At 45.1% G+C, this 282,856-nt stretch overlaps 10 protein-coding genes, 1 long non-coding RNA gene and 3 other non-coding genes across 41 annotated transcripts in view; 11 read left to right on the top strand and 3 right to left on the bottom strand.

The window, feature by feature from the left end:
- Positions 1-59,681, top strand: part of Prtg (protogenin) — a 109,507-nt gene extending 49,826 nt beyond the window's left edge. For 4 of the 6 annotated variants that reach the window (XM_039081517.2, XM_039081518.2, XM_039081519.2 and 1 more), the window contains 11 exons: positions 1,064-1,369; positions 3,062-3,250; positions 35,907-36,002; positions 36,968-37,154; positions 37,371-37,498; positions 39,420-39,590; positions 45,800-45,982; positions 47,041-47,161; positions 48,604-48,766; positions 51,807-51,911; positions 52,894-59,681. In XM_039081517.2, coding sequence (XP_038937445.1) covers positions 1,064-1,369; positions 3,062-3,250; positions 35,907-36,002; positions 36,968-37,154; positions 37,371-37,498; positions 39,420-39,590; positions 45,800-45,982; positions 47,041-47,161; positions 48,604-48,766; positions 51,807-51,911; positions 52,894-53,295 — 2,051 coding nt within the window. In that variant the 3' untranslated portion in view covers positions 53,296-59,681. Of the gene's footprint in view, positions 1-1,063; positions 1,370-3,061; positions 3,776-35,906; positions 36,003-36,967; positions 37,155-37,370; positions 37,499-39,419; positions 39,591-45,799; positions 45,983-47,040; positions 47,162-48,603; positions 48,767-51,806; positions 51,912-52,893 lie in introns of those variants that run through there. The other 2 variants (NM_001037651.2, XR_010053966.1) reach the window with 2 other exon arrangements.
- LOC120094206 (uncharacterized) lies at positions 7,658-11,542 on the bottom strand. Its single transcript, XR_005488305.2, has 2 exons — positions 11,098-11,542; positions 7,658-8,319 (listed from the first exon to the last, which is right to left on the bottom strand). It is a non-coding gene; the product is annotated as an uncharacterized LOC120094206 (long non-coding RNA).
- LOC120094466 (small nucleolar RNA SNORA2/SNORA34 family) lies at positions 24,744-24,879 on the top strand. Its single transcript, XR_005488775.1, has one exon. It is a non-coding gene; the product is annotated as a small nucleolar RNA SNORA2/SNORA34 family (small nucleolar RNA).
- Positions 59,682-67,934: 8,253 nt separating the features above from the next.
- Pygo1 (pygopus family PHD finger 1) lies at positions 67,935-86,595 on the top strand. The gene is made up of 3 exons (NM_001191117.2): positions 67,935-68,240; positions 83,447-83,532; positions 85,245-86,595. The coding sequence occupies exons 1-3, from the start codon at positions 68,192-68,194 to the stop codon at positions 86,361-86,363; spliced, it is 1,254 nt and encodes a 417-aa protein (NP_001178046.1). The 5' UTR covers positions 67,935-68,191; the 3' UTR covers positions 86,364-86,595.
- An 11,517-nt stretch (positions 86,596-98,112) lies between these two features.
- Dnaaf4 (dynein axonemal assembly factor 4) lies at positions 98,113-122,722 on the top strand. Of its 3 annotated transcripts, NM_001007010.1 has the most exons (9): positions 99,824-100,036; positions 100,760-100,907; positions 101,294-101,427; positions 102,203-102,428; positions 104,927-105,072; positions 105,913-106,022; positions 109,477-109,630; positions 111,847-111,952; positions 112,258-113,019. In NM_001007010.1, exons 1-9 carry the CDS (start codon positions 99,914-99,916, stop codon positions 112,371-112,373), a joined length of 1,263 nt encoding a protein of 420 aa, NP_001007011.1. In that variant the 5' UTR covers positions 99,824-99,913; the 3' UTR covers positions 112,374-113,019. The 3 variants fall into 3 exon arrangements, 2 of the variants coding, with proteins under 2 accessions (XP_006243391.1, NP_001007011.1); XM_006243329.5 differs by lacking the exon at positions 111,847-111,952 and having other exon boundaries at positions 98,965-100,036; positions 112,258-122,722; XR_005487869.2 differs by lacking the exons at positions 104,927-105,072; positions 111,847-111,952; positions 112,258-113,019 and having other exon boundaries at positions 98,113-100,036; positions 109,477-109,516.
- On the top strand, positions 109,917-110,022 carry LOC120094409 (U6 spliceosomal RNA). Its single transcript, XR_005488733.1, has one exon. It is a non-coding gene; the product is annotated as a U6 spliceosomal RNA (small nuclear RNA).
- Pierce2 (piercer of microtubule wall 2) lies at positions 117,103-121,569 on the bottom strand. The gene is made up of 2 exons (NM_001198796.1): positions 121,341-121,569; positions 117,103-117,610 (listed from the first exon to the last, which is right to left on the bottom strand). Exons 1-2 carry the CDS (start codon positions 121,365-121,367, stop codon positions 117,266-117,268), a joined length of 372 nt encoding a protein of 123 aa, NP_001185725.1. The 5' UTR covers positions 121,368-121,569; the 3' UTR covers positions 117,103-117,265.
- Positions 121,746-154,151, top strand: Ccpg1 (cell cycle progression 1). Of its 16 annotated transcripts, none has more exons than XR_356404.5 (12): positions 121,746-121,884; positions 133,370-133,438; positions 135,730-135,850; positions 136,182-136,258; positions 138,042-138,228; positions 140,458-140,553; positions 142,155-142,406; positions 144,289-144,315; positions 147,458-147,579; positions 149,619-150,687; positions 153,120-153,217; positions 153,711-153,806. XR_356404.5 is itself a non-coding variant. In XM_008766318.4 (12 exons), exons 2-12 carry the CDS (start codon positions 133,379-133,381, stop codon positions 153,725-153,727), a joined length of 2,460 nt encoding a protein of 819 aa, XP_008764540.1. In that variant the 5' UTR covers positions 121,746-121,884; positions 133,370-133,378; the 3' UTR covers positions 153,728-153,806. The 16 variants fall into 16 exon arrangements, 15 of the variants coding, with proteins under 15 accessions (XP_008764540.1, XP_006243394.1, XP_008764542.1 ...); XM_008766318.4 differs by having other exon boundaries at positions 149,619-151,021; XM_006243332.5 differs by having other exon boundaries at positions 149,619-151,021; positions 153,120-153,806.
- On the top strand, positions 141,565-141,648 carry Mir628 (microRNA 628). The gene has a single exon (NR_032749.1). It is a non-coding gene; the product is annotated as a microRNA 628 (primary transcript).
- Positions 143,553-177,392, bottom strand: Pigb (phosphatidylinositol glycan anchor biosynthesis, class B). 2 transcript variants are annotated; one of them, XM_063265549.1, is made up of 13 exons: positions 177,154-177,288; positions 176,332-176,467; positions 174,512-174,629; positions 172,374-172,478; positions 170,039-170,169; positions 167,757-167,897; positions 160,480-160,531; positions 159,573-159,784; positions 158,742-158,806; positions 155,449-155,662; positions 155,180-155,360; positions 148,718-154,108; positions 143,553-144,792 (listed from the first exon to the last, which is right to left on the bottom strand). In XM_063265549.1, the coding sequence occupies exons 1-12, from the start codon at positions 177,281-177,283 to the stop codon at positions 153,965-153,967; spliced, it is 1,629 nt and encodes a 542-aa protein (XP_063121619.1). In that variant the 5' UTR covers positions 177,284-177,288; the 3' UTR covers positions 143,553-144,792; positions 148,718-153,964. The 2 variants fall into 2 exon arrangements, with proteins under 2 accessions (XP_063121619.1, NP_001101636.3); NM_001108166.3 differs by lacking the exon at positions 143,553-144,792 and having other exon boundaries at positions 153,514-154,108; positions 177,154-177,392.
- Positions 177,393-177,444: 52 nt separating this feature from the next.
- Positions 177,445-181,814, top strand: Pigbos1 (PIGB opposite strand 1). Its single transcript, NM_001308432.1, has 2 exons — positions 177,445-177,559; positions 180,684-181,814. The coding sequence occupies exon 2, from the start codon at positions 180,748-180,750 to the stop codon at positions 180,910-180,912; it is 165 nt and encodes a 54-aa protein (NP_001295361.1). The 5' UTR covers positions 177,445-177,559; positions 180,684-180,747; the 3' UTR covers positions 180,913-181,814.
- Positions 181,815-184,441: 2,627 nt separating this feature from the next.
- Rab27a (RAB27A, member RAS oncogene family) lies at positions 184,442-238,336 on the top strand. Of its 5 annotated transcripts, none has more exon segments than NM_017317.2 (6): positions 184,442-184,483; positions 215,818-215,992; positions 221,525-221,610; positions 223,659-223,762; positions 227,847-227,970; positions 236,185-238,330. In NM_017317.2, coding segments are annotated over 5 exon segments (666 nt in total). In that variant the 5' UTR covers positions 184,442-184,483; positions 215,818-215,839; the 3' UTR covers positions 236,384-238,330.
- A 5,712-nt stretch (positions 238,337-244,048) lies between these two features.
- Khdc3 (KH domain containing 3, subcortical maternal complex member) lies at positions 244,049-245,953 on the top strand. The gene is made up of 3 exons (NM_001106837.1): positions 244,049-244,256; positions 244,396-244,575; positions 244,742-245,953. Exons 1-3 carry the CDS (start codon positions 244,091-244,093, stop codon positions 245,698-245,700), a joined length of 1,305 nt encoding a protein of 434 aa, NP_001100307.1. The 5' UTR covers positions 244,049-244,090; the 3' UTR covers positions 245,701-245,953.
- An 8,742-nt stretch (positions 245,954-254,695) lies between these two features.
- Rsl24d1 (ribosomal L24 domain containing 1) lies at positions 254,696-263,701 on the top strand. The gene is made up of 6 exons (NM_001014212.2): positions 254,696-254,826; positions 256,328-256,441; positions 257,905-257,977; positions 259,125-259,188; positions 261,520-261,605; positions 262,667-263,701. The coding sequence occupies exons 1-6, from the start codon at positions 254,746-254,748 to the stop codon at positions 262,738-262,740; spliced, it is 492 nt and encodes a 163-aa protein (NP_001014234.2). The 5' UTR covers positions 254,696-254,745; the 3' UTR covers positions 262,741-263,701.
- Positions 263,702-282,856: the final 19,155 nt, after the last annotated feature.

Below are 282,856 nucleotides of genomic sequence, written 5' to 3' on the forward strand. Positions count from 1 at the left end.
TTAAGAATAAATTCTTGTATTGGACTGGGACCTATCTCAGTGATAGAGTGCTTGCCTAGCATGGGAGAGGTCCAGGTCGGCCTCCAGAGCCACAAACAAAAACAAACAAAGCAAAAACCCAAAACCCCTAAACCCTTTGTGTGTTCTAATTAGGTTGCCAGTATAATGGATAGAACATGGGTCTTAGGGGAGATGGAAAGGTGGCCCAGCAGTTAAGAATACTTGTTGCCTTTGAAGAGGATCTGGATACGCGCGCGCACACACACACACAGACACACAGACACACAGACATACACACACACACACACACACACACACACACACACACACACACACACACACACAGGGACTGAAAATTGGCTCTAACTTCTGTTCCAGGGTGTCTGATGTCCTCCACTGACTTCCAAGGGTACTGCACACACATACAAACTTACGTACAGGCCATCACTGGTACTCGTAGATGGTTTTAAAATAATAATAAGAGATTTTCTAGCAAGACGCCCCCTCTGCTCAGCGTCTCCTTCCCTGCACTTGATTACTCCATTTACAAAGGGGCCAGGGAGACTCTCCCAAGCTTGGGCTTCCCAGACCTGACACTTTTCCTGCCCTGGTTTAATTCAGAGGAGGCTGCCATACAACATCAGCATGGTCAGGTTCATACATATACACACATAAATAAATATAGTAATTTAAAAATAATAAGTAAAATTCACATTCATTTCTAAGATGAGACTTTTTATACACCAAAAACTTCTCAGTTGCAATCATGGATTCTGGGCTTCCTTGATCTTCTGCGACACACCCTCCTTTGCTTCAGAGAGATTTTGGTAGTCTTATTTGTGATTGTTGTCTTATATGATGAGCAAACACACAGCCAACCGACCGCCATACTCTGGCTGCACCCTTCTTGCGGTTCCTTTCTGACCGGAGGTTGGCGTCACCGAGAACCCCTGCTCCAGCCAGAAGCATCTCCAGTGTGACCATGTTATGTGTTGTCATTAAAAGGACTCCATAAATAACGATTATAAATCTTTGTGAACAATGTATTCTCTCATTTCACTAGTGCCCCTAAGGCCTCCCGAAATTAGCTTGACGAGTCGAAGTCCCACCGACATTCTCATCTCCTGGCTGCCCATCCCGGCCAAGTACCGACGGGGCCAAGTGGTGCTGTACCGGCTGTCCTTCCGCCTGAGCACTGAGAATTCCATCCAAGTTGTAGAACTCCCGGGGACTGTGCACGAGTACCTTCTGGAAGGCCTGGAGCCAGACAGTGTCTATCTGGTCCGGATTACTGCTGCTACCCGAGTGGGGCTGGGAGAGTCATCGGTGTGGACGTCACACAGGACGCCCAAAGCCACGAGCGTGAAAGGTAACACCTCCCAAGGCCTGTTTAGGAAGAGAAAGAATGTTTTTACTTTTGATTAGAATGTTTCACTCTTACTTACATGGACTCTATATCTATGTCAATATAAGTATACACGTTAAGATTCTTCTTTTCTGTCTTAGTGTGTGGGTGTTTTGCCCGCATGCACATGTGTGTACCACTTGGTGTGCAGTGCCCTCAGAGGCCAAAAGAAGATGTCAGAGCCTTGGGACTAGATAATTGATTGTTATGAGTTGATATATGGGTGCCAGGATTTGAACTCTTGTCCTCTGGAAGGGCAGGCAGCCCAGTCTCTTAACTTCTGAGTCCTCTCTCCAGCCCATATTTTAAATTTTAGTGTCATGTCTGTAAGTAATACATAGATTATCAACTTCACTGAAAATCTCCTAAACCTTTCGTTGGGATTGACATACGGTTGGTAGAGTGTTTTCCTAACATGCACAAAGCCCTGCGTTCAGCACCTGAAACAGCTTAAACCAGATCTAGTGGCTCATGCCTGCTGTCCCATAATTCCAGCACTAGAGAGAAGCAGAGGCAGGAGAGTGGGAAGTTCATCAATGGCTGTGGTTATGGAGCTTAAAGCCAGTGTGGGATCCAAGAACCCATCCAAAAAAAAAAAAAAAAAAAAAGAAAAAGAAAAAAGAAAAGCGTGAAATGAGGAATGGGACTATAATGTGGTGAGTAGGGTTCTCTCCTAGCCATGTGAGAGGCCCTGGGCTCATAAATAGACATAGTAAACGATTAAACCTTTCTGTTTGATATTCCCCTTTTTCCAAATCTATTTGTGGGTCTGTGGGTCTGCTGATCACACGGTTTGCTTAGCAGAACCTTCATGGCTGGATCAGTCCCAGGCCGACGGAACACAGAGGGAGCACAGGAACTGAGACCTACTGAGTAGTGTTGTGTGTTTTTAAATCAATAGTTCAAGAGACAGGTTCAAACGTAGGAGATTACTCATGGAATCCAACATGACTGGTTTATGATCATTTGACAAGAAATATTCTACAGTAAAAATTAGACTATGAAATTGACTTTTTTTTTATTACACACACAAATATAGATGTCTTGTGATTTGCAAGACTTAATCTTTTAGGTAGTATATTTTACAGATGGTTGTGAGCCACCATGTGGTTGCTGGGAATTGAACTCAGGTCCTCTGGAAGAGCAGTCAGTGCTTTTTTTTTTTGGGTTCTTTTTTTCGGAGCTGGGGACCGAACCCAGGGCCTTGCGCTTCCTAGGTAAGTGCTCTACCACTGAGCTAAATCCCCGCAGTCAGTGCTCTTAACCACTGAGCCATGACTCTAGCCCTAGGTATTATATTTTAAATCCTATTCCTAAGCTTAACATCATTGTGAAATTTGTAAAAGTAATACTTGTGCGTGTGCCTGGGTGTGTGCGCGTGTGCATGCACATTCGTGGAAAACAGAGAACTTAGGGAATTGGTCTCTCTTTTCACTTTGTTGGACCTGGAGTTTGAACTCAGTTCATCAGATTTGGCAGCAACCCCCTTGACCCACTGAGCCATCCTGCTGGCTTGTCACTGAAACTGTGAACATTGGGTCAAAGTGTAATGGTTGGACTTTGTAACTTTGGCTTGAAGCTGAGAGGTGTGTGTGTTCTCCTATGTCCTGTGGACTGTGGGTTACTGACACAGTGCTGTCTGGTGAATTCTTCCAGCCCCTAAGTCTCCTGAACTGCATTTGGAGCCACTGAATTGTACTACCATCTCTGTAAGGTGGCTTCAAGACACCGAGGACCCGGCTGCCATTCGGGGCTACAAGCTGTTTTATAAAGAAGAAGGGCAGCAGGAACATGGACCGATCTTCCTGGACACCGGTGACCTGCTGTATACGCTCAGTGGCTTGGGTGAGTTGACCTGCTGTATACGCTCAGTGACTTGGGTGAGTTGACCTGCTGTATACGCTCAGTGGCTTGGGTGAGTTGACCTGCTGTATACGCTCAGTGGCTTGGGTGAGTTGACCTGCTGTATACGCTCAGTGGCTTGGGTGAGTTGACCTGCTGTATACGCTCAGTGGCTTGGGTGAGTTGACCTGCTGTATACACTCAATGGCTTGGGTGAGTTGACCTGCTGTATATGCTCAGTGGCTTGGGTGAGTTGACCTGCTGTATACACTCAATGGCTTGGGTGAGTTGACCTGCTGTATATGCTCAGTGACTTGGGTGAGTTGACCTGCTGTATATGCTCAGTGGCTTGGGTGAGTTGACCTGCTGTATACACTCAATGGCTTGGGTGAGTTGACCTGCTATATACGCTCAGTGGCTTGGGTGAGTTGACCTGCTGTATACGCTCAATGGCTTGGGTGAGTTGACCTGCTGTATACACTCAATGGCTTGGGTGAGTTGACCTGCTGTATACGCTCAGTGGCTTGGGTGAGTTGACCTGCTCTACATGCTCAGTGGCTTGGGTGACTGTGTCTGTATCAGACCGATCCTTTATCTTCCTGCTGTGGCGGACTGGGAGAAACTTATTGGATGTAAGAGAGTTGACTGGGCACTACAAAGAGTAGATCTCTCTGTGTCACTTACAGTTCTTTTTAAGTTTGAAAGTGTCGTCTTTCCCCCTTTCCTCTGGCTCTGAGAGTCTGTTTGTCTTGTTGGCCATCACTTCGATACAGGGAGCTCTTGATTTGATATTATAGGCATCCAGTGGATGTAGACTAGGATTGTAGAGGGCTGGCAAGATTGCTTAGTGGGCAGAAGCACATGGTGTGCAAGCCTGATGACTGGAACCCAATCCCCAAAGTCAGGGTGGAAGAAGGGAACTGACTTCTAAAAGTTATCTTCTCACCTCCACATGTGTGCTGACGCTCGACACCTACACTCACACTTACACACATCTGTTCACACACATAAAGAATACGACTGTGCAGTCAAGACTTTGCAAAATGGTGATTAATAGTAAGAATGTTTAACTTAGAAATCACCTGGTTGCTATGTTGGTATAAAACAATTTACGGGGTTGGGGATTTAGCTCAGTGGTAGAGCGCTTGCCTAGCAAGCGCAAGGCCCTGGGTTCGGTCCCCAGCTCCGGGGAAAAAAAAAAAAAAGAAAGAAAAAAACAATTTACATAAATGATGTGTAATAATGTCATGGTCTCCATCCCACCCGTGACTATTACTTCATGATCTCAGACACACTGGAGATAAGACATTGGCCTGTGTTTGGCTTCATCTGTGTTTTCTACACTGGCTTGTCTTTATTTTCTTTTCTTTATGTGGGGAAAGAATTCCATGATGTAATTGCATTTACCAAGTTATGAAATTGGGCTGGGGATATGGCTCAGTCGTGGAGGGCTTGAGTAGCATGGAAGAAAACCCTAGGTTTGCTACCCAGCTTGGTAATGGGAGTTGGGGGAAAGATAGAAACACTGAGACAGAGTCACAGACAGACACATTGGGAGATCAAGAGACCCACTGGACTGTTGTGGTATCTTATACTCACAGTAGGGGTTTCTGAAGCCCTGTGGCTTTTCCTTTTAGATGTTAGCCCTTGGAGGCACTGTGAGAGGAGAGGCTAGTGGGTAAGTAGGACATGCTGTGAACCTGTCCCCGGATGCAGGACCACAGAAATCCATCCCATGGTCCCTTGCCATAGTTTTCCAGATGGTGTTTTGCTTGTAATCTTATTATTCCGTTTTTAATTTAATCTGCATTCAGTTAAATAAATTTACTGTCGGTCTCTGTCACGAAGCTTATAAATGATGAGGAGTGACATATGGTCCATGTCGGGCTTTCTTGATCTACTGGCTACGATGACGCTAACCCAGCCTCTAGAGCCCCAAGCCTTTCATGTTCATGTCCCTGTATGGTTTCCTCAGTGTGCTCTCCCTTTGTATGATGAGCTCATCACTGATGAGAGGGCACTTGTTGCTTTTGTTTCCAGTAGGAAACAGGCTGTGAGAAAATTGATGCAAAGCCATAGATCAGGGCTGGAGGTGGCTCAGTGGTTAGGGCTGGAGGTGGCTCAGTGGTTAATAGCGTGTACTACTCTTGCAGAGGACCAGAATCTGGTTCCCTGAATCCATATGGCAGCTCGCAACCACCTATAAGTGCCAATTCAGGGGATCACCGGCACCGGCACGTAGACATTCCTGCAGACCTCATAAATAAAGATGAAAATCCTTTTTAGGAGCGAGGGCTGTGGCTCAGTGGTGAAGAGCACTTGCTGTTCCAGAGGACACAAGCCCTGATGTGGCAGCTCATAACTATCTGTAACTCCAGCCCCAGGGGGATCTGACAACCTCTTCTGGCCCCCAAAGGCACTGGGTACACACATACCACATAGACATCTATGCAGACAAAACACTCATATGTATGAAATGAATAAATGCTCAAAAATGTACAAGAAAAACATCTAAAGATCCAACTCGGCCCTTTGATTTTTTTTTCTTATTGTTAAAGAACTTGAAATACATAGGAGAAATAGAGATCGATCTATTCCTCAGCATGTTTCTGGGGTGTACATTCCAGCTAGTTCACACTAAAGAGTCAAATAGCTGGCTAGAAAACACAAATGAAAGCAGCTCTGCTCTTGCAAGAAACTCAGAGAAATGTTGCATGCAGACATTGACAGTAAGCTGGGTGTGGTGGTGCACACACCCACAGTGCCAGCACTGTAAGCACTAACTCACTAGGCAGCAAGTTCAGGACCTCTGCAGGGGTATGGCTGGCAGGCGTGTACTTCTGTGGGTTCAAGTAGTGTTCAGCAGTTCAGCAGACTACAAGGTGCCTCCGAACTTGGGACCCCTGATTCTATTCTGTGTTATTAAGTTCCCACCAGGGCCTGGTCAGGCTTTTGACAGGCAAGTGTTAAGACGTGGGAAGGGAAAGGAAGGGAAGGGTGTTCTATGAAGGGGACAGCTGACCATCTGGGACCATTTTTAGCCAGAGCATCTGGCAGTGGCTGCCTGTTTAACAGAGAGTGATGTGTCCAGAGGGCAGTAGGTTAAGGGAATCCTGTCTGTGCCTCGCCTGGTGAATGCGGCTTTCACAGAGCCACAGCTTGGGAAGGGTGGTCTGAGTAGACCCAGCTTTGCTAAGTGGCCTTGGAAATGAATTCACATGCTTCTACTTGCTGATCGAGTGTCGTTTTATATAACAAACTGCTTTCTCAAAATTTCATTTTCACACTAACCCCTTCTGATGCCTTTAGAACCTGTCCTCCTTCCCCACCCCTCCCAGCTTTCATTTCTGGTAATTAAGTTTTCAATTTAAAAAGTATGTCATTGGGACATGGTCTCCCTAGAAACATCCTTAGTTCTTTGTTCTAAAAGACAGAAAAGCAAATGGATTGATATTGTGGTTTGTTTTTTTTTTTAAGTTGACATGACAGAAGATATGAGAGGTTTAATTCCCTTAAAACAGGAAAGATGAAGTCAAATGCTATTTAATTGGTTGCTTGTACAATGTTCCCACAAAGACCTGGTCAACTGAATTTAATTGGGTTTATTAGTGGGAGGTATTTTAAATCATTTTACCTAAGTACCTCAAAGCTCAGTTCCTTAAGATGTGGAGTACTTTGTGGGTTGAAGAAATAAATTCTCATGTCTTTAAAAAGTAAAATATAGAATAGTATGTGTGTGTGTGTGTGTGTATACATGCAATGTATAAAATATATAATTATAATAGCATATAATATATAATGGTCTAAAATATAATGGTTTGAATAATGTATAATGGCTTTATATGGACAAGGCCCGGCGTCCAGGCCTTGATATGCCCTTTGGTGGCGCAGAGGAAGTACTTAGTGCTTCTACTCTGCCCAGGTTTGATTTTAGAACGCAGTTCACTTTCCTGGGATCTGGCTTGTATTCTAGGGGAGAAGTTGCTTTAGGCTTGCGATGTAGTCGTTTGTGGGACCCCTTTTCAGTGCTGTGCTGAGGGCCCTTCAGGATTTACTCACAGTTCTTCCTGCCTCTCTGAGTGTTCATCCAAGTTGTTACAAGATAAATGTTTGCAATATTATCACACAATAAACAAAAACAAAATTAATAAAACCTCCATGTTCCCTGACAGTAGATTGAAAAATATCTTATCTGTTTCTTTATTTTTTGTTTTTTTTTTTTGTTGTTGTTGTTTTGTTTAGTTTTTTCTGGACAAGGTTTCTCTATGTAGCCCCGGCTGTCCTGGAACTCTCTGGCTGGCCTCAAGCTCAGCAGAGATCCTCCTGCCCCTCTACCACCGGAATGATGGGGTTAAAGACATGTGCTGCCACTGCCCAGCCTAGTTATTTCTCTTTTAAAAAAGGATAAAATTTACATTTATTTATTTTTATTTTGACTGCATTCTTATGTCACGGTGTGCATGTGGAAACCAGACAACAGGGTTAGTTCTTTTCTCCATGTGAGTCAGTTTGGCAGAAAGAGCCTTTACCTGCGAAACCCTCTCCGCAGCCGAAGAGGACGCTTTAAGTTCTGAAGTTAGTGCATCTGTTTCCACAGCCAGTGCAGCTAGGGGTACACCTTCTGATCCATTCTTCAGTTTGGGAAATCCCCGCCCGTTATCAAGTCCTCCTAGAGTCATCAAAGGCGTCTGTCAGCCCTCCGCCACACTGCCATTTCCAGCATGCTGAGCTCAGACAAGGGTACCAGCCACCTAAGCACCTCTCTGCTAGAGTTGACGTCAAACCCGCGTCGTGATGGCAAATCCTGGCCTAACCTTTTAGATAGAGACAGTAACAATCCTGTCTGTTTCAGAACGTTAGGGAGGAGTGAAGTAATTCAGACCGAGGTTAGCACAGCACCCTTCGAACGGCATCTGAAGCCTGGAAGACATGGCGGCCTCTCATTTGCAGGAATTCTTTCCCCAGACCCGAGAGTGCACCTGAGTGGCAGGTCACTCAAGTAGCACAAATGCAGCCTTGGGTTGAATTCCAGCCCAGGGGGAGGAATCGATGACTCAGGGTGGAGCCTGTACCTGAAAGAAAAAAAAAATCCACAAGTGGTTTTTGTTTTTGTTGTGGTGGGTGGCGATGGTGTATGGCTTTGTGTGTGTGTGTGTGTGTGTGTGTGTGTGTGTGTGTGTGTGTGTGTGTGCTCGCACGCGTGGTGGTGGTGGTGGTGGTGGTGGTGGTGATGGTGCAGGGTTCTATAATTAATTTGGAATTTGTCCAAGGCTGGACTTGAACTCCTGATCCTCCAGTTTCCATCTGTTATGCACTAGGATTACAGAACTGTGCCATCTCAAACCAGCTTTATTCAAATAAGATTTTTATCATGATGATTATTTCATTAGGAAATAAATATTTCTTGGGATATAGTGTGTGTGTGTGTGTGTGTGTGTGTGTGTGTAAATTAACCATAGATTGTGTTAAGCCACAGATTTTATCCAGTGAGTTTAGATGAAACCTAAATTTTTTTGCATTTCTTTCTAGTTTGAGAATAGAGAATCTAAGCTAAATGTCAGCAAAATTTTCTCCTGATGAGTCAGAAAGTAAGGCGTTAGGTTTTGTGTCTGTGTTGTGGCCTGAATTCTTTTGTCTTCACTAAACCCCTGGTGTTGAAGCTCTGAGCCCCTAAATCATAGTGCTTAGAAATGGGACCAGTGAGAGCATCGTGGGGATGAGTGTGGTCATCAGGGTGGGACCCTGAGCCACTTTCCCAAGGAAAGGAAAGAAGGCACATAAAACAGAATCATCAGAAAATAGAAAAGAGAATTAAGTATCTAGGTATATAAGACCCTGTCATGAAATAAATGGCTCAGATATGGCCCTGCAGTTTAGGAAAGAGAAGAAATCGGGGGAGGACAGAGGGAGGGGCATGGGGAGGGGGACAGACAGTTTGGGACTTTGCCATTCTACCTTCCCTGCCCCTCTCTCTCATAAGTTAGAGTTAACGTTTTCTTGCACCTGCATAAGAGTTCCTGAGTGCTTTGGATTCCCCTACTCTATTTTCTGGTTATAGACCTGACTTTTTGCACAGTTACTTTTCTTCTTCTTCTTAAGGATTACAATTAAGTAGACTTGACATTTCAGACCCAGTAGTGTTATGCTTGGTAAGGATCACATCAAGTAATGGTCTTGAGGCTGGAGAAATGGCTCAGTGGTTAAGAGCACTGGATGCTCTTCCAGAAGACCTGGGTTCCGTGCCTAGCACCCCTATGGCAACGTAAATTGTCTGCAACTGGTAGTAGGGGTTCTGATACCTTCTTCTGGGCTCCTTTAACACCAGACATGCATGTGGTGCACAGATATACACGAAGACAAAACACCCATACACATACAATAAAAGTAAATAAAATCTTAAGGGAATAAAGGCTTGCTAGCCGTGCTGACTCACACCTGTAATCCCAGCCCTTAGGAGACTAAGGCTGAGTGGCTGGGAATTTGAGGCCAGTCTGGGCTACAGAATGGGATGCCATTATGTAAGCCATGGTAGTTTGTTTGTTTTTTCAAGATTTATTTTTATTATTATTTTTATGTGTATGTAGAGAGTGTAGGAGATATGTGCAGGTGAGTGTGAGCGTCTGCAGAAGCCAGAGGTGTCAGGTCCCTTGGAACAGGAGGATAAGTGGTTCTCAGCTGTCCTGGGCAGGAGCTGAGAACTGAACTGGGATCCTCTGGGAGAGCAGCGTGTGCTCTTTTTGGCAGTCTAAAGCCGTGGGCTAAGCAATGCCTGGCTTGGGAATTTGCTTTGCCAGTGCACACAGAGGTTGCCTCAGAAAACACAACTCTGCCTTCCCAGCGCTCAGGAGGCTGAAGCAGGGGCATCACGTGGTTGAGACTGGGTAGGGATACAGAGAAAGACTCTGTCTCAAAAACAAACACTAAGAATCAAACCCCATAAATCCATGATCATTTTCCAATACCACTTTGTCTGTGGACACTGAAATAAGAAAAAAAATAGAAATTTGACATGCCTCAAAATAGTAGGTTATATTGTTTTGTTTTGGGCTGTTTGTTTGTTTTTTGGGTTTTTTTTTTTTTTTTTTTTTTTTTTTTTTTGGTGATCATAAGGCTCAAGTCTGGGTTTTCCTGGGTGCTACTAAACTATATCCCCAGATCCTTAGCCTCCCCCCTCCCCCTTTTTTAATCTCTTTGTAGTTCAGGGTAGATGTATCATGACTATGAAACCCAAGGTGAACTTGAACTTAGTATCTTCCTGCCTGAAATTTTCAAATGCTCAGGTTATAATTACGTGTTATCTCACCCCCACCTTCAATAGTATTCTCTCTAAAACTAATTTTACAACCAATTGCATCTAGACATGTCCAGCCTGTGACTCAAAGACCAGAGGTGTCTCGTCATGGCTATGAATAAATCCAAATCATTTGTAGAGGACAACATCACATCACAATGTTGAAAGACAGGGCGTCACCTAACAGACCATTTTTAGCTCATACACCGGGTCACAGACAGCTGACCTTGCTATGACTTTATGAAGTGCAGAATTTACATAGCTTCCATTCAAAATGTCATCCCAAGACCAGCAGCATAACCTGGACGTTTACTGAAATGCTGAAGGGGGGCTCCTCCATATTTGTCACTTTCATGTATAAGAGTAATTAACGTTTTTTGGTTTTTTTTGGTTCTTTTTTTTTTTTTCCGGAGCTGGGGACCGAACCCAGGGCCTTGCACTTCCTAGGCAAGAGCTCTACCACTGAGCTAAATCCCCAACCCCGAAATTAACGTTTTGAGATTTCAGTTTACCGGTTTTACTTATGCCAGGTCTGTGACATCTTACCTTGTCATCTTACCTTGTCACTCCTTTGTGAGTTAGCTCCCAGGAGGTTCCCAATGGCAAGTCTAACAGAACATTCCATTCTCTGAGAAAAATTAATTATTCTAGGCTTGGTGCACCTCATATTAGGAAGTTATGACAGTGTCAAATTAATTCTATTTTGTGTTGTGAAGTGAGCAAAGAAATAAGCAAATCACCATGGAGTTCATTAATTCACAGTTTAAACAACGTGGTTTTTAAGGCGAACCTGGGAGCCTTTAGTTCTCGTTCAAAAAAAAGGATATTTTTCAGCCCAGTCAGTCATGTGATGGGCTCTTGGCCCTCCGTAGCAATGTGGAATACAGAGCCTCAGTGTTCAGCGGAACTCAATAGGTCCGACCTGAAGGGGCCAGGGCAGTCTCTGTTCCCTTTGGCTACTGCTAGGATTATGTCACAGAAGATTCTTGGTCCTGCAAATCAGAAAACGACCTAAATTTAGAAAAGTCTGTTAATGAGCTTCAGTAATCACTAACAATGAACCCCAGAATCAAAACTGTCCTCACAAAATGAAATGTTGGCCCCTGTGGTTCTTTGCCTGACTCTTTGGGAAGCCATTGCCTAAGAGACAGAGGTCACTAGAAAAACAGTTTTTGGTAAAGGATTTATTTTATTTTTAATTATGTGTGGTGTGTGGGGTGCATCGTGACAACTGATGCCTAAAGAGACCAGAAGAGAGCATTGCATCCCCTATCCCTGGAGTTACAAATGGCTGTGAACCACCTGATTATAGTACTGGGGACCAAACTCCAGGTCTCTGAAAGATCAACACACACTCTCAACCCTGAACGGTCCCTTTAGATTCCAGAAGAGCAAAATTTCTAATTTTAGGATGGATATTTTTTGAAGTACCCATTTTTCTTTTTTTTCTTTTTTCTTTTTTTCGGAGCTGGGGACCGAACCCAGGGCCTTGAGCTTCCTAGGCAAGCGCTCTACCACTGAGCTAAATCCCCAACCCCTGAAGTACCCTTTTTTTTTTTTTTTTTTTGGTTCTATTTTTCAGAGCTGGGGACCGAACCCAGGGCCTTGTGCTTCCTAGGCAAGCGCTCTACTACTGAGCTAAATCTCCAACCCCGAAGTACCCATTTTTAAAGGCTGGCATGGGGGGCTGGGGATTTAGCTCAGTGGTAGAGCCCTTACCTAGGAAGCGCAAGGCCCTGGGTTCGGTCCCCAGCTCCGAAAAAAAAGAACAAAAAAAAAAAAAAAAAAAAAAAAAAAAAAAAGGCTGGCATGGCTGTGTGCATCTGTAACCCAGAACTGGGGGTGAGGAGTGGGGGGAGAAAGACAGGGGTAGCCAAGCTTACTGGCTGGCCAGCCTAGCTGAGGACCCTAGCCTGAGCTCCAGGTTCCATGAGAGACCCTGCCTCAAGGAAATACAGCGGAGAAGAATGGAAGAGGACACCTGAGGGCTTCCGCTACACACTTGTATTCAGGGCACACTCCCAACTTGCACTCAAGCACACACACAAAAACACTCACACACACAAACTTAGACTCACATCATATATAGCTAGCTCAGTTCAGAGTTGCCTGAAATAACTCCAGTGTACAGAAAGAATACTCATGTAAGAGTACTCAGCGGTGAAAAATTGTGTCAACATTGGCAAGAAAAAACAGCCATGATGAATCTCGATGGCACTCTGGGAGTGGAATGATAGGCCACGTTCCCAAAAGGCAACAATCACAGACGATTGTTTTCATGGGACATTCTCAGAGTCATCTACAGAAGGGAAACACCCAGCAGCTTAGTGATTACCACTGTTTGTGTCGGGGCTGGGCTTGCCCACCCAGAGGCAGCACGGAAACTATCAGACATGACAGAATTGTTGTATGTTAGCTGTGGTGACAGTTGAATCAGAAGACTTAAGGGTTTTGAGATCAGGTGGCTGGGGCTTGAATCCCAGAGTTTACCCTCTTAGCTGTGGAACCTTTGGTGCAATGGGTAGCAAATTCTCAGCAGCTATTAGCGCTTTTTTAAATGTGATTGGTCAGAGGACAATGGTAGCGCCTTGCTCCTGAGCTCTGAGTGGATACTGTTGCATTTTAAGGAGAGCTTTCAGAACAACAAGGTTGAGGAGAAGGAAACATTGATTCTTCTTCTTCTTTTTTTTTTTTTTTAAGATTTATTTATCATATATGAGTACACTGTCACTGTCTTCAGACACACCAGAAGAGGGCATCTGATCTCATTACAGATGGTTGTGAGCCACCATGTGGTTGCTGGGATTTGAACTCAGGACCTCTGGAAGAGCAGTCAGTGCTCTTAACCGCTGAGCCATCTCTCCAGCCCTGATTCTTCTTTTAATTATGACACCTCAGTGGCCTGTCCACAACAGTTCAGTATCCTGTGGACATATTAGTTCTTTCATTGCTATGACAAATATCTGACATAAAATATTCAAGGAGGGAAGGGTTGCTTTTTTTTTTTTGGTTCTTTTTTTCGGAGCTGGGGACCGAACCCAGGGCCTTGCGCTTCCTAGGTAAGCGCTCTACCACTGAGCTAAATCCCCAGCCCTGGTTGCTTTTTCTAGCTCGCATCATTTCTCTGTGTAGCGCTGGGTGTCCTGGAGCTCATGCCATAGGCCGGGCTAGCCCCAAACTCAGAGGCTATCTACCTCTGCCTCTGCTGGGATGTGGGGTTGAAGTTGTTGTGCCATACCGTGCCTGGCAGGACCCAGTATTTCTGCAGTGCTGTCCTGAGAGAAAATAACAAAGTCGTCACCAATCATGGCTTGCTTAAACAGAAAGTTAAGTAAAGGAGGGGGAAGGGGCAGGGCAGACAAATCTCCCTGAAGGTTCCTTTCCTGTGTGAAGGTGAAACTTCAGATGTTATCTCTTTCTGAGCTGCACCTTTCAATGGACTCCTTCAAAACAAAACAACAACAACAACAACAACAACAACAGCAACAACAAAATCAAACTACTAAAACCTCCAGAACTCTTAATGTGCGGATGATGCCGAGTGTGATGCCACTCTAAGCACTGAATCTGTATCCATGGCCTCTAGAAAGTACATAGGAAGTTCCGGGTGGCCATTTGTGGCTGTTAGGGGACGGAGAGGCACTTTACTTTGAGAGTGGTAGATAGAGTGTCTACTGGTAGATTATCCCCTCGGCATCAGTGCACAACCCATCCTAAGCATCTTGGGCAGTATTAGTTGACTGATAATAGTTTCAAGTGAACTGAAAATACATGCATACATACATATGCACACACATGAGGGAGCTGGAGGGAGCTGGTCCCAGAGGGAGTTGGAGGTGGGAGTGAAGGTCGATTTTCATTGAGACACATTATGTACATTTATGAAAAATTTTAAAGAATAAAGAAACCAATTGATGAGAAAGGAACAAGAAACAAAGGGGATTGGACTCAGCCCTATTCTGGCAGAACTGATGCAGTGATTGTTCTGAATTGGATTTCCAGCAAGTCACAGAAGATGGCTGCACGTTCTTCATCAGTAGAAAGCCTTCTTGAGGCCAGCGTCAAACACAGGCTGTTCTTCCTTTACACACAGGGGACTACAGAGATGAGACCACAACAGCACCCCAGAAGGAAGTGCCCCTCTAGCTTCTGCTGTGCACTGTAGGATATGAGACTGCACTCCTGGCAGGGAGGTAGAGTTCGTGGCTTTATTTCATACTAAAAAACAAAACAAAAATATTTTGGAGGGAAAGAAATAGCATGCTCACGTATTTCATGAAGTGGTTGGGAGCTATCTTTTAGAAAATAGTTCACTTTTTCCAAAAATGTCAAACCCAATGAAATCTTTGTGCATTTGTGGGGTTTTACTTCTGAATTTTGAAGTCCTGCCTTGAACAGCCTCCCCTTTGAAATTCCTGAGTATGCACAGTGATCGCTGAAAAAAAAAATCTGTCGGAAGTCCCACACCCGCGGATCCCGGCCCGCAGCAGCTCTCTGCTCCCAAACCCCGTGGGAGAGAGGCCTCACCGCCTGATCAGGTGGGCACTCCTGAGGCTGCAGAGCGGAGGAGACCACCAACACTGCCCACCCCTGCCCACATCCCTGGCCCAAGAGGAAACTGTATAAGGCCTCTGGGCTCCCGTGGGGGAGGGCCCAGGAGCGGCAGGACCCCTGCGCCTGAGACACCGCCGGAACCTGAAGGAAACAGACCGGATAAACAGTTCTCTGCACCCAAATCCCGTGGGAGGGAGAGCCAAACCTTCAGAGAGGCAGACACGCCTGGGAAACCAGAAGAGACTGCACTCTGTGCACATCCAGACGCCAGAGGAAAACACCAAACGCCATCTGGAACCCTGGTGCACTGAAGCTCCCGGAAGGGGCGGCACAGGTCTTCCTGGTTGCTGCCACCTCGGAGAGGACTTAGGCAGTACCCCACGAGCAAACTTGAGCCTTGGAACCGCAGGTAGGACCAACTTTTCCCCTGCAAGAAACCTGCCTGGTGAACTCAAGACACAGGCCCACAGGAACAGCTGAAGACCTGTAGAGAGGAAAAACTACACGCCCGAAAGCAGAACACTCTGTCCCCATAACTGGCTGAAAGAAAACAGGAAAACAGGTCTACAGCACTCCTGACAGACAGACTTATAGGACAGTCTAGCCACTGTCAGAAATAGCAGAACAAAGTAACACTAGAGATAATCTGATGGCGAGAGGCAAGTGCAGGAACCCAAGCAACAGAAACCAAGACTATATGGCATCATCGGAGCCCAATTCTCCCACCAAAATAAACATGGAATATCCAAACACACCAGAAAAGCAAGATCTAGTTTCAAAATCGTATTTGATCATGATGCTGGAGGACTTCAAGAAAGACGTGGAGAACTCCCTTAGAGAACAAGTAGAAGCCTACAGAGAGGAATCGCAAAAATGCCTGAAAGAATTCCAGGAAAACATAAATAAACAAGTAGAAACCCATAGAGAGGAGACACAAAAATCCCTGAAAGAATTCCAGGAAAACACAATCAAACAGTTGAAGGAATTAAAAATGGAAATAGAAGCAATCAAGAAAGAACACATGGAAACAACCCTGGACATAGAAAATCAAAAGAAGAGACAAGGAGCTGTAGATACAAGCTTCACCAACAGAATACAAGAGATAGAAGAGAGAATCTCGGGAGCAGAAGATTCCATAGAAATCATTGACTCAACTGTCAAAGATAATGTAAAGCAGAAAAAGCTACTGGTCCAAAACATACAGGAAATCCAGGACTCAATGAGAAGATCAAACCTAAGGATAATAGGTATAGAAGAGAGTGAAGACTCCCAGCTCAAAGGACCAGTAAATATCTTCAACAAAATCATAGAAGAAAACTTCCCTTACCTAAAAAAAAGAGATACCCATAGGCATACAAGAAGCCTACAGAACTCCAAATAGATTGGACCAGAAAAGAAACACCTCCCGTCACATAATAGTCAAAACACCAAACGCACAAAATAAAGAAAGAATATTAAAAGCAGTAAGGGAAAAAGGTCAAGTAACATATAAAGGCAGACCTATCAGAATCACACCAGACTTTTCGCCAGAAACTATGAAGGCCAGAAGATCCTGGACAGATGTCATACAGACCCTAAGAGAACACAAATGCCAGCCCAGGTTACTGTATCCTGCAAAACTCTCAATTAACATAGATGGAGAAACCAAGATATTCCATGACAAAACCAAATTTACACAATATCTTTCTACAAATCCAGCACTACAAAGGATAATAAAGGGTAAAGCCCAACATAAGGAGGCAAGCTATACCCTAGAAGAAGCAAGAAACTAATCATCTTGGCAACAAAACAAAGAGAAGAAAAGCACACAAACATAACCTCACATCCAAATATGAAATAACAGGAAGCAATAATCACTATTCCTTAATATCTCTCAACATCAATGGCCTCAACTCCCCAATAAAAAGACATAGATTAACAAACTGGATACGCAATGAGGACCCTGCATTCTGCTGCCTACAGGAAACACACCTCAGAGACAAAGACAGACACTATCTCAGAGTGAAAGGCTGGAAAACAACTTTCCAAGCAAATGGTCAGAAGAAGCAAGCTGGAGTAGCCATTCTAATATCAAATAAAATCAATTTTCAATTAAAAGTCATCAAAAAGGATAAGGAAGGACACTTCATATTCATCAAAGGAAAAATCCACCAAGATGAACTCTCAATCCTCATCTTCGGTTGGTTTATATACAAGTGTGCAATTTCTAGGCTTGAAAGTAAAATGATGCTATCTGGTGCTGGATAGAGGAGCCTTATTTTTTATTATGGCAGCTTGCTATTTTTGTAACATGGTGATTTGGTTGAGCACAATAAAGTACAGTAGTAACTGATCTCCCCTTCTTCCTGGATGAGTGAGGAGATGATTAAATGTTGATGTCAGCATCCTTGAGCATATTCAGATGAGCTTCTGCTTCTGTTGAAAAGGATGCTGTGTTTGATTGTGGTCCGAAGCTTTGAAGCACTACTTGGCATCTCCTTCCTTGGAGGTCTCACTGTTTAAACATAACAGATTTGATAGCTTGTTGGTAAGGTGAGGTCCAGCTTGTCTCCACTAGGTCATCTTCATGTGAATCCGGTGGTTATACGGTTTTGTTCTAGGGATATTTCATTTTTTTAATAACGGTTTTAGCTGACATTCATGGAGAGAATGAATCCTTAGAACTGTGCCACTAGTGAAAGGAAATCCTGTCTAGAGTATTTTACAAAGCTGTGTCACACCATCCTTTGGGTCCTCTGCTGGAAAAGTAGAATCAAGTCTCAAATAATGCCTTTTAAATTGTATCCTCTAGTATTATAGATGTAGGACAGTACTGTATCATACCTCTGTGGATGTAAAATAGCTTGTACCTGCTTTATGACACGTAGTAGTGACCGTGCTTTATCAGAGCTGTTTTTAATGATGTTGCTCAGAATGTTTTCTTTCCAGATGATGATTGAGAAGCTAATCTATAAAAAAAAATGGTGCCAGGTACCACAAGAGTAACAGAACTGTGCTGTTTTGTCGGGTTTTGTTTTTTTACTTTTTTTTTTTTAATGGAGTATGCTGGATGTCTCTACAGTTTTGTTCAGATGACTGCAGAACCTGGAAAAGCTGTTGCTGCTGTTGATGCATAACACACTGCTATTATTGGTCTTTTTATATAAATATAAATATTTATATACAGATATATAATTTGAATTTTTTGAAACTTTAGCTGTGCTGTCAACTTTGGAAAAAAGTATCCCCGTTTACTGTGTTGAGTTGGCACTGTACAGAAATTAACAGCCATATTGGTCTAGAAATGTTGAACTTAAGTTTTTTCCATTTGTACAGGGGTAACACACTGTATTAAATATGTAAGGTCTTATCTACGTGGGTTTGATTACAAAAACTAATAAAGTATTCTCTAAATTAAAAAAAAATCTGTCTAGTTAATCAAATGAGCCGTGTGTGTGTGTGTGTGTGTGTGTGTGTGTGTGTGTGTGTGTGTGTGTGTGTAAGCAGAAGCCTTAGCTACTTTAAAAAAAAAACAAAACACAATAAAGTAAAGGTTTCTTCTCTCCCCCAGAACAAAATTGCATTTGCCTAAATGGCTTCCCTTTTGTGAGTTTGAAGTTTTACTGTTTTAGCAGCTGTGTGGTGGGAGGGGCTCCACCACATCTGGCCTCTCTTTGTGGACAGCTGAAAAGTTGATGTTTGCTCCCTTCTCTCAGGACTACAGTTTATCCACAGGATCGAAGCTTTGTTTTTTTAGGACCTAAATTAGTTTGATGTGATTCATCAGCTTTTCTTCATGCTTGGGAAAAAAGAAAAAGAAAAGAAAGAATGAAGAAGCCAGTGTGCTCTAAAAGCCCACAGCACAGGTAACTGCAGATAACCCTTTGACCTTTGGCGCTGGGCAAAGATTTACAGTAGTCACTTCACACGCTGGTCTGAAAGGAGTCCTGAATAAAGCCAGGCCCCCGTGGAGAGCAGAAGCTGGGTGAGGAAGTCCCTTTCTTTTAAGTCGCTCTGATGCTTTGTTTGGCTTTCCTTGGTCGGTGTAGAGTGGAGTACCAATTGTGGTGTTTCAAAATCAACCCTATCGCCCACCGGGTTAACTTTTAGGGTCTGATATCATGGGGGCTAGGGGGTGGGGCATGGTTATGCCGACTACTGCCTGGCTCTGCTCACATCCCCTCACCCTGCCAGCTACATCAAGTTAAATTTCTGATTGAAATACTTGGATAGTTCCATTTTCTGTCTCAGCTTTTGTCGGGGACACAGGTACCAGATCAAAGCCTGGGGTCTGCCTGTGCTTGGAAAAACCCTGCCACTGAAATATATCCTTCAGCCCACATGGGTTTTGTTTTCTTTGCCTATTTGTTTAAGAAAGAAAAAGGCAACAAGAAACATTTTCCCCCAAAATGGGCATAATCGAAAGATAAAGGAAATTGGAAGTCACATAACAAACAAAATACACAATTTCCCTTGTTTGTCTCTAGGAGGAAAAATTTTAAGCTTCATTCCATGGGATACTTGAAATCAGGCCGCTGGGGGCGGGGTGCTGTGGTCTCCATCTGATGATATTAGATCTGTTTAATAATTATTCAACTGGTAGCTTCCCAGCCCCTTTAACGTCACCTCTCCTTTTGGACACCCACTATTGTCTACGGTACTTGTGTTTCGAAGGACATTAAACTGAATTTACAGTTTTACTTCCTGCTGTCCGTCCGTTCTGTGTGTCCAAGTGCGCGGCTCATTCTGCTTAGCTGCTGGTTGGTACTGAGGGTTCCCCACTGTTGCTGGGGCCACAGTTTCCAGCCATTATTCTTAGGAATGGAGGTCTTTGCTAAGCTTTGCAGTCTCCCTTTTTTTCTTTTTTTTTTTAAGTCCCATAATCGCGGTAAGTGCCTGCCATCTCTTACAGAAGGAAGAGGCCTTGTAGGAAGTTAAATCGATGCTGTCCCAGTGTTGATGCACAGACCACTCTGGAAGGTTCTGGTGAATGTCAGGAATTCTTAGAAGCCGAGGTCCTTAAAGAGCTAAGTTAAAGAGATTTTTTTTTAAAATGCCACCATTAACACGTGAAAAAAAGCTTCTGGGTGGAGAGAAGGGGAAAATGCAGTTCAGTAATTACACTTGTGGACTTCAGTTTGGTTTTGTTTTGAACTTTGTTCCTTAAAAGCTGAATGCAAATGGATTTTAAGCTTTGTTCTAATTACCCTTTCTGTTAATTATCCTTTCTGTTAATTATCCTTTTTGTATGTGAGGGGAAAATGCCGTACCCTCTCGGGGAGAATGTTTTTGTCTTAGGCTTTAAAGATAGTTTTATATGTTTATTTTTTAACGAAATAATAGAATGTGTGTCACACAAAAGGTAAATGAAGGGGGGGCTAGAGAGATGGCTCAGAGGTTAAGAGTACTGGATGCTCTTTTAAAGGTCCTAAGTTCAATTCCCAGCAACCACGTGGTGGCTCACAGCTACCTATAATGAGATCTGACGCCCTCTTCTGGTGTGGAGTCATACATGCAGGCAGACCACTGTATACACAGTAAATAAATCATAAAAAATAAGTAAACGAAGGCCTGTGCATAAACACATATGGTAGTAAAAAATACTACTGAGTCTGGGGCGCAGCCAAGTGGTGGGACACTTAGAGCAAGGGTCTGGCTCTCTCCTCAGCAGTACAGAAGAAAACTAAAAATAAAATTATTGTAACTGGACAGATAATTGATTTGTAAGTGCTGGCTGTATTATAAACCTGAGTTCTGTCTTCAGAACCCATGTGAAAAGGCTATGCATGGTTGTGAACCCTTGTGATCCCAGTCCTGGACCGGTTAGGCCAAGGCATGAGGATCTCTGTGACTTGAGGTCCATCTAGTTTAGTCTAATCTGTGATCCTGAGGCCAATGAGGAACACTGTCTCAAAAAACAAGGTGACCGACCCCTGAGGACTAACTCCCAAGATAGCTTCTACAAGCACACACACAGATGTGCACGCACATCTCCATACACAGGCACTCACGCAAATACAATTATTAATGGAAAGAAAAGCTTTTAAAATTGGAGACTAATTGCTGTTCTAGACTTCTTTTTTTCAAGACAGGATTTCTCTTTGTAGCCCTGGCTGTCCTGGAACTCACTCTGTAGACCAGACTGATCTTGAACTCACAGAGATTTGCCAGTCTCTACAGGGATTAAAGGTGTGGGCCACCGCCACCCAGCCTGCTCTAAAATTCTGAATCTAGTATTTCCAAGTGACTTCAGCTGTGAAGCTTTCAAGTCTTGAGAAAGGCAAGGACATTTGTCACCCTGCCCCACAAGTTGTAATTATACACTCAAATTCTAATTGAGTTTAGTGTCTGCAGAGGCCCTGGGGTGGGGCCTCTTTAGTTACCATAGTAGTCTGTTGCAGGGCCCTGTGAGTTCTGCGTGGATGGGAGGGAGAACCCTTGATTGAACTCGGCAGTAGCAGCTCGCTTTCAAAGCATGCTAGGGTGACTGTCATATTGTAGCTATGCAGAATGAAGGCAGCAGGTTTCACTCAGTTATCATAGGGGAGGGTGTGTAAATATGTCTAACCACTGTCATTATTCAACATTTATATATCACACTGGCTCTACCCTGAATGAGTATGAGTATGTGTGTGTGCACACACATGCATACGTGCACACCTATATGCACACTCACACACGAATGTAAGGGCCAAAGGTTGACACAGGTATCTTTCATTAGACATAAGGCATCTCCACCTTAGTTTTAAAGACAGGGTCTCCCTCCCAAACTTGGAGCTCCTTGGTTAGACCAGGCCGGCGAGCCAGCAAGCTCCAGGGAACCTCGTCTCTTCCCTCCTCTTGCTGGTTCCACCTTGCTGGCCTCTCACCTGAGTGTGGAGCATCTAAGCTCAAGTCCTCATGCTGACCTGACAGGCCCTTACTGACTAAGCCATCTCCAGTCCTTCATTCTTCTTTCATATAAGACAAATTGAAATGATTCAAAACAGACAAATGGGTGAGATGAGAACCAGGAGTTGGTAATCTTCAGACACTCATGGTAAAGGTGGGAGCAGAAAATAAATGAATGGCTTTTTTAGGGACCAGTTGGGTAGCACAAAACCTAGAGGGACATACCGTATGCTTACTTTTACCAGACCTCCCTTTGGTAGCGACCAATGTTGGAAAGTGGGACAATGTGCAAGAGTATCCTCTGTGCTGTCATAGCCTCCCAAATAAACGGTCAGGCTCGTGGCAGGGCTCTTTGGGTAAAGGTACCACTGCCAAGCCTGGAAACCTGACTTTAGTCCCTGGATCCACTGGGAAGGAGAAGAGAACCAAGACTTGTCCTCTGATTGTGGCGCATATACACACATGCAAATAAGTAGGCATGATAAAATGAAATTAAAAGGTAAACTACAGTATATCAGACAATTCAAGTAAGTGTGGACATTGAGGAGAAGGTTTTAGAAAAATATTTAATGGCAGAAGGGGTGGAGAGATAGCTAGCAGTGGAGAGCACTGGCTGTTCTTCCAGAGGCCATGGGTTCAGATCGCAGCACATGGCAACTCACAACTGCCTGTAAATCCAGTTCCTGGGGACACAGTGCCCTCTTCTGGCATTCATGGGTACTGCATGCATGCGATGCACAAATATACTTGTAACAAAACACCCATCACAAAAAAATTTTTTTAAATATTAAAAATAAAATTAAGGGCTGAAGAGATGGCTCAGCGGTAAAGAGTACCCGACTACTCTTCCAGAGGTCCTGAGTTCAATTCCCAGCAAGCACATGGTGGCTCACAACCACCTGTAAAGAGATCTGATGCCCTCTTCTGGTGTATCTGAAGACAGCTACAGTGTACTTATAGATAATAAATGAATAAATCTTTTTAAAAAATTAAATTAAAACATTTAATGGCCTGCATAGTGCACCGTCTTTAGTGAATACAAAAGGCAGATTATAAAGTACAATTTTTAAAAACCTAAATATGGCGCCTGTGAATAGTAAACAGAATTAAATAGCAGTGCTTACCTTTAGATGCTGATGTCAGGAATATTTTCTTTTTTTATCTGAATTGTATAAAATTTATGATCGTAAGAAAAAAACCACTAAATTTGTGGGGAAGTGGGAGGTTAAAACCCAGGGCCTTGTGCACTCCCACTGAGCAATACAGAGGACACACAGGTTCTGTTCCCAGCACCCGCATGGCTCTTTACAGCTGTTGTTCAGTTCCAGGGTATCCGACACTCACTTCTCGTCTCTTTATGTCCTTACATGATGGTCAAAAGCATACAAGCACACATATATAAAAATGGAAAGAAAACAATAATCAAAATATGTTTGAATTTTTTTTTCTTTTTTCTTTTTTTCGGAGCTGGGGACCGAACCCAGGGCCTTGCGCTCGCTAGGCAAGCGCTCTACCGCTGAGCTAAATCCCCAACCATGTTTGAATTTTTAAAATTATATTTATTGGGGCTAGAGAAGAGGGTTGAGTGATTAAGAATGCTTTCTAGTCTCCTGCAGGGCCTGGTTTCAGTTCCCGGAAGTATGTCATGTTTCCCATATTCACGTAACTCCAGCTCCAGGGGATCCAAACCCCCTCAGACTTCCAGGAGCATCCATGCAGACATGCATTCAGACACACCCATACACAGAAATCAAACACAGGAGCAAATCTTTGAGTCATATGTATGGACTTGTGTGTGGTAGCTAAGTGAGTGGAGGTGATTGCTATCCCAGCCTGAAGACCTGGGTTTGAATTCTGGGACCCACAGGTTAAAAGGAGAGAAAGGCTTACTAGAAATTATCCTCTCATCCCCATACATGCACTATAGCAAATCATCCTGACGCATATACTCACAAAGTAAATAAACTTGAAAATTAAAATACACATATACACACATGCACACACATGCACACACACACGAACACTTCTGCTATCCCATAGGGCTTCACTGTTCTCAGTTCTCTGAAAGATTGGTGATTTTAATAGAATTTGCATGCATCACCTATAGCCGATTAAAATGTTTGCTTGCATCAAAGGATTCTCTTGTGGAGTGCTAACATTAGAGTCGGTTTCCCAGTGATGCATGCAGCGAGTGTAAGTAAGTTGTAAGCCTGTGCCTGGTGACTTCTGAGGAGGCATAAATAAGCAGTGAGGGTTTTACACCATGATTGATGAGCCTGCACTTTCAACAGTGTGCTTCCCACTTGGGAAGAAATTGAAGAGCGGTTCCAGGCTTTCACCCTCCATCTCTCCTCCCATCCTGCGTGCATTCTTTGAACCACCAAGGGTTGCACGTCGAGAGATGGTTATCAAACTACAGATGTTTTTGCAATGCATCTGGCCCCCTCCCACCCAAGTCCCTGTGGTTCAGAGAGTGATGGATGATATTTTCACGTTGCTTCACACAAGGGTCAAAATGCCACGGTGAGTCCATGACTGGGAGGTGGAGAACTGTTAGTCCTGGAAGGAAATTTATTTCATGGCTTCAGGGGAAGTTCGGCTGTCATGAATAGGCTTCCTCTGCCAGTCTATAAAAATATTGTTTGTAAGGAACTGATGTGTGTGAAGCCGTCAGGGCAGCTACTTAAACAAATGTGAGGTAGGTACAGTAGTGTGTGAGGCTCGATGCCTCCTCCCAGGGCTTCTGGGCAAGCCCTGCTCTCGATGAAAATGCTAACATGGATGGCTCTCACTGAAGACCAGCAGTCGTACTGTAGCTGTTGGTTTCAAGCAGACGCCTAGAGAGCTGTCTTCCTGTGGTTTGCTGGCTCTTCTGGACTTCAGTAGAGAGTGACTATCCCATCTGGAAGAAACAACCCCTTGTTGTGTCTGGTTTGACAGCCTCAGTTATGACTGATTCTTAGGAACAGCAGAGTACTGGGAAAGTACTGGGAATGACCTAATAACTTAAAAAAAAAAAAAGAAAATGCTGACATGGCCAATGAACTTCATTCCTTTTCTTATGTGAGAGTTTTTTTTTTTCTTTTTTTTTTTTGGTTCTTTTTTTCGGAGCTGGGGACCGAACCCAGGGCCTTGCGCTTCCTAGGTAAGCGCTCTACCACTGAGCTAAATCCCCAGCCCCTTATGTGAGAGTTTTAAGTAAACCTCACTTGTAAACTGATAGGCTCTGATTGTCTTATTAGGTATGCTAACACTCTCTTGTGTTAGAATTGAAATTTACTTATAATAAACAGTCCATTTAGTTTACTTGTTTCCGTTTGGTTTTTAGGCAGGGTTTCTCTATGCAGTCGGAGCTTGCCCAGAACTCACTGTGTAAACCAGGCTGGCCTCACACTCTAGGGAGCTCGCCTGGCTCTACCTCCTGGGTTCGTGGGTTGAGGGATTGCCCCAGCACATCTGGCTTCTTTTACGCTGAGATAGTTGGGAGCTTGTACATGGGCACAACCTCATTAGTACTTATTCATATACTGCTGTCATGAATTTGGGGACAGTTAGACTCAATGTTTTGCCAACATCTAAGTCTGTGACTATACATGTGCCTAGTGCCTAGAAACCAGAAAGGGACAACAGATCCCCAGACAGTGAGTCACTATGCTTGTGCTGGGAATCAAACCCTGGTCCACTGGAAAAGCAGCTAAGCCTCTCAGCTGCTGAGCCATGCTGCTAGTCCCTTAGTCGCTGTTCTGTTGGAATCTTTTTTTCTTCCTGCCCATAGGAAGTTATCAACCTTCTCTCTGTTTGATGATAGCAGAGTGGGAGAATGAGCTTACAATACAGGACCTCTGGGCCGCCTTTCTTCCGTACTGACCCACAAGGGAAGGTGTCTCTTTAGACGAGCACATAAGATCTGAAGTTTAAGTGGGGGTGTGTTATGTCACTTTTAGATTAGGTTTTCAGTGTGTGAATAAGTCAGGTTCTCTCCCAGCAGGGCTCAAGTAAGGGGCGCTACACCCTAAACTTTTGATTGATCATGCTGTGTGAATAGAGTCTGACATACAAAAGTAAAAACACAAGACCTGAAAAGAAATAACATGATCAAAACATTTCATACGCAGTATTAATCGAGGAAGCCTGCTGCCTCTGTCTGGGTCTGGAGCAGTTAGTCACAGCTTCTATGGGGAGGTTGTTGTGATAGAGATCGCCAGTAGTCTATATGTGCCAGCTAGTTTTGATAGGAAGTTAATTCTAAAATAGGAAGGGTTTTCCCTAAAATTATCCTGTGCTCACTATGAGAGAGGGATATTGTCACTAGCAGGGATAGAGGAGGTGTTTGTGTTAAGGCCCTTCAGGAGGCCAAACAAAAGGACCCTAGTCTTTTCAGGTTTAGACCCTCCCTTTGGCTCACAGGAAAGCCTAGGTTGGGAACTCACACACTCCACACCTCACAGAGCAGTTTTGTAACATTTTGGCACACTCGGTCAAAGAAAAGTGAGGCTTGTTTACAACTCCGACAAAGTAAACAGGCATACAGAAAACCAGCTTGTAAGGTAAAAGGAGATCAATTTTTAGATCTAAGCCTAAAGCAAGATTAACATTCTCAGCTGAAACCCGACTTTTAATTCAGCACGCTAGCACATTGGAACAAAACGGTTGAGGGTCTGAATCCCCCACCGCCCGTTCTAATAAGTGCATTGGCCATATAAGAGTGGATCCTAAAAAAAGATCTGCTGTGTGGTGATACAGATGGGAACTTAAAACAGGTAAAAGATAATGAAATCCATTGTATTTGCATGCCCACTAAAAGGTGATTTCAAAAAAACCAAAAGGAACAAGAAACCCATTCCTCCAATAATGTCTCAGTAGCAGGGAAACTCCAGTCACTTGGGAAACGTGAGGCCAGCCTACTGTTGAAATGAGACTTAGTCTTTCCGTGCTGTGCTTAAGTGCGGTGTCTTAACGCCCAGCGCCGCTCTCCGCCTTCCTTTCCCACCCATCCCCCCTTAGCATTTTTCCTGCCTCTCTGCCTGCTGGACCAGACTTGGGCTGGCCCCAGATTCCGTGTCAGAGGCCACGACCCAGGTGTCACAGCAGCCCCTACGGCCGGCCTCTTCTCTGAATAATTATATGGGGGGTATTGTTTGGGAGGGACAGGCTCGGGGCAGTGCAGTCACCCTGGCTAGCCTGACCAAGGAGAGCTCTGGTCGGGGTTGCTGGGGAACAATGGGCCTGAGCAGGCTTGCACAAAACCTGGCCACACAAAAGATTAAATTAAAAGTGGACATTCGGTGGGGTGCTGGGCTCCACCCTGCAGAGCCCCTCACCTTCCTAACTCCGCTTCCCGTGTCCTCTTTTAGTATCTTTACACGAGCTGACCTCGGGCCAGGGAAGTTTGAGAGCACCCTTTACCTTTGAAAACATTCTGGCCTGACTCTCTTAGGCTCTGAAGCTGTCTTAATTGAGGCATATTGTGGCTGCTACCAGCATGCTCTCTCTGGGGGCCCCTTGGGTAAGTAATGCAAAGCAATACGTGGTGAGTTTTAAAACAGCGCTCCTTATTTTCTTACTAAAAACTTTACCCCCACCACATGCTTTATTTAAATATAAAACCCTTAGAAATAAAAAGCCACACACCTAAGTTAATCGGACCTCAGAACCATATATGGATGTGTTAGCTTCCGTATAGTTAAAACAGCCACTGTAAAGCTATGAAGCCTCACACGCGCTTTTCACTCTCAGTACCAAACACGTTTGTATCCATTTATCACCAGGAATGAGAAATCCCCAGCAGACGTAGAACTAGATACCTTAAAGCACACATCGTGATTTTAAAGCAACACTATTTTCTTGAGGGTGCTTCATGGGGCCACTCCAGTGCGAGCTGGTTTGTTAATTGAAGATTAACGAGGACAGAGGCTCAGGTCTAGAGGGTTACTTCCTCTTCCTTTGATGTGGAGGAGGGAGAGGGGGGGATTACTTTTCCCACCACCTGGGAGTTTTCCATAGAAAATGGCAATTAAAACTCTCCCGCACCTTAGATTTAAATGTGAGAGGCGGCTGGAAGGGCGACTGCTCCGCTCCTGTGGGGGTTTTTTTCATGGTCTTGACCTCAGGTTTTCTCCTAATTTTATCAAACCCTGACCTCTGGCTCTCCTGGAAGATCCTGAGGCCTCATGAACAAGCAGCCAGCGCAGGAAACAAAGGCTGGCTTCCTAACCCTGGCTTATCTGTATCTTTGGTCCGCAGCCCAGGGCTTCGTCAATAATTGTTTTCTGGTGTGGGTTTTCCAGGATGCAAGCCAAAGGGTTGGCCTTGCTGCACCGTTCATGCGGTTTGAGCCGGGTGCCCATCAGTACTTTGGCCATCCCGGGGTGGGGGTGGGGAGGGAACTTGGTGGTGTTTGGGAGAAATATAGAGTGAAAACTTCCTACTAAGCCAGCCTGCTACAGTTTGCATTTTGTAGGTTTAAATAAAGTGCAAAAATAGACCGATGATCAGAACTCACAGAACTGGGATTGTTAAAAACCGTTTAGTGGAGAGCTGGCTGTGGTAGTGCACATCTTTAGTTCCAGCACTCAGGAGGCAGAGAGGCAGGGGAATCTCTGTGAGCTCAAGGCCAGCTTAGTCTCCAAAGAGAGTTCCAGGACAGTCTGGGCAGCACAGATATACTTTCTTAAAAAACAAACAAACAAAAACAAAAAATCAAACGTACAAACAAAAAAATTATTCATTTTTTTTCTTTTACTCTTGAGACAAGGTATCAGTTGTGCATCCCAGGCTGGAATCACCATCTCCTGTCCCCAGTGCATGGCCCTAAATGTTTTCTCCTTAAAGTATTTTATTCCTGACTTTTTGTGCTAGTTAGGTGTTTGTTTGTTTTAACTTCAATCTGAGAGGGAAAAAAGCCCTTAATTGAGAAAGTGCTCCCATCAGATTATCAGATTAGCCTGGAGACAGGGCTGAGGCAGCTGTGGCAGGGATGCCTAGCCTAGAAGTTGAAAGTCAGCAGCCCTTTGCCACCCGAGTCCTCTTCCATTTGTGTTGGTTACCCCAGGGTGAAATAGGGAGATTTCTAGCTGCCTCTCAGTGCTTCTCAACAAGCCCATGTAGCCGGCCACCTTGTGTGTGTTTACAATACAGTTTGCAATGCCCAGCCTGGCTGCTCGCCGCTCTCCCCGGTCTGTCCCCAGCCTGACCATCTCTCATTTAACCTCACTACAGCAAACCTGTCCTCCTGCATCACTGGTCCACACTCATCTCCTGGCCCTCTCCTTCCCACGTCTTCTAAGGGGCAGCTTCTCAAATGCCACCTCTCTGATGCCTCTTTGTGCTGAATTAGAATTAGAACTAGTTGTTCCCACTTGTAAATACTGTCCGAGCTTTAGCAAATGACTTTGCATCAGTTAGGCTTATCTTGCATGGTATCTCTTTCTACTGTTGTCACAATTCCTTAATATCTGGTGTTCTAACCTTGCAGACGGTGCTGAGGAGGAAACAGCGACTCCCACAGCAACAGTGCCACTTAGGCCTGAACCCGAATCCCCAGTGCCCAAGCTGTTTCTCTACCCTGCACGTTTGCTGTATAGCAGCCAGCACAAGCCAAGTGTTTTTCTGAATATTTTACAGTATAAACACTTTTAATCCCTTTATAGGTGATACCATGATCCAAATTTATATAGGCTTAATCCTGGACTCGTGTGTGTGTGTGTGTGTGTGTGTGTGTGTGTGTGTGTGTTGCGTACATACACATATGCACAGATACTTGCAGAGACCAAAAAAAAAAAAAAAAAAAAAAAGAAGGAGGGATTGGATCCCCTGGAGCTGGAGTTATGATTGGGAACTACCAATGTGGGTGTTGGATACAAAAGTTTAGGTTCTCTGAAAGAGCAGTGATCTTAACCGCTGAGCCATCTCTCTAGCCCCCAGCCTTTATGTTTTACTCCTTGATAGTTAATTCAGACTGTGGTTTGGTGAAATTTACTCAGCAGCTGAATTCCGTTGGACCTTCTTTCATTGGCCTGTTAAAATCAGTTGGTGTCTGAGTCCCTCCCATTCCAGTACAGAGCCAGCATCACTCTCCTGGTGGACTCACATGCACGCGCCACCTAGTGGTGCTACGAGAAAGTTGCAGGTTTTTCTAATAAAACTGGAGAAAGGCAAGCATTTTAGCGGGGCACGCCACAGTGAAAAAATGGGCATATGGTACCAAAATCTTTAATAGATAATGTAATAATGCAGTTGTTGTTCCAGAGACACAGTCCAGCAGTTAAGAGCTCGCCTGCAGGGTTGGGGATTTGGCTCAGTGGCAGAGCGCTTGCCTAGGAAGCTCAAGGCCCTGGGTTCGGTCCCCAGCTCCGGGGGAAAAAAAAAAAAAAAGAACCAAAAAAAAAAAAAAAAAGGGCTGGGGATTTAGCTCAGTGGTAGAGCGCTTACCTAGGAAGCGCAAGGCCCTGGGTTCGGTCCCCAGCTCCGAAAAAAAGAACCAAAAAAAAAAAAAAAAAAAAAAAAAAGAGCTCGCCTGCATGTCAGAGAATCCAAGTTAGTTTGGCTCCCAGCAACCACGCTGTGTGCTTCACAACCTTACCTGTAACTCCAGCTCTAGGAGAGCTAATACCCACTAATGGTTTCCAAGGATACATGCACAAATCCACTTATACCCATACACAGACACATGAATAAAATAGGATACAAATTAAAGGGGAAAAGAGATGTGTTAGCACTCCATTATTGTTAAGTCATATTTCATTAAGGTGGTATTGGACTGAGTGGAATTAGTCCCACCGAGTACCGGCTTATGACAGTTTTGCTATTGTAGAAACTAGCACTCTATTGGCCTCTGCTTTTCTTCTAACTTGAATACAATTAACTAATTCTAAAATCCGGATATAGCTAACAGATTGGATTAATCTGGGGTCCATCTGCTTGCTGTTTCTAGTGCTAACCCTCAAATGCTTCCCCTCTTATGAAATACTTTGCCTTTCTTTAGTTGGGAACACATCCACTGGCTTGCTTTCCAACTCGTTTATTGTCTTCAGGGCTGTTAAATGAGAGCTGCCATGACTCATTTGGGAGAGTGGGAAAGCCACGCTCTTCCTGTTGACCTTCTTACACTTCTTACTCTTACATGCATGTCAGACACAGCAGGGAACTGTTACCTGCCCTGCGTGCCAGGGAAAGCTGATGAGGGCAGTGAATTGAGCTCAGCTTGAGGATTTGCTCCTTGCTAATTTCCTGCTATCCTGGACTCTGGACCAGCTTTATATAAGCAGATGTCTTCGGTCTTTAAACACCCCGAAAGATGATTTGTGATAAACCGAGCTGAGGCTTTGTGCCCACCCTGTTTCCGTTTGCAGTGCAGGGACCACCTTCTCTCTTTCTTGTCACTTCCCTCACCTAGCAGCAGTAGCAGGCTGTGTGTTCATCAATTCCCAGGGAGTGCAGAGTGTTCTAACAGGCTAATTTCACTTGATAATCATATAATGTCTATCGGTGAGGTCCCCTTGTATCTCCATCTTCCTAGTGGAAATAAGTAAGGTTTAGACGGAGAGGAACTTGCTTGGATCTATATAACTAGTAACTCCTATAGAATGTCTGTGCGTATTTTGTTTCAGTTTGAGTCATGGTCTCACTGTGTGGCCCTGGCCGGCATGGAATGTGCCTTGTAGAGCAGGCTCTCCAGCTTCAGAGTTCTGTCTGCCTCCGCCTCTGCCTCCTGGGTGCTGGGATTAAGTGTGTGCACCACCACATGTACAAGAACGTGGGTTTTTATTTAGTATCTCCTTTGGTGTATTCCCCACGAAAGCAGAAGCTGGCAAGATGGCTCAGTGGTTAAAGCATCTGATGGGAAGACTAACAGCCTGAGTGTGACCCCAGAACCACATGGCTGTTCACCGTGGCATGTGTGCACCTACACATATGTACACATGCACACGAAATAAAACATACAATGTGACAGAATATCTTAAGGAAAAGCAAGGGCTGGAGAAATGACTTAGAGCAGTTAAAGGTACCCGCTGTTCTTCCAGGGAACTCCTAAGTCTGTCCTCCATGTCAGGAGGCTCCCAATGCCTGCAACCCCAGCTCTCGGGGTTCTGACACCCACTTCCTGCCTCCAGTGGTACCTGGCATACACATACAGAGACACACACATGTACATAGATAAAAAGAAATACTAGTATAAAGGGTCAAAGTAAAAGCAAGATTGTCTTTTTAGCCCTCGCGTCTCAGACCATTCCTGACTTTTGACAGACATTCTGTCAACATTTACCTGATACCTGGGAGCTCTCTCTTGGTCAGCCAGCCAGGCCTCTGGTCCTCTGTGATGCCTGTGACTCTGCTTCCTGTGACTAATAGTCCAAATAGATGAGCTTGTGGAGAGAAGGAGTCAGGAAGGAAGACAATCGAGGCCCAGAGCCTGCAGAGGAAAGACACAGGACTCACCTCAGAAGCAGGCCAGGGCCCTCCTGGCCTGGAGGTGGATCCTTAGAAAAGAAGAGGTACGTTCATGTGACTAGAGGCCACAGTCACCCTCACTGGGTAAGCTTATGCTCCAGTGCTGATCCATTATTAACCAAAACGTTTAGGGGCCAATAACATGGCTAAAGCTTAGCCTTCCATTCAGACCTGGAGAGCAGGGTTTGAGCAGAATCTCAGTTAAGGTGGAAGGACAGCTGTAATGGTGGAAGGACAGCTGTAATTCCACAAAGTTGTTCTCTGGCCTCTATGTGTATTCTGTGGTGTGCGTGCACATGCACACACACACACACACACACACACACACTATTAAAAACATTTAGAGGGCTAGAGAGATGGCTCAGGGGTTAAGAGCACTGACTGTTCTTCCAGAGGTCCTGAGTTCAATTCCCATTAACCATATCTGTAATGGGATCCAATGCCCTCTTCTGGTGTGTCTGAAGACAACTACAGTGTACTCACATAAGTACAATAAGTAAAATCTTTTCTAAAAAAATTAGAATTAGGGCTGGAGAGATGGCTCAGTGGTTAAGAACACTGACTGCTTTTCCTAGGGGTCCTGAGTTCAAATCCCAGCAACCACATGGTGGTTCACAAGAGCTACAATGTACTTATATATAATAAATAAGTATATTTATTGATTGATTTAAAAACAGAATTAAATTTATAGTAAGTTGAATTATTTGGGCTTTTCACCCTGATCCATTATTTTTATACATTTTCAACTTTTAAAGCAGATTATAAGAAGGTATTTAATTTTATTTTTACGTGTATGTGTGTGTGTGTGCCATGTGTGTGTGTGTCTGCCATGTGTGTATCTGCCGTGTGTGTGCACTGTGTGTGCGCTGTGTGTGTGTGTGTGTGTGTGTGTGTCTGTGTGTCTGTGTGTGTGTGTATGCAGGTGCCTGTGGAGGCCAGGAGAGGGCGTCAGTCCTATAGAGCTGGCGGGGCTTTTGGGTTTGTTTCTGAGACGGTCTCTTTGCGCAGCCTCGGCTGTCCTGGAATTGCTTTGTAGACCTGCTAACTGTGAATTTAGAGATCCACCTCTGACCCCCTAGTGGTGGGACTGAAGGTGTGCACCACCACACCCAGCAGAGCTGCATTGTATACCAGCGCTTAGGCCTGACCTGATGCGGGTGCTAGAAGTGGAGATGCCCACGGTGTGTTCTTACTATGTCCCTCCTCCCACTTCCTGCTTTCCTGAGAAAGCCTACACTGTCCTGTGGTTGCTTTCCTCACTCTGAGGGTCCTCCCCAAACCACCTCAAATGACGAAGTTTGCTGAGTGTCATGAAACCAAGCACTGTGTAAGTGGCCATACTTAACTGCAGCAGGGCTGTGACAGCCCAGGTAGCCATTTGTAAACAGCATCCTAGTGGGAGCTTCCTCTCTGCCTCGCCACCTGAGGGGGTAGTCTGCAGAACTCAGGTTTAGGACTTGAACTGTTTTATGGGGTCCGGGTCTAGTCTCAGTGTTTGCTTCTGTTTCAAATGTGAGTTCTCCACGCTGAATTTATTAGTCTGTGCTCTCCCTTCTGTCCCTAAAGGAGCTTTATGTTTTTCTCTTTAGCTGATAAATCTCATTGCCTGGTAACTCTCAGGGGTGTGTGTGTGTGTGTGTGTGTGTGTGTGTGTGTGTGTGTGTGCGCGCGCGCGCGCATGCGTGTGCGTTTTCTGCTTTGAAATTGGTTGAAAGAGACAATTTTTTGGAAGATGTATTTATGCAAGCTTAGAGGCTCCATGCTTTATCATAGATTCATGGTCTAGACTGAGAGTGGGAGTGTATTCCTTTAAATACTGCACTTGGGAGGCTGAGATGGGAGAATTGTGGGTTCAAGGCCAGCATGAGCTTCTTAATCAGGCCACCTCAAAGGGGGACAGAGTGGGGCACACATACCTATCCACGAATTCCCAGTTTTCAGATCCGCTCTATATGGCCCTGCGCCTCCTCCTTACCACTTTTGTGCATAGCTTATAAAATAGCTTATAAACCGGGAATAAAGTGCACCTGAAAGGAAGTCCTTTCTTTGTTGTTGTTGTTTTTGATGAGGGGACTCTTTTCCCATCTTTCGGTTATTTACTTGGGTATTTTTGTTGTGACTTTATTTTTGTTTTGTTGTTGTTGTTTTCTGGTTTTTAGAGACAAGGTCTCTTTGTAGTTCCAATTGTCCTAAAACTCCCTTTGTAGACCAGGCTAGCCTTGAACTTACAGAGATGTTTTCTATTTTGAGGCAGTGTTTTCTGTCCTACGTGGATGGATCCCGGGGATTGCAAGCTCCTTTACCCATTAAGCCTTCTTGCCTGACCAGAGCATCTTTTAAAATGTATTAGAGTATATTTATCAGTTTCTAAATTCTAAAATATATTTATCAGTAGAGATGTAAAATTTTAAACATTACTTTGGAATTTCACAGATGTATTGTTTTTTTTTCCCCCAAGTTTTAAGTGCTTGAATTCACTATGGATTCATTTTCAAGATTTTTTTTACTTCCTTTTTACTTTGTGCCCTCGAGGTAGCTATGAACTTCTCAACTGTCCGCTATGAGTGAGAACGTGTTTCATTTGCTTAAGGAAAAATGAAAAATATTCATGAGTGTGGGCTGGGTTTCATGTTGATGTTGTAGTAGCTAACTAACACCAGTAGAGGGTGCTCCAGCTCACCTCTCTTGAATTATATATGGAATTGAAGCTGAAAGTTTCTTGGAGACTCACTTAGAAATACTCAGAGGTTCTACAGAAGGGCGCTTGTTTCAATGTTCTTAACTCTGAGGGAAGAAATGCTACTCTCGAATATAATCGTCTCCTCAAAACATGTCTGCATAAAATAACTTTTGGGGATCCACGATGGAGGGGGGAACTGAGGCAGGACCGGATAGAACTCCAAGCCAGCCTGGACTGTGTGGGGAATTTAAATCTAACCTGGGGTACATAATGAATTTGAAGTTAACCTGGGCCAGACCCTGTCCTTAAAAATGTAAATGAAGAAGGCCAGTGGGGTGGCTTGGCAGGTGAAGGTGCTTGTTACCAAGCCTGGTGAAATGGGTTCCCAGAACCCAGAGAGGCAGGAGACATCCTGACTCTCAAAGGGGTGTGTGTGTGTGTGTGTGTGTGTGTGTGTGTGTGTGTGTAACATGGACATACGGACATACAAAATGAAGAAGTGAAAATGCAATTTAAAAATTTTAAAGGAAAATAAAGATAAAAGATGTAATGAAAATTTGGTTATTTGAGGAGGAGTGTTTGTGGTTGTTTGAAACTGGGTTGAATGCATTAACTTTGAGGATAATTAGTCCCAGTGGCCGTGTTGCTGCAGATAGTGAGCAGGAAGAGCCTTGGGATGAGGGGAAAGAAAGGTTCATTGTTGTGAGAACTGTCATGTCTTTGAAGGGTGTTCATCCCAAACCTACACTTCTGCTGGGGTTTCTGCTCACAGCCAGAGGGCTGATCCGAATTATTGCTGCTGGTTTCCTTTCTAGACCCCAGAAGAAAATACCATGTGAGGCTACTGGCTTACAACAATCTGGAAGATGGCTACCAGGCCGACCAGACCGTCAGTACTCCCGGATGCGTGTGTGAGTGACAACCACACGGCTTTCCTCTGTGGCTCACAGCCCCCCACATACCCACCCACCCCTTGTTTGAAATTCAGTTTCCCTACTACTTGAAGACTAGGTGGGGGCTAATTTCTTTATATCCTTCAAGCTGCTGGGCACATCTTGAATTAGTGGCTACTCAGTAAAAGTGGGGTGTTTAAATTCTAAGTACCTTGTGCTCGCAAGCAGACGAACGGCAGAGATTAGCTGGGGAAAACGCGTGGGTCACCTGCACACCTATTTTCCCTTTGTCTGCTTCTCCCCTGAGGCCATTCGTTTCTAATTGCTTCTGTGTGTTGTGCTTCTGGCTCTGGCTTTCTCTGCCTGTGACTAGCACCTTGCTTTTCAATCTGCTTTGTTATTAGGGATTTTGGTGTGAGGGAGTAGCTTTTTTTTTTATTATTTTATTTTTTGAGATAGGATCTCACTGTATAGCCCTGGCTGTTCTGGAACTTGTTATGTAGACCAGGCTGGCCTTGAACTCAGAGATCTACCTGCCCCTGCCTTCTAAGATGATTAAAGGGATCTGCCACCACACAGGACTGTTTTTGTTTTGTTTTTCAAGACAGGTTCTCACTGGATAGCTCTGACTTTTCTGGAACTTACTATGTAGACCAGGCTGGCCTTGAACTCACATAGATCTGTGTACCTCTGCCATCCCAGGGGTGGGATTAAAGACCTGTGCTATCATGATTATCTAGAGCTATTTTTTTCAATAATCATTTAAGCATTTGATGCCTTATGCTAACTTTTATTAATTTGGATGAGTCAGAGATAGACCACTGTGACCACTATGGTTAGTTTGAGTGAGTCAGGGTTAGACCATTTAGAGACTGGTGGGAGAAAACCATCAGATCCACCTACAGTAGAACCCTCTCCTACTTACACTGATCTTATCTACAGCACTAACCCTTGCAGTAAATTCATGTTGCATTTCTCCATAGCTGTCCGTGACCGCATGGTCCCTCCGCCACCGCCACCCCACCATCTGTACGCGAAGGCTAATACCTCCTCTTCTATCTTCCTGCACTGGAGGAGGCCTGCGTTCACCACCGCCCAAGTCATTAACTACACCATCCGCTGTAACCCCGTTGGCCTGCAGAACGCCTCTCTGGTTCTCTACCTGCAAACGTATGTAGCTTGTCTTTGTGGGTTTTTTCCCTTCAAGGTCCTGGCTGCTCAAGCTTCTTACGGACCTGGGCTCAGCATGGGCTTCAGCTGAGAGCACTGATTTCAGAGCCGATAATGTAAAATGTCTGGAGTTCCAACTCAGTTCTGAAAACTGTTCTTCACTGACTACTGGAAATATGTTACCGGTGTTAACAACCCCCTTAATCCTCACTACAGATCAGAAACCCACATGCTGGTTCAAGGACTAGAACCAAACACCAAGTATGAGTTCGCTGTCCGACTGCACGTGGATCAGCTCTCCAGTCCCTGGAGTCCCGTGGTCTACCACACCACACTGCCGGAAGGTAGAGCCTGCAGCTTCCCTCAGGGGCTTATCCTTTGGATTTTATGGTTCATTTTATTGTTGTTGTTGTGTCTTGTTTTTGTTTTTTCCTTTATTAAAGATTTATTTATTTTATGTATTTGAGTACACTGTAGCTGTCTTCAGACACACCAGAAGAGGGCATCAGATTTCATTACAGATGGCTGTGAGCCACCATGTGGTTGCTGGGAATTGAACTCAGGACCTCTGGAAGAGCAGTCAGTGCTGTTAACCACTGAGCCATCTCTCCAGCCCCCTTGTTAATATTCTTTTAATGACAGGTCTTACTATGTAGCCCTGACTGTCCTGAAACTTGGTTTGTAGACCAGGCTGGCCTCAAACTCATAGAGATCTGTCTGCTCCAAGGCCTCCTGAGTGCTGGGATTACAGGTGTGTGCTACCACTCCTGTCTTTAACAAACCAAAACCAGGGGTTGGGGATTTAGCTCAGTTGTAGAGCGCTTGCCTAGGAAGCGCAAGGCCCTGGGTTCGGTCCCCAGCTCCGGAAAAAAAAAAGAACCAAAAAAAAAAAAAAAAAAAAAAACCAAAACCAACAAATCAATCAATAAAACCAAAGCTACTTTCAGGATACATTTTAAAGTATATGTGTCACTTAGAATAAACATAGGGGTGACACGTGCCTGCCACTGCACACTTGAGAGGCAGAGGCAGGAGACTTAGAAATTGAAGTTTATCTTCATCTCCATAAGGCGGCAGGGGCAACCCGAGATTAGAAGAACGGAAGTCCATATGCCACTTTGAGAGCAGCACTGTCCCAAACACTGACCAGCGGATTGGTGCTTCTTTGTTTTGCTACATTTTGAATTTTTTCAATATATTTAAGGCTTTTTTTTTTTTCCTTCTAGGAAAACTAAAAGCAAGTGAATTTTAAGTTCTGTCCCTCTGGGGCTCCTCTCTAATTTTTTTTTTCACTCAATCATGACGCTTAAGCCTCAGCCTTAGCTCACTGAAAATGGAAGAAGCTTGGTTATGTTCTTGGGAACTCACCTCACAACCCCTTTTCCTTCCCGTGGTGCTGTGTCCAGTGCCATGCATGAGTCAGTGCTGACTCCTGGCCCCACTGCCCCTGGGTCTGCTGTGCTTTTGACAATATTCTACAAAAGCACAGTGCCAGACCCATCTGACCCTTCACACTCTGAGCGTTCATTAAACATGGGTCAGCCGATGTTCTGGGATCTCACTGATGTTCACTGGCAAAATTATTTTTAGAGTCTGTTCTATAAGCACAGTGATTCCTGGTGTCTTGGGAAATTAATGCTTTAGTCTCAAGAGCATCTGCTTCGAGCCTTCTGGATGAGGTTATTGTAAACATTTTAGTAGAGGCTGCAGTTCAGAGTCAGTACCTATGGGAACTTAATGGATGACAAAATAATTGTCCCTCCCCTTCCCTCTCCGTGTCAGGAAGTCTTCCTAATGGCCTCACTCGCTAGGCAAGTACCCTACTGCTGTAAACCACTCTAATCTGTAGTTTAACAGTAATATTTCAAAGGTCCTAAAAACCTTATCCTGCAGACCCCCCGGTACACACCCATCTAGAGTCCCCCCTCTTTATGATTTTTAAAAAAGAAGTGTTTTAAGCCTGAAAGTGAAATTAAGATTGGAGCTAGAGCTCAACGGGTAGAATGCTCGGTGACCGCCCAGCATGCACAAAGCCCTTAGGTCTATCCCAGCACCTCATAAACCTGGCAGAATGGCATACACCTGACCCCGGCTCCCAGGAGGTAGAGGCAGAAAGGCCAGTCTCAGCTATTTCCTTTTAGCACAGTGAACCTCAAAAATGCCGTCGTTTCCGGTTGTTCAGACTCCTCTATCTGTCAGCCAGCACTGGGGTGATTATAGCCCCTCTAATCCTGCTCACACACTGTCACTCTCGTGTTCCCGCAGCACCCACAGGCCCCCCAGTGGGGGTGAAGGTGACGCTGATAGAAGATGACACTGCCCTTGTCTCTTGGAAACCCCCAGATGGCCCAGAGACAGTGGTGACGCGCTACACCATCTTGTATGCGTCCAGGAAGGCCTGGATCGCCGGCGAGTGGCAGGTCCTACATCGAGAAGGTGAGTGTGAACAATTATTGAGGATGATGACAGTAAGTTACCAGTGTCCCCGGGGAGACGAAGGGAACTGATACGGAGTCCGCACTGAATTTGTGTTGGTATGTAGGAAGTAATAAATTGTTCCTGAGTTTTCAGTTCTGTTCAGAGGGCGTTGGCAAGGCAGCTGTCCACGTAATTTAATTACTTTATTTATTGTATGTGTGTGAGCGCAGACATGCATGTGCCTTAGTGCGTATACTAAGGTCAGGGGACGGCTTTCAGGAGTTGGTTCCTGCCTTCCACATTGTTCTCGCTTGGTTTCGCTTCTGCATGCTTCAAGATAGCTGTCCTAAGAGCTTTCAGTCACTTCTGTGTCCACGTCCCATCTCTTGGTAGGAGTGCTGGAGTTTCAAATGCTGCAGCCACGTCCAGCCTTTGGCATAGGTTCCAGGTCGCCGGGGTTGCTCAGTAAGCCCCTCAGTAAGCCCCTTTGCCCATGGAGCCATCTTGCTGGCTGGCCCAAGCCTATCTCAAGGGGAAAAAAACAAAAACTTAGAGATTGTAATTTTTTCTTTCTTAAAAAATATTTTATTTATTTATTTTTATTTTATGTGCATTGATATTTTGCCTGAATACCTGTCTGTGTGAAAGTACTAGATTCCCTGGAACTGGTACAGTTGTGAGCTGTCATGTGGATGCTAGGAATTGAACCTGGGTCCTTTGGAAGAGCAGCCAGTGCCCTAACTACTGAGCCATCTCTCCAGCCCAATGCAACCCCACCTTTTTTCGTTTGGTTTTGTTTGGTTTTGTTCTTGGAGACAGGGTTTCTCTGTGTTGCCTTGGCTGTCCTGGAACTCGCTCTGTAGACCAAGCTAGCCCAAACTCCAACTTCCTCTGAGGTCCAACTTCCTCTGTCTCCCAAGTGCTGGGAATTAAAGGTGTATAGCGCCACCATCTAGCTTTTTTTTAAATTTCTAAATTTATTTTTAGTTATGTGTTCCTGTGGGTTTGTGCATATGGGTGCAGTTCTTCACATAGGCCAGAAGAGGGCAACAGATCTCTTAGAAATGGAGTTTTTGAGCCACCACATGGGGTGCTGGAAAAGGAGCCCAGGTCCTCTGCAAGAGCAGCCAGTGCTCTTAACTGCTGAGCTCTCTCTCCAACCTTGTGCTGGCTGGAGATCCATGTTTTCTGTTCTAATCAGCCCAGCCCTAATCAGCCACTGAGGAGATTTGATAGGATTTGGCAATTATGTCGCATTGTTGTCTCCTTCAACAGCTTCAGAGACCCCTCTAGAGGGTCAAGCAGTTGTCCCATTTTCTTATTGATTCGGTGAATCTTGGTTCTGAGGGGGGAGGGGGATCCTCTGTGGGGCTTGAGGATCAGACTTTGTTTATAGCATTTGGTAGCAAGCATCTTTAACCTCTTTGCCATTTTTCACGCTCTAGCATATGTTTTGTGTTAGATTTATTTACCTCTATTTCTATCTCTGTGTCTCTGCCACATGTGTCCTGTGCTTGCAGAGGCCAGGGGAGATGCTGAGTCCCCCGGGGCTGAAGTGGCAGGCAGTTGTTGACTGCCTGGCATGGGGTCTTCTAGAAGAGCAGCCTTTTTAACCTTTGAGGGTCTCCCTACCCCCTACCACAATTCTGTTTCAGTCTCTCATTTCCAAGATGGTTCATTCACACAACACTTGGACAAATGACAAATCTGATTTAACGAGGTGCCATGAATATTAATAAGGAGTGCCTTGAGCACGTAGCTTTAAATTCTTCCTTCTTACCTTCCCAAAAGGAAGCAGGAATTTCCTCTGCCAATTTTCAAATTGACCTGTTGAGGAGTTTAGGAAAGAGCTCAGAAATGAATATCTTACCTCATTTCTGGCTCCGTGGAGACGTGGGCGGTAATTGCAGGCTTTTGCATCTGTGCGAGCCTTCCTAACTACGTAATTGTGTGCAGGAGAACAGGATCTGGATGCCTCTTGGTTAGATTTTCAGGAACATTCTGTGAGAAGCTTTTGTCATGTGTTAAATGCAGAGAGCTTTCTTCATAGTTAATGCCCTGTTTCAGAAAGAACAAGTAAATGGTGTGAGGAAAAGCAATAGAGTCCCGTTTCTTTGAGAGAGAAAATGTGGAAGAATCAACCTACAATTACTCTAAAAGCAAGGAATGCAGCTTGGGATAGAGAAGAACTTAAAATGGAAAACTGTCTTTTGTGTCTGAACACAGCAGTTTTAGGATGGTGGGAGAATGCAAAACCAATAAGGATTTTGTCATGCCTGATAATATTTTGTTGTTGTTGTTGTTGTTGTTGTTGTTGTTTTTCAACACTGGGTTTCTCTGTGTAGCCCTGGCTGTGCTGGAACTCACTCTGTAGACCAGGATGGCTTTGAACTAAGAGATCTGCCCAGCAGATAATCTTTAATATGTACAAGTTGATACATATTTATGTTCATATTTAATAGCAACTAGACCAAGAATTTGAATTTTTTGAGAACTAAGATACATATGACAGTGGGCTGGCAAGATGGGCCATCAGGTGAAGGAACTTGTCACTAAAGATGGCCACTAGAACCCACAGGGCAGAAGGAGAGAGCAGTCCTCCAAGTTGACCTCTGACTCCCACCCACAAACCTCACGTGCTCATGGGGAAAGAATGGTACTCCATTTTCTTTTTGTGTATGTAAAACTGAAATCATAATGGACAGAAAGAGTATGTATACATACACTGCGGATTCGCTTACAGAATCTAACTTAATTGGGCTTGCCTGGCATGAGTCCTCAGCACTGAATAAAACTAGTTACGGGAGTGCATGACTCTATCTCAGCCCTTGCGATGTGGAGGCAGGAGGATCAGGAGCTCAGGGTCAGCCTTGCCTACATATATGTCTGTACGAGGGTGTCAGATCTTGGAGTTACAGACAACTATGAGTTGCCATGTGGGTGCTGGGAATTGAACCTGGGACCTCTAGAAGAGCATTCAAGGCTCTTAACCAATGCGTCTCCAGCCCACCAAAACGTTTTTAATTAAATGAAAGTTTTGCTTCTGGTAGTGATAAGTTTTGCCGAGCATTTTGAAAGATTAAATATATTTAATGATAGAAGGGGAGCTTTATTTTTACCTCCACTTATGAAGAACTTGGATTGGTCCTCCGGCTAATTTTAACTTGTCACAGTACATCTTTGTTTTGTAATGCGTCTACCTACATCTAAGGCCCACAGTACAGACTTCCTGCTTCTAAGCTGGGCTTCCTGGTGTGTTTATTCAGCAGTTGCTTTACTCAAGTAACTCACACTCTCCTCGGGCCAACCTGAAACCCGAGAACAAGAAAACAACAAGTCCCGTTGGGGCTTCTGGCACTGCCACTGGTGGCTGGGCCAGTTCACACCGTGTGACCTGGCGAGTGGCCCCTGTACCAGGATCTCACCTGTAGGACTGCCCACGCATCCCTTGCTTATCGAGGTACACCCTAGTAAGTGCTCTGGGAAAGCCAGCCATGGCTTTGTGGTTGACTGCAGCACACCCCTGTGAGGTTTCTGGAGCTGCTGTAGGTCCCTCTGCATCCGGAGAAAAGAACACTCCCTCCCCACACCAGGAACGCTTGGCACATTGCTGCTGGGACAGCTTTATGGCTGACTTTGATGATTACCTTTGGAGAGGACAGATCTTAGGCACATAAGCACGGACATCTTTTTTTGTTATTTTGTCTTTTTTTTTTTTTTTTTTTTTCCGGAGCTGAGGACCAAACCCAGGGCCTTGCGCTTGCTAGGCAAGCGCTCTACCACTGAGCTAAATCCCCAAACCCCATCTTTTTTTTATTTTTTATTTATTTATTTTTATTTATTTATTTTTTTGGTTCTTTTTTTTTTCGGAGCTGGGGACCGAACCCAGGGCCTTGCGCTTCCTAGGTAAGCGCTCTACCACTGAGCTAAATCCCCAGCCCCCCCATCTTTTTTTAAACATTTTAATTTATTTAGCGTGTGTCTATGGGGTGGGGAGTGCACACCACAGTGGAAATTAGAGGGAGTTAGTTCTCCCACAATGTGGGTCCCGAGATCAAAGTCAGCTTGCCAGCCTTGGCGGCAGGGTTCTAACTGCTGAGAATCTTGCTGGCCTGGGTCTGGTCACCAAGCCTGAAGACCTGAGTTCAGTGCCTGCCACCCATGTGGTGGAAGAAGGGAAGATACTCCCAGCTGCCCTCTGAGCTCCACACCCATGCCAGTGGGAGCACAGCCACATACAAACAGCGCGTGCTCAACGGCAATGTAATGAAATGCCTTAAGAAGAGTTAACCTGTGAGGGATCGCCAGCCTCTGTGGTTCCCACGGAAACCTGTGTTTCCATTTTAGAAATGTAATCAGCTGCTAAAAGATACATTCGACATTTGGAAAATACTTGTGTTCTCTCTCATTTAAAATTTTTGTGTTTTTTTTTTTTTTTCTTTTTCTTGAAGATGGGGTTTCTCTATAGCCCTGGCTGTCCTGGAACTCATTTTGTAGACCAGGCTGGCCTCAAACTCACAGAGATTCACCTGCCTCTGCCTCTGCCTCTGCCTCTGCCTCTGCCTCTGCCTCTGCCTCTGCCTCTGCCTCTGCCTCTGCCTCTGCCCCTGCCCCTGCCCCTGCCCCTGCCCCTGCCCCTGCCCCTGCCCCTGCCCCTGCCCCTGCCCCTGCCCCTGCCCCTGCAGTGCTGTGTGACACCATACCCAGTTAAAATTACTTTTAAGGGGTTGGGGATTTAGCTCAGTGGTAAAGCGCTTGCCTAGCAAGCGCAAGGTCCTGGGTTCGGTCCCCAGCTCGGGGAGAAAAAAAAAATTACTTTTAATTGTGTGTATGTATGTGTATCTTTATGGGGACATGTGCATGTGAGTGCAGGAGCCTATAGAGACCAGAGGCTCTGAGCACCTGGAGCTGGAGTTAGAGTTGTGAGCCGCCTAGCATGGGTGCTGGGGTTTAGTCCTCTGCACAAGCAGTATATACTGTTAACTGCTGAGCCATGAGTGTCCCTTGGTGGTAGAGGGCTCGCTTAGCGTGCACAACATGAGTGTGAAGAATATGATCATCTAAAACAGCTGTTACCCCAAGCAGTTTAAACAATTACAATTGAGACAGAGAGACTAGCCCTACACTGGAATTCTCAAGTCTAATCATAACCATGGATCTGGGCACATTACTTGTGCCTTTTTCTGTGTGCACTGAAATGTCCATAATTAAGTGTTCTTAATGCCATGCATCTATAATATAAATAAACAGCATAGAAGAAGCCTACATACATTTTATATACGTTTATAAATTCAAACACAACTTTGTGCTGTGTTTCAGAGAGTTCCTTCTAAGGGCTGAGAGATGGCTCAGTAGTTAAGATAGACTGTTCTTCAGAAGATCTGAGTTTGGTGTCCAGAACCTGCATCAGAGCTGCTTATAACTGCCTGTAACTCAGGCTCTGGGGGAGCGGATGCCCCTTCTGGCATCTGTGGGCACTGCACTCATGCACCTACCCCATCTCCATGCACATGTACACATCGTTAAAAATAAAAGAAAACTAAGCAAACAAACGGCTCCAGATCGTAGAGATCATTATGGGATGTCTGTAATATGTATAGTACAATGTTAAATGAAAACTTTAAGACATGACAGTGCATTCAGCCAATATGTTTTGGGGGTGGGGAATGTAGCTCGGCAGTAAAGTGCTTGCTTAGCGTGCACAAGGACCTGGGTTCAATCCTAGCACCATACTGAACGAAATAAAAAAATATTATTATTATTATTATTATTGGAAAAGCAAACAATCAAAAATCTGTGCTCATTTGTACACATTCACATATAATTAAAATAGCAACAATGGAATTATCAGTGTATCTATATCTCTCTGTTTTCCCAGTGACCCACAATGAAAAGTTACTTCTATAATCAGGAAAGTGTGCTTCCATTTTTATTTATGTGTGTGTGCATGCCTCATGCTTGGGGGTGACTGGAGTCCAGAAGAGGGCATCAAATCCCTTGAGCTGGAGTTGCAGGTGACTGTGAACTGCCTGACGGAGGTGCCAAGAATTGAACTCAGGCCTCTGAAGGATCAGCAAACAGACTTAGTGACTGAGCCATCGCTCCGGTCTCCCTGGGAAAAATACTTTTAAAATGTATCCTCTTTAAAATTTAAAATACTTCTTAAGTGCAGGTTCATGTTTGTTTTGCCTAGCCGTAAACGTTTATTTAATTTGTGACGTTTCTAGGGGCAATAACCATGGCTCTGCTGGAAAACCTGGTGGCAGGAAACGTGTACATTGTCAAGATCTCAGCCTCCAACGAGGTGGGAGAAGGGCCCTTCTCAAATTCCGTGGAGCTGGCCGTCCTCCCCAAGGACGCTTCAGAATCGAACCAGAGGCCTAAGCGTTTGGATTCTTCTGATGCCAAAGGTCTGGACAGTGCCACGGTCGATGGCTTTTCCATTCCCTGAGACTTGATTTCAGACCCCATAGTCGCCACCCCCCTGAACCTGCACTTGGTGGAGTTGTAAGGCTGCAGGACTTAGAAGGCAGAGGGAAAATCACCTCAGAATGAACTTTCAGCTCCCAGACCTCCGTGTTTCCAGTTGTTTCCGCAGCTGTGGAGCCACTGGGCTGGATGAGCTAAAGGCTTGTGGGTGGAGGCACCCTGGGAGGTTCTGAGGAAACCAACAGCAGAAGTGGCTGTGGTACTTAGGCTGGGAGGAGCCTGGCTTTCATTAAGAAAAACAGCTCTCCCAGACACAACGTGGTTTTTATCCAGAGAAACAGTTGGAACAGAGGGGGAAAAGTGGCTAAGCACCAACTCTCACCCACTCCTCCCGGGTCCCCTGGGAGCCTCTGGAGTCCAGAGCTCTAGACACCTCATGCTGCTTTTCTCTGGAGAAGTGGAGAGCAGCTGTATCTAGTCTGAGAGCCACAGAATAGTCACTGGTTAATGTGGAGGAAGGCGAGAAGCAGAAGGTCAGAATTAAGAACAGGAGGAAGGTAACTGCAATAGGGTTGGGGGAGAGGAGAGGAGAGCAAGCACACTTGTCCTTGCTTGTCCTTGCTTGTCATTCACTGTGCTCAGGGACTGGAGAGATGAGTCATCAGGTAAGAGCGCTCACAGCCTTTGCAGGGGACCAGAGTTTGGTGCCCAGCTTCAGGGAGACCTGACACCACCTTCTGGTCTCTGTGGGAACTGCACACATGTGTGCATACACTCAGGCTAGACATAAATTAAAAATATAGTGAATCTTTAAAAGTAAATAAAATCTAGGTTAATGTTCATTATTCGATGATATAGTATCTTGATATTCAATATTGAGAAATGAGTTGACTTATGTGATTGATTTATAACTTTTCTGCTTAGATGTACTATCAAACTTTCCCTATGAGAAATTATAGAAAAGCAACCTATCTGAACTATGATATGTGGAATGTGTTTTTTTATTTCTTCTGGCTGAATAAACATGTTATCACTCTAGTTTATTCAGGCTATTACCACCTGGACCAAAAGTCAATGACCGGCATTGCAGTAGGCGTTGGCATAGCCTTGACCTGTATCCTCATCTGTGTTCTCATCTTGATATACCGAAGCAAAGCCAGGTGCGTGTCCCTTTGTAGACGCTGGTGCAGGGCCTGGGTGATGGCTCGCAGGTTAGTGTGAGGACCAAAGATCCCAGAACCTACAGTGAAGCCATGTGGGTATGGTGCCTGCCTTTCATCCCAGCTTTCCAGAGGCAAAGGCAGAATAGTCCCTGCAGCTCAATAAACCAGTCTAACAGAAACGTCGATCTCCAGGCTCATTGAGAAACCATGTCTCAAATGTAAGGGAGATAATGATTGAGAAAGACCCCGGGTCAGCCTCAGCTCTCTACATGAATATACATTGAAACACACATGCATGACACACACACATAGAGAGAGATGATACTTATGCAGAGAGAGAGAGAGAGAGAGAGAGAGAGAGAGAGAGAGAGAGAGAGAGAGAGAGAGAGAGAAATGCTGTAATGGTTAAAAATATTTAAATGGCAGCAGCTGCAGGAAACAAATTGAAATCAAGTGCCTTGTGCATAACTGGGTATTTTTCTCCTTAAAATGAATGTTAGGTTATAGGGTTTTTACAGCTTGGAATGTGCTGAATTTATACTGAGATCATTTTCAAGCCAATTGAGGGGAAAATGCTGTGCCAATGAAAATCCCTAAATGAGGATTTGGTTTCTGCATTTCTATGTCATTCTGAGAAAACGAGAAGTACATTTGAGAGATTGGCTTTTGCTTTTGTGTCCGTTTTAATGGCACACTTGATCCAGCACACCCCTTCCCCCAGAAGATTCCTTAGGATTTCATGTCTAAGTGGTGACACCAGATATCCCTCAGTCTCCAGGAGAGGCACGGAAGAAATGGCTGGAATCATAGACAGCATTGAGGCTGATGAAGTAGGGATGTGTTAGCTCTTAGCTGTCAGGCAAATCAAACACTGCAACAGCGAGTGAAGTTAAAGATCTCGTGTTTAATTTCCAAAGTTTTTGAGGCATAAGCATTCAGGAACCCCACTGTTTTAAGACCCGTGAGCTAAAGAGCTAGCTCAGTTTGTAGAAATCTCTGCTAGTATCAGGAAGCCCTGGGTTCAATCTTCGGCGCTGCCTAAAGCCAGCTGTGATTTTATGTACTTCTCGTGGTAGTAAGTAGTTCGGAGGTGGAAGCAGAGGGATCAGGAGTTCAAGGTCAAGGGGCCTTCGGGTTGGCTCGGTAGATAAAGGTGGGCTCAATCCTCCAAACCCACAGGGTAGGAGTGAACTGAGTCTTGCCAGTTAGTTGTCCTGTGAACTTCACATGTACGTGCATATGCACACACGGACACACACACAGAGAGAATAATGTAAAGTTTTAAAACACAATAAAATAAATAAATTCACAAACATTTTCTACTACAAGTTTAAGGCCAGTCTAGGATACACAAGTCACTGTCTTAAAAAAAAAAGTTATGATTTGGGACATTAGCCTAAACCCATTGAGATGAGAAGGTTTTCCTACCATTATTTTAGGAAGTCATCCGCCTCTAAGACAACGCAGAGTGGAACCCAGCCGTTATCCCGAGCCAGTGCCTCTGTAGCAGCGGGGAGTGACATGGGGAAGAACCTGGAGAGAGCTACAGAAAACGAAGAGTCCTCAGTACCCATGATGCCAAGCTGCTTCATTGATGCGAAGGTTCGCTACATAACTAACGCTTCTCTCTTTAAAGATGGGAAGTTAACTTAGCGGCAAGGTGTGTTGAATGCGTTCTGTGATCCACCCACAGTTTTCAGAGAGAAGTCGAAGACACATCAAAGTACAAAGGGCGGAAGATCCAGGAAGAGATGGGAAAGACAGGAGCCATTACACAGGATTATCTGGGCTGTCATTAGCTATTGTTTATTGTAATCGGGCTCCCCTGTGCCTGTGGAGTCAACACTTTAAATTATTTTCCACTGAATTTGATGGCTGCCTGAATTGATGCTCAGCGCATACCGGGCACAGACAGGATTTACTTGAGATTTAAGGTTTTGCCTGCATGTGTATCTGTGCAGTACATGTGTGCCCCGTGCCTGCGGAAGGCAGAAGAGGGGGCATCAGAACCTCTGAAACTGGAGTTACATCGGTTGTGAGCTGCCGTGTGGGTCCTGAGAGAACAGCCTGTGCTTTTAACCACCGAGCCACCTCTGTCACCTCCAAAAAACATTGTTTTAAAAATAAAAAGAGATCAGGGCTGGAGAGACGGCTCAGCAGTTAGCATTTTCTGCTGTTCCTGAGGTCCCAGGTTCCATTCCCAGCTCCCACATGGTGTGACTCCACTTTACGTGGATCTGACTCCCTCTTCTGACCTCGGGCGTGTGGCACACATGCATACAGGCAGAACACCTGTATACATAAACTGAATAATGGTCTACACAGACCCCTAAAGCGCCTTCTTCCCTTGCTGGCCTGAGGAGGTAGAATGTTCCAAGGAACCGTCACCAGAGGGTGCTACCTCTTGACTTTGCCAAGGCTTGTGAGCGTGCTTTGGAAGCCAGCTAACACTGGTCAGCCTTGTCACATTCTCACAGGAGCTCCATAACCATTCGACATGTGTCAGACACTCCCAGCTCAGCAAAGAAAGTCTTCTACATTGTTAAAAAGATTCCTAGAAGAAATGATGGTGTAGCAGCTGCTTCCGGGGTCCTGCAGAGCTGAACGAGTCAGTAGGCAACCTCACATGGAAGAGGTTTATCCCCTGGATACGCCATCCTTCACAGACCCTTTCCAGAAGTTTACAGTGACTAAAGCATTTCCAAGTTTTACTAGAATTCATATTAATTTTTTGTGTTTCTTTATTTTGTGTTTCTGACATATGTGGGCATTTGTATGTTCATGGTGCATATGTGGAGGTCAGAGGGCAGTTTGCGGGAGTTGGTTCTCTCCTTCCACTCTATGGGTTTTGGGGATTGAATTCAGGTCTATCAGGCTTGGTGACAAGTGCCTTTCTGCTGTTGAGCCATTTTGCCTGCCCACAAGTTTATATTAATTTTATACAATCATTTAACAGACACAGTATACTCATATTGAACACAATGTTACATACAGAATTGATTTCTGCCGCTGTTTATGTTGTTTGCAGCCTGTTATAGGATTTTCTCCTCTCCCCCCACTCTCTCTCTGTCTTTCTCTCTCCCTGTGTCTGTCTGTCTGTCTGTCTGTCTGTCTGTCTGTCTGAGCATGTAACCCAGGCCTCAAATTCACTATATAGACAAGGCAGCCCTGGACTCCCGATTCCTCAGCCTCTATCTCTACCTCTTAAATTCTGGGATTACAGGCTTGCACCTCCACACCCCATTTATGTGGTTCTGGGGATCAAACCCAGAGCTGGCTTCATACTAGGCAGCCAGTTACAAGCGAGCCTTGTCCCCAGCCCTTAGAATCCAAAAAAAATTTTTTAAAGATTTATTCATTTATTATATATAAGTACACTGTAGCTGTCTTCAGATACACCAGAAGAGGGCATTGGATCTCTTTACAGATGGTTGTGAGCCACCATGTGGTTGCTGGGAATTGAACTCATGACCTCTGGAAGAGCAGTCAGGTGCTCTTAACCGCTGAGCCATCTCTCCAGCCCAAATCCAGAATTTCTAAATACTAGTACATATTGTGGTTCTGTTATCATTAGTTTGGTAGCAGATATAAGGAAAGATAGGAGAGAGACAGTAAAGAAGGAGGAGACAGAGAGAAAGGGCAGCAAACCTGAAATCAGAGAGACTGAGAGCAGCCGGAGGCAGACTAGTCCCCTCGGTTGGCCTGCAGGCGACACCTCACTTTTGGTTAACCATGGATCCAGGGATTGTTTTTCTCCACTTCTATTAAGGTATTTCAGCCATGCAGAAAACGCTGGACGGAGAATGTAATTATGCACAAGTAATCATTCCCACCTCATCGTCATTCCAAGCTTGCTTTCTGCAAAGAAAATTTTATCAGCACCACCCTTTATGCCAAATAGTTCGTTGTGGTCAGAGCGCTTAATAAGGATAGGAAGTAATCTTTAATAAGCACAGCTAGAGAAAGGGTTGGGGTAGGTACAGGGTAAACCAAGCTAGGCGTGATAGCTCGTTCCTGTCATCCCTAGTACACAGGAGGCTAAGGCGCAAGGACCACGAGCTCCATACCAGCACAGGCACATGGGGAAACCCAACCTTAAAGATTAATTAAATGAATAAACCTGGCATGTCTCTTTCTTGTGATGTGTACAGGCATTTGTCTGCATATGTCTGTGCACCACATATGTGCCTTGTGTGTACCTAAGCCAGAAGAGGGCATAGAGTCCCTTAAGCTGGAGTCATGGATAACTGTGAGCCACCATGTGTGTTCTGGGCATCAAACCCGGGTCCCCTGGAAGAACAGGCCGTTCTTTTAGCCACCAAGCCATCACTCCAGCCCTGATATGTTTTTGACCACAAATAAATGTCCTAAATATGTTTTCTCCCATGTAGGAGAGGTCACCATATGTGCAGTTGTCCTCTGGACATTTAAAATCTTTGTGTACTTCTTTTTTTTTTTTTCTTTTTTTTTTTTTCTTTTTTTTTTTTCTTTTTTTCGGAGCTGGAGATTGAACCCAGGGCCTTGTGCTTGCTAGGCAAGAGCTCTACCACTGAGCTAAATCCCCAACCCCCTTTGTGTACTTCTTTCAATGAACTCGAATCTCTCTCTAATACTGAAATACTTTCTCTTTTTATTTCCTCAGGGAGGGACTGACCTGATCATCAATAGCTATGGTCCTATTATTAAAAACAACCCTAAGAAAAAGTGGCGTTTTTTCCAAGACACTAAGAAGATCAAAGTTGAACAGGTAATTTGCCCATGTAAGGAGAATCCTCTACGGTCAGTGGCATAAAAAATGATAATTAGAAAGACAGGGAAAATGTAAGTGCAGCGTTTTTGACTAGCCTGGTTCGGTTCTGACTGGAGAGCTGTGTTGGGTAGGAAGACAGTGGGTAGTAATCAGATGTGGTTTCAGTGGGGCCTGAAGACTTAGGAGAAGGATGGAAGGAGTTATAATGAAATAACCAAGAGTTCGTTGTTTTTATTTGGTTGGGTTTTGTTTGTTTGGTTGGTTGGTTGGTTGGTTTGGTTTGGTTTGGTTTTTTGAGCCAGGGTTTCTCTGTGTAGCCCTGGCAGTTCTGGAATTCGCTCTCTAGATCAGGCTCCCTCCAGCTCACAGATCCTCTACCTCTGCTTCTGGGGTGCTGGGATTAAAGCCTGTGCCACCGCTGCCCGCCTTGTTATTTTTTTAAGGGGTTTTTGATTTTTTTTTTGTTTTTTGTTTTTTTTTAGTTAACATATGTATGCCTGTGGCTATATGCCCGTGAGTCCGGCACTAGGGGGCCAGCCCAGGGTGTTGGATCACCTGGGGCTCACAGATGATTGTGAGTCACTGGTGTGGTGTCCTTCCAGACCAATATGTGGTGTGGTCTTAATCGCTCAGCCATCTCTCCAGCCCCACCAAGGAAGGTTTTACCTCAGAAGTGCTGTCAGCCATCCAGGGGGAGCCACTGACCCGACAGACAGTCCACTCATGATGATGTCTTTTTTGGGGGAGTTGTGGGGGATTGGTTTTTGGTTTTTCAAAACAGGGCTTCTTTGTATAACCTTTGCTGTCCTGTAACTAGCTCTGTGGATCAAGTTTGTATTAAACTCAGACATCCCCCTGCCTCTGACTCTCAAGTGCTGGGATTAAAGGTATGCACCACTCCCGACAGCAAAGAGGGTGACTTTTTGTCCACGCACTTAAACTATCTGCTCTCTCATGGCTACCTTATCTTTTTGCCTAGACTCAAAGAAGAATTACTCAGACCGTGTGCTTTTACCAGCCAGGCACCACAGTGCTGATCAGCGATGAAGACTCCCCTAGCTCCCCAGGCCAGACCACCAGCTTCCCAAGACCTTTTGGGCCCACCACCCTGGACACTGAGCACTCAGCAAACAGTGAAGGCAGCCACGAGACAGGGGATTCTGGAAGGTTTTCCCATGAGTCCAATGATGAGATACATCTGTCCTCTGTCATCAGCAGCACACCCCCCACCTCGAATTCCCTCACCTGTGGTGATTCTGATGGGGATGCTGCACCGAAGAAGCATGGAGACCCTGCCCAGCCCTTGCCAGCTGAGCAGACCTCAGCCCCACAGCCAACACCTGCTGGGCTGCGACATGCTGCCGAGAGTGTTCCCGTCTAGATAGCCATGCTCAGGTATTCACAGCAAGCATCTGTTCCAAGGACAATGAACAGGGAGCCAAAGCCTTTTGTGAAAATCTTGACGTCTTACTGTTTGTTGTTTGTTTTTTGTTTTTGTTTTTTTATCTTTTTTAAAAGATTTTTTTAATTATTTTTAAGCTCACGAATTTTGAATGTTTCAATTGTCAACAATGTGAAAAAGGGCAGTCAAGATGCTTGACTAGACTTTAAAGATTGATCACTGGAGCGGAGGGAAGACTGCCTGAGCCCTCTGCTGAATAGCTACCTCAGTTTGCTGTTGGCGGACTCTGAAGACAACGGTGCTGCCTCCTTCGTGTACGAGTGCCGGTTTCTCTCAGTGGCATAACCAGCGGGACTTCCTAGTGACGCTGTGTGTCCATTGTGCGTGTGTGGTGTGTGTGTGTGACTGAAGGAGTCCGATAGGTGGAAGAGGAAGAACGTTGATCTGAAGCTCTGATTTTTTTTTTTTTTTTTTAAAGAACCATGACACCTGCATGATTGGATAATGTAACACCTCTGGCTGTCTGTGAGGAGAAAATATGGGAGTGTATTTATTTGAATGGATGAAACAAATACATCTCTTTGGAGAAGAGACCCATTCCGGAGTACGTAGGGATCATGTCCTTGCAAAGCTGTTGGGTTTTGGGAACCAGAGCAGGAGAATTTCGCTCCAGCCTGCACCCTCCTGCCCTCAGCCTGCAAAAGCCACCTTTCCCGTTGCTCCACGGCGAGCCAAGGGCTGCGCTGTCTCTTGTGAAGTACCACAGAGTTTCCAGAGTTAGCTGCAAAACACAGTGGTGGAAAGTGGATTTTATTTTTTTAATGGTTCAGATTTTCGTTTTTAAAATCTTAGTTCGGCTTCAAATGGGGCAAAGAAATGTTATTAAATATTAAGAATGAACGGAACCGTAGAGAGTAAGACAAACTTGAGGTTTTCGTGATAGCAGTGCCTTCTGATATATATTATGAAAAATTTTGCCTTATACCTTTTTAATATTCACGAAGATGTTTAGGAAAAAAAGTACCAAAAATTTGCCTTAAGGAAACGGCTTGGATCTTACTGATAGCTGGTTTGCTACCTGGCACCTTGCTGGAGTTGTTCTTTTTGAAGCGCAGGTTTGTCCCCCACCACCCTAGTGGCTGAGCTCTTGGCTTTGTACCCCACTAACAGCAGAATTGAGTTCATCCCTTTGTCTACTGTGAAATCAGCAAATTGTTTACTCCTCTGTAGAGCAGGCCTTCTCTGTCACAAGGCAGCACGCTAGGTGTGGAGCCACGTGGGAGGGACAAAGACTGAGCTGTGAGAAGAGACAAGTCCTTAACCTTTTAAAATCGTGGGTTTTGCCTTCCCCCCAATTTTTTAGAAATGGCTTTTGAATTGCGTTTGAAAAGAAGAACCCTCCATGGGTTTTCCCTTGAAACCAGCCCCTCCATGCACAGACAAGGCAGGTCCTGCCAAATGGTGTTCTAAAGTCGAGGGAATTCCGATACATGATCACCCCATGTCATCTATTGTGATGGCCTGACACTGCCACAGTTTTCATCGTGATTCTAAGTTTTGTGCCAAATTGGACTTGCTTGGAAGCCGACCGACCGGATGTGCCAGGCGCCACTCCTCAGCACAGTCCTTTCACCGTGGGCTTCTCGGTAAAATGGGGAGAAAAGAAGAAAGGAAAAAAAAAAAAAAAAAAGCAGAGCTTTAGGTGAACAATCGGAGGCGAGAAACATGGCTTCCTTCCCCTGCCTTCGCGCTCCTGTTTATACTACCTCGTTTTTAACGTTGTTCTAGTGTTATTGTTATTTCCTGTACTCAGGGACTTTGTTGTTACTCTTGAGCTCATGGTGCATGGGCGGGTGCACTGACAGGGTATGGTGTTGTTTGGGTCGTAAGTAGAAGTACGTGGGCCGACTTTTCTCAGTATCTAAAATGAAGGGGCACAGTGGGATCGGTGGTTCTCCATCGTCAGAAGCTAACAGAATGTAAAAGGAGAAACCAGGTTCGGGGCCGTACGTATTTAAACCGCGTTCCCTGCCTGCATCATCTGAAAGGCTGTGACGGGGACAGTCCCGGAAGAAAGTGCTCTGTTTAATGATGAACAGGCCCTTAGCTATGATAGATCTTCAGCTCATAATTATTTGCTAGTTCATTTTTTTTTAACCTTTTCATGTTTGCTCTCATACAGACTTTTCTGTCAGTTCTATTAACCAAAGAATTTCCAGTAGACAGTGAAATTTCTGTGACAAGTACCTTAAGTCCAATTCGCTAGAAACAGTTATAAATAGACTCGAACCCAAGTCACTTCTAACCGTAAACTGAAGGGTTTATACTGATAGTTACAATTAATTAGGCTAGTGACATAAACTACCTTACTGTCACCAGAGGGTTTTAAATCAACTGCTGTAATCCCCCTGCCAGCAGACGGCCTTTTTTTTTCTCCAGCAAGTAAAGAAACCTTCAACTCTGTAGTATTAATGTATTTTCAAATTGTTGAAATTACTTGTTGGAGAGGAAAAAAATAAGTCTTATCACTAATCTCATGGACTAAGGTATTTGATGTTTAACAGAGGCCTTCGGCCTGGCGAATGCCAGCTGCTTTGAAGTCTGAAGTTCTAACTAAAACGTGAGGGTTGTCATGTCTTCCTCAAGGGTTCATTACTTCATTGTACTCAACTCCAAATAAGCTGACATGCAAATCGGGAACTGTCTCATTTTCCACAAACGTGTTTGCTGGAAGTGGTGATAACCTGCCTGCCTGTCATTTTTAATGTCAAATATTACAATATACTGCTCATCAGTATTTTCATACCAAAGACCATTAAAATATATAGTTTAGCCTGTAAGTAAAGGTGAGCAGGTTTAAAGTAAATTTATTTAGAAGCAGATAGGGAATATAGCTTTAGTGGCAAAAAAAGAAGAAAATATCAAAAGGCTAAGTTTACATAGTTAAAGGCAAATACAGTTATATTGGTATTTATCAGTGTTTTTTATTCGAGTACTTTATATCAGCAAATTAAAAAAGAAATTTAAAACCAAAGATATTTAAGGTTACCTCAGAAGATAGGGGAATTTAGCTGTACATTGAACTGTTGTTTGTTGTTTTGTGTTAACAAACTGTCTGTGTAGACCCTCTCCTCTGTGTCCAGACGGCATCCTGAGGATTTCCCCTGCGTCTGTTCATTCAGTCACGGGGATGCTTTTGCTAAATGGCGCGTTACTTCCCTGCAGCCTGTGAGTGACAGGTCAACAGAGAGAACACTCCTCCGTTACGGGGGACTGTGGGAACCCCTACATCATCCCGTAGAGTCTGCATTCCTATGTAAAGTCGTTCTCTAGTTACTCAGCCCAAGGAAAGCAAAATGTGCCACTGTTTGGATGGGCGGTACTTTAGGCTCAGATACGGTTCCTAAATTGTAAGACTCTCTGTTTGGTCAACGGAGCTGGGCTTTCGATCTCAACTGAAAACCTGGGCGAAGAAGAATGGTTGTCTACAGAATCCAGAGATTTATAAAGTACCAAGGGAATTAGATGATACTGACGTGTTACAGGCCCTCTTGCCTTTACCTCAGACGTGAGCAATGGCAGCAGTGTGGCAGTGACTGGGGTGTGCACTGTTTGTCTGTCTTCTGAAGGACTTCTGCAAAAAGCATAAAGAAGGCTCCCAGCCCACGACGACGACTCAGGGTCTTAGGAAGATGCCATTGGAAACAACGCTTCGTGTCATGGAAGGCTGACTGTCATGGTGCACACCTGTCATCAGTTGCAGCAGTCGGAGGAAGGGGGCGGGGTGAATTTTAGGAAATGCTACCACCCATGGGCCAGTCAGTGCCTGTTGTGATTCATGATTCGATTCTGTACACTGGCATATTATATGTCCATTTTGAATACCGGACGTAGAAAAGAGTTTGAACTGTATTGTAAAGAGCTGGTACCTGATCCCAACCGTGTATTTTGCAAGATTTTCTTCCTGAAAATTTACCACATGCCTCCCTGATAAAATTGCTTTGGTAGAAGTCAAAAAAAAAAAAAATCGCTCCTGTGCTGTGTGAGCACAGAGAGGTGGGTTCCAGAGACCACCGTCCACAGCTGTTTGTCTACTTGTGAATTTTGTTGACATTTAGAAGGCAACCGAAGGCTCTATGCCAGGTTGATCACGCTCAGGACACGAGTTCACAGGCTAGTGCAATGCTTGTGTTACAGGCTTATCTAGCAGGTGGGTACCAGATTGATTTTTCTTGCAATTTCCACTAACAAACTATCAGTAACTTAGTGTCTGTAAACAGCCACACACGGTCTTGGAGCTCTGTAGGTCAGAACTCTTTCTTTCTGAGGCATTTTCCTGCTGTGAAGCCCTCGCTGTCCTGGAACCTGCAGTATGTGTAAACCAGGCTGGCTTTGAACCAGTGGTGACACTGCCACCTCATCCTCCCACACCCTGAGACTACAGGGTGTGCCACCAATCCAGCTATAGGATAAAATGAAGGCGTAGATGGGACTGCGCTCCTTCTGAGGCCTGAAGGAATAATCTATTCCCTTGCCTGCTTCAGCCTTTGAAGACTGAACTCCCGTTCCTTCAGAGCCAGCCACAAAGCCCTTCCCCTCCGCCTTTTCAGACCCCCAAGAAAGAAAAGTTCTTCAGTTTTAAGTACTCATTAGATTAGATACTCGGGCCTTCATCATGGGAGCTGATGTCCTTCTGTGAACCCTATCTGCCAGGTTTCCTTTGACCTACATGGTGAAGTTCTCTCCGGTTCTAGGCATTTCCCCGCAGACTAACATGGGTGGCCATTGCGTTTCCCTGATGTAGTAGGGTAGGGATCCACTGATTCTGTGGGATTCCTCTCTCAGTAACACGGTACTAGGTTTTCAAGAGATAGTAAATCTGAGGTTCCCTTGCCCCATAGAGACCTTTAAAATGTCGAGGACCAGAAAGGGTAGAGCCTGTGTTTGTTGAGAGCACCCATTAAAACCTCTCTCTAAACATCCCTCAAAGGCAATTCAACTTTAAGCATTTATTTATTTATTTATTTTGGAAACAAGCTTCCTAACCCCTCCAGTCTGATCTATGTTTTCATGGGGGGAGGTCTCTTAAAAGTTTGTCTCTTGACTGGGCGGGGCAGAAAGTTTTGAAAATGTTTTTCTCTCTCCGGTGATCACATGTGTGGATGCAGGTTGAGGAAAGGACTTACCACATTTGGGACCCTTGGTCGATGAGCAGGACAAGGCAGATTTATCCTTTTGTTTTGTCTTGCCCAACGTGGTTTCTGCCTTCACTTCACCAGCGTGGATGTCCAGCCTTGTGGCTGGGCCACTCTGAAGGTCCCCGTTACCCTTCAGCAGAAGAGATAAAACTGTTTCCACCACAGATGACAACCAGGGTGAGATGCTGGATGAGAAAAGGCCAGCTGTCCTTGAACTCCCAGAGAGCTACCAGCCTCAGCCTCTTGAGTGCCGAGATGCAAGTGTACACCTGCCCCAGCCCCTTCGTTTATTTTGAAGATGGGAACTCTTCCCTTGTGTCTTCCAGCTTAGCTCCATCTATAATCTGCAAGGTCTTCTAGGTTTCCTCAGGTTTCTGTCTCCTGCATCGTTTGTGAGACAGAAATAGCTTCCCGACTTACAGCCTTGAAAAAAAAAAATGTTAGCTACTGCTTTTCCTACAGAACTGTCTTTAAGGAACAAAACTACTTTTCGTTGTGTGAGGTCAGTCATACTGTTTCTTATTTGCCACATTCTATAGTATCTGGTCCATTCCCAAACTAAAACCCTTCCTGGAGATAAGCCTGAACACATATGTTGCCTTAGCCACTTAGGGTTTAGGAGATGTATTAAGAAAATTTGTCTGTCTGTCACTGTCGCTGGACAAACGTTTATGTGTGTACGTGTAGCAATTTTTTTTCTATTTCAAAGATGTGAATTTGATGAAGTGTGGGAGCCAGTGAAGCTGTTCTGTGTCGTGGGTGTTCTGGGTCCTGCCACTCCCTGCTTCCTCGTAAGGGCACCATGTCCTGGCTTCCTGGTGGGCTGTAGAGCGACACTTGATTTCTGCTCGTCTCAGGGGACCAGCTCTGCAGGCTCCATCTCGTGAAGAAAGTGAATGTTTGCCTTGATTTTTGAATGTATTTTTTTAAATGTCTTCTTAAAACATATTTTCGTTTAATAATGTGGGTTTTGTTTTCTTTCCTAGCATGATAGTAAATATTTCTTAGTACCCTACACCCCTACCCCAGGAAGTTTATATTCTACCCTACAGGTCATGCCAAAAATGAATAAAAGTTTAAATGCCAAAATGTTTATAAAAACTGCTGTCTACATACTGATTGATTGCACAGTTTAAATAAAACCTTTCCTTAGTTTTAAAAAAAACACCCGAAGGCATGTGTTTTCCTTCTTTGGATACTAGAGAGTAAAAATACCCTTTGGTTTAGCTGGGGATGGGGGGAAAGAGGGTGGCTGGAGCGGGGGAAACACAACTTTGATACCAGCACTGAGGAGGCAGAGGCAGGTGGATTTCTGAGTTCAAGGCCAGCCTTGTCTACAGAGTGAGTTCCAGGACAGTCAGGGCTACGTAGTGAAATCCTGTATGTGTGTTTGAGTGGGGGTGGAGGGCTATGCAATAAAATACTGTATGTGTGTTTGGTGTGGGGGGAGGGGTTGGGGAGTGTGCTGTAGTGGAGAACATATAGAGCTAGAGAGATGGCTCAGTGGGTGAAGCACTTGCTGAACAAGCCGGATGACCTGAGCTTGATACTGGAACCCATGCAAAGTTTGAAGGGGAAAAAATGACTGCACAAAATTGCTCTGACCTCCACACCTGCGATAGCACCTGTACACACATAACGCATGTGTGCGCACGCGCACAAACACATCTTAAACACACTAGTAGCGATAAATAACATTTGAGCTTTTTTTTTTCAACATTTTGTTTTTTTTTAATGTAACTGTTTTAAAAAATGTAACAAGTTTGAGTTAATGACAGTAAAGCCCAAAACAAATGAGAAAATATAATACCTTCTATTATTTTTATTTTTTAAAATATTCTTTATTTTTCATGTATGAGTACTTTGTCTACATGTCTGTATGTATGTATGTATGTATGTATGTATGTATGTGCCAAGTGCCCACTGAGATCAGATGGCACCAGATCTTTGGAACTACAGGTATGGTTAGTTTGAGCTGCCATGTTGGTGCTGGGAACTGAACCTGGGTCCTCAACAAAAACAGTAAGTGCTCTAATCACTGATCAAGCAATGTCTCCATCCCAAGTTTTAAGTGTGTGTGTGTGTGTGTGTGTGTGTGTGTGTGCTTGTGTGTGTGTGTGTGTGCTTGTGTGTGTATGTGCGTGTGTGTGTGCGTGTGTTTGTGTGTGTGTGTGTGTGTGTGTTGTAAGTGGTTGTGAACTGCACAGCGTAGGTGCTGGGACCACAAGTTGTGTTCTCCGTAAATAGTAGATACCCTTAACCACTGAGCAATCCCTCCAGCCTGAGTTACACCATTCACAGTACACAGGATCATCCTTGCTAGAAGTCTGAACAAATATCAGAGTGAAAGTCCTGCGGGCCATGTTCTTTAACCCCAAGGTGATGAGAGGAGAAGCTAATTATTGGAAGGGAGAATGCTAAACACCTCTGAGTAATGTATGAGTCTAAACGTCCAAATGAGAATAAAGTGGAATGAATGGAAACCAAGACAGCAGAGCCGAGCAGTGACTGAGCATGTGCAAACAGAAAAGCAAGAACAAGAACTCCTGGTACAGTAAAACAGAGCCTAGGAATATAACTCAATACATTAGGGGGAAACATTAGCAGTGGGTGACTGCTGCCATCAAATAACGTGAGCTCAACCCTGGGACCCACAGTGGAAGGAGAGAACTGACTCCTGAGAGTTGTTCTCTGGCCTCCCCACATGTGTGCATGTGTTCACAGAAATAGATAAATGTACAAAACGTTAGTTTCAGAAAGAAGCTAGAAAATCACTGTAAGCTCCAAAGACAAACAGTCGGAGACCCACTTGACACGTCAAATAAGCTGAGTGTTGAACTTTAATTTTTTCAAACCTTATTTTTTTTTTTTTTTGGTTCTTTTTTTCGGAGCTGGGGACCGAACCCAGGGCCTTGTGCTTCCTAGGTAAGCGCTCTACCACTGAGCTAAATCCCCAGCCCCAAACCTTATTTTTAAAGATGATTATAAGATGCTTTAATCTGCCTTGTAGCCCACCACCCACCAGAGGTATTGGGAAAGAAAGGTTACGGGTTGGGGGTGGGAGGGAGACAACCGGTTTAGAAAGGTTCTTTGGAGCAATTCCCGTCTGTGTTGTCTGGAAATCAGCCGTTTAGTTCACAGGTTAGCAGCAGCAGCTCGATCTACTCACAAACACTTCACGCCAGCAGTCCGGTTTGGAGGAGTCGCGATAGCAAACAGGAATCAGCAGTGGTGGCACTGCCTAGCTTCAGCCTCAGCAGGAGGGATCCAGAGGAACGCCAGGAGTTCTCAACCATACCTGTCAGGGAAGTGAAGATCAGCAAAGACTTGAGACCCACAAGCATTGCACTGCTAGCTGAACCGGCAAGTCAAACTCTGTCTCTGTCACTCCATGGAGTCCTATTTATTCCTTCCAAATATCACGTGTCCTTCACGTGCCTTGCCTCAGCACGTGAGTCTGTCTTAGCTGACATCACTCTGCAATCAGCCTGAGTCCTCGGAAGTGGAAAGAAACTGCAGTACACCACAAGTTTGTTGACGCACTTTTTCTTTCTACAGTGTCCCAACAAATGCAGCTCAACTATGCAGGGTAAGGAGGACCAACACACGTGTCATTAGCAAAGAATCCTTCATCACGTGCCCTCTCACATGCTTGCTTTAGCAGAACATCCGTAGTCTGTTTCAGCTAAATGTTCCTTCACGAGTCTGCCTTAGTCTTTCACCTGTGTCCACTTCAACTAAACGTTCCTTCATTTGTTTGCCTCAGCAAAATGACTTTTCAAAGAACCCTTAGATTTCCACTTCAAGAAATCCATTCCCCTAATCTCATCACTTGGGAGGTGGAGGATCAAGAGTCCGGGGCCGGGTTGGGGATTTGGCTCAGTGGTAGAGCGCTTGCCTAGGAAGCGCAAGGCCCTGGGTTCGGTCCCCAGCTCCGGAAAAAAAAAAAAAAAAAAGAGTCCGGGGCCATCCTCGGCTACATAGCAAGTTCAAGGCAGCCTGAGTTACATGAAAATCGATCTTTTAGTGTAAATAAGGAAAATTAATGTACTGGTCTGTATATACAATAAGATATTACCCCCCAAAGAAATAAAACTGTTGATACATGTACAACATGGATGAATCGTGAAGACAGACTTTTTTTTTCTATTTTCTTTTTTTCGGAGCTGGGGACCGAACCCAGGGCCTTGCGCTTGCTAGGCAAGCGCTCTACCACTGAGCTAAATCCCCAACCCCGAAGACAGACTTTTAAGGGCTTAAAACTGGACATTTCTGTCTCTTAAAAGACTTCATAAAATGCCAACCATTCCATATTTCGAGTATTCTTTTTACACTAAGCCTTGCCCTGGTCTCACCTAGTTCCAACTTGGGTTTCATTCACAATTACTCATGCATCTTGCTCATTCTTTTTTTTTTTTTTTTTTTTTAAGATTTATTTATTATATATAAGTACACTGTAGCTGTCTTCAGATACACCAGAAGAGGGCATCAGATCTCTTTACAGATGGTTGTGAGCCACCATGTGGTTGCTGGGAATTGAACTCATGACCTCTGGAAGAGCAGTCGGGTGCTCTTAACCGCTGAGCCATCTCTCCAGCCCCCCATCTTGCTCATTCTTAAAACATTCTCTCAGGGTTGGGTTCGGTCCCCAGCTCCGAAAAAAAAAAAAAAAATTCTCTCAGGCTGCCATCTGCCTATTCTGGGAATATTTATGCCCTGAAAAAAAGCCCACCTTTTCCTGTTGACTGTAAAAAACAGAGTGAAGTGAGGCAAGGACCCTATGTGATGGTCACATTAGTGTCCTCAGGGGTCACATATAGGGTGGGTGGGTTTTCTTTTCTTTTTAATTATTTTTTATTTTTTCCATGTAATATGTTTTGATCATATTCTTTGCCCTTCCCTAAGTCCCCCCAGGACCTCCCAACCTCTGCAGTCCCCCAACTTCATGTTTTTTTTCTCTCACTCTAAAAGAATTAAATAACGGAAGGAAGATAAAAATACCAAACTATAACAAACCATGGAGTCCGTGACCGTGAGGCCTGACTTGGAGTGTAGTTTTACAGGGGAGTTCTTTTCTTGATGCCCTTAACAATCTGCCTTGCAATTTCCCATTTCTTCTTCATTTCCTTTATAGGTTTCTCTGTCTCCGTGTAACCTTGAAAACATGTGTTGGCTTGAATTCTATTCTTAGCTATCTTCATTGGTTCTGGGTGACTCCATTTGCATCTGTGGCCTGGGTCTGTCCACGTTCACTGGGATGTCTTTCTAAACAGTGGAGTCTGTCTACGTACTTGCACATCTCTGAACGAGAGGTGCAGTAAAGGTCACCTGAGGAGCTCATAACCGTTTCTCATGGGTTTGAGTACAGCAAGGTGAAGGGTTATTTTTGAAAGGGATCTCACCATTTGGGGGGCATAAGGAGATAACAGCCTGTATTAGTGACTTTCTTTGCGGTGGCAAAATACCTAACCAAAGCAGCTTAAGGAAGGAAGGGTTTGTTTTGGTTCTCAGGCCAACATGGTGAGTGTCAGGTAGCTAGAGCATCCCATTACAGCCTCCCTCCCTCGGGGAAACAGAGAGACAAGCTGGTGTTCTCTTTCTCTTTCACTTTATTCTTTATTTCTTTTTCACTTTCTCTTTATTCAGCCCAAGACCCCAGGAAATAGGATGGTGGACCCCACGAGGGAGGTAGGTCTTCTACCTCAGTTGACCTCATTTAACTAATTCCTCACAGCATGTCCTGAGGTTAGTCTCCTAGGTGATTCTAGATCCTGACAGACAGATTTCCCCATAGTCATGGGGACTGCCTGGACTGTGTCAATATGATGCTACTTCAGTTTTCCTTCAATACTTAAAGATTTGTGTCCATGATGCTGGATCAGTAGCAGTACTGAGGCATAGTGACAACTCCTCATAGTGATCTGGCATTGCCCCATTGAACAGACTGGAAGAATGCAACAGACATGAAAGTATGAAGAGTATTTGTATAACTGTGTAAAAACACCATGTCTCCCTGTCTCCCTTCCCTGTCCCCATGAGTCTTAATATAACGACACTTGTATGTTTTGAGTGACAGTCCCAATTTGTTCTACTCTTCTTTTTTTAAAGATTTATTTATTTCTTATATATAAGTACACTGTCGCTGTCTTCTCCCACACCAGAAGAGGGCATCAGATCTCATTCAAATGATTGTGAGCCACCGTGTGGTTGCTGGGATTTGAACTCAGGACTTCTGGAAGAACAGTCAGTGCTCTTAACCACTGAGCCATCTCTCCAGCCCTGTTCTGCTCTTTTTTGTGTCCATGTAGTAATCCATTCCTACAGTGGTTCTAGAATTGACCAAATAAACTAACCAATGAGGCACAGCCAAGACTTGGAAAGTGCTTGCACAGTAAGATTTGCCCTCCCTTTATGCTCTTGCAAATCTTGTAAGCATTGTCATCTGAAGGAGCCCAGACTATAGGGCTGGACGCTGCCCCCAACCCAGCTGTGATGCTTGCTCATTGTTCCTGCTAAAAGCCATCCACTTACCGGAAAGTAGAGCCTTAGGCTACCAACTGACCACAAATTCCTGAATTACTTTGTGATACTGCAAATAGACATTCTATCAGAGTCCAGCATAGTCTGCCTGGCCACAGAATTATAAGCAACTAAATGATTGTTTATACTGAGTTTATACAGCACTGATACACAATAACTTATAAATACCATCAATGCAGATGTGACCTCACCCCAGGTACTAGTATATGCATAACCTAAGGTATTATCTTTCTGTCAACTGAACTTCCCAATCTCAGACTTAGGGTGTCCAAAACTGAGCTCACTTCCCCCTCCCCCAATGTCACCACCAGATTTCTCTACCTGTGCCCATCCCACAAAGACAAGGCTGTCAAGCAAGCTCATGGCTGGTACCTCATGCAATGTCATAGTCATTGCTTCTCACAGTTCCCCAACTCTTTCTCCCTACCTCAGTGTTTGAGGCACTCTCTCGCTTCTTGGATATCATTTCATAGTTGGTCTTGCTTACAGTGTGTCTCCTTCAGAGTTCAGGTACCACAGAGATAGCATTAGGAGGCCTTGAAGAGGTCATCAGACCACAAGGGTGCCTCCTGCACAACGTAAATGGGGTGCTGTCTTAGTGCTGCTGCTGTGATACCACGTCCTGACAAAAGCAGCTTATGAAGGGGAGGGTTAATTCTGGCTCATAGGTCAAGGCACAGTCCACCATGGTAGGGAACACAAAGCAGCAGGTCATACCATATCCCAGTCAGGAAACAGAGCAGCGGTTGCTTCCTAGTGCTTTGCTCTTTCTCCAGTCTAGTCTAGTCTAGTTTAGTTTAGTTTAGTTTAGTTTAGTTTAGTTTAGTTTAGTTTAGTTTTTGAGACAGGGTCTCACTGTATGGCCCAGGTTGATCTGGAACTCACTATGTAGTCTAAGATGGCCTGGAATTCACTACGTAGACCAGGCTGTCCCTGAATTCACAAGGTTCTGCCTATTGAGTGCTAGGATTAAAGGTGTGGGCTCCTATGCCCAGCTTTTTAAAAAAGATTTATTCTTATTTTATGTGTATAAGTGTCTGTTTGTCTGCCTGCCCGCATGCATGCACACATGCGTGCACGCACGTACTTACATACATACGTATGTATGTGTACCATGTCTGTGCCTAGTATCTGAAGAGAGCATTGGATCCCCTGGAATTAGAGTAATGGATGATTGTGAGCCAATATGTCAGTTCTGGGAACAGAACCCCCGTCATCTGTCTATCTGAAACAGCAGCTCTTAACCAATGATCCACCCCTCCAGCCCCTCTGCCCTGCCTTGACTTTTGACAAGGTCTCTCAGTGAACCTTGTTACTGTTTTTGGCACACTGGCTCTTCCTCTCCAACTTCCCAGTCCTGGGTTTACAGACAAATCAGTGCCCAGCTTTTATGCAAATGCTGAGGAACCTAACTCATGCTTGTCTGCCCCCACCCCCAGACAAGGACTCTCTGTATGTAGTTTTGGCTGGCCTCGAACACACAAGTATCCATCTGCCTCAGCCTCCAGAGTGCTAGGATTAATGGCGTGGCATGTGCCACCACCGATCAGGACCCAGCTATTCTTTTTCTAAACAGAAATGTAGGATTTTGCCTTGGCCATTGCCTGAGCACTTGAATGAGTTCTGTAAGTCTTGTGTATAGGAAGATGAGAATCCCGTTTTGGTTAGTTATAGGTCCTCCTGTGCTTAAAGAACACTTGTCAGACATACTTGTCTAAGGTCGGATATAGAAACAAACGATATTTTACCTGATGGAAGATTGGAGGCTGCACCTAGTTTCTCTTAGCACAACCAGAACAACTACAACGAACCAGGGACATTCCTAAACGTTCAGAGAATGTCAGAACTAGAAGATACCATAGAGATGAAGTCCCACACACTTTACAAATCAGAAAATGAACCTTGAGAGTGTATGCCTCAGTTGTCTCGGGTCACAGAGCTCAAGGGAAGAATGTGGACCACCACTACTTGAATCTAATTTACACTCCCGTTGGATTGGGATGGGGAAATCTTGTCCATGTAAGGTCACCTTTCCCACTGCTCTTCTGGTGTTAATTCTATGCGCTATTTAGAATAACTCAGTCATAGCGCCTCCAAAGACGGGGGCGTTGCAGAAACACGAGTTCGAGCCATGGGGCACGGGGAAAGCGGGGTGTCCCCATATCCTATGCTATACTGCTTTCTCTGACAAAGTTTTTCTGAAATCTGACTGTGAGGCCAAGACTCGTGCGGTGGCTGGGATGAAGTTGAGAGCTGCTGTTTCCTTCGGGAGGCTGGGGCTGGGCGTGCAGAGGGGCGTGGAGCCCGGGGTCCTGGGGCCTGAAGGGCAGAGAGCAGCCCGGGGCGCAGAGGAGCTGGACTCAAATTCAAGAGGGTTTGGGGGTCTTGGAGGGGAGCGCGGAGCAGTACATTGAGCCCTTGCGCCTTGCACAGGTTGCGCAGAGCCAACCAGTCTTGGGCCTTGGAGGGCAGCGGGAAGCGCAGAGCCCCAGCTGCGGGGCGCGGGCGGGAGGCGCAGGGCCGGGGGTACTGGGCCTTGGAGGGCGCGGGGTGAGCGCAGGGCCTGGCGCACACGGTCCCCCGGAGCGCAGCGCAGCCTCCCTGAGAGGCCGCGGTCCTGAAGCCCCGTGCGGGTGCGGGTGAGGGTGCGGGGCTCCGCGCGCCCTGGGTCCCCGCCCCCGAAGCCCGGCCCCGTGCTGGGCTGTGGAGCACAGGCAGGGCGGGGAGGCCTCGGGGCCGCGCCACGTCCCCTGAGCGGCCGCTGCAGGCCGGGGGCTTTTGTGTCCGCGGAGGCCGCGTCTCCCTCGCGCGCGGGCGGAGCGCTGCGCAGCGCGGCCCAGGGCGCGCGTCTTCTCCCGGCCGGGCGCGGGCGCCGCCCCCAGGCCGCGGCCCTGAGCCCGGCAGAACCCGGCTGAGCCCCGCAAGCGCTCGGAGCCCCGAGGCCTCGGCCGCCTCCTAAACTTTTCAAAGTCGGCCCGCGGCCCGGCCGGCCTGGGCTCCGAGCTCGGCCGGGAGGATTCCAGGGACCAGGAGGAGGACCCGGAGGACCAGAAGGAGGACCCGGAGGAGGAGGGGCCGCCGCATCAAAGACACCGGCTTCCCGCGGCCCGGGGGCGAGCCATGCGCGGCGGTCGGTAATGTCAGCAGAACAGGACAAGGAGCCCATCGCGCTGAAGAGAGTTAGAGGTAACCTAACCGGGTTGAGAGGACTGGGTGAGCGCGGGCCCATGGGGAAGCCACCGGGGCGGCCCGGGCCTAAGTGCGCGGCCCCAGGCGCCCGGTGTCCCCACTTTGTGTGCAGACGTGCAGCGATCAGCATCCCTTCCTACCCGGTCTCCCCTCTCCTGCTTCCCACCACACATCACAATAGACACCTCGGGGCGAAAAAGATACACCCGCGAACAATACCCACCCCCCAGAAAACTAAGTTGTACTGCCAGAGAGTTGAGGCACTTTGAGGAATCACCTCCCTCCAAAAGGGAAACACATATTCACTATATTTTCCTTTAGTTTAAGGAGAGGAACTAGATATATTCAGAAGGCGTTTTCTTTATTAACCAATAAGATTAAGAATCAAATCATACAAAATCAGCTTCCTGCATCATTGGTTTTCTTCCTTGCAAACTAGTAAGGAATGTGAATACCTTACTGTCGCAGAAAGATGTCCTGAACAAAAGGTACTGCATGTAAGTTTAAAACACACACACACAAACACACTACCAAATACCATCTGGGAATATGGGGATACCCGCCAGCTCTTATTTTCAGCTCTGGATGGGTTTCTAAGTCTGGGAGTCCCAAAGTTTGTTCATTGTGCAAATATTTGTTGAACATGTACTAGGTACTAGGTACTGTTCTTGGCGCGGGTTAAAATGGTGAATAAAGAATGTAGATGCTCACCACACAGGAGTGCACCGCTCGTAGGCGATATACACGGTAAAGTACTGTGCAACATACCATAGCAGGGGATGGGGGTAGAAAGACCGATGGAGAGGGGCAGCCAAGAGTGTGTAGAAGGTGATCAAGATGGGCTGGAAGGAAGAGGGCACAGTCCCTGTCATACCTCGGGGGTGGGGTTGGGGGAGGCACTCCAGGCAAAGGGAACCAGAGATGTGAAGGGTTTGGGTCTGGTTAGCCTGTGCATTCAAGCAGTGGCAAGGAAGCTGTGGTAACTGTGGCAAGGTGAGCCGGGACAGTCAGTTATGATGGACTGAGGATAAGTGAGTGTGTCTTGAGAGTCATTAAGACTGTCTTTTGCCAAGTGTGGTGGGCAGGCCTTTAGTTCCAACACAGCAGAGGCAGAGGCTGAGGCAGGTGGATGTCTGTGAGGATGTTTGAGGCTAGCATGATCTATATTGGTGAGTTCCAGTCCAACTAAGGCTTCATACTGAGACCCTGTCAAAAAAGAAAAAGGAAAAAGAAAAGAAGGAAGGCAGACAGACAGATTTTGGCTTCTACTCTGAAATGGGAACTGGACAGTTTTTCAGAATAGCAGTGATTGGGTTTCTAAGGGGTTTGTGTGGGTGTTGTGTAGAAGATAAGACTGAGGGGAAGGGCTGAAGCAGGAAGGCTACTGCATAACCTTTCCATCAAAAAAAAAAGGATAAGGTGCACATAAATGGGCAAATTTTCATGTGGCTTATATGAATACAGACATCCTTTGATGTTTTGACTTCAGAATGCACATAACTGAACTGCCTCGTGACATCAGTGCTGTGGCATCCAGAAGACGTTCTCTCAAGTGTTTAGGTAGAATTCCCTTTTTCTAGAGCTTGGGGGAGGGTTCAGTGGGTAAAGTACCTGCCCAACAAGTGTGAAGATCGGAATTCAGGTGCCCAGAACCCGAGTAAATGTCAGGTGGGTGTGGCAGCTCTCCTATCACTCCAGCAGGTAGAAGGGGAGACAGGGATCCCCAGAGCAAGCTAGACTCTGACTTGGTGAGCTTGGGTTTCAAGTGAGAGATCCTGCTGGAATACATAAGTTGGAAAGAAATGAAGAACCACCTCTGGCCTCCACATGCACATAACCAGGAAGAAAAGGAGAAGTGGGCTTTTTTAGTTATTGAAGCAAAAGTTTTAACTTTGAGCAGAGCATCGCTTTTAAAGGCTCGATGTCCAGACAACCTTTCCTTTGGTGAATTTTTGTTGTGTTGCTGTTGTTTGTCTGTTTTGACACAGGATCCTACTGTATAGCCTTGGCTCTCCTGGAACTGACTATGTAGACCAGGCTAGCCTGGAACGCACAGAGATACGATAGCCTTTGCAGAGAGTGCTGAGACTAAAGATGTGCACCACAGTGTTCCGGCTGGTGGTAATCCTGCGTTGTTTGTGGTATGACTTGCCAAAGCCATTAAGGAAATAGACCCTTCTGAGATGCGCTTTTCCCCTGAGATTTTCGCAATAAAGTTTGCCTGTTATTATAAATTGCTTCGGGATTAACAGAAAGGAAACAGCTCTCGGGTTTGTGTCTTTGATCATAGCTGTCTGTTCTAACTAAACGTAATGTTAATTAAAACGTGTTAGCATTTGATAGTGTGGCCGAGAACAGGGATAATCCTTCATATTGCTGTGTTTGCAACCGCGGCAGCAGTAGGGAGTTGGCTCAGTTTTCAGCTCAAGAATATTCTAAGAGTTAAATCCCAAAGTACAAGAAAACACACAGCCGATGTTTTTACATCATGGAGAGTATCTTTGTAATAACTCACTTCTAAACATTAATTTTTTCAGACACTTTTGGATTGGTTCATAATCCATAAAAGTTCTGTGTTTCCCCCCCCCCCTTTTTTGTTTTGTTTTGTTTTGCTTTGGTTTGGGTGTTTTATTTGTTCGTTTGTTTTGTCTTTGAGGCAGGGTTTTTCTGTATGGTCCTGGTTGTCCTGGAACTCACTCTGTAGACCAAGCTGTCCTCAAACTCACAGAGATTGGCCTGCCTCTGCCTTCTGAGTGCAGGGGTTAAAGGTGTGCACCACCAAGGCTTGACTGGTGTTGTTTCGATTTTTAAATAGGCTCATGTTTTGTGGTTCAGCTGGTTCCAACTCCAGGCAGGCCCCTGCCTCAGCCTTCTGGGGCAGAAACTACATGAATGAGTACATCCTGCTTCTATCTGAGCTTTTCTGACGCACAATACTGTTGAAATTAGCTGCCCTGGGACTCCATATAATGTTTTGAGACTGTTTGCCCGACGTAGCTTTTGTAGGGTGTAGACTCTCGAGCCGGGCTCCTCGGGGTGTTCTCATTCACTTGTTTTCCCTGGTAGACCTCGTAGTAGGTTTGTGTTTATTTCGTGTGTATTAAAAGATTTCATTAAATTCCTGACATAGGATAAGATTCGTATACATATGTATGTGTATGTCATAGATACACATATTTCAGTTAAAATGAATTGTTTTTTAAAGGAGATTTATTTTATTTCAAATTATGTGCATATGTGAAGGAGAGGAGCCTGTGCACGTGAGTAGTAGCAGTAATCATAAAACTAGGTGGGTATATGACTCCCTGGAGATAAAGTTACAGTTGTGAGCAGCCTGATATGGGTGATAGGAACCAGACTCCCATCTTCTGCAAGAGCATGTGCTCTAAACTCCGGAGCCGCCTCTCCAGAACCTTAAGTGAACTGTTAAGAAAGTAATACAGCCAAGCAATGATGGCGAAAGCCTTCAGTCTCAGCACTCAGGAGGCAGAGGCAGGTAGGTCTCTGTGGTCAGTGTGGTTTTCGAAAGAAAGAAAGAAAGAAAGAAAGAAAGAAAGAAAGAAAGAAAGAAAGAAAGAAAGAAAGAGAAAGAAAGAAAGAGAGAGAAAGAGAGAGAGAGAAAGAAAGAGAGAGAGGGAGAGAGAGAAAGAAAGAAAGAAAGGAAGAAAGAGAGAAAGAGGAAGGTAATCTAGGGGCTGGAGGTGGCCCAGTACTCAGTAGTTCAAAGCACTTACTGCTTTTTCTTGCAGAGGACCCAAGGTCAGTTCCCAGCACCTATGTCGGATGGCTTACAAGGGCCTCAAACTCCAGCTCCAGGCTCTGGTTTCCAAGGGGCACCTGCAGTCTCTCTCACACACGCTTGCACATGATTTAAAATAATAACAAAAGTATTTTTAAAAAAGTAAGATGGCTTAGCAGGTCACTGTTTGTGATGTAAACCTGGTGACCTGAGTTGGGTTCACAGAACCTCTAAATAGAAGGAAGAAAACTGATTTTAAAAACTTACCCTGGGTTGGGGATTTAGCTCAGTGGTAGAGCGCTTGCCTAGCAAGCTCAAGCCCCTGGGTTCGGTCCCCAGCTCCGAAAAAAAAGAAAAGAAAAAAAAAAAACTTACCCTTTGGCTGACATGTGTATGCTGTGGAACATCTACTCCTCCACACATAATGAATGAATGAATGAATGAATGAATGAATGAATAAATAAATAAATAAGATACTACAATAGATAGAACTCAGGTTTGACAAAAATGAGAAGTCATTGACTGAGGACTTTGCTGTAGCATTCTTTCTAGATCATAATAAGTCAGGTGTGGTGGCGCACACCTTTAGTCCCAGCACTTGGGATGTAGAAGCAGGTGGATCTCTGTGAGGTCCAGGCTAGCGTGGTCTACAGAGTGAGTTTCAGGACAGTTCAAATGCCATAGTGAGACCTTGTTTTAGAAAGAAATACAAAAAGGCATCATGATATCTTGTTATTAAAATATAGATTTCCTTGGGACTTGGTAGCTAGCTTAGTAGTTAAGAATGCTGGCTGCTCTTCTAGAGGACCCAGGTTCAACTCCCAGCACCCACTGTCAGCTCCCAACCATCTGCAACTCCAGTTCTGGGGCTCCAATGCTCTTTTCTGGCCTCCTTCAGCACCAGATGCACACTCATGGTGCAAAGACAAACATGTAGACAAAGTAAAAGGAAATAATTGTTTTTTTAAAAATGCTTTTGGGAGGCTAAGGATATAGTTCAGTTGGGTAGATATTTGCCTAGATTGTGGGGAGCCCTGGATTTGAACCCAGCTTCAGATAAACTGGATGAGGGGGCACATGCTTTTAACCCCAGCACTTGGGAGACAGAAGCAGGTTGGTCTCTGTCTAAAGAGTGAGTTCCTGGACAGCCAGGGATATTAATGGAGAGACCTGTCTCAAATAAGCAAACAGAGGAAGTGGGGGAGGTGTTTCAAGGCCACCCATGGTTATTTAGTGAGTGAAAGGCCAGGCAGTAGATGAGACCCTGTCTCTACAAAGAGTAAACCATCAGAAAGAATTCCCACCGAGGCTTACTCTGGAGGGGAACCCCCAAGAGAATAGAGGAAGAGAAACAAACTCACAGATGGAGAAGGAATTGTGAATATTAATGCTTGAGTTAGCAGTAGCATAAGGGAAGGGCGACATTTAGAGAAATAACAGAGAGGAGACGTGACAGTGGGCAGTATCTAGTAAATGCCCCACTGAGAGAGATGTATGGAGGGTTAGGATTGAGATTGGAGAAAGAGGGACAGAAGAGCAAGTGGAAGGACAGGAGGGAAAGGTTTCCAAGTTTAACATCGGACTGTGCGTGGCTCAGTGCATCATCAGGAATCTGAGGCTGACTCAGACCCCACCCCCACCCCACCTCCACCCCACCCCCAGGGCTTTCCAGTGTATGCAGAGAATACACCTGGCATGGCTTGTAACTTAAGCCAATGGATTGTGTCAGAAGTGGAGACCTGGAAGTCGTAGGTAAACAGGTGACTACTAATTAACATCTGGGGAACACACAAGCTTACCCGAGAGAATGAAGAGCCTTGAGGTCACAAGCGTTGAAAATACTAACATCTGGGAGACAGGTGGAGAAGACTGGAGCAGAGCGAGAGAGCTGTCAGAAAAGGAATGCTGGGAGGATGTCACACGCAGAGGAAGAAGAGTGCACGTATGAGGGACAAAGGGATGAATCTGGGTGTTTTGAAGAACATCTATTCTTCTTTAAAAGAATAAGTTTGGTGGCACATGACTTTAATGCAAGCACTCGGGAAGCAGAGGTAGGTGGATCTTTTGAGTTTGAGGCCAGCCTGGTCTACAGAGTGAGTTCCAGGACAGTCAGGGCTACGCAGGGAAACCCTGTCTTGAAAACCAAACAAAACGTGATGTGTGCATTATTATGTGCAAGCATGCATACCTGTGTGGATTTATGTGCACTCCATGTGTGCAGGAGGACTCAGAGGCAAGAAGGCGGCTTTGAATCCCCTGGAACTGTGGTTACAGGCAGTTGTGTGTCGGTGCAGAGAACTGAAGTCAGGTTCTCTGTAAGAGCAGCCAGGCCTCTTAACTGCTGAGCGTCTCTCCAGCCCCCCGTGTGATTTTGTTGTTATTGTTGTTTTTAAGTAGACTCTTCTGGTTTGTTTTGAGACAGTATTACCCCACGTATCCCTGGCTGTTCTGGAACTAGCTCTGTAAACCAGGCTGGCCTCGAACTCAGAGATTTGCCTGGCTCTGCTTCCCAGGTGCTGAGATTAAAGATCTCATTATCATCAACACTGGCTGGCCTAGAACTCACAGACCTCTGCCTCTTGGGTGCTGATATTAAAGTCATGCCATACCACCACCCAGCTGGTAGAGTATTATTATATAACACTGGCTGGTCCGGAATGCTGTTTAGATAAGGCTAGGGCTGGTCGAACTCACGGCTATCTACCACCCTCTGCCTCCGGAGTGCTGGGATTCAAGGATATGTGCTGTCTTTGCCCAGATGGAACTTTTTTAAAAAAGATTTATTTATCATGTATACAGTGTTCTGCTTGCATGTATGCCTGCAGACCAGAAAAGGGCACCAGATTACATTACAGATGGTTGTGAGCCACCATGTGGTTGCTGGGATTTGAACTCAGGACCTCTGGAAGAGCAGTCAGTGCTCTTAACCGCTGAGCCATCTCCCCAGCCCCCCAGATGGAACTTAAAAAAAAAAAAAAAGATTTATTTCTGTGTGTCTGACTCTGTCTCCCTCACTCTATTCTTCCTACCCCCATCCCTGTGTGTGTTTTGTGCATGTGTGTACAAGGGTGTGTGTGTGTGTGTGTGTGTGTGTGTGTGTGTGTGTGTGTGTGTGTGTTATACACACTCTCTCACACCTGTCCTATGCAGGAGCCTAAATGTCCAGAAGGGAGCATTGTCAACCTTGGGTTGCAGGCATTTATAACATCCATGTAGATTCTGTTCCCAGACTCCTGTGCTCTGAAAGCTTTAACCGTGGAGCCCTCTCTCCAGTCGCCTGCATTCTGTCTTTAACATGTTGACTGGCAGTTGCGTGTTTTACTTCTCAGTTGTATGACAGAAGTATCTCACAGAACATCTTATGGGATGAAGTTTTGCTCTGGCTCACATTTTCAGGTCCCACAGTGGGGAAGGGACAGTCATGATGGAGGCTTAGTTACATGACTGCAGATAGGAGCAGGGAGAGCTAGACCAGAATCAAGAATAAGTAGAATCGGGCTGGAGAGATGGCTCAGCGGTTAAGAGCACTGACTGCTCTTCCAGAGGTCCTGAGTTCAAATCCCAGCAACCACATGGTGGCTCACAACCATCTGTAATGGGATCTGATGCCCTCTTCTGGTGTGTCTGAAGACAGTGACATACTATACTTATATATAATAAATAAATCTTAAAAAAAAGAATAAATAGAATCTTATAAGATCAACCTCTACTTGTGCCAGTAAACACACAGAATCCCTTAAAGCTTCTCTGCCTTCAGAATTGGGCATAGTGGCACAAACCTGTAACCCTCAGAAGGCTGAGGCAGGAGAATCTCATGCTAGAGTCAGCTACATGTTTGTCTCAGAACAAAACCTTCTTGAGCCTCTGTGGGAGATGTTTCCATTCAAACAGTAACAGTGTCAATCTAAGACATACAGGTGCTCTTTTCCCCAGTAGCTGAAATGTGTCCCCTGTTTGCACACAATATGGTAACAGTCTCCTTATTTGAACACACTGCCTTCCTACCCCTTCCCAAGCCGATTCTTCAGATAAGGTTTCTCTTTGGTTCTTGCAAAGTCCTGGGTTCCCCTCGCACATGTTTATCCATCTGTACAGCTACTTACAGTGGCAACTGCCATAACCAAGCACCAGCGCTCTGCCGGGTGATTCAGATGGATGGCCCTGTTTCTCTCGGTCACCCTGTCCACTAGTTATTTCAGTAGGGCTTATGTTTATGAAGTTGATGCTGGGATGGAAAGATGGCTCAGTGGTTAAGAAGACAGCATCGAGTCCTTTGGATTACAAATGGTTGTGAGCCATCATGTGGGTGCTATGAATTGAACCTGGATCCTTTGCAAGAACAAGTGCTCTAAATGAGATCTCTCTCTCTCTCACACACACCACCACCACCACCACCACCACCACCACCACCACCACCAACAACAACAACAACAACAACAATGATTTGGGTTTGTTTCTTTTAAATTTATTTTTTTAAGATTTTATTTTATTGTATATGAGTACACTGTAGCTGCCTTCAGACACACCAGAAGAGGGCATCAGATCTCATTACAGATGGTTGTGAGCCACCATGTGGTTGCTGGGATTTGAACTCAGGACCTCAGGAAGAGCAGTCAGTGCTCTTAACCACTGAGCCATCTCTCCAGCCCCCAGTTTGTTTCTTTTAAAAGACTTATTTATCTGGGTTCGGTCCCCAGCTCCGAAAAAAAGAACTAAAAAAAAAAAGACTTATTTATTTATTTTATGTATATGAGTGCACTGTTGCTGTCCTCAGACACACCAGAAGAGGGCATCAGATCCCATCACACATGGTTGTGAGCCACCATGTGGTTGCTGAAAATAGAACTCAGGTCCTCTGGAAGAGCAGTCAGTGCTCTTAACCGCTGAGCCATCTCTCTCCAGCCTGGTTTTGGTTTTTTGAGACAGGATTTCTCTGCCTCTCTTCTGAAACTTGCTCTGTAGACCAGGCTGGCTCTGAACTCACAGATATCTGCTTGTCTCTGCCTCTAGAGTGCTGGGATTAAAGGCATATGTCACCACTGTCCGGCTATTTTTATTTTTTAAAAATATACTTTTATTTTATATGTATGTATTTTGCCTACATGTATTATATACCTGGTGCTGGAATCAAAAGCATGTGCCACCACACCTAGCTTATAAATAAATAAGTGTAACAAAGTTCTTTTAAAAGACAAGCAAAGGGGCTGGAGAGATGGCTCAGCGGTTAAGAGCACTGACTGCTCTTCCAGAGGTCCTGAGTTCAAATCCCAGCAACCACATGGCGGCTCACAACCATCTGTAAAGAGATCCGATGCCCTCTTCTGGTGTGTCTGAAGGCAGCGACAGTGTACTCACGTATATAAAATAAACAAATTTAAAAAATTAAAAAAATAAAAGACAGGCAAAAGTAGGAGGAGATATAAAATCATATCTTCTACTTCCAAAATCGATAATGAATGTGTCTACAAATGAAAAAGCCCTGGGAACAAAGCCTGGGAGTAGAGTTTTGCTTGGTGTGTGTAAGGCCCTGAATTCAATCCCAGTTCCATTTAAATAAAGAAATAAAATGTAAGGGCAAAATACAACTTTCCCACTTAATAATCTTTTTTATAGTGTTCGCATTTTTGAAGGTGTACTGTTTAACGTATTTTTATTTCCTGCATGCTGGTGTTTTGCCTGCATGCATGTACGAGGGTGTTAAACACCCTGGAATTGGAGTTGCAGACAGCTGTGAGCTGCTGTGTGGGTGCTGGGAATTGAACCCAGGTCCTCTGGAAGAGCGGTCAGTGCTTTTAACCACAAACTAATTCCCCAGCCCTAAGGTAATGTTTTTTTCAAAGTGTTTTTCCTTAATCCCTAGAGCAGTGGTTCTCACAGGTTGGAGGAGTTATCTAAGACCATTGGAAAACACAGATATCTAAATAACAACCCACAACAGTAGCAACATTACTGTTATAGTGGTTAACATGTCAACAAAAATAATATATAGTTAAAGTAGCAACAAAAATAATGTTATGGTTGGCTCACCACAACTGTATTAAAGAGTTACAGCATTAGGAAGGTTGAGAACTACCGCTCTACAGGATTCTTTTTAAAAACTTGTTTGAGGGGCTGGAGAGGTGGCTCAGTGGTTAAGAGCACTGACTGCTCTTCCCAGAGGTCCTGAGTTCTATTTTCAGCAACCACATGGTGGCTCACAACCATGTGTGATGGGATCTGATGCCCTCTTCTGGTGTGTCTGAAGATGGCTGCAGAGTATCCCCATACATGAAATAAATAAATCTTAAAAAAAAAAAAACAAAAAACAAAAAAACAACTCGTTTGAGCATGAATGTGACTCAGTTAACACAAGTGTTTGCTTAGTGCGCAGAAGCCCTGGACTCCGTTCCCAGCATTATTTCAGAGTAGTGACATGTACCTGTAATCCCAGCACTGGAGAGGTGAAGGCAGGAGGCTAAGAAGCTCAAGGCCATTCTTATCTACATGGTGACTTAAAGGCCTACCTGGGCTACACAAGCCCCTGTCTCAAAAAGAAAGGAAAGGAAAAAAAATAAAACAGAAAGGAAAAAGAAATTTTCCTTTAATAAAGAAAACACTATAGTTTGATTTCTTTTAGTTCTATGAAAGGCTAGTGAATTTCAAATTTTAACGCTGTTTCTTCAAAAATATTGTCTTGGGAGGCTGGAGAGATGGCTGTGGTTAAGAGCACTGGCTGCTCTTCCAGAGGACCAGGTTGGATTCTCTTCACCCACATCAGAGCTCCCAGCTGTGGGACTTTAGTTGCAGAGGATCTGATGCCCTCTTCTGGCCTCTGTGCACACTGCAGGCATGGGGTACACAGAGGTACATGTGAGCAAGAAGAAAACCAATGTAAATTTAAAATAAAAAAAAGATTAAAAAGGTAGTGTTGATTTTATGAGAATATTACTAGGCGTCCATCTGTATACACGGAAGGAAAACAGGTCCATGGACAGCGAGCTGGGCGTCTGAGGGGAGTCAGCCTCGTGGTTGTGTCTGGCTGATGGGACTCGAGATGCTCTGATTTGGAGACAGAAAGCACACCAGGTTCTTATAGTCATCCGCAAAGTAAGTGCCCACAGTAGGGTATTAGGATTTTCCTGGATGTGGTGGCTATTGGAGACAACCACCATCTCTGAAGCTTTCAGAGGTGAACTCCGAGGGGGAAGCATGTGGACTATAAGCCAGACCTCAGAGAAAATCATACTACACGGGAGGCATGGTACTCCTGCCTCGACTTGGAGGAGAGGGTTGAAGTTCTGTGCATCAAACCTGGGTGTAAGGCACATGTGAGGCAAAGGCTCTGCTCCAACCCAAGCCCTCCAAGACTTCTAAAAAAAAATTATTTACCAAGAGAGGGGCTGTTTACTGTGGTGTACGGTTGTAAGCATTACAGCTCTGTGGGGACGGGCTCTCCCAGGGGAAGTGTTGCTGCTCTGAGGGGAAAGGTATCCTGGCAGTTGGGAGCCAAATCACATTGCACAACAAACCTCACGTAAGGGATTTATTGGGAAAGACACAAGAGGGTGGCTGCCTCTGCTCAGGTGAGAAGCAGCAAAGAACCGAGCTGGAGGCAGGTTTTCTTTCGAGCAGACTTTCCCAGATTTCCAGGGTGGCAGCTGGTGGGATTTCAAGTCCTGATCTTGGGGCGAGCCCAAGGATTGGTAAATTTTTTGAGCTCAGGGATTGGTGGGTTTTCAAACCCAGAAGTGAGCTCTGACGTTTTATCCTACATTCCCCTTTTTTTGTTAATTAGTAATAAACAATCGGGTGTGGCACAACCAATTTAAGCTTACCCTCGACCAGCTTACAAGTAAATGAGACTCAGACTATGGCTACTTTGTCTTTGGCATTCGACGGCTGAGGTAGGATTAAGCAGAGGGCTGGAGCAGCAGGTTTCAGCATCTCAGTATCCCCAAGAGTGAATCCTGTCAGGGCTGCCCTCTCAGTCTCCCATTCTGCACTATACAAAACCGTACATGGACTACACAGTTCTGTGAAGACATTCGTCTGCAGTGTGCACCATGCACAGATCAATCTGGGACGATTTTTCTCTGCTCTTTGAACAGATGAAAGACACCTTTCTTTAAAAGTTAGTTTGGATTATGTCAGACTATAGTGTCAATTTTTTACTTATAGCATTTAAAAGAATAGTATGGAAAGTCTTGAGGACTTTGGAGTCAATCAGATCTATTGGCTAATGTCTCAGCCAGTCTCAGAGCTGTTCTCACATAAGCAGGATCAGCACACACATTTCCTGTCTTGCTGATGTCACCAATCTCCCTCTTTTTGGTTGTAGCCATGGTCTTTAGGGCGTCTTCCCCAGTCAAGTCTTATTTTCAATGATTTGGATGGATGATATAGCATTTCTTTTCCTGTCAGAACAAACATAAAATCTCGTCCCCAGCGTAACATATCTTCCTTCTTCCATCGTGGAATTAGGACTTCTCTAGGCTAGTCTAACTCCACGGACCTTTCTAAAACCCAGTGTATCTTAGTGGTTGTTTGATTTGTCTCATTGACTGTCAACAAAGCACATTTTAAACCACCTTTGGGAAATATCAGATCCCCTTCTCTTCTATGAGCATTTCCTTCAAAGTCCTGTTAGGTCGTTTTATGATGGCTCGACCTGTAGGCCTGTAAGCTATCTCCAGAATAGATGTCATGCAGTAATGTCGTCACAGCTGTTGTGCTCTAGTGGACATGTATGTCTAGGCATCATCAGTTTTAATCTGTAAAGACTTCTCCGAGACAGCCATCACCTCTGATAAATGTGCTGTCTCAGAATCCTCCCCTCAGAACGCCAGGCAGAAGTCTCCTGGAGCTCCAAGTGTGTTCCTGTGTACTATGTATCAACATGTGCACATACTGCAATACTGTGTACTATGTATCAACATGTGTACATACTGCAATACTGTGTACTATGTGTCAACATGTGTACATACTGCAATACTGTGTACTATGTATCAACATGTGCACATACTGCAATACTGTGTACTATGTATCAACATGTGTACATACTGCAATACTGTGTACTATGTATCAACATGTGTACATACTGCAATACTGTGTACTATGTGTCAACATGTGTACATACTGCAATACTGTGTACTATGTATCAACATGTGTACATACTGCAATTCTCCAGACTCCACACAGTGAAACACACAGACCATTGCTTGGCATTCCTTTACGTTCTGCCTAAGCAGAATCTGGATTTGTAATTCAATATATTGCATCTCTATGGACCACCATTCTAATTCCTCAAGCCCCCGTGGAACCTGCTTGTTTGCAACTAAGTTTTTTGATGTTATTGTTAAGTTCCAGATTGGATTCTTTTGAGAGTTAAAGATTTTGATTTAAAGATTCCTTGAACCTCTCTTTTATGGTCTCTAATTTAGTATCTAATTTCCCAGTCTGTTCTTTCTCCAAGTCTGTCTTATTCTGATTTCTCCCAAAGATGACATACAAAACTGTAATCGTTGACAGAATAGCCATTTGTATGCTGATAAGCAAAGGAAGATCATATCAAATCCAGAAGCATTGTATTATTGTGTTTCCCACCATCCCAAATATAGAAAACATTTTTCTTTTATAATTTCAAATCTCTCCCTAAAGATTTATTTTCTTAACATTTAAATTAAATTTTTTTCTCTCTATGAATTTTTTTATATTTAGCTTCCCTTCTCTTTTATTGTTCTTTAAACTCAATACCTTAACAGTTAGACTCTTGGGACTTTTTAGTTTGTATCTTGTGCTGTGTTAGCCCCACCCCAGCTAGCTCAACCCGTAGAGCATGAGACTATGAGTCTCAGGGTCATGGGTCTTGGTGCCAAAATGTACAAACCATTTAATCTTATACCCAACTAGGTTACAAATAAATGACACTCAGACTATGGTTATTTTATTTGGCTTTGACAATTCCTGGGAGGGTCATCCCTAATCTACTTTTCTAGCTGCTGACATGGCTACCTCCCCAGCAGTGTACCCTATATACTTGCTGTTTTTCTTGGCCATGTACTCATGGTTCCTCTCCCCTCATGGCAGCTTCCTCCTCTCTCTTGTTCTTCCTCCTCCTTTCCCTTGTCTCTCTCCTCCAACCAGGTCATTCCAAACCCACCTACCTCTAATCCTTCCAGTAATTGGCTGGAGCCAATTTTATGTAACCAATAGTATTAGATCAAGGAACAGTGTTTACACAACAGAAGCTTGTAAACATGAGAAATCTCTTGTAGGCCTAGACCTTCAGGTATAGAATTTATCATTACTATACATGGCAACAGAACAAACCTCAACAATTAAGGGTCAGGAAAGGGGGTCCTGTTATCATTAGACTACTTCATGCTGATTAAGGGCACCTAGGTCCTGGGGGCAAACTTGACATTCAGTGTCAGGGTATCTGAGGTCTTAGGCCTCTGGTCCTGTATTTAGGGGCTGATAATCCTGTAGTAGCAACTGATCAAAAATCTGGATAGAAATCGTTCAGATCTGTTGTTGAAGAAATCTAGACAAGTAGATTAGGTCACAGGTTACAATTAGTAGAATTAGGAAAAGAAGGAAAAGGGGGGAAGTGGGGGGATTACAAAAAGCAGTGTCCAGGGCTGGAGAGATGGCTCAGTGGTTAAGAGCACTGGCTGCTCTTCCAGAGGTCCTGAGTTCAGTTCCCAGCAACCACATGGTGGCTGAAAACTGTCTGCAATCCCAGAAGTGAGCTCTGACGTTTTATCCTACATTCCCCCTTTTTTGTTAATTAGTAATAAACAATCGGGTGTGGCAGATTTATTTATTATATATACAGTGTTCTGCCTGCATGCATGCCTGATCCCATTACAGATGGTTGTGAGCCACCATGTGGTTGCTGGGAATTGAACTCAGGACCTCTGGAAGAGCAGTCAGTGCTCTTAACCCCTGAGCCATCTCTCCAGCATAAAGATATCTTAATGTAGACTTAAATCATGGAAGTTAGGAAAAACGAGGAGCTCAGAAAAATCCGGTGACATGGCCAACAGTGGGTAGGTGTGGGCTCCTCAGAAAGAGGGCATTCATTATCTTTGCTTTAGTTACATAAACCATTTTAGTGGCTCTCGAGTTACGTCTCTAAAGACTGACTAGAAACCTTTCATTCATCCCTTTGCCTTGTTGTTGTTGCTAAGTGAAGTTACAGGATGCTTCAGAGATGCCCTCGGTGAGATTATACTGTGATGAGGGGAAACCAGGGGCTGCTGGAGTGACAAAGGGGTGGAGTCCGGAGCTGCAGGTTTGCTGTTGGGGACGAAGCTGGCCTTCAGCAGTTGCTATGCTAGATCCCTGCGGGAGGGGCCCCTCCCAGTTTCCTGCCCTTGTAATTTTCCCTGTCTTTGTATCCTGCCTTAATCCTATCACAGTGAGATCTGTGAAAGCAGTTTCACCCCAAGTGGGAATATTATTGGAATTTACTTTTTTGTAGGTGGTGACAGTGGACTGGATGGGTTAGGAGGGCCCAATATACAACTAGGAAGCCCAGATAAGAAAAAACGCAAGGCCAGCACACAGGTGAGTTGACATTTTTTAAAAGTTATTTTTATTTTTGAGATCTAGTGTTTTGTTGTTTGTTTGTTTTAAAGCAAGTGTGTGTGTGTGTGTGTGTGTGTGTGTGTGTGCGCGCGCGCGCGTGCGTATAGGTACCCCAGGAGGCCTGAAGTTACAGGCAGGCAGCCGTGAGCCACCTGAAATGTGTGCTGGGAACTGAACTCAAGTCCTGGAAGAGCAGTGCTCTTAAGCCCTGAGCTGCCTCTCCAGCCCTGATGTTTTCCTCAGTAACAATTTTCGCTTGGGGTGATCAGGGAGATATGTGAGGAACGTTATTTGGCCATTGTTTGCTTCCTGCCTGCTTCAGAGCCTGACAGAGTGTTCCACACTCAGCGTGCTGTTTGCTCGTCTAGCCTGCAGTTCTGTCGAAAGGTTTTTAGATGGTTTTAACTTGAAGTAATTGTTCTGTCATTGTGGCAACCGATATTGTATGGATGTCATGAAGTAATTGTAGTGGAAGTCTTCGTTGTAACGTGTGGTTATAATAAACACACGCAGGCATTTATTTTTTTATGTTTATTTGTGTATTTATGTGTATGTGTATGAGTGCCTGCATGCATGTCTGTATATCATGTGCATGCAGTGCCCATGGAGGCCAGAAGGGGGCGTTGAATCACCTAGAACTGGTTACAGATGGTTGTGAGCGCTTGTGGGTGCTGGGAAGTAAACGCCAGCCTCTGCCAGGGCAGCAAGTGCTGTTCCCAGGGACCATCTCTCCATGGTTTTATTTGGTATAAACTGGAGCACTCTTCAGCTGAAAAGGAGTATGAGTTACTTTGATAGGAATCTAAATTATGTTTTGTTTCCATTTTGGCCACTGTCTGTTAAATCTGAATTGTAACCATTAAGATGTATAGAGATTAGGGCTTTGAGATTGCTTTAATTATGGCTCTTTTGACACACACACACACACACACACACACACACACACACTTGGAGCTTGTTTATCATTGTCTAGCTTTATGACTATTTGGAGTATAAAAAAGTTTCGATTGGAGTACTTCAGTGTTTCAAGATCGAGAGTGGAGCTGCAGGCAAGCACACATACCAGAAAGTTGTGGCGGGCCTCTAAAAATGATTTATTTATTTTTATTTTATGAGTATGAGTGACGGTCTGCATATATCTCTGAATACTACATGCATGCCTGGTAACCATGGAGACCAAAAGAAGGCATCAGATCCCCAGGATCTGGAGCTACAGACAGTTGTGAGCCACCGCATGGGTGCTGGAACTGGACCCTAGGTCCTGAGGAGCAGCCAGTGCCCTTCACTGCTGAGCAACTCTCTTGCCCAATGATGGGCTTCTTTAGAGAGTTAAGCAAAGTTTGAACTAGCGACAGCAAGTTTGGGCTAGAAAAGAGGGCCTCGTCGCCACTCACAAGTGAGAAAAGCGTGTTTTATACGGTGGGCGTGTGCCTCTATGTGCCAGTGCTGGTGGAGGCCTGAAGAAGGTGTCAGATCGCCAGGAACTGGACTCATAGATGGCTGTGCTCCATGTGCCGGGCACCAAACTTTGGTCCTCTGGGAAAGCAGTAAGTGCTCCTGACCACTGAGCTATCTCTGCAGCTCCGTATATTTCTATCAGGTATAATTAACTATAGACATCAGGAAGGGCAGTGGAAGGGACTAAATTTGCTTCAGGACTGTTTGTTTTTCCCTTTCTGTCCTCTCTGCAGGGAGCTTCCTTTCCTCCGTTGTCTGAGTACGCACCACCGCCAAATCCAAACGCCGACCACCTCGTGGCTGCCAATCCCTTCGATGACAGCTACAACACGATTTCCTATAAGCCACTGCCTTCATCCAACCCTTATCTTAGCCCTGGGTATCCTGGATTTGGAGGCTACAGCACGTTCAGAATGCCACCCCACGTCCCTCCAAGAATGTCTTCTCCCTACTGTGGTCCCTACGCACTCAGGAATCAGCCACATCCATTTCCTCAGAATCCTCTGGGCATGGGCTTTAACCGGCCTCATGCTTTTAACTTTGGGCCACATGATAACTCGAATTTTGGAAACCCACCTTATAATAACGTACTGACACAGGACATTAACATGCCCAGTCAGCATTTTAGACAAGGCTCTGCTGAAAACTTTAGTCAGATTCCCCCGCAGAATGTTGGCCAAGTATCTAACCCTGACCTGGCATCTAATTTTGCCCCTGGAAATAATTCAAATTTTAACTCTCCCTTAGAATCGAATCACTCGTTTATTCCACCCCCAAATTCGTTTGGTCAAGCAAAAGCTCCACTCCCCAAACAAGACTTTACGCAAGGGGCAGCCAAAACCACGAATCAGAATTCTTCCACTCACCCACCTCATTTAAATATGGAGGATCCAGTCAATCAGAGTAATGTCGAGTTAAAAAATGTCAACAGAAACAACGTCGTTCAAGAGAACAGCCGTTCGGGCAGCGCGGAGCCCACCAACAACCACGCGAATGGGACCCAGAACAAGCCCCGGCAGCCCAGGGGCACGGCTGACCTGTGCACCACTGACAAAAGCCGCAAGTTCTCCCTGCACCCCAGCCGGCACGGCCATTCATCTTCTGACCCTGTGTACCCGTGTGGGATTTGTACAAATGAAGTAAACGACGATCAGGATGCCATTCTGTGTGAGGCCTCTTGTCAGAAGTGGTTTCATCGCATCTGCACCGGAATGACCGAAACAGCCTATGGGCTGTTGACAGCTGAAGCATCCGCAGTGTGGGGTTGTGACACGTGCATGGCTGACAAGGATGTCCAGCTAATGCGCACTAGAGAGGCCTTTGGTCCACCTGCCGTGGGCAGCGATGCCTAAGCATGGTTGTCAGCTAATGTGGGTTCATTTTTTCCCTGTAGAACAGAGATTTGGTGACATGGGAGTTTAATGTTTGACATTATTTTTTTAAATGCACACAAAAATATTACATTTTAGTTCTTACTAACATAATGCTTCATTTTATTGTTTTTTGTTGTCTTAAAATGAGATTAATGTGGGGGGTTGCTGTAGAGACATCTATAAATAAATGTTCATTGTTATTTATCATAAACATAAAGCCTCTTGAAGCTTCAAAATAATATATAACAAAAGTAGGCAGGTTGTAACTTTGAAAAGTTAGAGTCATTGAAAAATGTTTATCTCAGTGCTAAACTTTGACTATGTGGACATACATAGTTGGTTCAAGAGTAGATCAATTTAACATGTTCTCTGAATACAGTCTGTGTGGGGATAACGTAGGGGGATGTGGATCTTTAATGGATTTAATTTTTTTTTTACTTTATTGTTAGAATTTGACACCTGGTTCTTCCTCTGCTAGGGTCTTTGAAATATGTGAATTTCATTGTTCAAGCCAGTCTTTCCAGGATATTTATGTAGCTATGAGACACACTGGTGGTATAGTCTATTCCAAGTAGCATCTGCTAGTTGACGGGTGGGTCGTGCCATGTACAATTGCTGTTATCAGCTCGCCGGTTTTAGTAAAGTTGGCATAACATGGTTTCCACGGATGTTGTTTAGAATTGTGCTGGCATTATGCTCTCAGTTTTTAAATTATTCTTGTTTCTGTTAATGCTCTCCACACAATAATGCAGTGTCTTTAAAACTGTGGACACCTTCTTCCACATGCTTCTGAACTGGGACAGAAGTGGCAGTGTGGTCTTACAGGGCTCCGCTGCTCTGAGTACTAAGCACTGGTGGTTGGAAGAATGTTCTGGAGATCTGAATCTGTAAGATGAGCCTCGGGGAAGTTCAAAATCCATTTCAAGTAAAGGTCGGTGACCAGCCAAGGCCAGATCTTGCTTGGGGCTGTGCTTCAGGCTCGGTGGCTTCTGCTGTCACTGGGGACAGTGTGAGAAGGCACCTGAGAGGAACTTACCTCCGGGTATTTTAGTAGACGATCCTAACCTGTGACTTTCTAAACAAAGGGTGTGTATGACAGCAGGTAGCAATTTAGACAATGGTAGGGCATTGATGACTGTCCCAAAGAATGCTTTGATATTACCAGTGTGACCATAAAACGTTCTGAATGTGGGACTGGCAGCCTGGCACTGTATACAAGAGCCCCTGCTACTCTTGCAAGAGGTCCTGGATTCAGTTCCCAGAACCCACAGTAGTCAACTTACAACCACCTGTACCTTCAGTTCCAGGGAACGATGCCCTCTTCTGGCCTTTATAGGTACTGCACACAGAAAACATCTTAAACCGTAATAAAGAGATTAAAATTCAAAAGCTCTGAATACTATGCTGCTCTTAAAGAGGATAATTATTACAGTAACTGGGAGGGAAGGAGGGTGGAGACAGCAGCCACAAACTTAAGGCATGTGAAGAGTTTGACTTAAGGGCTGGAGAGACGGCTCAGCAGTTAAGGGAACTAGCCGACTCTTCTGAAGGACCAGAGTTTGATTCCCAACACCCTTGTGGCAGCTCACAACCATCCATAACTCCAGTTCCAGAAGATCCCATACCATCTTCCGACCTCCTTGTGTGTGACACAGGCATACGTGCAGGCAAAACATCCATTCACTTAAGAATAAATGAAAAGAAATTTTGACTTAAAAATCTTTGTTAATGAACAGAAACCACACTTTGACACGGTAGGACCATACCTTGCACAGGTCATGGGTCTCGGCACACTGAAGCTCGGTTAACATGAGCCATGGCTTTGTCATTCTCCCTTAGCCCTAGGCCATTATGTAATGGAAGGATTTTTATCATTTGGGCCTGTTTTCTAGAAAGTATCAGTATCTATAATTCAGACAGGACTAGATCGGTAGGTATGCATGGCAAAGGCCTTTGTAGTCTTTTTTTTTTTTTTTTTTTTTTTTTGGTTCTTTTTTTTTTTTTTTTCGGAGCTGGGGACCGAACCCAGGGCCTTGCGCTTCCTAGGTAAGCGCTCTACCACTGAGCTAAATCCCCAGCCCTGGGCCTGTTTTCTAAGAAACAGCATGCTCCAGTTAAGAAGTAGTAACTAGGGGCTGGGGATTTAGCTCAGTGGTAGAGCGCTTACCTAGGAAGCGCAAGGCCCTGGGTTCGGTCCCCAGCTCCAAAAAAAAAAAAAAAAAAAAAAGTAGTAACTGTTTGAATAGTTTACACAGTTGACAAGATGATGAATTGTGTGAATATTAGACCTCTAATACCCTGTTGGTAGAAAACAGTATTTCTGATGTAGATTATTATTGACTTACACTTTTAAAAAATACATAGTGCTTTGGAGTGGGGGAAAATACAGTGCTTGAATTTTGACATAATAGCTTCATGCAGTACAAGGTAATGCAAGGTTTTCTCCACCTTCCCTGGACTGGCTAGGCCTGGGTGGTCATGGAATACATATTGTCATGGTTTGAGGAAATGAAGTGACAGTGAACTCCGTAACTAACGTCTCTTCAGGTGCAGACTTGAGCAGTTGCAGGAAGCCCCACAAGGTGGGGGATACCTGCCATGTGATGGTGTTCAGTGTGACCCCTTATTCTCAGGCTGTCATGCCTGTTAGAGCTAAATTCCTAAATGTTTAAAGATATGGTTATGTTTTTCTTGAAATTCTTTTGAGTGCTGACTTTTTAAAGATACATCTTGGTTTGTTTGTTTGTTTTGCTATATAGTTATTTTATTTGTAGACATTAGATTTTTTTCTTTTCTCTCATTGAATATTTTTTCTCCAGCTCCCTATGTATCTTGTTTTTAATTATATGTATCTGCATGTGGGTATCCATAGAGGCCAGGGGAGGGTAGCAGATCTCCTGCTGGAGTGAACAGGCAGTCGTAAGCAGCCTGTGGTGGGTACTGAGAAACAAGCTCTGGTCCTCAGCAAGAGCAGTACACACGCTTACCCCCTAAGCCTTCTCTAGCCACTGAGTCCTGACTTAGGGGGATTACGTGTGCTCACTCCTAGCATTAGGTCCTGGCTCGGTGACCTGAAAGGAACAAGATGGCTGGTACTCTCAGGAGTTAACGCTTCACTGTGGTAGTATTGATTTGGTTGTTGTTAAAATGGGTTATGCAGTTCAATAAGCCTTTTATTGCTGATGGCTTTAGTGGTCAGCTGTCTTTGTGAAGAAATGACCTCTAGGGACATATGATTTATTTCACTTTATTTCTAAGGTGCTGTTTTAAAAAATGCAGATGAATTTCAAGTGTTTTACGTTTACCAAACACCATAGTAAGACTCTGTAAATATCAGAAGAACCAGCTGATACACACCTTTAATTCCAGCATCCAGAAGACAGAGGCAGGTGGATCTCTGAGTTCCAGCATAGCCAGGCTCCACAGAGAAACCCTGTCTTGAAAAACAGAAACAGAAAAGAAAAACCACTGGAGGCAGAGACAGGGGGATCTCTAGGAGTTTCAGGATAGTCAGGGCTACAGAGTGAGACCCTAACTTTACCCAAAAAAAAAAGAAAGAAAGGAAAAGAAAAAGGAAAGTCTTACATTTATTTCAGCCATGAGTCATGGCCAAGCTTCAGAAATCATAGCTGATGAGTATCTTCACATTTGAATTAATTTTCTTACTAGTTAACACATTTGTCTTTACAAAATACTGTCAGAAATATGAGCTATATATAGATACATTTGGCGATGAAAGGATGAATTATGAGTATAGCCAGAAAATTGGTCTCATTTTACACAAAGATGTCTGTTACACAGCTTGACATGACTTTCTTAGGAAATGGGATAAAAAGCTCCAAACTTCAAAAATGTATCAGAGGTGAGGAGAGGTATGGGCAGAATTGTGTCTTTTCTGGTCTGATCCTTTTCCTTCACTATGAGGCCTCCCCTCCTACACATGCCTCTCACTTCTGCATCTTAAGTTGTGCTGAAGTTGAACCCAGGCAGGTCAGTGTGTATACCTGGGCTCACTCCACAAAGCCAGTCCCGGATGAGGTTGTAAAGCATCAGTCCCTGGACTGAGATACGGCCCAGCTCTGAAGAGCACTTACTACGCTAGAGAACCCAGCTTCTGTTCCCAGCACCCATGTGCGACTCCAGGCCTGGCGGATCTGATACCCTCTTTTGAGCTACTATGTGGGAGCTGGGATTTGAAGCTGTATCCTCCAGGAGAGAATTTTTTTTTTAAATTAAGTTCCCAACTGGTTCTTTTTTTTTTTAAGGTTTATTTATTTATTATATACATTGTAGCTATCTCAGACACACCAGAAGAGGGCATCAGATCTTATTACAGATGGTTGTGAGTCACCATGTGGTTGCTGGGATTTGAACTCAGGACCTTTGGAAGAGCAGTCGCTGCTCTTAACCACTGAGCCATCTCTCCAGCCCCCGAAGCCAGTGCTCTTAACCCCTGAGCCGTCTCTTCATTGGTGGGTGTGAAATTTGAAACATGGAGCATGTGCGCGCGTACACACACACACACACACACACACACACACACACACACTAGTTATTTTCTGAGGAATTTCCTTGCTTGTTCATAGAGGGTTTCTGGTCCACATGCCTCAGATATTCCAGGACACACAGATACTGCAGCAGCTTAGCTTAGCTAATCACAGAAAATGTATCTGTCTTCAAATAGAGTGCTTAGAATTAGATCTGTGATTCATATCTTCTCGCTGGAGCAATGCTGCTCTTGTGGTTCTTGCTACCCAAGTTAGAAGGTTACACACAGGGATCCAGGGTTTCCCGCACTGGTGTTTTATTCTATGTAAGTAAGTAGAATATAATGACAGCCAGGTTCTGAGTTTTGCTTTTTTTGTTGTTGTTGTTTGGGGTTTTTTGGTTTGGTTTTAGTTTGGTTTGTTTTTCAGACATCCAGTTCTCCCTAGTGATAGGAAAAACTCTTAATGATATTGGTCATCATGCAATCTGATGACTTACCATCATAAAAATATCAAACAACTTCATCTAGTCGTCTTTCGAACTTAATTTGTTTTGAACAAATTGGCATGCCAGCATTTCTCCCACAGCCGGGCTATAGAACATTAAGCAGACACAGGAGCAGGTTTTAAGGGGGTTCTGAGTGTGCAGAACTTTGCTTTTGTAGTGTAGAGAGGTTTTGTATGCATGTACAATTGTGCTGTTTTATGCTTTCCTAATTTAAAACGTTGAAAATCTACCAGACCCACAGAGCTCATTTGTAAATAATGGTCGGGAAGTCAGATTGAGAGGGTTAGAGTCTTAGGGAGGGAAGCCTGTGAAGGTTAAAACTCTCCTAAATGACACATTAGTGTAAGAGAGACAGTAGCGGTGGCCTTTCGTGCTCCTGATGTGGTTAGGAATGACACGTTCACTGGGCATGCCCTCTTACCATCTGCTGTAGAAGGGAGTTTGTCTTTTTTCCTCCAGGATGCTCCAACTTCCCCAGCTTTCCTCTGATCAGAAGTTGCTTTGTGAGCTTAAATGTGACTTGGTTAGTAGAGCGCTTGCCTAGCATACATGAAATCCAGGTTCCATCCCCAGGACCACAAAAACTGGTCCATGGTGGTTGGTACCCACCTGAAATGCCAGCACTTGGCAGAATGAAGCAAGAGGATCAGAAACCCAAGGTCATCCTCAGCTACGTAGCAACTTTGAGGCTAGCCTAGGCTACATGAGACTGTCTCAAAAAGGAGGGCAGGGGAGAAAGAATGAAAAGTAATGACTTTGTCCTGTGGTGTGGGGCGTCTAGGTTTTAAGAGAAGAGCATTTTCTGCTGGGGTACAAACAGAGATAGTTGTGGCATTACATTACCTTTCTCAAAGTCTTCGGAATCTTTAACACCTAACATTTCCAACAATATGGCCACATCCCAGGCCCCACAGGAAGCAGTAGTTTTTGCAAACCAGCAGCCCTGTTTTTGGACTACTTCCTTCAGACTGTCTGGACTTTTCACAGCTTTTCTGAACCCCGAGGTTCCCAAACGTGAGTACCCTTCTCTTGCTCTCTCCTCAGGAGAGCAGTGTAAGATCACATCGGCATTTACTGACTCTTGGTGGTTCTGTGATGGGAGTTTGGAGGTACTGGAGCCCAGAGGCTAGGAAGAGCCCTCTCGTCTCCCAGGTCAGATGGTCAAAGAGAGATGGAAGGAGGAGGTCGTGTATAAGCCAGAACCTCAACACATGGATACTTGCCTTGTTTATTTCAAAGCTCAATAAAAACCATGGGTGGGAAACCTGGCCTGTGTCAGTCTTACCAATAACACCTTACTTGCAGTTATATCAAACAGTTCTCCAAGTACCTGTACCTTTCTTGTTCTGTGGACATGTAGGTGATATTGCCTGTTAGTTAAAATGTTATCTTTTATATAAAAAAGAGTCCTGCTTCTTATCATGATGTATGTGACTTGAACAGTTGTTTCATATTAAAACTATCTCTTCCCCATGTCCTGTTGTTATATGCCTCTTCTGGGGATACCAGTTCAGTACTTTTATACAAACCCAAGTGTGTTCCACATTGGTGACAATGTATTTTGGCAGTAGGTTGTCCTTTTGTTCTTAGTGTGTGTCTTAAGTCATACATGCACCAGTGCTGTGGTCTGTGGCAAAATTACTGTAATTCAAATTGGAAAATAAAACGTTTCCAGACTTTGTCCAACCTTTATTCCTATGACATAGGAAATGACTTTGTAATTCTAATGATTTTGTCTGCTGGTACGTTTTACAATATTCTATAAAGCAACCGAAACATCAGTATTTATGAACCCATAAATAAAGGCTCTGATGTCTTTGAGGATCAAAATTTGGTGTTTGTAGCTCATGGCATTCATAATACATAAATACACCTAGAAGTAGTGTAATTAATTAATCCCAGTGCTCAGAACCTGAGCTGGGAGGTTCTGAAGTTCGAGATCACCCCAGGCTACCTAGCAAGACTAACGTCTCAAGAAAAGAGTCCATCTACCTGCAGGTATGATTTCTGAGGCATTCTCTCAGCTGAAACATGCAGGACTCCTAACTGAAGGCAATATTCACTGTACTATAAGCAAAATAGTGGCACCAAACCTTATTAATAAAGAATTTGCTGAGATAAGACAATTGCTAAGATAATAAAGTGCCTCTCACTTATTTAGAATTTGTGACCGTGTACAAGGACATGGATATTATTTACTTTGTATATCAAATGATAGGTTTGATGTTGAAAGTCATGATCGGGGTTGGGGATTTAGCTCAGTGGTAGAGCGCTTGCCTAGGAAGCGCAAGGCCCTGGGTTCGGTCCCCAGCTCCGAAAAAAAAAAAGAACCAAAAAAAAAAGAAAGTCATGATCATGATTTTAAAAATATTTAACTAATGAAGCACATTTTCATCTTTTATTTTTGAGGTTATTTATTTAAGAATACTACTTGTAAAGTATTCTTTGTTGGGATTGGAGGAATGGTTCAGCCCTTGAGAGTGCTTGCTGCTCTGTCAGGGAAATCAAGTTCAGTTCCCAGCAGCCAAGTCAAGTGTCTCACAACACCTGTAACTCCAGTTCAAGAGGATCCAAAACCCTCTTCTGCCCTCTAAGGACATCTGCGTGCGCGCGCGCGTGCACACACACACACACACACACACACACACACACACAGAGAGAGAGAGAGAGAGAAAGAGAGAGAGAGAGAGAGAGAGAGAGAGAGAGAGAGAGAGAGAGAGAGGATAAATATTTTTAAAGTATCATAAGTACTCAAAGGAATTGTAATCAATGATATTTGGTCATTGCAAATTTGCATATTTGAAATTATATGCTTAAAGTAAAAACAAATGCTGGTGTGTGCTTAAGTTGCATATCTTCCTAAAACTTTCCAATTTAGACTTTACTGGTCACAACTGCTCTGACTTAGAATTTTCTACGCCACTGAATACGTTTCCCAGTGAATGTGTACTTTGGTTATGTTCATGTATGAGACTACATCAGACCTTGGTATGCTGGTTGTGCCGTATCCTGTATTTTTTATTGCTGACTGTTGACAGGATGGAATAGCAATCAGTGCCCCACATCCATTCTTTTTTTTTTTTTTTTTTTTTGGTTCTTTTTTTCGGAGCTGGGGACTGAACCCAGGGCCTTGCGCTTCCTAGGTAAGCGCTCTACCACTGAGCTAAATCCCCAGTCCCGCCCCACATCCATTCTTAGAGACACCACGTGATGGCCCAATCCTGCTCTGTTTGACTTGAATGTCCATATATTCATAGGCCTATTTTTTTGTGTTAAAAATATCTGGTGCCACATCTTAGGGTTTAATTTAACAAACAGCCTTTTTAGAGCGTTAGTATTTCTATTTAATTATAAATCTTTAAGAAAGTAAGTAGTACTATGAATTAATAAAGTGATCAGGGGTGGGCACGGTAGTACACACCTTTTGTCTCAGCACTGGGAAGCAGGCAGGAGGATCTCCTGCAATTTTGGGGTCAGCCTGGTCTACATAGTGAATTCGAGGCCATCCAGGCATGCACAGTGATATTCAGCCTCAAAATAACAATATAACAACAGCAACACCAACAACAAAATAATAAAGTGATTACTAGATCATTGTAAATTATCTTTACATGACTCTCAGACAAGTTACACTTATCAAATTGACACGAACTTAGTAACTGATAGAATTTGGTGAAATGTGGACATTTTTTAAAAGTCTCCCAAGTGTTAAATCTGGTACATTTTGAATTATAAGTATCTCCTCGGAGATACTGACGTTGTACAGTTTCTCTATTCTGCTCAACTCCTTTCTGCCCCAAATGCCATGCTGAAGTTTACACTAAGCGTGCCTCCCACACATTAGTGTTTTAGTCTAAAGTTTTAAGACAAGCGGAGAGTCTGTTCTCCCGTCAGACTATTCTCTCATCACCATTGCTTTCAGGGAGACGTGTGTGGTCTGCATGCTGTGTGAGTTCTGTCAGCCTTAGACTCACTGTCAGTGGAAATGTACACAGGCTTTCTTCAACAACGTTGTAAGTCTGTCTCTTCTGCTATTCCTCTATTTCAGATTGTCTTAAATAAAGGTAGTTCTTAAGGAGAAGGCCTGATTATTTTAAGAGTGTGAGCATTCATTCAGAGGAGTAGGTGTGACTGCATTGGCTTTGGAGGAAATGGAACCATCAGAAGGTCAAGGGAGGCTCTGGCCTGGAGGTTGCCAGGAGTTTATACTGATAGAATGAATCCTTTCGGTCAAGTCATGAGATACACTCTTTTTTTCTTCAAACTACAGAGATGGGGTAGAAGGTTGACCTGTGTGACTTTAATATTGTAAGCAACACATAAAGATACAACTAAATATTTGCCATGCAGGGGAGACACCAGGAACAAGAAAGTGTTTGGGGCAGGGTGGGAGTGTGAGGTGGGAGCTTGGAGGTCTGGGGTTAGGAGAGGCTAGAGAGATGGGTAAGAGCATTTGCTGCTCTTCCAAATGTTCAATTCCCAGCACCCACACGGCAACTCACCACTGCCTTCTGCTAATTCCAGTTCCGGGGGAAATCTGATGCCCCATTCTGGCCTCTGTAGGCACTGCATGGACATGGTACATAGAAATACAAACACCCAAACACATGAAATAAATAACTTTTAAAAGAAACTGCTTAGTGAGCAATGATGGCACACACCTTTAACCCCAGCACTTGGGATACAGGGGAAAAGGCAATACAGATCACTGTGAGTTCGAGGCCAGCCAGGACTACAAACAGATATCATATCTTTTGTTTTAAATTTTTAAAATTTGGCATTAGTAAGTCCAATGTGGAGTCACATATATATCCCAGACAGGACGGAGTTGAAGGCCAGCCTGGGCTACATAATGAAAGAGGGAGAGCAGAGCTGGGCTGGAGAGAGGGCTCAGCAGATAAGCAGCCTGAGCTATAAAGCAAGTTCCGGGTCAGCCTAGGCTACATGGCGATGCCTTGTCTCCAAAATGGATGAATGAATAGTATTTGTTAAAAGAACCTTGCGTTTTCTATACTATGCTGGTTTGTTATATATTAGAAGTCAGGAATAACTTGTCAGAGTTGGTTCTCTCACCATGTGGGGCCTGGGGCTTGAACTCACCTTGTGAGACTTGTCAGGAAGCTCTTTTTCCTGATGAATCATTTTACTGGTCCTTGGGAATCTTTTTAAAAAATTTAATTCCTTTTTTCACTCATCATTTAGTGTACGGCAATAATTCGCCTGTTTGTATTGCCATATAATATTCTGTTTGTGTATTTACTTGAGAAACATTTGGATGCTTTCCAGGTTTAAAAGATTTATTTTTTGCGTATGAACTTTTTGCCTGGCGTATGTCTGTGCACCATATGCACGCAGTGCCCTTTGAAGCCAGAAGGGGGTACTGGATCCCCCTGGAACGGGAGCTACAGACAGAACGGGAGCTGCCTTGTGGGTGCTAGGAATTGAGGTTGGGTGCTCTGTAGAGCAAGTCAGTGCTATTAACGGGTGAGCCATCTCTCTGGCCCCTAAGGGAGGACATTACGTTTGTCTGTCTGTCTGTCTGTCTATTTTAGATCCTGACTGCAGTTTCTCCTCCCTCCTCTCCTCCCAGTCCTTATGCCCATGCCTCCTCCCTGCATCCACTCCTCTCCCTTTTCTTCAGAAAAGGGGAGGCCTTAAGGAGGAAATTTTTTTTCCACATGAGGATCTTATGAGATCTGTCTCAGAGAAGACTGGATTATAGATAGAGAGTCCTTCTTACATTCCTTTGGTTTAAACCAGGCAATGATAGCACACACCTTTAATTCCAGCACTAGGGAGGCAGAGGCGCAGGCAGGTGGATCTCTGTGAGTTCCAAGACAGCCAGAGATACACAGAGATACCATGTCTTTAAAAACTGGGGGGAGGGGGACAAAGTTTCTTTAACCTAAAATATTTAATATATAAAATATAGCATGATGTGGGATAAGCAAAGGGATTACCTCAATTTTGGAAGTGCTGACTCCAGTTGGAAACTTTCTTCTCTTAGACTGACCCAAATTCCAACACCCTTTCACAAAGGCATTTCTTCCCATGGTCTGTTCTCTTCTGCTCAGTGTACTGAACTCAGTTTGTCCAGCTACAGATGTCTTGTGGGCCTTGGTTGAAAAGTTTTGAAAAAATATTTCAGATACAAAAATTTGACAGTATTATGCTTTTTGATAGACATCAGTGCTGCTTTTATTTGTTTTTTTGTTTGCTTTTTTGAGACAGGGTTTCTCTCAGTTACCCTGCCTATCCTGGAGCTCCCTCTATAGACCAAGCTGGCCTTGAACTCAGAGATCTTCCTGCCTCTGCCTCCAGAGTGCCGGGTTTAAAAGCGTGCACCACCACTGCCTGACAGTTTTATTCGAGACAGGGTCTCATGTAGGCCAGGCTGGCCTCAAATTCAATAATGTAGTAGAAGATAGCTTTGAATTTCTGATCTTCCTGTTTCTACTTTGCAAGTTCTAGGATTTCAGCATGCACGGCAATACCTGGTATGTGTGGTGCTGGGATTGAACCCAGAGCTTTGAGCATGCTAAGTAAGCTCTCTGCCATCTGGGCTACCTCCTCAGCCCTTCAAATTCTTTTTATTTGGTTTTCCAAGAAAGGGTTTCTCTGTGCAGCCTTGGCTGTCCTGGAACTTGCTCTGTAGACCAGGCTGCCTCAAACTCCAGAGATTTGCCTGTCTCCCCCCAACCACCCCAAGCACCAGGACTAAAGGTATGTGCCACCACTGCCTGGCTATTTTTTTTTTAATTTTTTATTTTTAAGTGTATGTATGTGCATGTGTTTTGTGTGTTGAGTACAGTGCCTGCAGAGGCCAGAAAAGACACACGAGCTTAAGACAACATGGGTAAGAACAAGAATAGAATAAAAAGAGGGACATGACAAAAGTCATGGTGAAAATGGAACAAACCTGAAGGATCTGTTGGTTTCTCAGCTCCGAGGGACAAAAGATTGCTCAGATGGCTCCCACTGTTCCAAAGGACCAGAAGTCTGAGATAATGAACTGCTGACAAAACAGGTCAGGGTCAGCAGGGGAGTGACGCTAACCCAGGTTTACTTATCCTACGCTCTCTGCAATAAACTATGCTGGAGTTTAAACATTTCTATAAATGCTCTCCAAACTTTATTCTAGTTAAAAAAAAAAGCAGCCTCCTATGTCCTTAACCACATTGACATTCCTACTCCATTCACATACTCATTCACATCATACTCCAGCAATGTAGAAACAGGGCCTAAGGAAGCAGTGTAGAAGGAGCATTTGGGATGAATTAAGCGGGGGCTGGAGAGATTGCTTAGTGATTAAGAGCACTGGCTCTTCTTCCAGAAGACTTGGGTTCAATTCCCAGCACCTGCATGGCAGTTTACAACTGTCTGTAACTCCAGCTCCGAGGATAAAACACCCTCACACAGACATACATGCAGGCAAGACGGCTAATGCATATAAAATATAAATAAGTAAGTTTAGAATGAATCAAAGAGCTCAAACATTTTTCTTCTAATAATGCACACGATACTAAGGACGTGGATTGAACTACACAACCTTTACGTTTCTTGGAGCTGAAGTTCAGGGTATATTATTGAAGTCCTCTTGGAAAATGTGTCGGTTTAAATTCAATAGATCTATTGTGGAATTGTAGCGAAGTTATTTGTGAGTCCTTTGCGTCCTTTTTTTTCAGGAGTCAAAAATTGAAACCCTTCCCGGGTATGGAGGATACAAATGTACGCTCCAGTGCTCCCAGGATGGGTGGCGAAGCCAGCCCCTGAACATCAAACGTTGCTTTGTATTTTCAGACAAAATACAAATTTGTTTATCAAGACGGTCTCCAAATGAAGGCTCCTGCCTCAGCCTCCCTAAGTCCTGAGATTACAGGCTACCACATTGTCACTGCCCAGCAAATGGCCAGAGCAAACCAAACGTCCTGACTCTAAAAGTGCATTGCTGTCACAAAGTACACAACCCAGCTCTGCTGACCCACATCCCTCTGCATCCTAAAGCTCCAAGCTTTGTCCTCTCCAGAGCTGAGAAATGCAACCCAACCTCTCCCAGGGAGTCACACCAGAGCTTCTCTCCTCCTTTAGCAAAAATTCACTCTAAATTATTTGTATTTATTTTAATTAATTTGTGTCTGCGTGTGAGTGAGGTGCACTCGGAAGCCAGAAGGTTGAAGGTACAGGCGCTTAAGAGAAGCCAAGCACGGGTGGTGAGGCCCGAACTCCGACCCTCTGGAAAGTAGTGCATGCGTAGGGCAGTCTCCTGTCCCCGAGCCCTCTCGTTCCCCATGTCGTTCTGCTTTATTTCTTCCTCAATCTCTCAGAGGTAGTGGGGACCCAGATGCTCCAGACTCATACTGGACTACAGCCGACTGCAATACTCAACACGCAGGGAGGTCCAGCGTCCCACTGGACCCCTGACCCGGAAGGGACCTAAGGACCGGAAGTGATGGTAGCCTCGCAATCCCCGCTTCCCTAGCAACCTAATTGGCTCCTTAGCGACGTGAAGTGGCTGTGCAGTCCTTGGTCCCGCCATGCCGGTGCGAGTGAGCGAGTTCAGCTGGCAGCAGACACCGGCCGCACTCTTCCTGTCGCTGCCTCTACGGGGCGTCTGCGTGCGCGATGCTGATGTGTTCTGTGGGGAAAGTTACCTGAAGGTGGGCGGGGCTGAGGTGCCTTTGCAGTGCGCGCCCCGGGAGCAGGAGCTGCCTTGTACTGTACAGTGTCCATTGCTTTATTTTTTTAATTAATTTTTAATTTACTTCTTTTACTTTTAATGAATTTATTTTTGTTATGCTAAGGATCAGTCCCAGCGTCCTGTGTATGCCACGCCACTCAGCTACATTCTAGCCACTGTGTATATATTAAATGAATGACTGCTTGCATGTATGAATGCGCATCAGATGTGTGCAAATGCCTTCAAAGGCCAGAAGAGGGGATCAGATCTCCTGGAACTATAGTTACAGATAGTTGTGAGCCATGGACTATGCAAGAGCAAATGCTCTTAACCATTGAGCCATCTCTCCATCCCAGAACAATTACTCTTAACCACTGAGCCATCCCTCCAGCCCAAGAACAAGTACTCTTAACCACTGATCCATCTCTCCAGCCCAGAGGTTTTTATTTTTTATTTTTTTTTAAGATTTGTTTGTTTTATATGTATGAGTACACTTTTGCTCTCTTCAGACACACCAGAGGGCATCAGATTCCATTACAGATAGTTGTGAGCCACCATGTGGCTGCCGGGAATTGAACTCAGGACCTCTGGAAGAGCAGTCAGTGCATTTAACCATCGAGCCATCTTTCCAGCACCCCCCCCCCTTTTTTTTAATGGCAGTGTCTTAAGTGTAACTAACTCAATGCCTTCTTTCTCTGAACAGGTTAACTTTCCTCCATTTTTATTTGAGGTGTTTCTCTATGCTCCCATAGATGATGGGAAGAGCAAAGCCAAGATTGGAAATGACACGATTCTCTTCACATTGTATAAAAAGGAGCCAGTTCTGTGGGAGAGCCTTTCTATGCCAGGCGGTACGTTTTTAGTGAGAGTTGTTCACTTGAGCTGGGTGTCATTCAAGATCACTCAGTATGTACCTGTAAGCCAATACCAGAAAGTTGGGCTACATGAAACATTGTCTGAAATTTAAAAAAAAAAAAAAAAAAAAAAAAGAGTTTTTCTCTGGGTGTCACGGTGACTCCAGGTGGTGTTTGCTTACACTGTCAGCTCTTAAGAGTCTGAAGTAAGAGGATCACAATGCTAAACTTCCCTGGGCAGTATAAAAGGTGCGGTCTCGAGTTTTTCTACTTTTTATGAAATTAGATCTAAAGAAATCTTATCCAGATCAGTATAAGTGCTTTTCTCCTCAATAAAACAATTTAATCATAATCCCGATGTAGTGCTTTTCCTTATACTCCAGTTGATAAAGAGATGATGCAGAGAATAAGAGAAAAATCTATCTTGCAAGCACAGGAGAAAGCAAAAGAGGCTACAGAAGCGAAAGCTGCTGCCAAGCGAGAAGATCAGAGATACGCCCTAGGCGAGATGATGAAGGTAAAAGGCAGACTCCAGGGCAGACTCCAGGGCATTCTGAGGAGCCAGGGACAGAGAAGCAGTTCAGCCGGAAGTGAGAGCGCAGGCCACCCGGCTCGGGATGGTGAAACAGGAGGATCAGAAGGCAAAGCCATCAGCGGCTGTGGTGACTGACACACGCCTTTAGTTCCAGCAGTTGGGAGGCAGAGGCAGATCTCTTGTTTCTTGTTTTTGTTTTTGTTTTTTTTTCGGAGCTGGGGACCGAACCCAGGGCCTTGCGCTTGCTAGGCAAGCGCTCTACCACTGAGCTAAATCCCCAACCGCGATCTCTGAGTTTGAAGCCAGCTTGGTTTACAGTGCTAGGCAAATGATCAGCTACTGCAGGGCATGAGTTAGGCCTTCAGCTTTTTGGCCACTGACCTGTGAACTGTCCCACCACTTCTCATGTCACCCCGCTAGCACTGAGCCTTGTACACGAAGCCTAGGGGAAGTATGGGGGGAAGGGCTGTGGGAAATGCCCATTTGGTGCCCTGCAGTTCATCTGGAGAACATCCTGTCCTTCAGAAGAGAGTGCCCCTTACACACACACACACACACACACACACACACACACACACACACACACACACACGGGGAGGTGGGAGCGGGTTCCACTGTTTCAGTGCAAAATAAAACCCCTGCTCTTAATCCCAAGGCTCAGACACTCACACAAGCACATCCGACACACACTCAGGCCAAAGGTACAGCTGCTGCTTTTTGAATGTTTTAAATAACTTGCTAATTACAATGCTTATAGATTGAAGAGGAAGAGAGGAAAAAAATAGAAGATATGAAAGAAAATGAACGGAAAAAAGCAACCAGAGAATTAGAAGCGTGGAAAGAATGCCAAAAGAAAGCTGACGGACAAAAACGAGTCCAGAGGAAGGAGAAACCGCTACAGGGAAAGCAAGCTGAAGAGAGGGGAGCACTAAAACCTCAGAGTTTGCCCCGGAAGGCCCCGCCCACTCGCCTCCCCACAAGAGGTGTGGTGCCTTCTTTTTCTCTTCCTTTCTTTCTTTTTTCTTTTTAAAAACGTTTTGCAGGCATAGGCCATGCTCTGGTATGGAAAATAAGCAATACGGCACAATGAGGTGAGAATGGACGACCTTTTCTGAGGGGTGAGACAGGCTTTGCTGTGTAGGTCTGAACCTCCTGGAATGTGATACTCTGGTCTCAACCACAAATGTTTGGCTTATGGGAATTCACCATCACACATGGCTTACTGGCCACATTTTGTACAAACCGGAATATTGAGCTTAGAGAGACATTGACAACAGTGAAAACACAGAGTAGACCCTGGGAACTAGTTAAGTGGAGAGGTGAGTTAGAGGAAAGAAGCCACACAATTGGTGTAAGGATGCTGTCAGGGAAAAGACAGACACTCATCTACCTTCTTTATTTTCATTCCCAGGCTGGCCTCAGACTTGCTGTGTAGCTGAGAATGACCTTGAACTTCTGATCCTCCTGCCTCCACCTCGCTATTGCTGGGATTTTAGGCATGCCTCAAGCAAGTTTGTTTTTTTCCCTTCAAGCTGCGGACCAAGTCTAGGGCCCTCTGCTTTTCTAGGGAAGCTTATAAGCTTATAGAGCCTGAGCTAAATCCAACACACACACACACACACACACACACACACACACACACACACACGCACACACGCATGCACACGCACACACAATTTTTTTGAGAAGGCATCTTATGTAGTCCAAGGTTGTCCTGAATGCCCTATATAGATAAAAAATAGTCCTTACTTTTCTTTATTTCTTTTTAAAAATAATTTGTTTTTATTTTATGGGCACTGGTGTTTTGCCTGCATGCATATCTGTGTGAGGGTGTTGACCCCCCTGCAACTGGAGTTACAGACAGCTGTGAGGTGTGGGTTCCAGGATTTGAATCTTGAGCCTTGGGCAGAGCCTTCTCTCTAGCCCCACCTTTTCTTTCTTGTATGCACTCTTTTTCTCTAAAGTACATTACTCTGAGTCTTTGTTTCTTGAAATCCTTTCTCACCTGTTTTCGCTTGCCTCTAAGCCTGTGTGTCATGTTTAGGTATGCTAGTGTTTCTAAGTAACAGCTGTCTTTCCTCGTGTATAGACCACATCGTGGCACACCGCTTCCCTCCTCTCCTGGCTTGGCAGCCACCAGTCTATTAAGCTCCCTGTAAGACTGTCTCCCTTTCAGTATCATGGTGCCACTTTCGTACAGTTCTCTGTGATGCATGACAAGCTTCCTTCTTTAGGAAGTGTGTAGGGATACTGCTGTGGGGGCGGGGTGTAGGACTTGGAGGAGGCATGCATGTCAGTAATGGGTTCGCCTAGTGTGCCTCCCCCAGAGTGGATTTGAACTAGACAGAAGCTCAACAGTGAATCCCAGAAAAGCAGTGGGTCATTGATTAAAGAAGAGACTAGCTGCCATGTTAATGCTGGATGTTCTATTCCTTATTGCAGAAAACATCTTTGATTTATTTTTGTTATTACTATTTGTGTGTGATATGTGTGGAGTGTGTGTGTGTGTGTGTGTGTGTGTGTGTGTGTGTGTGTGTGTGTGTATCTCGGAGGTGTGCCAGGAGGTCAGAGGATAACTCTGTAGAATTGGTGTCTTGTTCTGTCCTCCCCATCCCTTTCTCCCATTTATCTATCTATCTATCTATCTATCTATCTATCTATCTATCTATCTATCTATCTATTTGAGACAGGGTCTCACTTTGCTCACTATGTAGCCCTGGTGGCCTGGACCTCTATATAGAACAGTCTGGTCTGGAACTCACAGAAATCAGCCTGCTTTTGCTCTGAGTATTGGAACTAAAGGTGTCCACTGTCCAACCCAGCTCCTTCCACTTTATGAGGTCAAGTTGCTTGTACAGCAAGCACTTTACCCTCTGACCTGTCTCACTGGCCTATCTTTGCCTTGTTTTCTTTACTTTTTTTTTTTTTTCTTTTTTTCGGAGCTGGGGACCAAACCCAGGGCCTTGCACTTGCTAGGCAAGCGCTCTACCACTGAGCTAAATCCCCAACCCCTTTGCCTTGTTTTCTTTTGTTGATTTTTGTTGTTTTTTTTTTTTTTTCCGGAGCTGGGGACCGAACCCAGGGCCTTGTGCTTCCTAGACAAGCGCTCTACCACTGAGCTAAATCCCCAACCCATTGTTGTTATTTTTTTATTATTTATTCTTTGTTATTTATTATTAAATTTTAGCATTAGCTTTGGTGTGTAGTAATCTTAAAAGTCAACGTGTGGGGCTGGAGAGATGGCTCAGCGGTTAAGAACACCCGACTGCTCTTCCAGAGGTCATGAGTTCAATTCCCAGCAACCACATGGTGGCTCACAACCATCTGTAAAGAGATCCGATGCCCTCTTCTGGTGTATCTGAAGACAGCTACAGTGTACTTATATATAATAAATGAATAAATCTTAAAAAAAAAAAGTCAACGTGTTAGTTAGAAATGAGAAATGAATGACTCACTCGATGCCATACCCTTGCTTTTGAAGGGAGGAATTGGGAAAACATATTCTCTGAGAAGTTAAAGGAAGACAGGGTCCCTGCACCTCGCTCTGCTGGCAGCATTCAGATCAGCTTTACCCCTCGAGTGTTCCCAACCGCTCTACGGGAATCCCAAGTTGCAGAAGAGGAAGAGGTAGGCACACAGCATCAACAAGGTAGTCACCACTTCAGTTAGTGTCAGCGTTGCCGCTGGCGGAATGTCTTCACTACTTCATCTATGGAAATGAGTGAGCTTCAGGACAGCCAGGGCTCCGAACAGAGATTCTACCAAAAAAAAAAAATTAGATTTTATATTTCTTTGTTTCGTTTTAGCGTTTTTTGTTTGAGACAGTGCTTAGGTTTTTCTCTAAAACTACATTATTCTTATATAATTTAAGGGTTCTTAAATGATTCAACCTCTCTTAGCCCACCAGCCAGAGGTAGGGGAGAAAGAGAGTTAATTTCATAGGAAAAGGGGTTATGGACCTGTTTAGTAGTAATTCCTTGAGGGTTATTCCATGCTTCACTGTCAGGATACCAGCAGTCCAGTTCAACAGTAAATGCTAACATGAAACAGTAGTGGTGGCTCGACCCAGCAGAAACTGCAAGGCTTTCCCAAATTGGCATGAATCAGCAGAAGGGGCCAGAATCCGCTGGAATAGCATGAGAAGTTCTTTGATATGTTTCTCTCTAAGAAGTAAAGACCAGCAAAGGCCAGCAGGCACTGCAGAGCTGTAAAACAAGTGATTTCTCACTGTGTATGGGGTTCCATGCATGTTTGCTGTTCCCACACCTCTCTTCATGAACACAGTCCAGGAGCTGAGGGAGTGGCTCCGTCCACAGTTAAAATGAGTCTCTTCGTGTTAAATAATGCATCAGGATAATCCTACGGGTATTCTAGAGGCCCATCTCCTGGGTATTGCCAAATACTGTCGGGTTGACTGCACTAGTCAGCAAAGACAGTGTCCATCACCAAACTGCACTCTCCTTGTAGTGGCTGCATAAACAAGCAGAGGCCCGGAGAGCCATGAGCACTGATCTTCCGGAATTTTCTGACTTAAAAGAAGAAGAGAAGAATCCAGACTGGTTGAAAGACAAGGGAAAGTGAGTTGTCTGAATATCCTGCATCCTACACCGGGCTCATCATATTCCAGGGATAGATGGGCCGTGTGTTTGTGTGTGCATGCTGTTGGGGGAGATGGGTCACAGGCTGGTCCTTTTATGTCTACTTGACACAAGCTTGAAGCATTTGGGAAGAGGGAACTTCAGTTGAAAAAAATGCCCCCGCCGAGGTTTGCTTGGCCTACACAAGAAGCTGAAGGTCGGCATGGTGGTAACTTAGTGAGACCACGTCTCAAAATAAGGAATTGCTGCAATCCCACTCCTTGAGAGGGAGAGAGGAGACCTGGAGTTTAAGGCTTTGTTTGGCCACACAGCAGGTTCCCTAGACTGTGCCACGTGAGCCGCATGTGAAAACCAACAATAAGTGACATAATTTTAAAAGGGGAAAAGGACAGGGGATATAGGTCCGTGTTATAACACTTGTCTAGATCATGAGGCCCTTGATCAAACCTCAATACTTCAAAGGCCTATAATCCTGGGAGCTTGGAGGCAGAAGCAGCTCCATCTATATAATGAGTCACACACATCAGGGGCAACATACAGACTGACTTTTTCCTCATAGAGTAATCCAGGAAAAAAAGGAGCCCATGGGACATAGAGTTAGACACATGTGCCTAACTTGGCTGGGAGCCCCAGATCCCAGCGAGAGACCCTGTCTGAAAAGCCTGGTGAGGCTGAGTGTCAGCCTAGTCTACATAGTGAGTTCCAGACTAGACAGGGCTACCTAGTGAGACTCTGTCTCAAAACAAACAAACAAACAAACAAACAAACAAACAAAACCAACCACCAAAAAAGGCAGATGGTTCTCAGGGGACAAAAGCAAGCAGCATACACTTCATGGATCTTCCCTTTGCTAGTCTAGTCCCTCAGAGCCTGTGCATAGGCAGGCTAGGTGAGTGTGGTTCTCACCCACAGTAGCTCTCCACCAGAGCTGAGGGAGGATAGGCTTTTTTTTTTTTAAGATTTATTTGTTTGTTTTATTTATAAGTACACTGTAGCTGTCTTCAGACACACCAGAGAGGGCATCAGATCCCATTACAGATGGTTGTGAGCCACCATGTGGTTGCTGGGAATTGAACTCAGGACCTCTGGGAGAGCAGTCCGGTGCTCTTAACCACTGAGCCATTTTGCCATCCCAGGATGAAAGTTTTGTGTGGAAGGTTTCGGAAAACCTGCAAACTCTTGCCCTGCAAAGGGATCATCATGCTTGTTATTTGTATGAATCTGTCCGCTGCTTCCTAAGAGACCCTGTCTGCCAAGGCTGACTGCTACACAGTGTCTTCTGAATGATAGTGCCAGGCTGGGAGTGCTGCTTGGTGGTCAAGAACATGCCTCCCACATGTGACACATGAGGCCCTAGCTTCAACCTGCAGATTCCTCCCCTGCGCCCCCAAACCGCAAGATTGTCCCAGGGGATCGTGAGAGCTGTCTCCTTATTTTGTTGAGCCAGGTTCTCTTGTAGCCCAGTCTAACACTGAATTTGTGCAGTTCTCTGGCCTGTGCTGGGGTCATAGGTATGAGCTACCTAGTTTAACCTGTGTACCTAAATGTGTTCAGAACAGGACCAGGAACCCTACCTTTGCTCCTGTGTTGAAATAAACTAAGGTCTGTAGAGACAGGCCAGTCTCCTCACCCTGCTTTTCCTGTAGAAGGATGATAGGATTGCCATTACAAGGTGGCCTCTCAGCCGCAGGTGTCCTCCACTGATGGTGCTTTACAGCTTATCCTAGTCTGTTGCAGTACTTGGTGTTTAGAGTCTGTTGACAAAGTGCAGAGGAGGCAAAAGTCACTCTTCCCTTTTTACGACCCTTTTCCTCTAGGAAAAATCAGTTGAGTGCACTGCCAGAGAGCACCAAGCCATGACTTTCGTTTGTTTGCTTGTTTTGGTTTGGAGACAAGCTCTCACTTTGTAGGCTGGCCTGAAACTCCCTATATAGGCTAGGCTGGTCTTGAACTCACAATGATTCTCCTGCCTCCACCTCCCAAGCATATGCTTTCATACCTCTGAGGAGTTTGTTTTACTAGGTTTTTGGGTTTTGTTTTGCTTTGTTTTGACAGGGATTTTATGTGTAGCCCTAGCTGTCATGGAACTGGCTCTGTAGATCAGGCTGGCCTTGAACTCACAGACAGCTGCCTATTTCTGCCTCTGCCCCTCTGCCCCTCTGCCCCTCTGCCCCTCTGCCCCTCTTCCCCTCTGCCCCTCTGCCCCTCTGCCCCTCTGCCCCTCTGCCCCTCTGCCTCTGCCCCTCTGCCTCTGCCTATCTCCTGAGTACTGGGATTAAAAGTGTGTGCCATCACCACCCAACAAAATTTACTCTTCTTGAACTGACATATCAGCATTCCTGCTTCTGCCTCTAAACTCCTGGGATTGTAGGCCTTTAGCACCATGTCCATGTTATTTGTTAAAATCATATTTAGAATTCCTCTCTCTGCTTCATTCTGAATGCTAAATCAAAGGGGCATGTGTCCCTTTAGTAAGATGTACTGATGCTGGCTGGCTGACCTGTGCACGCTCTGTCCGTCCAATAGATTTTTGCAGTATCAGGGTTTGAATCAAGGGCCTCATGATCTAGACAAGTGCTATAACACGGACCTATATCCCCTGTCCTTTTCCCTTTTTAAAATTATGTCACTTATTGTTTGTTTTCACAGGCGGCTCACATGGCACAGTCTGGGGAACCTGCTGTGTGGCCAAACAAAGCCTTAAACCCCGGGTCTCCTCTCTCCCTCTCAAGGAGTGGGATTGCAGCAATTCCTTCCTTATTTTGAGACGGGGTCTCACTAAATTGCCCATGCTGACTTTCAGCTTGTTGTGTAAGCCAAGCAAACCTTGATCTCATGTCTTCTCACCCCTGCTTGTGAAGCAGCTGGGATTACAGGTCTGTACCACCAGGCTGGTTGGTGGTGCCTGTGTGCTGACACAGGTGTCACACTCAGCTCACAGCTTCCAGGTGTCGTGAAGAGCTGTTCCCTCTGGTTCTTGTCCTTTCCTGTTCTCTCTGCACCAGCTTTCATGTAGCTAGTTTCTCCTATGGTTAACAATGAGCAGCCGCATTTGTGCTGTGTGCTTCCCTCCTCTGTATCCAGCAGAGGGAGAAGTTGTACCAGCTTCTCACACCCCAACTTGAGGCCAAAAGCACCAGCTTCATTCAGGCCAGTTTAAGCCCCTTTCCTATCCCTAAATAAATCAACTTATCAAGGAAGATTGACATACGCTTGCTGCAAAGGATGGCTGCCTTTGTGTGGGAGGATCTGTCCTACTCCGTGTGCTTGCTTGGTGTATGTAGAGAGACGGAGTCTGTGGTAGGCGGTCTCCATCTGACTGGGAATAAACAAGGCAGATGGTAAACTGACTGACTGAGTGCCAAGTAGGGTAGATGTTATTTCTCCATGTCTGTTTCAGTGTTAAATTGGCCTTTTCTTTTTGTCTCATTAGCAAATTGTTTGCAACAGAAAACTACTTGGCAGCGATTGACGCCTATAATTTAGCCATACGATTGAACCGTAAGATCCCAGTACTGTATTTGAATCGGGCTGCTTGCCACCTCAAGTTAAAAAACTTACACAAGGCCATTGAGGACTCTTCTAAGGTAAGTACGTTTCTCTGTTTAGGTGTGTTGTGAATACATTTATGTATTTACTTCATTTAAGAATATAATGCTTTGGGGCTGGAGAGATGGCTCAGTCGTTAAGAGCACTGACTGCTCTTCCAGAGGTCCTGAGTTCAATTCCCAGCACCCATATGGTGGCTCACAACTGTCTGTAACTCCCAAATCAGACACCCTCACATACCTTTACATGCAGGTAAAACACCAATGCAACATATATATATGTTACAAAATGAGACTCTCTTAAAAGATCAAATGAGACAAATGTGTGCTCATTTAGCAGCACAGATGCTAAAATTGGGATGATACAGAGAAGGGTATTGTAGTCCCTGTGCAAGGATGACACAAAAATTCATGAAGTATTTCCTAATTTTTCTTTTTGAGTTTCCATTTTGAATGTGTTTAGACTACTAAAACAATAAACTACTGATGTCTGAAAAAAAACTGCTATAGAACCTAGCATGTTCAAGATCCACATGGACGGGATTGGGCAGACATTTGCTGACCTTCTTTATTGGTTTAAAGGATGCCCTAGGATTAGCACTTAGGCTCGCAGTAAAGCCCCTGCTTAGCCAGTGTGAAGTGCTGGGCTCTGTACTCAGTTCCCTCCCCCAGAAGTTGAATGCTAAGCCCTTCTGCCTTCAAGGTAAATGCTGTCCTGCTGAGTTCTGTGTGGTCCTCTTTTCCCTTTTTATTTGTTCTCTGTAGAGGATAATCTGCAGTAACCATGCTTTCTGTTTCCAAAGAGTGAGCTTGTTTTGCAGTGAGCAAAATGGAAAGAATAGTCAGCCAGGAGCAGATAGGAAGAGAAGCATCAGATGGTAAAGCACCATCACATCCTGCAGCAGTCGCTGGGGAGGTCTACTGGGGTCCTGCCTGAGAGGTTCCTAGGCAAGCATAGACTTTGCTTCATGGATGAGCTTCCGGTTCCTCCTTCCCACTGCAGACCCTTTTACACTCTGTGAGAAACAGTAGTAACCTCTGCTGGGAATGGCTCACTCTGAGAACCAGCCATTCTCACGGGTGCTATGTTTTTAATTACAGCCTCAGCTCTTAGCTATTTTCCTTTCTCCCTGTTAGAGAGCCAGGGACAACCTGACCTAGGATGTGGAGTTTTGGGAGATCTTGAAATAAACATGCTTGAGACAGCTTTCAACACGGGCAAATAGCACATGACAATTTACCAATATAACTTATATTTCAGGCCTAAATTTCATAACATTGAGCAGGCCTTAAGTTTGCCATCCTATTCCTTGGCCTCCCTATAACTGGAATTATAAACATGTGCTTCCAGGCCCAGCTGTTCGTATGTTTAGTGTTTTATTTATTTCTGAGACAGGGCCTCATGTAGCTTAGACTGACCTGGAACCTAGTAGGTAGAGAAGAATGGCCTTTCACTCCTGATCCTCCAAACTGCTGGAACTGCAGGCCTGTGACTACACCCAGCTTAACAGTGCTCTGGGGACAGGAGTTATAGGTGCAAAGCATTACGTCTGACTGTTTTATACACATGCATGTAGTATGTATGTAGTATGTGTGTGGATGTGTTTGCAGGCATGTGTAGTGGCAAGAGGTGTTCACCTTCTTCTCTAAGGATTTATTTTTAATCACATGTGTGTTTGTGTGTGGTGCTGGGATGGACAGTTATTTGCACATGAATGCAGTCGCCCACAGAATCCAAAGGATGAGACTGGATCCCCTGAAAGTGAAGCTATAGACAGCAGTAAGCTGTCTAATGCGGGTGCTGTGAATTAAATTCAGGTCCTCTGGAAGAGCAGCCCATGATCTTAGCCTTTGAGCCATCTTTCTAGTCCCACACTTGCATTTGTGTGTGTTTGAGTTTTTTTTAATTTAAGTATAATTATACGGTTTCCGCACTCTTTCTCCCTTCAATCCCCCATATCCACCCCTTTACCATAGACTCTTTTTTTTAATTATTACTCTCCAACTTTTTTGTCAAAGCAGGTCTCTGACTGATTCAGCTAGGCTAACTGGTCTGCCAATCAGCTGTAGGGATCCTCCTGTCTCTGCTCCCCCAGCACTGACATCAGCACACTCCGCCATACCTGTTTTTGTTTGTTTGTTTGTTTGTTTGATGTGGGTACTGGGATTCGAACACAGGTCTTCAGGCTTGCCAAGCAAGCACTTTACCCACTGAGCCATCTCACTAACCCCTAATTATATACATTATTTGGAAGGCACTAGAATTATTGACACCACCTGTTGCCGACAATGCCAATGCAAGAATGAAGGCACATGTCCGACGAGGGACAGCATTCTGCCAACTAGAATTGTATGTTGAAGGTAGGAGACTGATGGAGGCATGGCGTAGCTCTGTTAGTGGAGGGATTTTATTGCCTTGCATGCACAAGGCTGTTAGATTCCCCAGTACCATATACACTATATGTGGTGGCACACACCTGGAATCCCCCAGCACTTGGGGGTGGAGGCAGGAGATCAGAAGTTCAATGTTGTCTTCAGTTACCTATCAAGGTCAAAGTCTTTACATTTACAGGAGACCCTGTTTCAGAAAAACAAAAGGTTGTCTAGATAATACAGGTATTTATGAAATACTTGCTTTATTGATTATCATTGATATGTCAATACAGGCTTGCAAGATTATGAAGCTGCACTTAAGATCGACCCAGCCAACACAGTTGTACAGAATGATGCCGAGAAGATTCGGAATATAATTCAAGGGACAACACTGAAGTCTCATGACTAGATAGATACAGCTCGGTATAGCAGTCCCTGCACGTACTCTAGCTCTGTAAAGCAGTGTTAGAGATTCTTTGCAATGGCAGTGCTTGAGGGATCATTTCCAAGGTAAAAACTATCTCTCACGGCCTTTGATCCCAGTACTGGGAAGGCAGAGGTAGGCAGGTCTCTGTGAGCTTGAGGCCAGCCAGAGCTACACTGCGAGATCCTGTTTCAAAGTACAAAAGAAAGCACAGAGAAGGGGCCATGTGAATCTTCAGTCTTAGGACAGGGCTTTGACGTTGCTGTTCTGAACCGCCTGTGCCTGTCCTTGGAATTAAGCTGTTGGCATTTCCAGGATACTATGGAGGAATCAACAGGATAGAATTTCCACATATAAGATTGTGCTTATAAAGTATTTTATTATATTAAATATAGTATTTCATTCTGAATGATTGGCTTTGGTATAGACAATTTTTAGTCACTTACAGATACACATAATCGTATTTTGTTCTTTATATTATTTGTTGTTTTCGTCTAGACCAGTTACAGTGTAATATGTATTGCATACCAACCCTGGGTCTTCTGGGTAAAAAGATGTAGAATGCCAGGCTAGCCTGGGCAACATAGTGAAATTGTCTCACGAAAAAGTGAAGAAATAAACAACAGAAAAACAAGTTACTCTGAAAACCTTGTTTATTTTTCAAGAGATGTATTTATATTTAATTTTCTGTGCATGGGTATTTTGCCTGTAGGGATGTGTGCCACAGTTGTATGCAGTGCGTGCAGTGGCCAGCAGAAAGCACTGGGTCTTTTGGAACTGGAGTTAAAGACAGTTGTGAGTCACCATGTGGGTGCTAGAAATTGAAGCCAAGTCCTCTGGAAAATCAGACAGTGCTCTTAATCACTGAGCCATCTCTCCTGTCCCTAAACCTTATTTTGAATTTATAGGCTGTTGTTGAAAACAAAACTGAGCAGGGTCTTGTATGCCTTTAGTCTTAGCACTCAAGAGTAGGAAATAGAATGAAGATGCCAGATTCCAGGCCAGCTTGGGCCACATAGCAAGACTGAGTCTCAAACCAGCTAACCAAGGGCCAGTGTGATGGCTTAGTGTTAAGAACGCTTGTGGCTTATCCAGAAGACTCAAGTTTAGTTCCCAACTCCTACATTAGGTGTCTCACAACCACTTGGAACTCCAACTTCAAGGATCCGATGGATGCCTTCTTTGACCACTCCGAGCACTATTGTAGTTGCTTTTGGGCGTTCTGTTTGGGGGCTATAAAGACACGGAGACATCTTTATAGTATAAGTCTGTTAGCCTTTTTGCTGAGGGCAGTCTCCTGAGCTAGCCATCCAAACCCAACTATTCACCTCCCATCGCTCTATCACATGACTGTGGCTCACCAGCTTCCTCCCTACTCTGCTCCTCCCCCAGCTTCAGTCTCCAGTTCTTTTCATCAAAAAAGCCACTCCTCCTTCCTGTTACAAAAAACTTATTAGCATGGAGGGAGAGGTTTCCCAGTTTACTCACTCTGAACCAATCAGCAGCAGGACTATGCCCAGTCTATCTCTTAGTGTGGCCTTTTGGGCAGATTGAGAGCTAGGTCACCCCCAAACCCAGGATAGCTTGACTTTTAACAAGATAATCTCAGAATTATTTACATGGTTTTCAGGCAGGTGAGGAGGCACCATTTACATATAGAAAGCAGTCTTGTGGGCTATAAAAATGACAATATCATATATCCTGCCAGCACCTGGCACTGCAGTTACAGCAATTAACAGTTGAGAATACAGGGGCACACATTCACACTGATACAATATATGTGGGGGTAGGTTATCCCAACAGAGCACAAATTCACATGGTGCATACACACACAGTAAAAATAAAGTTTAAAGACTCCATCCCAATAAAAGTTAAAACAAATTTAGTTTGTAGATTTTGATGTTTTAAGACAGCGTCTTAAAACAGTCTGGGCTGAAATTCATAGTGGTCCTTCTGTTTCAGCCTTACCAATGCAAGGATTACAAATAGTTACTATAGCTAGGCAGTGGTGGCATCTGCCTTTAATCTCAGCACTCAAGAGGCAGAAGCAGATGAATCTCTGTGAGGGTTAGAGGCTAGCCTGGTCTACAGATCAAGTTCCAGGATAGCCAGGGCTACAGAAAGAAACCCTGTCTTCAAACACCAAAAAAAGAAGAAAGAAAAACGAACAAAAAATAAACATATCCTAGAGCTGGGTATGGTGTGGTGCTTCACACCTCTAAGCTTAGGAGGCTGACACAGGGATGAACCATCTCACTGGCCCCTCTTTACTCATTTTTGGGAGGTAGTGTGACAGAAGCTATGTATCCCAGGCTGGTCTTGAAATCACGGCAATTCTCCTGCCTTAGCCTTCCAAGTATTGGGATTTTAGGTGTGGGCCACCATGCCCAGCTAAATGGTGATACACTTCTTATATTTGGCTTTTAGAGGTAAGGCCTCACTCTGTAGTCCTGCCTGGTCAGGAACTCCCTTTGAAACCCAGCTGGCCTCAAAGTTGCAATCCTCTTGCCTCAGCTTCCTGAATGCTGGGTTCCTGTGAGCCACCAGCCCGGGCTGCTATCTTCCTTTGTCTTAGTAAGTAAACGTAGTGTCATGTGCTCTGATGGAAGTCCCTTGCAGCTTAGTAGCTCCATACACTTTGGATGCTAGCCAAGCACTCTACCAACTAGGCCAAATGCATGGCCTGAGATAGGTCATTCTTGAGCCAAAAAGGAGTGATCATTGTTGTCAATAAAAGGATAAGGAGAGGGGGGATATATTCTATGGGGGTCTGGGGGAAGGGGGTCCCTCAGCAGGCCCATGCTGAGGTACCTCTTCCCCTGAGGGACAAGCCACAGGACTTGTAAAGTATAGAATAGAGTTTATTCAGGGCATGAGGAGGGGAGTTAAGAGGGTAGTAGGGCAGAAAGAGAAAGAGAGAAGAAGAGAAATAAAAAAGGAGAGCAGGAAAGGAGTAGAGCACGTGGAAAGAAGAGTGGAGAATGGGGAGAGAAGAGACAAAGGGGTAAAAGAGAGGAAGCAGGAGCAAGAACAAGAAGAGTGAGGAGGGGGCAAATATCCCCTTTTATAGTGAGTCAGGCATACCTGGCTGTTGCCAGGTAACTTGGGGATGGAGCTTAGAATGCTAACAATCATAGTCCAAAAACAATGATTCAAGTGGTCCCTGTATAATGACTATTCCTAGTTGTCAACTTGACTATATCTGGAATGAACTAAAATCCAGAATTGGAGGGTTCACCTGTGATCCAGATTTTGAAGCTGGAAGACTCAAGTTTCTGACCTGGATCTCAACAAGGAGATCTTGAGGCATAGTGGCTATAAAAAGTTTAGGCCCAGGCAAGGTTGTATACACCATTAATGCCAGGAAACTAAGGCAAGGAGATCTCTGAGTTCAAGGTTAGCCTGGAACAAAAAGGTGGTACACACCTTTAATCTGGGCCACACCTTCTGCTGGAGACCTACATAAGGACACTGAAAGAAGGAAGATCCCCTCTTCCCCTGCTTGCATTTACTTGCCAACACATCCATTGGAATCTACTTCTACAGAAGAGCAGCTGAAACAACTAACCTCATGGGACTGAGCAACTACTAGGTTCTTGGACTTCCCATCCACAGCTGACCATTGTTGGGGAGTTGGACTACGGACTGTAAATCATCATAATAGATTCCCTTAATTTATAGAGACATTCCATAAGTTCTGTGACTCTAGAGAGCCCTGACTAGTACAGCCTCTAACAACATGCTTCAATGTGAAAATAAGAAATTTATAATTACAGAACAAAAAAAGCCACAAATCCAGGCACCTTTAAATACACTGGAGGGAATGGCAGGTCACAGTAAAGCAAGGCTTAAGATGCTATTTGAAACATTCTTAGCTGCTGGGTTGTTAGAAACAAATGATCTACTAAGTTAATGCATTCCAAGGTATGACTACCTCATAATCACAGGATGTCAGGTCAGATACAGAGTTGGGATGAACAGCTAGTAAGGGTATCAGAGATAGTCCCAACGACTGTCTCTAAATTTGTAACATTCCAACTCACAACCTTTAAAATTCTTTTAACAGGGGTGTGTGTGTTCCTGGGAACTTCAGTTCAGTTGTTTGAGGCAGGGTCTCAATGAGTTGATCAGGCTGACCTTGAACTTGCTATTCTCTTGCCTCAGTCTCCCAAGTGGTTGTTATAGGTCTGTCTATATTTGGATTTTGGTAGTGTAGACATAGGCAAGTTAATTATAAAGTGGGGTACTCTCTGAGTGGGTTTGTTGTTTTTGGAGTTTTACTGTGTTATCCCAGGTTGGCCATGAAATTGTGGGTCTTCATGCTTAAGTTGGCAGAGCATTCAGGGCACAAGTGAACTCCAGCATACCTAGCTTTGAACACTTTAACATTTGTTTTTTATTTTTAATTGTGTGTGTGTGTATAGATATTGGTGAGTGCAGATGCCTCTGAGGCCAGAGGCAGAGGGTCCCTGGAGAGCTGGAATGACAGGGGCCATGTGTCCCCTCCCCTTCTCCCATGTAGCTTGGGACAAAACAAGAGCGGTCTGTGCTCTTAACTGCTGAGCCATCGTTTCTGCCCCTGAACATGTACTTGTATGGTAGGGTCCAGTAGTTTACATCTGGAGGCTAAGGTGGTTCTAGACTTTATAGAGAGTTCTGGGCTAGCTGGGTTGCAGAGTGAGACCCTTTTTCTAACATAAATAAATGAACAAGGTCACTGTCACTAACTTAATTTTTTTATTTCTTAAAAGTAATTTTAGAAAATGTATTTGTATTTTTATAATTAAAAGTTATTACATTTCAAATGTTCAAAATTAGGTATTCTAGACTTAAAAACTAATATCCTCAGGACATTTTCTCTGTCAGAAGGATGGATTTCACAGTGTGTGTTGATAATTAGGAGAATCGACAGTTCTGGTTCGGTCAGGCCCAATGTTCAGGCTGTTGTTTTGATAAAAGCCGGTTGCTCTGAGGTGCTCTGTGAACATTTGCTCCTGTGGCAGGTACTTACAGGGCAGGAAGTAGGGCCTGGGTGAGAAGGCCCCGTACTGGCTGGCATTGGTCTTGTACATAATCATCTGGGGTTTGGACAGTGAGGTGGACGTGTGCAATGTCTTAGGGTCCAACATACAGGAAAACACGGGGTTGCCAGGGTTTATGCATGGAGCTGGTGGTTCAGCAGGTCTCATTTCTGCATCTGAAGTCAAAGAAGTTTTCTTATCCTAAAAGGAATAAAAACCACCCTGAGTTACAAGGCATCTACTTGATTTATCCCCTCAACTTTTCTTGGATTTTTTTCTTTCCTGCTTTTTTTTGTTTGTTTGTTTGTTTTGTTTTTGAGATAGGGTCTTACTATACAGCCTTAGCTACAGCTCACTATGTAGACTCCTGCCTCTCTAGTGCTAGGATTAAAGTCTAGAGCCACCATATCTGGGTCTTTCTCTCACTTTTTTAGAGAAAGTCTCAGGTGGCCCAGGCTAGCCTAGAACTCTGTGTGGTTGCAGATAACCCTGAACTTCTGATCATCTGGCCTTCAACCTTCCAAGCAATTAGGATCATGGCACAGGTCATCATATCTACCTATGTTTTACTTAATCTTTTAAATCCTTCGGCCAGTGCAACTTAAAAAGAAAAATCACTCGAATTACAGGCCGTCCTGTTACATCATCTATGGAGGCCTCTGTCCTGAGCAGCCCTGCCTACTTCAAAATGTGTGCTGCTGTCTTCCTCTTACATGTCTCTACCTTCTCTTAATGTCTGTGCTGCAACCTACACTGAATGTTTCCTAATGAACTCCAGCCTTGATTTATACTTAACTCCTGAAACTGTGTCAGTCAATAACCTTTCTCACCCAAGAGGGTCTCTGGAAAGAACTTGCTCTGCTTTATCTGGTGGGATGTTGCTGGCTCCAACTGTTGCTGGTACACTCAAGTCTTCCTGGTTCTTTAAAGCAAGAATCTCATTTTGTAGCCCAGACTGGCTTTGAACTCAAGGAACTACTCTTACCTCAGCTTCCTGAGTGCTGGCATTGTAGCAGACTTGTGTCAGCATGCTTGGCTATGAAATTTCTTGTACTAGCTCCATAACACTTTTTATAAACCTACAGTTAAAAGTGAGGCTGTGTGCAAGTGTAGTTTAACTAGTGTGAACTGGTGTTCTCTAAAGAAGTACTAGGGTGACAGGGCTAGCCACCATTCCTGGCTGCTTTTCGTATTTCATTGGTAACTACAGGGCAGAATTGTCTCTGGTGTGGCACACCTCTGAATTTCAACATTGTGGAGTCACCAGGATGAGTTCACTAAGTCTGAAGCTAGCCTGGTCTACACAGGGGTTTCTGGACCAGCCAAAGCTCCAAGGTTACATTACAAGATTCTGCTTCAAAGACAAAAACAAGGCACAATGTCTGGTGGCACTTGGGAGGTGCCACAAACTTAAGGTCATTCTTGGCTACACAGGGAGTGAACTACATGAAACCCAGTTTCAAAACAAAACAAAAAGTACTGCACATGGAGTGCCATGGAATAGTGTATGCATTCAATCCCCCGTACTAGAAAACAAAACGCCAAAACACACTATAGGAGCTACCTATCCTAGGAGGCCAAGGTCCCTGGCTTTGTCAGTCAGAGAAAACAGAGACCCTTGTAGCAGATGACTTAATCATACAGTGTTGTTCACTAGAGTCTACAGTTCTCTGTCTAAATCTTTCAAGCTTCCCCATTCTTCCCCATGCTCCAAGGCAGTAACCCCTCCCAGCAGCCTTGGAAGGATGCTAGATCTAGGGGGAGTGGCCAGACCTTGTTGTGCTAACAGGAGTAATCTAAAGATGCTCACCAAATCTCTAGCAAGGTGTGGTAACACCATAGGCACTACCACTGTCAGAGGTCAGGGGTTGTTAAGAGTTCAAGGGCAGGTAGTCCTTGAATCTAATGCTTTTTGAGTTTCTCTTTATATTTCTCTCTCTCTCCTTGCTTCTCTCTCCCTTTCCTTTCTAGGTAAGAAGCTCAGAAGAGAAGCATATATACATTTAGCTATCTACCAAAGGCAAGTCTTTCCTTATGGGCAAGTCCTTCCTGTGGTCTCACTGTGGACTGCCTACTTTCACCTCCCATCCCCAACAGCAAATTTCCTGGAGAAATTGGAATCCTTAGGACTGTAGACCTAGGCCACCATGCCCTGCTAGTTAGGTTCTGGTTAAGATAGCTGAGCTGTTTCTCAATTCCAGGATTCTTTTAGTATCTAAGTAAAGTTCAGTTTCTGAATGTTAAATTAAAAAACAGGTTGAGGATGTGGCTTTGTTGGTAGCATGCTTCCTAACATATAAAGAGGTCCTTGGGTCTATTTCCAGCACCACATAAACTGGGCATGATGGCTCATTTCAGTAATCACACGGAAGATCAGAAGGGTCATCTCAGGGAGACAGAGGCCATCATGGGATACAAGAGGCCCTGTCTCCAAAGAAAAATTTTTAGGAATTAGAATACTAGAAAAGTGTGATGTATGGCAGGAACTTCCTTCTAGATGCAACCCACTTAAAAATAGCTAAAAACACCAACAAAACCCAAACCACAGCTTTTGAGCTAGCTTGAAGGGAAGGTGAATGGAAATATTAAATACTGGATAAATGGATTTCTCTTCTTTTTTTCTTCAAGATGTACTCACTTTATGTATATGGGTGCTTTATCTGCATGTATACCTGTGTACCAGAAGATGGCATCAGCATACATGCTGTGAGCCACCATGTGGTCGTGGGAATCAAACTCAGGATCTCTGGAAGAGCATACAGTGCTCTTAACAGATAAGCCATCTCTCCAACCCAGTTGGTTTTCTTTTGTTGTTGTTTTTTGTTGAGACTGTTTCAATAATTACCTGGCCCCAAACTCCTGGCAATCCTCCTGCCTTCATAGTGCTAGGATTCTAGGTCTGGCCACCATGACTAACCACACCATGGGCTTTCTTTGGTTATTATTACCATGCCCTTCAGTTACCAAGGGCCCCAGTTTTCATAAATCACCCTTGCTACTACTGGCCCTAAAGCTAAGTCACCTTCAACTCTAGATTTAATCATTTTAAAAAGTCACTTCAAATGATTGAAGTCACGTCAGGGGGACGATACTATCTCCTTACATCTCCGTTATAATTGAAGATGTTGAGAAGTAATCAAAGTACACCACGTTACCCCACTCACTGTAAAACCAGCTGTTATTTAAATTTTAACAGAGTGTGGCAGCTTAGGCCTGTAATCCTAATACTCGGGAAGTAGAGGCAAGAGTTTCTGGAGTTCAGTGCCAGCTACACAGAGAATTGAAGTCAGTCTCAGTTACTCTGAGAAGCTCTGTCTAAAAAACAAAACAAAACAAAACAAAAAAACAAACCACCACTCCAAACTCCCCTCTCATCCAAACAAAAAACGAGGGGTTAGGGATCAACCTCCCTGGTAGAGTGCTTTCCAAGTAGTCTGAGGCTTGAGGTTCAATCCCTCCCTAGTTACAGCAACACAAATATCAGACCTAAACTGTGAACTAACTTTTGCCCAATCAGCTTGCTAAATTTCCTTTATTATTTACTCACTAGCCAGGTAGGGGACAGAGTGCGCTGTGTTCTCCCTCTCCCATCCCTTTAGACAAGGCATACTATAAATGACATAAACATGAAGGTTCTAAGGCTGGGAGGTGTAGCTCAGTAGAACAGCAGTTACCTACCACGCACAAGTCCCTGAGTTCGATCCCCAGGACTGCAAATAGATATGCAAAAAAACCCCATCCTGAACAAAAGATCATTTGTAGTGAGATGCTTCCTTTACACCTTAAAGTAATTTCTTTGTGGATCGTGCATTTAAATTTATAAATATAAAAGCTCGGTGACTAACTAGGTTAATGAGTGGGAGTAGATGGTGCCTCAAACACTATTATGAATTCGATTTTCAAAAGCATCTAGCTCTCCGCCCAAACCCACCAAGTCGCAGTCTGTCTCTCCCGCCATCTTAATCTCTTCAGCAAAAGCAACTTTTTCCTGATAGCGAGAAGTCTGACGAAGGCGTGGGTCTTCTTACAGAAGAAGAACCGACGGAAAGCAGCACCAAGGACGAAGCCAGAACGATCCGAGTCGCATAAACTGCAATTTCTGAGGAGGGAGAGGTGGATGGAAACCCTCTGTCTTCCAGTGTGGCAGCCCGTCTCCATGGCAACCGGCTGCAGGCATGGGAGCCCGGATGTTGTGGAGATCCGCGGTCGTCCCGCCCAGCTTCCGGCAGCCTCAGGAAGGCGGGCTGTACGAGTCTTAGGGAGTCGTAGTTCTTTCTCCTCGCCGCGAGCTGGCCGGAGGTGCAGAAGGTACTTCAATTCCCAGCATGCCGTGCTGCGCCGCGTCTGCCACCGCTTCCCCGCTGCGGACGCCCGCGAGCAGGTTGTTGTTTTTATGAGGCGTCACTGGCGTCTGGAGCCGGGACGCCGCCACGGTTACAGCTGGCGCGGTCGGGCGGAAGAGGCGCTGTCTTCGGGTAGGACCCTGGGGCTCAGGTCGGGCGGGTGGGGCGGCCGCGGGCTGCAACTCGTGTCTTCAGGAGCAGCTCCCGGAGGCTTTCTCCTGGTGGACGCCTTGGTTCTCCCGCGACCTCCGGCGGAGGGCGCGACCTGGCAGGTGTTAGGTTCGGGCTCGCGGGCTGCCCGCGAGCTTGCAGCTGTGCACCCCGGGATTCGGGTGCGGCTGCATCTATATGCTAAGATGCCGGGTGCGTAACCCTGAACCCGCCCTGAGGTACCAGGTGTCAGGAATGGAAAAGTGCCAACGTACACCCCAGAAGTACACTCCTGTTCAGCCTCGAAGCCCTTCCAAACCCCCCTCACCCCCCCTTTTCTGCCGGTTCTTCACCCTTCCCCTCCGGGTCCTCCCCAGCGTTTGTCAGCTGGCGGGCTTGTGCTAAGTAGCTGCTGCCGAGTGCCGGTTTTTTTTTTGTTTACCTTTCATTGGTTCCAGCTCTGCTAGGGGAAGCGCCGGAGTTCTCAGCCGGTTGGGGTGTTTTTGTTTTGTTCTGTTTTGTTTTTGAGGAGTGAACCATGCACTGCCCTCTCCTGCTTTTGCTTTATTAGCTGTATGGGGCTGTTTGTACCTAGAATGGGCAGCCAGTTTATTACTCTCAGGAGTGCTGAGACCTTTCCAGCAAGGTCACATAATGTTTGAAATGTCAGCACTAACTATACCAGTCTTAAAGTCTCAATATCTTTTCTCTTTTCTTTCACCTTTTTTTTTTTTTTTTTAAATTGGGGTGGATGGGCTGGTTTTTTTGGTTGGTTTGGTTTTGGTTTTTTGAGGTAAGGTTTCTCCGTGTATCCCCCAGCTGTTCTAGAACTCGCTCTGTAGGCCAAGCTGGCCTCTAACTCAGAAATCTGCTTGCCTCTGCCTTCTGAGTGCACCAACCAACTTTAAGATCCTAATCTCAATAGGCCTTAGATTTCTCAGGGGATGTTTATCATGTATAACTGGTGTGAATAGTTTGCTATTCTGACAAGCTCAAGGCTCAGGTCACAAGGGAACTGAGCTTGTGAGGGTGAGTTAATGCTTTTGGCTTTTTTTTTTTTTTCTTGCTATATAGCTCTGGCTGCCCTGGTACTAATATATCCCAGGCTAGACCTGGGAGTTCTCTTGCCTAAGCCTCCTAAGCCCTGTGATCATAGTTAGGCACTACCGAGACTGCTGTAAATGCTGTTTTAACCCTGTTACACTAAAGTCGAAATTCCAGTTGAATGGTACCCCAGATATTTGGGAACGGAAGCAGGGAACATCAAGTTTGAGACCACTTGAGCAATATAGTGGAGACCATATTTCTGTATAAAAAGATCTGAGAATGTAATTCTTTGGCACTGTACTTGCTTAATGTATGTGAGGCCCTGAGTTCAATCCCCAGGACGATCAAAACAACTCCTAGAACCAGTTTTGTACTGTAACCAAGGAACAGACAATTATATATCCATTGGAGTTTTAAGTTTAAGAGTTTTAAGGACATTTAGTTATGAAAGTGATTGTCTAGGATGTGAAACTAAACTGCCCTCTTTATTGTGTTTTCTGGGGGTGCCACCACTTTTATTTTAAAGATTTATTTATTTTGTTATACATGCTCTATTTGCATATACACCTGTGTCCACCACTTTTTTTTTTTAAAAAGATGTTTCTGTATGTTTTGCCTGCAAGTATGTAAAGGCAGTATGTGTGTGCAGTGCTTGTGTGTAAAGGCAGCATATGTGTGCAGTGCCTGTGGAAGCCGGAAGAGTCAAGAACTGTACTCCTAGCATTTGTTTTTAACCACTGGAGTCTTTAAAGACAGCATCTTATACAGTCCAGGCCAGCTACCAATTGGCTTATGTAGCCTTGAATTCTTGATACTCTTGCCAACATTATCTCTGGGTTCTTTAAGAATAACTTTCAAAAGTAAGTAGGCTGGCAGGGTATCTCAGTGGGTAAGGGCACTTGCTGAGGAAGTCTGCCCTCTGAGGTTTGTCTTTGGAACCCACAGGGTGGAGAGGACTGACTTCCGCAAGCTGTTCACTGCCCTCCAAACACAGATGCACAGAGATGGGGCTGACGGGCTGGGGTTAGGCTTAAAAACTAAAATAAACAAGCTGGTATACTGGCCTAGGTCTATTACATAGCTTAGGAGGCATAGGCAGAACAGTTGGAAATTTAAGGCCATCTGGGCTACACGGCAAGATCCAATTTCAAAAAAAGGACAAAGCAGTACACAGGGCTGGTGGTGCACACCTATAATCCCATCAGTAAGGAGACAGGCCTTACCTCAAAAACCAAATCAGGAAGAAGGAAAAAAAAATAGACAAACTGACCGACAACAAAAGAAACCAAACTACAATCCTCATTATACTGAATTCATAAACTATATATGAATTTAAATGGAAATTACTTTGAGGAGGGAAAGAAACAAATTAGTTATTTGGAAAGAATGAAAAACATCCTAACAGTAATTCTTAGCATGTGTGTATCTTTTGATCTGTTGTTAACTAAAAAAAAAAAAAAATCAAGCATAAAAGACACAAGTTAGACTGGACAATCTTGGTTCTTTTAATAAATCCACATGCAAAAAAAGTTTTTGGAGAGGCAGGATACAGTCTTACTGTGCCCTTCCTTGGCTGGTCTCCGATTCACTGACAGGCCACCATGCTCAGCTCAGACCACTTGTTTATTTGTAAGCCTTTACAAGTGGACATTAGCCTGGAGTGGTAGGGCTTGCCTATGATCCTTACACATGGAGATAGGAAGAAGGGTCAGGAGTTCAAGGTCATCCTGGGCTAAAAGACCCTGTTTGAAGATAGTTAAGAAGTAGACTTTACATATCTGATAATTTGAGCTATATTTACTTTTTTGTTAGATTCAGCGTGAACAGATAAAATTATACAATTCATTAGTCTACATTTTTGCTTGCTTCTGTCCTAAAGGATCACATTGTTCCTTCACAGGAATAGTGAATGTGTTTTGTCATTATCAGCCTTAGGAGAAGTGACTCTCATTGGTTTTGCCTTGGTTATATTTTTGTTTTGTATGTAAACAGAGGAAGGGATACTTTGTGGGAATCTCAGATTCATCATGTGATTGGATCCTGGAGTTTAAATTCTGGCCGTCCAGCTTGGTGGCAGTAAGCAAGTAAGCAAGTGCCTCACATTTGAGTTCTACCTCTGGCCCTTTTTTTCTTTTTTTGGTTTTGTTTTGTTTTGTTTTGTTTTTCTTTTTTGAGACAGGGTTTCTCTGGCTGTCCTGGACTTGAACTGGTAGACCAGACTGGCCTCAAACTCTCAGAGATCCTCCTGCCTCTGCCTCCTCTGCCTTCTCTGCCTTCTGAGTTCTGGGATTCTTTGATTTCTTTTTTAAGACAGGGTTGTACTCTGCCCAAGGCCTGGAGTGTGCTGCAGGTTTTCTGCCTCAACCTTCTAGGTACAATTGTGAGCCAGCATGAGTGCCTCATTAAGTTATCTACGATGCCTTTATTGCTTTTTAGATGGTAGGAGGTCTTTATTCTTAGTAACAATCAGACTTAACTAGATTAAGGCAGGTAAGTGGGTTGGTTTCAGTGCTTACTGTTTGCCCTGCTCGGTTAAACAGGACCAAATCATCTTTCAGTTTGAGTTCAGAGATGGAGTTTAGTCCTGTAATATGTAAGGGATTACATTTCATATATTGAGGGACTTTTGTTTTATTTGGGCATTTAGAAGGGTATTTAATGTGTGAAAAGCCATTGAAGAGTCAGTAGGTTTTTCTGTGGAAGCTTTAGGAAGTCAGAAGCATGAGTTGCCGGTTTTCCTCTTTCATTATAAGAGAACAAAGTCTGATTTTTCTTAGTGCCTCTGACCTACTCAACTCTCAAGTTCATATTGCTGATGAGCTCAGAGAACCTTGGTTTGATGATGAACAAGTATCTGAGTTACCAAGTCTTTCCATTGGTAAGCTGGAAGGAACAGTCTTGTACCTTCAAGGTGGATTGGGAAGATGGACTCAGGCCTTTGTAAGGGACATGTGAAACCGAGTACACATCAGGAGTGTGGTGGCAGTACCATGCACATTTTTTGGTACATAATTTTGGTGAAGAAATATGCAGGGTTTTGTTTGTCTTCTAGGTAGAGCTGGGTAGTGTGTTCTACTTTGAAGACCAGTTGCTTCCCTTCCTCACTATGGCTTAGCTCTTCTGACCAAAAGACCTGGAATTGTAAGGTGGTACCTCTGTGGTTGGGCCTTTGATGTCTGTGTCTCAGTCTCACAGATGTGTTGAGGTCCTTAGTTTGGTTTCATAGGAAGTGGCTTCTTTTTAATGTTGCCCTCATGAGCAGCAAGACTATATTGAGTCTGAAATCTTCCTGGCAGGCAGATATGAGAGCCCTGGGTGGGGGTGGACAGATGCCTCCTTCTGGGAAAGTCAGCAAGTGCCATTAGCATCTAACTCTGAGGTTAACTAATATAGAGCATTCATGTAAAGCAGTGCTTTAGAAATTTCCAAGTTCATTTGAAATTGAAAGGCTTTACCAGGGTTGGGGATTTAGCTCAGTGGTAGAGCGCTTGCCTAGGAAGTGCAAGGCCCTGGGTTCGGTTCCCAGCTGGGGGGGGGGGGGGGGCGGGGAGAACCAAAAAAGAAAGGCTTTACCAAAGTGGCACAGGTGTGTGAAAGTGAAGGAAAACATGTAGATGTACTGTGGGTGGTAGCATCCACTCTTGAAGTTAGTGGACAGCCCAGGAAGATCCACAGCATCTCCTAGTGCTACTAGATGACAGTGGGAACCCTTCTCCCTGTAACCAGGCATAGACAAAGAGTGTGAATATAAGATCCTTGTATCAGTTTTTCTTTCAATTACCAGAGATGGTAACTGTAAGAAAGTAAGAGCAAATTATTGTTTGTGATACCATTTAAAAGAACTAAAAAATACAATTATTGTGTGTGTGTGTGTGTGTGTGTGTGTGTGTGTGGTGTGTGTGTGTGTGTGTGTGAGAGAGAGAGAGAGAGAGAGAGAGAGAGCGAGCGAGCGAGCTCGTGAGCGCAAGAGCGAGCACACTATTAAGATAGGAAACAAAGTGCATGCTGACAGGAGCCTGATATAGCTGTCTCCTGAGAGGCCAGCCAGAGCATGACAAATATAGAGGCAGACTCTCGCAGCTAACTATTGAACTGAGAATGGGGTCTCCATTGCAGGAGTTAAGAGAAGGGATTGAAGGAGCTGAAGGGGCTTGCAACCCATGAAAACAATACCAACCAACCAGAGCTCCCAGGGACTAAACCACCATCCAAAGACTATACATGGACTGACCCCTGGCTCCAGCTGCATATGTAGCAGAGGATGGCCTGTGGGACACCAATGGGAGGAGAAGCCCTTGGTCCTGCCAAGGCTAGACCCCCAAGCTCCCCCCCACTATGCAGGGAAATGTGGGGGGAGGGTAGAGGAAGGGGGTGTGGTTGGGGAGGGGGAACACCTTTATAGAAGAAGGGGAGGGGGATAGGGGGCTATGGCTGGGAAACAGGAAAAGGGAATAACTTTTGAAATGTAAATAAAAAATTTTAAAAAGGTAGGAAACAAAGCCAGAAACAGATAGATATGTAAAAGATGAAGCCACCCCTGGACTCAGTGCCCCAGGAAGGACAGCATACAGCCATCTTAGGTATGAATTAACTAAAAAGGGGGTGTTGCACTTTTTTACTGGGTAGGTTCCTGTTTCTGGGTATGTACAGGTGAGTTTCCTACCCATGGAGGTGTTTGATCCTCCAGAAGCTAGAGCACAAGCAGTTTTTGTAAGCCGTCTGTTGAGGGTTCTGGGTAATTCGGGTCCTTTGGAAGAGCAGTACTGAGCTGTCTCTTCAGCCTCGTTTGTTAGCTCTTTTAGGCTTTTTCAAAGTTGAACAGTAGCAACCCTGGTCAGAAGGACATTTCATAAGACTGCAGATAGCTGATGAAAGCGGGGCCTCCCTGCTGTGGGTGACTTCCACTCAGTGTTTAAATCATTGTTTTCTCACTTTTAAAAAAGATGTGGCTTTAAGGTGTTTATTTCAGATATTGGAGCAAAAGTGGTTTTTGCTTCCTGATTTGCAGTGTTACATCATAGAAGGAAACTTACAGAGTAATGGTGCGTTGCCTCATTTCTCTTGCAGAAATGATATTCTGGGTGAAAAAGTACATTTAATGTATATAGCAGGAGTACATGGGTGAACTATATTTATTCTTTTTAAAAGTAATGTAATTGATTTTGGTTTCGTTTTTATTTTTTTACAGAAATTATATATTTTACACTGTCGCTGTCCTCAGATACACCAGAAGAGGGCATCAGATCCCATTACAGATGGTTGTGAGTCACCATGTGATTGCTAGGAATTGAACTCAGGACCTCTGGAAGTGTAGTCAGTGTTCTTGACTGCTGAGCCATCTCTCCAGCCCCATTAAAGGTGGAGTTTCATGTAGCTCAGGTTAATCCAGCCTCACTACATAGACAAGGTTGACCTTGAACTTCGGATTCTCCTGTTCTTGCCTCCTTTGCTAAAACGTGTGTGCTACTGCACTCAATTTTTTTTTTTTTTTTTTAATTAACGACAGAGTCTTAGTTCTATAACCAGGTTGGCCTAGAGCTCGTGGGCTATCTTACTACCTCTGCTTTCCTGAGTACTGGGATTATTGTGTGCCCCGAGTGCCTGGATTATATTATTTTTAGTGACTGTTTTCCTACCTCATTTCAACTAGGAGAGCCTGCTTTTACAGAGATGAGTCTTTGCACTCTCTGACAGGATTACTATGACCAAAGACAGAGGACTCTATATCCTGTACTGTTTGGACTCAACTCACTAGAAATCCTGTGGTTAACATTTTAAGGCAACATGTTAGTTTCTTTTCAGGGAGAAAATGCCCTTTGTGTCTTTGACTGTTTGACTGTTTTTGTTGGGGCGGTTGGCACATACATAGGCAGAGGCAGCCACATCTATGGGAGCAGCCCATGATTCCTGATGGGAGAGTCTGAGTCAGGAAGATAGTTCAAAGCCTGACTGGGCTACAGAATCATTTCCAGGCCAGTCTGGGTAAGTTAGTGAGACCATCCTTTATCAAAGTCAAAACCACTGGAGCTGTGGCCTGGTCTGCAGAACAAGTTCCAGGACAGCCAGGGCTACACAGAAAAACCCTGTCTCAAAGAAACAAAGCAAAGCAAACAAGCAAACACTGGTTTTGTTGTCCTGAGGAAGGATGTCAGTGTGTCACTCTTGCCTAGAACTTTCTATGCTGGTCTCCAAGCCTAGGTAGTTTACCTGCCTGCTGGGGTTAAAGGCATGCACCACCACAGGCCTTTGTGTTACATATGTCTTATTTACTTGCTGTGAAGAGACACCATGACCAACACAGTGGAAGAGACTGAGGGCTGGAGAGACGGCTCAGTGGTTAGTACAGCTGGTTGCTCTTCCAGAGGACCCAAGTTTAATTCCCAGTGCCCACACTGCAGCTCACAACTATTTGGAACTCCAGTTCCAGGGTATCTGACCATGAGCACCACATTATGATGGGGAGCCTGGCACTGAGCAGGCCAGCACAGTGCTGGAGCAGTAGCTGAGAGTGTGCCATCTTTCCAGGACCCTAGAACAGTCTGCTGCAAGGCCAGGCATGGTGGCTCGTGCCTGTAATCCTGAATGGGGGAGTCTGAGTCAAGAGGATAGAAAGCTCAAGGCCTGCCTGGGTAAGGTAGTGAGACCCTCCCTAAATCAAAATAAAGAAAACACTATGGTAGTTTGGTAGTGAAGCACTAGCATGTGTAAGGAAGGCCTCAGGTTAACTCCCCAGCCCTGAAAAATGGGCCCACAAACTATGAGTCTCACCATTTTCTTTATTTTTACTCCTTCCTTCCTTCCTCCCTCCCTCTGCCTGCCTGCCTTCCCTTCCCTTCCCTCCCCTTTCCTTCCTTTCCCTTCCCTTCCCTTTCCTTTCTCCTTCCCCCTCTTTCCCCCCCTTTTCCCCCTCCTTTCCCCCCTCCTTTTCCCCATCTTTTCCCCCTTTTCCCCTTCCCCTCCCCACTCTCACTCCCCCTCCCCTTTCTCCTTTCCTGTCCCCTTCCTCCCTCCCTTCTTTCTGAGTTAGGGTCTTAGTCCCCAGCTCAAGCTGGTCTCACATCTGCCTTCTCACTTCCGGTTGGGGAACAGGGCTGAGTAACAGGCCCATCCGCCATGCTTGGCTGCTTCTCAGGGTAAGTAAGGGAGACCAGGTTCTGCTGGTCTGCCAGGCTAGCCCTGAGTCTGAGCACAAACACTTGGTGGAAGTAAATTATACATGCAATCATGTTAGCCTGCAGAGCACTCTTTTTTTTTTCTCAATTAAAAAATTAGCCAGTTTCATTTCACATAATCTACCTTTCAAACCTCTGCAGTAATTTTATCAAAAAAAAGAAAAAAAAGAAAGAAAAAGTGAAATGTCTAGCTGGGGCTGGTGACATTCCAGTGCCATTCCAGAACTTGGGGAGTGAAGAAAGGGGGTTTATGAGTTTGAGGCCCAGGCTACATAGTAGGCTCTCTAAAATAAACAAACGCAGGGACTGGAGAAATCAGTCACTAACACCTGTCAGGCAAGCATGAGGACCTGAATTCAGGATCCAGATTCTATGTAAGGAAGTGGTTATGCTAGCACATCTTTGTTTATAAGTCAGACAGATCTTTGGAGTTAGCTGTCAGTCAGTCTAGCCTACTTGGCCTACTTGGTCTGTTCCTTTTGCAGTCAGTCTAGCCTACTTGGCCTACTTGGTCTGTTCCTTTTGAGACAGAATCTCACTTTGTAGATTGTCCTGAAGCTCAGCTTAGGTAGACCAGGCTGGCCTTGAACTGAAAGAGATCCATTTGCCTCTCCCTTTTGAGTGCTGTGATTAAAGGTGTGCATGACTATCTCTAGGAGAAGCTGTCTTAAAGAAAAAAACAAGGGGGCTGGAGAGATGGCTCAGAGGTTAAGAGCACTGACTGCTCTTCCAGAGGTCCTGAGTTCAATTCCCAGCAACCACATGGTGGCTCACAACCATCTGTAATGGGATCTGATGTCCTCTTCTGGTGTGTCTGAAGACAGCTACAGTGTACTTATATATAATAAATAAATAAAATCTTTAAAAAATAAGAGAAAAAACAAGGAATGATTGTCACGGTTGTTCTCTGGCATCTTCGTGTGTGTGTGTGTGTGTGTGTGTGTGTGTGTGTGTGTGTGGTTTGTGTGCATGCATCCATGAACATACATTAGCACACAGAACACCTATGATTAACACAGCGATTTCATTAGAGTTAGAAGTAATGTAGCCTCAGTACTGGGAAAGCTGATGCAGGAAAGTCACAAATTCTAGGCTAGCTTAGGTTACCTAGCAAGGTTAGGCTCACTATATAGTGAAACATGTTAGGTACTTCCCACCCTAAAATTTTGTTTTGAATGCACAAACTGAATTGGGTTGAACCCAGTGCCAATGCATTTGAAGTAGTTGCTCTACCACTAAACTACATCACAGCCACTAACCTCACTCATATTAGCTTGTAATGTATGGAACTTCAAAAGAGGAGGAGCTAGAGAGATTGCTCAGTGGATGAGAGCTCTTCCTGCTCATGGAGAGGGCCCCAATTTGGTTCCCAGCACCCACATTGTGGCTCATAACCATTTGTAACTCATTCCAGGAAATCCAGTGCCTTTTGACTTATATGGGCACAAAGCCTGAATGTGATGCACATACATGCAGGCACAACACACATACATGTGCAGAAATACTTAGAGAATTTTTAAAAGGAAAAAAAATTCCACCAAGTTACTCAGACTGATCTTGAACCTAAACTGATAGCCTAAGCTAGCCTTAAACTTGTTGTTGTTCTGTCTTGGCCCCCTGGCTAGCTGGGATTATAGGCTACAGTCAGCCTCTGGACAGCCATCCAAATGGACAGCCCCGCAGCACTGGGCTTTTACCTCCATCTGTGGTCTGCTTAGAATCACAGAATTGTGAGATAACAGTGCCCCATTCTTCTCACTCATGTCTAATTCTAGAAGATAAAGAAATGGAAACCCTGCCTTCTTCATAGTAAGATGTAGCTTATTAGGAACAATGTGGGGCATCAGCATACCAGGTGACTTGTCTGTTTTGGTTAATAAGGAATGTTGATAGCGTTGTGTTACTCTTCTTTGTCTTCAAGACAGGGTCTCAATGTGTAGTTTTGGTTGTCCTGAAACTCACTATGTAGACCAGGCTGACTTTGAACTCACAGAGATCCTCCTTCCTCTGCCTCCTAAATATTGGGATTAAAGACAAGCACAAGTATTCCTTGAGTTCCCTTGCAGAACATGGTTTGTGTTGTTTTGAGACAAGTTCATACTATAGAGCCCAAGTGCTGGCGTTACAGGCTAAAACCAACAGAATTTATGGAGGCTGATGGTTAAGGGGGCATACCTGCTTTCCTCCCTTCTGCGTTTCACCCCATCCCCCACAACCACCCCCGACTTGCCTAGGTTAGCTTACAGTTGGAAGCCCTCCCACTTCAGCTTTCTTAGTGCTGAGCTCTGGAATTGAGCAATGCCATGCACTGCTGCCCAGGAGTCTTGGGAAGGTCATTGCAGACTAGCTATTCTTAGAGTAGAACAGAGGGTGGGGCGGCTCCTAAGAGGTCTTCAATACCAGGTTGGCCTGGAACTTACTACTGTGTAGCCAAGAGTGACCTTGAACTTCTGGTCTTTCTGACTACCTCATGCTAGGATACAGATGGGTGCCAGCATGTTTAGGTCACATGGTGCTGGAAATCAGACCTAGCTAGGCATGCTACCAGCTGAGCTGTGTCCCAGCTCCTGGACACAGTTGTGTTGGAACCACAACCATCAGGTTAGACCTAACACTTTGATAGAGTCTGTGAAGCTAGTTAAGGAGGTGGATTATCCTAGCATTCTGGAGACATAGGTAAGGGAATTGATATTTCAAGGCTAACCTGGGCTAGCTAGTGTGGGGTGACAATGTAAAGTCTTTCCAGATGGGAGACCAGGCAACACTGAGGAAGGTGCTGCTTCAGGACAAAACGAGGTCATTCTCAGTATATTGGGTTTGGAGCCATCTTTTATAGAACCATTTGAGGTATTGATAATAGTTACTTTAATTAAAACTTTCATGTTTTTTCTCTGTCTTTTGTTGTCACTACACAAGAGCTTGGCCTTTTGGGCTTCTCACAGCTCACTGTTGTTGAAAGTAGACTTTGACTGCTGCTGTCTGGTTCACGTGCCGACAGGATTCTAGGTGTGCTTTGCCTTTCAGCTGTAACCTGTGTTGTCTGCAGCAGCACAGCTGGGCAGGCTGTCTTAGCTCAGGAGGGTTCCCCAGCTTAACGATTTGGTTTATTCTTATAGGTGTGCAGCCATAAAGTCAGTGTGGAAAACCTGTGGGGGTTGTCTCAGTTTTACCTGGAGGTTTTATGCTGTTGTAGAGCTTTATCGTTTTAAAATGTGTTCCATGTTTCATTATATGTTCTTGTATTACAGACCTGAAAAATGTCTGAAAATTCCAGTGACAGTGACTCATCTTGTGGCTGGACTGTCATCAATCATGAGGTATGTTCTCCCATGTGTTAGCAGGCCAGAAACTGCTTTATGAAGGTCAGTGTTCTCTAGGTAAGCACCGCTTCTTTTGTCTATAGTTGGCTGTCTTCCCACCCATATTAAATTTGGTTGCTAAATACCATTGAGCTACATATAGCCTGAATCTTTTTTTTTTACAGATTTATTTACTCATTTTATGTAAATGAGTGTATTGTCTGTGCCTCCTCGAGTTGGGCTGTGCTAGAACACCAAGGGTGTAGGGTTTTTTGGTTGTACTGAGAGAAAGTCACTAAGTAGCCGTGACTGGCCAGAACTGGCCTCACATTCAAAGCAGTTCTTCCAAGTACTGGGATTGTAGGTGTGTGCCAGTATGGCTGGCTTTTTGTTTTGTTTTTGAGAAAGTCTCCTACTGTAGACTGGCCTAAAACTCAAGGCAGCCTTCCTGGCTCAGCCTCCCAGGTACGGGATTAGAGGCACAAACCATATCCAGCCCTACCCCAGTCATTTAGTGAAGGGCAGAACTTAATAAAAAAATGTGTTTTAGATTTACATGTGTGGAGGACAGCAGTTGTTCATAACCAAGAGGAAGTGTGAACTTCTCCAGAGAGTAGCAGCCAGGATTTTGGGTACTGCTGAAAATTGTAGCCAGACTCTTCTACGTTATTCTAGCTGACTTCCTTAACTTTGAGCGGCTGGCCTCAGAGTTATTTGTCAGGTGCTGCCTGGTACAGCTACGTTCTTATTCTAATGTAGTTTTCAGTGTCTGACATGTAACTAGGACAGCCTCTAAATTACTACATAGCCCAGACTTTTTCTTTTTAAAGAATTGTTTGTTTATTTTATGTATATGAGTACACTGTAGCTGTCTTCAGACACACCAGAAGAGGGCATCAAATCTCATTACAGATGGTTGTGAGCCACCATGTGGCTGCTGGGAATTGAACTCAGGACCTCTGGAAGAGCAGTCAGTGCATTTAACCATTGAGCCATCTCTCCAGCCCCCACAGCCCAGGTTTAACCTCCAACTTTTGATCCTTCTGCCTCACTTTTTCAGCACTGAAATAAAGGCATGTGCCTGGGTGTAGTCTTTGTTGTTGAGGATGGTGTCAGACTCTCTGGGACTGGAGGTACAGATGGCTGTGAGCCATCATGTGGTTGCTGGGAATGGAACTTGTGTCTCTGGAAGAGCAAACAGTGTTCTAAACTGCTGAGCGATCTCTCCAGCCCCGTCAGCCTTTGTTTTTTTGTTACTGTTTTTGGAGACAGGGTATAGTTGTGGCTGGGATGGAACCTACTGCATAGTTCAGGCTGCTTTGAACATGGTCACAAAACCAGTTTCGTAGTGAGGAACTCTGCGCATACTGTGTGGTGTAACTAGAACGTTCTAGATGCTGAAGCACTTTCTCATCTTGATTGTTTTCACTACAGAAAAGTCACAGGAACAGAAACCAGCATCAGACCACGCTCACTTGTTTAGGGTTTCGGTAACTGATGAAAAGTTTCCCATTTGTATTTAGGGTTTTGTATTTCTTACTTCATGTGATTTTCTTTCTTTCTTTCTTTATTCATTCAGTTATTTTGAGACAGGTCCCAATGTAGCCCAGTGCGGCCTTAAACTTACTATGTAACCCATGCTGCCCTCCAAATGGAAGTCTTCTGCCTCATCTCCCAAGAGCTTGTGTTATGGGCATTTACCATAACTGCTGCTTGATGTATATATGGTGTATAGAAATAATTAGTGATAATTAAAGGTTTAAAACAATTTCTTAGTTATGTCTTCTACAAAATAGCATCAATCAAAATAGGAAGCCAGTGACATGGGTCAGGTGCTGTGCAAGCCTGACTTCCTGAGGCGGGTTCGGGATCCACATGGCAGAAGGAGAAAGCCTGCTCTACAAGTTGTCCTTTGGCCTCACATACCACAGACATCCAGTGCCCGAGAATGCTAGAACAGGGTCTTGTAAGCTGTCCTGTGGGTACTGGGAGTCAAACCTGGGTCCTGGAAGAAGAACAACTGCTCTTAACTCCTGAGATCTCTCCAGCTCCATAGTGCAGACACTTAGGACGCAGGGTTTGGCTGTTAGTCTCATCAAATAGCACAATCATCCTGTGTTTACCTGACATTGACTTGAAGTCTATGGCTCCATTTTGCAGTTTTCCTCCTGCAGGCCTATATAGACTGAGTTGAACAAAGCCAGTCAGGATAGATACTGTTTAGAGTCTCAGGAACTTTCTACATATCATCAGTCAAATCCAGTCTTAGGGGGGCAATAGCTAAATTAATGATTACAACTTTCCCCTAGGGTTCTGATATAGAGATTGTGAACTCTGCCACAGCCAGTGACAACGGTGAGCCGACTCCAGAATATTCCTCACCAGACCAGGAGGAGCTGCAGGTTCTTCCCGAGGGGCATGGAGGTGGAGGTAAGTTAAGTTCCTGATTTTTTTGTTTTTGTGTTTTTTTCTGGAGATGCAGGTATCATCCTTGATTGTCACTAGAATGGTTTTATCCCAGATACTCGTTCAGTGGACTTGTTTAAGTCAAAAGCCTGCCAGCAAGTGTCTGAGAAAAATTAGAAGGTTGATGACACCAGAGAGCCTGGAATGAGTTACAGCCCTTGTGTGAAATTGTTCCTTCATACTTACAAGTAATTAAAGTTGTCAGCAAGAGCAGGGGGAGGATGGTGTGTGGGCTGCACAAGTAAAGTGTTTTCAATAAAAGAAATAACGATATTAATCTTGGTTTTTATGCCAGAAAGCAGTGCAAACATCACGTCGTCAGTGGGAGAAACCATGTTGTCATTAGTGAGAGAAACCAAGTCAGCAACTGAGGTAAACGTTATTCTATTCTGTGGATACTTGATAAGCACTGTCTTCCTGTTTATAGCTAAGCATTCTAGATTATAAGATAATCTAGGGAAAAACAATCCGTCAGTTTAAAGGTTAAAGTTAACTTCTTCTTTTGGGTTTCAGAACAGGACTCTAAGCAAAAGAGTCTGCCTCTAGGTTACCCTCACAGCCTGACTGACTAGACGATGAGTACCTGTTCTGATCTAGCTAGTTTATTAGTTTAATCTATTTAATTATTTTAAGAATAGTTTAGGGCCGGAGAGATGGCTCAGTGGTTAAGAGCACTGGCTGCTCTTCCAGAGGTCCTGAGTTCAATTCCCAGCAACCACATGGTGGCTCACAACCATCTGAAATGGGATGTGGTGCCCTCTTCTGGTGTGTCTGAAAACAGCTCATGTACATAAAAAAAAAAGTTTAAACTATTCTTTTCATCTGCATTGTGATTATTTTTGGAAGTAGATTTTATTCTTGAATTATATTCAGATTTTACTGGAAGAATGTCTAAAATGAAGGTGAACTTTTACACTTGGTAACAAATTAAATACTGCCTGTTTCGGTTGTCTTGGGTAAAGCTACATGGCTGCATGGCCTTTCCAATGGCATTTTAGTCCCTTCTTGCTGAGAATGGTGACATAAAGAATCATTCTCTTCTGAAAGGGCCTGGAGACATGGCTCAGTGGTTACCAATACCTGCTACTCAATCATGAGGCCCTGAGTTCAGATCTCACCACACATGGAATCAGCTGGGTGTCCTGCAAACACTTGGAACCTTGGCTCCGTGGATCTGATGCCCTCTCCTGGCCTCTGTGCACAGATAGACATGTGCATAAACTTGAGCAGATATATAAATAAATAAATCTTTAGTGTCAATGAGGTGGATAGGCAGGTGGAGGGGTCTGCTGTCAAGTAAGTTATAAAAAATAGTTTATTTTTGGAGGCCGGAAAGTCCAAGAAGGAGGTGCTAATAACTGATTTGGTGTGTGGTGATTGTACCTTTTGTCACATTCTTTGTAGGAAAAAAAATGCAATGTCCTTGCATGTCAGAGGAAGGAAATGGCCAAATGGCCCTGTGCCGTATGCAGCATCCTCCTCATCTCCTCAGAGCTCATTGGGTTTTCATGGTGGTTGTTAGGGTTTGTTTTTGTTTGGTTTGCTTTCTACAAATCCCTGACTGACCTGGGACTCAGTATGTAGACCAGGCTGGCTTCTAACTCACAGAGGTCCACCTGAGTGCTGAGATTGAAGGCATGTGCTGGCCCAAGTTTTAATGAGTTTTAGGGGACATATTCAGACTGTAGTATGTAGCCTAGCTGTTGAATCAGTCTGCCACATACTCCCTGGAGGTAGTGTTCTATGCCAGCAAACTCAGGCCTGCTGAAGTAAGTAAATTCTTGGTATTCTGTGGTCACAGCAGGGCTGAGCAGTCTCTTCAGCTTCTGAAGCACAGTGGGAGGAGACAGTCGTCTCATCTAATTCTTAGCATTATGGATGGCTTTGAGGTCTCTAACCTAAAGAAAGTGAGCCTGTGATTGCATAATCCTTTGCTGTTGAATAGAAATCACATCATTAAGGGCTTGGGGAGGTGTCCAGTGGGACACCGGAAGCACTACATAAACAAGGCCCTGGGCTCCATCCCCAGTATTGAAAAGAAAAGGCAAGGGGAGAGAATACAAAAAGAATGAAACTAGGTATCATAGTTTGAACTGTGAAGAAATTTAAGATTCAAAATTACGAGCTTACTTGCCTGTAAAATTTGGTTCTATAGGTGGAGGAAACAACTTCCCCCGAAGACAATGTCTATTTCGGAACTACTAGTGATGATTCGGATATTGTTACACTTGAACCACCTAAACTGGAAGAAATGGGGATCCAGGAAGTTGCAATTATTAAAGATGACCTTAACCTGGGTTCTTCCTCCAGCAGCCAGTACACCTTCTGCCAGCCAGAACCCGGTATGGAGCTGCTGCAGCAGCCAACCTTTGATGTCTTATTTAATGGCTTCTTTTCTAACGCAGCTTTCAACTTTTTAAATAATTTCTCTGAAACTCAAGAAAAGTTTGATAAAATTTGTTACAGTGTTTTCCTGGCCTCTATGGCTGAGCTCAGTGTTCTTTCTTTGACACATCACAGTGTGCATGTGCATAGGGTGTACTGGGGACGGAATCCCAAATACTGCACATGCTAGGTAAGCAGTCTGCTACTTTCAGTTTATTAAAGTCTCAAGTTCTCAAAAGGTGCATTTGTCTTTTAATATCCGATTGACTGATTGACTGAGGTCTAGCAGGGTCTAGCTCTGCAACTCTGCCTCAGACTTGGCAGCAGTTCCACGGCATGTGCCACCATTCCCAACTTCCATAATTTTTTCTCAGGCAGGGTTTCTCTGTGTAGCCCTGGCTGCCCTGGAACTTGCTCTCTGTAGACCAGGCTAGCCTTGAACTCAGAGATCCGCCCATGTCTCTCCTGAGTGCTGGGATTAAAGACTTGTCCTAACATCACCCAGCCTCTTCTACAATTCTTAACCTCTGATTTCTGAATATGTCATATCTTTCAATGTGACACAAAATACTTAGACATAAAGTTCCTGGAAAATGTTACATGAGAAGCCTGTAGCTAACGCACAGTGATAATTTAAAGATGGGGCGTGGAGACCTATCCATTTAGAACTGCTGTTTTAATCACTTCCTAATCTGATGAAAAACCAAGAATATATAGTTTGGATTAGCTCCTTATATTTTTTCATTCTTTTTTTTTCTTTTCTTTTCTTTTCTTTTTTTTGGAGCTGGGGACCGAACCCAGGGCCTTGCGCTTACTAGGCAAGCGCTTTTCCACTGAGCCAAATCCCCAACCCATATTTTTTCATTCTTTTAATAATTTGTATACCTTTGGCAGTCAGAATCAAACTGATATTTCTCATTCAAGTTTAAGGTAATAAAATGCCACATTGTGTTTCTTGGTCTTTTTGTTGGTTTGTTCTGGGATAATATCTCTTGAGTCCACGTTGTCCTGGACCTCACTGTGTACCTTGACTAGCCTTGGGTTTGTGACAGTCTGCCTGCTTCATCTGAAATTATGTCACAAAACACCCACATCCTCTGTCCCTATGGGGTACTCAGGTCTGACACATGATTGTTGTGCGAGTTGTTGGAGAATGGCAATAAAAAGAAGTGTGTATGTGTTGGGAGCAGAAGGAACGCCTTCTGAGTACTTAAACCATCTCCACCCTTGGTTGAGGCTGAGGTGTAGATGTGTAACTACATTTACAAAACGTTGGCACAGTTAACCTTGGAGTTCAACAAGTACCCGAAGGTTGAGGCCTTCTCACACTGAGTGAGTTCTATAATTCCATCATGTTCAGTTTTCTCCTGTTTGATATATTTACTTATCCATTTATAGTTTTCTGCAGTGAGAGAACAGTTGATGGGAACTTGCACCTGGAAGCCCAGGAGTCTGACTTGATTTCCTCTTTGAAAAATCTAAGACTATTTCAGAATTAACAGAAATATTAAGGGGATGGGAGTTTGCGTGTAGGTGGTGTGTGTGTGTGTAGGTGGTGTGTGTGTGTGTGTGTGTGTGTGTGTGTGTGTTAATTTGAAAAAGGATTTCATGATGTATTCTTGGCTGGCCTGGAATTTGCCATATACCAGGTTGGCCTCAAATTCATAGAGATTGACTTGTTCTGTTTCTTGAGTGCTGGGATCAGGTGTTTGTGGCCATGCCCAATTTAGGCATTTTTTAAAAAACCTTTTGCAATCCATCCCATCAAAATTGCTTGTATAAAGACAATGTTTAAAAAGAATGATAAATTTTGGTCTACACAGCAAAGCTGCACAGCCAGGCATCATGGTTGATGTGTCTCCTTAGTGACTTCATTCTGTTCTCCCATTCCCGTCTTCCTTACAGCTTTTCAACTTCAAGTTTTTGTATGATTCTAATAGGTATGCAGCTTTTGTTTGTTTAAGAAAACTATTGCCTTGCATTGATTGGCCAACCCTCCAACCCAGAAGGCGAAGGTGACTGCACTAGTGAAGTTCATGTTGTGTATGTTTCTAAAGACACAGTCACGGGATTTTAATCTCATATAGATAATAGTGTTTAACAGTTGAAAGTTCTAATTTTAGCTTTTTTCCTTTATTATTTATAGCAAAGCTTTATAAATCTTCTTTCCTATTTATTTACAAAAGAAAAGTGGTGGGAGAAGCTGTGGAAGATTCCTGAGTGCATAAGGGGATGGGATGATCAGCTGAGACTCCGTGTTCCTAGCCAGCTCGCTCTCCAAGGTGGCGTGACTGATGCTGAGCTGAGGGGCTTCTGGAGCTGGGCTAGTCACATTCACTATGAAATGCTGAGTGCTTTGGAGAGCCTGGATCCAAAAGATCCCACAAACAGGCTGGCCAAGCTTGCTGCATGCCTTTGAATTGCTTGCTGCTTACATTGGTTACATTGGGGCCAATCCTGATGCACAGGAAATTTAGAAGTCCACATATTTCCACCATTATATGTCTGAGTTAAAGATAGAGGTATTAGGTAGTTGATGACTATTAATATCTACTGGGTGGTTTGTTCATAGATATGAAGGCAGTATGCATAGTAGGTTTGGAGGCATTTATAAGAGATTTGGAGAAAAGTTTGCTTTTACATTGACTCATTGTGCTTCTGTCAGGAAGTATTACTTCAATATCCCAGCTGTGATCTGGATACATTTATATCCTGTAATGCTTGGTTTAAGTCTTCCCTTCTTTCTCTTTCTCTAAGACATCTACCTCACAGATGACGAAATGGCATCTTGAAAAACTAGTGATCAAGAATAACCAGACACATGCTGGGCATGAGGAGCATGACACAGTGACCCCCCCCCCCCCCAGTGGTTCCCATGTCACTAAACGTTAGGATATGTGTTCATTTAGTAATGATGTCTCTGTTGTCATGTGAACATAAACTACATTCTCCACGCTTGGTCTTTAGAAAGCATTGCCTGATGTAGACACCAGCTTTTCTGTGGCATGGACAGCCTGTTTTCTAAAAGACTGGCATTTTTGGTTGCATGAGTGTGTGCCATTTTGGAGCTCTGTGCTAAATTCAAGTTCATATGTTCTCTTCTAACTGGCCTATAGAGATTATTACCAAGTGTTCTTGTCAATAATTTGTTGAAGGATGCAATTAAGGAGTAACATGTGCAAAAAGCCTTCAGTAACATCTCCAAGGGATTGTTCCTGGACTGGAGATTTTTTTGTGCGGTTTTTGTTTCTTCCTGTGAAGGAGCAGGGAGACTGTACCTTAGCATAGGGGAGAGCTGTTGTGTCGCTTCCTCATGCTGACATATTTACGAGAGGGTGCAATTCATAACCTTCTGGTAAGAGTGGCAGTTGAGGGGTTGGGGATTTAGCTCAGCGGAAGAGCGCTTGCCTAGCGAGCGCAAGGGCCTGGGTTCGGTCCCCAGCTCCGGGAAAAAAAAGAAAAAAAAAAAGAAAGAAAGAAAGAAAGAAAGAGTGGCAGTTGAGGGGAGGGGCTCTCTGACTTCGGGAACTGTGTGAACTGTGGTGCTCTGGACCTGCACAGTGGGGTGGAACCCCTGAGATTCTTACACACACACTTCCTGTCCCTTCAAGTAGCAGACTGTGAGGTAGGGAAGGGCAGGGCTTTAAAGGTCTACACGAGGAGACTGTTTAGGTGCAAGCAGGGTGTAGCAGTTGTCAGACTACAGTTGACCTGTGTTTGCTCTGGTGTTTGGTAAATAACAGCGTTTTCTTGTTTATGTCTCTCTTTTTGGCTTTCTCATGTTAAAGGGCATGTAAGACTAGAATTGATTATTGTCATGTTTACTGGCAAGGCTTTTCTGAGAATGTGTACTTAAATATCAACATTTTTGTTTTTAAACTAGTCTTTTCATCTCAGCATAGTGATGAGGAATCCAGTAGCGATGACACCAGCCACGAGCCCAGCCCTGCCCCTAGACGCCGCCGCAACAGGAAGAAGACCGTTTCCATCTCAGAGTCTGAGGAGCCTCTACTCCCTGAACCAGAAGATGAGCCCTCCAAGGAGACAAGTAAACGCCACTTTAGTGGTGGTCTCAACAAGTGCATTATCCTGGCCTTGGTGATTGCTATTAGCATGGGATTTGGACATTTCTATGGTGAGTGTTTGGAAACACTTTGTGTAGAAGCCACTTGCATATAGCAGCAAGACAAGATGGCATGAGAAGGCTGGGTGTGTGGCCTGTACCTGTAGTCAGCTACTTTACTCAGGAAGCAGAAGAAAAGGATTGCTAAGTCTTTGGAATTTGAGATTAGCCTGGGCACTGTAGCAAGACCCTGTTCCAAAACAAAGCATTAACATTCCTTTTTTTTTTTTTCTTTGAGACAAGATCAGGCTGGTTCTCTAACCTATAATCTTCCTCCATCAGAATCTCAAGTATAAATAAAGACTAGTAACATACATATTTGTGGCTTTTTTTTTTAAGACTGAATTTTCTTTTCTTTTTTTTTTTTAAGATTTATTTATTTATAAGTATACTGTCACTGTCTTCAGACACACCAGAAGAGAGCATCAGATCTCATTACAGATGGTTGTGAGTCACCATGTGGTTGCTGGGAATTGAACTCAGGACCTCTGGAAGAGCAGTCAGTGCTCTTAACCACTGAGCCATCTCTCCAGCCCCCAGCTTTTTTTTTTTTTTTTTTTTTTTTAAAGTAAGAAGACTGGAGATTAAAAATGTGAAGTTGGGGTTGAGAGATGGCTCAGTGGTTAAGAGCACTGGCTGCTGGCTCTTCCAGAGGCCCCAGTTTCAATCTCCTGCACCTAACCCACATGTTGGCTGTTTCATGAGCAGTTGCCATTCCAGCCGCCCTCTTCAGATCTTTTAGAGCACTGCATGCACATAGTGCATAGACATGTGTGCAGGCAAAACATGAATACAAATATCTGAAGATGCTGGGAATGGTGTTGAATGGCTTTAATCCCAGGGGCAGGCAGAGGGTTTTGTTTGAGGTCAGACTGGTTTACAAATTCTGTTCCAGGCTTTACATCTTGAAGCAGTACTTTACATCTTTTTTATCTACCTACCTTACCTACCTACCTACCTATCTACCTACCTTATCTACCTTACCTACCTTCCTACCTTACCTACCTTACCTACCTTACCTACATCCCTTACCTGTCTTACCTAGCTACTTGACCTACCTACCTACCTTACCTACCTACTTAACCTACCTACCTTACCTACTTACCTACCTACCTACCTACCTACCTACCTTACCTTACTCTTACCTCTGTCTATCTGTCTGTCTGTCTCTCTGTGTGTGTGTGTGTGTGTGTGTGTGTGTGTGTGTGTGTGTGTCTGTCTGTCTGTCTATCTATCTATCTATCTAGGTTTTTAAAACCTAGGGTTTTAAAACCGGGATCTTACTGTGTAACCCAGGCTGAGCTCTGACTCAGCTTCCGGAGTGCTGACATTATAGACGTGTGAGCTGGCCAGAGAGGTATAGTATACTTGATAAGTCAGTGTCTTAAACCTTGTCTAGTTCACAGCTCTTCTGTTGTCTGAAACAGGGTCTCTCTCTATAGCCCTGGCTGTCCTGGAACTCATTGTGTAGCAGCTCACTAGTCTCACACTCCCAGAGCTCTATCTACCTCTCCCACCCAAGGGCTGGACTAAAAGTCTACGCCATCATGCCTGGCAACTTGAAAAATCTTACTTTGCCTATATAAACTACCATTAGATTTATTCCTTTTCTTGGCCTACATAACCTATACTTCAATTTTGTGTTTTAATAGTTCTTACCAACAATATGTTCTTTGAATGTGGTAAAGGTATTTGATAGAGTGTGATATTGGGATAAAATGACCGGGCGGTCCATATTTGCTAAAGTCTGAGTTGCTGAATGATGTTTTCTGTGTTCAGCTTGAGGTGGGGTTTGGGCCCATGAGGAGACCTGCCTGTGTGTGTCCTGCTGAGTACTTACTCTTAAGCCACACATTTTATCAATGTTTTTGAGTGTATTTTTGCCCCCCTACAGGTAAAAATGAAGGAAACAAGGGAAAAGGTCTAAAGTCTTTTTTTCTTACTAAAAGCCAAGAGTTGGTTATTAACTTTAATATTAATGTAAACCACACTAAAATCTCAGAATTTGCATGACTTTGGAATATTTTTTTTTAGAAAGTACAGTTTAGAACAGTCCTTTTAAAACCAAGATTACTAGGTTTAACAAAATTAACACACTGTCTTCTTCCTGTATGTTTTCATCTTAGGCTTATACAGTGTGAGAATCCTGGATGATGCAGCATGTGAATTGCACATAAATGAGTTACACATAAATCTAAGCCCTGACTCAGTGACCTCTCAGTGCTCTCACCTACGGGCAGGACACTGCCTGTGCTGGGCAGGAAGCTCCAAGCTAACATCCATTCTCTGATATCTGTGTCCATTAGCAGCCTGTGGTATATCCATTAGCAGCCTGTGGTATAACAGTCTGCTCAGAATGCGGCCAGCTTTGGCTCCATATAACAGTGAGGTTTCCTGCCTGTACGAGAAAAGAAAGCAAAAGATAGTGGCACAGTGTACTCTAGCTGTTTGACATGATTCACATTCTAAAAGTGCATCTGAACTTTTAAAAAAGGATAATTAGCAAAGAAGATAATAATCTGTAAGAAAGCTAACACCAAGTTCATGTTTGAAGTGCTTCTCTTGCTTAGGTAGGTGAAGACAGGTTGTCCAGCAGTTCTGAGAATGTAACTTTAACTAGATGAGACGTTACACAGCACAGAATGGCATTGAAGTCCATGACTATATCAGTTTACTCAGTCAACCTTGAATGGGCTTTTAGTAAGTCTATGACAGGCAGGAGGGAAAGTAGACCATTCCAGGAAATTCTATAACCCCTTTTGGAAACAAAAATTACCTAGATGATAGATAAAAGATGTTTTTAAGGGGGCTGGAGAGATGGCTCAGTGGTTAAGAGCACTGACTGCTTTTCCAGAGGTCATGAGTTCAATTCCCAGCAACCACATGGTGGCTCACAACCATCTGTAATGGGATCTCATGCCATCTTCTGCTGTTTGAGCACAATTTAGGATGCTAACTGAGTGAGAAAGTTTGATTTATGAAGCAACTGAAATCAATAGTTAAAAAACAGTGAAAAGGGGGTTGGGGATTTAGCTCAGTGGTAGAGCGCTTGCCTAGCAAGTACAAGGCCCTGGGTTCGGTCCTCAGCTCCGGAAAAAAAAAAAAAAAAAAAAAAGAAAGAAAAAAAAGTGAAAAGAAAAAGGTAAATGTAAGAGAAGCTAGAGATCAGCTGGGACTGCTGTGAATTTTGTAACCTATAAACTGGTGCTGAAGGCATTGGGGATTAGAGTAAAGTGATGAAGAGGTTAGACCAGTAAGGGAACTGGGGGTTTCCAGCCTAGATTTTTAGATTGTCAAAAATTCAGGAAGTGTGCTGTCTGCTTCATATTGGAAGGAAATGGTTCTTAAGTGGAAGAGCCTGCCAGACAATGAAGTAGCTAGATGATGTGCTAGGCCTTTACCCCTAGCTGAATCCCCATTCCGAGATTGTTAAGTGATGTTCAAAAGTGGGTTTCAAGACCTGTAGAAGGAATTAAAAAGGATGTCACATCCTGTTTAAACTTCTGCTGTACTAGTATGCCCACTAGTTGCCAGATGTGCTTTTTGGTTTAGTGGTGTGAGTTTTTTCCCACATGTGTGATACATGTAGCAGGAGCATGCAGCTTGTCTTGGCAAAAGAACATTTTGAATTTAAGGTCAAATCTGAAGGAATTGTCCTAATTCTGAGTGATAACCAGAGGGCTTTGTAGTTAGAGGCTCTTCCACTGCCCCTGCCCTATCGCAGAGATCTTAACATGTCTGGCTGTGCGGGCCTATAAGATAGCTCAGTGTAAGGGTGCTCCTTTCCAGCCTGATGGCTGAGGTCGATCCCTGAGAGCTACATGGGAAAGGTGGGGTCCAACTCCTGTAAGTTCTCCTGACCTCCACATTTGTGTCATGGCATACATGTCCCTCCCCCAAAATAGTATATGTAGTTTTATTAAAAAGTAACCTTAGTATTTAAAAAGTAGAAGGGATGTCGCTCTGTTAGTAGAGTGTTTGTCTAGCATGCACAAAGTCCTGGTTTCCAGCCTCGGCTCAACATAAAAACTAGGAATTGGTGCAATCCTAGTACTCTAGAGGTAGGTACAGAAGTTCACAGTCGTTCTCTGCTTCATAGTTAGAGTCCAGTGTGTAAGAGGCTCAATCTCAAAAACAAACAAACAGAACCCCTCTTTGCCAGGTAGTGGTTGTACACACCTTTAATCCAGCACTCAGGAGACAGAAGCTGGTGGAGCTCTGTGAGTTCAAGTCCAGCCTGGTCTACGAATAAGTTCCAGGACAGCCTGAACTGTTACATAGAAAAACCCTGTCTCAAAAAAAACAAAGTGGGGGCTGGGGATTTAGCTCAGTGGTAGAGCACTTACCTAGGAAGCGCAAGGCCCTGGGTTCGGTCCCCAGCTCCAAAAAAAAGAACAAAAAAAAAACAAAAAACAAAAAACAAAGTGGAGGCAGGAGAATCAGGAGTTCAAGGTCATCTTCAGGTAAAGGTAAAGTCTAGGATAGGGAGTTGGACTCTATCCTAGATGACCTAAGACCTTGTCTCCAAAAAAAAAAAAAAATATAGAAATGTGACTTTGAGACTGATGGGTGTTCATAATTAGGCACTTCCCGTGTTATATTCTAGTGCTTGAGTTGTAGCCAGTAGGCAAATTATTAAGAAACATACATTTTCATTTTTCTTCGACTCAACCTGTAGGAAAGGAACTCCACTGGCAGCTTATTTTCCTGTTTAAAGAGGTTGAAACACTTTACTTCAGTGATTTTAAAGCTGAGTGCTGTCAGTATAGCAAGATGAGAAGTGGTTTTTTGGGGGTTGGATAGAGTGGCCTTTGGTTTTCTTTGGAAGGGTAGTGAACTAGTAAGGGTGGTAAATGTGCCTGTGTGTGCTGAATGAATTAGCAGACATCATTAACCTGCTTGTCCTATGCCCGAGCATCCACTGCTGCTTGAGGAATGACACCGTGAATGTTTTTAGAGTGAAGAATGCCCTTGCCCGAGCTAAGGAGCTAGAGTAGGCTGAGTGTGCGCTGCATTTCTGAGGAGTGGCAGTATGTTATCCCTATGATGGTTTTTCCTTTCAGGCACAATCCAGATTCAGAAGCGTCAGCAGTTAGGCAGAAAGGTCCACGAAGATGAGCTGAACAGTGTGAAGGACTATCTTTTCCAATGCCAGCAGGAACAAGAATGTGCTCTAGATTTCAAGGTGTGTATTATGTATTAATTAAGCATTCATTGAAAAATAACTTATAGTAAATAATGTGGAAATAATTGAGCTAGGTGTGAGGGCACATGAACACTGTAATCCTATCCTGGCACTTGAGAACCGAGGCAGTATGAATCAGGCCAAGTTCAAAACGAGCCTGTGCTAATTAGCGACACCCTGCCTCAGAAAGCCAAAGAGAAAAAGAAAAGTAGAAAGCAGCAGTGAGGTGGTTAGGTGTCGTTACAGTGAGGAGTCGTGGAGGAGAGAGAAGGGCCAGCAAGGAAAGACACTTGCTGCCAGGTCTTAAGTGGTGACAGGAGAGCACAGACTCCTACAACCACTAGCTATCCACTGACCTCCACATGTACACCTACACACAAACAAATGTAGTAAAAAAGCGAAGAATAATGTTAAGTTGTTTCGTACCTTTATACCTGTTCCTCACATTGTCACATGTCATGTAACCTACCTCTCTGGCACTCGTATGAGTAAAGCAGTGGATCTTTTCATTTTATAAACAGAAAGAGGTTTAGATACCCTAAGTAACTTTGCAAGGCTAGCAGATCTAATTGGATTCCAAATATCTAACTTCAAAGATTTTTTAAAAATTGATCTATGTATGTATGTGCATATGAAATATTTTGCATGCACGGCACAAATGTGGAGATCAGAAAAATCACTTTTAGGAATCAGTTCTCTGTGACACACCATGCTGGTCCTACGGAATCCAGCTCAGGTCATCAGGCACGACAGCAGGCACCTCTGACAGCAGAGCCATCTTTTAAACCTTTCCTCCCTCCCTCCCTCCCTTTTTCTAAAGATTAATGAGTTAGGGGAAACAACTATTTCCGTTGTTTCTCGTGTTGTAAAACTCAATTACTTACTTTGTTTGTTTCTGAATTCAAGTTTACTTGGACTTGGGAAAGTATTTAACTGTGTTCCTGGGATTCAGGCTGCCTCCGTGTACAGAGGTCTCCATGAGATTCTGTACGACACCCAGCAGCCTTTTCTTCCCCTAGTGCTGGGACTAAAGGGTGCTGGCAGGTCACACTGCCTTCTGAGTATCTTTTTATTATCAGCAGTGAGTCTGGGACCGGGGGATGCAAATATACAAATGGCTGATTGTGGGTTTACTTACAGAAGGCAAGTGCAGCTAACTTTAAAATCTTTCAGTTGCTGGGACAGAGGCAACCAGCTCTCTGAGTTTGAAGCTAATCTGGTCCACAGAATGAGTAACAGGTCAGCCAGGGTGATGTAGAGAGGCCCTTTCTGAAAATAAAGGAATAAATAGAATAAAATGTTAGTTCTCTAAACTCCATAGGACAGCTACTGTAGTAAGAAGATGGAAGGGCTTGCCTTGCTTTTCTAGCTTAGAAATGGGTGTGATCCAATGGTGTGTCTGTATGCAGCACTGCGCACGGACTCTGGGGCTTTGAGTCTGCTTGCTAGTAGGCTGTTAGACATGAATGGGATTTGCCCACTTGTTCTTGTTTGAATTCTCCTTCCTCAACAGAGTTCTTGATTTTAGGTACCTGTCTGCTCCTCATTCTCGCCACGTGACACTTTTACTTTCTATTTCACTTTTTTTTTTTTTTTAAAGATTTATTTATTTATTATATATAAGTACACTGTAGCTGTCTTCAGATACACCAGAAGAGGGCATCAGATCTCTTTACAGATGGTTGTGAGCCACCATGTGGTTGCTGGGAATTGAACTCATGACCTCTGGAAGAGCAGTCGGGTGCTCTTAACCGCTGAGCCATCTCTCCAGCCCTCTATTTCACTTTTTAAGAAGGAGAAGCCTCTTGAATATATGGCAAGTAGCATTGAGCATTTATATACCCAAAGGATTTGTGCACATGGCCATATACATACACACACACACACACAGAGAGAGAGAGAGAGAGAGAGAGAGAGAGAGAGAGAGAGAGAGACAGCGAGAGAGAGAGAGGAGCACTAAAGGGTAGGGTTGTTACATGATAAAGATTCAGATTGAACTTTCCAAGCACTTAATATTTCTTTTCTCTTTCAAAAAAAAGACCCAGTCATCGAAAGAAAACCTTGAGAGGTGTTGGACCACTACCGAATCAGAAAAGGTTACCTTTGAAACTCAGAACAACAACCTTGCTGCAGAAAATAAGTATTTAAGACTATCTCTGGAGAAGGAAGAGAAAACCCTGTCTTCATTACAGGAAGAGTTACGGCAACTAAAGGAGCAGATTAGATTGTTGGAAGATAAAGGCACAAGTACTCAGTTAGTTAGAGAGAACCAGGTTCTTAAGCGGTACTTAGAAGTGGAAAAACAGAAAACAAATAGCTTCCTTAATGAAAGGGTGACTCTCTTGGAGGAAGCAAGGGTGCTGAAAAGGGACCTGGAGAGAGAACGGCTCACAGCAATGGCTCTGCGGGCAGAACTGGAGCAGTTAGCCCCTCGCCAGGCACAGGGCCATGCAGATTCTCCTAGTGTGCAAAGGGGAGAGAAGGAAATTGTGCTCTTACAGCAGAGGCTTGCTGAGCTGGAGCAGAAGCTCAGCTTTGAGCAGCAGCGCTCTGATTTGTGGGAGAGACTGTATGTTGAGGCAAAGGATCAACATGGAAAGCAGGAGGCGGACGGGAGGAAGAGAGGAAGCAAAGGAAGCCACAGGGTGAAGAGCAAGTCCAAGGAGACATTTCTGGGGACAGTTAAGGAAACATTTGATGCTATGAAGAATTCTACCAAGGAGTTTGTAAGACATCATAAAGAAAAAATCAAGCAGGCAAAAGAAGCTGTGAAGGAAAATCTGAAAAAGTTCTCAGATTCAGTCAAATCTACTTTTCGACATTTCAAAGATACTACCAAGAATATCTTTGATGAAAAGGGAAGTAAGAGATTCAGGGCTTCAAAAGAAGAAGCAACTGAGAAGCCAAGAACAGCTTACAGTTATTCTTCATACTCAGAGCGGGAGGCACCAGACCAAAACCAGAATTGCAGAGGCCCTTCCGCACAGAGGGACAGAGGGAGAGAAAAGCCCAGTCATTCTGAAGAAATTAGACAAACTACAAATTCATATACATACAAGGCCAAGTTTGACTGCAGAGGCACCCATTCCACCAGAAAGGTTTGTTCAGGTATGTTTGAATGTGCTGGACAGGAATCCATTAGCCCTGTTAATCAAGCGGGTCCTGTTAGGATGAATGACTTTAAACAGCTGATTCACTGGTATTTACTGAATGAACTGGATACTTTTCACCACTGGAAAGAACTGGATCAGTTCATCAGTCCGTTTTTCCTGAACGGTGTCTTTAGACATGACCAGAAGCCCTTCGCCGACTTTGTTGATGATGTGAAAGGTTACCTTAAGAGCATAAAGGAGTATCAAGTAGAGGATGACAATTTGGAGAAGTTGGACGGATGTATATATAGACACTTTGGGCACGTTTTCGCCCTTCCATTCGGACCCAGGTCGGTTTACATAAAACCATGTTATTATAATAGCTTCTAACAATGATACAGTTAATGATAAAATGCATAATAGCATTTTATTTTATTTTTTAATACTTTGAGCTTCTTGGAAGGTTACTGTTTATAAGAGACAAGCTTTATTGACAATGAAATTCAGAATAAATTGAAAGACAGAGTTTTAAAATTATAACTATTGCAAACTGAAAAAAAATCCATGTCAATCACTTAGACTTGAACAAATGATTAAAAATTAAAGGGTATATAAACTTTTTTTTTTTTTTTTGGTTCTTTTTTTTCGGAGCTGGGGACCGAACCCAGGGCCTTGCGCTTCCTAGGCAAGCGCTCTACCACTGAGCTAAATCCCCAACCCCTAAGGGTATATAAACTTAATTGAGCCAATCTAGCTTCTTTCAGTATAGTTTATATAATTAGGTGAAATTATTTACTTTTAATCTTTGACTTAGGAAGCTAGAAACAAAGACTTTAACGTAAAGCCCAGGTCATGTGGAGCTGCCTACCTGCAGTCACTGTCAGTTTCGTTGAGTTCAGGAGCACTCAGTGCAGCCTTACTCCTGAGAAGGGTGCTGGGTGCTCAGAGCCACACAGCCCCACAATGTTCTTCAAGACTGTGTCGTTGTCCTTCAGCCTTTCCTTCTGTAACTGTAAATGTCTGTTACTCTGAGAGTCAAGTTCCGTCTTCATAATAAATGCAATGTGCCTATAAAATAATGAGACTGGTTTCTGATGTCTTCAGTTCTTGAAGCAGATCTCTGGTGCTTTAATGAGCAGTGTTGGAGGCTGCTTTGCGGAAACGTAAACAACTCCTTGCTGTTCAAGGGCTAGATGTGCAGGGAGAGGCATGAAGGTGTAGTGGCCGCAGGTAGCCTAGAGATGGTTGGAAAATCTTCATGGTTGAAGTAACCTTGCATTGAAGCGTGCTTTGAAACTAGCTTTTGGAAGAGAAGTGAGGGTTAGTACTTGGTTAGAGGAGGGTCCTTCCTGGAATAGAAGGTCATTTGCAAAGGCATGGAGAAATGAAGACCTACTACTTTGCAGAAACAGGTGAGCTGGGGTGAACCAGGAAGGTCTCCATTTTTGTCCTGAGTTATCTTTCTTGTGAGAGGGAGAATTTCTGGAGGATCTTGTTACTGGGTGGGATGATGCCTAGCCCTTTAGATGACTGGCAGCAGCACGAGGGTCAATTGGCAAGGTATGCAGCCAACTGTGCTGGTCTGCACATGAGAAGCTGATGGGAATCTGAATGAAGTCATCGAAGGTGGTGAGGAGCAGACAAGATACATTTTAAACAACTCACAAAGTGAGACAGTTATATCTTGTGTAAGGAAAGTAGAAAGTAAGTGTTGTGGGTGTATCTGAAATGACTTCACAGTTGGCTATTGATATTACTCAGAATACCAGAAGGAAGTCCTAAGCAAGAGGAACCGGAAGCAAATTGATTTTGGAGATATCTGTTGACATTCTTGGGAGAGGATGGGTTGGTAGTAAGTCAGTCCCCACTGGAAGGTCTAGGGTAGGGGACACCAACATCTGTGCTGGTTATAGAAAAGGCTAATCAAGACGAGTGCAGAGTGACAAGAGCCCAGAGATGTCAAGACAGGTGCTTAGAGCTGAGGACTGCAGGGTGCTGGCACACAGGTCTTCATGTAAAGCAGTGGAGAAGCCTGCTGGCAGAGTGTGAAGAGAGCAGTGCCTGCTCGCTGCACTTGTCGGAGGAGGGGGAGAGTTGGAGACTGTGTTGCAAGATGTGTATTCATCTCAGCTGAGGGATAAAGCCAATGGAGACGAGACTGGTTGTTCTTACTGGAGTGATAATGGAAACACCTCATTATTTTATTGTTACATTCCTGCTCCTCATCCCCTGCTAGGTCCCCCCTTCCAGCCAGTGCAGGCGTATTGACGCCTATCCTTTTTTCTTCAGTGTTGAAGTAATATCCCTCTCCCCTGGTATTATAATAGGATTTTATTTTACATTTTATCTCTGCAGTGTTCAGATAGGTTAATGGAGAAAAACATTGTTATTTTTACTTTTAGACAACTGAACTCTAACATAGATAAAAAATTTGTTTACTACTTTCAGTCGACCTGATAAAAAGCAACGTATGGTAAATATTGAAAACTCCAGGCACCGAAAACAAGAGCAGAAGCACCTTCATCCACAGCCTTGTAAAAGGGAAGGTAAATGGTATAAATACGGTCGCGCTAATGGAAGACACACGGCAAATCTCGAGATAGAACTGGGCCAGTTACCTTTTGACCCTAAGTACTGATTCGTGATTAAGTTAAGTTAGGAAGTTAAGAGATGTGGATGCTTTCTACTTCTTTTGATGTTGAAATTAGGATGAACTCCCCGTGACTGTCTTTATATTATGCAAAAGCAAAGCTTACTAACTTGCATTTTCCTGTAGCTTAGGTTTATTAAAAACAAAAACTTTTTTTTTTTTTTGCTCTGGGAAAAAAAAAACAAACAAACCAGTAGTTTTCAGGAAGCCAGGCATGAGACATTGTGTGCATGAAACAAGGCTGGGTTTGAGTAGCTGAGCTTAGAGCAAGCTTGGCTCACACAGGGCAGTCAGTGCCGTGTGTGGGTGTGCAGCAGGGCTTAAGCTGAGGTGGGACTCCGCTCTAACGTTTTCTACTCTCATGCTTTTGTCTCTTCTGTGGGTTCAAGAGCCTGTTGGCTTGTGAAGAGCTTGCTGGCTTGTCTTGTGAACTCTTGCACACCTGAATACTATGGAAGAATCAATAAACTGCACCATGAGGAAAACTAAAGGTCTCTCTCAAGTCTGGCGCCGAATTAAATGTTCCCTGAGAATGCCTCAGGACAGTGTATGGTACATCTGTCCCCAGTGGCTTCCCCTCATGTCACGAGTCACCTGCAGTTTCTCTCAGTTATGCCAACGTCTCTGCAGAAGTCCTCACAGTTCAGTTCCCTCCTGTGCTGACTCTGCTGGTTAACCTCCGCTCGTAGACATGTATGTGACTGCCAGTTCGACGCTCTGGCCAATGAGTGTGGAAGAAAGTAGCAGTCCTCTCATAGTTCCCTGAGGTGAGGAAGGCATGGATCTCCTGCAAGTAAATAAAGGCATGTTTGCCAAGTGCGATTTCAAGGAATTCTAGAGTTGCCAATTACAGTTTTTCTTTTGTGACTTTTTCCTTCTCAAAGCAAAATTTCTGGTGAAAGCAGCAACTGCGGCAGATAATCCTACTAGCGAGTTACAGAACAGGGTGATTGTACTCGGGAAAAGAGATCAATTATGGAGGATGGGGGTTGGAATCATTACGTTTTGTCAACTTTACTGGATTAAGAAACTATTAGGCCAGGCAGTTGTCATATTCCTTTCATCCCAGCACTCAAGAGGCAGAAGCAGGCACATCGCTATGAGTTTGAGGCCAGCCTTAGGGTGGGCAGAAGAGATGGCTCATTTGGTCACCTGGTTCCTGACCAAGCACGAGGCTCTGAGTTCAGATGCCTTAAGTCCTACCTAGCACTTGGGAGGCAGAGGCAGATGGAGTCTGTGAGTTCCAGAACAGCCAGGGCTACATTGTGAGACCCTGTCTCAAAAAGTAAACCCAGACATGGTGGCACATACCTGTCGCTAATAGTGGGTCATTGGAGTGTGACAGAGATCGGATTTGGGGGGCTGTGGCCAGCCATAGTTGTTATGTTTAGTGAGAGATCAGGCTCAGAGAATGAGGTGGAAAGAGACAGGAAGCCACATTGGTCGACTTGAACCTCTGGCCTTTCCACATGTATGTAAGAAACTTGGCTACACATACACATGAGGAAACAGGACAGGGAGCAATGAAGCACGTTTCCTAAGTTTGTAAGTTTTTAAGACTTGAGGGAAGACCTTCCCTGAACGTGGATGGCACGTTCCTGTGGCCCGTGGTCCAGTGTGCATAAAGAGAAGAAGAGAGCAGCCTGAACCAGGGCGTTCCCCTTTATTACATGCTGTTCCACAGGCCAGGCGGGCTCACGTCCAGCTGCAACTGGGGAGCTGTCCCCACCCAGCACCGTGCCTCCTCTGCCACATGCCACTTCTGCCATTAGAGAACTAACTCATACAGGGGATGAGAGGGGTCAGTGAAGCAGACTCTTAATGAAAACACTGAGCTGACTATTTCAAGTTGACATACCTTCTCCAGAACATTGAAGGTGACCAAGTGAGTGGGGAGTGACACATTGCTGTGAAACTCTTGTTGTAACCAGCCTAAGGGGTTTAAGTAGAACGTATCTGCTTCATCAAGATACTGAGTTTTTCCAGTCAAGTCTGGGGGACACTGGAGAAACCGCATGGACAGTGGGCAGTGAACATGGCTGTGGAAAAAAGGTCAAAAGAGTTAAACACCCCAAGTTTCTGTCCTTTCAGGCTGACCTTGACCCCAGGCAGAACTGCCTTCCTCACCTGTAGTAAGGCGTGGAGTGGCAGGGCATCATGATGAATACTGAGGCCGGAGCTGGGTCAGGGCCTCTGGGGCAGACTTTCTGAATGTGACTCATGACGTCCAGCGTGCCTCTCTGATGAACTAGGCCAGTGTAGAGTGCCAGCAGCACATTTGACAAGAGCAGGAAGCTCAGAGCTGCCTTCCTCCATGCCTTCAGGTGGGCTAGCGAGTAGCCTGCATGGAGAAGGATGGGTCAGTGAGGCACAGGCGCTCGCTTCCTGCTATCAGCAAGTGCATTTGTATAATTCCCCAGGCAGACAGAAGCAGTGGGACTGTGTGTCAAACAGGCAGTAAGCGAGTCAACTCCTGACCACTCACCACACTGCACTCAGGCAGGGTCTAGCCTTCTAGTCAAAGGCACGGTGTGGACAATAGCAGTTCATTCTTAACTTGTAGTCTAAGTCTCCGAGGGACCTGACATCCTAAGATTTCCAACGGGATTTCTGAAATTTGAATGATTCCAGGACAGTTGGAAGGACATAGTGAAACAGCTAGCCCGGACTAAGATTCATGATTTTCTTAACAGGGAGCAATACTGCTTGTTCAGTCCTACCCGGTTAGATGCCACCACCCAGTAGGCATTTTTATTTGCATGTAATGTGGAGATGGAGTTCTCATAAGCATCATTTCAAGTGCCCGCTTTGCTCCTGTTGTCTGGTCCTAAGAAGGGCTGTGCCAAGTGCCAGGGTGCTGCCTTGGCTTCCATCTCACAGAATACAAACCATTCTATGTGAACTAGCTCTTAGTATGCCTGTGGGTTTTGTGGGATTTGGAATGGGGTTTTACTGTGTAGCCCAAGCTGGCTTCAAACTCCAGCCTCTCAAGTACTGGGCTTACAGTTATGTGCTGATAAATGCACTGGTCACCTTACTGGCATGGGCTTTAGGTTCTGTCGAGTAGTTAGAACAACCAGTCTTCTCCAGCAGTGATTTACCAAGGTGGCTCACACTGTGGAGAGGGTGGGAAGCCCTGAGCTTTCACTTAGTAATTCCATCTCCTGTGCTGCACGTGGCAAGGACTTCTAAAAACAGAACACAAACCCAAGGTCTCTGGTGACACATCAGAGGCAGGTGGAGTTCTGAGTTCAAGGGCAGCCTGGTGAGTTCAGGACGGTAGGGTTATACAGAGAAGCCCTGACTTGGGGGAAAGAAAAAAAAGCAAAGGTCAAGGACCCCCCCCCCCCCCCCCGATTACCTTCTCTAGTATGTTCGGTCACTTAATCTCTACATTTTTAAACATTGCTGGGAAGGAAGGCTGTTAAGTCAGTTATGGTGTTTACATGAGAAAAGGAAAGGGGTAGTTTCTTTAGCTGGAGAACCAGTAGAGGAGGACAAAGGGCAAGGCTGACCTATATCTTACCCTCTGCACAGGCAGAGGTACCAGCAAGTTTAGATTGCAGTTGTCTTAAGGAAATAGGCTGTATTTTCACTGACCACAACCTCAATACTGAATCTTTCAAGAAAGATCTTGTGGCGGAATTGTGAACATCAGACACTGAAATTAACTGGAGAATATCTAGTCTGTGATCCCAGTAATCCCACCTAGTAGGGAGGTGGAGGCAAGAGGGGCGAAAGTTTGAGGCTAGCCTGGGCAACTTAGCAAGATCTTCTGGTTGAAGCAGTGGCTTCCAGGGAAGAGGACTGGGAGGGGTGCCAGCAAGTGGGGAAAGGTCTTGCCACACAAGCCTGAGTTGGATCCCTAGAATTCATCCTCCCAGGTCTCACTAAGATGGTCTGGAATTCTGGTTTCTTCAGTCTCTATCTACCTCCCAAGCGCAAGGATTACACCACACCTGCTGATGTGTTGTTTTGGAGTTTGCAATTTTTTCCTTGTCACAGGATCTTGCCACTCATGTAACCCAGGCTGTCCTTAACCAGCAGTCCTCTGGCCTCGGCTGCTGGAGTGCAGACAGGCACCACTTTCCCTGGCCTTAGAACACAGAATCTGTGTTGAAGCAGTGCATAAGTAATGTTGACAGGCGGATCGGAACTCAGAACCAGCACTCTTCAGTGGGATGCAAGGTCTCTGCTGGCTGGGAATAAACCAGTGATGTGGAATACTGGTTGGCAGTACATCAGCACCTCAGCATTGGCTATTAGGTCAGAAACCAAGGTACAGAGCACACTATGAGGAACTTAGATGCTGTTATCCAGACTTAGCCTTAGAGGACATTGAGGGCATCTGGCTAGAGTCTAGAGACTGAAAAACCTTGGGTTTTAATCACCTCTTGAATCTGGCCTGGCTTTTGATTTGCCGTGACCCAAAGACTGGTGAAAGACCCTGTATATTCCTGTATATTTCAGGCCCAGGCCTCCTATCCTCCCACTCTTCTCTCGGAATCCTGAAAGTACTGCGTAAGAAGCCCCATCTGACCCATGGGCAGTGAGAAGGCTCCGGAGTGGATGTACTTCGACATACAGCTAGCCTGGCCCACACAGCCCTGCCAGTGCTCCGCCCAGTCACTGTGAGTGAGCATGGCTAAGATGTGGCTCATGAGAATTAGTGGCATTAAAAGTCACTACTACACAGCCGTGGCTGGCAGTGGCATTACATGAAACAGGTTAAAATAGGTCACAAGAATGGAATAAGGCTTAGATTTGAAGAGTTTGGGAAAGACTCAATAATTCTAAGGAGAGCTGCATAGTACAGCAAGCCTGTCATCCTATCACACTGCTGGATAAGCTTAGGCAGGGTAGTCTGGAGTTCAAGTCCAGCCTCTGACATAGTGAGAATGCTGCATGGGTGTTTCAGGCCAGCCAGACTCTGTCTTACCTCCTACCCTGGCAAAAGAGTAGACTGTCCAGTGGATCATTCTTTTATCTTCTATAATACAGAAAAATGTCATTTAGGGGCTAGGCAGAGTGGCTCACATCTGTGATCCAAGCACTTGGGTTGAGGCAAGAGGATGGCTGGCCCTTGAGTTCAGGTCTGGCCTCAGAGAGAGCTCTAAGTCAGCTCTGTCTCTATAACCAGACAACAGAAACCCATAGGTCATTAGATTACAAAAAAGAAAATACTGCAGTAATAGTTTAGGGAAGTTTTCATTGAGCCTAGTTCGAAGTAAATAGCTCCTTAGGCATCGACAGACTCTTAATGTTTTATTGCTGTTTTGAGACAGGATCTTGCTGTTGAAGCCCAGTCCACCCCGACTTGTGGTTGATCCTCCTGCCTTTTCCTCCCCTGGGCTGGGATTACAGCAGTGCTGTCAAGTCTGGCTTCACTTAGCTACTCTTTATTAACCAAAAATACTTACCACAGAACACCATGCAAAATGGTAAAACTGGATAGATAAATCTGAATTCTTTGTGGCCCAACATGCTATAATAAAAGATATTAAGACAAAACATTAATTTTACATTAGTATGAGAAATTAATGTATTTAAACTATACAATCTGTTCATTTTTCAAGTATTTGTCACTGAATTCTTTTTTATTTGTTACATGGCATTATACCATGTATCAGACTCAGGAATCAGACTCCTTTTTAAATAGAATGTGATTATGTGTTAAATAATAATGTCAGAGGGGAATTATAATGTACAGAATACACTTAGAAAAAAATTATATTACCTATTCAATTAAGTAATATGACTTAAATCTGGAATAAGAATACATTTCTTTAAAATGTTTTAAAATGTTTGCATGTGTGTTGTGGGTGGGGTGCACACACCATTGTGCACACGTGGAGATCAGAGGACCAGGACTTGTGGGTGTCAGTAGTCTCCTACCATGTGGATCCTGGTGACACTGCTTGTCCTCAGGTATGGTGGGAGGTGCCTCTGCCTGCTGAGCCATCTCACCAGTTCCTCATTTTTCTTTAATTTAAATTTTTTTTTCAGAGCTGGGGACCGAACCCAGGGCCTTGCGCTTGCTAGGCAAGCGCTCTACCGATAAGCTAAATCCCCAACCCCCTCATTTTTATTTCACAGTCAGACGGATGTAAGAATAGGACTCAATCCTGAGCAGCACATAAGTGCTTTCATCTGACATAATTTCTACTGCTAGATCCTAAGAGAGAACTTCTCAGTAGTTTCAGAATCTCTTAGTAACATTTAAACATTCGCCCGACTGAACAAAGTCTTACCTGTACACTAGCAGTGTCCACAGCACGGCCAGCAGCAGTATGTTGAGCCTCCTAGGGGCCAGGAAGCAACCGTGAATGAAGAAGGGTAAGTGGGTCCCCAGGACAACTGGAAACCCTTGACTGAAGTACCAGTGCCATGGGTGAGAGCCATAAAATGTCCCCAAGTTCTGCAGCACGTTAAATTTCAAAAAGTTAAACTGGACCAGCGTCCACTGGCATAAGTGAAAGAGAAAAAAATTAAGTTAGTATCAAAAACTGATTAGGGCTTTATAGTATTTGACAGAATTATAACATTAAATAAGAATTTAATCCAAAAACTCAGGTAGTCTTTAGTAAGTCTGCATAATGGCATGAGTTCCTTTAATAACTTGTTTGTCTTTTCTCACCACCCCCCTTTCTTTCGTTTCCCCTCCCACTGTTTCCCAAATGCTGGGATTAAAGGTGTGGGCCACCACCGCCCTGGTTAGTAACTTGTTTTTCTAAGTATTTGATAGTGTTAATTTGTAAACTGCTAAGTTTTTAAGATTTAAGGTAAATCTCAAAAATTATGAATAATCACACATATTTTTGTTTTACATCCAATTAGAAAAGAATTTTTTAAACTGATTTTTCTTTAATTGGGTGTGTGCATGCACTTGAACACGTGCCCTCATGCCTAATTGCTCTTTGAGCTGAGAAGGGATCCTGCAGTTTTAGGCGGTTGTGAGCAGTTCCAATGTGGATGCTGGGACTCCAGCAATTAGGGGCTCCTCCTCGGTGTGGGGGTTACAGTTGTGGCCACTACACGGAGGAGCATGGGCCACCACAGCCAGATTCAATACAAAAACGCTGAAAGTCTGGCTTGAGGATGCAGAGCAGTAGTTAATGGTTAAAATAGCATAATTTAGCTTAATCTAATTTTACTTACTTGGCCAAAAAAGATACGATCAATTATCAGAGACAAACTGAAGGTAATGAATCTGAAAAACAAAGTGGAACAATGACTCATATTTGAACCTGCTGAGCTAACTCCAGGCCACTGCCGTTGTACCAGTGCCGCTGTAAAAACGCTTGACCAGCTCAGCAGCTCTGGGTAAACCAGATGAGAAGACGCACTTAAGCAAACAACAAAACCCACTATTGTTTCTATTCTCGGATAATCTGTCAACATAGAAATATAGATACTGTTTCGCAGTTCTCGGGGTTTAAAAAGTCCTGACTGTAGTTGGCTAGGGGCCTGTGCTCCAAGTATATTACAAGAGATAAGCTGCCCTGCTCTCAGGGCTGCTGGAAGTTTCATTGGCATCATGCTTCTAGGATTGGGCTGGCTTCCTGTGTGTGCTGCAGTTCATGTCTAATGTGGGTGAATTGTCACACCGCTTTTATTCTGTTTTAGGATACTCCGTTTTTAGTTTTTTAGAACACTGGCAGCAGACAGTGTCAGTTTCCATGAGTTGTCAACTTTTCACACCCGAGAGAACCTCAGTTGAGGAATTGTCTCCACGGTTGTCTATGGCACATCTGTGTGGCATTTTCTTAGCTATTAGCTGATGAAGTAGTGCCCAGCCCACTGTGGGCGGAACCATCATTGGGCCCATAGGCCAGGCTGTGAAAGAAAGGCAGCTGAGCAGGCCAGAGGAAGCCAGGCAGGAAGCAGCATTCCTTAGAAGTTTCCTTTCTTCAGTCTATCTCTCCAGGTTCCTGCCTTGGCCTCCCTGAGTAATGGATGCAATTTGTAAGCTGTAATCAGCCCTTTCCTCCCCAAGTTGGTTTTGGTTAGTGTTTGATCACAGCAACAGAGAGGTAACAAGGAGCCACAACTGTATAATTTTGTTTTGTTTTTGTCTTTGAGATAAGGTCTCTATGTGGGCAGCCCTGGCTGTACCAGAACTCACTCTGTAGAGCAGCTGGCCTCAGACTCAGATCCACCTGCCTCTGCCTCCTGAGTGCTGCTGGGATTAAAAGTGTTGGCCACCATGCTGGACCAAATCATACAAATGTAAGTGTTCATAGTATGCACTTGTGTTAAGTAGACATATCACTAGGATAAGCAACCAATTTCGTTTTCCAAAATGGTGATCATCAGAAATCTGCAGGCTTAGAGGATGGCTATGATTTGATTAGGTAAGGAAATGAGTTAGAGTAACTACAAAGAGTAAAAACACTTGGTAAAAATCAGAACAACAGCCTGAACTATGCAGGCGGCACGGAGAAGAAGGTGTAGGGCGGCAGAATGGGCTCTGGGGTTTTGCTGTTGTTGGCCTTGGACGTTTCCCTCCGGCCTCAGCCTCTTGAGTGATAGTGTCTCATTTCTTCTGCCTTACGATTTCTTCTTGGATTTGTAGGCCATGAATATGTCTTTTCGCTTTTATATATTGACCTTTTTTTGTTTGCTAATTATCTAACTTCATTTCATTTTGATTATAAGGGGTATTTTATGTGATTTATTGTTCTTTCTCTTTTTTATTTTTATCTTTTGTTTTTAGAGACAGGATTTCTTTGTGTAATAGCTCTGGCTGGCCTGGACTCACTTTGTAGACCAGGCGGGCCTGGACCTCACCTCTGCCTCGAGTACTGGGATTAAAGGCATGTACCACCATGCCTGGCCTTGGTTTGTCTCTTGAAATGTACTGAGCCCAAGGTCTTGTGTGTGATAAACAAGCAGAGAGTCACTGAGCGCAGCTGAGCATATTTCTGGTTTGCTTTGGGACTGAGTCTTACTATGTGACCCTGGTTGGCCTGCAACTCACAGAGATCCACCTGCCTCTGCCTCCTGGTACTGTGGTTAAAGGCATATACCACATCCTGTACGATGAACACCTTTAGATATAGTGGCAATCTGTTTTTTGGGTTTTTTTTTAGGTTTATATAGGTGTATTAGTGTTTTGTGTGTATGTATCTGCACCACACAAGTGATTGGTGCCCTCAGAGGTTTAAAAGGGTGTTGATTCCATAATAGCCAGGGCTGTGGGAGAAACCCTGTCTCAAAAAACCAACCAACCCCAACAGAAGAAGGTGTTGGATCCCCTGGGACTGAAGTTCTGGACAGTCGGAATTCTGTGTGGGTGCCAAGAACTAACCCTGGATCCTTTGCAGGAGCAACAACTGCCTGTTTTTGTTTTTTAAAAACCACTGTGGGGGCTGGGGATTTAGCTCAGTGGTAGAGCGCTTACCTAGGAAGCGCAAGGCCCTGGGTTCGGTCCCCAGCTCCGAAAAAAAGAACCAAAAAAAAAAAAAAAAAAAAAAAAACCACTGTGAGTCCAGCTCCCAAACTGGATATTACTTGAAGTAGCTGGTAGGGTTTTTCATGGTTTGTTTCAAGTCACCCTATTCTTACAGTTTTCTGTTTTGTGTCCTCTCTGGACATGAGGTTTGATTGATCAATACGTTGAAGATTTGGTCCATAGCTTGCCCTTCCACTCTCTTCACAGTGAAAGGCAAAACGTCCTTAACTTTTGTTTTGTGCAGTGCTGGGGTCAGTGTGTAAGTAGTCTGTCATTGAGCCATATCTCCAGCACAAAGGTCCTTAACCACTCAAATGTATTTTCAAAAGTTTTCTGTTCTGCCTGGGGAAGCTCTGGTCATGGAAGTCGCTGTCAGCCTGGCAGAGATGCTGGTGTTTTACATTTACAGTGAGATCTATGTTTTTCTTGGAGATTTTCTTCTAACTTATGGTGGGAAGTAGGTTCAACTTTTTTTCTTTTTTAAAGATTTATTTATTTATTGTATGTGACTACACTGTTGCTGTCTCCAGATACACCAGACGAAAGCATCGGACCCCATTATAGATGGTTGTGAGCCACCATGTAGTTACTAGGAATTGATCTTAGGACCTCTGGAAGAGCAATCAGTACTTTTAACCGCTGAGCCGCCTCTCCAGCCCTCTCAGCATTTTTTTTCTAAGATAGTTCAGCATGCTGGTTCAAGGCCATTCTAGAACTTGGGAGATGGAGGGAGGGGTCTGAGTTCAAGGCCAGCCAAAGCTTTGTGGTAAAGTTGTCTCAAAAACAAGACAAAACAGGCTGGGACTTGTGGGACACAGGTTTACTGCCAGCATTCAGAAAATAGAGGCAGGTCTGCGCAATGAGACTTGTGGGGCAGGGCAGTGGACTGGGAGAAGAAGCCTGGTAAGATTGAGGTGGAGTGGAAGCCCCAGGGCCCAAAGGGACAGTAGGAGTTTCACCTGCTCCAGATACCAGGCCCCTGTCAGGTAGCCACAGCACCCACCCCCCACCTTAGAGAGTTGAGACCATCAGTCATGTAGGGTCAGCAACCCCTGAGCCCCTCCACATGCAGATGAGGCATCCAGAACACCTCAGACCAAGCCAATAGGAAGCGCCTGCTGTCAGACCCCAACCCGCCCCAAAACTGTATAGAAAGATCCTATCCAGAAGGAGTAAAGGTGAGAAGAACATAAGAACGCCTTCTCAAAGCTTCTGCTGCCAGAAAGTCCCCTGCACCTCCCTTGCTGGCCAACCGTCTGCTAGCTCGGCTCAATGCAGATAGCTCAACATCTGGAAGCAATATTGGCAACAGGGTCAGTAGCAACACCAGAGTGGCTGCAGTTGCACTTTCCCTCCCTGCTTGCACCCTTTCGCCTTGGCTTGAATGCTCCCTCAGGGGCTCGCGCATAGACCTCTGTGGTTAGCTTGCCCTGGTGAAGCATACCGAGTTAGCGACCTACTCAGTCCCACATCCGAACTGCAGATTAAACAGACCACTGACACTTGCTCAGAAGACTCAGGCTTTTCTCTCTGTCTCTCCCTGACGCCTTTCTCCCTCTCTCCCGATACCCACTCCCCTTGCTCTCATCACCTTAATCCTTTGCCTCTGCTCCTGGTTACCCACCCCTTTGATTCTTAGTTACACTCTCCAAATCTAATTTTGGACTAAACTCGTCCTGCTACAGCAGTGATGAGCCTCCTCTCTCCAGTTCCAGACCGCAGCACATGCCTAGAGCTCTCTACCTTCCCCCGCCTGCCAGCCTGAACCCAGGCCTCGATTCCAGCGGCGGTCCCAGCAACAGCCCAGCTGCCCACCGCTCCATGGTGCAGACCTAAAAACAGACCTGCTTGCCTTCTAGGCCCTTGCACCCTTTCCCCTTGGCTTGAATGCTCCCTCAGGGGCTCGCCATAGACCTCTGTGGTTAGCAGATAGCGTCTGGTGCACAGACCAGCAACTGGCGTCCATGAGGAGCCCTGGGCCCTGGGCCGTTGACGGTGCGGCTAGAAGAGACAGAGCACAGCTATGGGTGCTGTCTCACTCACTCTGGTTCTGCCTATAGGAGTGACAGCAGACCCCTCCCTCTCCACCTAGGAGAAAGGTCCCACCCTACCTGCCCCCAAAGACGATAAGATCTTGCTGAGAATTCAGAAAAACACACCTGAAACCCTTATCCCAAAAATTTTCAGTCTAACAGGAACACCTAAAACAATGTTCATCATGACTTTTAACCCAAATTTTTCATGCTTCTTTAAACTTTTATTTTCTTCCCTAGTATTGTCCTAATTTTTGTCCTAAAATTGTCCGAATTTTTTTCAATTTGTTTAAAATTTCTTTTAAGTTTCAAAAATCATATTTAATCTACTCTCACAGGTCAAACCAACTATGCTGATAACTATTATTCAATCCTAAATTAAGAACCAATTTCCTTTTGCAGACAAGCTGTTACTGCCTATCCCAGATACATAATTAACGTGTTATTTTCCTCCTCAGCCATCCAAAGCAGATAAATCCTCAACTCTTCCCTAATACAACACAGGTAACTCTCAACTTAAAGGATGCCTTCCAGGACTAAAAGCCTCAAACACCCTTGCTCTTTCTAGGACCATAACAACAGATCACAATGAACTCCCATGCAAAGTACTACAGGCTTAACACACATTACCCACCCTACGCAGGCACAGGCATCCCTCTACTGGGGCTCTGCTTCTCTACTGGTTTATCCCTCCCCACCCCCACCCCCACCAAAAAAAAAAAAAAAAAAGACAGCGCTGCCCAGCCTTCTCCTTGGACCTGCCTGGGGCAGTGAAGCCATCCAGACACCTCAACTGGCAGAAGACTCCCAAGACCGTCCAGTGACAGACGAACTCCCTGCCAAGGTCAAATGGCTACGGAACTTGGAGGAATTTACATGAAAGTAGGGGAAAATGATGTCTATATAGATTAAGCAAATGCTTAAAACTGATGTTAACACCCTCACAAACTGTACAATCTACTGAACAATTAATTGGTTAAAAAATCCCTTGTCTCCCTAGCCCCCACCCCTCACTACCCCTCGGGCTTAGGTTGTGTTTTATTTTGATGCTTCCGCCCATGTAAATTTCACTACAAATAACACTAGACAGTCACTCCAATGACACCTTTATTAAAACGAAAAGGAGGGGCTGTGGGACAGTCAACCATGCCAGGAAAGCTTGGTAAGGTAGAGCAGGTCTGAGACTCTGGAAACTCCGTGGTAAACACCTGGGATGGTAGGCGCCTCCCTGCTCCCTGCCAGATTCCTGGCCTGGAACACTTACCACAGAAGGAAACACGACCTGTGGTCATGTAGGCCAAGAACAGAGTTCTTCATGCTAATGAGGCACCTAGAGGCCCTGAGGGTTTAGCCAATAAGCTCCCCTTCCCAGACATTCCTCTCTGCAAAGGGTATTTAAGCTCGGGTCCACCCTTCGAAGTAGGCAGGCATCCATTTTCCACGATGAACAAAAAAAAAAACCAGTTTGGAACTGAGGACTGTCTCTATCACTGTCCTTGGGAGCATGGAGAGGGCCTTCTCCTACCTAAGCCTCCCTTCCGTAGAAGGCCTCTCTGCACTCCCAGCCTCAACCACCACCAAGCTAAGGACAATGACAACTGAGCTAAGCTGGTGCTCTCTTGCCCCCAGCCCTGGGGCCCTGGCCTCCTCAGCTCGAGGGCCTCTTCCATCACAGGCCTGGGGACCCCTTCTCCCCCATACTTTTGTTCCCGACTTCTCTGTGCAGTCCTCCAGCAGCGACTGGAGGCCCACCAAAGTCAGGGAATACAAGCTTCAGGTTTTCCCACATCTCAGACTGCATTTCCCACCCCAAGAGAGCTTCCCTAATGTGCAGTCCTCCAGCAGCGACTGGAGGCCCACCAAAGTCAGGGAATACAAGCTTCAGGTTTTCCCACATCTCAGACTGCATTTCCCACCCCAAGAGAGCTTCCCTAAAGCCCGGAACACACCCAGTAGCAGCTTGGGGTAAGTACAGTCAAACTCCCTGGCTTCGCCTCCCCAGCCTCCAAGCCCAACTGCAGGGAGGAACTCGGACCCACAAGACCCCGTCTCAAAAACAAATGAATGAACAAGTAAATAAGAAAAAGCAACATGATTTTCCACTGGTCTGTTTGTCTTTGCGATATTTCTGTCACTTTAGTCACTGTATGTCCTAATCCTTTCCCCTGAAGATCTTTAGTCTTTTGCGTTCCTTTAAAGGCCAGAATACAGGGAGCTGGCTCAATCTCTGGCACTCCCCTAGAGGCCGGGCCTCACACAGGAGTCTGAGATCCTGGTTACTCAGAAAGCTGAGGGAAATGGCAAACCTATGCACTGCCGAGCATAGGCTCAGGAGATAGTTTGAATTTTCTTCGAGATGCTGTGCTGGGCTTCATAGCTGGGTACTCACATCCTGTTTAACGGTTCCTGTTTTATGTCACCAGCTCACTGGCTTTGCTAATTTTAAATTTCTCCATGTTTCTATTTCCTATACAATAACAGTCGCATCACTTAAGTCTAAAACGATCATGAGGTCATACGAGCAGAACTATTCTAGGTCCTATACAAATACAATAGAAAATTTTAGGAAATAAAGTATGGAAATTCTAAGAAATAGACATTTTTGTTTCACTGAAGTATAATACAGTTAATCAGTGTCACGAATCTAGACATCTAAAATAGAATACTGACTGGGTCAATGAAATGGCTCAGTGGGTAGAGGTGCTTGCAGCAAAAGCCTGGTGACCTGAGTTCAATTCCTGGAACTACTGCAGAGAGAACCCCCTCCACAGACATTGTGCTCTGACCTCTACATACGCCTTTCAGCATGCACACACTAATGTGGAAAGAATAGAAAACACTAAGTTGGAACTTTCCTGAGACATTTTATACAGTAATTAGAGGAGAGATAAAGTATCCTCCTTACAGTCTTAATAAGATGTTGTAGATGGCACCACAGCCAGACTTACCCTACGGGTAAAAAATGATGCAGCGTCAGGTGGAGCTTTCTCTGTTCTTGGTAGAGATGTCTGAAGAGTAACGGCACCCACGGGATAAGTGCTGTGGGGCGGACCACACAAGCAAGTGCCACCAGGAGGGAGTACTTGACACTAGGAGCAAGGAAAGCTTGTTACAGGGACACTGGGAGACTGAGATTGAAGTCAGCCGGCTATTTTCACTGTGAGACAATAAGAAGACAGTGCAGATGTTTAAGAGAATGGCATAAAAAAAAAAAGGGGGGGGGAATGGCATTATTTATGCAGTGATGTGACCTTGTGAAGTGGAGAGGTAGCCTGACAGAAGAGTATGCAGGGCCCTGGGTCCTGCACCACTCACGAGGAAGGTATTACTTTTTTTTTTCAAAATTAAGTAAATTATACTTATTTGAAAGATGCACATGCATACACACATGCACACATAAGGTTGTGTGTAAACACGTGTGAGGGTCCAGAGACTGAGGCAGGTGGATCATGAGTTCAAGGTGAGGTTCAGCAGTTTAGTGGGTCTCCCAAGCGCTGGGATTATAGCCATGCCCGAGCTGTCTGTCACATAGCCCGGGCTGACTTCAAAGTTGCTATAGAGAAGAGGCTGGATTTCAACTTCTGATCCTCCTGTCTCTGCTTCCCGTGTTGGCATTACAAAAGTATGCGGCTACTGTGCCCACATGGGGTCATGACGTTTTAACAGACCTACCCAGAGTTTCTCAAACTGAATGTTACATGCAGAGAAAGTTGAGCAATGGGTGGTGAGACCACAAGTGCCCAAGGCCTGGCTAGGTCTCATGGTGATAAAGGAGTTAGAGACCCTAGGCTACAAAGCACAATAAAACAGCCTGTTCCCCAAACTGCCTTGGAGTCTACATCCCCTAATTATCTTACATGACTGAAGTATTCTAATTCTCTCCCAGGCTCAGGAGAGCACACTGAGAAGCCCATTTCCTGTCTCTTTACTTTCCCCCTTGCGTATCCCCCATCATAGGAACCCAAGTCTAATGCAGAAATAATGTTAGTCCTTTAACCACAGCACTGGGGAGGCAGACACAGGCTTCTTCTCTGTAAGTTTGCAGCCAGCTTGGTTCCAGAACCAGAAAGAACAACCAGGACTACACCGTGAGGCCGTCTTACAAAACAAAACAGGAAAATTATTTTATCTAAAGATTTTTGTTCAGGAAGAGGGAGTGTACTCTGGCTTGTTGGTGTGCTTCGCAAGCCTCTCTTTCTCCCATCCAGCACAATCCTTTTTCTGTTTTTGAGGCAGGCTCTCTATGTGCCCCGACTGTCCTGGAACTACCTCTTAGACGAGGCTGGGCTCAAACTCGGAGATATGCCCCTCCTGAGTGCTGGGACTAAAGGTTGAGCCAGCATACCCAGCTTCCAGTACATTGTTCTGAAATCCCATTTGACTCTCATGATTTTCTGTGTGGAGAAGGGCCTGGTCCCGTCCCAGCCTCACCCTTGCTCCCACCTCTCTCCACTCACTTGCTCCCCAACACCCGCAGCTCTCTCCTCTCCATGCTTCTGCTCAGTCCTCCTTGATGCTTGGTCTAGGTTTTGCTTTATTGCCATTCTGATCTGCTTAACCGGGCTGGAGAGATGGCTCAGCGGTTAAGAGCACTGACTGCTCTTCCAGAGGTCCTGAGTTCAATTCCCAGCAACCACAGGGTGGCTCGCAACCATCTGTATGCAATGGGGTCCGATGCCTGGTGTGTCTGAAGATAGCTACAGTGTACTCATAAATAAAATAAATCTTAAGAAAAAAAAGACAAAACTAATCTGCTCAACCTGTTCACCCATGCTGGTTAGCAGACCTGCAGGAACTCTCTTAAGCCTTCCTTGCTTCTGATTGCTTTAGGGAACCAGAAGGCAGTCACAGTATGAGTGAGGATTATTTATTCTCCTGGCCAACTCCTTGCCACTGCTAAAGGATAGCCAGGCCAGTCTCCCAGGGGACCTTCAAGGAGAGCTTTACAAGGATCCGGGTACTTTCTTCTAGTCTTTGGAGCCCACTGTTAAGAGACTGCTACTTCAGTAAGTACTACAGGATTTCTTAAGCATTTCTACACTTTGTAACCATCCCTTTTATTAGATTCACCACGCAGGGTGACTGTTTCTGGTTTCCTGTTATACTTATTGAAAGACCTTTGTTTCTTCTAAGTCCCATGTTTACTGGACGTGACACATTGACACTTAGGGTTTTCCAAAGCACTTCTTAGACTTTTGTCCTCATTTATTAACAGTAATGGCTGTCTTACCTGTTCTTGGACCTCGAGCCTTCCAGAGGATAGTAGAAAAGGGCAACGGCAGTGAGGGCAGTCTCCATGGTGTTTGTGAGGGTTCGGGTACAGCAGTACCACGTGAACCAGGAACACAGCTGGCAGAAAAACTAACAAGTCGGCAGTCAGTATGGCTGCAGCGGGAGGCTAAGTGTTCGACCAGCCCAGATGCTGTAGCCATGGCCAAACACTGTTCTTAGCCCGTGCCACCCTTGAGCCAGTGCCAGGTTTGTATTTGTTATGCTAAGCCGGTAGTGCTCTCAGGGCTTTTTGATGGCTTGCACTTGACTGACTCTTACTTCTTGCTAATGAAATACCCGAAACATGGACAGTAAGAGTGGAGTTTATAGAACATTGAAAGTTCTGACTAGATCATGCAGGCAGTGCCCACCTCATACCTTACAGTGGCCTGGAATCAGCTATCCTGAGCATCTACTGACCTTGTTTTGGAAATGCTGCCCTACTTCTTCTTTCTCCTTGTCATCGTCATCATATATGTATATAAAGTCGGTAGTGCTTTCAGGAGCATCTCTCTCTCTCTCTCTCTCTCTCTCTCTCTATATATATATATATATATATATATATATATATATATATATATATATGAATGACCTGGACGTTGCTAGTCTTGAGCTAGTCAGTGTCTGTTTCCCATTATTCCATTACATTATTTCTTTTTCCTTTTTCCTTTTTTTTTTTTTTTTGGCAAGGCTTCACACACGTTATAGCCTTTGCCCTGGCTCCCATATATTTTGGTGAAAAATTAAGAGAAGACATGATGTGTCAGTAGGCCTTTGGTTTCAGGTTGGAAACGAACTAATAATCATTTTTCCTGAAGAACAAAAGTATCAGATGTCTACAAAGCCACATCTTGAAGGATCTCCTTGTTAAAACAGCAGGTGGCTTCCTGTTCTCCTACAAGGCCTTTTTAAAAGGTTCCGATACACATGACAGAAAAGATTTTTTTCCTTAAGGAGAACTCGGAGGGAAGATCTCAAAAGTGGTCTGGGATATTTGCTACCATTTCATGTGCACCTTTGGCAATGTATATAAAACATAAAAACAAAACAAAACAGTCGCTATGGAGCTGACTGTGTATCTGAATCAACTAGCTAAACTAATTTTCTTTTTACAATGTAAAAAGCAAAACACTGATGTGCTAAGAGCACTTACTGCTCTGTGTGAGGATGGGAGTTCGGGTCCCAGCACCCAGGAGGGGGCTCATGGACACCTGTAACTTCAGCTGCAGGATCCCACGCTGGCCTCCACTGGCACCACATACAGACTCAAAATACAGAAGATAAAACACATCTTAAAACGTAAATGATAGGGGCCGGGGATTTAGTTCAGTGGTAGAGAGCTTGCCTAGCAAGCACAAGGCCCTGGGTTCAGTCCCCAGCTCTGGGTAAAAAAAAAAAAAAAAGTAAATGAATACATGTCTGCACGAATAGGCCCTTTCTCCATATTCCAGAAATGTGTTGGTGAATGAGAAGTTTGGAATTTAGAATGTATTTCCTGATAGGAACGATAAAATCAGTACATTTGTAAATGGTTTGTGTGGACGCAGTCAGGTAAAGAAACAGTGGTTCAGTGCAATCCAGTCAGCCACTGGGGTGTTGCTTGACTTGGAATAAGCCAGTGGGGCACACCTTTAACCCCAGCGCTCAGGAGACAGAGGCAAATGGATCTCTTGGGAGTTTGAGGCCTGCCTGGTCTTTATAGTGAGTTCCAGGACAGTTAGAGCTTATGTAGAGAGACACTGTCTCAAAAAACAGAAAAACAACAAAAAACCTAAACAAACCCCCAACAACAACAAGAACTAAGCCTCTGTTGAGGTGCTTTTCCAGGTGATGCTCTATGGCACATGCCCAGTTCCTCCCAGCACTCCATCTAGTGCTGTGCTTCAGTGCAAAGGGATTTTTCAGGAGAGCCTCAGGACGGGTGAGGGTGGGTGGGTGGGCAGGGGTGAGGGTGGGTGGGTGGGCAGGCTGTAAAAGCAGCTTCCAGGGGTTGGGGATTTAGCTCAGTGGTAGAGTGCCTGGGGGGAGGGGGTTTGGGGGGGGCTTCCAGAGTGCCCAATGACTAAGGAAAGAGATGAGGACCCTGTCAGTTTAGAGGCCCAAGGTCTTCCATAGCTGGCTCCTGGGATTCAGCCTGTCCCACTTGAGGCTCAGAGGAGATGGCATACATCATTCAGACTTTAATATTTCTAATTAAGGAAGACTTTCCAGGAAGTTCTGTGGATCGGCTGTTTAGGAAGCATTTACCCCACTCATGCTCTATATCACACTGTGTCTGAAGTGTTTGGACTTACCACCCATCGTGCCACTTCCTGGTTTTCCAGCTGCTTCGTGAGGGAGTAAAGCCTTAGGTCTGCTACAGCAGACAGAAGAGCTTGGCCAAGTCTGGGAATCCAGATCTTCATTGGTTAAAAAGAAAATGGGTTGTCAAGCACATCTTCCTGGTTCATACTGAATTGCCATGAAGATAAAAAACCTAACCAGTAAAGAAAACCACCTTTCCATCTCCATCCATTGCTGTGTGCTTAGCTTGCTGTCCTGCCCTCCCTCCCTCCCAGCTGTCTTTTGGGAAGGCTTTGCTCTGTAGCCTACCTGGTGGCTTTGTCTTTGTTTTTCCTGCCTCAGCACCAAGTGTTGGGGTTTACAGGTGTGAAGCACCAGACCCCATTTACCCACTTTTATATTTATGAATATCTTACAACACTAATTATTCACTTTTTTAAAAAAATTCTGAAGCTGGGCAGTGGTAGCACGTGTCTTTTTTTTTTTTTAAGATTTATTTATTGCATATAATTATACTGTAGTAGTCTTCTGACACACCAGAAAAGGGCATCTGACCTCATTACAACCATGTGGTTGCTGGGATTTGAACTCAGGACCTCTGGAAGAGCAGAGCTCTTAACCACTGTACTATCTCTCCAGCCTCACCCTTTATAATAGTAGGGGTTGAACCTATGTTTCAGAAGCATATTTATTTTCGTGAGCATACAATAGCTTTTCTTTTTAAGTGAAGCATTTACAGTACTATATGCTGGGTGTCATAGCAGGTACTATCTGTATCAGCTCACTCCTTACAGTAATCCTCCGAGGCAGGCATTGTTTAATACATGAAGAGATCAAGGCACAGAGAGGTTAGGTGATGTTCCCAAGGCTACAGAGCTTGTTAACATTAATGCCTGGATTCAGACCGATGCTAGATTCCATAGCATGTGCTCTTAACAACAAAAATGTAAGAATCCAGGGCTGGAGAGAGGACTGTGGTTAAGAGTGCTTGCTGCTCTTCCAGAGGTCCCAGGTTTATAAAGTCCTCAGCACCCAGGTTAGGCAGCTCACATGGAACCTTTCCTCTGGCCACCAGCACCAACATGTCTGTGTGTGCATGTGTGGCACATATGTATGAAAACTGTTGTTTTTTCAAGATGGCCTTAGACACCCAAAAGAGAAGTCATGACCCTGTGTAGAAAGAACCTGATCCCAAGCCTCGCTTTTCTAGGCTCCATGCAGTGCCTCAGAATCAGACTGGCTTTGGAATACTGGGTTTTCTCTGACTGAAAAGTAACAGTCCAGCTTCCTGGGGATGACAGCCTAACAGACCTCGAGGGCTGGGTGTGCCTCACTGGAACCAGTTGGCAACTCCAGGAACTTGGGTTTGGTTCCCTCCTGTCCCTCTCCCAGAGGATCCTAAAACAAGACAGTGAGACTTGAAAGACCATTCTCAGGTCCTGTGCACAGCCTCGCCTGAATTGCCGCTGGTAATCCGTAATCCAGAAACTAAGTCTTACTGCACAGTGATGACACATGCCATTCAGTTTTTTTTTGTCACAGTTCCTCACCAAATCTAAGGAACAAACTCTATGTAAAATAGTTATTGTGCTGTCTTTAAACTGAGTTCTGATAGACTTTCTCATACACTTTAACTTTTGTGTGCTTATGTCGGTGTGCACGAGGATGTCAGAGGGTGCTTCTGTCTTTCCCTGTCATTTGTTCCCTTTGAGGCAGGGGACTGACCTGTCTGGGGGACTGAGTTTTTGCAGGGTGTAGCACAACCAGGGATAATCTTGTCTCTACCTCCTGAGAGCTAGGGTCAAAGGTGATTGCAGGGATAAAGCCAGCTTGATTCATGGGTTCTGGGACCTAACTCTGGTCTTCATAATTGTGGAGCAAAGGCTCTTAACCTTGGGCCATCTTTCCAGCCCCCCCTTTTTATTTAAAAATTTACTTTACTTTTTTTTTTTAATATATTGAGGAATTCTACATCACAGTGTCTTTGGAACGTTGGGCTTTCCAGATAAGGCTGGACTTTAGCAACAATAGACTTTTAAAAACAAGTTTTGTGGTACTAAGGAAGTCATTCAGTTATTACCAAGTAACTTCGGAAAAAGGAATAAATCTGGATTTAACAACAATTTTGGTCATTTTAATTTAAACTTACCAGTAATTGAACACTGTCTTTCCCCAGAAGATGCAGAATCTTGTAAATGCTTGCAAAGATTAGGGGATAAGTGTAACCTCTCAGTCTCTCTGTCCATTCCCAGGTCAAATAGCCATAATTATTAATATTAAGGATTAAATGTCAAATAGTATTGTAGCAAATTTATTTAGACTTCAATATATAAAACAATACTTTATTCCTTGACAATGAAGTTTCTTTGTTTATTGAGACAGGGTTCATCCATGTAGCTGTGACTATCCTGTAACTTGCTTTTTAGATCAGTCTGGCCTCAAACTCAGAGATCCACCTGTCTTAGCCCCTCGAGTGCTGGGATTAAAGGTGTGTGCTACCATCACCCAGATTTTGTTATAATTTATTTTTATTTTATGTGCATTAGTGTTTTATCTGCATGTATGCTTATGTGAAGTCAGATCTTGGAGTTACATGTTGTGAGCTATCATGTGGTTGCTGAGAATCGAACCCCAGTCCTTGGGATAAAGCAGTCAGTGCTCTTAACCACTGAGCTATCTCTGCAGTGCCAAGACAGAGCTTTTTATTGCCTGTTTGGCTAACTGAAGTCTTTATTTCCTCAAGTTAGTAGAAATGTGTTTCTCATTTAATATATAACTATATAATATAGCTACATAACTGTAATATACGTAAAACAGTGTATATGGGTGTGGCTGTGCATGATACATATGTTGATACAAGGGTAAATGTCAGAGGGCCACTCTATAGAATTGGCTCTCTTTTCATTTAAAAAATTTTATGTGTATGTGTGTGCACATGTATGTTCTGCACAACATGCGTATGCTGATGCACATGGAGGCCACAAGAGGGCATCAAATGCCCTAGAAGCAGGATGGTTATAAGCCTCAATGTGGGTGCTGGGAATTGAACTTTGGTCCTCTGGAAGAGCCTGGTCCTCAGTGGTTAAGAGCAGCTCTAGTCACTGAGAAATCTTCCCAGCCCCTCTATCCACTCTTATGTGAGTCTTAGGGACAGGACTAAGGTAGCCAAGTTCACATGCTTTTACTAGCTGAGCCATCCCAGGGACCTGGCTTTGTTTTGAAACAGACTAGGCTAAGCTATCCTTGAACTTACAATCCTGCTGCTTCAGCCTCCCAAATGTTGGGAAGGATTGAGTTTTTTACTTTATCTATATCATTTGACTATAAGTCATTGTAGGGGGCTGGAGAGATGGCTCAGCGGTTAAGAGCACCCGACTGCTCTTCCAGAGGTCATGAGTTCAATTCCCAGCAACCACATGGTGGCTCACAACCATCTGTAAAGAGATCTGGTGTATCTGAAGACAGCTACAGTGTACTTATATATAATAAATAAATCTTAAAAAAAAAAAGAAAACGTTAATATTAAAAAAAATAAGTCATTGTAGGTATATACACTAAAGGCAGTGTCAAGTTTTGGGGTTTTTGTTGTTGTTGTATTGTTTTTGTTGGTGTTTTGTTTGTTGGTTTTTGAGACAAGTTTCTATGTGTAGCCCTGGCTGTCCTAGAACTCACTCTGTAGACTATGCTGGCCTTGAACTCAGAGATCTGCCTGTCTGCTAAGATTAAAGGTGTATGACACCATGCCTACCTATGTTTTCTTGTGTGTGTGTGTGTGTGTGTGTGTGTGTGTGTGTGTCTTTGCTTTGTCAAGTCTGTGTCAAAGGAAGACATACAATAAATATCAGTACACAACAACAGCATACTTGGTTGAGCTGAAACTCTTTCAAAGAAATATTGAAAACACATAATCATGAACTGAGCTCCTAGGATGAATACACACTCAGGGTGGAAAGAAACCATAAAGGATATCCGAAAACCATGTGGTGTGCAACTTCCAGAGACTGCCAGTATTCATCAGGAACAAAACTTGTCTGGACTAAGAAGCAGTTAAATATTCGCAGAGCAATGGTAAACAAGACCAGGTAAGTGTTTTCTCCAAGAAGATCTGAAAAGCAAATCAAAGCAGTAAGTGTGGCATAAAGTGAGACTGCTTCCCCTACAATTCCATATATGTGATGCCCTGGCTCTGACTCCAGCTCTGTTAAGACCTTCCAAAGAGGTCCACAAAGGTCATCTTGCTAATTGATGACTGAGCCAGCTTCAGAGTTAGCTCAGGGGTGGGACTCTTTGCCTAGCCTGCTTGAGGCTCTTGAGTGTAGTCCCTAGCACTAACACTTCCCACCACCGTGAAAATAGATACAAATACACACACACACACACACACACACACACACACACACACACACACACACACACACAATCTGTTAACCACTGCTTTGTCTGAACCTCTGTTTTACATGTGAGGAGACTAAGGCTCAGAAACTGCTTTGCCCAACACAAAAATGCTGTTACTGATGATCAACGCTCTCCAAAGTTTGCTTTTCCCAGTGTACAGGCAGCTTGGATGCTGAATGCAGAGTATTTTCTTCTTTAGTTGCCAACAGTAATGGGGGGGGAGGGTTTATGTTAAAATCTATGTATGCTAGGTGCGGCAGGAGGATTGAGGCAAGTCCAAGCACAGTTTGCACAACACAGCGATGATACTGTCCAGCGAGCCTGAGCTCTTTTCCACCATTCTGTGTAGTCCCAGGTGCCAGGTGCCTTGTGCTCTGCGGTGAGCTCCGCACTCACCACGGCGCCGAGAGCGCTTCTCCTGAGCGATCACATACTGCGTGGACTTCCTCTTCCGCAGCTTCATCTCTCCAGAGCTGCTGTGGAGATTGCGGAAGGCCGTGCTGTGATCGCGGGTCTCGGGCTCCATCCTCCCCTGGCTACCTGCAGCCCACGGTGCCCGCCCCTCACTTTCTTGTAGGTGGACACATGCCACTAAGATTGGGCCCCGCGAGCCGCCGTCGCTTCGCTGCTCCGGCACACCCTCAGCCAGGAAGTGCTACCGGAAGCAGCTGAGTCTCCGGGTGGGTCAGGAGCAAATCTTCCTGACTGGAGTTCAGTGCTGGAAAAGACAAAAAAATAAAGACTCTGGATGCTTTACTGCGCCTGACACCTCGCACAGCGCCCGCTGAGGAGGCGCTCGGAGGTAACAGAGCAGAGGGAGGCCGTGCATCTCTGAAAACCAGCTCCCGGTGACCACGGTGCTCATCCCTCATGCCACGTCCTAGCGTGGAAACAGTTTCATCCTGGCTCTCACAATGACGGGAAAAAGTTATAACTCAATGAATTTTTATTATCTGTTTTCCACAACTCCAATGGTTTTCTTTATCCCTTATTATCTACTTTCTCATCAATGTATTTATTACTTATTTTCTTGAGTCGATCTCACTATGTAGATTAGATTGGCCTTGAACTCGAGAGAGCTACTGTTTCTGCCTCATGAGTGCTGGGATTTAATGCGTGAGTCAGCACACTGTGCCTCCTCTATCATTGTGACAGGGTCACACTCTTAAATAACCCTGGCTGCCCTGGAACTTGCTCTGTAGACCAGGCTGGCCTCAAATTCATGCCTGTGTCTCAGGAGCATTAGGATCCAAAGCCTGTGCCACCATGACCAGCAATCAAGGCATTAAAAAAATTAGTCAGTGGGGCCTGGAGAAATGGCTCAGGGCTTAAAAACACTGAAGGCGTTTGCAGAATACCGTGGTTTGATTCCCAGTACCCATATACTGCCTCCTTGTCTCTGAGGATACCAGGCCGTTACAGATACATACATGAATAAATTTTTAAAAGGTGTGTTGGAGGAAACATCAATAGTGAGTTAGACAATAAAGTGGGAAATGCTTCAGATCTCAGATGCCCTCTGATAACAGTCTTAGCTTTTGAGTTGGTGGAAGGGAGGGCCCTGTTACTGCATCTCAGGATTTTACCCGATAGTTATAGTGATGTTTGTTCACACACAGATAGGTTAAAAAATGACTATTTAGGAGACTAAAGATAGTCCATGGTAATTTGGTTTGGAGCCTGCAGCCTTCTGGCTCTACATAATTCTATTCAGTCAACTTGTCTTTTAGAATGTTGAACAAAGTTTTTTGTTTGCCCTTGGGAACATCTTTTCATGGAAAAAAAAAAGTCCTGCTGAGCAAATCGGCATTCGAAAGACTCAAATTAAAAAAAAAAAAAAAAGAAAAAGAAAAGAAAAAAAGAAAGAAAGAAAGAAAGAAAGAAAGAAAAAAGAAACAACAACAAACACTATAGTTCCGAATGGCCTCTGGCTTCTGTACCTTCCCTTTTTTTGTTTGCTTTAAAATTCTTAGCCATTGGAACCAAAGCAAGATTGGTAAAGTTGTCATCTGTGTGGTGAACTGTATAATCCAGGAGAAAACATGCCTTTCTTTCCTTGTTGGGCTTTAATTACGCCTGAGAACTATGGAGGGCAAGTTCCTTAGGGTACAGGAGCTGCTGGTTATTTTTGTGACCTGGGGCTTGGATTAAATCCATGCCACAGTCCAGAAATCGTGTGGCACCTTCACTCTTCCCTCCTCATTTGCAACCTCTGACCTCTGCTGAGGGGGCCGACAAGCAGCACTGTTACCTGGAAAGTGCTGTGTTCACTAGTCAGTTTCTGCTGTTTTCAGTTGTTGGAACTAGAAACAAAATCTCCCTTGCCCCCTGCTTTTCTCAAAGTAGGCAAGCAAATGATTTGTATTTGATTCCTCCGAGTTTTTTGTTATTGTTGTTGTCTGTTTTTGCCTTTTTGAGATAGGGTCTTACTATGTAGCCCTGGCTGGCTTGGAACTCACTCTGTACACCAGGCTGGCCTCAAATTCACAGAGCTCTTCCTGCCTCTGCCCACACCTAGTGCTGGGATTAAAATCCTGTGCCAATAAAGTTTTATAGCCCTAAAAAAATCGTTTTTGTCATACAGCTTGCTTAAAAATTATGGCTACTGGTCGACACCTCTGTCTCCTGCGTGGGATACGTGTCGGCCCGGAGATCCCCGTAATAGGTCTCCATAATAAACCTCGCCTTTGCTTATTACATCCAAAAAAAAAAATTATGGCTACTGCAGAAAGAATAATGAAGTCATTTCTCCCCTCCCTCTATTCTTCAGACAAAATTTAAACTGAGACACTCACTCCGGGTTCCTTTAGGGCACCTTTTGAAGTAAAAAGTATTGAATGACCTGAAAGGTTGCTCGCCATCCCTTCCCCTCCTTTTGCCATTTTGAAAGTTACCTGTTTAAACACACTGAGAAGACTTCCAGCAGCTATGTTAGTGCCCCATGCCTGGCATCCTAGCGCTGGGGAGGTGAAGGCAGAACTGTAGTCTAGAGCAGCCTGCCCACTGTGAAGAACCAGAAACAAACAGGCAAATAAACGCAAAATAACTCACTGGGACTATTCTGTAATAGGAGAGGGTACATCGCTGTCTCACAGCACCCTCTAACTTGTATTCCCTGGAGGTTCCTTTTGAACATTTTTGTTGACTTGTTTTGTTCTTTGTTTGAGACCTGTTAGTATGGAATCCAGACTGGCAGTGCAACCAAAGGGTGACCTTGAGTTCCTGATCCTCTTGCCTGGACCCAAGTGTTGGGAATAGGAGCCTGTGCTACCGTGCCTGAAGAAATAAATTTTTTAATATAAAATATGATTTTTTAACTACTGACAACCAAATTGAAATTTTAGAAAATGTTCCATAGTTAGCCTATGTGCTGTCATGCAGCCTCTATGTATTTATTAGTGATTCTTTTTTTTTTAAAGATTTATTTGTTTAATGTATATAAGTACACTGTAGCTGTCTTCAGACACACCAGAAGAAGGCATAGATCCATTACAGATGGTTGTGAGCCACCATGTGGTTGCTGGGATTTGAACTCAGGACCTCTGGAAGAGCAGTCAGCGCTCTTAATCACTGACCCATCTCTCCAGACCCCCAGTTAGTGATTCTTAACTATTACAAAAACATTCATGCCAGAGGAAAGTAGCAACAAATCTTCTAGAGGGCAGTTGTGGGGCTGGAGTCATGGCCCGGGAGTTAAGAGTGAACTGCTCTTCCAGGTGACCTGAGTTTAGTTCCCGGCACCTGTGTTAGCTTACAACTGCGTGTAACTTCAGCTCCAGGGCCTCAGACACTTTCTGGCCTCCACGGGCTCCAGCCCCCCCATACCCCATACCTTCCCATACCCCCATAACTTAAAATAAAATTGTTTCTAAAAGGCTGATGTACTAAGTGGTCCACTTTTTTTGTCCCTTTTTCCTTGGAAACAGTTCTGAAGAGATTTGCTGTCTGTGGAACCTAGTCACGCTCAGCTGTGCGCCACTCGCCGTAGCAATGCTCCGGAGATTGACGCGTCCACAACTGCTTTTTGCTGCCGCCCTTGGAGTTGCTGGAGGAATGTATATTTATCAACCAATATTTGAACAGTATTCCAGAGATCAGAAGGAATTAAAAGAAAAGGTGAAAATTTTGCAAGAATCAGAAGAAAAGAGGAGCTAATTCTGCATAAACTGAAATTGTTTTCATTGCTTAAAGTCCTGTTGACATCACACATGGACTATTAATCTAGCAAGAATTTAGTGTGTTTTAAATAAATCATGGGTAATGGATCTAAGTTATTTATGGATGTAATTCTTCATTGGTTTGTTTTGGGGCAAGAACTCACTATGTAGCACAGGCTGGCCCCAAGCTCTAAGCTGTCCAACCATAACTTTCTTTCTAGCATTTGTTTTTTTAGACAGGATCTGTCTCTGTGGCCAATGCTGGCTTCAAACATGCAATCCTGCCACTGGTGGGATTAGAGAGTATCACCATATCTAGCTCAGAATGAGATGCTTCATTTTTAAAAATACTTTTTAGTTATATGTAATTGTGTGTGCACTTCTTGTGGTTTATGTACATGTGAGTGCAAGTGCTTGTGAGGCCAAAGTTGTCTTCTAGAGCCGGAGTCACAGATGGTTGTGAGCTGCCATGCGGGTCCTAGGAACTAAATCCTAGGTCCTCTTCGAGAGCAACGAGCTCTTAAGTGTGGAGCCATTTCTGCAGCCCCGACGTGTTCACGTTAATATTCACTCATGCATTCGCTATCTCGTGTCTTCTTTTCAGAGTAGGGCAAAAATTTCCTACTGCATAAATTAATTTAGCATGTTTAACAATTAGTGTGTACTTTTAAGATTCCCCTTTTTGAGCTGGAGAGATGGCTCAGCAGTTAAGAGCACTGTCTGCTCTTTCAGAGGTCCTGAGTTCAATTCCCAGCACCCAATTGATGGCTTATAACCATCTGTAACTGTAGTCCCATGGTGATCTCCCCTGGTATGCAGGTTCATGCAGACAAAACATTCATATACATAAAATAATTTTTAATTCCCTCTACCATGTACAATAAAACCACACAAATGTGAGAAGTTTGCCATGTTATATTTTTTCCAGTTTTAGAAACTGAGCCCAGGGATCCCTGATGCTATCTATCTAAGTGTTTAGTCACTGACCTGTGCCCCCAGCCATCTTTTTACTTTATTATTATTATTATTATTATCATCATCATCATCATTAAAGACCCTTATTAACAGGTGCTTGAAATTTGTTTACTTTTTGGAAAAAAATCAAGTTGTAAACTTTATTACAAATTAAAAATGAAGTTCTTAAAAATCTCAACTTGACTAGATGTGAAACAATTTAAAAAACGTTGAAGATGTATTGAGAAAAACCAGGCCTTTTTTCTTTTTACTTTCTAAAATATTTTTAAAAATTTTTTATTGTATGTACACTATAGCTGTCTTCAGACACCAGAAGAGGACATCAGATCTCATTACAGATGGTTGTGAGCCACCATGTGATTGCTGGGAATTGAACTCAGGACCTCTGGAAGAACTGCTGAACCATCTCTCCAGCCCCACTTTCTAAAATCTTTAAAGGCTTTATTTCTTAAGTTTTACATGTACAAGTGTTTGCCTGTATATATGTACACATACCATGGACATATTTGGTGTCTGAAGGCCAAAAGAGGAGAGTCGATCCCCTGGGGTTGGAGATGGTTGTGAGCTGCCCTGTGGATACTGAACTAATACCCCATCCTCTGAAAGAGCAGCAAGTGCTCTAATCACTGAGCCATCTCTCCAGCACCCACTTCTTGAATCACAGATGTCACTGAGTTGCCCAGGTTCACATCGAGTTCACTCAGTAGCCCAGACAGGACTTTAACTTGTGATTATCCTTCTGTATTCTCCAGAGTATCTGGAACCACAGGCCTGTGCCATCAGGGTTGGCTCTTTTCTTGTCATACAATCCAGGATGGCCTTAAACTCACATTGTAGCTTAAGCCAGCATCAAACTGGTCCTTTTGCTTCAGCCTTCCACATGCTCAGATTGAATTTGTGTGCCACTATAGCTAGCTTGAAAATTGAAAATCAGATACCAAGGTTCTTCTTGACAAAAGCTCTTTGTGTAGTGGGATTCTATTAGGTGTAATCCTTTCATTCTGGGACCCAGGATCATGGCACAGGCTTTATCTGGACTGTGACGAGAGAAAGACAGACATAGAGACATACTCGGGATGTGGAATTGTGCGCTTCTGCTTAGGTATAAATGAGTGTGGCACTTTTTTTTTCATTGTTGGTTTAGAGTATGTCACAGACTGAGACATGGACTCTCAGAACCAGATGCATAATCAAGTCTTGGGGAATGGGTGAAGCCCTAGGTTTCAGGACCAGCACCTCACACACTGGGTGCAATGACACAGCTGTGTGATCCCAGCACTCAGGTGGAAGCAGGAGGTTCAAAAGAACCAACCATTACTAGTGACAATGTTGTTCCTCAATATACCTTCTTCACCCCCAAAAGTTTGTCTGTAGGAAGCTTGGTCCCCAGTGCGATGGTATAGAAAGGTGATAGCTTCTTAAGAGCTAGTGCCTGAAGGAAGACGGTTGCCTTGCTTTCCTGAGGAAGCTATTTCTCTTCCCCGCCCCATAGAACAATAGAAAAGATTCTGTTCGGGTCCAGTGTATTGGGGTTGCTTACAGAAGCATGGGTGTCTCTGGTAGCTGCCATCCGCAGAAAGGTCCTTGGACATAGTTGAGAAACTGACTGCATTGTGGTGCAGTCCCAGTAGCTACAGACTGGAGGGTGGGCAGGTGGGTGGGCAGTAGAGTTTGTGGTGGCAGGCTCTAGGGATGACGGAAACTTAACCCAGGCTTCTCAATATTTTGCTTTCTTGGAAATGGAATTCTGAACGGGGCAGGCCAGTGTTAACCTCAGAACCGCCTTTGGATGGATTTGGATTTCAGACTGCTCACAGAAAACCCTAGGCATCGACAGAAGGCCACTAGGAGGCAGCAGAAGTTCACAGGATGCTCCTGACCCTGCCGGATCTTATTATGTTATGCCACCCCATAATTTCCCTCTTACTGTGCATTAATTGCCTTAACAGTTTTTAGGACTTCTGGGTGAGTGTTATCCGAGTTAGAGTGTGCGGGTAGACTCTGTTGGCCATTGCCTTCCAGAATAGTGTTTATTTTCTCCTGCCTGTATCTTGCCTATTTTTCTCGCCGTTAGGTCCAGGAACACCAGCAGGCTATGCCCAGACTGTCTCCAGCAAAGATGCACAGCCATGAAAAAGCTTTTAGGACAGATCTTTGGAATTCCCAGGGCGCGCCTCGCCTTGCCCAGATATCGGGGCAATTTGAGCTTTTTGTGAGTGGCACTCTTGGTCTCAAAGAAAACCACCCTATGTGGTTCTCACACCTTACAGAAGGGGCGAGGAGACCTGTTCCGTGCTAGGCGAGGCGAGGAGGAGACGTTTCTGTGGCGGGGGGCCTGTGGGCAGGTGACAAGGGGCGGAGGTGGAGGCCGCTCAGGGCCCGCCCCCACTGCGCTCTCCTCTACGGGAAGTGATGTGGGGCCGGACGGAAAATAGCGCTAAGCACCCAAAAAAGGCCAGTCGCTCGGGGTCCCGAGCTCCACTCGGAAGGGAGTACCTAAGGGATAGAGCACGGCAAGGACTCAGCAGGCTGGGAATCTAGTACTACAGGGACGCAACACCGCGGGGACAGCACCCGACAGAGCACCAAACCGGGTGAGCACTGCGATCTGAGCGCTGCAGGTAGCAAGCAAGCAAGCGGGCCCTGGAGCTACAGGGGAGAACCCGATGCTGGTTCTCTAGAGTTCCAGGGGCTGGGGTCCAAGGTTATCCCAGGTGGTATCTAGGACTCAGAGTCCCTTTAATGAGGGGAGGAGGAATAGGTATGCCCCCCACCACTTCTTCCCTCGCTTGGGTTTTGACTTTAAAGTCTTTAGAAAGAGAAAGGGCTCTCCGTTTTTCTGTCATTCAGAGAACCCAGCTGGTCAGGTTGGTCTGAAGAGTCACCCTATCGGAGTTAGAATTGATGCGATGACATATTTTGGTCACTTTGCCAAGACCGGGTCTCTGGCCCAGTAGCTGGGTACCTCTTTGGAAAGCCACCTCTGAAATATAGGAGATTTTGAGGCGTCTGAGCATTCCCCCGGCTTTTGCACCTTGCTGTTGTCTGGAGTATTCTCCCTAGGCTTCCCTTTCAAGCCCAAGGACTAACAGCTGTTCTGCTTTAGCTGTTCAGCCCAGCGGGGTGAGGAAGGCAGGAGATTTCTTACTCATTTCGTTAAAGCTCTCTGTAGAGTGGAACCGACCTGGGAAAGGTAATCCCTGCATTTGGAAGGTGGCAGAGAAGGATCCAGGGTTCAAAGTCAGCCTTTGCTACGTAGTGAGCTTGAGACCAGCCTGGGTTATAGGAGACTCTCTCAAAAAACAAACACCAGCAAAAAGAAAGGAAGGGGGTGGGGGGTGGGGGGTGGTGGGAAAAGGACATACAGCAATGCCGAGCACACCAGAATGGGAATTGCTTTCTTTTTTTTTTTTTTTTTTTTTTGGAATTGCTTTCTTATTTTACCTTGGTCTCCCTCCCCTCAGCACCTTACCATTTCCGTTTCCTCTCTATAATGTGTCTTAATTAGTCTCTGTGTGTGTGTGTGTGTGTGTGTGTGTGTGTGTGTGTGTGTGTGTTCGCGCATGTGGATGTGTATGTAGAGCACAGAAGTCAGTGTTAAGTGTTTTCATCACTATCCATCAAATCTGTCTTTTTGTTTTTGAGATGAAGGCCTCACCGTGTAGCTCTGGCTGGCCTGGAATTCACTATGTAGATCAGGCCGATCTTGAACTCACAGAGATCTTCCTGCCTCTGCCTCCCAAGCACTTATTTAGCCCATGCGGTGTTAAGTCAGGGAGAACCAGGCCTTCAGCTTTGCCCCGGCCCCCGCCCCTGCCTTTTAAGATTGACTTTGGCTGTGCAGAGTCCCTTGCGTCTCTGTGTGGAATTTATGGTCAGCCTCTCAGTTCTGTTACCTTGGCTTTAGAGCACACACAGGCATTTTGAAGAGGGAAGCCAGTCTTTGGAAACCAGATTTTTAACTTCCTTTCCCGACACCTGTTTTCCCCATCTTAGTAAAGACATTTCACTCTTACAGAACCTCAGACCACACTCTCCAGAATCACCCTCAATTATCTTCATTCTCCCATGCCTCTTGCTCTACGTGGACACATTTTATTGAATCTAACTTAAGTATAACTAAAAAATTTTTTTTGGTTTACAAACTTTTTAAGTGGCTGGAGAACTGGCTCTGTAATGTAGGGCGCATACATGATTCTTCCTGAGGACCCAAGTTTGGTTCCTAGCACTCACACCAGGCAACTCACAACTGCCTGTAACTCTGACTTCAGAGAATCCAATGCTCTCTTCTGGCCTCTGCCAGCATCGCACAGTATTGTGCATGTACAGAAATGTAGGCAAAATGCTCATGCACATGAAATAAAAACAGCTTTTGTAAATATTACATTTATCATTTGTGTATGCTATGATATGTATGGGAGGTCAGAGAAGAGTTTACAGGAGTCGGTTCTTTTCTTCCACCATGTGGGTCTGGGGATTTAATTCAGGTTGTATGGCTTGGTGGTAACTACTGCACTATTTTGCCTACTCAGTTTTTTGGGGGGAGGGGGGAGGGAAGAGGGTAGTTGAAACATGGCTTCATTATATATCCCAGGATCGCTTGGAGCCCAGCGTGTAGCCTAGGCCTCAGCCTCCTGAGTGCAATTACAAGTACAAGTGTGCCCTACACCTGGCCATGATCACATCTGATAGAACAACCATTTCTCTACTGTTTGCGCCCATTCCTACTACCTTCTCTAGTTGTGTTCCTGCCAAAGCCTCTTAAAACACTTCCAACCTTGTTCTTACATCTCTATAATCTTCCCTCAACACAGAGATCACCTGTACACACACACACACACACACACACACACACACACACACACACACACACACACACTTTCTACTTTTATCCCAGAATGAGAAACAGTGTTCTCAGTGGGTGGTGGTGGTGGCAAATGCTTTTAATCCCAGCACTGAGGAGGCAGAGGCAGGCAGATAGATCTCTGTGAGGTCAGGGCCAGCCTAGTTTACAGAGCTAATTCCAGAACAGCCAGGGCTACACAGAGAAACTGTCAAAAAAGGAGGATGGGGGGAGGGGGAGGGGAAGAGGAAGAGGAGGGAAAGGAGGAGGGAGAGGAGAGGAAAAAGAGGAGGAGGAAAAGAAAGGAGAGGAAGGAAGGAAGGAAGGAAGGAAGGAAGGAAGGAAGGAAGAAAGAAAGAAAGAAAGAAAGAAAGAAAGAAAGAAAGAAAGAGAAGAGTAAAACCAAGTTCTTTTTGTGGCCATGGATACTCTGAGATGCTGGCAATCTTGCCTGCTTTGTTCCCATGCCGAAGCCCCCCCACCCCCCATTTGCCATTCTGTTTACTCCTGAATGCTCTTCACTTGTTCTCTCTTGTCTTAGACAGGCCCTCTTACTGACATGACACCCCATTTAAAATAGCACCCCCACTTTGTCCTGCCTGCCCCTCTCTACCTGTCCTTTGTAGTGCTGATCAGCACAGAGGTGCACCCACTGTGAGGGCCAGGGATCAGGCTCATTCCCTATTGTGTCCACTGCACTCAGGGTTAAGTTGAAATTCTGAAGGGGCTGGAGAGATGGCTCAGCACTTAGGAAGATTCTGAGGACCAAGGTTCGATTCCCAGGACCCACATGGCAGCTCACAACCATCCATAACTCCAGTTCCAAGGGCCCCAATACCCTCTTTAGGCATGGAGGCAGGAGGGTCAGAAATTCAGGGTTATCCTTGGCTACCTAGGGATTCCCAGGCCTGTCTGCAGAACAAGCTCATAAAGGACGGAAGGCTGAGTAGTGACGCCTCTGCTGGTTTTCCCTCACCCCCTCCACACTGCCTCACCTGTCTTGTGATGGTGGCAGCAGGCAGCCCTGCACTGCACTGAGAAAATTAGGCAGAGCTGTTTAGTAGATGATCTATCTTCTGGCCTCTTATGTTAGTCTAGGGCAAGAGTGGAGTTCTTGGAAATGGAGGGAAATGGACATTAATTTCTTATGAATATTTTGCACTATAACAAATGGGCCTTCCTGTGGCTTCTAACAGAAATGGCCAACTGTTGGCACTTAATTGTGTAACTACTTTCAGTTGTCAGCTGCTTTCTGTGTCTTGGCCCATTTCCATGGCTACACCCTTTCACTCTTGGGGCTTGAACTTGGGGCCTGGCATATGCTTGGCAAGTGCTCTCCCATTCACCGAGCCACCCCCACCCCCTACTCCCCCCTCCCCCCCCCGTCCCCACCCCCCATTCCCGGCCCATCTTTAATTAGATCCTATCAGCCTGGAAACAGAATGTCACTCTGACTCATTTTGAATCTTATTTTGTAAGGAGTCAGAAACAAAACCAGTGTAAGACAGAGTGTGCACTTGAGTAAGGGGATAAAACTCCAGGACCATCCATCTAGTCCAGCAGTTCTCAACCTCCCTAATGCTTCGAGCCTTTAATACAGTTCCTCATGTTGTGGTGACCCCAGCCATAAAATTATTTTCATTGTTACTTCATAAGTAGTCTTGATACTGTTGTGACTCATAATATAAATGTCTGTGTTTTCATAGGCAGCCCCTATGAGAGATTATTTGACCCTCCAAAGGGTTTGAGGCCCAAAGGTTGAGAAGCAACAATGAAGTCTATACTTTCTTAGTAGGCATCTTTATATACCTTACCCTACTACCTCCCTCTGAGTGAGAAATTGGGAGACTTCCAAGGGAGAATTGAACTCATTTGGCCTATAAAGTATGATAACTTGTTGTTGTAAAAATATAAAAAAAAAAAAATAAAAAGGTTGTCTTTTATCCCCACTAGGTCTGCACCACGGTACCCCAAGATATCTGCTGGATATCTTTTATTTATTTATTTATTTATTTATTTATTTATTTATTTATTTATTATTTAATGTATATGTGTACACTGTAGCTGTCTTCAGACACACCAGAAGAGGGCATCAGTCCCATTATAGATGGTTGTGAGCCACCGTGTGGTTGCTGGGAATTGAACTCAAGTCCTCTGGAAGAGCAGTCAGATACCTCTGAGCCATCTCTCCAGCCCTCTGCTGGATATCTTTTTTTTTTTTTTTTTTTTTTTGCTTCTTTTTTTTCGGAGCTGGGGACCGAACCCAGGGCCTTGCGCTTCCTAGGTAAATGCTCTACCACTGAGCTAAATTCCCAGCCCCTCTGCTGGGTATCTTAATTCTCAGTCAGCAAAGCCTCTCACCCGCTCTGCTACATCCCATATCACACTGCTGAAGGCCTCTCTCTGAGCCTGGCAGCAATCTCTCTACCTATTTAGTTCCCAAGGCAGGTTTCCATGCCAGAAACACACATCCCAACTCTGTGGTGGCCCAGACCAGCCGCCGCACACTTTCTTACACATAAATCGCTACATGAAAGAACACACAACACAATAACCTTTGGCCCAATTGATAAGATATAATTACCCACCTAAACATACAAAGCCCAATACACATCCATCCCTTAAGAACATTCATAACAACCTGTAAAGGTACAGCGAGGAATCTTTTTTTTTTTTTTTTTTTTTTTTTTTTTTTTTTTTTTTTTTTATTTTTTATTTTTTTTTATTAACTTGAGTATTTCTTATATACATTTCGAGTGTTATTCCCTTTCCCGGTTTCCGGGCAAACATCCCCCTCCCCCCTCCCCTTCCTTATGGGTGTTCCCCTCCCAACCCTCCCACCATTGCCGCCCTCCCCCCATAGACTAGTTCACTGGGGGTTCAGTCTTAGCAGGACCCAGGGCTTCCCCTTCCATTGGTGCTCTTACTAGGATATTCATTGCTACCTATGGGGTCAGAGTCCAGGGTCAGTCCATGTATAGTCTTTAGGTAGTGGCTTAGTCCCTGGAAGCTCTGGTTTACAGCGAGGAATCTTAACATCACCCGCCATATTGTCCTGCCATGGCTTCTCTCCCTCTCCCTCCTGTCTCTTCTTCCTTTCTGTTCCAGTCTCCTCCTCTTCCTTCAAACTTCTCTCCTGCCCATCCTTCCTTCTCATCCAATGACAGGCCTCATTCTATCCTGTACCTGCCTCACCTCCTCACCTGTGACATCATCCCACAATAACTAATTTCATGTATTTCTCTCTCTCTCTCTCTCTCTCTCTCTCTCTTCCCCTCTCCCTCCCTCCCCTCCCTCTCCCACCTTCCTTCCTTCCTTCCTTCCTTCCTTCCTTCCTTCCATCCATCCATCCATCCTTCCTTCCTTCCTTCCTTCCTTCCCTTTTTGTGGGACTGAAGCTCAGGGCCTTCCACATGCTGGGGAGTACTTTGCCACAGAGCTATACTATAAAGCCTTGTGTGTTTTGTTCTATTTCTTGAAACAAGTTCTTACTATATGTCCTAAAACTCACTATGTAGACCAGGCTGGCCTCAAATTATAACAGAAACCTGCCTAGTTCTGCCTCCTAAGTGCTGGGATTAAAGGCATCTAGCAAGATTATTTCTTCTTCTTCTTCTTCTTCTTCTTCTTCTTCTTCTTCTTCTTCTTCTTCTTCTTCTTCTTCTTCTTCTTCTTCTTCTTCTTCCTCCTCCTCCTCCTCCTCCTCCTCCTCCTCCTCCTCTTCCTCCTCCCCCCTCCCCCTCCCCCAGTTCCCCCTCCCCCTCCTTCCTCTTCTTCCTCCTCTTTCTTCTCCTCCTCTCACACCTCTTCTTTTTTGAAAAAGAGTAATACCTACCCCTGAGTGCTGGGAGGTGAGCTTGGGTCCTCTTCAGTAATAGCCGAGTCTTTTAACCACTTAGCCATTTCTCCAACCTATGTGTAAGATTTTTTTCAATTGAGTGTACTTTCTTCCTTTGTTATTAAGACTTATCTTGAAATGTGTCTCTATAGATTCACTATGAAATAGGAAAGAATTATTTTAACATATATATGTGGTAGTTATACACACATAAAACATATTTCTCAATTAAAATAGGTTTGATGTTTCTGAAGGACAGAACAATGCTTGCAGTTTAAAGCCTGGGCCCTCAAGAAGAAAGTTCTCTTGCCCCTGTTAAGAATATGATTGGCTCCTGAGGAAGCAGCGCTTCCCTTCAAAAGCACTCCCTTTCTGTGCCTCTTGGGGTTTGCTTGGACCATGTTTGTTCCTCCACCTGGTGATCAGGAAATTGGAGTTGCTGATCTGGCTTCCCTTAAGCTGATTAGTCTGAGAGCAGACACTGGAGATGAAAGCTTTCAGTGAACCGGTGTCCTGGGGGGAGGGACTGGAACAGTGAGCATCTAGCTTGGTAGGGCTCCAGCGTGGGGACTCAGCTCATCAATCCTCTTGTGTTATTTGGGGTCCATCAACACATTTTATTTATTGTCAATTAAAATTGAGTGCCTTGCCTAAAAGGGATTGGAATTTTCTCCCTCCCTCCCTTCCCTCCTCTCCTGTCCTCTTCTCTCTCTCCCTCCCTCTCCCTCTCCATCTCCGTCTCTGTCTTGTCTGTCTCTCTCTTTCCTCTTTCTTTTTTCTCTCTCTTTCTGTCTGCCTTTCTGTCTGTCTGTCCTTCTGTCTTTCTCTTTCTTCTTTCTTTTTCTCCTCTTTATCTTTCTCTCTCTCCTTTCTTCCTTCTTTCTCTCTTGTGTAATTGGATCTTATGTGTACCAGGCTAGGCTGGAACTCCGTGTAGCTGACGATGCCCTTGAACTTCTAAGTGCCTGATTTATGCTAGGATTACAGGTGTGTGCTGCCATTGCCTGTATAACCTTCTAATTCAAGGATAGGGTTTCAAATTTATCAAATAAAAATGATTAAATGTTTTAATCTGTCTTTAATTTTTTCTTTTGAATCAGAGTCTTGAGATGTAGTCCAAGCTAGCTCTTGATCTCCCTGACTCCGCCTCCTTATGGCAGGGTGCACCATCACGCCTTATTCCAAAATATAAATGTAAACATTCTAGTTAGAGGTCACGCTTATACCCAGGAAATGCATGATATAGTTCAAAGAATGGCTGAGCTATGGCTCGGTGGCTGTCTTCATGGTGATGGAGAGAATCTGTTAATGACTCTAGAGCTAGAAGCAAGTAAGAGAACATTAGTGTTGTTTTAGCCTTTCACAGTTAAGGAGATCCCCACCTTGGACAGAGGCTCAGTCTGTCCAAGTTACATAGACTAGGAGGAGGGGCCAGAGCCAGATCCAGGACCAGTGGCTCAACGCCTCCCTCAAGTGATGCATAGGGTGGGGTATGCAGGCTCTGTTTGCTCTTCTAGAGGACCTGGGTTTGGCTCCCATCACCTACGTTATGACTCAAAACCATCCATAATTCCAGTAACAGAGGATCCAATGTCCGCTTTTGACCTCCTCAGGTACCAAGTGTGCATGTGGTCCACATACATATATGCAGGCAAAAAACTCATACACTTAAAATAAGCAAACTTTAGGACATTTTTTAAAAGTGTATATAACTCCAGTTCCAGGGATCCAATACTTCCTTTTCACTTCCGTGGGCGTGAATGTGGTACAAGTCATACAGACAAGCAAAACACTCAAACACATGGAGAAAAAAAAAATCTAAATCTTTTTTTAAGGGAAGGTCGGAAGGAAGGTTGGGAGGTAATCCTGAAAATGGATGCGGTTTTGTCTGCTGCTAGGGAAACCGTACTTCAGAGTCCCTGGTCTTTTTTTCACAACCTGGATGGTTAATTCACATTGAGCCCTTCCAGCTGCCAGGTCAAAGCGTAATAAAATCGGTTGCCAAGAAACAGGAAAGTCTGTTCTATCTTGTTTGCTGAGGGTTGTCCAACCACAGGGGTGGGCGGCGGATCCTCCGGGTGTTCCTGGGCGCTAATCTACTACGTATTTATATCATTAGAGTCCAAGACAAGGCATCGATCACCTGGTTAAACATAATAGAGTGAGCACTTTAATCCTCGCAGTGAGAGCCTGGCTGGGGAAGCGCGAGGTAAAGCTTTAGTCTGTTTGGATGCATAGATGTAAATCTCTTGCTCGTGACTTGGGGACACCACTCCGTACGTGCTTGCTTAGTTGTGAGCCTCCTTCTGCTCGTGTGGGGTACCTAAGGATGATGTGTGTGTGTGAGACAGAGTCTCCTATAGCTCAGACTGGCCTGAACTTGCTACATAGCCCAGGATGACCGTCAATGTCAGATCCTCCTGCCTCCCACTCCCAAGTGCTAGGATTACAGGCCTGAGGCACCGTTCTTGGTTTATGTGGTACTGGGGATTGAACCCAGAGTTCCATGTGCGGCAGGGGGTGGGAGGGTGGGAGGACAGGCACCTTACCAACTGAATTGCTTCCTGGGTCCTAGGTAAAACTTGAAAAAAATTGAAATAAGGGGTTGGGGATTTAGCTCAGTGGTAGAGTGCTCTCCTAGCAAGCACAAGGCCCTGGGTTCGGTCCTCAGCTGGGAGAGCGGGGGTCGGTGGTGGGGAGAGGCAAAATAACAAAAAAATTGCAATAAAAGGAATATGGAAATTAAAAATATCTATCCACATTTGTGGGCAGGGTTTGGTTTTTTTTTTTTTTTTTATTTCATTTCTTGTGTTAGTTTTCGTTCCATGTCCTACTTAAACAGGAAGAGCTCAGCAGTGGGGCAGCCTCTGGAAAGAGCCTGAGAGGGCCCAAGGTAGCCAAGCAGTCTGTTGATTGGTTGTTCTGGGCTTCGCTTATTAGAGACTAGGCTAACCCTTCATTATCCCTCCCTGCTCTGCATGAGACCATAAAGTAGACTGTGGGGGTTTTCTTTGTTTTCTTTCTTTGTTTGGGGAAAGCCACTCATCTCTGTGTCCCACGCTTGAAAACGAGAGACCCACAACTGCCAGGAATCACTGGGATGCTTTTCTTTTCCACATCACTGAAAATTGTTGCAACGGATCACACTAGCAATTTGCAACGAGGGTCATCAACCCCACCCCCACCAGGGGCTTCACTGTGTGCCTGTCTGCCGCCTGCCTGCCTGCCTGTCTGTCTGTCTGAGACAGGGTCTTTTATTCTCCCAAGCTGGTCTCATACACACTTGGAGTAGGTGTGGCCTTATTGGAGGAAGTGTGTCACTGGAGGTGGCCTTTCAGGTTTCAAAAATCCATGCAATGTCCATGCCTGCTCCCCCCGACCTGTGGATCTCACAGCCACTGCTCCAGCACCACGTGTGAGGCCATGCTCTCCACCCTGGTGATAATAGACTAAACCTCTGAAACAGTAAGCCAGCCCCCAATTAAGTGATTTCCTTTCTATGAGTTGCCGTGGTGACAGTATCTCCTCACAGCAACAGAACACTGACAAAGACAACGCCTATACAGTTTTTGTTTGTTTTGATTTTTTGAGACAGGGTTTCTCTGTGTAATAGCTTTGGTTGTCCTGGACTCGGTTTGGAGACCCTCTGGTACTGAACTCACAGAGATCCACCTGCCTCTGCCTCCCAAGTGCTGGGATTAAAGGCATGCACCGCCACTCTGGGTTGCCTATACATGTTTTTAATTTTTACAAGGGTTGCTGCTGTGCAGTGGGGTGTGAAAGCCCTGCCCTCAAGGACTAGTGGGGTCCTTGTTGAGAACCAGGTTGATTTCATGAGAGGAGTAGGCCTTGTGGCCAAGCAGGAGGCTGGCCTGAAAGGTCTATTTGTGTGACCCTAAAAGGAGATATAACAGGGACCTGGGCAGAGAAAGTCTGTGGACACCTCAAGTCTTCAGTCTGCCCTCGTCTGTGCTCCTGAATTCCCAGCAGACACCTATAGCTTTGTGCCATGGAGCTTAGAATATAGTGAGACTGGGCAGTGTCTGCATTGATTCTGCTTGACTGGGAGTTTTTCTGCATTTGAGAGTCAGTCATGGAAGCCCTCTCCTAACTCTTCAGCCCATTCTGCTGCCCAGATGAGGAAACCTCATTGGTTACACTGACAGAATTGTGTAACTTTAGATCTAGTTGGAAGAGGCCTTGAAAATCATGAGGCTCAGCCTGGTTTCCCCTTAGTCTCCTAGGTCTGAAGCTAGGAACCATACTGCTGGGTGATTGACAGCAGGGAGGATTCCTGGAAGAACCTTTTAAATATGTCTAGGCAGTCCAAAAACTGTGATGTTTGAGTGCTCAAAGGAAGTGGCATTCATTCATTCATTCATTCATTCATTCTTTCATGTACTTATTTACAGATAGACTATTGGGTATCCCTTGAGCTTCCAGTTCTCCTGCCTTTACTTCCGGGTATGCTAGAAATTGAACTTGGGGCTGCATGCAAGCTGGGCCAGAACTCTACCACCTAAGCTGCCTCCCAACCCTGAGAGGGACTTTCAGATTGGATTTTACCAACTGCTGAGGCATCTTCCTTGAAACTGTCTGAAATGACCAAGTATCTTACGGTCTTGACGTACGGTAAAGCTGCCCAGAGGCGTCTGCCACGATGGCTCTATTTGTCCTTCATGGTGAATTTTCTGTCAGCCCACAGACAGCTTGTGCTAGAGTTGTCTCTCTGCCCACTTCGTGCTGTCCCTGAGTTACTATCTCTATGGTATCTATTGCTATTTGAGATTATTTTATGTTTATCTCGCTTGTGGCCTGTCTCTTCCAGCTAGCGTGCTCTCTGTGTGAGCCGCTGTGGCTGACTGCCTAGAAATCACCTAGCACAGTGGTTCTCAGCCTTCCTAATCCTGTGACCCTTTCATAGGGTTCCTCATATGGTGACCCCCCAATCATACAATTATTTTGTTGCCACTTCATAACTGTAATATTGCTACTTGTGAATCGTAATGTAAATATCTGACATGCAGGAGATCTGATATGCAACTCCCTCCAAAGGGGTCACCACCCACAAGTTGAGAGCCACGGACCTAGAAAGTGGCGAGTGCTGTTAAAGTTAACAGGTGAATGAGGCAGTTGGAGAAATCTGCTTCCTTTTCCCTCTTTTACATCGTACATTATTGGATGCTTATGTGTGACCGCCTGCATGTATGACTGTGTACCATGTGTGTGCCTTCAGAGGCCAGAGACGGTTTCAGATCTCTTGGATCTGGTACTAAAGGTAGTTGTAAGCTCACGTGTGGGTGCTGAGAATCAAACCTAGGTCCTTTGCAAGGACACCACGCACTCTAACTGTGGAGAGATCTCTTTAGCCCCTGAACTTTATCTTAAATAACTCAATCCAGAGTTTATTAGTACATAGAGAATATTCTTTTTCTTTTCAGATTCATTTTATTATTCTATGTGTATGAACATTTAGCCTGTGCCCATGGGAGTCTGAGGAGGGCACTGGATCCTGAAGCTGAAGTGACAGATGGTTGGGAGCCACCATGTGGCTGCAGGGAATCGAACCCAGGCAATCAGTGTTCCTACCCACTGAGCCATCACTCCACCTACCTCCTCAAATAGCTCAGGCATTCTCTTAGACAACAACAAAATTTACCTGCACCGGCCCAGAGAACAGACACAGAGAGAGGGTTTCTGTGAACACTAGCTGTGTGAGGACAAAGCAGCAGAACCACCCAGGGCTTTATGCTGCCAGGACCCAGAGCGCGGGTCACAGCGAGTCACGTGACAGGTTCGTTTACGCCTCTTTAAAGCCTCTTTAAAAGGCAGCACTTAATGTGTCTCCTTCGGCGATTGTAATCTATTAGGTTTGAGGTTAGTCCTTGGGTATCAGCGTTTTTATTTGTTTGCTTGTTTAATGTGTTTTTGCATTTGGCCTGCACGTATGCATGTGTGCGATATATGTCCAGTGCCGGAGGAGGCCAGAAGAGAACATCGGATGCCCGAGGACTGAGTTACAGAGGGTGTGTGTGAGCCCAATCTCGGCTTCTGCAGTAGGTGGCTCTTTGGCATGGAAACCTTGGCCTAAAGCAAGCCGTCGGGTTTGGGTGCTGGGAATCAAGCTCAGGTTCTCTGAAAAACATCAACTGTTCTCAATCACTGAACTGTCTCTTCAGCTCAAAGCAATCGGCTTTTGTTTAAAAAAAGACTTCCCTGCCAGGTCTGGGACACAGTGATGCTCTCCACCCTGAGGTTCTAACCTAAGGCTTGGAAAATGTGAGCCAGGGACACGGAACCCCATCTCTCAGCATCATTCGGAAAACAGTAAGGAAAGGTTTTCAGGGCAGAGGCAGCACACAGAGCCTCGAAAATTGTTGGCTCGTTACTTTACGCTCTGTTTACTTGTAACCAGCCAGGCTGGTGTCAAACAGGAAACCCTGAGGCACAGTTTTCCTTTCCGGTATGTGGTGTCCTGTGAATTAGTGTTAGATGTGGGGCTGCAAAGTAAAGCCCTTCATAAGTGCAGCTGAGCCCAGCAAAGTGAACACCACCTGAGAATGTGCCACGGAGGCAAATTCACAGCCCCGCCTCAGAGCCGCTGCTGGATCTGAAGCTTGGCTAGCTCAGAGCTTGTGTGTTAAAACTACCGGGGTAATCCGAGTGCCCGCAAAGCTGAAAGAACACGGTCTATGGGTCATAGCCCAATCTTTCCTTAACACTGCTGTCCTTGGCTTTTGCAGTCGGTGACTCACTAAGGTGAGAGCTGTAACTCAGTAAGCACACCATCTGGTCTGCTTGGGAACACCTATTCAAAACCCGGGCTGTCCTTAGGATCTTTTCTTAGGAAGATCACACAAGGTGGAGAGCAGACAAAGTCCTGCCCAGCACCTGCCGTGGGTGAGGCACTGGGCTTGGAGCGCTCACTTGGTATTTTGCACGGGGATCCTGCCAAGGAGATACTATGGTCTGTTTTACGGATTGGCACCTGGGGCTGGTGGAGGTTGAACACGGCCTTCACCTCCAGACTTCTCAACTAGTCATTCATGGCTCTGCACATTGTCTTCCTAGTACAGTGGTTCTCAAACCTTATGCAGCACCAGGGAGCCCCTGGAAAACCAGTAATAAATGCAGATTTTCTAGGTCTCCCTGGAATCCTGATTTAGAGGCCCAGGTAGGGCACAGAGCTTGGGAGTTTCCTTAAAGACCCCGAAGAGTCTTCCCATGGGCATCTGAACCCCATGTGGGACCGTCTCCTGCCCTCGCTGGTTGGCACAGACTTCTTGAAGCATTGGCTTCTCGAGGTTTTGCTGTGCTGTTTTGTGCTCACAGGTCTTGGGTGCTGACTGGGAAACTAGCAGGAGAATATGAGAACAAACCGAGGGGGCTTTTGTGGCTGAGAGAAGTCTCCGTCCAATGTCTGGCTGCTTCTGCATCCTGGCTGCCTCTTGTGGAAGGCCAGGCCATGTGTTGGTTTTGAGTAACTTGTGATCTTTTCTGTTATTTACCCCCTCCCGCCCCAACTTTTGTAACTTCCTATGGCGACTTTGTCCGTGTGTTTGCGGGGAGCTCGCTTCCTGCGAGCTGCAGTTGACATCCGTGGAATAGTGAATTGCTTCAGCTTTGAGGTCAGAAATGGGGTTTTGTGTGCTCAGAGTTAGGAGCCTTTGTTTTTCAGGTGGGAGTGACAAGAGAGTCATTTGACAGCCCAGTGGGACACAAAATGCCTTGGCACTGCTGTGAAGGAGGAAAGTTAAGACTCAAATTGAAAATCAGCTTCAGGCGTGATGCCAGGTGTCCTGTGTGAGTTCATGCTAACTAATGTCTACCTATTGGAAAGTTTAGAAACTGTCATTACAATAAATCCCCCAAGGAAGTGCTGGGAACGTGTCTAATCCATCAAGTGCACACTGCCCAAGCATAAAGGCCTGGGTTCAGTTCCCAGAGCTGGGCGTGTGTTGTACACCTTTAATTCTAGCACTCGGGAGGCAGAAGCAGGTGGATCTTCATGAGATCTAGGCCAGCCTGGTCTACAGAGTGAGTTCCAGGACAGCCAGGGCACAGGGAAACCATGTCTCAAACAAAACAAAACAAAACACCAAAACAAAACAAAACAAAAATGGTATGCTTATAATCGCAGCACTGGGGAAACAGAGACAGGGGTTTGTTGGCCAAGCAGCCCACTCAGACCTTCAGGTGACAAGTCGGTGAGACACTGTCTCATCTAAAAGCAAAGAAGAAACAAGGGGCTGGTGAGATGGCTCAGTGGGTCAAGTTGCTTGCTGCCAAACCTGACCACCTGAGTTTGATCCCTGGGTCTGACTCCGGGGAAGAAGAGAACCAAGTCTCTAAAGCTGTCCTTTTTTTTTTTTTCACAAGGAGGCCCCAATGTAGGCAACCACACAGACAACCTTCACACAAAACAGACAAATGAAAATGTAGTAAGCCGTAAAACACACACACACACACACACTCATACACAAACATACACTCACACACAAACATACACTCACACACAAACATACACTACTCTAAAACTCTCAACAGTGGGGAAAAAGGAAACTTGCATGAAAACACAGCAAACTCCAGCCTTTGTAGAGAAGAGTGGTTAATGTTACTGAACTGTTAAACTTTTTTTTTAGATTTATTTATTTTTATGTGTATGATTGTGAGCCTGAATATCTGTCTGTCTGTCTGCCATGTGTGTGCACAGCCTTTCGAGGCCAGAAAAGGGTGTTGGATCCCCTGGAATTGTGAGTCACCATGTCAATGTTGGGAACCCAGGTCCTCTGCAAGGGCAGCCAGTGCTCTTCACCGCCGAGCCATCTCTCCAGCCCTTTAAGTATGCCTTAATCTTGACACTGATTGTGTAGGACAGAGACGGAGAAAGTTTCTTAGGAAGCCAGCATTGGCAGGGTGTGGTGGCGCAGGCCTTAGATCCCACTGCTTGGGAGGCTGAGGCAGGCAGATCTCTGTGAATTTGAGGTTAGCCTGGTCTACATAGTTGAGTTCCAGGCCAGTCAGGGCTGTATAGTGAGATCCTAACTCAGAAAAAAAAAAAAAATACAAAGCCAAAAAGAAAAAAAAAAGGAACCTAGCATCTGACTGCCAGGGAGGCACCAGTGCACAGAGCAGGTTGCCTGTTTCTTACTAAGAATGCTTCCCCATGGGCTGGAGAGATGGCTCAGTGGTTAAGAGCACTGACTGCTCTTCCAGAGGTCCTGAGTTCAAATCCCAGCAACCACATGGTGGCTCACAATCATCCGTAATGGGATCTGATGTCCCCTTCTGGTGTGTCTGAAGACAGCTACAGTGTACTCATATACAAAATAAATAAATAAATCTTTAAAAAAAAAAAGAATGCTTCCCCACCCTACATTGAGCTACTTGTCCTGCGTGCAGCCGGAGCCACTGCTAGTATGCGTGTGAGGAATGATGGAAACACTGTATCATCTAGGCTTCAGCCCTCTTTCAAAATAGTAGCTGCCTTTGGTTTTACAAGGGTTGGCTTTTCAGAACCCTGGGCTTTTCATGGACTTCAATCTGATCGTCTTTGCAAACTGGGAGTCGGTTGCTATGTCAGCTGCCTTCTAACCCACAGGTGACAGCGAGGAAGTGAGCCCACAGGGTTCTGTTCATCACACAGATGACTGCTATAAGGAAACTTGCCAATCTGATGCAGTCAGGACTTCTGAGACATGTCTCGGTGCCCTCTTCCCTCTGTGCCACACGCTGCTCAATAAGCTGGGCTGTCTGGTGACCTGGTGTCCAATCGCTGAGCAACAGCATGCTTGGAAGATGGCAGAGCTTGTTCTAGAAGGGCACAATGACTGTGTTGAGGGACAGGTGGCTGATTGACAGCATGGGTGGGGAGGGGAAAATGAAATGTAAACCAATAAAAGACATGAAAAGCAATAGTCTCCCGGAGTCATTTGTTACAGAGGCAAATTAGCTTTTGTGACAATGGCTATTACTAATCATATACCTCACCCTAAACAGATTATTTACAAAGATTTATTTTATATATAAATATATCATAGCTGTCTTCAGACATACCAGAAGAGGGCATCAGATCTCATTACAGATGGTTGTGAGCCACCATGTATGTGGTGCTGGGATTTGAACTCAGGACCTCGGGCTGGAGAGATGGCTCAGCGGTTAAGAGCACTGACTGCTCTTCCAGAGATCCTGAGTTCAATTCCCAGCAACCACATGGTGGCTCACAACCATCTGAACTCAGGACCTCTGGAAGAGCAGTCAGTGCTCTTAACTGCTGAGCTATTTCTCCAGCCCAAAGCAGATTTTTTTTTCTTTTTTTTTTTTTTTTCGGAGCTGGGGACCGAACCCAGGGCCTTGCGCTTGCTAGGCAAGCGCTCTACCACTGAGCTAAATCCCCAACCCAGCAGATTTTTTTTTTAAAAAAAGTTTTTAAAACTTTTTTTTTTTATGTGAGTGAGTGTTCCTGCATGCACACATGTGTACTGGCTCTTTTGTGCCACTCCACATGTATGAAGGAATTGATTTTCTTCTTCCTCCATGGGATTCCCAGGGATCAAACTCAGGTCTTTAGCTATGTCACCTGTCCCCAGCGGGCCATGTCACACTGTTCCCACAAACGGCTTTCAGCACTTCATAGGCATTGCATAATCCAGTCTGTATAACGCAATCCTATCAGCTTTCCTGTTTTACGGATGGGACAGCGAGACAGAAAGGTTGGATACTTTTCTCAAAGTGGTGAGCTTCTACATCAAAGCCAGTCAGTCTTCCATCAGGGTAGGTACTCAATCCTGGAGATACAGTGTGGCCAGTTTGGAATGTCTTATATGATGTCCCAAATCATTCAAGGAAAACAAACACATTTTGTTTTGCGTTAATTAATTTTAAAGTCAAGATTATATACAAATATTGTTCTACAAGGCTTATATTTGAAAACAAACCAGCAGGCTCTCCACTTCCAGATGTTTCCAGCTCACTTGTTACCCAGTCTGCTGGCTTTGCCGATCCTCACATATGCAGACTCTAAATGACACACATTTCCCCTCATGCCTAGGTGTTGTCTCTTGGCACTCTCTGGAGGAATAAGAATGGTTAGTTCTTTTTCCCAGACACCTCTCTCACACATAGACAACTTCTGTCCCTTCCCTCTCCATGGACAAGTTACATTAGAAGTTTTTGTTTAGTTTTATATTGAGACAGGGTTTCTCAATGTGTAGCCTGAGCTGGTCTAGGATTTGTTATGTAGCACAGGCTGGCCTAGCAGTCCTAAGTCCTCCTGCAACTAAAGACTTAAGCTCTTAAGCTACCTGTCTTTTTCCTTTTTTTTTTCCCTTTTCTGGTTTCTTCTAGGATTTTTACAATTTTAAGTCTCTCTTTTATTCCAGAGTCAGCCAAGTTTGGGATGACAGACTTTCCACATTAGACCCATAACATTGAGAAGCTTAACCCCCCACCTTAACCCCCACCTTAACCCTCCCACCCCTCCCCACCCCACCCCCTCCCTGTACTGGTGAATGCTGCTGTGACTTATGGAAGCCTGGATGGCCCGTGTTATGCCCAGGTTGAGTTTGTTTCATCACCTCTATCTGAGCTCCTTACAGCTATTTAGAGCCTGTAGGTGGGGGGCGGGGTCCAAAGTGCTAAGCCAAAACCGAGAGCTTCAAACAGCTCCCAGTTAAGGATGCTGTGCTGTATATTTCGGGGGCCACGGAGGTATGAATGTGGTTCTATGTAGGAGAGATCATTGGCAGACATGGGATCACGGTGATGATGTTTGAAGATCAGTCTTTACCGTCTGATTTATTTTGAGTTCTTATTTGGATGTTGTGGACCAGGTAAATCAGGCTGTTATCTGAGTAAAGTAAGAGCTGTTGGGAGGGAATAAAAAGACTTTAGTCTATGTTAAGTTGATGCTTCTGTAATTTAACTCTTGTGCCTGCGTATAGCCAATCTTCTCCACACTGTCGAGGAGTCTCTAATCCATTTGCTCTGCTTGGCTCTTTCAGTGGAAATTAAGCAACCATAGTGTGAGTTTGTTTCTGAGTTCTCTCCTCTACTCCTCTAATCTGTGTGTTTGTCATGGCAGTGCCGTTCTGTTTTAACTACTGTAGTTTTGTAATACTTTTAGGTTTTCTTTGTTTTTGTTTTGTTTTGTTTTGTTTTTGAGATAGGGTTTCTCTATGTCGTGCCAGCTGTCCTGGAACTCAATTTGTAGACCAGGCCAGGCTTGAAGTCACAGAGATCCTGCCTCTGCCTCCTGGTGTTGGGATCAAAGGCATGCATCACCATGCTTAGCCTTAGTTTTGTAATAATTTGAAACCAGGAAGTGCAATGCCACCTTCCTTTTTTGTTTGTTGGGTTTTGTTTTGTTGTGTTGTATTTTTTGTTTGTTTGAGATCAGGCCAGGCTGAGACTTGGGATAGTCCTCTCACCTCAGGCTGTGAGTACTCCGATTATAAATGTGCATAGCCATGGCCAGGTTCCATCTTCCTAGTCAATTGCTGCCATAAGAGTGTGTGTATGTGTGTGCATGAGCATGTGTGTTTACATGTGTGTGTGTGTGTGTATGGGTGTGTATATATGAGTGTGTGTGTATATATATGTGTGCGTGTGTGTATGATGAGCATATATATAATCTTTAGAGTTCTCTGTACATAGGCTCATATTGCCACCAAAGACAGATTATTTACTTATAATCTGGAAAGTGCTGGGTCTTGAATTCAGGGCGAGCACTCCGCTGCGAGCTTTATCCTCAGCTCCTCCTTTCCTACTGGGATGCTCTAGCTTCTCTCCCTTGCCTGGTTGATCCAGCCATGACCTAGAGACACGCTGAAGGGCAGCGGTGAGTGTGGGCATCTGTCTTGGCCTTGGCTGTGAAGAAGGTTTTCTGCGGCTCAACCCTAAGATGATGTGGCTTTGTGTCTCATGTGTCGTGGCTGTGGTGAGGGGGATCCCCCTATAACTAATTTCTTGACAGTGTTTGTCATGAAAAGGTTGATCTTTGTCAAACATCTTATGATCGTATTGTCTTTGTCCTTCATTTTTAGATGTGTGTGTCTCACATTTATTTATTTGGGGTTGGAGAGATGGCTCAGTAGTTGAGAGCACTTGCTGTTCTTGTAGAGAACCTGGGTTCACTTCACATTGGGACACTCAAAACCACCTGTAATTCTAGGAGATCTGAAACCCTCCTCTTATCTCCTCAGGCACCTGCACACACATGATGCACACAATGACAACACACACACACACACACACACACACACACACACACACACAACTAAATAAAAATTTTAAAGAATTTGTTTTTGTTTTTTGTGTAAGAGCACATACTGCTCTTGCAGAGGACCTGGATTCAGTTCCCAGGACCCACCCAGCAGCTCACATCCTCTGCAAGAGCCCTGTAGGCTCTTAACTGCCCTAACTGCAGAGTCTTCTCCCACTCCCCCCAGGTTTTATGGAGGAAGAGCTTGTGGAAAGAACAATTTGAGTTCCATGAAGGGCCTGGATCAGAGGTGTGGACACGTTTGCAGCCAGAATAACAAATAAGCATTTAGTCACGGCCATCCAGACCAGAAATAAAACTTTAAAACAGACGAGGGTGAAAGCAGGAAAGATATGGCCAATTGGAAATCAGAGAGGAGTAGAGGGAGGGGCCACTGAGGACCCTTAATTACTGAAGATTGAGGAGAGGCAGGTCTGCAGCAGGAAGGAGAGCAAGGTAGGCACTCTGAGGGCAGGTGGAACTCGGGCTGACTCTGAGGTGCTAGTGGGTGTCAGAATAGACTCCTCTGGAGAATGTTTTGTCAGTGGAGCTGAAGGCCTGGAGCAGGTGGAGGCAGTGATTTGTCTCTGGCTGGCCACTTGTGCCTGCTCTTCTGTCTGTTTGAACCAAGCGTTGCATTTGTAAAGAAACGGCAGTTACGAAAGCAAATGTGCTTTCTTGGTGGGTGGAGGAAAGTAAGAATGTAGCACTGCCCCCAAATCCCAGGCACAGTTAAGTCTGCTCTATGTGAGAGCCTTTGGTTTGGATCTAAGAAGCCTGACCCGGGGAAATCACTTGACTGCTTGGCCCAGCCGCATGACAAGCAGCTGAGACTCATTAGCCAGACTGTGGGTTTCCGTGGACAGGCCTGTAGGATAGACAGCTTTCAAAGGAGTCTTTAGAGAAACTTTCCTAAGCAGGCTGTTTGGCCTTTACCGGTTCTCTTTGTTGTAATGCGAGATTCAGTGTGACCTTGGAGACCGAGAGATGTGATTCTGAGTTGTCAGTTGGTGTGTTGGCGACTCCAGACCAAAGGTTTAAAAACACAACTGGGCTCCCTCCTAACTCAGGTATGGTTTGCATCTGGTCTTATTTTTTCTCATGTTTCCGAGATCTGCCATGCCAACTTCCAGGCACTGAAATGGTTAATTTTGTTAGGTTTGAAAGGACAGGCTTCTATTTCAGAGCTTGGAAGGGGGGGAAGTCTGAGCCTAATGTAAATGTTGGCACTTTGGGGCTGTTTGATGTAGGTGGCCCTCCAACTTGTGAACGTATTGTCACCCATGATCAGGGTGGGATGGGGCCTCCTGAGAGTGTCGAGGGAGACTCCATTTCTGACCTTTGCTCATGAGTCCTCACGTTGTCTTCCCTCTATGCATGCTGGGGACCCAATTTCCTCTGTGTTCCAATGCTTGTGCTCCCGGAGGCCAGAGGTCAACCGCAGATATCTTCCTCTATGGCTTTCACTTTGTTTTGAGACAAGGTCTCTCATGGAGCCTGAAGCTCATAAGTTAGTTAAAGCTGGCTGACCAGCACACCAGGATCCTCTCTCTGCCTCCCCAGGGCTGGATTACAGCTGTCTGCTCCCGTGCCCTCATGTTACATGACTTCTGGGGCTAGCACTCAGGCCTCCAAGTCTGAGGAGGCAAGCCATCTCACCAATTAGATTTTCTTTTCTTTCTTTTTGGTTTGTCCAGACAGGATCTCTCTATGTAGCCCTGGCTGTCCTGGAACTGGCTTTGTAGATCAGGCTGGCCTCAAACTCGGACTCAGACTCACCCTACTGATCTCTTTAACATCTGTCTACCTCCATTAGAGGTCCTAGTGATGAAAAGAGGTTATATCCTGAGACACTGCAAGTTAGTACTTTCCTGTGACAATTTGGGGGAAAGATAATTCAACTTGAAACATGTGTTTGAGAAGTTTCAATAATAGCACAAGTTAAAGATCCGCCTTTCCCAGGCTGGAGAGCTGGAGAGGTGGTCAGTGGTTAAGAGCATTGGCTGATTCTATAGAGGATCCTTACATCTGAGCCACACGTTGCAGGCAGAGTGAGCCACAGACTAGGCTTGGAGTAGGCGTTTGAAACCTCACTTCTGTGACACACCTCCTCCAACAAGGCCTTACCTCCTAATCCTTCCTAAACAGTCCAGCAGCTGGGAACCAGATTTTCAAATTTGAGTCTATGGGGGACGTTCTTGTTCAAAGTATTAGTACTCACCTGTGATATACCACAATCAAAACATAATTCAAAAATCATCTGAAATTCCTCCAAGTTTGGTGTCATGCAGGCGACATTTGCTGATTACCAGGCGGTAGGTAGAGTTAGGAACCAAAAGCAACAACAAGAGTGTACACTGCAGTCTAACAGGCTGATGGAAATGAGCGGGTGGTGGTGCCTCGCTCCTCCTTGGCTCTGCATAAGTGAACGCCAGGCACGCCCGGTCTATAAACAGGTGCTGATAGACAGGCAAACAGTCAATTCCAAGAACCCGCAACTACATAGGAAAAGTAGACAGAGGGGAGAGAGTCTGCCTAGATACTGTGAGGAGTGTATTTGATTAGGCCCTGTCCTCTTGGTAAGTTTATTTTCATTCTTTTGAACTCATCTATTAAAGTCTATGATGTTTGGGGGGTAATTAAATATGTATTGTAGAGAAAACAGAGAGTCTAGAAGACTTGGTGCTGGCTAATGACAGAGGCTTGGGGTTCTAAGTCCCACCCATGAGTCTCACCCATGCTACTAATGAAAAGTCATGGTTGTTGTTGTTGTTGTTTTATTTTTTGAGACAGAGTTTCTTAGTGTAGCCCTGGAACTTGTCCCGTAGACTACCAGTTTGGCTTGGAATCTCCTGAGAGCTGGGATTAAAGATGTGCTCTACCATGCCCACCTTATCAAAGCTGTTTTCTTTTTCTTTTCTTTTCTTTTCTTTTTTTTTTTTGGTTCTTTTTTTCGGAGCTGGGGACCGAACCCAGGGCCTTGCGCTTCCTAGGTAAGCGCTCTACCACTGAGCTAAATCCGCAGCCCCCAAAGCTGTTTTCTTAAATTTTAGATTTATGTTATGTTTATGAATGTTTTGTCTGCAGCCATTAGAAGTCAGAAGAGGGTGTCAGATCCCCTGAAACTGGAATTATAGATGGTTGTGAGCCACCATATGAACGCTGGGAATCAACCCTGGGTCCTCTGCAAGAGCACAAATGCTCTAAGCCCCTGAACCACCTCTTCAGGTCCAGAGCTGTTTTCAAAATGTTATTCTAAAATGTTTTCTTTTCAGATAATGATTGAGAATCCAATTTTTTTTTAAAGAATTCTATTTTAGTGGCGTTTAAACACTAGAGAACAGATTGATTTTCTGAGCCTATCACATTTTTTTATTCCTTATCTTTTATAAGAACTGGGTTGGTGAGTGGTGGAGATCTTTACAGCCATTGTGGGGTAAGTTTATGATAGGTGCACCTACTGCCTTCTCTGTTATGTCATGGTGAACCCCAAACCAGCACAATGTTGAGAAGCTTGAGTCTCTGAGGTGCTCCCCTTCATCCATAGTGAGGGGAAAACGATCTCTTAATGGAAAAGAAGGATTTCCTAGAGACCCAGCCTTGTGGGAACTTACTGAGAAGGGTTGAGCATGTAAAGTTTGCCCAGCAGCTCACTGTGTTTTCAGAAAGCACATGTTGGCGTAACTCCTAGGTCAGCTTTTGGGAAGAAAATCTGGGGAATGTGGGACAAGAGAGCCAAAAGATGAAGAAGACAGCGGATGAACTCATGGAGAGGGAGCTCAGGTTTGCTGTCAGAGAGCAATGTGAGTGTGTGTGGCAATGCAGGCAGGTGTGTGACAAGTGAAAGCCATCTGGAAATGTTGATTGCTGGGGGTGGGGTGTGTGTGTGTGGGGGCCTGAAGAGCCTGTTTCCATGGATGCAGACCAGCTCTGTTTCGGGAGGTTGGTTAGGATGTGAGGGAGGGAAGCTGTATATGGTCCACCAGAGCCTCCTTTGTGAGCAGCTTTTCCTTAGGGGTGGGGTGTTAGGGTAGGAGTGCAGGATTCAGCACAGAGAACTCAAAGCCTACTTTGGATCTCATGCTGAAGAAGTCAGATTTGATTACAGCGTACTGGAAACACCACTCCTTAGAAAATGGCGAAAGTAACACCCTGGTGTGTAAATGAAGGGGTGCCAAAGAGCTGGGTGTTAAATACCCAGGACCCAAGCCCTCTGTAGATGAGAAATGCACAACACTCATTTTCTCAAAAAGTTAACTCTTAAATGAGGCCCTTTTCTCAGTTATACTGACAACTCAGGGTTCTTTGTATGACTGCTTTCATTACTCAGGCATTTTTCTTAGAACAAGAGAAGCAGCGTTGCCCCTTCACAGAGTTGAGGGCTTGCTTCTTGATCTGGTGCACGTCCCTAGCAGACCGCCGCCATCGTTGCGCTGCGGCTGCGTGGAGCAGCGCTTCATCCCCCAGCCCCTGTTCCAAGAGGAATCCGCTCAGAATCCCCATCTGGGTTTCAGAAAAGCCTTTGTGTTGTAGAGTGTTGAGAGATTCTCTTTTCAACTCCAGGTCCATCTGTGCCCTCTGCTTTGGGTGTTGCCTCTTAACAGTTCTGCCTTGAGCAGCAGGCTCAGGGTGGGGTCATTGGTGGTCATTAGCTTAACTAATCACCCCCACATTCGGTAGCCTCAGAGCCCATGGATAGCAGACGGACTTGCAGGTAGCCTGTATTCCAGGTGACTTAGGTTGCTCCTGTATTTCCAGGCTTGGAGAATGTTTTCTGTCCTATCTTTGAGAAATGTCGTTCAAGGGCCGTCCTTTAGCTTGTGGGGAAAAGCACCAGGCTTACAGCCGTAACATGGGCTTCAAGCCCCGACTTGCCTGAAGTGATGAGCAGCTCTAACTTAGTTCATCCACCACACCCAGACTTTTTGCTGCTCCCTTTACCCAGGAGGGTGTGGTGTCTGTCACCGTGTAGAGGATCCTGGCTCTGGGCCCTGTTCTTCACTGTCTCCGTAGTCACCAGAGAAAGCAGCCACCCACTGGGAGTAGACTTTGCACTTCTTCATTTTTTTTTTTTTTTATCAAATTCTTGGAGACAGCCCAGCTTCAAGGTTCATAAGGAGGCATGCTCCGTCGTGGGCTGGTGTTTCATGACAGTGACATATGGCTGTGTGCACTGTGTTATTTAAGGTATTACTCAGGAAGTCAATCAGCCACACCTCTACTCTACACATGGAAAGTTGTATCCTCCTCCCATTAGACAGTATAAAGCAAGAGGTACTTGTCACAAACCATAAGTACTACACTCACTCCCGATTTTGGTAAATTTCCCAAATCCCAATATATATGCATATTCTGATCCTCAAAGAGGCTTTGGCAATAAGTGATAGATATTGCCCCTTGAGGACAGTCCACACTGAGATAAAAAGCTAATGAATGTCTCTGAGTCATAGACAACCATCTTCCAGATCTACTCAGGAAAGGTCTAACGGCCTCTCCTTCCCTATCTTGCTGCAGCCCATGTTACCACTTCCTAGTCCTCGGGGTCAACTGCTAAGGGATGGCTACACTTTAGAAATTCTCAGTGGAATTTGGAACTGACAGCATTTAGGTTTTCTTCAAGCTGGTTTCCCCTCACACTGACCCTGTGTGTCTCTCTGAGCATTCAGGCACAGACTGTATTAAGAGTAAGAATAGGTTCGAGGACCGAGGCTGTAGCTCGGTGGTAGAGCTTGCCTAACGCTCACAAGGCCCTAATTTGATCCTCAATACCACTAAAGAAGGAAAAGGAGGAGGGAGGCTTAAAATGAAAAACATCCGGTAGGCTGGACGTGCAAGCACTCACCTTGCATTCTAGCACTCAGAGTTTGGAGCAGGCAGGTCTCTGAGGGTGAGGCTGGAGTGGTGTATGTAGTGAGATCTGTGACAGCCAAGGCTACACAGTGAGATTTCTCCCTAAACGGCAACAACTAGACACACCCCTTATTGCTAGGACAGGCAAGATGGCTTCCTGGGCAGAGGTGCTCGCTGCTAAGCATGATGGCTTGAGTCGATTTCTGGAACCCACATGGTGGGACGAGAGAACCAACCTTTGCATATGGCCTCCACATGTGCTCTTCTGCACCCCAAAACATAAATAGAAAAAAAAAAGAACTCTCTTCACTGCTAATAAGTTGCAATGATTGAACATTGGAATCAATCACTTGACTGAAATCTTTCTGTGAGTTACCTCAGTGCGTGAGTCATGTCTCCGTACTTCCTAGGGTTCTTACGATGGCTGGCTTTACTTGTCAAGTTGACACCTGGGAAGAGTCTCAGCGAGGGATTATGTGGCCCATGAGCAAGTCTGTGCTGGGCTGTCCTGATTACCTTAACTGATAGGGCTAAGCCATTCCCTGGGTTTGAACCCTAGGCTGTACAAGGGTAGGGGAAAAGCTGACCACCAAGCATGCAAGCATGCATTTCCTCTCTGCTCTTGACATGGATGTGGTGTGACTAGCTGTTTCCAGTTCCTGCCATTGTCACTTCCTGAAATGATGGACTGCCATCTAGAATTTCAAGCTAAAATGTATACACACATACACATATGTATGTAGTAACACTTAATGAAAGAAGAGAGCAAGGTGGGACATAAGGGAGGGCTTGGAGGAAAGGGAAGGGAGAAATTCTATAATTATAATCTCAAAAGCCGAAAGGAGCAGAAGGGGTTTCAACCCTATAAGAACAGCAATACCAGCAATGCCAACCGGAGCTCCCAGGGACTAAACCACCATCCAAAGAGTACACATGGACAGACCCATGGCTCCAGCTGCATATATAGCAGAGGATGGCTTTTTTGGGCAACAAGGGGAGAAGCCCTTGGTTCTGCCATGGCTCGATTCTTCAGTGTAGGGGAATGTCGGGGTAGGGGGTAGGGAGAGGGAACACCCTTATAGAAGCAGGGGGAAGGTGATGGGATGGGGGTTTATGGACGGGAAACTGGGAAAGGGTATAACATTTGACATGTAAATATCCAATTGAAAAAACATCCAACAAAATATTTAAAATAAAAAGTAAAAATAGAAAAGGACTTGGATTCCCCTAAGTTGCTTATTGTCAGGGCGTTTATCGGGAGCAGCTCAGTGGAAATCGTGGCTGTTGCACTTGTTTTTACAGATGAAGAGATGAGGTCACTTTTAAGCCCTGGGACGGAACTGCTTTAGGCAGAAGAGGAAGAGTTAGGATTTGCACCCATGCAAACCCTACACAGGAAGGCACACTCTCTGTTGGAAATCTATAGCTCTAAGGATGATAAGTAAACTCACCTACGTCTAGTGCTGTTTGTGGCGTACGACAGCTGTCCAGCAGTGCTGCTCTTTCCTTTTCCTTTGAAACAGCCTTGCTATGCAGCCCAGCAACCTGTCCTGCACCAGCGTCTTGAACCTCAGGGTTGAGGGCAGGATCTACTAAAGCTCATCTCCTTTTGTCTGAACTGAAACGGCTCTCCTCATTTACTCTCTGGAAAACAATGTAGCTATGTTGAGAGTTTTTGTTTGTGTTTTTGTTCGTTTTGGTACTAGGAATTAAACCTAAGGCCTCGAACTTTTAGACAGGTAGGTGCTCTACCCTCACACTGTATCCTCAGGGTCCTGTTTACTGTCTAGTTCACGTGGAGGTCTCACTAAATTGCCCAGGCTGCCTATTTATCCTTCTACCTTAGCCTCTGGAGTAGCTGGGATTCCAGGCTTGCACCACCAGGCCCCCCCCCCCCCCTCTCTCTCTTAAATAAGGAAGCTCTTTGCCTCTCAGGCACTTATCTAGCGTGCGGTTCTTGTTGAGGAAATGGGTGTTCTGTGCTTTCTATTGTTAGCCTGACGAGAGTGAGGGTGGGGAGCACTTTGAGAAAATATTTGTGTAAGGAGGGCGAGGCAGAAGCCAACTGAGTGGGAATGTGTCCACTCTGAGGTGTCTGGAGCTTTGGATCCTGATGGAGGCTTTGAAACAGTGCTTCCTCCAGGAAAGGGGGACTCAGATATGTGATCCAAGGTTCCCATGCTCTCAGCACATCTTAGCTTGGTGAATTAAGTAATCTTCCTAGTGTAGATGAGGTTCTGGGCATTTCCTCACTGAATGCTGGGTACCCCACAGACAGCAGGCCTTTCCATCCTCAGGGCTGTTGTGTGAGGTGGTGTATTATCACTGTCCTTTCTTTTTTAAAAGATCTTAAATTTCTTTTTTATTTCTGTGTGTATGGGTTTGTACCTGCATGCAGTGTTTGAAGGAGCCAGTAGGGGGCATCAGATCCTAGAGCTGGATTTACAGGTGGTTGTGAGGGGCTGATGTGGGTGCTGGGAACCAAACCCAGGTCCTCTGTAAGAGCAGCAGGCGTTCTTAACCAGTAAGCCATCTCTCTAGGGTTCACATTTTCTTAACTTAAAAACAAAGCAAACCAAACAAACAAAACATGGCCAACATGGTGGTACACACCTTTAATCCCAGGAGGCAGAGGAAGGCAGATCTTTGAGTTTGAGACTAGCCTGGTCTACACAGCAAATTCTAGCATGGTAAGGGCTATACAGAGAAACCCTGTCTTGAAAAAAAACAAAACAAAACAAAACAGGCAACATCATTAATAAAAATAGTCTGGTCAGGTAATGGTGGCACAGGCTTTTAATTCCAGCACTCAGGAGGCACGTGGATCTGTGAGTTTGAGGCTGGCCTGGTCTACAGAGAGTTCTGGGACAGCCAGGGCTGCACAGAAAAACCCATCTCAAAAAAAAAAAAAATAAATAAAAAATAAATAAATAAAATAAAAAGAACAAAACAAAACAAAAAACCCAAAAAACAACCCAGCAAAACTCTGATTATAAATTAAAAAATAAACTAAAGTGTAGGTACATGACTGACCAGCTTTTCACAAATTAGCATAAATAACAAATAAAACCGATTAACAGGGCCTTTGTCACTCCTATTGCAGAACTGGACCCCTTTGCTTCAGCTTGAACCCCCAACCACCCACCTACCCGCTTCCAACTGACTGGAGCGTATCTGGCACTGCTTTCAAGTCTTAGCTCCTGTTTCTGTACAGCATGAAATCAGACTCTAGCCTCACGTGGTCCTCATTTGAAGAGCCCATTAATCCAGAGTCCTACTTCTGCAAGAAGAAACACAGACAGCCACCCCGCAGTAAAGGGTCACCCTTTATATCCTGCAAACAGAACTGCGAATGTTTGTAGAGGCTCTGCCCTTATCCACAGGACCAGTCATGCCTGCAGTATGAGGTCACAGGTCTGCACTGGGGCTGTCTGGGAAGTTCGTTACAGCAGCTCTAGGGGCTGAGGATTTGGGATTTTTATTAGTCACTAAGTTGAGGTGTTAGGCAGGAGTAGATGAGGTGAGCTTGAAGAAGGAAGATCGTTGCCTGTGGTCTACTAATTCCTGCATACAGGAAGCACCTAGTGTTGAGCCTAGAGTGAGGGAACAGAGCAGCGTGGCGGGCCTTTGATGTGTGCGTGGATGGGCGGACCCCATCTTTCGTGGGCAGGAAGAGGTATCTCTGTGGGTGGGACAGAAGGTCATTGTTCTGATTATCAGAGAGTTTGTTAGCACTTGACATGCGAAGTGAGAGTATGTAGGGCTTTCCTGGAGAGGGGTGAGTGTGTGTGTGTGTGTGTGTGTGTGTGTGTGTGTGTGTGTGTGTGTGTGTGTGTGTGTGACTATGTAGCCCTGGTTGGCCTGGAATGCGACATAGACCACTATGTAGGCTGACTTGAACTCAGAAATCTGCCGGCCTCTGCCTCCCTAGCCCTGGGATCGGAAGTGTGTCCTCCCCGCCCCCACAGCTCCCCTCATACGCGGTGAGACTCACTTCTCTTTGGACTGGAATTGTGCATTGCATCTGTTGAAAAGGTAGAAGCTGATCGTGAAAGCTGAGCAAAGGAGAAAAGCATCCATGGATGGGTACTGCTGGGGACGATGACATTTTCTCCTTCATAGTGGAGTTTGTGCCAGTTGATCATGAAGAATTTTGAGCACTTCCTGTTAGAAAACCCAGGAGGAGGTGAATTTAGCTGTGGGTTACAGTTTCTACTCCACTATGGGACCCACTTCCTGAGAGAGTGTGACAGCTAGGCACTCTGACCAATTAGTAGGAAATAATAATAACAGTATACAGAAGCCATCAGACCTATTTGACCTGTGAGTTACAAGTGTCTTATTTCCTCCTCCTCCCCTCCTCCTTTCCTTCTTCTTCCTCCTCCCCTTCTCCCTCCCCCTCTTCCTCCCTTCTTCCTACCCCCCTCCTCACCGTCCTCCTCTTCCTCCCCCTCCTCCCCTTCCTCCCCTTCCTCCCCTCTCCTCTTTTGGTTTTTCAAGACAGGGTTTCTCTGTGTAGCCCTGGCTCCTTGAACTAACTCTGAAGACCAGACTGGCTTTGAGTCCAGAGATCTGGCTGTCTCTGCCTCCCAGTTGCTGAGTTTAAAAGCCTGTGCCACCAGTCTTGGTGTGTGTGTGTGTGCACGTGTGCATATGGAGATCAGAGGTTGGTGCGAGGTGTCTTTCTCCAGCCCTCTGTACCTTATCTTTTGAGACAGGGTTTCTCACTGAATCTGGAGCTCACCAGTCCATTAGACTGGCTGGCCAGATCTGTGTATCCCCACACTGTGTGATTGGGTTAGGGATGTACCTGCCTTTTCACCATGTGGGTGCCAGGGAGTCAGACCTCAGGCCCTCACACTTGCACAGGAAGTGCTTTATGGACTGAACCATTTCCCATGAATATGAAAATGAATAAAACAAATGAAATTACTTAAAGTCCAAGTGGAAAGAGGGAGAGGCCAGGAAAAGTTGACCTGCAGCCACTGAGCTGTGGGAGTCACTACTTATATCCTGTCCCATCCGTCTCTGTTTGCACATATGCTCATTGAGCAGCATCTCAACTGAGGTTGGCCTCCGACTCAGGCTCCTCCTGTACCCCTCCAGGCCCCAGGGTCACAGGCATGTCCCACCGTGTGTTATTCTCCCCTCCTTAGGCTTCTCTCTTCTCATTTCTCTTTCCTTTCTCGTATTGGAGACAGTCTCACTATGTAGCCCTGGTTGAGGGAGAACTCACTGTATAGACCAGGTTAGCCCTAAAGTCACGAGCAATCCTCCTGCCTCTGTTTCTAGATTGCTAGGATTGCCCGTGTGCAACACACACCCATCTGCCCCTTCTTTGGTTCACCAGCTTTTGTTTTATGAGGTCTGCCATGACTGTGATTAACTGTCCGATGGACGTTCCCACTTGGCGTTTCCTTCTTTATAGTTCTACAGTTGCGTTTAGGAGATCCAGAGCTACACAGAGAAACCCCACCTCAAAAGACCACCCCACCAAAAAAAAAAAAAAACCCCAAACAAACAAACCCCCAAGCCCTAGACTGTTATTTACGTTTCCAAGAGCATCTCTTGGGGACAGCGAACATTTCATTACCTTCACTCATGGACTCTAGAACAGGCTGTTGCACAGGAGCACTTGTGGAAAGCCAGGCTCGGTGGTGCATCCTGTCTGTGATCCAAGCACTGGGGAGGTGGAGGCAGGAAGATCAGGAGGTCTAGGCCAACCTGAAGTACCTGAGACCTCCCTCAAAAATAAACAGAAATCACCAACACAGACAGACAGATGGACAAAACCCCCAACGAAGCATGCAAACAAATTCTTATTGAATAAAATATTATTACTTTAATAATGGAAAATTCTAATATTGCCTTAATTAAAAATTTGTGTGTGTGTATGTATGTGTGTGTATGTGTGTATGTGTGTGTGTGCGTGTGCGCATGTGTGTATATGCTTACCTACAACACACACATCAGCAGACAACCTTGTGGATTTCTTTCTACCTTTACATGGGCTCCAGGAATAACTCAGGTTGTCAGCCTTGCATGGCAAATGGGTTCATCCACTGAACCATCCTACCAGCTCTAATTATAGTATTTCTGGTGGACTTTACTAACCCTGTTTCTTTGTGCCTTACAGGTAAAGCAGAGAGGCCTCCATCATGTCGGATGGAGATTATGACTACCTCATCAAGTTTTTGGCCTTGGGAGACTCTGGAGTGGGGAAGACCAGTGTACTGTACCAGTACACTGATGGGAAGTTCAACTCCAAATTCATCACCACAGTGGGCATTGATTTCAGGGAAAAGAGAGTGGTAAGTTCTGCACCCTTCATAGGAGTCTAATCTGAGTCAACAGATTAACAGGACTAAGAAGCCAAAGGTTGGGGCTGGAGAGATGGCTCCGTGGTTAAGAGCACTGACTGCTCTTCCAGAGGCCCTGAGTTCAATTCCCAGCACCACATGGTGGCTCACAACCATCTGTAATGGGATCCAGTGCCCTCTTCTGGTGTGTCTGAAGACAGCTACAGTGTACTCATATAAAAATAAATAAATTAAAAAAAAAAAAAAGAGTGGTGCTCCTGGTAGGTCAAGTAAGGCTGAAGCCACAGAGCCTTCAGCACATGTATTCAGTCAGGCAAGCTCCTAAGATATTACAAGTCAGTCCCTCTAACCCACAATAGGCCCTTTCTACTACCAACCTTATTTTATCACTTTACGGTCTTTCTGTATAGCCCGGGCTAACCTTGAACTCTTGTTCCTCCTGCCTCAGACTCTGCCATTACCCAGAAACCAGAGAATCTGACAGACACTTACACTCACTAAGAAAGACTGAGTGCCCTAAGAGATGCTCATGGTCACATAACTGATAGTCATTACATAGTCAGTTTTCTGTCTCGGGGTTCAACCACACAGAGCCACCAGCATTATACTGTGTGCTGTGTAGTTAAGTCTAGGATGACAGATGTGAGTCACTGGCCCCATGTAGACTTCCTAGCTTCTGTCTGTCTGAGTCTCTGTCTCTCCCTCCCTCCCCTTCTCTTTCCTGCTCTCTGGCCAATGTGCAGACCTTCTCTTGGCATGATTCTGAACAATGAAGTTGCAGTAACGTCAACCCACAGTGATTGTGGAAGCGTTTGTAAGCCTTGGTGTCACACACTAGGGCTGACTGTGTGCATGTGATTGTTTTTGCTAGTTACCTCTCACCTGGTGACCCAGCTTCTTGTATGCACGGAGTTCTAAGGGTTGAAGTCAGGGCCTTGTGCAGGCTGGGTGTTTTGCCATGGAGGGGTAACTCCAGCTCTTCCCTTTGGTCTGAAGCAAATTTGTTGACATGTAATTGTCAACAAGTTAAACCCATCCATTTAAAGTGTAGAATTGAGCAGATTTTTTTTTTCTGGCATATCCTTGGCAGCCTATTCATGTGATGTCACCATCACAGCTAACTGCTTGCATACTTAATTGTTGATTTATTTAGGTTTCAGGTTAACTTATTTTTGTTTTATGTGTATAAGTATTTGCCTGCATGCACGTATGATATATATGTGTACCACATACATACGTGCTTGGAACTTACAGAGGCCAGAAGAAGGTATCACATTCTTTGGACCTGGAGTAATAAAGGGTTGTGAGCCAACATACGGGTACTGGGAACCGAACCCAGGTCCTCTACAGGAGCAGCCAATGCTCTTAACCACTGAGGCACCCTCCAGCTTGACTCGTCTAGTTTTGGAAACAAGGCCTCATCCAGCGTAGGCTACTTTGAACTGATCCCCTGACTCACCTCCCGAGCCCTGGGGTTATAAGCATGTGCCACCAACAACTGTTTAGTTTTAGAAATGTTTTTTCTTTTGAGACAAGGTCTTACCATGTAGCTCTGGCTGGCCTGGAACTTGGCTGTGTAGACCAGGGTAGTCTTGAACTTACAGAGATCTTAAGTGTTGGAACTAAAGATCTTCACTGCCATGCCCAGCATAAACATTTTTTTAAAGATTTATTTATTTAATATATATAAGTACACTATAGCTGTCCTCACACACACCAGAAGAGGGTGTCAGATCTCATTACACATGGTTGTGAGCCACCATGTGATTGCTGGGATTTGAACTCAGGACCTCTGGAAGAGCAGTCAGTGCTCTTAACTGCTGAGCCACCTCTCCAGCCCACATAAACATTTTTATCATCACAAAAAGAAATCCCAATAACACCATTGCTTATCCTTCCTCCTTCCAACTACTGTGAAATCCCTAGAGTTGCCTACCTGTATCTGTTGTATACAAGGCCTTTTGTGCCTGTCTTAGACTTAGCATGTCTGAAGGTTCATCTATATTGTAGCAAGTGTCAGGCAGAATCAATTTTAAATATTTATTTTATTTTTATCACATTTATGTGAGAATGGGGTGGTCGGGTACCTCAGAGGCCAGGAGAAGGCCTTGGATCCCCTGGAGCTGGAGCTACAGTTACAACATGAACTGCCTGTTGTGGGGGTTGGGAACTGAACTCAGGTCCTTTCCAAAAAGAGGCAGAGTGTTCTTAAGCACTGAGCCTTCTCTCTAACCCTTGCATGCATCAATTTATAGCAGAATAATATTCCACTGTGCTAATATACTGACCAAGCCACCTTAGTAAGTCAACAGGTTCTCCAGGGCAGGAGTGACTATTAAAAAGAAAAAGACATCACAGGAGGAAATATGGAGTCAAAGAGTGGAGCAGAGACTGAAGGAAAGGCCATCCAGAGACTGCCCCACATGGGGATCCATCCCATATACAGACAACAAACCCAGACAATATTGCGGAAAGCCAAGAAGTGCATGCTTACAGGAACCTGATATAACTCTCTCCTGAGAGACTCTACCAGAACCTGACAAATACAGAGGCTCACAGCGAACCATTGAACTGAGAATGGGGTCCCCAATGAAGTTAAAGGACTGAAGGAGCTGAAGGGGTTTGCAACCCTATAAGAACAACAATAACAACCAACCAGATACCCCCAGAGCTACCCAGGACTAAACTACCACCTAAGAGTACATAGGGATGGACCTATGGCTCCAGCTGCATATGTAGCAGAGGATGACCTTGTTGGGCATCAGTGGGAGGAGAGGCCCTTGGTCCTGTCAAGACTCAATGCCCCAGTGTAAGGGAATGTCAGGGCAGGGAGGTGGGAGAGTATGGATGGGTGGGTGGGTGAGGGAGCACCCTCATAGAAGCAGGGGGAGGGGGGATAGTGGGTTTCTGGAGGAGAAACCAGGAAAGGGGATAACATTTAAAATGTAAATTAAAAGAAAGAAAGAAAAAGACAATTAGACAACACTGGACCATGACCCCAGCCAGTTCTGAGGCTGAGGCAAATTTATTTTTTCCCAATCTGCTTTTATACTATTTTAATTGCATGAAAGTAATAAGGTCAGTTCTAGGTTAAGGAACAAACAAGACAATAAACACAAATAGTCAAGGGGACAAGCAAGGTAATAAACAAAGTCCCATGATCACTGTTCCTAAGGACTTATCAGGATGACCAAGATACCTGAGCCTACCTCCCTGTCCTAGCCCAAAGTTGTATTCTTGCCTGACGATTACTTCTTTGTTCTAGCCCAAAATCAGATTCCTGCCTGAGCTAACTTCCCTGTCCTGGCCCAACGTCAATTCCTGCCAAGCGGCCCCAAAAGCTCTCCACAACATGTCAAATGTATCTGTCCAGTGCTGATGGAGATTTTCACTGCTTCTTTTTTAGTTATGATGATACTTCTATAACTATTCAGTTTTCCTGTGGCATAGATTTCATCATTTTCATTATTTTATTTTTAGGAAACAAAGACAGAGTTTATTATGAAAAGGTTTGGACATAGATGTAGGCATGGGCGCTAGGAAGGAGAAAAGATTCATGCTGAGGAAAAGGACTTAGAGACACAGGTAGAAGGAACCACTCTTTAGAGTCTTAACAGTAAGTGGCCATACATGACTGGTGGCTTCTGAAGTCACACTGTTTCAAGAGCTTTTGGAAAAAAAAAACTCCTATTTTTCCTCTTAGTAAGAAACCAGTGGGTAGTTCCCAAGGTACACTGGTCAGGATTACAGGCTGATATACAAAACCACAGGCCACAATGGTTGAAGGAATCCTTACTCTATGAGGTCACAAGGAACTTAAGACTTAAGTTTTGACCATGAAAAAGTCCATCATCTTGTTTGTGAAGTTCTCCAGAAGCTATGGGTTTATCATGGGAAGGAGTGAGGCTAACCTCAGGGGTCATATATGCTGAGGCCTTAAGCATGGTTCCTTGCTGTTTTAACATTATTAGCAATATTTGCATGTGAAGGAAATATTTTCTCTATACAGCAAATCTTATTAATGATTGGATTTTTTGTTTGTTTTTCTTTTTTTAAGATTTATTTATTTATTTTATATGAGTATACTGTAGCTGTCTTCAGACACACCAGAAGAGGGCATCAGATCTTATTACAGATGGTTGTGAGCCACCATGTGGTTGCTGGGAATTGAACTCAGGACCTCTGGAAGAGCAGTCAGTGCTCTTAACCACTGAACCATCTCTCCAGCCCCTGTTTGTTTGTTTTTTCAAGACAGGGTTTCTCTGTGTATCCCTGGTTGTCCTGGAGCTCACTCTGTAGACCAGGCTGGCCTACAACTCACAGAGATTCACCTACCTCTGTCTCCAAGTGCTGGGATTAAAGGCAGATACCACCACTACCAGGCCCTTTTGTTTTTAAGTTTATTTTGGGGGGACAATGCTAGAGATGAGACATTTATTAGCTGCCCCTGGAAGCCAGCTGTGTCTGTTAAGTCACTATAGGGACTGCTGTTGACAGAGTCGCCAGGTCTGGGACTTTCCCATGAACAAGCTCTGGGTTAGGACAAGCCTGGGACAGAGCGCTCTTGGAAGGTTTGGACAAGTCTCCAACACTGCTCTGCAGTGGCTGCTGGCTGAGGTTCTCTCAGCTGCCATGGTGGCACATTTGCTGTTTGTTTTGCCGTGTGGTATGTGGTGCCGTGTGGGTCAGATCTGGAGCCTCGCATATAATAAGGCAGTGCTGCCCCACTGAACTACTGAGGCTCACCTCCAGCCTCAATCCTCAGCTTCCTCTCCCCCTTCCTTCCTTCCTTCCTTCCTTCCTTCCTTCCTTCCTTCCTTCCGTCCTCCCTCCCTCCCTCCCTCCCTCTCTCTTTTCTCTCTTCTCTCCCTCTTTTCTCTCTTCTCTTTCCTCTCTCTTCTCTCTCTACTCTTTTCTCCTCTTTTCTCCTCTTTTCTCTCTCCTCTCTCTCTCCTCTCTCTCTTTCTGTTCTCTTTGCTCTCTCCTCTCTCTTTTCTCTCCTCTCTTTGTTCTCTCCTTTCTCTTCCCGTTCTCTCCCCCTTCCTTTTTTCTCTCTCTTCTCTCTCCTCCCTCTTCTTTCCTCTTTTCTTTCTTCTCTCTCTCTCTTCTCTTCTCTCCCCTCCTCTCCTCTCTTCCTCTCTCTCTCTGCCCCCACCATACATTATTCTTGACTGGCCTCAAATTGTTTGATATATAGCTGAGAGTGACCTCTTTATCTTCTGTGTCCCACCTCCCACGTGCTGGAATTGCAGGCACACGCCACCATGCCTGCTTCTCCGGTGCTGGGGATAGAACCTGGAGCTTCGTGGCTGCTTGGCAAGACTGTAACTGAACTACACCCCCAGCTAGGGCTTAGTAGGAGGTACTACGTGTGGTCATTGCACCAGTCTAAAGCTGGTCGTATCAGGGACTCAATTTTCTTGAGAAGTCTAAATGCTTTGGGGTTTTGTGATGAATAGAAAGCCAAGAAGGGCCCACTGGCCCCGGAATCTCCCTAGGTTTATCTTTGCTTTGCTGTTTTAGGTGTACAGAGCGAATGGACCAGATGGAACTGTAGGCCGAGGCCAGAGAATTCACCTGCAGTTATGGGACACGGCGGGGCAGGAGAGGTATGTCTCCTCAGTCTCCTCAGTCTACCCTCACTGACCTGGGCAGGCAGAGGCAGCCAGCTGGCTCCTCTGCACCTGGTAAGATGAGCCGCCAGACCAGGGTGTTGGCAGCCTGAGGTGATGGTGACAGGCGTATTTTCTCCAAGGTCAAAGGAGATGTAACTCTTCTTAAAATTAACACTTTGTACTTGGGACTCATCCTTCTTTCTCCTGTTTCAGGCTTTAGGCTTCTCCCCATTGACTTCGGCTGTCTGTTCCACCTGTAAGGGAGTCCCAAGGCTGCTTGCTTTGTTCTTATCTGTTGCTGAGGCCTGGTGGAACATCTGGTTGGGATAAAGTAATCTGGTCAGAGGTTACTTGACTAAAATAAATCACATGACATTCTGGTGCAAGGTTGCTTTCAGTTAGCCACAGCCTCTGATGTCTCTCACAGTCTCCTGGAAGGGTGTGTGTGTGTGTGTGTGTGTGTGTGTGTTCTCCTGTGGGTATGCATGCACATGTGTGATGTGGGGGCTGAAAGTTGATATTAGTGCTCTCCACCTTACTCATTGAACCGGGGTCTCTCACCCCAGCCCAGTGTTCACACACACAGCCAGTCCAGCTCACCCCAGCCCAGTGCTCACACACATAGCTGGTCCAGTTCTGTAGCTTGTTCTGAGGATCCAGTCTCAGCCTCCTGGGTGCCATTGTTATAGGTGGTCTGCTATGCCTACCTGATAGTCATGTGAGTTCCGGGAATCCAAGCTCTGTTCTTGGCTTGTATGGGAAGCACTTTAACCACCAAACTATCTCCCAGCCTTCTTTTAATGAGAAAAAAAAAAAAACCCAAGAAAATAAAAAAAAAAGAGAAAAACCATAGAAATCTCCAGGTATATATAAAATCAAAGAGGAGATTTAACTGAACCTGTGTCCCTTACTCAGTTCCAATCATTCCCATGTTGTGACCATTCTCATTTCACATCTCCCCTTAACGATTCTCCTTCCTCCCTCCCAAATTACCTGGAGGGCAGAGTTTAGATCATGCCACCCATAGCTATTTTGGAACGTATCTGTGAACAGTAAAGACTTTTTGTAAGAGCATTGGACACAGTAATTGAGGAAAACCTATTTCTGACTAGCTGGTTGCTGTTTGGCATTTCCTCAGAAGTGGAGCCTGCCTGCCAGTTTCAGACTGGACGTTTAGGCAAAGTGAGAAGGAAAGAGAGAAGAGAAGGGACCACAGGTAAAGCCTGTGGAGGTAGACTACCAGGAAAGGTTGGCCCAACACTGCTCCCACCTTAGGGGTAATGAAATGGTTGTCAGAGAGACACAGAGCCGGAAGTGAGACCTACTGACTTGTAGAAGGAGAAGACACATGCCTGACACTGTTGGTTTTGGCTCAGTGAACTCAGAGTTGTCCAAGGATTTCCTGGCTGAGATCAAGATCTCCTGTACAGCTAGCTCAGTCTTCCATAACACATTCTGTTCCCTGGTGAATTTTGGGGTGTGGTAAACACTTGTTTGAGAGAACTTCGTGCTGATGCATCTTTGTAGGAAACTGAGGGTGTCATGGCGGCTTTACAACTCAAGAGTTGTTAAGTTTCAAACCAGAGACAAGCAGCCTATTTAACATATCAAGGGGGACCCGGCCTTCAGGTTCTCCCAGAGTCCCTTAGTCCCTGCCTATTACAAGGTATGGCTGGCATACCTCACCCTCTACCCTGAACTCTCCAGCCCAGGAGCTGGGCTGCCCTTCTCTCAGAAGCTCTTCCTGTACAATCCTGACACCTTGGTTACCCACTCCTCTTTAGCTCCTCCTTCTGCACCTTTGGCCACCCAGCTGTTGTACTTGGTCGCTCTCTCCCTCCAACTCCCCCTCTCCCCACATCGTTCAGGGTCATGACCACTCTTGGGCTCTGTCAGATATATCTGCTGCTGGCTATGCTCTCCCACACATCCATAACAAACGTCCTCCTCCACCACACTTGGAGGAGTGATGTCCTTTCCTTTCCCTTTTATTTATTTATACTTCATTCATTAGTGACCAGCTGTCTGTTTTTGTGCCCTAGGTTTCGTAGCCTGACCACGGCATTCTTCAGGGACGCTATGGGTTTCCTGCTTCTGTTCGACCTGACAAACGAGCAAAGTTTCCTCAATGTCCGAAACTGGATAAGTACGTGTGCTTTCCCCAGCCCTGCCCTGCTCCTGGGACTTGTTCTGCACTGCCATGTTGTGGCATGTCCATGTGATGTGTGTTCTGCTAGAAACAGCTCAGTGCCAAGGCTGCTAAGAATAAACCCTTCAGCTTAGGGCCTCAGATCACTGACATCCTTTGCTCCCTGGAGCTACCTTCTCTCTGCTGGGGATCCTTTCTCATCCTCTCAGGAGGGGATGAGAAGAGCCCATGGGTGAGCCAGCCCAGTGCTGGAGCCTGAACAGAGAGCTGAGTCCTTTGGCCCACATGATTAGGAAGTCATCTAGCTGACTTCCTGTCTCACTACCACCCGGCCAGGTTAATTTTTTTTAAAACCTGTAGAGAAAGAGCTTCCATGAAGTTTTCCATGATAATCTTAGCCAGACTATCTCCCTCTTGCTGAAGACTGTTGTTTTATTTTATTGTTTGAACACATATCTGAGCCTCACTGCGCCTCATCTTGGGGTACAGTTGTTTAGGTGTCTAGGTACATTCTTCTTTAGAAAAAAATTTCAGATAACTGATCGATTAATCACCAATTACTTTGTAATTTTCATGCCCAAGTTTAGAGATGAGAATAACGATACCATTCAGGTATGGTACACACCTTTACTCCCAGCACTTGGGAGGCTGAGGCAGGTGGATGGTTCTCTGAGTTTGAGGCCAGCCTGGTCTATAGAGGGAGCTCCAGGACACCCAGGGAAATACAGAAATGTTGTCTGGACATCTCTCCCTCTCCAGAGAGAGAGAGAGACAGAGACAGAGACAGAGACAGAGACAGAGACACACACACACACAGAGACAGACAGACAGAGACACCAGAGACACACAGAGAGAGAGTCTTAGTTAGGGTTTTATTGCTGTGAACAGACACCATGACCAATGTAAGTTTTATAAAGGACAACATTTAATTGGGGCTGGCTTACAGGTTCAGAGGTTCAGTCCATTATCATCAAGGCAGGAACATGGCAGCATTGCAGCATCCAGGCAGGTATGGTGCAGTAGGAGCTGAGTTCTACATCTTCACCTGAAGGAAGCCAGGAACAGTCTGAGCATCCTCAAGCAGCAAGGAGGAAGGTCTTCAAGCCCACCCCAGTGACACACTTCCTGCAACAAGGCCACACCTTCTAATAGTGCCACTCCGTGGGCCAAGCATATGTAAACCATTAGAGAGAGAGAGAGAGAGAGAGAGAGAGAGAGAGAGACAGAGAGACAGAGAGAGACAGAGAGAAAAAGAGAGACAGAGAGACAGAGAGAGAGAGACAGAGAGAGAGAGACAGAGAGAGAGAGACAGAGAGAGAGAGAGACAGAGAGAGACAGAGACAGAGACACAGAGAGAGAACAAACAATAACATCTCTTAAACTCACCAACATAGACACTATGAACTGTTACTAATTCTTACAGAGTCTTAAACGTTCTTTGGCTTATTAACTGATTGCTCATATGCATCTGAGTCTCCTGGGGGAGCGGTTCCTGGTCAGTAGCTGTTGGATAAAACCTAGAATTTGCACTTCTGATAAGTTCTCAGGGGTAGCTGAGGCTGCTAGCCCATACCCCTTACCCAGAGAGTCACCGAATCAGTGAATCTTCACCTTGACTCTGGGAAGTAAGTACTATCGTGTTCATTTGTAGATCAGGATGCTAAGGTGGTCACATAACTTGCCCCTCAGGACGAGGGCGGGGATGGATGAGGAGAGCACACAGCCAGCAACCATCAAGTTTCCAACACTAGGAGATGTTTGTAAGCATGACAGTGGACTTTGGAGGTGCTCGGAGGGCACAGAAGGGACCCGTAGAGAAGAGGATGGAGCAGATCTTGAAGGAACTTGTGACTGGGCATTAAAGAGTGTAGGATCTGCACATTAAAAACGTAGGTTAGAGGAGGTCTGGCTTGTACAGGAAATGGGCACAGTTAGATCTTGCCTGGGCAGGTCTTGTGACCCAAGTTGTCTCCTAAAAGCAAAGAACAATATCCTGAAATTCAGGCCTGTGTTATTTAAGGCTTGGGGAGACTTCCTCCTCCTTCACCTTCTCTTGATAAGATATGTATGACCTGCCTTTGTGAGGAGGAACTGAAGTGTCAACACTCCTGGCTGATAGGGACAAAGCACACACGAAGTCATGTGCTCTGAGACCACTGATTGCAAAACTTCAGACAGTTTCTGCCATGTGAGGGAAAAGAAGTTGGGTTTTATGTCCCTTCTCTAGAATTTGGGACTATTTAGTACCCTGGAGCTCTTTTTGGTTCCTTTTAGAAGAGGTTTCTTTTTTATGTTTTTAAAATCTTGTGTCTGTGTGGGTATGTGCATGTGAGCACAGGGGCCCTGTGAGGCCAGGGTAGCTGCTGGGGGCGAGTCACTTAGGTGAATGGTGGGAACAGAAAACGGGTCCTCTGGAGGAGTATGTGCTCTTGCCCACTGAGCCATCTCGCTAGTCACTTTTGCTTTTTAGTTCAGACTAGCTAGAGGGTTATAGGTGAATGTTTCCAAAGGTTACAGAATATAAATTGTGGTGCCCTGTTTCCCCTGGTCTTGGTGACACTCATTTACTCTTTATTCTATGTCTTGTTTCATCATCAAACCACAGTTTGTGTTTGTTTGTATAAGACAAGGTCTTACTCTGAAGTCCAGGCTATCTCTGAACTCAGAGCTTCTCGAGTACTGAGATATAGGCATGCACCACCACACCCCTGCTGCTTCTTCTTCTTCTTCTTCTTCTTCTTCTTCTTCTTCTTCTTCTTCTTCTTCTTCTTCTTCTTCTTCTTCTTCTTCTTCTTCTTCTTCTTCTTCTTCTTCTTCTCCTCCTCCTCCTCCTCCTCCTCCTCCTCCTCCTCCTCCTCCTCCTTTTCCTCCTTCTTCCTCCTCCTCCTTCTCTTTCTCCTCCTCCTCCTCATTCTTCTTCCTCCTCCTCCTCCTTCCTCTTCCTCTTTTTTAACTTTTTGTTGATTCTTTGTGAGTTTCACCTCATATACCCCAATCCCACTCATCTCCCCTTCCCTTCACATATCTGTCCTCTGCCCTTGCAACCTCCCCAACATAAGAAATTAAAAAAGCAAAACAAAGCATAGAAAACATCTCATCAGAGCTGGAGGGACGGCTCAGTGGTTAAGAGCACTGACTGCTCTTCCAGAGGTCCTGAGTTCAATTCCCAGCAACCACATGGTGACTCACAACCATCTGTAATGGGATCTGATGCCCTCTTCTGATATGCAAATGTTCATTGCAATGAGTCATTGGTCTGGCTGGAGGCCTCTGGCTTCTGCTAAACTATCAATACTGGATCCCCAGTGGGACTCCTCTCAGATATCCTGATGTTGTCCTCCGTCAGGGAGATCCTGCAGCTTTGGATCAGCAGAACCAGCCCTTTCATGAGCTCAAGCAGTTCATGAAAGGTAGATTTTGGGGTGGGCTAACTCAAAGCCCTGGATCTGGGCCTGGCACACCCAGCTTCTTAATTGTTTCAAATAGACTGATCCTGCCTTAGGATGATAAAAAAAAATAGGAAAAGCCTAGGAAAATGAAAGAACCAGAGTCAGCACAGGATACACCAAGACTAGTTCTCAGAACAAAGGAGGTTGATTAGTCCCAGAGGGATGAAAAGGAACAAGGGAGAGGGGAGAAATGGGGTAAGGGAGAAGGGCAGGGGATATTTGCTTCAGAGGACAAAGCACTGCCTCTGGATAAAGTAGAGGCAGATGTGGCCATAGGCAAATGGCAGTTTCTAAAAGGGAAGCGGGGGAACCCTGTGTTAGGATGAGTTGGTGTCTTCTGATTGTACATGTTAATTAGGTGAGTCAAAAGGAGCTTTTGAATCCTGGACTTCAATACTTTGATAGCTGGACCTCTGTGTGTCAGCCTCAGGAGGAGGAAGTAGCCAAACAGGGGACTAGACCTTGGTGGCCAGCTTTAGGAATGTAATCTATGGTTCTGCAAGGCAGAGGGAAAGTATCCTATCAGCTCTCTACCTCTGTATACTCACTTGAGGTTTGCAGAAGCACCTCTGCATGGATTTTCTGTTGGTCACGTGCTTATGTTATGACTTATGGTCTTTCCCATGCCTTAGGCCAGCTACAGATGCACGCGTACTGCGAAAACCCAGATATAGTGCTCTGCGGAAATAAGAGTGACCTAGAAGACCAGAGGGCTGTGAAAGAGGAGGAAGCCAGGGAACTCGCAGAGAAGTATGGGTGAGTATCCTATGGTGGGGTCCAGAGGAAAGGGAAACATTAGCAAGCAAGCATCTGAAAAGAGATTGGCTGGAGAGAAGGACCAGTGGTTAAGAGCACTGGCTGCTCTTCCAGAGGTCCTGAGTTCAATTCCCAGCAACCACATGGTGGCTCACAACCATCTGTAATGGGATCTGATGCCCTCTTCTGGTGTGTCTGAAAACAGCTATAGTGTACTCATATAAATAAAAATTAAAAAAAAAAAAGAGAGAGAAAGCGCTCAGCCTTCTGAGAGGTGTCAGACCCCTCAGATTTCACAGGAGCATCACAGCAGGAGTTATAGAACAAACATGGGGGATAGTGGTGTCCTCTGCTGACTCTGTCCTCTCTTGAAGCTCCTTGGAATTTGTAGGAATACATCCTTGAATGCAGATGAACTGACTGTAGGGCCTTCTGTCCAATATACAAACAGAAGACTGGTTTGGTTTTGTTTTTCCAGACAAGGCTTCACCATATAGCCCTGGCTGTCCTGGAACTTGCTCTGTAGACCAGGCTGGCCTTGAACTCACAGATCTTTCTTCCTCCACCTCTCCTGGGTTAGAATTAAAAGGTGTGTGTTGCCACCACCTGGCTAACAAAAAACTCATAGAATAAGGAAATCCTCTGTGTTTGGCAAGGAAATTTCAAAACCACTTTACCGTTGCAGAGTTCCGGCTATTGAGGTGACCTTTTTGGGTATCACAGAGCAGGCACTGACTTTGCCAGGAGGAAGTGAAGCTGCCCCCTTGCTTTAAGCTGGGTTTGAGGGGAGGGCCAGAAAATGCTGTCTTTTTCTTCAAGCTTTAGAAGTGGGTCCATGGAGGGACCACAGGGCTTGCACGTGAAAGGGGTAGGTGACAGTGATGGTCGCTTCACTTTACTTCCATCTCGAGCTCTTAGAAATACGTGGGAGCTTTGTACAGTGGCTAGAGTATGGGCCTGGACTCTGTGGCTTGGTCATGTGGAGTGTTAGCAGTTAAGTTTCAGTTAGACGCTTGTATATGAAGACATCCTGGCCTGGGGACATTACGGCACAGTTGGCAGAGTGCTTAACATGCAAGCTTGAGGACTGAGTTTGATGCCCATCCTCCCGCCCCCAACTCTAGAACCCCTGTTTAAAGCTTAGCAGTGGCACACGCCTTTAATCCCAGTACTCAGGAGGCTGAGGCAGGTTGATCGTTTTGAGTCTGAGGCCAGCCTGGTCTACATAGCAAGACCCTATCTTACAAAACAAAACAAAAACAAGTTGAGTGTGTTAGCTCTCATTTAATCTCAGAGCAAGGAGGCAGAAGCAGGTCACTAGTTGGTAAATTCCGGGCCAGTGAGAAACCTATCAAAATAAAACCAAGGTGGATTGTTGCCACTCACGGTTAACCTCTGCCTCCACTAACACATGCACAGGTGTATATATGAACACGCAAGCCTGTGCGAGGGCACTCATCTATTGCAGAGATCTGACTTTATGCCACGGTAGTTACGTAGTCTCCAAAGATCTCTCTGTGTGTCCGATGCTAAATCTTGGGGTTCACAGGATGGGCTGTCAGGAAAGGAAGCTGACTGCAAACTGTGGAGTTGGGTATTGGTAATGAGGGGCAAGTAGGATTTACATCCGTGTCCTGACACTGCCCACGGCCGTTGCCTCTGACCTTAGTGGTGTGGGCATCCTGCATGAGCCAGGACCTTATCTTAGGGTTAATCACACACCTGGCTTAGCAGTCTTGAGTGCTAAGAGAGGCGAGGGCGGTGGGACAGGTGCAAGTCTGGTTGCTAGGCTGTGCCAAGATGAGTCAGCATGTCAGAGCAGACGTGTGAGAAATCTTTAAAGGGTAATGCCTCACTTCCCCCGCGCCTTTCCTGTGGCCCACCGAGAGCAGAAAATGAGAAATGCTCAGCCAGGGTACAGGGGCACCCGGTGCCTTTAACAGCTTCCCATATGAATTTCCAATGCAGCAGTCATGACTGACCCACTTGGGAGATTCTGAGCTAGTGGCCGGCAGACCTAGACCCCAAGCAGTTCTGGTATGGCCCATCCCGTTTGAGAGGCTCTCAAAGTGTGGAAAGGAAACAGAGGGGCCAAACACTACAAGTCAGGCTGAAGTGCTGAAAGGGATGTTGTTTTGCAAGGAGAAAGGAGGAAGTCAGCCATGAGGCAATAGGGGCCATAGTTATTGCCCTGCTTTTGGGAAGTGAATGTAAAAGCAGGTCAGTGAGAGAAGTCTTTCCACAAGGATGTCTCAAGCACCTGGAGAGTGAGTGGAAGGAACAACCTGGCCACTCTGGGCCTTCATCCGATCTTTCTTTATTACTGCATGTTGGGTCTCGGGATTCTGTAGTCTGCCCAGCACCAGAGAGTCTGGTGTTGCTTCCTGTTGTATCAAGGTCTGAGCCCTGCAGGGACCGTCTTCCCTGTGTCCAGCACACCCTTGTCATGGAAGAGGTCACAAAGATGGGCTGAGTTGAGTGCTAATGAGAAGAGGTTTTATTGATGAGGATAAAGGAAATGCCAGGAGAAGAGAGGACAGGAATGGAAGCCGTCCATGCTCCTTTAGTCACAGAAGCTAACCGGAGCTGGTAATAAGTCCCTTTGCCTTCTTTTATTCTGAATGGAGAAAGCCAAGAAAACTGTGAATGGGGTTAAAGGACAACTGAATGTACTTGTGTGCTGTGCACATAATCGGCCACAGATCTGAGAGGAGGACTCGGCCCCCCCGCTGGTTGCCGATGAGGGAAGGTACTTGAAGTTTCTGCACTGAAAGCCCAGTTGAAAATCTTTATTCACTATGTCGGTGATAGATACGTCAGCACAGATGCCGTTTTGGGTTTCAGAGGCCTGAACTTGGCAGTGCTCTGTGCTAACTCTGAACTAGGGAACATGGTCGGAATTTGATCTCTGAGCGTTTGATCCCTTGTAAACTTGACATCCTCGCTTGTGTTGGGGAAGGAATTAATGGGGGCTGGAGTAATGGCTCCATGTATAGGAGCAAGGGATCGGGGTTCAATTCCCAGCACCTATTCGGCAGCTTACAACTGTCCCTAACTCCAGATCCAGGGGCTCCAATATGCCCTCTTCTGACAAAAGGCACACACATGGGACAACTATATACATGCAGGCAAAACTCTCACACACATAAAAATAATAAACTTTAAAAAGTAAGAAATTAACGTGATATTGTGCATACTTCTTGAAACAGTATGAGTAAGCTATAACCAAACGCACAAGATTGATTCCTGGAAGCCTCTGTAACTCAGTAGAGAATCCAGATTTCCTTTGCCACAGTCCTCCAGGTTCAAGTGGTCATCACACAGCCCTTTCCTGGGAGCACTCAACATCCAGCAAGACTCGCTTGAGTTCTGGATCCACGTGTAAGCCAAACATCTAGACACATTGATAAAACTCTCATTGTCTTTCTAACAACTTCTGCAGTGCTGGGGGCTGACCTCAAGGCCTTGCACATGCCAGGCAAGTGCTAGTGAACATATGAATATATGTGTGTGCATATATATATTATAATATATATAGTGAGTGCATATATTTATAGTATATATTTTATATATATGATACATCATATATATACCATTCCTGCACTGGATTAAAAAGTATTTAATTAGGTGTAGTTGTCTATGTGTGCACCACAGATATCAGAGGCATCATGTCTCTCTGGAGCTGGAGTTACAGACAGTTGTGAGTGCCCGATATGGGTGCTGGAAACAGAACATGGATCCTGTGCAAGGACAGTAGGCACCCTTAACCTCTCAGTCATCTCTTAATCTCTGGCAACTCGGTGTTCAGTTTCCAGTTTTGTCAATAAGTAAATAATAGAGGTCATCCGTGGAGGGTCATGCCCTGTGGGTACCTGGTGGACAGGTGTAAAGCAGACAGTCCCTTGCATTGATTTGAAACCAACTGTTTTAAAACATTTTGTTTACTTGATGGTTTTTTTTTATTTTTATAAGATTTATTTATTTTATTTGTATTGAGTACAATGTAGCTGTCTTCAGACCCACCAGAAGAGGGCATCATATCTCATTATAGATGGCTGTGAGCCACCCTGTGGTTGCTGGGATTGAACATTTCCTCTGGAAGAGCAGTCAGTGCTCTTAATTGCTGAGCCATCACTCCAGCCCAACACTGTACACAGTTATTAAGCAATGGTTAATGCTTTTTGTTTTTAAATTGTGATGAATCTATCTGTCCCGGAACTCCCTTTGTAGACTAGGCTTCACAAACTCACAGAGATCTGTCTGCCCCTGCCTCCTGAATGATGGCAATAAAAAGGTGTGTGCCATCACCTCCCAGCCTATTAAAGACACATCAAGGGCTGGAGAGATGGCTCAGTGGTTAAGAGCACTGACTGCTCTCCCAGAGGTCCTGAGTTCAATTCCCAGAAACCCCGTGGTAGCTCACAACCATCTGTAATGAGATCTGATGCCCTCTTCCTGGTGTGTCTGAAGACAGCTACAACGTACTTATATATAATAAAGAAATCTTTAAAAAAAACCACATCCCTGGGTTCGGTCCCCAGCTCCGAAAAAAAAGAAAAAATAAAAAAAAACCACATCAAGGGGGTTGGGGATTTAGCTCAGTGGTAGAGCACTTGCCTAGCAAGCGCAAGGCCCTGAGTTTGGTCCCCAGCTCCGAAAAAAAGAAAAACGAAAAAGAAAAAAAAACACATCAAAATATTCTTTTGTCTCCAGGAACTTCCAAGTAACTGTTAAGTGGCCGTTTGTGGGTGGATATAAATATCAACCAACCATTTTTCATACCGCTATGAAGAGCAAGAGCTCTTCCTGGCAGTGCTGTTTTATCGCCATCTTGTGGACAGAAAGGGCAGTGTCAGTTTTCTATGGAGAAAATACTGATCCTTTTGAATTTAAGTCTAGAAACCTAAACTTGTTTTCAGATACGTTTTTGGAAAAGAAAACACAAGCACAAGGCATGCCTTTAATCCCAGCACTCGGGAGGCAGAAGCAGGAGGATCTCTTGAGTTCTTGAGGCCAGCCAGGTCTACAGAGTGAGTTCCAGGACAGCTAGGGCCATACAGAGAAACCCTGTCTTGAAACAAAACACAGAAGAAGCTGCTACTCAATGTGCAGAAATGGTGCCTCTGGCGTGCTGGGATTGCAGGTGTGCACCACCATATCCACAAGGAATACTGCTACTGAGAAAAGTCTCTCTCAAGTCTGACAGTGTTAAGTGTTGTACCTGTGTTGATGTCAGCCACCATGACCTCATACCTACTGCTCCTCCTTTTCACAGATAAGGAGAAGGCTTCAGGGGCTGGGGATTTAGCTCAGCGGTAGAGTGCTAGCCTAGGAAGCGCAAGGCCCTGGGTTCGGTCCCCAGCTCCGAAAAAAAGAACCAAAAAAAAAAAAAAAAAAAAAAAAGGAGAAGGCTTCAGAGCTATGTTGGGAGCACCGTACTCGCTCTACAACCTAGAATACTTGTGCTTTCTGACTGTCTGGGAATTCACTAATGTGGCCAATCCAGAATCTTAGTCTGTCATTGCTTTTGGTTTTGAAGCAAGGTCTTGCTAAATAGTTATGTAGTCCAGTCCAGACTGGCACTTTCGATACCCCAACCCCAGCTTCCCAAGTGCATGTAACAGAAACAAAAACCAAAAGTATAACATAGTAAGCTGGGGGCTGGAGAGATGGCTCAGCGGTTAAGAGCACTGACTGCTCTTCTAGAGGTCCTGAGTTTTAATTCCCAGGAACCACATGGTGGCTCACAACCATCTGTAATGGGACCTGATGCCCTCTTCTGGTTCAGCAACAGTGTACTCACATACATAAAATAAATAAATCTTTAAAAATAACATAGTAAGATGGGAGTGGTGGTACACATCTGCAGTCTGAATACTGGATAGTCTGAAGCAGGAGGACTATGAGTTTGAGGCTAGCCTGGACTACATGGAAAATCCAAGATCCATTTGAGTTACCTAGTTAAATTGTGTCTCAAAACACAAAAGGTTGTGGGTGTTGCTCACTGGGGATCCAAGAGGGCATTTCCTACTTGAACAGGGTCTATAGGATGTATGAGAACATATATGGGAATGGAGAACACAAGTGTGCCATTTATTAGCACAATGACCCCTTTGGGTGTGTGTGTGTAAGCATATTTAAATGCAGTACCATTTTTGTGGGGGGGAGTTCCTGGTATAATACAATCTCCAGTGCACAGGGAAGCATAACTGTATCAAATTCAAAGTATATGTTACTTCTTCCAGGAAGATAGGTTTAGAGATAGGCTACATGTACTAGCTTAAGGACCTAGGGGAAGATCTGGATGTCTCCATCAAATGGATAGTGAAGAAGTCCTAGGGTCTATAAAGTACCTGTATTCTATTGACTGGGAAACAAAACTAAAAATAAAGGTCTTTGAAGGAGTGGGGTAGGGGTTGGATGAGTTCTGGCTCTGCAGAGAGCAAAGGTCATCAGGCCCTTAACAGCATCCACTTTTGACTGTCTGGGTGGAAAACAGGTGGTACATCTTTTCCTTTGAAAAGAAGCTCCTGGGTTCTTAACGTTCCTGGTTTCCTAGTGATCTATAGATGCAAGAACCTTTGTGTTCCCTGAGTGAAAAGAAAAGGAAAGAACATGACTGCTCCCAGGCATGGTGGAGGAAAAAGTTCATTATAGATATGTGAGAGGGCAGAGGTTGGGGCATCTGGGAGAGTCCAGAGTGGTCATGACCCTGAACTATGTGGGGGGAGGGGAGGGAGAGAGGCTCAAAGTGAGTCTTAAACTGCTGGGAGACACCCCCCACCAAGTGAGACACAAGAATAGAGTTCGATGCAAACGCAAGAGGTTTATTTCCCCAGCGTGTCGGGGTAAACCCTCAATCAGCCCCTTGTGGCGAGTGACTAGAAGGCGACCTTGAATGGTTATAACAAGCAGTTTTTATACTTTTTAGGGGTACAGACTACATCAGCAAGGTTACAGTTTAAACTTATTGACTAAGCATATTGACCTTTGAATCTATTGGCCAGCAAGCATATGACACGCATTCAAACTCTATCTGGGACCAGAGGTTCAGGTGACTATGTCAGTACATTCTGTGGTTTTTCAAGAATGTCCCTGCTCCTCCTGAGAACCGTGGGTGGAGAATGGAACTTGGCCTAGCCTTGACCCGAGGTGAGAAGCTGGTACTTGGCCTAATTTGATCTGAGGTGGTGGTTGTAAGGCTAGCAAAAGCCCCTAGGGTCCTCCACAGGACCCCCATAACCTTCCTACTTTCTACCAGGCCAAGCTTCTTAATATCTCTTACACTTCAGTAAGAACTAGTGTCCTTCAAGAGGAACCAAGTATAGCAGGCAGGAGGCCGAAGGTACCAGGAGACAGAGAGGTGGGAAACCAAAAATGTCTGGATTATCTAAGGAAGAGCTGCTGGGGGAAGGGCAGACCGGACCTTGGGCTCAGGGTAGAGGGTGGTGTATGCCAGCCACACAGGAAGGGACTGAGAGATGCTAGAAGGATCTAGAGGCCAGGTATGCTTGTGTGTGTGTGTGGGGGGGGTTGTTGAAACTTAACACTCCCAACACCAGAGAAGTTAGGGCATGTAATTAAAGCCCTCTCCCCCCAGCACCCCCCCCCGTTCTCCCCTCCTCTTGCACCTTTCTTTCTTTCTTTTTTCTTTTCTTTTCTTTTTTTTTTTTTTTTTTTGAGACAGGGTCTAATATAGCCCAGGCTTTCCTCAAATTTGTTGTGTTGTGCGGCTGCCTTTAAACTTACAATCCTGCCTCTACCTCCCACACTAGGATTGTGGGTGTGCAACACTATACCTGGCCCTGTATTTCCTTAAGGAAACACTGGCTCTCTGTGGTAGCTATTGGTGGTTGCCTAGTGCAAACGCCAGCCCATGCAGACTGATTGCCAATTGCGATGATGTCATTCCTTTAAGCCTAATTAGGCATTTGCTTTAGGTACTGGCCAATGATATCATTTTGAAAAATGAAATATGAAGGAACGGTTTTGAGAGGCACACACTGGAATAGGAGTCATTTTTTCTTTGTAATTTGATACATTGAATTATAACTGAAACACTGTCTGTCGCCTCTCTGGGCACTACTGAAGTCACACTGCTGGTCATGTATATTTATCCTCAGATTCTCTAGATTGTGAATGGCCCAAAAATTATGAAGGGCAAAGGTCACTGTCTCTCTCCACACTGTTACCCCAGTGGTTTCTCTCTTCCAGAATCCCCTATTTTGAAACCAGCGCTGCCAATGGGACAAACATAAGCCAAGCAATTGAGATGCTCCTGGACCTGATCATGAAGCGGATGGAGCGGTGTGTGGACAAATCCTGGATTCCAGAGGGGGTGGTGCGGTCCAATGGCCATACTTCTACAGATCAACTCAGTGAGGAGAAGGAGAAGGGGTTATGCGGCTGTTGAGACACCGAGTGAGCATGGTGGCGGCAGTGGCGGCAGCAGCGCCTGGCCCCTGCCTGCCAAATCCTCTGTAGAGACCAAGCCAGCATCACGTGCCAAGTGCTGCTCCTTATCCCCAGTAGAACTGACTCAACATCCAATTGTAACTCATTGCAACTTCATATGATTTAGTCCATGAATTGGGGGAACTATTTCACAGAGCCAAAAGTGTCTTAGAGAAAAAAAAAGCCCATGGCCGCGGGTCATTCAGGGATCCAAGATTTCAGCCATGGAAGATTGCGTGTCATGTAGAATGCTGATGGTCCCGTCGCCTGCCTTAACAGTCAACTGCCTCAACACAGCCCTAGAGTCTCACTGAAGACGTTAAGATGTTTGGGCAATGAAAAGCTAGCATGGTCTAGAGAATCCAGAGTTCAGAATCCATACCGTAGAATATCACTCTCACGTGAATGCTAATAAGTGTGTACCATGGATCAATGTCTTTCAGCATTACCTTAAACTTAGCCTTCCCTTTGACATGAACGTAAACAGATGGCGGCCATATCTATAGGCTCTGAGTAGACCGGATTGACTCACCGTGAGTTTGGGGGTGGGTGAAGTAGGGATCAAGTTTAGTCAGATTGTCTGGCTTTTAGCCGCGGGGTCATGGAGACCCTCGAGTTTATCCGTGGTTCAGCCCACATCTGAACATTGAAGATGCATCTGCTGTGTGTGCATTTGTACGTATGTCTGGTCTGGCACTTCAGGCTGTGCTTTCACTTGTCTGTAGACTGCGAATTTGACTTTTCCATCAAGCTTTGGTGGTGTTGGGGTTTCCCAGTTTGTTTTCTCCCCCATTTGTGTAACTGAAGGAAGCTCTTGTTAATTATACAGCTTGTTTATTTGCTATCTGGAGGGAGATCAATGTCTGTCTTTAAGCAGTCACATTTATATGCTAGTTTAGGAGAGGTGTTTTTTAGCCTGTAACTTTCACTGAGAATTTGGGCACTTATGTTTTTTGACAGTATAAAGGAAACCACGTGCTTTGCATGGTAGTTTTCGAGTGGCTTTTTTTGTTGTTGTTGTTTTTGTTTTGTTTTTTTGGGGGGACAGGGTCTTATTATGTAGTTTCTGGCCAGCCTGAAAGTCCCTTTGTAGACCAGGCTGGCCTCAAACTCACAGAGATCCACCTGTTTCAGCCCCCTAAGTGTTGGGATAAAAGGTGTGGTCATCACACCTGGCTCTCAGAAGATTTTTAAAAATGGAACATCGATCATTTATTGCCATTGTCCTTTGACCCCCTCCCCAGACAAAATAGCCATGGCTACTAAGCTTTTTCTGTCCCTGAAATAAGGGACTCTTTGAAACACCAAAGTTGTCACCGAGGCCTATGCATCTGAATCCTAAAGACCGGAAACTTGGGGCCCATCACAGTCGTGCCTTCCAATGTTGCTCTAAGACTTCAGTGGACTGTACTGCACGTCAGGGCACGTTTCTTAATTAATGTCTCCTTTGTAAATACAAACGTATTACTATGCCAGGTGTTGGTGGCGCACTCCTTCAATCTCCCGCAGTTGGGAGGCAGAGGCAGGCAGCGAGTTTGAAGCCAGGCTGGTCAATAGAGTTTCAGGACAGACAGTGACACAGTGAAATTCTGTTTCAAGAATCAAAGCCAATGTTTGCACAGTGCAGGTTTCTAGAAGGAGATCCATTGTCGGATTCGCCTTCTGTTGGCCCCGCACCAGGCACGGATGTTAAGATATGTGATAGTTGCCCAGCGAGAGAGCGGCCTTGAATTGTTGAAATCAAACAAAACTGTATTCTCTTTGAAAATGATTTAAATTTGATATAAAATAACTGTACTTATTGTCACTGTATTTTTCTATTTACAAATCTGTATGAAAGCAAACGCTCTTCAGTGAACTTTGTGCCAATTAAACCATAATAATAAATAATAAAAGAGGTCCAGTATATAAAGTTTCAGTGAATATTTCAAACTAGGAATTGTAATGCCAAAGGAACCAGGATTCAGGAACACAGAGTCCATGAGATGCTCGTTGAGGAGCCTGATCAAACTAACCAAGGAAGATAGCTGGAATAGGGTTTTATTTATTTATTTTTGGTCTATTTTATTTTGTGTGTGTCGTTGTAAAATTATTTAAAAAAAAAAAGGTTTCCTTTTACCCCCCACTAGAATCTGGCACCACAATGCCCCAAGATGTCTGCTGGATATCTTGCCAGAAGCACACATTCCAACTCCGTGGTGGCCCAGACTAGCCATCCCATACTCCCTTACACTTAAGTCTGCACATGAAAGAACACATAACACAATAAACTTTGATCTAATTGATAAGATATAATTGCCCACCTAAACATACAAAGCCCAGCACCGTCCATCCCTTAAGAACATTTATAACAACCAGTAAAGGTACAGTGTGGAATCTTAGTTGTCTGGTGACTCTTCTGCAGCCTCTCCTCCCTTCCGTTTCTGTCTCCTCCTCTTCCTTCAAACTTTTCTCCCGCCCATCCTTCTTGTCCAATGACAGGCCTCCTTCTATCCTGTACCTGCCTCACCTGTATGATGACATCATCCCACACATGTGTATGAATGTTTGCCTGAATGTGTGTCTGTGTCCCTTGTGTGTGCATATCCTTGAGACCAGAAAAGGACCTTGGATTCTTTGGGACTAGAATCACAGACAGTTGTCGGCTGCCATGTAGTTGCTGGGAGTTGGACATGGGTCTTCTGGAAGAGCAGCCAGTGCTTTTAGCTGAGCCATCTCTCCTGCACCCAATTCAAAAGGTTTTATCCAATATTTATCGAGCACCTTTGTGAATCGGTGAACTAGGTAGTCTGTGGGAACAAAACCAAAAATGGTTAAGGCCTGCACCCAAAGCAGAACAGGGGATGGTGCTAGGGCACTGGGGAAGGCTTGGCTACAGACCTTACATGCTCAAGCCGTTGTCTGCCCTCCTCAGGTGCATGTGCGTCCCTGAGTTGGCTCTGATCTAGCACGTGTGGGTCTGCGTTGGACGCAAGCTTTCCATAGGTCTACCTGGTGCTCTCTCCAAGACTGTTCAGATACCACTTTGTCCAACCATGTCCTATAAAAGAGCAGCCATCTTCACAGTCCACTAGAATGGCCCATGTTGAGAATCTGGTGCCTGGTTTGCTAACCCTATTGAAGAGGATTTGTCAAAGTGTATGAGCCATAGCTAAGAAGGTTGGGGGCACGGGTAAAGTGGAGGTGCAACTGGGGTCTCTTAAGTGTGCAAGCTCACAACCCTTCTGTGTTTATTCCACACATCTGCAGATGAGAACTCATCAAGGATGGGGGATGGACAAAAAAAACCGAGGAAACTGCATGACTGCTCCTAGATATGGTGGAGGAAATTCATTATAGATATGTAGGTGAGCATAGCCAGAGGCAAACACATCTGGGAGAGTCCTAAATGAGCATGACCCTGAACCATGGGAGATGGGGAGGAGAAGGGAGAGAGAGGGGAGCCATCAGCCAGGAGGCCAAAGGTACAAAAAGGGTGCAGGTATACAAAGTGTTTGGATTATATAGGGAAGAGCCTCTGGGGGGGAAGGGCACAGATGTTTCTATAAAATTATAAAAAAGGCTGTCTTTTTACCCGCTTTAGGTCCAGCACCGCAGTGCCCTAAGATATCTGGTAGATATTTTCATCTCAGTCAGCAAAGTCTCTCACCTACTTTACTCCATCCCTTATCACACTGCTGAAGGCCTCTCTCTGAGCCTGGCAGCAATCTCTCTACCCATCCAGTTCCCAAGGCAGGTTTCCATGCCAGAAACACACATCCCAACTCTGTGGTGGCCCAGTGTCTCTAGCTGCCACACTTTCTTAAACTTAAATCACTACATGCGAGAACACACAACACAATAACCTCTGATCTAATTGATAAGATAATAATTTCCCACCTAAACATACAAAGCCCCATGCACATCCATCCCTTAAGAACATTCATAACAGGGGCTGGGGATTTAGCTCAGTGGTAGAGCGCTTACCTAGGAAGCGCAAGGCCCTGGGTTCGGTCCCCAGCTCCGAAAAAAAGAACCAAAAAAAAAAAAACCATTCATAACAACCTGTAAAGGTACTGAGTGGAATCTTAACATCCGCCTCCATGTTCTCTCCAAGGCTTCTTCCACGTTCTGGTTCCAGTCTCCTCCTCTTCCCTCAAACTTTTCTCCCACCCATTCTTCCTTCCTGTCCAATAACAGGCCTTGTTCTATCTTGTACCTGCCCGCAGCTGTCTGACATCATCCTACACACAAACACGAACCAAAAATTTAACTTTGTTAATGAAGATAACCTTCCTCCACCTCTTCTCCTGGAGTAGAGTTACCTTGTCAGGTGTCCTGAGGAAGCTCCTAGTGATAGGATGGTAATTTCACCCAAATCCTGTAGACTATTGTAAAAAAAAAAACAACAACAAAAGAAAAACAACAACAAAACAACAACAACAACAAAATCCCATTGCCCTGTTTTAGACGTGGTGGCTGCACAATCATTAATCCCAGCAATGGGAGGCAGTGGTTAGCTGACAGATCTCTATGAGTTCCAGGCAAGCCAGCACTACTTGGTGAGACCCTGTCTCAAAACTATGAGCAGTGACCATCCTTAAGAAGCCTACGCCCACATGGCAAGATATGACTTTTTCTTCAGGGTGCTTTATCTCCTAATCCTCATGCATAAGGCCACATTAAAATGCCTTTAGAAGCTAGGGTTAAGGTGGGTTTAGGGGTTTCTTGGGGGTGTGTGGCAGGCACACACCTTTAATTCCAGCATTCAGGAAGCAGAGGCAGGCCAATCTTTTGAGTTCAAAGCCAGCCTTGTCTACAGAGTTCTAGAACAGTAAGGGCTACACAGAGAAACCATTGTCTTATACTCCCTTATTCTCTCACCCCCCCCACCCCCAAAAAGTACCTTTAGTAAAACATTCTCTCAGGCTGGAGAGATGGCTCAGTGGTTAAGAGCACTGACTCCTGAGTTCAATTCTCAGCAACCACATGGTGGCTCACAACCATCTGTAACGAGATCTGATACCCTCTTCTGGTGTGTCTGTGTACTCATATAAATAAAATTAAAAAAAAAAACTTAAACAACAACAACAACAACAACAACATTCTCTTGCTCAGAAACTGGCTAATCCTACAATTCTTTTTTAAAAAGACATTTTCTATGTACCCCTGGCTGTCCTAGTACTCACAGTTGGACCTGGCTCTGTCTCCCGAGAGCTGGGATTACAGGTGTGTGCTACCATTGCCTGCTATTCTGGAATTCTTTTTAGTGTCCAAGCAACAGATACTGGTTTGCTATGGGTTGCCTTTGTGTGCATCTCCAAATACCAACAGTGGGTCTCTGTTTCAAAAGAGAGCAAAAAGGAAAAGCGTTTGTTCACAACTGTTAGCCAGGCATGGTGTACATGCATGAAACCCCAGCATCTAGGAAGCTGACACATGAGAATCATCAGTTTGAGGGGAACTTGGGCTATATGGTGAGGCCCAGGCTGCCTGGGCTACAGTGTGAGACTGTCTCAAAAGCAGGCAAACAAACAAAACCAAAAATGAATTCTATAGCCATTTTAATAAAATCACTAGGGCTTCCTTGTGTTAAGATGTGCACTATTCACTAGTCTGTGCATATATAGGTTTCCTCTTGAAGCTATTGTAATCACGAGTGGCTCAGGCTGAAGGGAAGCTTTAGAGAATGTGTATTCCTACTGAGGAGGACTGTTTGATTCCCAGCACCGATGTCAGTTGACTCATAGGATCCATTACTTCTGGCCTACCAGGACACCTGCCTTCATTAGTGCATAATATCAACACGGACACACATAGTTACACGTAATTAAAATAAAAAAAACCTTAAAACGTAAAGCTTTAAGCAAAAATAGTTTTAAGCATTCTTCTGCCTACTCACAGAAGTAAGTCCACTCTGCCATCATCTGAATACTTTTCTGTGCCTCTCAGTTCCCATTTTCAGATTTCAGGGCTCTTTCGGGCCTATGAAACACCTGTCGGTGCCTAGACCCTCCCTTGGTTTAGAGAGGTTCTACAAAGACAAAGAGGAGCCTAGTAGAGTTTTGGGGTTTTCTTCTGGCAGAGATAAGACCCAAATGTTGACCCCAGGAGGCCTGTATCTTCATTATTTTGGGTTTGTTTGTTTGTTTTGGTTGTTGTTTTGAGACAGGGTTTCTCTGTACAGCCCCAGCTGTCCTCGAACTTGCTCTGTAGACCAGGCTGGCCTTGAACTTAGATCTGTCTGTCTCTGCCTCCTGAGTTTTCAGACTAAAGGCATGGATCACCACATCCCAGCTAAAGTCAGATTTTTTAATTTTTTTAAAAGATTTTCATTTTATGTCTTCAGACACACCAGAAGAGGGCATCGGATCCCATTACACATGGTGGTGAGCCACCATGTGGTTGCTGGGAATTGAACTCAGGACCTCTGGAAGAGCAGTTAATACTCTTAACTGCTGAGTCATCTCTCCAGCCCCCAGAAGACTCTTAGAATAAAGACATCCTCTGTAATTTGTAATTTGATTTTCTTAAATCACAATGAAGAAAAAACAGGAACAGAAAACTAAATTGAAATATAATTCTGTCGTTTAAAGAGGCGTTACAAATGTAACATTCTTTCTAGGTGGGAAGCCACCTGCGTGGAGTTGCTTTCATTAAATGTGCTTTTTTTTTTGCCCTTGCCCAGCTGTCTCTAGAAAGTAAAAGAAATTGGAAGCCCAGCGTACCAGAGCATGTCATTTTTTGGGAGGAAGGAGTATTTGGAGACACAGTTTCTCTGTGTAGTCCTGGCTGTCCTGGAACTTGCTTTGTAGACCAGAATTCAGAGATCCTCTTGCCTCTGACTCCGCAGGCAGTACTGAGAGCAAAGGAACGCACCACTGCCTGGCAACTGCAGCATGTCTTAATTCCTGCCTGGGCCTGTCTTAAAACCAAAAGCAACAGAAAACAAATTTAAAAGTATATGGAAATTTGGAACCGGGGGCGGGGGCAACTCAAGAGTTAAGGTGCAGGGACTGTGAGACTTTGTTTTGGGGATACAGTTCTGGAATGTGCTTTATTGACTAGGGTGACCTTGAACTCAGAGATTAGCCTGTCTCTGACTCTTGAGTGTTGAGATTAAAGACATTTGCCACCATAGCCTCGCCACATGTGAGATTAAATTGGCCTTGAAGTCAGGTAACACTCTGTCCTGATGTTGGGTCTACTGTCATCATCCCGCTGTGTTCACACTTAAGATATTTGATGCTTCCCAACACACACCCTAAAAATAGAAATCAACAGGCTGGAGAAAAGGTTCAGTAGTTAAGAGCACTCACTGACTGCTCTTCCAGAGGTCCTGAGTTCAAATCAGCAACCACATGCATGGTGGCTCACAACCATCTGTAATAAGATCTGATGCCCTCTTCTGGTGTGTCTGAACAGTGTACTTATATATAATAAAGAAAAATCTTAAAAGGAAGAAAGAAAACAGGTTCTCCCTCTAGGGTCAGCGAGCTGCCCCACCCCCACCCCAGGTGTAGCCAGTGAGGCCTTGAGCAGAGGTGGGGCTTCTGGGAGGATTGAGATCCAATTGGAAGGACTTGAGTGGGAAGGGGCCAGTGAACTGCCCTTGAAATAGGGCTCCGAGCTCAGCTACCTTGAGTTCTTTGATTTTGCGGTTGGGTAGGCTTTCGACTGGTACAGTATGGCCACTCTGAAGACGTTTCGGACGCTCGTTCAGCTGAAGCACAAACTAGGTAAAGCCTATGAAATTGTCGGAGAGCCCAGGCTGCCCAAGTGGTTCCATGTCGAGTACCTGGAAGATCCAAAAAAAATGTACGTGGAACCTACGCTAGTGGAAATCATGTTTGGTAGGTGAACTGGGAAGGCAAAGGTAACCTTTTCCTGACCCCTATATACACTCTGATGTATTGAAAAACAACTCCAGTGGCTGTGGCCCCAAGAAATGGAAGCCATCTCACGCTCAGGTTCCCCCTGCTCCCTGTCCAGGAAAGGACGGAGAGCACATCCCGCATGTTGAGTGTACGTTGCATGTCCTGATTCACGTGAACGTCTGGGGCCCCGAAAAGCAAGCTGAGATTTTGATATTCGGACCGCCTAATTTTCAAAAGGACGTGGCTCAGATGCTTTCTAACGTGGCTCACTTCTGCCGCATGAAGTTGATGGAAAGTAAGTATGGGTCAGGAGTTGGTAGGGCTATCCTTGGGAGAGCTCCACCTTGGGAAAGTGGGTTTTGGAAATGTTCTAAAGGCCAGATGACCTTGTGTTTAGGAACTCACGTTACAGGAGTGGTTGTCCTTTTTGGCCTCCTTAACACTGCTTTCTTCCAACTCAGAGGAGGCTCTGGAGGCTGGAGTTGAGCGTCGTCTTATGGCCGCCAGTAAGGCGACCACCCAGCCGACTCCCGTGAAGGTCCGCGACGCTGCCACCCAGGTGGCTCCGGTGCAGGTCCGCGACGCTGCCATCCAGCCGGCTCCCGTGAAGGTCCGCGACGCTGCCACCCAGGTGGCTCCGGTGCAGGTCCACGAGGTAGCCACCCAGCCCGTTCCCGTGCAGGTCCGCGACGCTGCCACCCAGCCCGTTCCCGTGCGGGTCCGCGACGCTGCCACCCAGCCCGTTCCCGTGCGGGTCCGCGACGCTGCCACCCAGCCCGTTCCCGTGCGGGTCCGCGACGCTGCCACCCAGCCCGTTCCCGTGCGGGTCCGCGACGCTGCCACCGAGCCCGTTCCCGTGCAGGTCCGCGACGCTGCCACTCAGCCCGCTCCCGTGCAGGTCCGCGACGCTGCCACCCAGCCGGCTCCGGTGCAGGTCCGCGACGCTGCCACCCAGCCGGCTCCGGTGCAGGTCCGCGACGCTGCCACCCAGCCGGCTCCGGTGCAGGTCCGCGACGCTGCCACCCAGCCGGCTCCGGTGCAGGTCCGCGACGCTGCCACCCAGCCGGCTCCGGTGCAGGTCCGCGACGCTGCCACTCAGCCGGCCCCGGTGCAGGTCCGTGAGGCTGCCACGCAGCAGACTCCCGTGGAGGTCGCTGATGATACCCAGTTGGTTCAGTTGAAGGCTGGTGAAGCCTTCGCCCAGCACACTTCAGGGAAAGTCCACCAGGATGTCAATGGGCAGTCTCCCATTGAAGTCTGTGAGGGTGCCACCCAGCGGCATTCTGTAGATGCCTCTGAGGCCTTGTCCCAGAAGTGTCCTGAGGATCTTGAGGGGGGGGATACCGAGACTTCCTTGGATGACAGCTATGTCATAATTCGCCCTTCAAGAGCTGTCTGGGAACCCTTTGTCATGTTATAAATGCATCTCTGGTGTGAGCCAAGATAAATGGCACACACCTGCAAATCCAGAACCTAGAGGCAGGGCGTTAGCCTGGGGCTGAGTAAGGCCAGTGGTCTTAAACCTCAGCCTGCCTAAGACTGACTCCCTTCATCTTTCTTTCTGGTTGTTTTTACCCTAGGAATTGGGAAGAACGGAGTAGAGCGGTTTTGTTTCCCCCTTGTGTTACATGTTTGCAAACAATTTAGAGTATTGGAATAAAAATTGCATGCCTATGGTCTGTGTTTGAGTGGTGATATGGGAACAGTGCTCCTCTCCAGCAGCAGTTTGGACACCCTCACTATCTTCCCCGGGAGTGGAGGAATGCCTTGGATAGTTGGTCCCCATCCTGGCACCCCCAGGATCAGACGCCTCCACTGGGCTGCTTAACCCAATACATCCAGGTGTTTGGAGAGATCCCTTTAAGGGCCGTTGGCTCTTCTGATTGTGTATCTTGAGCAGACTGCTGTGTGAAACTGTTACTTGATAACTGGCTTTGAAAGGTTTGATTGCTGTGCTCCAAAGAGACTGGGTCAACCAGCCAGGGAGCATTCGGGCCAAACCGAGCCCTCCCAGCCCCCCCCCCCCCCCCTTTACACATTTGTAGCAAATATGTGGCTTGGTCTTCATGTGGGCCACCTAACACTGTGCTTGTGGCTGGCTTGGTCTCTATTCCCTGCCATTGGATACCTTTCCTTCTTACATGGACTGCCTGGGTGGGCCTCAATAGGAGAGAAGGTACCTAGTCCTGCTGGGACTAGATGTCCTAAGGTTTGTTGGTACCCAAGGTGGGGGTCTCCCCTTCGCTTGGGCAATGGAGGGGGAAGGATTTGTAAGGGGAGGATAGGGGGCTATGATGGTCGTGTAAAGTGGATTAAAACATGGAAACCAAGCTGGTTGTAACCAGTTGCCACTAGCTACTGCAGACTTTGGCTAGTGTCTCTTTGGGAAGATGGGGTGGGAGGTGGGGGGGATTGTAGGAGGGCTGAGACCAACTACAAAGCTGTTAGCCTCAGGACTTCCTGTGCTTCCTGAACTGGGTGGGGGGTGGGGGGCATGTGGCATGTCCCATGTCTCAGAAATCTAAGGTGAAGGCAACGGAGTGCTGCTTTTGAGCAGTTTGAGTAGAAACATTCAGGTGGTGGGGCTAGCAGCTGGTAGCGATCCCAGGAGGCAGGGTGTGGTGGTACAGGACTTTATTCTCAGCCCTTGGGAATCTGGGCCAGGCAGACTTGAAGTTCAGGCCACCTGGAGCTGCACAGGGAGACAGACCCTGTCTCATTCTAGAAGATAATGGCGGAGGAGGGGAGAGTAGAGCTTGGGAGATTGGCACTTGGGAAGCAGAGCCCATGTCTGGATGACAAAGCTGAACAGAGACATTATTTTTTGAGGGTGGGATACCAAGTTTAAGGAACCTTTACATGGGCATGTTCTGTTCTTTTGAGGCAGGGTCTCACTGTATAGCCCTGACTGGCTTATAATAACTCACTGCATAGTTCCTGCTGGCTTAGAACTCAGATCTGTCTGCCTCTGCCTCCCTAGTGCTGGGATTAAAGGCATGTGCCACCATCTCCCAGCTGACCCACAATTACCTCATAATGATAGGAATGTGGGAGTGTCTCCCTGTATCTAGTGTTAATCTCGCCATTCACCAGAAAAACTGTTTAGTCCTGAGGTTCACCAGAAAAACCAACTCTACCATTTTGGGCCAAATGTGAAGCAAGCATTTATTAAATATTCAATACTGACCAAGAAGAAATGGAATTTGGTCAGGAACATTCCCGAGAAATTTCCCTGTTGGAATGGCCTCTAGCCATGTATATTGCAGGGCCTTGTAAGGGCAAATGTATAGGCCATCTTACTTTCCCATGAGGCTTATCTCCCAAGAACTCCAATTCCCAGCATTCCAGGAAAATACCTGGTTTCTGAGCAGGGGTGGCTTACAGGTTAATTTTGAGCACCACACTGGCCAATTCTAAAGATTTTTTTTTTTTAATTCTAAAGATTTAAAACCACAACTTTTACCTTGTTTATACTGTATAAATGGGTTTCATGATTACATTCTATTTGGTAACATGGACTCTGACTTGATTAATTTGCCAGTTATGACCTTTGTCTCTGCGTTTAGCTTATTTCTTTGAATTTATATTCCCTGTAATGAGAAAGAGCATATTGGGTCTAAGACAGCTTGTTTTCCTTGGTCTGATGCACTTCACCTATTTTCCTGAAGATGCCTTCCTTCCAGACAGTCTTTCTCCATAGCGCTTGTTGGCTGGCTGTGGTGCTCTCCTGCTCCAGTCTCTAAAGTGGGCGGATTACAGTAGTGAGCCACCATACTTCCCTTCCGTGGTAGAATTACATTACCCTTTGCAGCTTGTTTCAGGGTTGTTACAGGGGCTCTCACTGCCTGGGACTTGTGGCAGTGTTCCCAAGTGGTGGGACTAGAGGCTCTTCTTGTGTGTTGGGGGGGTGCGGGGGGATAGAAAGGTAGGGATTGTGCATAGTGGAAGATGACTTAGAACTGGTTTTCTTGCCTCTGTCTCCTGATGCTGGAGTTACAGTGCACTGCCCACATTAGCTTTCAGATTTCCTTTTTACAAGAAAGATAGTGGGGCTGGGGATTTAGCTCAGTGGTAGAGCCCTTACCTAGGAAGCGCAAGGCCCTGGGTTCGGTCCCCAGCTCCGGGAAAAAAAAAAAAAAAAAAAAAAAAAAAAGAAAGAAAGATAGTGAGCGAAAAGGGTGAAGAAACTCAAATAGCTACTCTGTGGGTGGAAAAGGTGAAAGTTTATCCCATACTCCCAAGGCTGGCTGTTGGGAGAGTAGAGAGAAGGGAGCAGGGTGGGGCGAGGGGGATATATTGTATTTGTTGGATTGTTTGGGATTGGGTACTTGTGGGTAGACTGAGGGAGCCTAGAGGCTAGCATTGACCTTGCTCTGTGAACCCGGACCACAAGCCTATGTTAATGGAGCCTAACGTCTCTGTTAGCCAGAGATAAGAACGACTCCTTTCAGGAAGTAGGAAATTATATTCTAGCCTTGGAGGGAGTGCTGGCTTTTGTCTAAATGCCTGGAAAAGGAATTTATTGACTGTTTTGAAATGAAGGAACACTCTGCACTTACAGAATAGGTCTAAAATGACTTTCAAAGAATATGGTAATGTATGTGTGAAACATCTTTGGTTAGAGAAAGCACTAGAGGCCTGAACTGCCGGGCAGGTAGGTACTCTATAATTGACTTGTTCACAGATGCTTTTTTTTAAAAATTTTTTTTGAGACATGGTCTTGTAGCTCAGGCTGACCTGGAAGTCACTATATAGCTAAGGATATTATTGAATTTCTGATCTTTCTGCCTCTACCTCCAACTGCTGGGATACGGGCGTGTGCTACTATTTCTGGTTTATGCAGTGCTGGGAACCAAATCCAAACCCACAGCTTTGTACTTGCTTGGCGACACTTCAGGATATAACTGAGTTACAGCTCCAGCTGTAAAACCTTGAGACACAATGCTGCCACTAAGACGCTTGGGCTGGACTAAAACATCAAATCTGCCTGCCTTGCTCACACCTCCACTCTCCTAGAACAATGAAGCCCCAGGCCTGAGCACTATGTCCACCACATCTGAGCTTAAATCAGTGTTAAACTGTGGGTGGTGGTGGGTGACCTACACCTTTAATCTTAGCATTCAGGAGGCAGAGGCAGGCAGATAGATCTCTTTAGAGTTCAAGGCCAGCCTGGTCTACAGAGTGAGTTCCAGGACAGCCAGGTCTACACAGAGAAACCCTGTCTCAAAAAACTAAAATAAAAAAAAAAAGTAAGATGCCCAAAAACTTTAAATGTGATATCCTTTATATGTAATTTATATATATGAAGAAATGAGTTAATTTTTAAACTTAAACAGGGACTGGAGAGGTGGCATGAACTGTGCTACAGAGTTCACTCGCCAGCACCCACATTCGGGTGACTCAATGGTCTGTGTCTCCAGTTCCAGGAACTCCAAGGCTCTCTGCTGGTCGCAAATCCACACAAAGATACATCCTTCAAAACGTACATGCCTTTCCAAAGAAACCACTGGCTGAAGATGAGCCTTGGTAAGGATAGAACACTTCTCTGGCATGTGCAGGGCTCTGGGTTCCTCTCAGCACTCAGAAATACGTAAAGCAATGCATTTGGCACCAAGCACAGCAGAGCACCCTCCTCTGAAGTTTTCCCACTTCAAGATTGCTGGTCTTCCTTACGTCCTCAAGGCCATGTATTTCTCCGGCAGAAATGACCAGTTTCACTGGCACTCTTCGTTGCGGTTCTGTACAGCTGTTGAGTAGAATTGTGTTGAAGAAGCAACACTTTGAGATTATAATACCACGCAGTCCTAAAAAGGACTGCAAGAATCTGTCATCTCCTGAGCTATGACAGCTACTCCCTCTTGTTTACAATCAATGTTGCCAGTCTGTTTTGCCCATGTAGCTTTGCCATTGGCTTTTAAGCTCTACCCTTTTTTTTGACTGCCCACCTTTGTCAAATGTGTACATCTGAGACGGTACATTCACTCTCACTGTTAAAGTAGATTTATTGGTCATCATTATTACGATCTTTATAGAATGATCCCTTTATCAAAATAAATAAAATATTGGTCGAGTGGCCAGAGAGATGACTCAGTAGGTCAGGGTGCCTGCTATCAAGGCTGAGGGCCTGAGTTCAATCTCTGGTACCCACAAGGAGGGAAGGAGAGAGCCAATTCCCACACATGCACAGTCACGTGCACAAAATTATATAAAATTGAGGGAAAGGTGTATCTATGAATGGTTTTCAAAAGAGAGGCATTCTAGTATTCACTGCATTCCTGAAACTATATACATGTACATTTAGCAGATCTACCTGCCTCAGCAGCCTGAGATTAAAGGCATGGGCCACCACATCTGTCTTAGTGTACACACACACACACACACACACACACACACACACACACACACACACACACACGGCAGCACAGCAAAACTTCATTGATAGGGAAAGCAGGAAATTTGGGGGATGGATATGTGTGCATTTGTGCTTGTGCATTCGTGCTTGTGTGTGTGTACATGTGTGCATGTGTGTACAGGTGCATGTGTGTACAGGTACCTGTTGATGCTAGAGATTCCAATCTCTTGTAGCTGGAGTTATGAGCCACATGAGAGGTATATGCTTTTAACTGCTGAGACCTCTCCCAAGCCCCAATATTTATTTTTGAATTCTTTGAGAATAAGTGTTTTGCCTACATGTATGTATATGTACTATGTGTGTTGCAGTGCTCGTGGGAGCCAGAAGGCAGCTGCTTATTCCTTGAAATTGGAGTTACAAGTGGTTGCTGGCTGCCAGGAGCTTCCTAGGAACCAAATCTGGGTTCTCCACAAGAAAAACTGCTCTTAGGCACAGAACTCTCTCTCCAAACTCATATACATTAATTTTAAATGATTGTAAAATTAAGCTATTTCTTTCCCCCTTTGCTCTGTTTTCTTCTTCCTCATTTTAATATTCATCCCTCCCCCAATTTTCCTCTCTTCTTGTCAATGGAGACTTGCTGTGTTGCCATAGGTGTCTGCTGTCTGGTTTTTTTTTTTTTTTTTTTTTTTTGGTTCTTTTTTTCGGAGCTGGGGACCGAACCCAGGGCCTTGCGCTTCCTAGGCAAGCGCTCTACCACTGAGCTAAATTCCCAGCCCCTGCTGTCTGGTTTTTATGTCAGCCCCACACAAGTTATCTCAGCTGAGAAAATGCCCTCAACAAATGGGCCGGTGGACAAGCCTGTGGTGCTATTTCTTGATAAATGTGGAAGGGCCCAGCTTGCTTTGGGTGATGCCACCTTTGGGCTGGTGGTCCTGGATGCTATAAGAATGCAGGCTGAGTAAGCCAATAGGCTGCACTCCTTCATGGGCTCTATATCAGTTTGAGCTCTGACTTCCCTGACTCCAGGCTGTGAGCTGAAATAAAACCTTTGTTCCCTAAGAGCATGGAGCATAGCAGTGGGCAGGCATGGCCCTGGAGCAGTAGCTGAAAGCTTAAACCTGACCCACAAAGCACAGGTCAGAACTAAGAAAAGTGCATAGGCTTTTTGAAAGCTCAAAGCTGCCCCTTTTGACACTTCCCCCAACAAGGCCACACCTCCTGGTCAGAAAGCTAGAAAAACAATTTCATTCCTTAGTTGCATCTGTTTGGGGTCTGAGGCCCAAGGCACTGGTCTAAGACCTTGGGTTTGATCCTAGCACACAGGACATGTGGTTATGTTTGATCAAGATGATACACAGGCCAGTGGGAAAGGAGGGTAGGCAAGCCTGTAGAGCGGCTTTGTCTAGCAGTATTAGGTACACAATACGGGGTATATGTCATTCTCCTATTTCTGGTAGCCATGAAGCTCCCTCCTCCCTCTTCCTTTGACAGGCCCTCAATAAGTAATTCTGGCTGACCTGCAACTTGCTACATAAACCAGGCTGGGTAGAACCCACAGAGTAGGTAGAACTCCCCCTACAGCTTACCTTTGCATCCTGAGTATGGGTGTTAAGGACGTGCATCACCAGTCTTAGCCAGAAACTTAGTTTTCTTTTTCTTTTTTTTTTTTAAAGATTTATTTATTTATTTATTATGATTAAGAATTCCAGAAGAGGGCACCAGATCTCATTATAGATGGTTGTGAGCCACCATGTGGTTGCTGGGATTTGAACTCAGGACCTCTGGAAGAGCACACAGTGCTCTTAACCGCTGAGCCATCTCTCCAGCCCTAGTTTTCTTTTTCTTTCTTTTCAAGACAGGGTTTCTCTGTGTAGCCCTGGCTGTCCTGGGGCTCTTGAAGATCTGCCACCCAGGAGTAGTATGTTTTACTTGAAATGTTGTGCCAGGGAATGTTTGTGAACCCAAAGCAATCACCAAGGAGCCGATTCTGATGCAATCACATTAGAGCCTTGTCTTTAGTCAGGGTTTCTATTCCTGCACAAAACATCATGACCAAGAAGCAAGTTGGGGAGGAAAGGGTTTACTCAGTTCACACTTCCACACTGCTGTTCATCACCAAAGGAAGTCAGGACTGGAACTCAAGCAGGTCAGGAAGCAGGAGCTGATGCAGAGGCCATGGAGGGATGTTACTTACTGGCTTGCTCCCCCTGGCTTGCTCAGCTTGCTCTCTTATAGAACCTAAGACTACCATCCACAATAGGCTGGGTCCTCCCTTGTACCCTTGAACACTAATTGAGAAAATGCCTTACAGCGGGATCTCATGGAGGCATTTCCTCAAGGAAGGCTCCCTTGTCTGTGATAACTCCAGTTTGTGCCAAGTTGACACACAAAATCAGCCAGTAAAGAGTCTTTATTACAAGCTTGAGCTCGGGCAACACAATCTCTGACAGGAGAATGGGAGGGTGTAGCCCCGAGGTCTTAGGGGGACAAGGCTTTATAGGAATGGTGACCAAGTGAGGGGAGTTTAGCCTGGCAAGTATCTAATTGAATGACTATTGTGTGCTGACGGTGGGTGCTCTGAAGCAAGACTTGATACTTGACCAGCATCTGAAAGTACATTTGAAACAGTCAGACTAATCTTTGATTAACTGTTGCTAGGAACTGAGGAGGGAATAACTCTGGTTCAGGACAAGCTGTGGGGTCCTTCCTGGGTACTTGGGTTCAGCTGCAGGTCAAGTTCTCAGGCTTTTTTTCTTTTAAAATGGAGGCCAGTCCCAAAATGGAGGAGGTTTGGCTTCTCAGAACATATTTTAAGTATTCCAATATGTGATCAACAGGTAAATATCAAGCCAGTATGGTGACATACCTCTACAATACCAGCACAGAGACAGAAGGATCATGATTTCCAGGGAACCCCAGGGTATATATGGAGATGGAGACCTCAAAAACAGAATGAGGTACTGGAGAGATGACTTAGAGGCTAAGAGCACTGGCTGCTCTTCCAGAGGACTTGAGTTCAATCCCAGGAGCCACATGGAGACTCACACCTATCTATAACTCCAGTTCCAGGGGAACTGACCTTGACCGGCACAGCACACACACTGTGCATCTACTAAACAAGTAAAACACATAAAATACTATTTTAAGAATAGCAAGGCATGGTAGTACCCCCCCTCCCCCTTTAAAAAGTTTTTATTTTCATGTGCATTGGTGTTTTGCCTACATGTCCTTTGGAACCAGGTCCTCTGGAAGAGCAGCCAGTGCTCTTCACTCCAGCTCCCCTCCCCTTATAATTTTATTTTGTGTGTAGGAAGTTTGCTTACCTATGTCAGTGTACTGTGTGTGTGCCTGGTGCCTGCAGAGGCCAGAAGAGGGCATCATATGCCTCTGGAACTGGAGTTACAGATGTGTGTGTGGGTGGTGGGAATCAAACCTAGGTCCTCTGGAACAGCCAGTGCTTTTAACCCGAGTCATCTCTCCAGCACCTGGTGGTACACCCCTTTAATCCCAGTACTAGGGAGGCAGAGGCAGGGAGATCTCTTACTAGTTTGAGGCCAGTTTGGTTTACATTGCCAGTTCCAAAATGGGACCCTTTTTCAAAATACAAAATCAGGGTAAGTGACCTGTGATCATTCCCCGGGATCCACATAGTGAGAGGAGAGAACCAACTCGTCCAAGCTGTCCTGATTTATAGTAGGTTGCTCTCCTAAAACCAGGGTAGAGGTTCTAGTTGAGTACTCCTGTCAAATCCTTTAGGGAAGGCAAGCCTGAGGTAAAGCAGACTTTGGCCACAATCCGGTGTGGAGAGCCTACTCGTGGCAAAGTACAAACACCGCAATAGCGATATGAAATGAGTATACAGGGAAAAGTCCTGAGCGCCAGTACACAAGTTCTCACAAGCGACTTCCAGATGCTGTCTATAGCCTCTGAGTCTGCGCGGGACGTGGATGCAGCTGCGCACACGTGGTTTGGGAGGCGCCTTTACGCTCAGCTAGCATTGTACATACCATTTCCGGGTCGGGTCAGGGAGTTGCTTCCGGCGGCCAGGAAGTGACGTACTACTTCCTCTCACGCTCCGCGTCGGGAAGGTGGGTCCCACGCGGTGTCAATATGAGGATCGAGAAGTGTTATTTCTGCTCCGGGCCGATCTACCCAGGCCACGGCATGATGTTCGTCCGCAACGATTGCAAGGTGAGGCGGCCGTGGCCCGCACGCTCCGGACGGCTGGGAGACTGGAGCGCGCCCTTCTCGCGCCCGGTTCTGTGCGCCTGGGCTGGACCCGGCCTTGGTTCACTGCTGGCGAGGTCTCCTCGTTGCTGTCAGACGCACATCCCATCCGCAGGCCATCTGGAAGTCGGTCTATTCATGCTTAAGGAGGCTTCAGGCTGACGTCCAGGGACCGTGGGAGGTGGGAGTGTCTGTAGAGGTTAATGGACACGGTGTCTGGGCCTAATAGACTTTTGCATTGTTGCTGGAGGTGAGCGAGGACAGAGACAGGATGGGGATTTTTTGGGGAACTGACTTCCTCGGCAACCTTCACTATTCCACTTCTTGCAGGTTTTCATGGAATGGAGTATGTAAGCAAAAGTATTATGTATAGGCCTTCTTCTGGATCACACGTTTTAGTTATGAGACTTAGCTTTCTTTTCTTTTTCTTTTTTTTTTTTTTTCTTTTTTCGGAGCCGGGGACCGAACCCAGGGCCTTGCGCTTGCTAGGCAAGCACTCTACCGCTGAGCTAAATCCCCATCCCGAGACTTAGCTTTCTTTGCTAACACTCACTAACCTCAAAGGCTTACTTTTTTATGTTTCTTCATTGACACAGAGATTGCATAATTTTTACACGTAACAAAGTAATGCAGCTTAGACTTGTAAAAGCCTTACTTTTCATTTCAAGAACACACTGAAGTGTTAGTAAGTTGAAAGTTGCTGCTGCTTTGGGGAATTAAAATAGTAAAGACTCAGACCTGTGAGTATGGTCTTTAAGAACACATCCAGCACACAGCATGGAGGCAAATGTTTGTAATCCAAGTAGGTTGAAGGCCGAGGCAGGAGGATTCCAAGTTGCAGGCCAGCCTGGACTACACTGTAGGACTTTGTTTCAGAACAACAGCAAAAAAGGGATTCACTGTAACTCATAGTTAAGGATAGACACCGGAAATGAAAAGGAAGAGTGACCTATTATTTTTGAAAATTGTGCTTTCAGCCGGAATGACAGAAGGAAACAAATGGGATTTCAGTGTCACCCAAAACTCACCCTCACTAGGGATATAGGAAAATAGTTTTGAGAGTTTTGAGAATTAAACAAATGGAGAAGGTCTTTAGGGAGCTTTTCTTAGAATATTCCTTCACTTAAGGCCAGTGTAAGGTATTATCTCTAAGTGATCAGTGATGGCTTGCTTTAGGGTTCTTAGCCTGGTAGGGATGGTGTATGATGTTACATGTGATTCTAGGCGTTGTCCTCAGGAGTTCTACGTGAGTGTTGTTTTTTTGATTTACGGTAGCTTTTTTTTTTTTTTTTCGGAGCTGGGGACCGAACCCAGGGCCTTGTGCTAGCTAGGCAAGCGCTCTACCGCTGAGCTAAATCCCCAACCCTTACGGTAGCTTTTTTTGGTGGGGGTATAGGGAGTGTATCTTGTGATAGAAACGTCTTCATGGCTGACTCTTCAGCATTCTAACTCGAGTGTCCTGTAGGTGTTCCGATTCTGCAAATCCAAGTGTCATAAAAACTTCAAGAAGAAGAGGAACCCACGAAAGGTCAGGTGGACTAAGGCCTTCCGTAAAGCAGCAGGCAAAGAGCTCACGGTGGTGAGTACAGCTGGTGGCCTGGCCTGGAGTGGGTCCTGTTGTGTGTTTGTGACTGCTTTTTTATTTGGCTATGGAAAGTCTCATTCTCACATGATCCTAAAATCCGTTGTTCTGTGGACTTCGGAAAAGGGAAGCACTGCCCACCCCAGTGTGTAGAAGTTCGTTCATTGTTGTTCGTTCTTTTCTTTTGTCCTCACTCCCCCCCCCCCCCCGCCCTTTCTCTATAAAACTGTTTGTGGCTTTGGCAAAGAAAAAGAAAAATCATTTAAATGGGTTGGATGAAGCGGGAACTTGGTCTTTAAGGATTGGGAGGGGTTGGGAGATGGGCTGAGGTGCCACTGAGTAGCACCGAGGCCCAGGCGAGGCTTGTAACAGACATGTATGGGTTTCTGCATGTCCTTGGTAGGACTCAGAGCAAAAGCTAGTTGTGTTGGTATTAGGGCAAGCCAAGGACTTAGGGGGTGCTTGGTCCCTGTAAAGGGAGATGACAGAAGCCACAAGTGTCCTTTGCCGGAGGAAGAAGTTGTAAGTTGTCCTGTCCCTCTGTGGCTGTCTCTTCCCCTTAAACCTGTGACATGCCTCCTTCCTGTCACTTACAGGTACCATCTATAAGTCCACCCATCCCTTGTTCTCAGTACCAGAGCTGTCTAGGTGCTGTGTAGGGTGGGAGACCGAATCACAGTTACCCTTTCAAAAAAAGTCCTCAGGGGCTGGGGATTTAGCTCAGTGGTAGAGTGCTCAGTAGGAAGCGCAAGGCCCTGGGTTCGGTCCCCAGCTCCGAAAAAAAAAAAAAAGAATCAAAAAAAAAAAAAAAAAGTCCTCAGTGTAGGTGAGGCAGCAGGGTATCTTAATGCCTGAGAGAGGGTGCCAGTCCTGCTCCTTCCCAATCCCAGCTGCCTTACTGCTGAGGGCACTGAGCTGAAGAGAAATAACTAGTGTAGAGTTGATATTCCATATCTTCTGTCAGTTACATTTGAAAGCAAAGGTGCTCCTGCAGCTTTTGCAGATCACTTTGCATGTCTTCAGATTAATGCTCATCAACTATCAAAATACCCCCATTCGGAGGACCTAGAACCACACAGGTTATCACTGCAGGTGTGTGGTTTCATAACTTTTCACTGTAACAGGCTCTTAAATTACAGCAATATGAATTCTTGGTATTTGATTTGATCTAGGAAAAATGGTTCATATAATGGAATTTCTGCCTGTGATTCTCATAGGCAGCTCAGAAATTGGGGAAGCCTTTCAGTTTATAATGCTGGACAGCCACTGAGGGAGGGAGGGGTCAGGGAGGGGAGGAAGGATGCTCCAACTGAGCCGATTTCACCCAGTCGAAAGCTAGTATTCTCCAGTATAAGGAGGACAGTGTCTTAATACATGTCTTTTAGAATTTTGGGCCAAGGAAACTTTCAAACAATGCTTGCTTACCACCTTTCCTGTCAACCCTCTGTTTTGTCTTACAGGACAACTCATTTGAATTTGAAAAACGTAGAAATGAGCCTGTGAAATACCAGCGAGAGCTGTGGAATAAAACTAGTAAGTCCTGGGGTGGCAGGAACTGTAGGCCTTCTGTGACTAGCTGCTGACTTGTGTAAATAACGAACTTAATTCATCTCATATCAATGGTCCTGTTGGTTTATGTCTTTAATTGTAAGTTGTTCAAGGTGTTTTTTAGAATTTGGCTGAATTTGGATACATCAGAAATTGGCTGGAGTAGCCATATGCAAATAATTAATTATTAAGCTTGAAGTGTCCACTCAAAATTAAAACTACAAATTCTGAAAGAATAAATAAAGAGAATGTTTTAGTGTGTGAGGCGAGACATGGTTAGGAAGTAGACACACGCAGTATGCTAGACTGGCTGCTCTTGGGGTCAGGAGTTTGCTGTGTGCTTTGCATAGTAAGCTGAAAAGATGCTGTACCTAAGGTGATCGGTACAGATTTTAAGGGTACATCCAAGTGCTTTTTGGTTAAATATGAAATTACAGGCCCAAAATTTGAAAACATCAATGTTTTCAAGTAGACAGGGATGTTGGTGGGCAGGAAAAGTGTTAAAAAACTTAGTTCCTTCTTTTTACTTTTAAGGGGATTTTGCTGTGAAGCCATGACTGGCCTTGAACTCACAGCCTTGTCTTCCTGAGTGCTGGTATTATAGGTGTCTGCTGTCTTAGGTTGCAGTGTTTTTGTTGTGACAGGACCTCTCTGTGCGTTCTCTCCTTGTGGCTGCTTTCATGCAGCCTTCAGCTTGCAGATCATTATCAGTCCCCTCTCTACGTCTGAGTAGTCCCCAGTGTTCGTTCCTTGTTGACCTGTTCAGGAATTCACAGGCTCATTCCCACATCTGAAAATGCTGCTAAGAAACAGTATCTAAAAAAAAAGAAAAGAAGAAGCAGTATCGTATTGCTTTTTTTTCTGCATGGATTCTGTTAATCTTTTGTATTGAATCCTAAAAGCAGACTTCTTGAAAGTGTTTCATGTACACAGTATGGAGGTCTCACATTGTTCCCTAAACTGTTTTATGTTACTAAACCTGACTAGTGAGTACAGCTAACATCTCATACCTTTAGCTGTCAGTAGTTTGTAGTGAGTTTAAGCCAAAGTCACACAAAAGTATTTCCAGTGCTTGTTATAGGCAGACTTGTTGAATGGGTATATGTTTGCTAACTGTAATTTATTTTTGTAGTTGATGCAATGAAGAGAGTTGAAGAGATCAAACAGAAGCGCCAGGCTAAATTCATAATGAACAGGTATGTATATGTGTAGAGGAATAATTATGAGTTTCTAGAGGCATTGGTATTTTTAAGCCCTTTTTATTTTGACATAACTCATACTTTACACAGACCTAGGAAGAATAGCGTGATGACCACTTCTGCATTTTTCCCTGCCACTGTACAGTGAGCCGAGCATGTGTCCTTCCTGCTTAGTGTGCCTTGGGTTATCCGTCCCACATAGGAATCTTTCCTTCCTTACATACAATGTGATTTCAAATAGGAAGCAGACATGGGGCAGGACAGGGCTGTTGTGTGCCCAGCAGAGGCTGCTTCTGCTTCCCACGTATCGATTGGCTCCTATCTCTTCAGGCTCCCTTCATGTGGACAGGTTCTGTCTTGCTTTGTCTTACCTGGTACAGGGTTTTAAAGAGTACATACCACTCAGGGTGTTGTACAGAACATTTCTTCATTGAGGTTTATCTGCTTTTCCTTGTGGCTAGGTTTAGCTAGATGCATTCGAAGAAATGCTCCGTCATCATGGAGTCCTTGCTTTTGCGTCCTGTCCCTGTTAACTTTGACTCTTGGGTTACAGTGTTGTCTATGGGTTTCTCCTGAATGAACTTAGACTTGTGTTGTCCTTGGTAATTGATAATGGAGAAGATTCTGGAAAGAGCTTGTTGTTCTCAAGACTTCTTGCTTTGAGTCTCCATCAGGGAGTCTGGCCTCAGTCAGTATGAAATGTCCTCCTGTGGGGAACGACTCTCCCTTTTTCTCCTTTATTCATTTAAGCATACTGGGTCTGTGTCCAGGCCTCCTGTGGCATTTGGAGGGCTGTGGCTCACATTGTTGTGTTTGTTTTGATGTTTTGTGTGGCCCACATCTGCCCGGTGGCAGTCCTTCAGGCTCTCTGTGGGAGACACATCGTTTTCACTCTTTGAGTTCTTTGTTGTCTCCTGGGCAGCACACTCTCTCTCTCCCTGCCCTAGCCAGGGGTGAGCTCTGTCTTTAGGGCAGGGAAATTTGCTTTTTTTCTGTTTATTAACTTTTTTTAAAAAAAAGGTTGATTTTTATTTTGTATATGAGTGTTGTGTCTGCATGTGTAAATGCACTGTCTACAGAGGCAGAAAAAGGCATCAGATCTGAACTAGACTCACAGACAGTTGTGGGCCACCGTGAGGGTCCTGGGAGAGCCCACAAGAGTAGGCAGTGCTGTTAACCGCTGGGCCATTTCTCCAGACCTGTCTCTGTCTCTGTCTCTGTCTCTCTCTCTCTCTCTGTCTCTCTCTGTCTCTCTCTGTCTCTCTCTCTCTCTCTCTCTCTCTCTCTCTTTCTCTTTTTGTTTGTTTTTTTGTCTATTGAGACAGGGTCTTACTATATAGCTCTCTAAGGCTTGGAACTCAGATTCAACTGCCTCTACTTTTTTGAGTGCTGGGATTAAAGGAGTGTGCCCCACACCCAGCCTAAGATTTTGTTTGTTTGTAAGTGTGTCATTGTATGTGTGTGAACATGCCTTGGTAAGTTTGTGGCACTCAGAGGACATCTTTGAAGGAGTTGGTTCTTTCTTTACACTATGAGGGCCCAAGGGATTGAACTCAGGTAGTTGGGCTTGACAGCAAGTGCCTCTACCCACTGAGCCACATGTCACTGGCAAAAATTAGCCTTAATCTAACTAACCACAGTAGAAGTCTTGGTACAAAATTATGTTGTTGCAGCTTTCTGGCATTTCAGAAGGTGAGCATGGATGTTTTGAGGACAGCTCAGTGTTTCTGATGAATGTCCTGTGTTTTATGTTCCTATAATGGTTGAAGACCTAACAAAGCAACACAGCACGGAGGTTGTGTTCTGTGAGGAGGAAGGACACACACACTGGCAGTCGGGAGACTGCCTGTGTGATAGAGCTTTGTGTCTTTGCCATGGAGATGGGCCCTGACCTCTACCGAGTCCTCAGACGGTGCTCATTCTGTCAGCAGATATGAATTCAGCCCCCAGGTGCAACACTCTAGGTACAGTGGTGTAGTGAACAGGTTGCTAGGATACAAGCCCTGTTAATTAGGAACTTGAACATAGTTTTGGCATAGACTAGGGAAGAGGATATCGATTGGTAAGGGCTCAACAGGTGACTTTGCCTTAGCTTTGATAAATGCTGGATAAACAGCATTTGGGAACCAGCTGATTCCTTGTTGACCTCAGCAGTTGTTCCCGAGTGGGAGGTGGGAGAAGAGAAAGGAGCAGAAGGGTGGCCACCCCTTTGTACCCACCTGTGCCCGTGCAGCCCACGGGATTAGTGACTGCAGAAGCTGTGGTGGTGGGAGTTAAAGTCTCAGAAGTTTTGTCACTGAAGTGTGGCTTTGGTGCATTTTACCTCAGGTTGAAGAAAAACAAAGAGCTGCAGAAGGTTCAGGACATCAGAGAGGTCAAGCAGAACATCCATCTTATCCGGGCTCCTCTTGCAGGTGAGTAGAGAGACCGGAGTGACTTGTGGTTGTGTAATTGGGTCCCAGCTCATGCTCTAAATGTGCTTTGGTGGTACGGTCTGTCTATAGAATGCAGTTCACTCAGTGTCTCCCCACTGTGGACAGGCTGTGGCTTGTGGTCTCTCTTCCCTCCATTCTTCCACAAATGCCCTTTTAAGTTAAATAAAATTGTGCAATAATTAATTGCATAGATGATGTTTGCCTCATACTTTTGATTAAAAGACACTTCAGGTTCCAACTCTCAAACTTCGGTTTGCTTTGGAACAATCTACGGAACTTCGCATATAAACACAAAAGCCCAGGCTCTGTAGCCCTCCAAGTGATCCTGGTACCACATTCCAGGGGCACTTTGTGTAAGAAAACCTTCCATTTGCTGCTCTTACCTGGGTGAGGTTTTCTTTAGTCTTTTGTGTAGCCAGCAGCAAATACAATCAGAATTGTACAGAATTGATTCTCTTTAATGCAGATGACTCAAAGGGAGAGGGAAATTTTGACTAAATATTAGTAAACTCTGTAATTAGGTCTTGATTGGGTTTGTGTAAAGGGACTACTTTGGTCATGTTTATACCTAATTTAATCAAAACAAGTAGACCAAGCCCTGGGGTGTTTGTCTCCAATGCACATGATGCAGAGCCCAGAAAGAGCAGAGACCCTGCTTCCTTTAGTTCTCAGTAGCCTCTCCTGGTCAGGCGGACCCTGCACCTAGGTAGCTGAGGGTTATGGACTCACTAGTGGAGTGACGTAGGGCATATGGATCTGTCTGGTTCTTAATAGTTTGCAGAAGTGTGAGACAATGCATTTGTAGAATGCTTTGTGCGTTCATAAGACCTGGCTGAGTTTGGCTAGCATTCCTACCTTTTTAGAAATGGCTACTACTGCAGGTCAGCAGGATGCTTTGTAGAATGCCGGAATCAATTCTGCAGAATCCTACTTATATTCCTGTGTTTTACATTTTTTTCTCCTGTTTAAATTTGAGTTTAGTTTTGAGAATCTCACCCATGAGCACTGTCTTTACATTGCGTCTTCTGCATCTTTTAAAGGCAAAGGGAAGCAGCTGGAGGAAAAAATGGTGCAGCAGTTACAGGAGGATGTGGACATGGAGGACGCTTCCTGACCGCGCTGCCTGCAACCAGCCCTGTGCACACTGGAGTCAAGCAGAGACTTTTGGCCCCTAAGTTATTGATTGGTTCCATAAGGTCCCTTAGATGAGGGTGATTTAACGTGCTTCCCCCTAAATGTTGCAGCCTGTAAAGCATCCTCTTGTGGGTGTTAGGTCTCAACTCGGCATTCTACTTCACTGTGCTATGCTCATGCAAACAGGACAGTTTGTGTGTGGATGAAGACATGAACTGTGGGCAAAACATGGCTCAGCTGACTGCCTGCCAGTGTGAAATTTGACATGATGTGATATATTCCTTGCATCAGGATCGTCTGTTTGTTAGGGTTATTGAAATGGAGCTCACACAGGGACTGACTGTTCTCATGTCTACCTGAGTCTCTTTTGTTTTGGACTAGTATGCTTAGTAGAGTTGCGTAATGGCAGGATACAGTACAGCTGAATTATGTTGGTCTGTCTGACCTGCCTCGGCCATTCTAATAGGCAGCTGTGATGGTGGAGGAGGGCTGGGTTGATAAACTTTGCCTGAATGGCACCTTACTGTTTTTGCTTTGGAGAATGCTCAATTCCAAGTTGTGACATCTGTCCCAAAAGATTCTCCTCTCCTTCCAGCCCAGCAGTGATATAGAAGCAGAAGAATCTTCGTGTCTTTCAAAGTTTAGTGTGCAGTTTTCTTTTCCTTCCTTCTTCTTTTTTTTTTTTTTTAAAGACAAGATCTCTTTGTGTAGTCTGGCTGTCCTGAAACTCTAGACCAGGCTGCCTTGGACTCACAGAGTTCCACCTGCACTTTGCCTCCCCAGTGCTGGGATTTAAGGCATGTACCATCATATCAAGCATTTTTGATTTTTTTTTTTAAAACCTTAAAAAAACAACCAAAAAGGAACTCTGACTTTTGGAAAGTAGAACTTATGGATAGAATGCTAACTATTATTTGTACATAAATAAAGCCCTTTCTAAGGTAAATGCCTACGTATCTCTTATTTAAAAGTCCTGAACAAAAGTATATGTCTGTTGTTCTTTGACGAGAGCTTCTGCACACATAAGTAGGAGGTATAGTTAAAGGGAAATATGTGCTTCATACTTCTTGGTAGTTTTATATTATGGTTATGTCAAGAATGCTAAGCTTAGCCAGGTGATGGCGTGCCTTTAATTCCAGCACTGGGGAGGCAGAGGCTGGAGGATCTCTTGAGTTTGAGGCCTGCCTGGTTTACCAATTGCGTTCCAGGATAGCCAGGACTACACAGTGAAACCCTGTGGGGTGGGGGCCTGAGAACATCTAGAGCTGGAGCCAGAGCCACACAACAGAATCTTTGTCTTGAACCCCTCCCCCTAATTGAACTTGTATATTTTATAGGGCATTTAGGATAAATTTTGCATCTTTAGTATTATATTGTTGCAGAGTAATGCCTAATCTCCTTCCTATCTTCCTTCTTTCCTTCCCTCCTTCCTTCCTCTTTCTTTCTTTCTTTCTTTCTTTCTTTCTTTCTTTCTTTCTTTCTTTCTTTCCTTCTTTCGAGACAGTCTTGTAGATGTACCTTTTGGGCTATTTTATTGAGTTCTTACATCTCTACCTCCCTTCCGATCCCCCAATACTGGGTAGGAGAGAAGGAAGGTCAGAGGGGAAAGGGAGTGTAGACTGTTTAGATTCCTTCCCGCTGATTGGGGGTGTTGAGTTCCTCAGGGCAAGATGCTTTGTATATCTTTAATTTTTTTTCATCTCTTTGCTCAGGACCACTTAGCAAACTGCAGCCATTGGAGGCATGAGCAGTAGCCTCCTCTTGAGTGCTCCACCCCTCTCCCTCTTGGGCATTTATACCCTCTCAAAAGCTCCCAGAATTCCAAACGTCACACAGTCACAGACACTATCTGCAGCTGGCCAAACCACACTGCACGAGGCAGATCATAGTCAGCTGCTGTGAAGCAAATTTTATCTCACACTTGGGGAATCTCACTATAAGGTAGCAGTCCCCATGACTGGATGGCTTTCTGAGCTCTGTGCAAAGTGGGAGACTCCCTTTCTTAGCAGGGCTTCCCTGTCTCTGCCTCTGTAGAGTGTCTGTGTCTGGAGAGAGTGCACCATCACTACTTGGCCTTTCACTTTTGATTAGTAAGTTGAACTGTGTGAGTTCAAGGCTTCTAGAGATGAAGAGTTGTAAGCATAAGAAAGCAAACACTCGGGGTTGGGGATTTAGCTCAGTGGTAGAGCGCTTGCCTAGCAAGCACAAGGCCCTGGGTTCGGTCCCCAGCTCCAAAAAAAAAAAATTGGCTAAAAAAAAAAAAGAAAGCAAACACTCTAGGAGTTCAGAAATGTTCACTAGAAACTACCTCAAGTGCTCTTTTCCTCTGTGCTCTATTTTTAAAAGATTTTACTTATATTTGAATGTCTGTACACTACCTTCTGTGCTAGAAGAGGGTGCTGGAACCCCTGGAACTAGAGGTACAGATTGGTGGACTGCCATGTGGGTGCTGGGGACCCAAACTGGGTGTTCTGTAAGAACAGCAGGAGCTTTTAACTGAAGCAGCCCCTGCAGCCCCATGTTTGTGTTCTTATTGATAAGGTATGGGGTGTTTCTGATTGGCATTGGTAATGTGAACAAGGGCAGTGGTCTTTGAAGAAAAATCATTTTTTTTTACGACATGCTGTGGTTTGTTTTATGTGTGTGTTTTTGAAATGGTAGTGTTGGGAATCAAGCTTCCCACCTTGCTAACTTGGGAGCCTGCTGCTTTGCGTTGAGAGCAGCCAGTTTGGAGAAACTGAACAGAAGAGCTGAAATGTATTCGGTGAAAAACATTTTACATAAAGTATTTCTTTCAAAAAATGTATTTTTGCGTTTGTTTAAAGACTTTATGTGTACAGGTGTTTTGCCTGCGTGTACATCTGTGTATGCAGTACTCACAGAGGACAGAAGAGGACATCAGATCCCTGGAACTGGGAGATCAAACAAACCTTCTATTGAGCTCTGGTAGACAGCCAGTGCTCTCACTGCCGAGCTCTAACTACATCTCTCCCGCCCCTGAGAAAAAGAGCTTTGATCTGGTAAGTAACTGGCATGCAGCTTGGAGCTTTGTCCTCTACAGCACCGGAGTGGCTGGGTATGCAGCTGGTGCTCAGTGTAAACCTACTCATGGGAGACACCCAGCAGGAGAGAATGTTGGGAGGAAGTAAGATGTTTTGAGATAGTTGAAGTTCTTGATGGGAGTGGACACTTGGGGGTTGGTGGGCGTCTGTGATCGTTGTTTTGAGGCAGCAAATGCAGTGACGTGAAGGCTTTGCAAAGCCAGTGCAGCAGCACCAAGTTACGGTGTCAGCGCTGCAGGAATGGTTTGCATTTAGCCTGGAAATGAAGGCTAATTAATCTAGGTATCTGGAGAATTCCAAATTTTCTCAACACCCGCTTTCATTTTTGAGCAGTTTCAATCTCCAGCACTCATTAATTTAAGAATGTTTGCTGGTGTCCTGTGTGTGTAAGATTGTGTTTGACCTGGTTTGTTGAGGCTAAGAATGTCACTGGAAACTTTGCTAGCTATAGTTCATGTGTCCCCCCTCGTACCCCAAACCCCCTCTGATTTTTTAAAACGGTTGTTGCTCTGTGTAACCCTGGATGTTCTGGAACTCTCTGTAGACCAGGCTGGCCTGGAATTCACCCAGATCCGCCTGCTTCTGCCTCCCAAGTGCTGGGATTAAAGGTGCGCATTACTACATCCAGTCTGTTGTTCGTGTCTTACAGGATAATTAAAGTCACAACACAATCTGCTAGGCACTCCTGTGAGGACTTTGATGGTTTGAAGTGGGAAGACCCACCATGGCAACCCATAGCAAAGGAAGGATGTGGAAGAAGGAAACTTTTCTTCTTGCTTTCACTTCTGGCAAGTTCGTCTGTCGTATTGCTGCAGCATTAGACCAGAGCTCTCCAGGAGTCCTCTCGTGCCCCAGGTCGGACTGCCGAGACTTCGTGCCTCATGAACTGAACAGCCAGGGTTTTGGCCTCTGATGCCAGACAGTTAGTGTTGGAATGCCTGGACTATAATGTAAGCCAATCTAATAAGCCTCCTTATGACATTAATTCCCTTTATTCTGTTCCATAAAGAACCATAGTACAACCCTTGGAATCCATGGGAAGTCATTAGAGGTTAAGAATCTGTTATGGCTTCAAATGTGTCCTCCCCAGACATCCATGTTGTGAACGTAGCAGCCAGGGTAACAGTATTAGGCGGAGCTTAGCTGGGGTTGTTCGTAGCTGGGTGGTTGAGCTCCTGCCCTCCCAAGACAACCCTTTGATCTCCGAACTTCCCAGGCTCCGGATCTGTAAAGCCGTTACACTCTCTTTTTAAACAATGCTTTCTCAGCTAACAGTAGCACAAAGTACACTAACACAGCCCAGAAGTTTGAGGCTGCGCTATATGCAGTGGTGTTGGGGTGGCCTTGAAACTGCAGTTGGTTGATTGCACATTGGAATTGCCTGGCATAGATTCCTATCACTGGGGCCTGAGCCCTTCTCACTAGAGCAGTGCCATAGGTGTGTCTGTAACTGGAGCCCAGGGGCTAGTGTGTTTAAAGCAGCTACCAAGTGATTGTGGTGCCCTCCTGAGAAGGAGAGTATTTGAAATCCCTAGTTTACGTAATTAATGGGAACAGCGCTCTCTTAGGAGGCACCTTGCTAAGGACTCTTTGTTTGCATTATTAAGTGGCTCACAGGAGTGATGGGAACAGCTTCTGCGTGCTGCTGGGATATGATAACAGCAGTTATGTGATTTTTCCTGCTCACTCCACCAGGGAGGCTGACGGATGTTTCTTGGCCTTTAAGATGAATTGTCGTCCAGAGGCAATCATGTCTATTTTTATTGGGGTTCGATTAGTATTCTGTCTGGGTGGATGTGGCCATGGATGTGAGCGGGAGGAGTTTGTGGTCCAATTGTTGGACTCTGTGTATTTCACCTTTAATTCTCTTGTTTATGAAAGGCCTGGTGAAGACACCCGCTTGAGTATTGGCCACAGCCCTGCCTTCCTGTTGATGGGCCTGTCATGGTATAGCTTGTCATACACACAACAAACTTAACCCAACTTCGAGTGGAGGTGAGGTGGGTATGTGTGTGGAAGGCATAGTGGCTTTTACCTAGAAGGGTCTTGTGCTCCCTGCGGCTGAGCAGTAGCAGAGAGCGCGGGAACAGTCTCACGCCTGTTTTGTTACCTCAGTATGCTTTTCCAAGGGACACTGGGGATCAGGTTCACTAAGTATAACTGGGCGGGCAGAGGGGGTTCAGATAAACGATGCAGCCTCAGGTCAGATGGTCTCCACAGATCCTCAATTAGTCAAAAAAGAGCAAGTTGAATCTTTGTTGGGAGCCGATCATCAAAGCAGCCTTTTTCTCTTTGCTGTTTCTTCCAGAGAAGGAAACTGTATAACCCTGAGGGCAGTAGGTGGTACTGTCTTCCAACACAGCCCCATAACTCACTACCCAACAATCAACCCAGCATTTCCTTCCCCACTGCTACCAAAGCCTGTTCCTGTAACTGCAGTGCACTGATATGTTCAGGCCTTGGGCCTTTATGTCATCTACCAGAGCGCGTGTGCACACGAGTGCAGTGTCCTTGGAAGCTAGAATAGGGTGTCAGAACTAGAGTTGAAGTTATGGGCAGTGGTGAGCTACCATGCTGGTGCTGGGAACTGAACCCAGGTCCTCAGAAAGAGCAGCCAGTGTTCTTGACTTCTGAGCTATCCTACAGCCTCCGTTACATCTTTTTGATACTCTTCCTTGTTTTGGGGAGGCAGAATATACTTGTTTCTAGTCTATGACTCACAGATAATTCCAAATGTCTTTTTGAATAAAGTAACTTATAACACTCTAGCAATCTGCAGGCCATTTTGATTGTTATTCAGTCTTTATTTCACCATCCATTTGATCAGAAATACTATTGAGCCACTGCCATGTGCCAGGCATAACTAGACGCTGGGGACCCTGGTGAACAAATCAGGTGGAATCCATCATCAGCTCGGATGGCGTAGATAAAGGTGGACAATCCTGAGGGAGGGATTGGGGGATGGGTGCTACAGTGCTCAAACTTTATTCAAGTTTCTCTTTTTTGTAAAATTTTTAAGATTTTCTTTTGTTTTTAATTATTGTATGTATGTATGTATGTGGGTATGCGGAAATGGGGGTAGGTGTCCACAGAGGCCATTGGCATCAGATCCCACTGGAGCTTGAGTTAAATGAAGTTGGGAACTGCCCAGCGTGGGTGCTGGGAACTGAACCTGGGTACTTTGCAACCGCATCAAGTGCTCTTAACTGCTAGTCATTGATCCAGCCCTCAAATTTCATTTTAAAGGAGGAAGCTCTGACTGGGACTTCTCTTCTGAAAAGGCTTGACACTTTTTCCTTTCCTTCCATTGCTTCTTGAGTATGCACAGATGTCTGGGTCTGTGATGTGTATATATGCAAACAGCTCTGGCTGTACTGGTCTCCGTTCACTTCCTAATATGGATCAGTGTCCTCGATGCTTAATTATAAGGTTCAAACATCTAGACAAACCTTCTCTTGTCCACTTTGAATAGCTCTTAGAAGCATGGGTTCAGGGCTGGAGAGATGGCTCAGAGGTTAAGAACACTGACTGCTCTTCCAGAGGTCCTGAGTTCAAATCTCAGCAACCACATGGTGGCTCACAACCATCTGTAATGGGATCCAATGACCTCTTCTGGTCTGTCTGAAGACATCTACAGTGTATTCATATAAAATAAATACATCTTTGAAAAAAAAAAGGAAACTTGGGTTCTAGTCTGAAGAAGCCAGAGGAGCGTGCACATCTGGAGACCAGAGCCACTGAATCTCAGGGTGCCTCTAGTCTTCATGTCTCAGCATTGGGATTTCAAGTCACATCATCACATCTGGTTGTCGGTTCTAGGGATCAGCTTTACCTTTTTGTGCTTGTACAGCAAACATTTTACCAGCTGGGCAGCCCTGTAGCCCCTCTAAATGGACTTCTGATAGAGTTACTTCCTCAAGCCCACACAGGAAACAGACTAGTCATAAGACACTGTCAGAAGTCCCTGCGTTTATCTGTACAGAATTCAGAGCCACTTACATGTTGTCACTATTTGGAAGACCTGTGGTCACTGCAGAGACTCTTGGTGACCACTGAGATTGTCTATGCTATTTACTGTGTCTTATCTTTCAGGGAAGAGAACGTTTCTGTTTTCTTTGAATAGAAGTCAGATTCAGGGGACTGGTTAAAAGCACTGGTTATTCTTCCAGATGATCTGGGTTCAATTCCTAGCACCCACATGGCAGCTCAGAACTGTCTGTAATTCCAGTTCCAGGCGACCTGTCACCATTGCAGACATACATGCAGGCAACACACCAATGCACATTTTTTTTTTAAAAAAAAGTCACGTATCAGACTGGAGTGATGGTTCAGAGACTACGAGGGCTTGATGCTCTTCCTGAGGACTCACTTTGCACTTGGTGGTTCACAACCATTTGGAATTCTTGACCCTGAGTTCCAGGGCATCCAGCAGCTTCTGACTTCTGGCACACACATAAACCTGCAGGCAAAAATCATGTAGATAAGATAAGTAAGTCTAAAGAAAGTAGAAATCACATTTCTTTGTCGGAGCCCGTAGGCGGGGCTGCTGGTGTATTGTGTTCTTGTATTGGGTTCCATAGTTTGTAAGTAGGACCCGTGGACCCTGTGTTTCAGAACTCTTTAAATGGACTCAACTCATGGGCATTCTCACAGCACATTTATCGGTGTCCGTGGATGCTTGTGTCCTCTACTTGGTTACATCCAACGTTCTCCCCAGAATAGAGAGAACAATGCATTAGTAGATGGTTCGTTTCAGGACTGGGCGCTAGTTCATGGTAACCTCATCTACAATTACACAACATTAATAAGTGTTTAAAGAGACTCAGGATTGCGCAGAATGAAGACCGTTTTACATAATTACAGAGGAGCAAGTGGAAGTGGCCTCAGGATTTCAGCTTTGCAAAGCTCACTGCAGAAGCACAGATAGGTCAGGAGATGCCGATAAGAAATGGCTGGGACAAATCCTCTTTAAGCACTGTCTCAATACCACAACTGCAGGACAAATCACTCAGCGTTAATCATGTTAGAGTGTCTTGGTCCATGTCTGTCTCCCACAGACAGCATCCTGGAGGCAGCCCTTGTCACGCTCCATTTAACTTGAACCATTAGCTTGCTCAGAAAATCATTTCTCCCCAGACTGGTCTAGGTAGAAAGTTCAATATTTAGTGGCTGCTTCTCTGTGCCTCTCTAACCTCCCCTAAGCTGTTGCTTTTGCAGAGTGTGGTCTCCTGGGATGGTTGAGCACCTCAGAAAACAGGAAACAGCTGAGGCAGGCATTTGTCTGGAAACTGGTTTAAGAACAGCTGGCTGGTTTGCTCCTTGGAAGCTGAAACTAAGGCTAAGCAAAGGTCCCCAGGCAAAGGGTTTTCCAATGTGCATTTGTTAACTGTGGGTTTCTAGGGAAAGAAACCCCACCTCACCCATTGTGTGGGAAGAAAGCACTTCCCAGATTTAACTGGAAAGGTCAGGTGTGAGCTGGGTCCGGGTGTGAGATCCAGGTCTCAGTGCAGTTGTTTATTCAGTCTGTACTCTTTGTATAGGGAAAGAGGTGAAGAGGGGTCCTGAACTCACACCTTCCTAATTTGATACCTACGGTGAAAGATTGTCTTCTTTAACAACAGGAAGAGGAGACTGACTGGTATGGGGAGGGGTGGCTCACAGCCCTTGAACTGATCATCGAGATTGGGGAATGGAATATCTTTATTACTCAAGTTCTTGGAGGAAAGGGGAGGGGAGACTACGGTTTAAATCTATGGGAGCAGGACTAGAAGAGAGTTCAGTAGCTAAAGGATATCACAGCTCTGGGTTGGAGAGATGGCTCAGTTAAGAGCACAGACTGCTCTTCCAGAGGTCTTGGGTTTGATTCCTAGCAACCACATGGTGGCTCACAACTATCTGCAGTGGGATTTTGCCTTTTTCTGGTGTGTCTGAAGACAGCTACAGTATACTTACAAACATAAGAATATCACTGCTCATAGTGGGGTGGTGGTGGTGGTGGTAGTGCATGCCTGTGATCCCAGCACTCGGGAGACCACTGCTTCTGAGAGGATTTGAGTTACATTCTCTGCACCCACAGTGGGTGGCTCACAGCCACTTGTAAGGGGTCTAATGCCCTCCTCTGGCCTCCAGGCACATGCATACATGCACGAGTGCACACACACACCAACATTATCTTTAAACCTATGGGAACTATGTGGTGAAACTTCCCCCAGAAAATGGAATGGACACATAGGCAAGTGGGCAAACTGAACAAGTGATTGTTACTGAAGAGATCAAGGCCAAAGATGTCATCTGATGGGAAACTTTTACTAAAGTTCTAAGTGGACCTGAGAAGCTGTAGTAAGCGTTTGGGCTCATTCCCCAGCAGGGGGAGCTATGCTAAGTCTAGCTAGAGAGATGGCCCCACAGTTAAGACACCTTGTTGCTCTTTCGGAGGACCTCAGTTTGATTCCCAGCACTCAGTGGTGCTTCGCAACTGTCTGTAACCAGTTCCCTTTTCTGGTCTCCTTGGCACAAGGCCTACACATGGTGCACAGACATATATGCAGACAAACACCCAAACACATAAAATGAAAGCAAACGTACACACTAGTAGTCAATACAACTGAGCACAGATACCCACGTTACAGAAAGACTGAGCTGAAGCTTCTCCCTCTGGGGACCTGCCTGTCCACTTTCTCTGTGTGGATCTTAGGGTTTGATTAAGTTACAGGTTTTGGGAACAGAGTAGCCTGTGCTTGTGTCTCACTTAACCACAGGTAGGTTGTGTATAAGCTGGCCTCACTTGTTTCCTTCACACCTTCTGGTAAAGTTGTTGGGAAGATCAGATGAGAATGTCTGACCATTCTTACACAGCACTCAACACTACAGCCTTTCATGACTCCAACCACTTCAGTCACATTCCTACAATGTGGGATCCGGGGTGGGAGTGTTTATCTTGAGAGTCCTCAATGCAATCAGTATCCATTAAAGAATTGATTAGGGACTACAGAGATTTCCCAGTGGTTAGAAATGCTAGCTGCACTTCCAAGGGACCAGCATTTAGTCCCTAGTGCCCACATAGGGTTAGCTCCAGTGCAGGTGATCTGACTTCCTCTTCTGGACTCTGCATGTGTGCATGTGTGTATGTGTGGGTGTGAGTACACCACAGCATACTGATGTACCACAAATGGATAGCATGAATGCCAGTATACTGATCTCTCTCTCTCTCTCTCTCTCTCTCTCTCTCTCTCTCTCTCTCACACACACACACACACACACACACACACACACACACAATTGTTGACTGGTGGATGAAAAGGTAAACATTGCTAATTTTGTTTGAAGCTCTCACTGCTCTAGGGGTGATGGGATCTGGGAGAATAGAGCAGTTAAGTGAAGCAGACTAAAGTCGAATGCCCTAGACAAACTTTATTCAGAGCATCAGACAATTTATACTGAGGGTTAAGAGAGGTCACTTGAGTAAAGTTCTCAGGAGTTCAGGGTGTATACAATCACAGAGACGAGCTACGTAGCAAGACCATGTTTTTCCACAGAGACATAAACGTTTAATTGAATAACAACTGTAAACAATTCTGAATAATCAGAAGTAAACTTACTTCTACTGGTCAGCTTAGACCTGGGAGTGGCATAAAACATTCCAAGAACAATTGTGTATTTTGAAGACTCAGGTCGCAAGACTTGTTTTGGAGCTTTATTACCATGCTTGGAATTCTTACACAACTCTATTCTTCAGCCGCGTTCCAACAAAAACCATTCTCAAGAGATTCCATGCTGAAGTGCTGCTTGGGTTTATGGCTTAAGGGCAGGAACAAATTCTTGGAACAAGAAGATGACTTCTTAGTGTTTCTCCCTTAGCTCTCTGAGCTGAAAGCCACTGACTGCTAGGAAGCCTTTTCAGGCTGTGAGATTTCTGCAAAGACTGTGGAAGTATGGTACTTTTCATAGCTTACCCTGATTCGTTGTAAAATGTTTGCTCTTTTCCTGTAAACTGAAGACCAGAGAAGGTTTTCCTCACAGATGTCTCCAGAAACCCAGTCTCAGGACAAGAAGGTCTGGGGATGGAGAAGCTGACCTGCCCTGGGCTCAACTGTGCTGCATGGAAGAGTGGCTTGGTGATACATGCTCAGGGTTGTCCCTGGCTGACTGGCCTCCCGAGACTCTAGTGAGGAGGAAGTTGCCATGAGAAACGATTACTCAAGAAACAGGTTGTACTTTTTTTTTTTTTTTTTCAGAGCTGGGGACTGAACCCAGGGCCTTGCGGTTGCTAGGCAAGTGCTCTACCACTGAGCTAAATCCCCAACTCCCAGGTTGTACTTTTGAGAGTAACTCAGGGTAAAGTGGTAAATCTTCGCCCATAAGCAGATCATTACTCTGTATCTCCGATTACAAATCTGCTTGGCTGGAAGTTATGCTCACAAGGAAACAATGTGGTGATCTTCCCAAAATGTCTGACTTGGCCAAGGAAAGGTTTTCCTGGAGCTCTCCTCTAGGACTCTTAACCCTTGAACTGCAAGCTTACTTTAGAGAGCACGATGAGACTGGAAGGGCTGGTCAGCTGTCCGGAGAACCCGTTGAGTGTTTTGCCTTTGAATATAAAATAGACAAAGCTGGTGATTTTCAGGCTATTGACTACAACCAAAGTCACTTTGAAGTTTGACCAGAAAGTTTGGAGATGATAAGACCATTCTCGGGCCGGAACGAGGGGGATGAATTGTGTTTTAATCTGGAAATTTATCTTTTCTACAGCGGTAAACACTAGGTAGGGTTGATTTGTGCTGCGAAGAAAGTGAGGTGAGCCTATGGACCCAGGCTGTGGAGCAGTGGGATTCGAAGCGGGGCCCCTGCGGAGTGTGCAGGGGAAAGCCCGTGTGTGTCTCGGGCTGACCTTGCCATGGCAACTTGGATAGATGTAAGGCAGTTCAGGCAGGTGGATGAGCCTGGAGGTCCCTGAGTGACGGAGTCCATCAGTCTGCTGCATTGGCACGGTGTAGCTCAGGTACTGACAAAGGTAGACAGGGAAATGTTTTCTCCCAGGAGAGAAGCTTGGGGCTGTTAGATCCTGGGCATACTCTCTAGAGACCCCATCCTTTCTCTGCTTTTAGCTCTGCCAACAGAAGTAGCAGGCTTGTTGTATTTGCAGATTATTCAGCTGTTGATCTGAATGAAAGAACAGAGTTCATGACATGTCTCTATCTATTAAAGCACTTACCTCAAAAGCCTGATGAGGTACCTGGGTTCAGTCCCCAGAACCCATATAAAAAGGCCATATGCCCCATAACCTAGATTATACTGTGGCAGAGCCGACTCCCAAACCTTGTCCTCTGACCTGCACATAACTGACTGGACCTCTGTTCTCCTCTGTTTACTTAACCAGCAGATGATTGTCTCCGCTAGTTTATAGGCTGCCAAGGTCTCAAAGAGAGGGCTAGGCCATCCTGTGGGCAATGGCAGCTTTCCCTAGGGCTTGGGGGAGCACTGGGCATTCACAGTGGGAGGAGAGCCATGCTGTTGCCTATGAGAACAAAGTGGTCCAAGCAGCCTCACGAGGGAGAACATTTTCCCTTCAAAATCTGTATTTTGTGAAAATAGAGAGCATTTGGTAATATCCAAGTGCAGAGACGACTGGAACCAATTGAGCTTCCTGCAGGGCATTTTATTTCTCCAAAATTATGCTTGGTGACTTGAAATGACCAAAGTTTCTCAAACTATTACTAAGTAGAAAATGAGCAAATCACATTCTGTCTCCTTTCATTGATCAAATATATTAATATTAAAAAAGTTTCTTTTAAAATGTGTATGGGTGTTTTGCCGGAATGAATGTGCATCATGTGTGTTCCTAGCACTTGTGGAGGCCAGAAGGGGGCATCAGATCCTCTGGAGCTGGAGTTATAAATGGTCTATGAGCTGCTGGGTGGATGCTGGGAATCAAACCCAGGCCCTCTGGAAGATCTTGTAGCATGTATAACCTATGAGCTGTCTCTTGATCTCCCTGGATAAATATATTTGCATCTGATAAAAAAGGGATGGGGAACAGGGCACAGAGGGGAGAGCTAGAGAGATGCCTCAGTGGTTAAAAATGTTCTTGCAAAGGGCCAGAGTTCTGTTCCCAGCCTCCACATCTGGCCTGCTCCAGGGGATGTGATGTCCTCTTCTGGCCTTCAAAGACATCTGTACACGTGCATATGCACACATACACACATGCATATGCACACATGCATAGAAATAAAAAAGAAAAAAAATGTTTACCTGGGTTCTGAATAGAAAAAAATGGGCAAAGCCAACGGAACCATCAGAATTAATGTTTTCTTGTTTTATATATATATATATATATATGTGTGTGTGTGTGTATATATATATATATATATATATATATATATATATGTTTTCTCTTACATCAAAAGGTATTTATTAGAAGCTACATTCTGTGAATTAGCCCCATGAGCAAATACTTTTATTTTCTTCTGCTCCTCCTCCTCCTCTTCCTCTTCCTCCTCCTCTTCCTCTTCATTTGTTTTGAGAAGAGGTCTTGCTACATGCCTGTATGCCTATAGGAACTCATGTGGATCTGGCTGGTCTCAGACTCATAGAAATCCACCTGCCTCTGCCTTCCTAGTGTTGAGATTAAAGGCTTGTGCTACTGTGCCTTGATTCACATCCATTTTTTCTCTTATTTGATACAGAGTTCTGTGGGCTCCATAAACCTTGGAAAGGTGAGCTTTGTAGTTTGGTAATAGACATATTTAAAGGTGAGCTTTGTCCCTGGACACCTTGAGAATAATAATATGTATCTGTTTACACCACAGTGGTGAGGTCATTGTGACACAGAGAGTGCCCTAAGAGAGACAGGGCTGTGTGTTTTCTCCACACCTTGGAGGCATCTTATAAGGCTATCTGCAGTAGCAGTAAGCCTGTCTGTAGCCAGACCAGCCAGCAGTGGTGACAGTCACACTTTTTCCAGTGACTGATCTGGCAGACAAAGTCTTACTGGTTTCACCCCAGGGCCATCAGTCTGTGAGAGCACAGTCTCCCTGAGGCCCTTCTGCCAGCCCAACAGACTCCCAGCATAGAACCTGGGAACAGTGAGGGAAGGGAAGTGAGCTCGCTGACACCAGAGCAGGGTTGGAAAGAAAGAAGTGGCCTCAGATCCATAGCACCGTGGAGGAGCTCTGGGAACAGCTGCACAAACAGAAGCAGCTGTCACGTGGGAACCGAGGCGGGATCAATAACCATCAGGTAGAGACACAGCTTCAGATCCCTGGGCTGGCCATGCCTGGCTTTGTACTCCATAAAACAATTAGTCTGGTGGCCAGCTACTCAAGATCAAAGCAAGCAGCCTGTGGGAGTGGAAACTTGAAACCCAGAGCATGGCAGATGGCTGAGAGAGCCCTGATGTGGCCCTAGAGTCTGAGAGACCAGAGGCAGCCTCTGAGCCATGGGTTAACAGTGACACTGGCTGTAAGCATTGGGTTCTCATCTCTTCCTGGTATGGGTCAGAAGTCAGATGCGGGTCTCACCGGGATGGCATCATGTGTCAGCAGGACTTCTGTGGCCTTCCTAGAGGCTTTGCAGAAGTCTGCTTCCCTTTTTTAGGTTTGAGGGACTTCCAATCTTAAGCTTATGGCTTTTGGGCTGGAGAGATGGCTCAGTGGTTAAGAGCACTGACTGCTCTTCCAGAGGTCCTGAGTTCAATTCCCAGCAACCACATGGTGGCTCACAGCCATCTGTAATGGGATCTGATGCCCTCTTCTCGTGTGCCTGAAGACAGCTACAGTGTACTTATATATAATAAATAAATCTTAAAAAAAATAAAGCTAATGGTTCCTTCCTTCATCTTCAATGACCTCTAGGTATTTCCCATTAGCTTTCTTTCTGACTGGGTACAGTTGGGAAAGGTCTTTGGTCTTTACAGATTTATAGGATGAGACTGGTGGCCTATGTAACCCAGGCTCATGGCCTCTTCTCAAGGTCCTTAACTTTAATCACTTTCAAAGGGTCCGTTGCCATCTAAGGGAATGTGCCCACAAATTCTGGAGATCAGACTGTGAACGTCAGTGAAGGGGGAATCATTTTGAGTGCTGTAATCCCCACTCAGATCACAAGGCACTGATAGGGTTGGTAACAAACACAAGACTCATAGGAAACATCCAGGTAGTTTAATAGAAACTGGAGGGTATGGGTGTATGAGTGTGAGGCTGTCTGTGTTGTCCATAATGTGTGATGACTCTGTACAAGGAATAGGCAGAGTTAGTCAATAGTTAAATGAGATGTAACGGATGAATTTCTGCTGCCATCTGGAGGGGCCCACATCAGAAGATATGCTCAAAGGTGTCTGCATTTTCATGACTTTGCTTCTAGAGTAAGAACAATGGTCCCCCCACACCATTAATCTTTTATAAATTTATTTTAAAAGTGTGTTTATTAGGCACATGATGTTATTTGCAATGCCCTTGGAAGCCAGAAGAGGGCATCAGACCCATTGGAGCTGGAGTTACAGGCAGTTAACTGCCTAATGTGACTCAGGTCCTATGCAAGAACACTACACACTTTCTCTTTAAAAATTGTGTGTGTGTGTGTGTGTGTGTGTGTGTTTGTGCGCGTGTGTGCGTGTATTACATTACACACATTGATGTTTTGCCTGCATGTAGATCTCCTGGAACTGGAGTTACAGATAGTTGTGAGCTGCCATGTGGGGGCTGGGAATTGAACCTGGGTTCTCTGGAAGAGCAGCCAGTGCTCTTTAACGACTGAGCCATCATTCTAGCTCAGGTTTGTCCTAATTTTTTTTCTTCTCAAGGCAGGTTTTCTTTGCAGTTCTGAGACTTGCTCTGTAGACCAGGATGGCCTTGAACTCAGAGATCAGCCTGCCTCTCCCTCTATAATGCTGGGATTAAAGGCATGTGCCACCATAGCCCAGGTCAATATAAACAGTGGAGCCTGAGCCATCTCTAGCTTTGCGCAGTGTCCTGAGTGGCTGCAAATAGTGCTTGCAGAGGTGGGTATTAGAACCAACTTTGTTGATATGGAGAAAAGGCCAGATTTCACGTCTACAGAGGGGTTTTGGGATGCGCTGTTTCTCATTTTTTTCGATTGGCTCAAGTTAATAGGTGCAGCAGGAGTTAAGAAGGCAAATTGCCTCACCTGGGGCCAGCAGGCTGGCTGTGCAATGGTGGAATTGTGTAATTCAGATACAGGGCAGCTATTTCTGGTGATTTGCAATGATCTGCAAAGTCAGTAAGGAACCTAATATCCTCTTTCATCTTAAATAAGTTTAATAAAACAGACGCAGTGTTTGAACGTGTTTGGGTTTCTATCACAAAACACCAGCGAGCGGTGCCTCATAAAGAACAGAGAGCTGTGGGTGTGTTATAGGGTTTATAGTTTATAGGGTCATCAACTCTGTTCCTAAGGAATCTATCTTTATGACTTCTCCAAATGCTCTCTCTCTCTCTCTCTCTCTCTCTCTCTCTCTCTCTCTCTCTCTGTCTCCCTCCCTCCCTCTCTCTCTCTCCCCCCTGCCCCCTCCCTCCCTCCTTCAAGATTTATTATGTATACAGCGTCCTACCTGCAGGTATGCCTGCAGGCCAGAAGAGGGCACCAGATCCCATTACAGATGGTTGTGAGCCACTATGTGGTTGCTGGGAATTGAACTCAGGACCTCTGGAGGAACAGAGAGTGCTCTTAACCTCTGAACCATCTCTCCAGCCCCCTCTCAGCCTTTCTTTACAGTGTGATTTTACTTTTGTCATTACGGTCATTCCTTCAGCCAGATTATCTTACCTAGGGACATACTGAATCCCTAAGTGATAGAGAAATCACCAGAAAGGGTCAAATGGTTTGATTTCTTTTTTTCCCCCTCCCCAAATGGTTTGGTTTCTATCTGGACTTGTTGATGTTATTCTGAGTTCATTTGAATATTTCTATTAGGTGGACTAAAGGTAGCTGTGGACATTTGATTCATATGTGTTCGTAGAACATTTTAGCCTCATGGTGCTTTTTCATCAAAGCCAGCAGAGAAAGGATGAAAAATAGCTTTACCTTTGCAATTTACTTAAAACTATTATTGTTGCTGCTGCTGCTGGTGTTTGTGCGCACGTGTGTGTGTGTGTGTGTGTGTGTGTGTGTGTGTGTGTAGGTTAGAGGACAGAACTCAGGTCATCAGGCCTGCATGGCAAGTACTCTGCCTGCTAAGCCATCTAGATGGCTTGTGAGATTTACTTAACCAAAAGTTAAAAGTAGAAAGGTATAACATGCTTTGCTTTTTAATGCTGCTGAGGCTGGAGCCCAGAGCTTCATGCATGCTAGGCAAGCACTCCATCACTGAGCCACACCCCCAGTCCCCAGAGCTTAGTCTGTTAATCATTTGGGAAGCACCATGTAAGGTAATTGCCATAGCATCACAATCCTATAAAATGCAGGGCTGGGGTTGCTGGAGAGATGGCTCAGGGGTTAGGAGCACTTGTTGCTCTTCCAGAGGATTCGAGTTCAGTTCTTAGTATCTACATGCTGACTTACAACCACGTGTTCCCAAAAAAATATGCAGGCGAGACAGTCATTCATAGACAATATAAAATAATAACTAAAAGTTATTAAATATTAAAAAATTGAGGTGGTTGGTATACATCGTCAGTGCATTCATGCAAGACTTGCTCGCTTTGCCAGAATGGGCTTCACTGCTAAGACTCCAGCAGGATGGAGAACAAGCATCTACCTGACCTTGCCTACTTGTTGAGGTGAGCGGGAGGAGAGCAGGCATCAAGACTGTTCAAGAGAGACAGGAGTGACAACGCTGAGCTCTGATATAGCTTGAATGCATTGGGGTTTTCTTTTTTTAAAACAAAAAGGCAGGGGCTGGAGAAATGGCTCAGTGTTTTAAGAGTGTATGCTGTTGATCCCCAGCACCTAATGAGGTGATTTACAACCCCCTGTAACTCCACCACCAGGGGATCTGATCTCTCCGCAGGCACCTGTGCTCCTGTGCATATACCCCACCACACATATGACAAAAAGTCAAATAAACGTAAGAAAGAGACATCCGCAAACTGATTTCCGTAACAGCTGTATTAATTTTCATCCCCTGCCAGCGGTGAATAAGGGTTCCTCTCTCCATATCCTCTCCAACATTTGTTGTCAGATTTGTTGCTGTCAGCCATTCTGATTGGGGTGAGGTGGCATCTCAAAGTAGTTTTAATTGACTTTCCTGATGGCTAGGGGTATTCGAACACTTTAAATACTAGTTGCTGGGTGGTGGAGGTGCCTTTAAACCCAGTAATTGGGAAGCAGAGGCTGGCATCTCTAGGTTTGAGGCAACCCTGACTTACCGTGTAAGTTCCAGGACAGTGAGGACTACCAAGAGAGATCCTGTCTTGAAAAACAAACAACAAACAAACAAACAAGCAAGTTATTGACCGTTTGTATTTCTGCTTTTGAACAGTGTCTATTCATTTCTGTCTTAGTCAGGGTTACTATTGCTGTGATGAAACACCATGATCCAAACGAGTTGGGGAGGAAAGGATTTGTTTGACCTATATTTCTATATTGCTGTTCATCACTGGAGGAAGTCAGGGTAGGAACTCAAGCAGGGCAGGAACCTGGAGGCAGGAGCTGATACGGAGGCCATGGGGGGGGGGTGTGCTGCTTTCCTGTGTGTTCCCTGTGACTTGCTCAGACTGCTTTCTTTAGAACCCAGGACCACCAGCCCAGGGACGGTCCCACCCACAATGAGCTGGATCCTCCCCCACTGACCACTAATTAAGAAAACGCCCTGCAGGTTTTTGTACAGTGCAATCTTTAGAGACATATTCTGTCTTCTCAACAGAGGCTCCCTCCGATGACTCTAGTTTGTGCTGAGTCGCATTAAAACCAGCCAGTACTGGTTCATTTTCCCATTCGTTGATTGACAGTTCTATTCCCTTGGTATTTAATTTCTGCCATCCTTTGCAAGTTCTGGATGTTAGCCCGTTCGTTGCCTGCAGTGTAGCTGGTAAAGCTTTTCTTGGACTCCGTGGGTTGTCTGGGCCCCAGCAGATTGTTTCCTTTGCTGGATGAATCCTTTTTGTTTTCATGTGGCCCCATCTGAGGATACTTAGGGTCAGTTCTGTGCTGTGGTACTCTAGAACTGCCACACGACCCAGCTATTTTTCTCTTTGGCACATACGAGAACTCCACACACCAACATAGAGATATTTGCACCCCATGCTTATAGATAGCTGTCTTATTCACTACAGTAAGGGATTGGAATTAACTGGGATTTTCATCCACAGATGAATGGATAATGAAAATCTGCTATATATGAAGAATGGGATACCGCTCATTTCCTAAAGAAAAATGAAGTTAAAAATTTCTTTTGGGAAACATGGATGGACTTAGATTGTATGATATTAAGCAAGGTGACACAATTTCAGAAAGAAATAAACTGCATGTTTTCATATATATGTGGAATCTAGCCAATAATACACGTGTACATGTAAGCAAATGTATGTGCAGGTCTGAGAGCACACGAAGAAGAAAGAACAAGAATGGCCGATTATAAGGGGAGAGGGAGGGGGAGGGGGAGGGGGAGGGGAGGAAGTGGGGAGGGGGAGGACTGAGTTCAGTGGTGGGCATGTGCTATGAGAGGTAGAAAACTGATTGTCTAACTGATTGTCAGCTCTGTTTGGCCCTTTGGTTTTGGTGGTGGGTAAATGCATAAGATATATGTGGCAGTGAAACTGTCATACTTACTGTGAAGCTCCATAGTTTCTGTCCAAATGCCACACTAACCGTCCACAGGCTCACCGAGGTGTGTGTATGTCGGGTCTGGTTAATTTTGGTATGTGATGTTTTTATTTATGTGTAAGGTTTTTTTTAATAATAAAGTTTCTTAAAAAATAAATAAAGACCAGAGGGTATGTGGCAGGAGCCATCTCTGGGATGGTGGATAATTGTCTCGTGGTCCCACTGCCCAGCGAGAGAAGAAAGCCTCCTACAAACTCTTCTTAGATGAGCCCAACCATTTAGAGTCTGTGCTGAGGTCCAAGGACATAGAGCACGGGA

Source organism: Rattus norvegicus, chromosome 8, assembly GCF_036323735.1.
Source record: "Rattus norvegicus strain BN/NHsdMcwi chromosome 8, GRCr8, whole genome shotgun sequence".
Taxonomy (NCBI): Eukaryota; Metazoa; Chordata; class Mammalia; order Rodentia; family Muridae; genus Rattus; species Rattus norvegicus.

What these genes read in the sequence shown, in the direction of transcription:
- Pygo1 (NM_001191117.2), top strand. Translation starts at nt 68,192, where the DNA reads ATGTCAGCAGAACAGGACAAGGAGCCCATCGCGCTGAAGAGAGTTAGA. An exon ending in CGCGCTGAAGAGAGTTAGAG is followed by an intron (nt 68,241 to 83,446) that starts GTAACCTAACCG and finishes ACTTTTTTGTAG; the next exon opens with GTGGTGACAGTGGACTGGAT. An exon ending in AACGCAAGGCCAGCACACAG is followed by an intron (nt 83,533 to 85,244) that starts GTGAGTTGACAT and finishes TCCTCTCTGCAG; the next exon opens with GGAGCTTCCTTTCCTCCGTT.
- Rab27a (XM_063266033.1), top strand. Translation starts at nt 215,840, where the DNA reads ATGTCGGATGGAGATTATGACTACCTCATCAAGTTTTTGGCCTTGGGA. An exon ending in CAATGTCCGAAACTGGATAA is followed by an intron (nt 223,763 to 227,846) that starts GTACGTGTGCTT and finishes CCCATGCCTTAG; the next exon opens with GCCAGCTACAGATGCACGCG. An exon ending in GAACTCGCAGAGAAGTATGG is followed by an intron (nt 227,971 to 236,184) that starts GTGAGTATCCTA and finishes TCTCTCTTCCAG; the next exon opens with AATCCCCTATTTTGAAACCA.
- Khdc3 (NM_001106837.1), top strand. Translation starts at nt 244,091, where the DNA reads ATGGCCACTCTGAAGACGTTTCGGACGCTCGTTCAGCTGAAGCACAAA. An exon ending in GCTAGTGGAAATCATGTTTG is followed by an intron (nt 244,257 to 244,395) that starts GTAGGTGAACTG and finishes CTCCCTGTCCAG; the next exon opens with GAAAGGACGGAGAGCACATC. An exon ending in CCGCATGAAGTTGATGGAAA is followed by an intron (nt 244,576 to 244,741) that starts GTAAGTATGGGT and finishes CTTCCAACTCAG; the next exon opens with AGGAGGCTCTGGAGGCTGGA.
- Ccpg1 (XM_006243332.5), top strand. Translation starts at nt 133,379, where the DNA reads ATGTCTGAAAATTCCAGTGACAGTGACTCATCTTGTGGCTGGACTGTC. An exon ending in CTTCTGCCAGCCAGAACCCG is followed by an intron (nt 138,229 to 140,457) that starts GTATGGAGCTGC and finishes TATTTACAAAAG; the next exon opens with AAAAGTGGTGGGAGAAGCTG. An exon ending in AATGTGCTCTAGATTTCAAG is followed by an intron (nt 147,580 to 149,618) that starts GTGTGTATTATG and finishes TTCAAAAAAAAG; the next exon opens with ACCCAGTCATCGAAAGAAAA.
- Pigb (XM_063265549.1), bottom strand. Translation starts at nt 177,283, where the DNA reads ATGGAGCCCGAGACCCGCGATCACAGCACGGCCTTCCGCAATCTCCAC. An exon ending in CATCATTTTTTACCCGTAGG is followed by an intron (nt 160,532 to 167,756) that starts GTAAGTCTGGCT and finishes TTTGTTTTTCAG; the next exon opens with ATTCATTACCTTCAGTTTGT. An exon ending in CCTTCAATGTTCTGGAGAAG is followed by an intron (nt 154,109 to 155,179) that starts GTATGTCAACTT and finishes ATTTACTTGCAG; the next exon opens with GAGATCCATGCCTTCCTCAC.
- Rsl24d1 (NM_001014212.2), top strand. Translation starts at nt 254,746, where the DNA reads ATGAGGATCGAGAAGTGTTATTTCTGCTCCGGGCCGATCTACCCAGGC. An exon ending in TCGTCCGCAACGATTGCAAG is followed by an intron (nt 254,827 to 256,327) that starts GTGAGGCGGCCG and finishes AGTGTCCTGTAG; the next exon opens with GTGTTCCGATTCTGCAAATC. An exon ending in TATCCGGGCTCCTCTTGCAG is followed by an intron (nt 261,606 to 262,666) that starts GTGAGTAGAGAG and finishes CATCTTTTAAAG; the next exon opens with GCAAAGGGAAGCAGCTGGAG.
- Dnaaf4 (NM_001007010.1), top strand. Translation starts at nt 99,914, where the DNA reads ATGCCGGTGCGAGTGAGCGAGTTCAGCTGGCAGCAGACACCGGCCGCA. An exon ending in CCCTAGGCGAGATGATGAAG is followed by an intron (nt 101,428 to 102,202) that starts GTAAAAGGCAGA and finishes CAATGCTTATAG; the next exon opens with ATTGAAGAGGAAGAGAGGAA. An exon ending in CACTCGCCTCCCCACAAGAG is followed by an intron (nt 102,429 to 104,926) that starts GTGTGGTGCCTT and finishes TTGCTTTTGAAG; the next exon opens with GGAGGAATTGGGAAAACATA.
- Pigbos1 (NM_001308432.1), top strand. Translation starts at nt 180,748, where the DNA reads ATGCTCCGGAGATTGACGCGTCCACAACTGCTTTTTGCTGCCGCCCTT.
- Pierce2 (NM_001198796.1), bottom strand. Translation starts at nt 121,367, where the DNA reads ATGGCGGGAGAGACAGACTGCGACTTG. An exon ending in GAGAGACAGACTGCGACTTG is followed by an intron (nt 117,611 to 121,340) that starts GTGGGTTTGGGC and finishes TATTCCTTTTAG; the next exon opens with GATAAGAAAACTTCTTTGAC.